Source organism: Coturnix japonica, chromosome 1 (assembly GCF_054131305.1).
Source record: "Coturnix japonica strain WE chromosome 1, WE-NBRP24, whole genome shotgun sequence".
Classification (NCBI taxonomy): Eukaryota; Metazoa; Chordata; class Aves; order Galliformes; family Phasianidae; genus Coturnix; species Coturnix japonica.
In genome coordinates this window covers 166029916-166274038 of record NC_140663.1, presented here as the reverse complement: position 1 = coordinate 166274038, position 244123 = coordinate 166029916, and the positions used below count along the sequence as shown (strand labels likewise).

Genomic DNA, 244123 nt, shown 5'->3' with positions numbered 1-244123 from the left:
GTGGATAGTGATAGGACAAGGGAGAATGGTTTTAAACTAAGATGGGAAATTTAGTTTAGATATTAGGAGGAGGTTTTTCACGCAGAGGGTGGTGACACACTGGAACAGGTTGCCCAAGGAGGCTGTGGATTCCCCATCCCTGCAGGCATTCAAGGCCAGGCTGGATGTGGCTCTGGGCAGCCTGGTCTGGTGGTTGGTGACCCTGCACATAGCAGGGGGTTAAAACCAGATGAGCATCGTGGTCCTTTTCAACCCAGGCCATCCTATGGTTCTATGATTTTATCATTCTATGATACTATGAAATCTCTAGCTTCAAAAGTGAGTGGCACACTACTGCTTGCAGCAGCACAGCCAAATATCCTTTCCCATCTTGAGCAAGGAGCTTTGTTCAAAGTGCTGGTGGGAGAAGCTGTGTCAGGCCCTTAGCTGGGTTTGCACATTGTATGGGAGATCTAGCCTAGGCCAGGGACTGTGCTGCCACTTATGTAGGAACAGAGAGTGAATGCGAGTTATGTCTTCCATCAGGCAAACAGGCCATATGCCCTGTACCTCGGGCATGGTTTTAACTGCAACAAAGATACTGGCTGCAGATACTGGACAACTGTCTGTATTTTCAGTATTGTTCTACACTGTGAGCATATCTGGGGAAGAGAATATATTACTTTAGCAAGCTCAACTTGCTAAAACTGGAGTGGAATTTCAATATTATTGAAATAATCAATAATATTTCAATATTATTTCAACGTGTGCCCCGGTGGCGCAAGTGGTAGGAATGCCACATTGCAACACCGGAGGCCCTGGGTTCGAATCCCCCTGTGGCGCAAGTGGTAGAAGTGCCGCTCTGCTACACAAAAGGCTCGAATCCCGGGGGGTTGGACTCAATGATCTCTAAGGTCCCTTCCAACCTGCACAAGACTATGATACTATGATATTATGCCCTTGTATTTTCTATGCTCAGTCTTTCAAGGCAGAATGCTCAATGTTATCTAAGTTTCACAGATCAGTCTTACCAACTCTGCTATGAAGTACAGCATTATTCTAGATGGAAGTTTTAGCACAGGAAAAGAGCTATTTCAAACAAAAAAGTACCATAATGGTGGTGATTCCTTGTGTTGTGCCCAGGTCTTCTCTCCCGAAGGCCCAAACTGTTTGTTACTTCACCCTCATGTTCCGCTCTGCCACAAGATGTTACTTTGGGCTGGGAAGCAGCAGTTTTAAGATGGGATGTTCTGGTGTCCCATCCCACATGGCATGAAGATACAGGGCAAGTGTGACTCATGTTAGATCTGGCTACGTAGGGATGGGAGGTGCGTATGTCTGTGTGAATGCATACGCATGGGAGGGGTAACTGGCCCTTGGATACAGCCAGGCACAGTTGTCCCAAGGTTCGTTGTGATCCCGTGAAGAAGTGCTGCAGTGGAGTTCACCACAATCCATAACTGCTGTGACCACCATCTGGAGAAGCAGTTCTCTGTTTCGCTTTGTAGATATGAATATTACTGCAAATACCAGTGAGAAACTCTCTACACTTCTTCCTATGGAATCACACATCTACAGGGCTCATGGTCACTACTGCTCTGCTTGCTTGTGCTTAAGTTTTCACAGCAACCAGATATTTATTTTCTTTAGTACGTATATATACTACTAAATGAATGAGGACCAAGTAATGAACTCAGGCATTCCCACTTATTGTCATATTACTTAGTAGTGCCCTCCCTCACTCTCTTTTGGGTCACTCCAGTTTCATTAGGAGATGTCAGTTCTAGAGGGAGCTGACCCTGCAGAGTATGGCCACAAGCCAGTCAGTGCTATTCAGCCCCAAAGCTTGAATCAACTCAGTAGAATAAACACAGCCAAACGGTCTGTGTGTTCAATGAGATGAAAAGAAGCAAACAATTCTGATTCCATTTAACACCGATTTAGGGCTCCTAATGCTGCCTTCCCCACAAATGACTCTGTTGTATTGTCTAGCTGAGGGCTTTTGTCCAAAGACGGGACAAGAGCCTGAGAACACTGTCTGTCCTGATAATGTTACAGGGAGAGTTCAGGTTTACAAGCAGTGCTTCTCTAGGAGGTATCCAACATGTTAATATTGGTAAAATAAAAATCTGGAATGAGAAAGATGTTTGGATCTCAAAAAGAGCATTCACTTATATATATGTATATATATATATATATGTGTGTGTGTGTGTGTGTGTGTGTATATATGTATGTATGTATATATGTATGTATATGTATATGTATGTATATATATATATATATATATATAATGTATATTTTATATTTCTTTTTTACCAGAGGGAAAGAGGTAGAGCTTGCCAACCATGCTAACTGCATAATGAATGGGATTAAGTTAACTTTGACCATGTTTGCAGTTTCCTGCAGGGACTAGATGTCAATGCATCTGAAGATATATGTTTAACACTTGTATAGAAGGGCCATCTTACACGACTAACGTGGTCTTCAGCGCTTCAAACTTAATAAAATTTACCTTACAGCCAGATGATATGCCAGCTTTGCAGATCACAGGACTGCTGATCTAGTTTATAATACCAGAATATAAAATATAGCTATAAAAACTGCTTCCTAAGGTTCATTGTTTATTCCTTGAATGCTTTTCTATTCATTTACTAATAGTGAATGTATGTTCTAAATCTAACTTTAAAAAGTATGTTCTTAAAAATTATATATTGAGATTGAAAATTGAATTACCCACCAAGAAGATGTATCTGCACATGAAGATATTCACATATGAATAAATGGAAGGCAGAACTCCAGTAACTGTAGCAGCAATAACATCTGAAACACTTTCAGGGACCTAAAATTGAGAAGACAAATGGTTTATAGGGAAAGAAGAAAGAAAAAAGAAGACTACACCAAATGAAACAAACCAACAACAACAATCGTGTTAGCAGTGCTGGTTCATGAATCAGCTTAAATTTATCTTTCAAGAAAAAAAGAAGAGCTTTCATTCCATTCCAAATTAGTCAGGCATAATAAGTTGTGTCAGAAAAATCTTTCTTTTAGAACAATCTTTATCTCTCTTTGCACTCACGGAATAGAAGAATGCATGTTTGCATTATGAGTTTTCTAGAAAATTAAATAATGTTGTCTAAAATATATGGCTATCTCCTGATAGAATTGTAACCATTACATTTAAAAGATTTTATTAGGAGCACCTTATCCTTTCCCACTTGCTGCATCCTGGCTCCAGGGTTGAGAACTGTTAACATGGCTCCTTCAGATTACCAGTGCTTTATTGTATGCGCATGTCTGGCATCAGTCTGTTTTTAGCAAGGGTCTTTTCGTCTATTTCCTTAATTCTTTTTTTTTTTCCTCAAAAAATGTTCTTAATACCCAAACATTTACCACTGTAGTCTAAATATTTTTCAAGCAAACTACAAGATTAGGAGGACAACTGCAACTTCAGAGCAAACAGCAGTGATCCCATTGCCCTCTCTGGGAGCCAAGCTGGGCACTGTAAATCGTGCACCCTTCAAAAGGAAGAGAGCTCACATCCTTCTCTTGGGGCTTCTGGTTTTGATAAGTTTTAAGTTGAAACCTTTATCAATCACTTCATAGAATCATAGAATCACAGAATGTCTTGGGTTGGAAGGGACCTGAAGGGTCATCAAGCTCCAACCCTCTTGTCACATGGAGGGCCAACAACCTGCACTTCTTAGGTTAAGCTTTAGCAACAAGAATTTCAATTCAGAAGCTGAAACACAGAATATGTTAAGAGAATTATATTACCCATTCTTCCCTATGCTGGCTGAACAGGAAGGACAGTCCTATCTTTTTTGCAGGGGAAGGACCTGATTGATTTCTACCGATTCTCATAACACCCGGCTTAATTGTACTTGTTATTATTCCAAGTAAAAGTCATATATCACTGGAAACACTATAAGAAAGCATTTGCATATAATTTTATTCAAATGATACTGTACAGAGTAACAAACAAGGGAGACCTACCTAGCTTGTATCTTAGAATGAGTTTGTCATTTCCTTGCCTTAATAACTGAGCCATTAGTTACTTAATTGAAAGGCTAAGAGGGAGCTCATTTCCTATATACCAGTTCTTTCCAAATGGAGTCAAAGGGAAGGTGGGATTCAAGCTGACGTACTAACTGCATGGAATTATTTGAAAGATCCAAGGAATGAAAGGAGAGGGAAGCACCAGGTGGGGCAGAAAATATAAGGACAGATTCTGGAAGAATGTATACATCTGCCTAATGTACTATCCTGCTATAATCACTGTGGATCTGCAGCCCTTTTGTTAATTTGTTTTGTAGGTACAAATTTATTCACACCAGATAAATTAATGAAGCAAAACCAGTGTACGCATCTTCTTATCTAATTGGCATCTGCAGACAAAGTGATGAGCTCTCTCATTTGTTTTCCTTTCCACAGGACATGCACAAGATTTAGGCCATGCTTTTCACATCTGTAAGTCAGAGATCCGCACTCCTTGCAGACTTGGACCTGGCTCTGGGCAGAGGAATAGTCCCATTCAGATGGTTTCTGAGGCGTGCTACTACCACGAGACCACTATTTAGCACTGCATAGCAAATCAAGCTGCAGCTTGGAATAGAAAATTGGGAAAAAAAATCACCAACTGTTTCAGGAGGACGAGTCCATAAAGGTAATGTAGCAATCACATTCTCTGATATGTTATTTTATTCTGTTGTGTAACAAGAGGTTTTCGGTAAGCCAGCTTTTATTAGATAATGCCAATTTGCACAAACCAAGATCAACTTCAACAAAACTCATGCACAGTTCTGAATAAACACCCCCTGAATAAACACCCCCTGCTCCTAGTTTCCTGCAACCAAGAAAACACTGCTTGGTGGGACTATTGGGAGCTTGGGCTACACTGGTCTGTGAATTCAAAACAGATCTATTGTGAAGATGGATCTGGATTTCTAGACGCTGTATTGTGGTTCCCTGAACCTAAACGTTCTAACTCTAATGAGGGCTAAGGATCAAGTCTGGACACCTGGTGGATCCCAGCATAAGCTGTGGAGCCCAGGTTTTACGCTTTCAGCATTTCACTGGGAGACTCCATGGAGTTTTCTGATCACTAAAACTCTGTGCGTACCTCCAACCCTGGCAATAAAGACCCAAATTCATCCAAGAGGGGAGATATAACCACCTAATTCCCAGAAGTCCAACTAGAATCACAGAGCTGTAGGGCTTGGAAGGGATCTCAGGAGATCATCCAGTCCAACCCAGGAAATGTAAAAATGTCAAGATTTAGTTCTAACTAGGTGATGGTTCTGCTTTGACAACAGCAGTGTTTCCTAAATTAACCCTTTACTTGCTGACTTCAGGCTGTGCTACCTTAATGCATCCAAAATAGATATCCCTGAAAGGTTGCCCTCGCTCTTCAATTAGTCCTGATTGCTACAGCCTGTCTCCTAAGTTGTGTAGAATAACAAGAAGCTTTTGCTTCAGACATTTACATGGGTGCCAGTCTGTTCCCAAGTGTTTATTAGCCCCAGATCCCTAGACACATTTGCCTGTCCTAGGGTTGAATTTGGAGAGGGGAACAAGGACAGTCAACAGCACCTGATTAAACTCATTATTGCCAGCTCTGGAAGAATCTGAATGTCACTTGGTGCAGATTAATTTCCATGCAAAATCTCTCATCCTCCCCCTTTTTCATGACATAAGGTACTGGCATTACCTTAGAAAAAAAATGTCTTAGTTGATATTCTATTGGCTACTCTGGAAGTTGTAATTGTGGAAGAAAGTAGCAAAATATTTGGAAAATTTCACAAGAAAATAAAGATTTGTCCTCCCCCCAAAGGTGGGGGGTTGTATTTTCTTTATTCCTATGGACAAGCCCACAACAACCTTAATCTTGACTTTGTGGAATAGTTAAATACCTGTTGTACACCTAAATATGATCAAGATCCACTGCACTGACCTTCCTGTATGATTCAGTAAGTTCTCCTCACAGACAGAATTCTGAACAAACCAAGCAAGTGTCTGCATTGCCCTTACCCTTTCATCTGCAAAGGTAAAGCTGGACTTTACCCATAGGTGAAATACATATGATTGCATCCCTTCTATAAATTCCAAATCAGAGAGCAGTACAGCACTAATCTCCATCAGTGCTGCTGTTACAATTGTCTCTCTCTGAATAAAAGTGTAATACTTGTTGGGCTGAAGAGCATAGGAATGAAGCTAAAATTAAAATTAGGATATTCAACTTAAATCAGGGGGACTTCAGTGCAAGGGCACGTCTGAGTTCTCATAACTCATGTGAAACTTCTCCTTTTGTCAGGTTCTGTATTAGGTAGTTCAGACATTTTTGGGGGGTGGGAGATTCTCGGTTTTTATTTTGCAGTGATAGGCCAGACATGTAACCAAAAACCTGGATCTTGATAAGCATCTCTATGCAACAGTGATACCTTCTGTGCCCTCTATGGATCCAATGCTCGATAGTCACACTGGGAACCGACTTCAGTTCTCCAAAGCTCCTGAGATGCAATTCACAGTGAAGCCTGTTTTTCTCCCTCCTTCCTATGAAGAAAAGAATAGAATAGAATAGATTTCCTCACACCATCAGAAACAATAGCAAGAAAAAAAAAATCTGCATAGGAATTTAGACTAAATAACTTAAAATAAAACCCCAAGCATAAGGCATTTTATAAAGGTCAAAGAACAAATACTGCAGTTCAGCAAAGACATAACCATTTTAGTAAACAGAACTGAAAACAGAGCAGTTTCTCCTCCCTCTCAGTCTGTTTCAGGCTTTAGAGTGCCAGCTTCTAGGTTAAGATCCATGATTATGCAATGAAGGATGCTCATCAGACCGAGTGGAAGATGACATTTGGGTACCTTATTTTATAATGTTTTCTAAACTTTGCTTAAACAGTATAAACAGTAGACAAAGGAAACCGGATTTTGCAATAAAAGCTATTTTTATGAAAGCAAAACAGTCACATGACTCTTACCCAGCTTTTAAAAGAGCAATAGAACTTGCTTTGCCTGCCAGCCCTGAAAAAGACTGAATTTAATGTCAAAGAAAGAGGTCTTGTTAGGCTACAGTGCTACATTCCAAATCTTACATGTTTATAGCTTTCCCCATTGTCATAACCCCACCCTCTTGAGTACTGAAATAAAATGCTTAATCCTTCATAGCTTTGACTTTTACTGTAGCTGAGACCCCTCTGATTCCTCCCTAGGTAAATTTTTCAAAGCAAAGTAGTTTGCATGCATGAGACATTTGTAAACACTGAGCTCACATACACTGGAGAGAAATTCAGGTCCCTGTGGGTACTTAAGCATGGCGATTTCAAACCATCCATGCCAAACTACACTGAGATTTGTCACTGTGTGCCCCTGTGTTCCCAGTGTAAAAGCAGTATTGTAGGCAAGCCCTGCTTGTTGCTTGCTAATTTCATCATGTATTGATTTATCCTGACACACAAACAATATTTTTTCTAAACACATCCCACTGGAAAACCACACTCGTTTTCCTTTTGAAATGAAGCTTTCCTTTTTCCCCACTGAAATGTTTCATAAGCTCCTTAAATGCGGTGCCGTTCCTTGTTACCTCTTCAGTGCTAACTGAACTGTGAATCTGATAATCCAAAAGCTGAACCCCCAAAAAGCACAAATGCTTCAGTGCAGAAAGTGGCACAGGATGCAAAGATTCCTGAGGGTGAGTGAGAGGAGAAGGGGCCAAGTAACCTAAGGCTACATTCTCCTACCCAGGAGACTATGGCTACAGAGCTGAGAGGAAAATTAAATACATTTGCAGTAGGAGGTAAGGTGTGTTTTATTTCAGCCACTCAGCCAGCTGAAAATCATCACCTTCGCTTTAGGGTTTTTGGTGAATGCATGTATGAGACATGTACATTAGGCATCCATGGTATCGTATGTTCAATAGATCTCTAGTGTTGAGTTCAGGATGATTTTAGCTCATCGTTTGATAAATATTTTGTCAAAAGAATAAGTTTGTAAATCATAAAGACGGTAGTGATTGGAAACTCAGTTCAGGTGCCTACACGTGGACATCTAGTTCCTTCTGAGGCAAAGCAGTTTCCTTTGATGGAACTGGCAGATAGATTCAGACTCAGCCCTCAGCTGCTCTTCCAGAAAATGAGAAAAGAAATATCTGGGGCAATCTGAAAGATGATCCTGGGCATCTGAAATATCTCCTTGTACAATTAAATTGAGATATTGACCTCCCTAGGTGATAATGGAAGCTTTGCCAGCCTCAGAATATTTACAGACACTTCAGATCACATCTCTAATGCTGACATCTCCAGGTCTCAGCTCTCATCTCTAGGTCTAATGTGAGTCTTGAGTTTTCTGGGCCACATTCTAATTCCTACGATGCATTTTCAGGCATCTCACATTTCTTTTCCAAGGATCAAAAAATATTTCGGTATTGCAGTACCTGTTGCTTTATGCCTAAACTCAGTTTTGGTGCTTAGCCTCATATGTCTCCTTATACTACTTAGCTCTAAACACTTTTCATAATGCAAATTGTAAATTTTCTATTCTGGGACTGCTTTTTGAATGAAGACAGGCTGCATTGTGTGTATAAAACAATACATCACAAGTCTTCTCAAAGCAGAAAAATTCATGGAGCAGTCACATAAATACAGTGTTGATTAAACTAAACTGGCAATATGGACAAATCAAGCTTAAACACAACTATCTCTTCACCCTGTCCTGTGTGTCAGGCAGCAGCAGGAGCAGGCAGCTGAGTAAAGGGGTATGAGCTGAGGTGCTCCCAGCACTGCCCCATCACACAGCACCCCAACCAGCTCAGTAAAGCCAGTTCCACGGCAGTGACCAAATTCAGCCAGGAGTTCAGATCACAAGTCCATAGTGATGAGATAGGCTGAGTCTGAGGTCAATCTCAGGATGGGTGACGTTCATAAGTATGTGCTCCACACAGATCCAGCATGGAGAAAGGGCAGGAGCTGGGGCTGACATGGAGCTCCCAAACAAAAGGACTAGGTTCCCGCTGAGACATCTCACAGCTTCAGTTCACTCAGCTCTTCTGAAAAAGGTCACTTCAGAGCTGGCCCTTAGTGCCAGCAGGCACACTGATGGGGCAAAGCCAAGTCTGCACCTCCCTTAGGGCCATCACACTGTGATCCAGAAATAACACCAATTCTAGTAGCTGAGGTAGGAGTTAGGAGCTGTGAGACTGGATCTTCTCATTATGAGAAGTGCTGAAAAGCAGATCTCCCTCTTTCTGGGTAGGAGCTCTACTACTAATTTCTTCCTAAAAACTACTTTTTTTCACTTTTTTCACTACTGTATGATGGTAATTATCTTTTTGCTCCTCTGTTTAGCTAATTAATGCAGCTTAACTATCCCTTCGTGATGCTGAAGACTTCTGCCACCAGATCAGGAGCTGCTACTCAGGTTCTTTGCCACCTTGCCTGGAAATAGATGCTGATCTGCCTCCAGCTGATCCTTGCCTTCAAGACTGATGCACTTCGCAAAGGTGCAGGAGGGCGGATTCTCTGCAATTAGATTTTTGTTTGCCGTGGCAAAGCTCATTTGTTTGCTCGCTTTTTTTTTTTTTTTTTTTTTAGGGCCATAAAACACTTCAAAATCATGTGCAAGTAAATACATGAAAAACGATACTGAAAATAGATCTGACAAAGAATGAGGTACTAGTACTGCTTAATAGAATGCACTTACAGGGCATGATTCTGCAGCAGAAAAACATGACCATAAAATGCTTAACAGCATGAACTTAAAAAAAAATAAGGTTAAACTTTCATGTTTAAAAGAGTACCATGAGAACAAAGGGCACTAGGCCTGATTTGCTATTTTGTGATGTTGTGAATGACGGCACAAGAAAATGAGGTCAGTGTTCATACACTAAGTCCCAGTCTAAGTTTTATTATCATGAACTGCTTAAAATTAGCAGTGTTCAAGTATAGATCTGCAACAGGCAGACTGTATAATATTAAAGGCATTAATTTCATAGTATGGATCGTCCTGCCTTGATCCTCCTGAGCCAGTCCTCAAGTCCTAACTCATTTCCTTACTCCTGAATCATGAAAGCAGTTGAACGCTCTTGATTTCAGTGAGATTTAAGCATACATCATTGTTTTAGAACAATTTAAGTGTACATTTGTTGATTCAGCAGAGAAATCAGAGAAAATCCAGACCAAAACCAGGCAATATTTTTTCCTTTTTTTCTGTCCTCCCCATTCCCTCCTCCTCTCCTCTCCTCTCCTCTCCTCTCCTCTCCTCTCCTCTCCTCTCCTCTCCTCTCCTCTCCTCTCCTCTCCTCTCCTCTCCTCTCCTCTCCTCTCCTCTCCTCTCCTCTCCTCTCCTCTCCTCTCCTCTCCTCTCCTCTCCTCGTCTCCATTCTTTTCTTTCCTTTCTTTTCCCCCTTTCCTTTTATTTCTTCTTCTTTTATTTTTATTTTTTCCATTTTATTTCTTTCTCCATTTCCTTTTCCCTCTTTTTTTTTTTGTTTCTTTCTTTTTTTTTTTTTCTTTTCTTTTTTTTTTTTTTGTACCCCATTTATGAGTCTACACATCTTGAAGCTGACAATGCATGTGTTTGGTCACTGTTGCTACACATCACTCCCTGCCCAAACCAGTTCTTTCACTTGAGCTGTTTAATCTGTGGCTAGTAATATTAGTAGCAGGAGGAATTTACCAGAAGGGGTAGCGCTGGAGTAGGTGGAGACATGACGAGATTAAGGTTATAATTATTTGTTACAGGTGTCACCTTTTCTATTTGCACCTAAGTACCAAGCAGGAAGGCACACTGTTTGTTCTGTCCGTGACAAAATGTTTGTTTAAATGCTAGAGTTTAATCCATGGGATGTCTTTCAGTGGTCAGTGCCCTCAGCTTTATCTCTGTTCTCCACTCTGGTCTTCGTGAGAGCTGTAACTGCTGCTGAGGTTCTTAGTTACCAAAGCAGCACATCCATGGGGAAATGACGGCCTGGGGGAGATCTCCAGCAAAGCAACAGCTGGTTTTGGAGCGGGGTGGATTGACAGAGGGTGTAGCAGAAGATGTGTATGATGACCCTCCAGCTCTCGCTGGTGTCCCCACACAAGGGCAGGAAATCCCCCACATCTTCCGTGTGTCTCTGCTTTAAAAATTACTTCCTTCAGTAACAACGTCCTGCCCTTCAATTTCCCACTGGGAAAAGCCGGGTAGCACGTCCTGCCGTCTCTGAGATGGCTCAACTCTGGGAAGTGAAGAAGCTCTGATTCACCGCCGCCTCATCATTCCCAACTGAGGGCGTTCCTTCCTTCGCTCTGCAGTGTCCTGCCGGGATGATGTGGGTTCAGTCAGCCGCGGGGGTCCCACTCGGAGCCTGAGCTTTCCTGGTTCATAGATAGGAGTAGAGAGGGAGGATTTATATTGACAACTGAGGGAAATCCCGTCAGGAGGAGGGCGGGCAGGCGCTGCGGAACGCTCGTGACGGGGCCGAGCCCCGCGGCGGGAGAGGGCGGCAGCGCACCCCGAGCGGCGCCGTCCCCACGGCAACCGCCTCAGCGCCGTTAAACGATGTCGGCCGGGGAGCCGCGGGCTGCGGCGGGGTTCGCGTTCCGACCCCTGCCCCAGAAAACCTTCCCCTGCCTACAGGACAGGGACATCCAGGAGCGGCTGCTCAAATGGTGGGAGGGGGGAGGCCCGCGGGGCCCCGGGACGGGCAGGGAGGTGGGGAGAGGTGGGGGAGCCGCCAGCGGCGCAGGGGGCTGCAGCCGCTTCAGGCTGAGGCGAAGGGCGCTTGTCAGCGGGCGCTGTGCCGGCCCTGCCCTCAGAGGAGCGGGGGGTGTAAGTGAAGGCGGAAAGGGCAGAGGAAAAGCAGAGTCCGATCTGTGCGCTGAGCTCCGAGTGTGTGACGTGCCCGGACAAGCTTGCACCGCGTGTAAACATCCAGTGTGTGTGTGCGCGATGTTGCTGCTCATTTTTTCCATTTCAGGTCAATGCAAGGCAGTATCGCAGCACAAGCGTTCAGCTTCGACCAGCAGTTTAAGCCCTATCAAAAGGATGAGTTCGTTATGGTAGTCTTAAGTTCTTTGTATCTTAAACACTCTTTATTCTCCCCCTTTGAAATTATACCTGTTGGAAGCCGACGTGGTGGGAAGTTCTGGAGTGATGTTACTGCTCCCTGCCTGCTCGCTTTCCCCTTGAAAGCAGGTGATGGAGCTGCTGTGCCCCAAGTCTTGTTCTGTGGGCTAAAACTGTGCTGTTCTCTGAACATATTTCAGTCTGTCCTCATGTTACTCTGTTCTAAAGTGGAACACTTTAGTCATTCCAGCCTTGCAGTGGCAATCTGAATTGGATGCTGGTTTTAGCCACCGCACTTCAAGTTGGGAAATCTGCCTGAGGTCTGACTTTACACGGCTTACGTGCAGTTTGTCCCTCAGCTCACAGCTGTGACTGCTTTGCACTGGTAAATACACAGTGCAGTCAGGCATGTGTATGTACCACATGTCTGAAAATCGAAAGGTTTTTAAATTAACTGGATACTTTTGCTTACGGTAGATTTGTGGGCACTCAGCTTTCTGAGACTCAGTTATTTGTATGATCTTGACTAGTCTGCAAATCTGTTCATCCGGTTGGGAGTAGAAAAAAACAATCACAGAATGGCTTGTGTTAGAAGGGACATTGAAGATCATCTTGCTCTAATCCCCTGCTATGGGCTGGTTGCCCCCTACCAGCCGAGGCTGCCCAGAGCTCCATCCAACCTGGCCTTGAACACTTCCAGGGATGGGGCAGCACAGCTCTCTGGGCACTCTGTGCCAGGGCCTCACTGCCCTCTGCCTGACATCTACCCAAATCATCATCTGTGACTTTAAAAACAACATGGTTTTTATTTTATTATTATTTTTTTTTAAACCTTGTTGACTTTGAAACTTTTTAATCAGTTTATGTCTACTTTATATTACCATCCTCATTGAATAATTGGGCCTCTTGGTATTTTAAAGGAATTCATGAGGAGATACACTAATATTTCATCTCCCACTGAAAAACATTGCAAATAATTGAAGCTTACCAAGTCTGCATTTAGGTTTTCAACACTTGTCTCTTCTGATTTAAAAATTTAAGAGTTTCTCTAAGAAATGATGAATTCTCAGTAGCTGTCAATTAACTGAGAACGAAGAGACCACTATTTTACATAGTCTGATCTCTCTGTGTCCCAGAGAGATGATAAAGAGATTTGATGATATGGAGACTGAAAAATCCATCATTTTCTGTAGCAGTTTGTCAGTGATTTTTCACTCTGGTTGTGAGCATATGCATAACTTTAGGTTTTCCTAATTGACTTATCTATCATTTCAACTTGTCATTTTTCCTTTTTTATTGATATGAATTAGTAAGATGCAATACTTCAAATCTCACCATTGGATGTATTTTTCCACCCCTTCAATAACATACTTATTCATTTTGTATCTGTTGAATCATTTCTGTCTATGCCTCAACGAGCTTCAACTTTATTTACAAAAAGTAAATTCTGTCATTTCATTTTTTTTTTTTATAATCTCAAAAGCATTTCATGCAGATGTTGAAATCTTTTATCCCTTCTTCCTTTTGCTGAACTTCCAAGGATTTCTTTAATCCTGTTTGTCTGTTATTGGACTGTAAATCCTTTATGTCAGATCTTCATATTACTTATTATTTAGCAGAAGGTTGTTAGAGTTAGCGTACTATGGTTAGGCTGTGGTCAGACTTGATCTTCGAGGTCTTTTCCAACCTGAGTAATTCTATGATTCTATAATTCTGTGATATAGATGTTAGTGAGGATGTCTTGCATATATAGTGGACTTGAGCTACACGAAGTTACAGGAACATGTATTTGGTGGAATGGTATTCAGCATCCAAACTGGAAGATCATACAGCATGTACTTACTAATTGGATCCTTGCAATTTGTTTTGAAAGTATCTATGGCACTATATATGATGATTTCATGTTTGATTAAGTTAACACTTACTCTCTTATTTGAATATTTTAGGCCTTTTTTAATGATCAGAATGTGATCTCCAATTTAAAGATGCTCTCAGCTTCAGGACACTGGACTGCATTGGGTAAATTTAGAATAAATCTGTTAAAAATGTATGTGTTGCAATGATTTTCTTCTTGTTTACCATTTTGTTATGCCAATTCATATATCTGTATATTTGTCTGATTGAGAAAACAAGCTACTACAGCTATTTTTGCTCAGTTCAACTGATCATGTATCCAGACACAATCAACTTCTTGTTCATTTGAGCAAGCTGAATTATTGTTATACCTTATTTGGGGACAATATTTCAAGAAAGACAGTTGTAGATAGATGCAGCCACTTAATTTAGGACTTTAGGTTATGGTTCTGTTATGAATTTAAGCTGAGGGAACAGAAGATTAGATAGTGTACTTAGACAAGCTCAGGGCTCTCTGTCCATACAATAAAAGTTATCTAGGCACAGAAGGAGATCCCTGCGATAGGTTACAGTAGTTGCAATTGTGGCATAAGATTGACTTCTTATTTGTTACCATATCATTATATACTTATAACACTTGATTACGTCTCTAGATGTAGGTGAGACTCTAAAGGAGAAAGTCCAGAAGCAAATAGCATGTAATTTTATGGCAGCACTTGAAATTGCATTTTTGATTATGTAAATGAGTAATAAAATGTCATGGAAACTGCATACGATAACATAATGGGATTTCTTATGCAATGTGAGCTCTGCTATCTCCAGAGTGATTCTCTTTAATAGGAGTATTTTGGAAGGGAATTGTGTGAAGTCCTTCATTCTTGTGGCTTGTCTGCAAATAATTTACTGTGTGTAAATATCTCACAGGGCACTGGGAATTTTCTGACTTTTCCATTTTGTCTCTCTGGATTTGGCATATAGGTTTTCCCCACTACATACATTAAAACAATTAAATTACATAAGAAGTAGGGGGAAAAAAAAATCCCACACTCCTATTCAGTTACCTCCTTTTCACTCTGTCAGGCAAAAAGATGACAGGTATGTTTCAAAGCATGGGTAAATCTTTTCCTGCTTTGGACAAGGATCTTTTTAGACTATCAGTCAAGCCTACGACTTGCCTGTAGTGGAGGTCAGTAGGTTACATACCTCATGTTAAGAGCAGAGGGTCACTTCCCAACTATCCCAGCATAACTCTTGATTCTGCTCAACCGTCCTCTGTACACAAGTGATGCATTTTGTTCTGAGGGCTGGAAGAGTTCCCTTTTTAAATCCTGAACAGCTGGTATACCCCATTTGCTCCTAAAGATCCATCTTCCCTTTCTTTGCCTATTTTTGGTGAGGAATGTTGGCACATTTTTCTATACTTAGTCTTCATGTGCATTTTTTTGGAAATATAGAAGAATTCACTCAGAGTAGCAGGAGGTACAAAACCGTCTGGTGTTTCTCCTTCAGACGCTCCCGTATGTTAATCCAGATACACAGCTTACTGCCCAGGATGGAGTACCTTTGTAAAAAGGTTCCTGTTCTTGAATGAAAGGCGAGAAATTGGATTCCATTGCTTTATGGAAAACCTGAAGAAAATGATATAATATAGGTTGATTCTAACATTATGTTTAGTCTTGCAAACAAAACAGTGAGATTTCATTGCAGGGGATGATACATCATGTAAGTGGGCTTTAGGCTGGTTCTTAGCAACCTCCCCCTTCTCCCCAGCATGAGCTTGGGCTGCAGCTATTTATAGACTCGTGGAAAGAATGTCAGCTTTCTATAAAACATCAATATAATGTTACTTTACAAGGGAGGTTTGTTTTTTTTTTCATAATCCTTTTGCATTTTTCAGGCTGCTGTCCCCTGTTACCTTCTCAATGAGAATGTATTTGCTTTATGAATTCAGTGCTTATGGTTTCACTTTCATATTTATCTCCACCTCTTATCTGTTACTTGTACTATTTCCTTTCTCTAAGACATGTCTCTAAAAGATCCTAATCGCTTTTATTTTGTTGTCCAATCCCAGTTTATTTCCCCTTTCTGCTGCTTTTTGTCCTCACCTTTATTTTATCAGACCTTAATATTCTCAGTCTCCATCTGTTAGATCAAATGGTGGTGTAATATATGGGCTCCCTGGGGAGAGCAAAGCATCCCTCTCTCATCAGCTCCTTTACATGTTGGGATTCCCAGTAGAATCCCACAGTAATATTTTTCTCAATGACATTTTAGGTAAACAGTGCACGGGTTTATTCTCTTTTATTTCTTCTGATTACATATACTTTGTCATCTCTTCACACCATGCTCCTCTGCCTGTGTGGTAGGGATGCTTTTTTCCTTTCTTTCTGACTTTAGCAGTGAGCCTCATAGTTCTTCATGTGCTTTAAGCTCCCTTCATCTCTTACTCTCATATTTCTAATCTAGAAGCAGCTCGAGAAACAAGTTTGATGCATTCCAACTTACATATTACTGACTCTCGTATTTTTAAATAGCTTCAGTGAAAATGAAATAGTGGTTTTTCTTTTGGCACACTACTGCCCTTGCACCTGTCAGCAGTCTGAGGGAGGCGAGGCTGTATCTGCTTAAGCTCAATTAACACTTGAAAAGTTATCTTCAAAGGGATAGGGATACTTTCTTTTTTCTTGTAAGTCAAAATTCAGTATTGCCTAAGAAAGGCTGAGCTGTGATATGAACTTGAAGCTCTAATGATTTCTGTCTTTGGAACTGGGTTTAGTAATCTGAGAGGCCATCTTAAATCAGTATTTTTTAGTCTGCTGCTACAGGTTTTCATTTACAAAGATTCTACATGACATTTGAACCTACAGAACCTATATATTGTCAAGCTGCACTTTTTGCTTTTGAAGTACCATCTTTTTGTTACTGAGTACTGAACTTGCATTATGTATTTTCTATATCAGCTGTTCTGTAAGTTGGAAGTTGCACAAGGTTCCCTTGTATGAATCTTTTTTAAATATTGGAGGGTTTCTAAATATGTTTCATCTGGGGTTTATCTCCCCTATGCCATGTGACATGTTCATTTAGAAGTACATTGGTGGCACTTTATAGATGTTCCGGAACTAAGAAGTTTTACTTCAGTACTTCTCAAGACATTTCTTCCTATTTTATTGCTCACTTTTATAGCACTGTAAAACTGGTTACTCTTTTCCAGGAAATTCTGAATCTCCAGGTTCAAATTTCAAGTCTCAGATGGAGAACAGGGGCTGCCAATGCATTAAAACTTTTCCATTTGCAGTTTAATTTCTGAACTACTGAATAGGACACAAACTTTCTCCCTTTCCCCAAATACAAAAGCCCATAATAGCCCAGTTTCTTATACTTTGAGCTGAATAACTCAGAAAATGTAAGGTGTCTCCTTTTTTCAAGTCGTTTGACATCTGATTTTTATTAATCTTGAATCGGTTTTTGATTCTTACGTATTTACAAAACAATTTCTATGTTAGAGGCTGATTTAGCTCATTTTATATCACAGAATTACATTTCTATTCCAGTGGAAGTAATCCAAAGCACTAGAAGTTAGAGGAGCCTGTGGGTTGGAACTTAGTGAAAATGAATAGATTGAAGAAAAAAGCCTTTTTCTCCCCTTAGCTTATGAGGCCTTAAGTTGTGCTTTTTCTATCTTGTGGTTTCAGTTATTTAAATTGATTTGAGAGTTTCTATGTGGGCAGCTAAGAGAATGTCCAAAACATTTGTTGTTTTTTATTAACAAAAGGTACCTTTTTTTCATACCATATCTGTAGATGTGAAGCTAAGCAATTGAACACCAAGCTTTTCACTATAACTCACTTTCTCTACATCATATTGGCCAAGTAAATTAATTGTAAAATTTCATTCAATTTTTTTTTGTTATTGTTTTTTGTTTTGTTTGGTTTTTTTTTTTTTTTTTTGTTTTTTGTTTTTTGTTTTTTAGCTTAAATAAACACATTTTCAAGCCATCAGCACCTCTCTAATAGTTTTTCTTAGTGTGGGTTGGTTAGGTAGGAGGGATTATCTGGGTTTATAAATCAAAATGCTGATCTGAATTCACCTATGAATAATTTCTATGTGTAATATCTGGGAGAAATCTCAAGGAAATGTAAAGGGAAGAGAAATGTTCGGTTATGCTACATGTGCAGAGTGGGATCAGAATGAAGTGATGTATGGTCTTAGAGGCATTACAGTTCATAGAACCCCTCTCTTTTTTTTAGTTTATCACAAAAGGCTTCAAGTGAATCTTTCCTTTCTATTCCAGATACCAAAGTGACAAAAATTGAAGCTACGTTAGTGCCCTGTACACAGACCTCCATGTCATTTTTTGATCGGCTCTACACTGAAGGAGTTGTTAGAGAAAGTGGAATCATTGTGAAATGTTATGATGAATATTATGATGATATCCCCATCTCTGATGAATTAAGGAAGGTCAGTAGTGCAGCTGTGATTCTGTTAGGTACTGAAGGACATATTTTCAGGGTTGGTTTTTTTTTGTTTTTTTGTTTGTTTGTTTGTTTGTTTGTTGTTGTTTTTTTTCTGGTGATACCTTTGAAGATGAAAATGGGAATCAGTACCATGTGATAGAAATGACTGAGGCACTACAGTAACTGAGTGTGTCAAGACATGTGGCTGTTTTCCATTTGGGCCCCCTTCCCTTTTTAAATGAGAGAAAAAGATAAAAACAATTTCTACCCACACTTTTAACAAGCAGTCACTGTTCGGGTGTCTGGAGAAATCCAGATGCTCTTTGTCCCAGATGGGGAAGACAGGTAATGCCAAGGGAAGAGTACCATGATGTCCAGACCTGCAGATTCACCCAATTGTCCATCCAGTTAATGAAACTGAAGGCACTTGATAGCTACATTCTGAAGCATTCCTGGCTAGGAATGCTGACCATATCATATGTGAAGGTATTTAAGGGCAAGTATCATGATATTATGAGCTGAAACAGAGGAGAGAAAACTAAGAAAAGGAAAATGACTTTGTAGTGTAATACCAGAAAAGGATCAAGTGTATCTCCTGAACAGGCCTGCAAGGTAAAAATTCTTTCTGTCACATTCCAATGGAGGTGTTAGAGAGCAGATGATTCTGAAAAAGAATCTAAGAGTGTCACGATCTTAACATATGTCTTCACTGTGTTTCTTCTGACTTCGTAAGCTAAAACACATTTTTATTACTTATGTTTGTTTAGCATTAGCAAGGCATAGTGTGGGAGAACTGGATTTTGCTCTTCCTTGTATATATAATCAACTTAAGTACTTAATAATTATAGAGTTGCACTCATTTGCACTTGGCAAATCCTTTGAAGACGATATATTTGAACCAGTGACACTGGTTACAGGATGTGACCTGAAATACTGGTCTGTCTTGTAAAGTTCTGGGAAAAGAAGAGATCTCAAGCTCAGGTTTGAATTTCAGTTATGGTTTGTAGCCTAGGAGCTCAAAATACTTTCTATTTTACTTATAAGTTGGGTGTGTATGAAATGTTTTCTGAAAATTAAGTATTTTTGATGTAATAAAGTTAGAGGCGACATTTAAAATAAGTAATTGGAGTTTTGGTCTCTTTTCACTTTCCTTCCCTTGGAAGAAATCCACGTGGCTGCTTTTGTAAGTTGAAAGATTTGTGTTAACAATCTTCTAACAAGAAATGATGACTCCTCCTCGTAAGACTTAAGATGGCAGAAATAATTAAGAGTCAAAATCTTCCATGACCAACCTCAAAGCCTCAGGCTAAATTAGTCAGCACTCCAGGATGGTAGACTGTAGGGGGCAGCAAGTTGTCTGGTGTCCTGTTGTCAGAAGGTGGCCATCAGCTGCAAAACTTCATGTTTCGTTCCTATCCGCCATGTCTTCTTTTGGTTCAGCCAAGAAGGGGATTGCAGTTGCTGTCCTGGCCCTTTTTTACTCAGATATGCAATGATGTTGTAAAGAGGGCTGCACAGCACTGAGCTCAAATCTATCTTAGACCTGTTTGCCTGCATCTATGCTGGTATTTGCAGTTTGGCTGATGTGACTCAACTATTAGTCGTGTTGTTATGGTTCCTGTCCAACCTTACAGCCGGCAGTGTTGGGACTAATATTGCAAGACCTTCTGTGTTCACATAATATTGGAGCAGCAGGCAGGTGAGACACATGGAAACAGCTGGATGGCATGTCTTGCTTATCTGCACTACAGATTAACGCTCACTGGAGTTGGCAGTAAAGAATGGTGTGAATTTCAGTGATCTCCTCTGGGATTCCTCTAGGAATGTGAGCTAACTGTGTAAGTTTAGAGGCGAAAAGCAAATGTGGTCAAGACTACCAAAGGCAAACTAATAGGCAATGATCTACTGACAAAACATAGCCACATTATTTTCAGATTGTTTTATTTGCATGGTGAGCACTTAACCCGTGTATTACAGAACTCCTGAAGGATCTTCCATTATAACTCGTGAGCACAAATTTGAAAATCTGTACTTCTCCTTTTTATTGTATCTATAAATTTTAAACATAATTGGAAGAAGGGTTTAGAGAAAAGCACTTACTTCCATCCCTAGCTCATATATTTTCTATGAACACAAAGTCTGCATGACATACAGCAAAGTAGCTGTACTGTTTAAATACTTCATCTCAAATAAGGTTTGTTTGTTTGTTTGTTTTGTCTATTTTACTTCTTTTGTTATGTCCTTGTTCCATAAGGTCTTGCTTCTGGAAGATTCAGACCATTATGACATATTTAGTGAGTCAGACCGCAAGGAATTTCTCTTCTGTCTTTTTAAACATCTTTGTATTGGAGGAGCTCTTTGCCAGTTTGAAGATGAACTTGGCCCGTACTTAGAAACTACAAAGGCTTTATATAAAGACTTGGTGAGGTGAGTGTTTTCACTTTTATACTGCTGTGTATGCGTGTGCTGTGCATAGATACTTTGTGTCAATTATCTGTGCATTTCTGCTTTAAAAATAGGGCTGTTATTTAATAAATCTGTAAGCTTATTTATGTTCAACTATTAAAGTACTCTATAACAATGGTAGTAGCCATTGATAATACTACTACAATTTTATACTATATTCTTATTCTGTATTTTACTACTCTTAAGAAATTTTGGTGGGACATGAAGAACAATGTGAACCTGAGCAATGGAAACCAATTGCAGACCTCTGAAATGTGAGATAGTGTCTATGTTACTAGAGTTATTGTGCTTTGTAATGTACTGGAATGAACCATACAGAGACTTCAAATCACTTAGAGTGGGATTTCTTTTCTATTCAGCTGTATTTGGAATGGTCTGAATATCAACTGTTCTTTCATCTCCTACACATGCACATTAGAAAAAAAAGTGTGTAAGTTATTCATGGTTAGATCTGTTCTTAAAACACTTTTAATTAAACGAGAGTAAAATCTTTCTATCTGAACAAATTTGAGAAGATTAGAGCCAATGACTCTTAGACACCTGAATATCTCTTGACTCAGACCAAGCCAGTCACTTTCTTGCTGATTTCTCACTGCCAGTGGACTGGTATTCACTCTGCTTACCAGTTGAAAAAGCCAGTCGCAATAACTGAATCTTGCTCCTCTGATATTAAGTTCTCTGTCAATCTAATCAGAGAAGCTTTCAATCTTGACATTTCCGATCTTCTCTCAGTCACAGTCACATTTATCTCTTCCTTTCCTTCATTTCATCCTGCCCATAGTTTATCCAGAATGTGAAGTTGTTTTTGCTGTTATTACTATCTTATTAAGAGACAAAAAGCCATTGAAAGGGTAAGTAATGCGGCTTTGAAGAGGTATGCTCGTACACCAGTTTTGACTGAATTGATTTCTAATTTCCAGTCTGTGCTGTACACTGGTTTTTACTTCATTTTTTGCACAAATAATGCCACACAGTAAAGCAATTTAAATTACTTCCTTATGATCTCTCTAGTTTCAAAAAACAACAGTTCACAACAGCAGCGTTCTCTTAAATTCTTTAACTAAATTGCTCATGTTCAAACTTCTGTCAAAGCCCATCTATTTTTAAATCCTTCTTTTCTAGACATCTACCCTCTGCCTGCTTCTGTTGCATCCTGAATTGCAGCCTTATTAGATAAATTCTACTCTTTGTAATATGATACTGAAAGCTTATCGTGGCGTTAAGAAATCCTACAGACTGTATCTTTTTGAATTATTTTTGTCTTTACGGCTCCTGGGCTTAGTAGAAAACAAATGGACAGTACAGTAATTACTGGCTGTTAGGGGATGTGTGTTGAAACACTGGTTGGCACAGATGACCTTAGTCGAATTGTGGTATAGCTGTAGACGCATACTCACTGGTGTTTGGTCCCTCAACAGTTTTTCTTAAGGGAAAGAGCCTTGATATGGAGAGTTCCACAGAAGTGTAACTCCTGCAGGATCAGCAGAGTGGCGGACCTGTTATGAGGCTTTACCACTTCTTTTTCGTACAGTTTCTTCTGGTTGCTCCTGAGTTCTTTCAAAAATAATGTCAGCTCAAAATAATGTCAGCAGCTTTGACATTTTGTTTTCCTAAAGCATTTACAGGTATACGGTCTTATTATGATAGAATTTGATAATCTTTTGAAATTAACTGCTCTAGGTAATTGACAAGCCCAGCTAAGAAGTTTCAAATGAAAGTATTAAATGAGAGGTTTCCTACTTTGTAAAAAGATACATTATTTCTCAGTGAATTTATTCACAGTTTGATTGATGCAAACGCAGCAATAATTAGCCTGTGACCAACTGAAATCCATCCGGATTTTCAGCCTGTCACGTTTTGTGTAACCTGAAAATATTAAAAATAGTTGTAGCATGTTTGTTTTAGCTAATTCATTTACATGACAGAAGTGCTGTAATAAGAACATAATCTATTAAACTTTGCGATCTTCTGAATTGATAAATCTTGGCAACCGCTGTAGTATCTTGCCATTATTGTTCTCTGTATTCCTCTGTGTCATCTCCACGTCCTTTCCCCTGTGATAAATGAATTTATGTGAAGCATTGGGTTGTTTAATGTTTGGAAAGCCTAATAAAACATTGCTGGTGAGTAGGGGGAGAATGTAATTAGAACTCAAGGTGAACTGATCCACGATGAGAAAGTTTGCTCATCATAACCAGAGGATAGATGCACATTAAAATGATGAAGGAATTTCCATATTTGATTAATGATTTAGGAGTTACCAGTCTGGAAGAACAAAGTGGATATTGAGACAATGTTTTAATGGAAATACTGTTCTTTTTGAGAAGAGGTTTTTTTTTCTAAAACCTTTTAGGGAAAAAAAAAACAAAACAAACAAACCAGTAACCCCCACACAACGATACTCATCAGAGGGAACATCCTGGTTTCTTTCTAGCCATCAAGAGCAGAATCTCATCTGATTTTGGCAGTTATGTTACTTTGCTCTAAAGATTAACCAAAGCACTAGAGATAAACATGACTTACAGGAAGCTAAGCACATGGGGAGGATTTCTCCAGGTGATGGAATAAATAAGATTTACTCTCCATCACCCTTTGCTTTGGTATCCTATATATAACATAAAATTTAAGAAACCTAAAAGTTTTCAGATAGAAGAAAATGAAGCCAGAGTAACCTAAGAACAACAGTAGTTTTTGAGGTTGGATATATGTCAGAAGTTGCTGTCCCCCCACCTGCTATACCTTGGTCAGAAACTTGTCACCCTTTCAGCAGGCACAGAGCTGCAGTTTACAGCCCAGTATGTAAGCATAAACTGACATCCATGTTAGTTTATCTTAATATGCTGGTCTGTAAACTGCAGTGGTTCAGAGGCTGAGTCACGAACCAGTTGAGCTGTCCCTGCTGGGAAGACAGTAATCTCTCGAGGGGCGGTAAGGCAGACAACTGGGGCCAGTACCAGTTTCAGCACTGTTGTCTTAATCCAGTGTTGAGTGTATCAACATGTGAGTTACAGCAAAAAATTCTGAGAAAGCCTCGTTACTGACTCACCACAGGAAAGATCTGCTTCATAGTACAGAGTTAGTTCCTCCATGACTATCATTACTTTTCAGATGAAATCAGTTCAAGTCATTTTTTAATTGGTTAAAAAAATAACGTGGGTTGGGTTTTGTTTGTTCTTATAAAAAGCAGCTTTGTGAAAGCAGTGGTAACAGGGGACTGCTGTCATAGCTTGGAGCTGGTTAGGTGGACAACTGTGCTGCGTTTAACACACCCTCTTTCTGTGGGGAGGGCTGTGTTGTGACCTTTCCCAGGAGCTGAACCTGTTCATGACAAGGCAGATTCTCAGCAGATTCTGGGAACTGTATAAATGTGGAATCTGTAAGGGCTCAACTAATCCACGGCGAGTCAATTTAAACAGCAATCTGTGCAATCAGGTAAACTGATAGAAGTTACGTGAGGTACCTGAAAAGAAATACGAGTGTCACTTAAGGAAGGCCTGAAGAAAAGTAAAACATCTTAAGATATCTCAGTTTAAAATACATTACTGAGGTAATTGGCCACTCTGCAATAACATCCTAGTGTTGGTAATACAGCAATTAGTAATAATGTCTTGGTGCTGGTGATGGGAGAAATGTCAGACTTCACAACACATCTGGACTGTAAAAATTCAGAAAAAAAAAAAAGCCATCCTAATTTGCCTAGCTGTCCATATATGCAACATTCTAAAGGATTAAAAGTGAATGTTAAACAAATATATATTAATTAAAAATAACTTTAAGTTTGCATTTCTTTATGAATTCTGCTGCTGCTTCTTAGAGTGCATGTTGACCACTAAGATGGTGAAGGGCCTGGAGCATCTCCCCTATGAGGAGAGACTTAGGGAACTGGGTCTGTTTAGCCTTGAGAAAAGAAGGCTGAGAGAGGACTTGATCCAGGTTTATAAATACCTGAGGTGTGGGGGGCAAAGTGGTGAGGCCAGACTCTTTTCAGCAGTGTGTGGAGACAGAACAAGGGGAAACGGCCACAAACTGGAGCACAGGAAGTTCTGCATGAATGTGTGCAAGAACTTCTTTATGGTGAGGGTGACAGAGCACTGGAACAGGCTGCCCAGGGGTTGTGGAGTCTCCTCTGGAGATATTCAAGACCCGCCTGGACGCCTACCTGTGTGACATGGTGTAGAGAGCTTGCTTTGGCAGGGGGGTTGGACTTGATGATCTCTAGAGGTCCCTTCCAACCCCTATGATTCTGTGATTCTGTGATCATATGTGAGCAAGGACACGGTGTGTGTATTAAAAATATATTACACAGTGTGTGTGCTAAGAATATATTACCTGAAGGTTTGCAATGATCTGTGATTACTGTCAATATGAAGTACATATAATTCCCTTGTATTTCAGTGTTCAGAAGAATCCTGAAACAAAAGAAATAAGCATTACTTCTACTGTCTTCAGAGTGTCTGCATATGTAAGTATTAATTTTTGGTACAGGACTTTACTGGAAGAAAATGCATAACTTAAAAATATTGAATTTATGTTTACACGTATTACATTTAATGAGTTGTTTTTCCAAAGCTGGGGGTTTTTGTGTGTGTTTTTTTTTTTAATTCATGAGCTCTGTCCCTGAGCTCATCCTGCTTGCACTCTTGAATTTGCACTCTCTTCATCAATAATCACCAGCTCACTAAAAATAGGTTTACTGGATTACAATTTCAGTCATAATAGTCATCCAGAAACTGGTTTATGAAAAGAATATATTTATTTAGGACTGAGTAATTCTATTTTTAGATCTACTTGAGATAGAAATAAGGATTAAGAATCCACTCGTGACTTTGTATGGTTCTGTTTTTAGCTCTGTTTCTAGAGCTGTATGAATAGCCTGTACTGCAACTGTTTCTGTAAAGACTGCAAGGAAATGTAGCGTACAAAAGGGTGAGGGTGGGGAGATGTCTATAACCTCTCTTCCTCTCTGTTGACAAGTCTCACTCCTTTCTGTTTCTCTTGCAAAATCACTACATTTGCCATCACAGCAAAGCTGAGAACTGGTTGCATGTTTACTAGATTCAGCATATCCGTAATTTAATTGTTACTGCTCCAAAGCCTCCTTGAGTAACCAGAATACGTAACCAGATAATGTTCCCACATCCAAAAGAAATAGCTGATGTCATTGCAGACTGCACAAACTTCCCTTTGGCTTACCAATAGCCCGGTTATTCATCTGTGGGTCATCATCTTTTAAGTACTATGTGTAATTCAAAAGGGCTTCTGAAATGTTTGCTAAAAATAGATTATCACAATTTGTCTTCCTACCAGGCTGCAGGCTTTGGTAAAAAAACAATATGATAAAGAAACAAAACCCTGACGATGTGATGTTTCATTAGTTTTTCTCCTATTTGTTTGTCAAATGCACTGATGTGAGCTTTACATACTCCTGTATCTCAGCAGATATTAGGACCAGAGAGAATGGTTTCAAGCTATGGCAGGGGAGGTTCAAGCTGTACATTAGGAAGTATTACTTCTTAGAAAGGATGGTGAGGCACTGGAATGGACTGCCCAGGGAGGTGGTGGAGTCACTGACCATGGGGGTGTTCAAGGAAAGGCAGGATGGCAGGATGCTGTGCTGAGGGACATGGTTTAGTGGGAGCTATTGGTAATAGGTGAACGGTTGGACTGGATGATCTTTTAGGTCTTTTCCAACCTTGGTGATTCTATGATTGGTGATTCTGTGTTTGGATGTTTAAGAGCTTCCATAGCTGTATTTGCTAAACATCCAATATAATGAGCATTAAAGAAAAAAAGAAGAAGAAAAAAAGAGATGCAGCCTTCATCTACATTTTGAAAACCAAGTGGGTGGGCAAAAGAAAATCCAGGATAAATGTAATGCATGATACCCTCCCACAGGGGGAAGTTTGGCTTTTACTGCATATTCTGTAAACTTGTGAGGTGAGAGAGCATTTGGAACAGAAGTCCCAAACAAGATCTGGGCTGTTTGGTGGTTCTGTGATCCCAAACTCCTAACACTGCACATGGAAATTCCAGGCAGGGTACTCACCAGAGCACAATTTCATGTGGGTTTGATGAAAACATTCACTCAACATGACCTATTTCTGCAGTAGATAATTTACAGTTATTTTACCAAATGAACTCAGAATCTGCGCTGTGATCATTTTATTGCTGAGGTAACAACTGACGAGCCATATTCTCTTGGTTTGTATCTGAAAGTAATGGATGTAGCCTCTTAACCTGACATAAAAGAAAGCTGTTCTGCTAAAACTGAGCTGAACGGCAGCCAGGAGGTTGGAAGAATCCAAACTGATCTTTACAAACTGAATTAATAAGTGGACAAATAAATACACTTCATTTGTTTGCAGAAATGCAATCAGGAATGAAGTACTGTATGTGATGTCATCTGACAGCATCGCTTTCCTTTTATTTGGTTTTTACGTTGTGGCCAGTGAGCCCCTCTTTTGGAAACTTGTCTAAAAAAAGAACGCTACTAAAATTGGGTAATACAGAGGTTGAACCAGCTGTCAGCAGTACTGTATGAACATTGTGAGTCATGCCTCCTTTTCAACAAGTCTGTGTCCATAGATACATAACTCGGTCGTGTGATCGTATCAAAAACAGTGATGGAAACTGATGTTGAAAGGAGTATGGCATGGTGAAAAGCGGTTTAGAACAAAGCAGTCGGATCTCAGTGTTTCGGAGTAGTAGGGTGTCGTTATGAATGTCTGTAGATCTGTTTAGCATCAAAACTTTGTAGATCTGCTCATCATCATGGGAGAAATCGCTTTGAATCTTGTGAGCAAGCGCTAACAGCTTTGGTGCTAGCATAGAATGAAACTGTCTTGTGCCTGAAGTATTTGGGTGCAAACTGCCATTTTAGAGCATTCTTTACCTGAACCCCAACTGCAGCAGTGCTGGGAACCAGTGTAATAGATGAAACGATCCCAGTCTGTATCAGTAAATCAGCACTTCAAGTAAAGTAAGATAGTAAGTAGTTTACTATCAGTAAATCAGCACATTGCATGGCTGAACCAAATTGCGGATGGAACTGGGATGACTCTTACCCCATGTACACCCAGCCCACTGCTATAAGGATCGCAGTAACTCTACGTATATTCCAGTGCTGTTGCACGCTAGTCACTTAGGTGCTTTCTCTTGTTGCTTGTTTTAAATAGCTCCCTTACTAAGTAGGGCAAATTTAAGAACTTGATTATTTTCCTCATCCCGGATTTGTTATACTCTGAAATATCATCAGAACTTCATTTGTTCTTTTTCTTCAGTTGATGAGTAAACTTCCAGCGTGCAACTGCTGCCTTCAAACAGTCAAAAATGGAGCAGAGATTGATCAGTTCAGTAAGGGCTGCTGATGGGATCTTCAGTAGCAATGCAAATAAGTGTGACTAGCAGTTGTATCTCAGTGTTGGTGTTCTGAGTTATTTCTGTTCCGTGTGTGAGCCTAGGTCACTTTTGGGTCAAACTCCGAGGCACTGTGATGCCCGATGCTGCTACATCTGAAAGCTTGCTCTCCTTACGGCAATAGGGAATCCAGTATCTGATACATGTGGATCCCCATAAGACATCTATAGCGCTAGGTGTCTGAACCTGAGAGCTATGGCGCCTGTGTGCTGGGCTCTTTAAAAATAGAATGCTATTTTTAGCTGGCGGCATTTGCCTACCATCAGAAAATGCTGCGAATAAACATATCAAATCTCTACCTGTCCTCAACAATGCTTTATGGTGGTGCTTATCTTAATTTAAGATTGATGGTCTTGAACAATCACTCAAAGGAAGGCGTTGCAGTGTATGGCAGCGGTGTCATGCTCTGAAATAATGGGAGCAAAATGGGGGTGTCTGCAACAGTGACTGGATACATTTCACTGAAGGTCCTGGGAGCAGAAATCAGAACCGGAATCTTTTCCTTCTGAGCTGACAGCGATAACCACGGGGACAGGCTGCAGCTTCCCTGATTCCTTGGTCCAAACAAGGTGTTGGGGAGCGGGAGGGAACCACACTGGGAATTCAGAGACAGGATGTGCGAGCTACGGATCTCCTGATCTTTTGGATGCTCGAATTCCGGATTGAATACATCGAAACCCAACCGACAGAAAGAAAAGCAGCCTCCAAACAATCCCCTCAGGCTCCTGTGCTGTGCCGGGCGTTCTGCTGGGGCAGGCCGGGCAGCAGCGGGTGCTGAGCTGAGCTGAGCCCACCGCGCTGCCGGCAGCTGGGGGCGGCCTGCCAGGAGCGGGTTGGGGCGGGGCGTCCATTCTCCTCGCATATTTGTGAGCAGTGGCACAAACTGCCTTCGGTAACAGCTCAGCGCTGCTCGGAGCGCTCCGGAGGGGTTTTCCTTAAACGCCGAGTGAAAAAGAAGCGTTGTTAGAAGGACTTTATGTGTTAATATGCAGCCCGTACCTATTTTATTTGTGTTTTAATGGGACGTGATGGGATCTTTGAGTATTTAATCAGCTGGATTTCAGGCTCCAATCGTGTAATCCTACGCACTGTCCGCTCGGGACACACTCCGCACTAACGCTGCCTCTTTTTCCTTCCCGTCAGGACGGCAGCGGCCTGTGTTACCCATCGCGCTCAGCCCACGCTCAGACCTTCTCGTATCTGCTGCTGGACCCGGCCCGGCGCCACGTGCACACGTTGTACCACCGCTTCGGGGGCGGCGCGCCCTGAGCTCGGCGGGCCGGGCGGGGGCTGCGCGGTGCGGGGCGGTGGGACGGTGGGTACGGAAAGATGTGTGTAACGCCCGTCACACACCCCGTCTTTGGTGCTGTTCTCACGGGGTTGGACTATTCTGATTCTCACGGGGTTGGACTATTGTGATTCTTCTTTTTTTTCCCCAGTTTTGACCCTCCTGATGCTGTTTTCACGAGTTTCGGCCCATTTAATAAAAGTAACTCCTCCAGATGTGTCTGTGCTCGTCCCTTCCCGCTGCTCGGCCGCTGTCCCACCGCCAGGTGAGGCCGAGGCCCGGCTCCCCGCCGCCTCGGTCCCGCGGGCGGGTCGTGCCCCCTCCCGGCCTTCCCCCCCCACGTCTCCCCGAGGGGGGCTGCCCCCTTCCGGGGCGGCGGGGGAGGGGAGGGGAGCGCCGCAGCTCTTCCCAGCTCTTCCCCACCCCCTCGGCGGGAGCCTGAAGTTGGGAAGAGAAGTTGGGGAAAATAAAAGTTGTGGTTGGCGGCGCGGCTCCGCGGCCGGGCGGGCGGCACAAAAGGGACACGGGCGGGACGGAGCGCGGAGCGGAGCGCTGGGCCGGCGGGACGGGCCGAGCCGTGAGGAGACCGAGGGGCCGCTGTGGGGGCCGGGCCGCTCCCTGCGCTTCGGGGCGCCCGGTGGGCGGGAGGCGGTGCGGGCGGGCGCGAGCAGGAGCCGCGAGGAGCTGGGCCGTGTCGGTCGGATACGGTGCGGGCGGGCTCAGGAGGGGCGGAGCCGGCCGCAGAGTGATTCGGGCGGGCGTAACTGCGAACTTTTGTTTGGAGTGTTGTGCGAGTTAGTTTCCGCCGCCGGGACGGAGGCGCCGGCCGGGCTGGGCCGGGCTCGGGGCAGCGCCGCGCGGCCGGAACCGTTTCGGGCCGTCCCCGCCGAGGGGTAGGAAGCGCCGGGGGAACCGAGGGGACGAGCCGCGGCGCGGGGCATGCGGGGCCGGCCCTGAGCGCTCTGAGCCGCCGCCAGCCCCGCGAGGAAGCGCCGGGGGGGTCCCGCAGCCAGACATGGATCCCGGGCAGCCTCAGCCGCAACAGCCGCCGCAGGCGGCGCAGCCCCCGGCCCCGCAGCAGGCGGCCCCGCAGCCCCCGGGCAACGTGTCGGGAGCTCCGGGAGGCGCCGCGCAGCAGCCGGGCGCGGGGCCCCCTCCGGCGGGGCACCAGATCGTCCATGTGCGGGGCGACTCCGAGACCGACCTGGAGGCTCTTTTCAACGCCGTGATGAACCCCAAGGGCGCCAACGTGCCGCACACGCTGCCCATGCGGCTCCGCAAGCTGCCCGACTCCTTCTTCAAGCCGCCCGAGCCCAAGGCTCACTCCCGCCAGGTGAGGGGGGGCGGCCCGGCCCGGCGCTGAGCCGCGATCTCCGATCTCCCTCCTTCCCTCCTTCCCTCCCTCGCTCCCTCCCTCCTTCCCTCCCTCCGCGCCGCCGCCGGGCTCCTCCCGGGGGAGGTGTGCGCTGGGGGTGGGGGTTGGGGGGGAAGGGGCCGGGGCGGGAATCCGCCCTCGGTGCGGGCGGGGGGCGCGGGGCCGGGAGCGCGCTGCCTTCCTCCGCCTCCTCCTCCTCCTCCTCCTCCTCTCCCCGCTCCTCCCGCCACTCCGAGGGGCCGCCGTCCTGGCCCGGGCTCCGGGCGGCCCTCGGGCTCCACATCCGCTCCGTGGCCCGGCCGGGAGGAAAGGCGAGGAGAGGCCTCGGAGCGGTGCGGGGAGCGCCGGGACTGAGGGTTCCGATCGGCGCTGCGGGACGGTCCGCCGCTGGGGGAACGGCGGCGGGCGGTGCCAAACTTTTTCTGTCTTTTTTTTTCCCCCCCGCAATATGGATGTGGCTCTTCCACCATTTCATGTCCGCAATGCGCCGGGTCGGCTCCGTCCGCGGAGCTCCCTCGTGTCCCGGGCTGAGGGCAGCGGGCTCCGCCGCCGTTCCCCGACGGGAAGGGGCCGCGTCGCTCAGGTGTCACTACGAACTAACGAGCTTCACGTTGAGCTGCACAGTCGGTTTTGTTATGGGCCGCCTCCGCTCAATCTGTGCAGCCGGAGCGAAACTCGCTCCGTGTCGCAGCGGCCGCTTCGTGAAGGCCCTCGGCTCCCAGGGCTCTGCGCCGTGCGGAACCCTGGCACGAGTTAATTCATTGCCCACGTACTCGAAAGGCTGCCCAGCCTTTACGGCGTGAGACTGGAGAGAGAATAGCAGGGGTGGGGCTCAGCTGCTCCTATGGTTTTTTGCCTCGCTTCTGAGCTGCAGACTTGTTAATTGCACTTTGAATCCAACCCAATTAATGGGGTTCCTTCGGATCGCTCCCCTTGGTGTGAGTTGTATCTCAGTTTGGTTACACAGAAGTGTGGGCTGCACATGCTCAGCTGCTTCTTGTTGCTGTGTCTTGGCAAACACAGTATCTATGTGCAGTTAAACAAGTTCAGCATGCATTTAATTTTCATGCAACTGTTGCACTTTTGGTGTTCCCTCGCAGTGACCTGTTGCTCCACATCCTCTGTGTGTGCTCCTTCCTTGGGTTCTCATCCCACCCAGGAGCTCCTACAGTGCAGCCTTGATGTTCAGCTGGAGGCAGAGAACCATTGCTCTGTTGTTCACTATCGTTTTTTTTACAGTGCCGACAATAGCAGGACACGGGGAAATGGTTTTAAGTTGAAAGAGGGAAGATTTAGGTTGGATGTTAGGGGGAAGTTGTTCACTAGGAGAGTGGTTAGGCCCTGGAACAGGCTGCCCATCGAGGTTGTGGATGCCCCGTCCTTGGAGGTGTTCAAGGCCAGGTTGGACGGGGCCCTGGGCAACCTGATCTAGTAAATGTGTATGTTTGGTGGCCCTGCTAGGCAGGGGGGTTGGAACTACATGATGCTTGAGGTCCCTTCCAACCCAGGTCATTCTGTGATTCTGTGATTTTCGTAGTTCCCATTTGTTCATTTGTGACATAAAATGTCAGTCAGGAAAGGACGTCTGTATTTCTCTGTTTCAAAAATCAAAGCTCCTCAGAGTCCATTCAGTTGCTCCTCGTACACTGCTTAAATGTAAAAGTAAGCCTCCTCGGTTCCAGTTTAATAAATGACATGTTCACATATAGTTGTAGCAAAATGTCCCCATAGGAGCATATAAGTGGGGCCTTGTATGGTGCAATACCTGCATGGAGAGGCGTGGCTGGACTGATACGTGCATCTCAGTGCACGTGGCCATGTCGTTCTGGGGTATCTATGAGATGATTAATTTTTTTGGTACGTTTACCATTTACCAAAAGGTTTTTAACCCAATTTTCAGCTCTGCTTTGTCTTTTTGGCTTTGGACGTCTATTTCCTACTGCCAAAGAAGCTCTCGTACTTCAGTCTGGCAGCTCTGTGAATGGTCTCTGAGTCACTTCTGATTGACTGGTCAAACAGTTTGCGGAAGCTTTCTTTAGATAAAGCGCTGGCAGGCTCTTTGTGAGTGCCCTTAAAGAGCAGTTGGGCTGCAGGTTGGGAAACTCTGTGCTCAGCCTTTTGTAGCTCTGATGGTTGAGTCCAGGAGTTCTCCCTCTCTTGGAGCTCATCGCCATCAATGGGCACATCTCTATTGCTTTTCTCTCTGTCCAGTTCCTTAAACCCATGCAGAAGATGTATGTGTGGGTGTCTTTGCAGCCCACAGCCCCATTTCAACAAGGAGGTAGAATCTGACTGGGAATCCTTTCACTCCTAACAGGCCAGCACTGACGCAGGGACAGCAGGAGCCCTGACCCCTCAGCATGTCCGTGCTCATTCCTCCCCAGCGTCGCTGCAGCTGGGGGCTGTCTCCCCAGGGACGCTCACACCCTCAGGAGTAGTGACCGGACCTGGAGCTCCATCCTCTCAGCATCTCCGCCAGTCTTCATTTGAGATCCCTGATGATGTACCTCTGCCACCGGGCTGGGAGATGGCAAAGACACCATCTGGGCAGAGATACTTCCTTAAGTAAGTAATGCTTGTTTTGGTTGGCTCTATTCATTATTATTTAAGTATTTGAGTTTTACTTTAAAATACGTATTAAAAACAATCTCCTGATTTTAAGTAGGAGAGAAGATCCCACCACTTAGGAATATCTCCCGTATCCGTTCTGTTCTTTCTGGAAATTCCATGATACTCAATGAGTTTTTATCCCTTCTTAATCTTAGTTGAAGAATGCTGCCTATTATACCACATACTAAAAACGAGTGAAATGCATGTAGAGATATTTGAACAACATGACTCTTCCACGCTGAATCTTGCCAGTGTTCTCATTTGGGTCAAAATACATTATACTTTATTTTTATGTTACAGATGTAAAACTATAGAGTAACTTTAGATTCTGTTGTGACTTCTTATTTTATCACTAAGTTCTATTGTGTAAATGCAGTCAAAACATTTTTGCCTGCTCTGTTCCCGTGAGGACATTATCGGACGTGTTTGATAACAGTATTTGGGTCTGTAACTCTGAACCCATCTGCCTTCCTTGCAGTGAACATTCCAACATTGTTTCTTTTTCCTGTGGCTGTGTTTTTTTTGTGCAGTGAAATCAGTGCCACCTTCTGTAGAACAGAAGGGAGGTGGCACATGCCAGCCACATAATAGCCAGTCCATTGGGGAGCGCTGGGTTTTGGTGGACATGCTTTCAGAACAAAGGGCATGCAATTGGCCTTCAGATACTTTGACTGTATTTTGAATATCTTATTGAACTGGAAGGCTCTAAGTAATCCATTGTGTGTCATTTTGAGGCTGGGAGAGGCAGCACAGTGTGTTATTTACGTAAAACTGGCTTCTGCCAAATAAAACAGCTGTATTCCCACCTTTCTTGCTAAACTGTCCTTAATACAAACTCAGATACTTCAATCAAATTGATGCAGCTTTTAAAACTAATTTGTTGTCTTCAGTGAAAGTGGACATTGTAGAATTACTTAAAACTTCCTTATTCCTACAGGGGTGTTTTCATAAGGAGAAATTAATATCTCTTACGAAGGCCAAAAATGGGTTGCAGCAGTTGGGTCAGTTTATCTGAGCCTTAATGTCGGTTTTTGGAAACAGTAATTTTGTGTTAGAAAAGCAAAAGTGGGAGCTGCACAAAGATGTCAGTGGTGTGATGTTTTCTTTGCCGGAGTTTAACAAATCAAAGTGTTCTAAATGCATTCTTCAGTGGGCACAAGTAGAATTTTGGGAACAATGCGAGTTTGTGCCATTCGAGATTGGTAGCTCGTACGGCCTTGAGGGAAGCACAGGCTGAGTTCTTCAATGAAAGAAAGTTTGATTGTTTTGACTGTGCTGGTGCAGACTCTCACAGAGCAGCTCACCAGTCGTGAAAAGAGTGGTTTTTAAGTTTTGCTGTCACGAGTGTTTCTGATAACAGCCATTTCTTTTAGGAAGCAGAGCAGTTGGAGAGATGCAAAATGTCTTTACATAAAAAGTTGACTTTTTTATTTTAAATTGTGGCTCTTCAAGTGAAACCAGCACTAGTTTTGATCTTGGGAAGCTTTTCTGCAGTTTCATTATTACCACCAAAAAATCTTTTTTTTTGCCCTCTCTTGGTGTTCTGGTATCCATTTCAAAGGGTCAGGTTTCAACAAGAACAATAAAGAGCCTGAGACTGGAAAGTACACACAAGTCTGGCAAACTCATCTGCATGAGCAAGATCGTTTGTTCTCAAGCAGACATCCAAAGTAAATGATTGAAAGAGCTGCTAGCTGTGAAGGATGTGTCTTGAAGGGGAAAGGAGTGGAAACAAACCAGGTTGTTAGGAGTGAAAATAAAGGCTGTACTTTCTGAACCTCTCCCTGCTGGGTCACATGCTGACCTTGGGAGATTTTAAACAGCTTAATGGGCTGTTTTCTTTTGGCTTTCCTTGGGTGATGCTGTGGTATGGGGAGAGTCTAATGAGGACAGTTCTGAAGACCGTTCACATTCTGTTCTGGTTTGAAGTGTGTGGTTGTTCCTCAAAGGCTGTTCAGTGCTATCTCCAGGTGAGATCCCCCAACTTCATTGGAGTCCATTAAGATTTGTAAAACAAGAAAATGGAAGCTCAAATACCAGCAAAAAGTTTGCCTTGTATTTTTAAGAAATTCAAAGAAATTTTAAGAATTAATTTTAAGTAGTAAGTTTGTATTTCAGAAGTCTTTTTTTCAGTGTTGAGTGGCAAGTTTTGTCTCAGACATGCAAACCTGTTAAAATCCCATCTCGTTTTGCCGTGCTTTAAGCTTCTGCTCAAAGCACGAGGACTGAGGTCCCTGATGCTGAACAAATTTGATGTGATTCCTTCTACCATACGCTGATTTTCAGTCTCTTCCAAGTATTCAGCTGCATTGCTCTTTGTTTCCATTTGTTCTGTAGCCACTGTGTGAACGGTCTGGTAATCAGGCTCTAGAAAGATCTTTGCAGAATAGGTAACGGTATTAGATTTTTTCCAGATGTCAGTAGGTCTTATGGTTATAGTTATCGTAATATGCTATATTGCAAACAGAATAATGTATATATAATAACATCACAGTGCAAAGATTTGAGTTACTTCCATTAATCAGCGGGTTGAAGTGGATGCCCCATCCCTGGAGGCATTCAAGGCCAGGCTGGATATGGCTCTGGGCAGCCTGGTCTGGTGATTGGTGACCCTGCACATAGCAGGGGGGTTGAAACTGATGATCGTTGTGGTCCTTTTCAACCCAGGCCATTCTGTGATTCTATGAAAGCAGTACAAGTGTAGTAATTTGTGCAGAGAAATCGAAATGTTAGGAATGGGGGGAAAAAATAGCTGTTTGGCCATATAACTGTGTATGTTTGTATATAGGCCAGATACACAGCACACACATGTTAGTACATATTAAAGTAGGGTGAGAGTGATAGTGTAGGATGGGCAGAGGGATTGAAACTAGATGATCTTTGAGGTTCTTTTCAACCCGGGCCATTCTGTGATACTATGATCGGATCCAGAATGACTGTGGGAGGTCAGTCTGTCATCCAGACAAATAAACCCCATTACGTATGAATGCTTGACATAAGATTTGCCAGAATTCCACTCATCAGTGCTCATCTCATTGTTATGGGAGCAACTCTGGAGTATAACTTTCCATTGATGAAAATGCAGATTTTGGTAAAACTATTTTTTTTGTTTTTATTTTTTTTAAGCTGAAACTGCTCCTTACACAGGACTGATCAGTTGAGACTTGCCTGGTTTATAAGCGGTCACATCTGAGTCATCTCAGCACTGCTGTGCAGTACACTTCAGCCCATTCTTAAGCATGCCATAAACGAGGCCTGCTTGGTTTCTGTGGCGATGTCAACTGCATTGCTTTTTAACCACTTCCTGCTAGCCAGCTGCTGGGTGACATTTCAGTGAACTATGGAGGAAGATAGCGGGTCACTCTAGGCAAAAGATAACATGCCAGAGGAGTCGCAGGCAACAACTTCCAGAAAGAAGAAATCTGGGTATGCTCAGTTTCAGAATTATTGTTGTATAGTTTTAACTTAGTGTCACGCTTTAAATCCTTACAAAGGTTGTGCAATGCTTTGCATTTCGTAGTGTGAGGGAAAGTGAACTGATTGTCCAGCAAACAAGTCTTGTAATTACTTTTCCTACAGGAAGTAGTTATTGCAAGCAGTTTATCAACAACTTCCTATTTTTTTTTTCTGTGAAGTGTTGAATGACTTCCTGAGGGAGGCCAAGGTGGTTTTCATTAGTATCTGTGGGTGTGTTTGAGGTGTTTACCCATCTGGCACAAGCCTTGGAAATAGATGGCTGTTACACATTTCTTACCTGCTCCATATGGAGGCATGGGTGGATGGAGCCAAGCAGAATTGGTTTGGGATAGCAGGGAGATTTGTTGGTAACTTCTTTTCTTTCTTTAGCTGATGGGGTCCCATGTATACACGAGTGTTATGTTGTACGTGGAAAATAACTAGCAGTGTTGTTCATTTTTTTTCACATCCCTATTTTTGCTCCATGGAGCCAACCATTACAGCTGTACCATCTTGCTCCCTTCCTCCTCCTCTTCCCAACTCACCAGACTAATCTTCATCATCCAGAACAGAAAATCTTTACTGGAAATATTGCTGCCACAATCACGTATTTTACCAAATACCGATGTGTGCATGTTTAGAGTCATCAGTTTCTGGGAGCTCTTGTGTTCGTGGCTCTGTGGTTCAAGTTAGCTAGACAATAAAGGAGCTGTGCTGTTGGAAACCAAAGCTGCAGCCACTGCTTGTGATGAGTTTGACTCTTTTTTTGTACTTTTTAAACTAAAAAGAAGTTGAAGGCTTTTTTCTGGTTGCTAAATGTCAAATTAATTTCATTCCAATACTGGAGGATTATAATTTCCAAACACAGCTAAGGAAGAGATACGGGAGCTAAAAGGCTTTTAAAGAACTGCACAGTGTGGTCTGTTGAGGTTTTTTTTTGAGAATTTTAAGGTTTTTGGTCTTGGAAAATCAATACTAAGTGTGTATTTTTTTCCTTCTGCCTCTTACTTCAGTTCTTAATTCTGTTCTTTGAGAGAACCGCCATACTGACTATTTTGAACTCATGCTAGAGATTTCTGCATCTTTAAAAGGGAGAAAGAAGAGGAAGGGCAAACCTTTCTAATTAGCGTTGGAACTGGGAGGAGGATGAAAGCACACCTTCAGTTCTCCCAGTTCAGAGAACGTGCAGGCAGCTTAGTGGGTGGGCATCAGTGAAAGGCATGGCCCACAGTGCTTTTCTTGTGCCTGCCTTTGTTTTGCTTAAGAAAAATTGCAGATGTACTGATAATATCTTTGCATTCAGTACCTTCCATACAAGATAATTTCATAAGGCTGTTCCAAAAAGTTTTATTAAACTGTTGTGATTTTATGTAAAGAAAAAAAAAAGACGAAACATACTCTGTGGTTTTCACTAAAATCTGTTCCTTTTATTTATAAGCGTATCAATATTCATCCTCAGAAGAAAACAGAACTGGAGAGCAATACAGAATCTGTGGCAGTTAGTTGTCAGATAACAATTAAAGTTTCTGAGGGTTTTTTTAATTGTCTGTTGTTCCGCACACTCCTTCCTCCCTCAGGTTTTGCCTCTTAGTTATATCTCTGTTAATAATCCTTTGTGCGTTAAGTGTCTGATTCGGTGCCTATTGAAACTTTTCCATGGCTTCTAAAAGGCACTGGATCGCACTTCTGCTGGGAGCTGCTAAAGCTGGAGGGAAGCGTGGGCCAGCTGCAGGAAGCGGTGAATGTGATTCTTACAGTTCTAGATAGGATCTGAGTACACGCACTGGAGAGAGAGAGTGAAGGCACCACCATACCTGGCAGAACAAGACCATATTAACGCTGGTTTAATTAGAATTCCATATTTATTTAAAAATATTTAAAAATATATTTAAAAAGCGTGCTTCTTCTATTCCAATTTTAAAGATTTTTGTCAGTTTCTATTTTTTAAAAGAGGTAATAGCATCAAGCTCTGTGGGAGCACTTGTGCCACTATGGAATGCTCAGCAATTGATCTTTTCTAAATACAAACAAGAATCCAATACAAATCAAGATGAGCGTTTTCTGGACTCTCTTTTATCCTTTCATACCCTTTCTTATTCTGAATGTTGAAGATGACAAAGGACTGCAGTCGTGTTTTTTTTTGTAGTCATCTCCTTTATAGTGTGGGGTAATCTGTAACCTGTTAGTCTCATCATGAACATTTCCATTCAGTAGAACGCAGTGAGATAATAGAATGGTGTTAATTTGAAATCTCCCATGAAATCAAGACAGACACTGCCCCACAACTTTTTATCAGAGATATTTCTAAATGCAGCTGAACTCCTGTGTGGCGTGTGGAAAAAATCATGCCTAGTTTTACAACATTGGTCCCTTGTTCCCTTATCTCTCCTTTTCTGCAAATGAAGAAAATCAGTAGACGTAAGATTCCAAAGGCAAAGCCCTGAGCTTGGGGCACAACAGTTGCATGTTTTTAAATGCTAACACAGAGCAAGCAAAATTTTCACTCAGTTTATCCATTCTTGCATCAGGCTTTCAGACAAAGTAACTTGTTAGCACTGGGCATGTTGGAATGTCTGACTGTGGGACCTCAGTTGTGTCACATGTAATGAGAAAGCAGAATACTTGACCCTAGTTTGCTCCTGAAGAAACACTTCCACGTATTGGACACCAGCAGTAATTGGATGATGTCCAGGAGATGAAGATTTGTAACTTGGTGTTGAAATGCAAGATTGACTATTAAAACAAGTCAGATATTAAGTGCAAGCAGATTGAGTTGGGCTCTTGATTAGGAATGGACGCGTACATCCTCCCTTATCCAACCAAAGGGAAAAAATAACAAAATTGAGGTAAATGACCATGGAGAGATGTCAACCAAAACAGGGATGTTTCTCCTGTTTCCATATGTGGCCAGGCCACTGCATGTGTTCATCTTCACAGCTGGGAGCAAATTCAGATGATGTAATTAGATTTTGTTTAACCTCTTGAAACTGATAGCTACTCCGTTCTTCCGTTCAATTTCTTGCCCAGTGTTTTTGTGAATTCCGGTGTAATTACTTTTATTGTTCGCACAATACAAGCATGCCTATGCAGTAAAACTCATTAATGGTGGAACTCGCTGTCTTTTGCTGTTTTGTATAAGGGCTCCCCCCTCTTTGGTTTTGGTGGTTCTTGTTAGTGTGTGTTTGTTTTGCTTTGTTTTTTGTTTTTTTTTTCCCAAACAGGCTGCATATTTTCATGTAAGCCCCCATACATTTAAATAGCCTGGTTTCTTTGGCAGTTTTTAGAGAAAATTCCATTTGGTTGCATGCAGGAAATTGACAGAAGTTGTCTGTGTGCAGCCAGTGCCCCAGAGATGTGGTGAGGAACACGGAAGCACAGGATGGCTGTGGCTGGTACAGACCGATGGGTCCCTCTGGCCCAAGGCCTGTCCCAGCATAGCAAGACCATGTCACTGTTTCATGGCTTCCTGAAGTGCTTCTTGGAGTGTCTTCTCTGGGGTTCACTCAGCCGTAGTTTAATCTGTTTGTTAGCTGTTACTTCAGGCTGTGTTTCAGGGAAGTAAAGCTACGCAACATAAAGCTGCCTTGTAAAGTAAGACCTTTACCAGTATACTGCCTGTCTGTCATGCCTGTTGCTAAGGAAACAAATCTGTCTTGAAAACAGTCTTGGACTTTGCTTTAATTTTACTAATGAGACTTTGCTGTGTCATAGTGAAAGACCAGATCCCTTTTGTTGAGACTCTGGCATGCTGTTTGCTGGCTCAGACCAGCGTTAGCAGTAAGTTTAGTTATTGATTATTACACTGAGGCTGTGAAGCCTGACTTTTTTTTTTTTTTTCTTATTTTTTCCTGCTGAACTGTTTTATAGAGGAATTCAAATAAAGGTCATTTGCTATTGCTAGTTTATCTCTTAAATAGTTCTGATTTATGGAGAGCTATGTTGGTACTGTCTGCACCAGAAGAGTTTATTTAAATAGTTATTGCTTTAAGGATGCCTTTCCCTTTCTAATTACCTGTTGTAACTGAAATGTTAAGTAAACTTTTCATATTTCCGGACATGTTGTAAAATTAGACATTTATGACATACTAACACGTTATCTGAAAGCAAACAAGCACAGGTTGTATATGCAAAGTGGAAATCTGTGAGTAAAGGGGGGAAAAAGAGCAACTCAGTGAGTGAGTTTTCATACTGAATGTATTTTCCTCTCAGATTCTTAAAAGATCTTCACTACTCTAACATTCATTTCTGAAAGTTTGGTTAGCACATTTTCTCTAATTATGCTCATTCTAACATCTATCTGATCTCTTTAGGGCGCTGAGAGAGTAAAAGACATTTCTTTCCACTCTTACTGAGTTTATAGTATAGTTGATGTTGATGTAAGTATCCAGTGCACAATGCAGTGGTGTGTTTTAAATGCTTCGTTATTTAGAAAGCTTTATCAGAGTAAACAGCTGTGCCTGAATTGAGGGTACGGAATCAGGTGTGTTTACATAAGGGTAATCTTAAGTATTAAGGGTTATTAGACAGAAAATGTGAAACTGAAGAGTGGTGAGCAACAAAACTTCTTGGGGTGAAGACTGGCAGAAATATTTTGTGGAGGAAGTGTTACTGTTTGAAAAGAATGGAACTGGGCTGCGTGGTACAATGTGTGTTTTGAGACAGTGCCTCAACCTTTTGGTCCCCAGCTGGAGTTTCAAAATGCAGCAGTTGTTCCATATCAAGTGTGAATCTTCCTTCTAAGTCTGCCAGCTTAGATATGATCTTCTATACCTGTGCTTTATAGGCAATACATAGACATGAGGAAAAAATTTACCTATGTGTATAGAAGAAAAAAAAAGAAACTGCTTTAGTTGCATTTTAGGTGTCCATTCTGTGCTTGTCTTTAGGTCAGGATGAATTACATTTGTTTAACAGCATAAAGTTTTAAGCACTTGAAGTCTTAGTGAGAACAGTGAATAGTGCATTCCATGGTTACAGTGCTTAGTACACAAGAGCCTGTCTAAGCTAAAACTGCCTGCATTCTAGTTTGCATTCAAATAGATTTCTAAGAGCTGTTTCTTAGACGGCTGTTGACATAATTACTTGTAATCAGTGTGGACCCATGCTTCGTGTTCCTGCTTCTGTCCCTAAGTATACCTGTACTTAATTTCCATCTATGTGTGTCAGACTCTTCAATCCAGTGCGTTTAAGATTTGGAGTGAAGGAAGTGTTCACTTTCATAACTGGTCTTTCAGGTTTTTTGTTCTTAGGGGAATCATACTTTGAAGCTGTCCTAAAGCAGAACGAAGATATTGGGACCAAATAATTACTAGGTCATAGAGGACAGGAACTTTCAGATCTGTAGCGTTAGGAGAACTGTTACAGTTTGTGTGCTCGTGGGCTTTTTTTATTGTTGTTTTTTACCATAGTGACTAATGACTGGAAAGAAGATCTATTGTATATTTTACCATATCCTGATAATTTAGTCACTGGTTAGGTCGTGAGGAAGACAAAATGTGAAATGGACCTTAAACAGTTAGTTAAGAATTAACATTTTAGCATATCTATTAGCGAGGTCAAAGGAAGACTTAATTATACTCTTCAGAAACATTTTGCTTTTTATTATCATTATTTTTTAATTTATTAAATGAATTGGTGGTTCCTAATGTGGCCAGCTTTGCGCTATGGATATTTGCTGAGGAATTTGGACAGCTGTGCATGGTGATGTCTCCAGGAAAAACATGATTTTTATTTCCATTTAAAAGTTGCGGCCTCCATTGTCCAGCTTCTTGTCTTAAGGTTAAAGATGCATTGGAATAGGAGTGGGCAGAAGTGTGTGTGTGGGGGGTGTTTCTTCTGGTGCAACAGTTAGTGTGGCTTTTGCTCAAGGCTGCAGTTTGAATTCTGTTTACTCTGTGATGGTGAACGATGCAGAGGTTGCCTGTAAGCTTTAACTGATTCCTCGACTCCGCAGTCCTACTGCAGTAGGAGTGTAGACTTAGCGCCAAGTTGTGTCCTTTCTGAATGCCTTCAAATGTGTGAAACTATAGGGGGAGGATTTTAAATGCTTTCTAAACCAAGGTCACAACTAAATTATGAAACTGGTGAGGGACTTCAGTAATGCCTTTTGTTATGGGTAGGCTTTATGTAAATAAACTTAGTTGAAAAAGTGTTTCATCTCCAGAAGAAGCCACTGAGCATGTTATTGTGCATGCAGAACAAGGTTGTATGAAATTGATTTGAAATGTGTGAGATTCTGGTTCTTATGCTTGTTGTTTTGTCAACATCTGCACATAATTTTTCTATTGCTTTGTGAAATGATTTGTGAGCTATCGATAAAATTATGTTTGCTTATATGTGATGCTTTTAATTCATGTAGAATTACAGAATCATTAAGGTTGGAAGAGGCCTCCAAGATCATCTAGTGCAACTATTCACCTACCATCAATGCTGCCCACTAAACCATGTTCCTTAATGCCAGATCTATGCGTTTCTTGAACATCTCCAGGACAGAGACTCAACCACCACCCTGGGCAGCTTGTTTCAGTGCCAGACCCCTCTTTTGGAGATTTTTTTTTCCAAATATCCAACCTGAACCTCTCCTGGCATAATTTGAGGCCAATCCATCTTGTCCTATTGCTAGGTAAATGGGAGAAGAGGCTGACTCCCACCTCACCACAACTTCCCTTCAGGTAGTTGTAGAGAGTGATACAGTCTCCCTTGAGCATCTTCTTTTCTAGACTAAACAATCCCAGTTTCCTCAGCCATTCCTCATAAGACTTGTGCTCCAGACCCCTTACAGTACCAAGTCTCTGCCTGTATCGTGAGGGTTCATTCTGCTCCCCATCCCAGACTTCTTGAGAAGTAGCTGAAGTCAGTACCATCTGCCTACCTCTATAGGTGCATATACTTGGTCTGTATTGCCACTACCTGCAGTTCTGATCAGAGGGTGTGAGAACTGAGGACAGTAGGCATTCTGTTGCTTACCCACTGTTGATTAAAACAGTATAGTCCCACCTACTGTATTTGGGCCTGTATGTGTACGTGTACTTTAATCAAACTATGAGATGATGCACGTTGTATAAAAGAAGAAGATGTTGTTCAGTTTTTGATTTCCATCTACAATCTTTGTTTTGTAAGCTACGGAAAATTAAATAAGATGTGAATTTTTGGAAGATGCACTTCATCAAATTGATGAGTGCAAAAAGAAAAGTTGAATATTTAAAAAAAAAAAAAGTTAAACAGGCTGTAGCGCCTTAGCAACCGGTGCCAGTCCTGTTGTTGTGCTTCCTAAACCATCTTCCCACTTGGACTTCAGTAGGTCTTGTTGGTTTTGGTGTGGTTTGGTGTATCACTTGCATACCATTCAAGGCAGTATTTCTACTGAAGAGAAAATGTTTATTTGTCGAAGCAATTGGGCACTTAGCTCCTGTTCAGCAATCCAGATGGACTGAGAACCTGTTAGCTGTTACTCTTTAGCGGATCCTACTGAGCCAATGTTTGGCTTTTGACAGACATAGGAGAACTGACCTGCATAATCAGATGGCGATGTTGCTTTGTTTCGTATATGCATTTCTATGTAATGTGTCTAAGGTGTAAATATAGCGATTATGTAAAGGAAGTAGATTGGAAGATGTATGGTTGACTTGGAAATGACAAATAGGGATGTTGGCAATAGAGAGGCATTTACAAGTAGCTGTTCTAAGTTTTATCTGCTGTTCTCAATAGGATGCTCAGTTTTTAAAACTGAGCCCTGCCAGCTTTGCTCCCGTATGAAAGCATGTCTGTAAACATGCCTGTGCTGATTCAGACCTAGGGCATGTCCAGCACAGTTTCTTGTTGCTGGGAAGCTGTCATGAGCAAATTTCTAGGAAGGACAAAGAACAGGGTAAGTAGACATGATAGCATTACTGTGTACTTTTTAGTTTACGACTAAAAAACTCATCTCAGAGTATCATGATCCCGGCATGGTTTCTGCCTAGCTCTGTCCTCCAAGACCTGTGTTGCCTCCCCATGAGACCATATGAACCTTTAGTATCATTTTGACAAGGAATCTCACTGGTCATCTATCCATTGCGTGAAGAAATGCCTTTTTCCGTTTCTAAACTTGGCTTCTATCAGCTTCAATCAGTGGTGCTCAGTTCTTATTTTGGAAGTTACAGTGAACAGTTGATGCTTGTCTGAGCTTATCAGGATTAATCTCGTATTCTGCAAATTATCTTTTTAAGATCTTTTTTTTTTTCCAGCTAATATATTTGTGTATGGGCTCCTGTGGAAGTTAACCAGGCCCATCTTTATTTCAAAAGCCGCTGATTCTCACTTCTTATTATTTGATACAATTAATTGCTTGTTTGTGTCATAACATAATCTATCCTTATTCTGTAGTGCCTTTTTTCTCCTTTACCATGCTGCTCCTCATCAGATCTTCTGGTCATCAGTTTGGGAAATTTCATACCTGCAATGACTGTGTCTCCAGAATTTTGGTTCTTCTGCATGAACTCTGGGATGCAGTTGCTGTCAGTACTTGTTTCATAGTTTATCAGGATTCTCACAGTACAGCACAGAAATATATGGTGTATATATACACGTCAAGACTGTTTCAGAACAAAAATGGAAGTGTTTAACAATATCCTTTTTAAAAAAATAAAACATAAGAATTGCCAGCTAGCTGTGGCTGATGACAGTCGAATATGTTGTTTCGTGTGTGGTGATAGGGAAGTAATTGGATGAAATCCCTGTGCTCAGGGACATGATTTAGCAGAGGGTTGTTAGTTAGGGTAGTATGGTTGGGTCATGGTTGGACTCGCTGATCTTTAAGGTCTTTTCCAACCTGAGTGATTCCGTGATTCTATGACATCCCACTTTGCATCTTGCATAGAACAAGTTGTTCAAATGAACTTCTGTACTCTGCAGTCTTGCATGTGCCTTCCTGGAATGCCTGATTGATGTGTATCAGTTTTCTGGGTTTATGCCTGCTATTGTAACTGTACTTAGGCAGTTTGTTTTAATTTACTTGAAGCTCTGACAGGTTCCTGGGTATGCAGCTCAGCAATTGCATTTGAGCCATCATATGAAATGGCTTCTTAAATGATCGGTGCTGTGTGTTAAGTTATAATAGCAGGGAATTGTAGGATAAATTGCTACTTGTTTATGAAGTCATCCTCTGTATTTGTACTGTAGGTGTACTGTAATTATGAGTTTCTGGACTAGATAGAACAGAGAAGAACATAAATCCTCTGAGGAAGTGAGCCCTTTGTTTTTAATGTACTAATATAAAGTCGTAAGAGTTGTAACCTCACAGCTGAGTTCAGTATGGGGGATCCAGCAGGGTATGTATAGTGCAAGGTGCCCGCAATTACACACACGTTTGCCATGGTACTTGAGGTCCCCTTAGGTCCTGCTTTGTGGTTCTTGCTGTTACAATTGCTCTCAATTTGTTCCTATAAGTCAGTGGGGGGGAGAACTTGTCAAGGTGCATAGGGTGGGAATCAAACTAATGGGAAAACAGCAAAGATTTTGAGAAAGCATCTCTTGTGTGATGTAACTGTTGTGCTGGCGTAGTTACTTGTATGGTTCACGTGACATAACTACACATCTACTTTGCTTTTGGTAAGAGATTTTTTTCACCTGGTAAGTTCTCTGAACCAATTCACAGAATAACTGCTTGGAGGGAGGATGTGGTCAGGTTAGGCTATGCGGGAGAGTGGCTGCTGGAGAGATGCATCTGGAGTCATTCCATCTGACACAGAAATCCAGTTTTACTTGAGTTGAAACAAGCCCCTACACTGTAATGTATTGCTAATGGATTTTAGAATTGTTCATCTAATATTCAGTAATGTCGTAAACCATTTTTTTGTTATTTCTAGGACCTTTAAAATAATTGTATAGCATTAGTGACTTTAACAGGCTTGTAGTAAATGAGTACAATAGACTATTGTTGTTGTCGTCTCCTCCTTCCCATCTTCCTGTTGGTAATAATTTCCTAGAAGACTAAGTGCAGTTTTGGAGCCAGTAACACAAAGCCATTTTGCTCTTTGGGATATGGTGAGGAGGTTGGAGTTGGTTTGTTGGTTTGGTGTTTTGGGGTTGTTTTTTTCTTTTTTTTCATTTATAGAATTACTGCCCATACTGCTATCCGCAATGCGGTATATTATTATCATTTCTTATGGACAACTAGAGGAACATTATATTGCTCCATTGTGAGTGGCTTCAAACAGGTTTTGATGCATTTGTGTTGTCTGCAGTAGATGTGTGAGATTTCATAGGAACCTGGCCTCTTGTGTGCTGTGATTTGGAGAAATGATATTTTTAACAACTGTACAATGGCTGAGCTGAATGATAAAATTACGTGTACAGGACAGGCTATATAAATATTTCATAAGCAAACTGTATTGAAACCTTGAGTCAGTTTTTAAGCAATTTTCTGCTGCTGCTAATTGCAAACAGACTCATTGTTATTTTTGCACACAGTCATTCCAAGAGTAAGAAACAGGCATGGCATTTATACTGTGTCTTCCAAGTTCTACAGTGATCCTTCAGAAAAGGGATTTCTTTTCAGGTTTCAGTTAAGCCTGTACATCCAGCCCAACAGCAATGGTGATGCTCAACAAAGCTCCTCTTAATCTGAAATCCAGGGAGCTGATTGAAGGCAATCCACATAAAATCAGCCGAAGAAAACCCAGCAAATTTCACTCTTAAAAATTGTGTATGTCTGCATCTCAAAAGAACAACAAAAGAACAACAAAAGAACAACAAAAGAACAACAAAAGCCTTGCCTGTGAGATGCTATAGATATGTGATCAGTACCTTTTCCTGTTGTTGGATATACATTCCCAAGCTCCATATACAGTCACAGATTTAATTGAACGGATGGATCTGAAGCATGGCACGAGATGTTCTATTTCAGTATCTAACAGAAGATGTCATTTATTTGCTAGGAATGTGTGATATATCCATGGGTCACAGTGGAAATAGTACAGATTGGCTGCTGTGAAAAGTAGTTTGTTTTAAGTAAGTAAAATAATGGGTAAAAGCAATTCTTAACCAGCTGTGTGGAGAATAAGTCACTGGTGTTAGTCTGGCTTGTAAACTGAAACTGAAGAAGTTTTATTGCATACATCTGTGCAGTTACCACCTTCCTGTTGCACAGAATGTGAACTAAGCTTCAGTTATTCCAATCCAGTCCTACAAATATACACTCTAAGACTGGCAGTTTAAAGCAGACTTAGCTGTGGTCCGGTATGCGTTTTGTAGCTGATATGTCAAGGTCCAAGGCTGTTTTTAAACAGTTCTAGTAATATGCATAAACTTGGCTTTGCAGTGGTTACAAATTTGGTGTGTGAACTAAATTTAATTGAAGTCAGCAAGGTGTGTGTTTTAGTTTATTAGTACTTATTTATTTAAAAAACCTTGGGAATTGAATTGAGCTATTAGCCTGCTAACATGGCTAATTTGCTAACAAGGCTACTCTGAAACTGAATTTTGTTGCCTTTGCATAGAATCCTTACTTTCCCCAGCGATTTATCAGAGCTGAAGTGGGGCTAAATTGGAGGACCTGAAATGCTGTGTTTTCCTAAAAAAAACACCAGGAAGAAGATAAATTAGATGTGAAATGCTGAACAGGGTTTTGATCTGTTCAGCCCTTTAACGGGATTTTAAATCTTGGCAAGAATAAATTGTTAGACAACTTCTAATGAGGAATGAGAATATTAATTTTAAGAATTTCAGATATAGAACTACACGTCAGTAGAGCAATTAGTAACCAGCTGGAGCTTTAATAAGGAAAGGGCAGTCACATTCTGTTAATGATTGCACCTACAGCACAGGCTTGCAAGTTGCTGAAGCACGGCTACCAGCAGAATTGCACTGTAGAGCAAGGTACAAATTCATAGAGCAGGTGATATGGGAAGGGTTTACAGGGAACTGAGGAAAAATGCAGGGCTGGAATTTCTTCATTTTTTCCCTCGTGTGTGCAACAAAACTGTTCCAAAGAAGCAATAAAAGGAGCAGTGATTTAACTTAGTTGTAAGCAGTAATGACTGTTAAAAATGATAATTGAATGCCTGTGCAGTACAGTGTATTAATTTTATCAGTGGCATAACTAGCACAGTACTGCTTTATTCCTGTAGTTGAGTTAGGCTTGATTTAGAAGCCTGAGAAGAGGGATTGTCTTCTTTTATGCTGCATTCTTTTTTCCTGAAAATACAATTGCTGTTGTTCCCATAGGCATATCAGGTAGAATGATGGAAACTACTGAGTATCTGACGGGGGGAGTTGATGTGGGGGGAAAAAGGAAAACAAGCAATATGCAGGTGCAGGTCTGCTAGTGTGGGAACTGGTGGTGGTTTATTCTTGGAGGAACTGATTAATAACAAAGATATCAAGCATATATCTTACTATTTTACAAACATCAATGTTTTGCAAATTGTATGATGTTCAGTGCATTTTCTTGGGTGAACAGTCGTAGTTACAGTTAATATCAAAAACCAGAAGAAAAATTAAAGCTCTTCCTTTCTGAACACAGCCCCTTTTTGATTTATGGCTTGTTCTTCCAGTTGACCTGCTTGGTTTAAATGCTGTGCTGTGTGAAACTAAAGTAAACCTTGAATGCACTAATTAACTTTTCTACGTGATGGTAGAGCAAATAGTTTCGGTCTATGTATTCATTACAGAAAGATGTATTCCACTGTGCTGTGAATGTTTTATTCCCCCATCAGATACATAAATAAAAAGGCATAAATTATTCACTTTTATTTTAATTAGAAATTAGAATTCCAACACAAACACATTTAAAGAAATAAACGTTATTGAAACTCTCAGTGTTCGGTATAGAATTTTAGTGATTGAGATATCCACGGAAAGGAAAAGTATAGCAGTGCAAGATTTCAGTGCGTCGCGTGAATCCACTCAAGGCCTTTGCCTAGATTGAAATTGGTGTTCTTCCACAGTAGGGAGAATGGATCTCAGATGTCTGAGATCCAGAGCTTGTAGTTCTGATTCTGGAATTATCTCAATCTGAAGGTTTTTTCACTGGGAGGTGGGCATTGTTTGTTTGTTTTTTAATAGTCTTTGCAGGGTAACTTTTTAAGTGCAGTTTAGCCAATGCAATAGGAATCATAGAGGGAAAAGATCTTGGTTTGAGTTTTGACCAATTTTTTAACAACACCAGAGGCACCACTGGTTGTCATGTCACCCAGTAAGAGACAGGAAATTAGTTATTTTTTCTCTTCAAATAATGCACCATATCAAGATGGATACTTTTTGATTTTACAGTTACCTGAAATTAATTTACAGATTTCTTCTAATGAACCTGAATATTTCTTTCTTTAATGAGTGATTTAGTATTAACATTACTAAGATTTTATCAGAATTCTTGTATCTTAACAGGACTTGGTCTGTCTGCTTCTGTCAGAACAATGTTTGCATTCTGTCGTCACATTTTACTTTTTACCAAGAAATATATTGGAAGAGAGTAACCTAGTCAGGCTTCTCAAAGAAAAGGGGTCATAAAGATAACTTGTAGCATGTTGTTCAAAGGTAACCAGTGGGTTTCTGTTGATAGTGGTAGTCCAACCTTTTCTTGTAAAGAGAGCCTGTGTACTTAACATCTTCATGTTTAGTTATGCTTTGACTTCTTTTATTAAGTCCCTCAGTAGCTGTTTGCTGGGCGAACGTTTCAGAGGTGTAACAGAAATTGCCTGTTAAGGTTTCAAGAGCTGTGATAGGTTTGATTCTGACAAAAATAGCATATGCCCAATTCCGTTGTTTGTTTATATGTGTGAGTGCTCTTAGACCTGTTAAGCTGTTCAAATAGATGAAATAACTTCATTTTCTGTGATGTTGCAAGCCTTGCACTGATTGCTTTTGCAGTTGCAAATTAAGGCAACTTGGAGTTCAACTAGCTGTTATTTTTACTGGTACATCAGAGTTTAGACTGTGAATAAATCCAACCTGACCTTAGAATTCTAGTGGTGCCCTTCAGAGGGGTGAACCTTCCAGGAAAAGGAAGAGAGTTTGGGAGCAGTAGAGGTGACTGTCATCTAATGTGGACTTCTTGATATAGGCCAAATAATGTCATTTATGAATTTCTCTGGCAATGTTCTTATCAAATCCTTTCCTATTTAACTGTTTGCTTTCAGTGAAGCAATGCAAGAATCATGCAGGAGAAAGTAGGGATTGTTTCTGTATGAAATATGGTCAGGATTCTGAAATTAATTTCTCTTTTGAGAGATCATGCAGGATATTAGATTCACTTTATTAGAAAAATACAGAAGTTGTGGAGCAGAAATGAAAATAATATTTAATGTCAACTCCTCTTTGAGAAAGGTAAATTTATACTGAGCTTAAATACCTGAACACTCTGAAGAACTGAATTTACTGAAATATAGACACCACGTCAATTTTAAATAGCATGACTACTCCAGTGTAAGTGATTTAACATTTTGATTTCTTATCTTTTTTAACGTCAGAGAACACATGTGACAGACAAGAATGGCTCCCTACAGCCTGTAATGGCAGCAGCTTGTGCTCTGATTGTACTCCTCAAAGTCAGTGCAGGCTATCCAAGTGTATTCTAAAGTCAATTCTAATTAGCGTATAAGAATTGGCTTGGAACTTCCATCTTATTGCACAGTTAGACAGTCATGTTTAATTAAGTAATAAGACTTAAAAACAAGTCAGTTACTTCACAGCTGTTTATGGTAGGGGCAGTGGATTAAATTTGAGGCCTACCTTTCTTGACGGGGATTTCATAACATTTTCTACACAGTACTTTACTTGTCTCAGACTTTGGGTAAATATGTGTCTAGATTTCTGTGGCTTCAGTAATTGCCTGTTTGTTTACTGAAACTGGTTTGAAGTTTCCTTTAGTGAGACCATTCAAATTGGAGAGGTGGGTTATGCAGTAGATTTTAAGAATAAAAGCTGCAGTTGTGTATATATGTGTACATGTATGTGTATTTATATAAAATCCATGTTTGGTGATCAATAAGCATAATTGAAAATCAGCACCTTATGGCCCGTTGGCAGGGGTTGTATGTTTAAAAGACATTACACTGAGAGCATTTATCAACCATTTGAACCCTAGAATCACAAGGTTGGAAAGGACCTACAAGATCATCCAGTCCAACCATCCTCCCATCACCACTGCTACCACAAGCTACTAAGCCATATCTTGTAGCTCCTCATCCAGATGCCTCCTTGAGCACTGCCAGGGACAGCAACTCCACCACCTCCCTGGGCAGCCATTCCAGTGCCTGACCACTCTTGGAGAGAAAAAGTTCTTTCTTATGCCTAATCTAAACCTCCTCTGGTACAACTTGCGGCCATTTCCTCAGGTCCTGTTGCCTGGGAGAAGAGGCCAAGCCCCTCCTCATCACAACCTCCCTTTGGGAAGTTGTAGAGTGTAGTGAGGTCTCCCCTGAGCAACCTCTTCTCCAGACTAAACAGTCCCAGCTCCCTCAGCTGCTTCTCACAAGACTTGTGCTCCAGACCCCTCACCATTTTCACTGCCCTTCTCTGGACACAGTCCAGGGTTTCGATGTCTTTCTTGTATTGAGGTCCCCAAATTGAACACAGTACTAGAGGTGCAGCCTCACCAGTGTGCGCTGATTCCCCAACGTGAAACTGAGACCTATGTTTAAAAGCAAATTTGGTTCTCTTATGGTAATGCCAGTCTAATAGGCACAGGATGTTCCTTTCTTGAGGGAAGCAGAGGAAAATGTTGATGTGAAGACATGTTTTAACAGTGTGTTGGTAGGCACAGCACTGTTTAACAATGTTTTGAAGAATTCTGGGAAGTAAGGCTTCTGCAGGCCTTCAGGAGGCCTAATGATGAGAATTTTTCAATAAATAATGTGGAGGAATACATGCTACATACTGAAATTATTATAAAACTCATTACTGCCGGAGGGTATACTTGACAACAAAAGCATTAATTAAAAGCAGTGTTATCCTGGCAAGAATTGGAGAATGAGATCTGTTCTTGTAACAGAAGCATAATTGCAGTCTTGTCAAAATATCATTAGACCCTGTAGCAACTGAAAGAACATCATTCCAACAACACTTGGCTTTTTGGAGTCTTATTTTCTGTGCTTTAAATAATTTTCTATCTACAGCTTTTTCTCTTAATTGTTGCAGTAAGGTTGAATAATGTCTCTTTTTCTGTGTGCAGATTGGTGAAAAGTGGAGCAAATTGAACTGGATACTCTTAAGCATGTTGTTAAAGGGAGTAGCCTGCTTTATTTGCAAAGGTGTTTTTCACAACAATATAAACATGACAACTGCTTGGTGTGGAGAATGAGACGGAAGAGATTCAGTAGAACAAAGACATGGTGGTTGTTAATTTAACCCTCCATTGTTTTAAAAGGTTATTTTCAACTTGAGTTAATTGAGCATGGAAGATAGCAGACCATTGAACACAAGTTTTATCAGTGGTGCGTTAGATGGACAACGTCCTCAACAGTATCATTTATGGATTCATGACAACTTGCAGTTACTGAAATCTATTATTTTGAGGGCTGTCTTTACAGTGAGGCATTTTTTTCCCCTGAATGTGCATTTCCCTCAAAGCATTCATCATCAATATGAATAAAAAGTAACCTGAAGAAAACCTTTGTTTAAATTAGCTCTTGATGGATTTATTCAGTTTATCAGACTTTACTAGAAGGTTTCTTTCTTCCCCAAACCTTGCTCCCTGGAAGTAACTTTGAAACAAACAGTGACTCAGCAAGTGCTGCTGCTCCATGCATTGTGAAGCACACATTGGTGACATGCATCTGGTTTCAGGCTTTCTTGCTAGCTGAGTCTTTTCTGTCTTGGATTTCTGAAATATAAACCCAAAGAACCTGTTGACTCTCTTGTTCTTTAATGTGCTTGGACTTTCTGATGACTCAGTTAATAAGATATGTGAATTTTAGTAGCAGTCAATATAGTTCTTACCCAAATACAACACTGTGTGTGTGTATTTTGAAGTTTTCTGGTTGGGGAAGTGCTAAGAAAAATAGAAATGGATAAAAGCATTCGCGGTTTAGAAACTGTAGCCTGTAGGAAAAGATTAGTCTTGACAATACAGCATTGTCTATTGAGTCAATTAAGCATGTAGGTTTAGCTAGCTTGGGAACAAGTTCCAGCATGTGATGCTGTAAATAGCATTCTCATATAACAAATGTCAGCTTGGTAAGTGGGCCATATTATCTCCTTCCACTTTACCAGAGTGGGTTTTTTCTTTTTCTTTTTTTCCCCCCCTCTGGTTTGTTTGCTTTGAGTGAACCGTACCAATGCAGAATTTGAGTCTTTCTGCTGACCGCTGTGTGTCTGGGGAGCGCTGGATCAACACAAGGTGAAGTTGATCACAGTGGTGCCGCTCTGCCATTTTTCTGTTTATCCACATGGAGAAATGGGGCCTTGAGACCCCGTTACTCAAAATCCCTAACAGCAATTCTGACTCATCTACTTGTCTCACTTCTTGTTGGCTTGAATACATTTTAAATACATACTTTATCAGGGAAGAAGTAATAACAACTAGAAGAGCTTAACAGCTGCATAGATTGTCAGCTCTTTGCTTCCTTAATTTGTATTTCTCAACAGGCAAATCAGTTAAAAGCTGGTGAGAGCTGGTGTATTAAAACCATGGCAAACTAAATGATTCCTTTTCTACAGCACTGGTAGAATGGAAGGATGTACAGTCAACAAATGTACAGTTGGAAGAGTAATGTGGTTAGGATGGTACTTTACAGGTGTTATAGTTGGAAGGATTATTATGGTGGAAACGAGAAATGCTCACCCATATCCAAGGATCTAAGCTTACAGTGGGAAACTCCAAGGGGAGTGATCTCCAGAAAGAGACCCTTCCCCAGTGGTGGTCAGCCCTTGAATGGGGTCTAGGAGAGGTGCAGCCAGGCTCCACCTCTTCTGGTCACACACATGAATTATCTTCACCTTTTCTCCCAAGGTTGACTCAGTCCTTTCTTCAGGTGATCAATCAGTGGTTCAGGTCGTGACTCAGCAGTTCCCATACAAAGACAAACCATGTCTTTGTTGTAGTTTTTATGTTTTAAGCCAGGCCTGGCTTTGTTGTTGGCTGGGATTTTTGTTTTGTCTTCTGGATTTGAGCTTGGCTTTGCAGCAGAATGGTGCTCAGCTGTCAGCTTTGCCTTGTCTCCTCTCTACACCACTTAGTCTCAAAACTTTTTTGGAATATAACAAAATGGTCCCTGTTAAAGATAAGTCTGATACAAAGATTAACTTAATGTCTGTTTTTATCCTTGATTTAAAGCACAGCTCTCATCAGCCCATCCACCATCCACCAGCCCATCCACCCTTACATATAGCATGTAAGAGCAGAATGATAGAGTGCTTCCTAGGAACTATACAGAGAAAATGTTTCATGTACCATAAAGAAATTTTTTTAATGATAGTATTTAATTCATCTTTATCTTCTGCTTTTTTTGTTCTCTTTTGTATTTTATAACACGAGTACCAAATATTTATAAGTTATAAACATATATACTTTGGGATCAAAAATGATCAAAATATTTCAGGCTACTGGTCTAGCAAGTATGGTACATGTTTTTGTTGGTACGTCCTGTTTCTCTTTGCTGCTGGAAAATCACTGTATGTGAACTTAATGCCTTAAAATATTGGGAGCAAAGTTTGCAGTTTTGTTTTTATGTTGATCAGGTTAACCTGCAATGGTATATGTGGGATTGTGTGCCAAGAACAACTGAACTGTGAAAAGACTGCTTTGATTATATTATTCTGGTGTTAAAACTTTAGTATCTGCATTTCTATATGATGTAAGATTTACATTTCCAAGAAATACTGGCTGCGTTTAAACAACATAATGTTAGATTAGCTGGCATTTGTAGGACGATTTCAAAAAACAAATAATAACCCACCTAAAAGCCCTAGCACTTTTTGAGTTAAAAACCTAACCTTGATGGAGAGCAGATATGATGCATAACAGGTTGAGACATCCATGTTGCTGAAACAGAAACTGTGAAACTAGTCAATTTTGATCTGTATCCTTGCCTCTGTCTTATTCTCCTCACGTTTAGTGTGATCTGTTTACACAAATACGTAAGTATTGGGAACTTACTGAGTCACTGATGACATTGCAAGTCATAAAGCTAAAAGAAACTGAGGTACCTAACAAAATAATTAAGCTTTTTGCCATAGTTTAAATGCTTTTCAGTTTGCACATTGAGAAAGATAGATATTCAAGCTGTTTTTAATAATTTACCTTTCATTCAAACTTGCTCAAAAACGAGCAGTCCTTTTGGCCATCTTTCTTCTGTTGTTTCAGGATTACTGTAGAGCACTTGGTGCTACATTCACATGGTGGATTTTTGTGTTGCTGTAATGTTGTATCAGGAAAGTACCCATCATTTTCTAAAAAACGTACTTTTGGAGGGTATTGCTTTCAGAAGTAGTCCTGGAAGCTCTGCCTATTACATAGAGCAGAAAGAAGGGGCTGGTTACAATGTGACTGTTCCTTGGCCCAGTTGTGTCATCATTGAAGAATTACTGCAATCTGAACCTTTAACATAAAAACGTAGAAAAACAGCCCCAAGCGTTAACCTCTTCCCATGTTAGAGATGTGAGTGGGGTCCTGGTCTTGCTGCGGATGGAGATTTTCTTGTTCTTCAATTTCTAGATTTTGCAGTTGGTTTTGGTGCTCTTGGATTAAGTACTTTGGTTTGGGGTGTTATTTTTTTTCTTTCTTTCTCTTTAACTGTGGTGTCTGTAAGAATGCAGGAGTCGCTAGAAAGCAGCGTTGCTTTACCTCTTCCAGATACTGCGTGTAATTCCTTATAAGTAGGTTAATGAAGTCACAGGTCAATGAAATCATGAAGGCCTCCCAGAAAATATGGTTTCGACAACAGAGCACCCCAGTGTAGCTTTGGTAGGTGAGGGCAAAAGAAAAGATTTTGCCAGAGGTCTTGCACCATCAGAGGAACAGAGGCAGGCCAAGAGAAGTGCCTCGGCCTGCTGCAGGGCGTACTGTGTGAGACTTGTGCCTGTGGAGCAGCAGCAGTCAGAAAGGGGACAATTTTTGTCCCAGACCAAAGTGATCAAAGGTGTGGGTGCCAGCAAGACAGTGGGTGTCCAGATGTGCAGCTCCTGACTCACTTTTCTCTCTCAGGCTTCATTATTGAGGCATGCTGGGGGGAGGGTAAGCAATCTGTTGGAACTGTAAATGGTTCAGGTAATCTGGTCACTGTGCTTCATGGTGGCCAGCAAATTGTGCATGTGGCATTTGTATGGGAGCTGGTAGATGCTCCGTCCCTAAAAGAGGCTTGAGAAGTGCTAGTGTTTATCATAAAGATCTCACGCAAAAGAGAGTGAAACTTGGTGGGTTTTTTGTGCTTGGAAATATACTATTTTTGTGTTATGTGCACCACTTGGCTTTTTATTATGGTATGGCTACCGTGAAGATTCCTCCCTGCTTTCCTGTTGCTTCTGCATTTGAATGTGGACTGATTGGTGAGCAATTCTAGAGATCCTTTGAAGTGTCTGTACCATTCAAAATGTTTTTACAGCTGAACAAATCCAAGTAACTGGAGCAAAATCCCACTTACACATCTCTACTTTTATATGAACTATGATATTGCTTCTTTAACAACAAATTTTTACAGGTTTTGGCTTAGTTGCTTTAGAATTTTGTTGTCGCCGGTCACTTACTGTTGCTTCCCAATGCAGGGGGGTTGTTCTCCTATATGTTTTATGAAAAGAGGTGATGAGGTAAGGGCAGGAAGCCTGTTGATTTCCCCCTAGGAAGAAAGGACTGTGCAGCCTCTCTGGAGCTGGATGTTAAATACTGGGAGTAGTTTAATGAGACTGCAATACCTTGTTAGTGGGGCTGCACAACGTGACTCCTTCTGGAAGTACTTTGGATCCTGGTACCATAATGAACTCAAACCAGCTGCAGAGATGCTTTCAGCATCAAGCACATAGATGGCTGGGCTTTAATTAGCTACACCTGTCCAAACATTTGGTGATGGCACTGGAGTGAGAAGTTGATGCCTTCAGTTATGGGGTTGAGGAGAGAGCCTGGATTTGCTTCCATGGAGGTAAGAGAACAATGCTGAGAGTTAGCTTTTATTTCTAAAATGATATCAAATTGTGGCTCTAAGTATAAAGTCTAAAACTCCCTTTTTGAAATAGAAAATGGTTGTATTTTCATTTACGTGCACTAATGCTGAATCTGTTTCTTTGAGGAAGCGAGCGGCTAGATCTTCTGTTGTCTGTTCCACTACCACAGCATCAGAAACTTAAGAGGAAAGACTAAGTAGTTGCTGTATATTTGAATTTATAGAGCATGTGGAGTGCATTTTGTCACCATCTGACTTGACACCAGTTGTTTTGCTGGGTGTTCTGAGGTGTCTTCATTACTTGTCTTCACTGCCTAGAAAAGGCTGGGGTCTGGTGCCTGAACGTAAGCTGCCATTACTCTGTAAGGTATTAAAATGTCTCTGGTGTGATACTGCTCAGGAGCTGGAAGATGCCACAAACCTGGGTTGTGATTAGTCGCCTTCATTTCAAGCTTCATTAAGAGGGTGTGACCTGTGGGTTCCAGTTGATTAAATCCAGAGATGGGGCAAGTAAACATCTGAAGACATACCTTTTTTTTTTTTTCCAGACCAAGGCAGAGCAATATGCATTTGTTTGTATTCTAAGAGAAGTGAACTCATTGGCATGTTTTCTTTGTCAAGAACTTTGGTCAAGAAAGGAGGGTTAAAAAAAACAAACGTGTATGCTAAAGTGTTTCTGTGAGTTTTCCAGGAAGCAATAAAATGTTTCAGAATGCTGCATTTCCAGGCTGCTGAAAAAGTAGAACTTTGAAAGTGTTTTTACTGTCTCCATAGAAATTCTTTCCTCCCCCACCATGTTCTTTCATATTTAGTTTCCATAACCAGCGCACTATTGTGAAGGAGGGGAAGTGCCGGGTAACTGCAGGGAAGCCAGCCAATCACTCCAGCATCAGAGCAGACTGCAGGGCTTGTGGAGCTAACCTCTCTGACCTTCGTAAGGGGCCTCTCTGAGGAGAGCCATTTTTCCTGCCTTGTAATGGTAAAGAAAAAACTTGGCAACTGCTTTGATCAGCAAAGCAAAAACAAGGAGAGCAAGGAGTAAATGGGCAGCTTTGTGCTCAAAACTGCCAAGTCAGTGCTGGCTTTCTCTGCGCTGGGAGCATTACCACCTTAAATAGAAGACGTGTACATTTCTCTGAGGTCTTGGGATATCTGGTGTATAGATTTAGAAAATCCTTCTGCTCAAAAGTGAGACAAAATCATGGTTGTTACCAGTTATGGCACAGTGAAAGCGTCTCATCTAATAGACTGCAATGTGAAAGTGAGGGAACTTTTTCTTCCTTATTTTTGGAGGCAAGATTTTCAAAAGAGAAGGCATTGCACAATACTTTTAAAAATAGTTCTGGTACTGAGAAATAAATGTCTCCTGCATGCAGCCGGCGTATGTTTTTACTGTGAAATTTATTGCTTTCTGGCTTTGGATAGTGTTGTGTTTCTCAGTTGATACCTACAGTGTATTTCAGATGCCTTGTGGAAGGAACAGTGGTTTTACTTTGCAAGTATTTCAGATTTGGTTTTAACTTGTACCATTGCTTTAAAAAAAAAAAAAAAATCAGTTCTTAGATTGGCAATATTTGATATTAGCTTCTAGCTTCACTTCTGCCTTGTGTTCTCCTTATTGTACTTTGGTTGCTGATCTTCCAGTGCAGCTGTGTCCTTCCATTACAGCTCCTAGTCTCTTTGGTAAGTGATGTTTCTGCTCTGCAGTAGCTTTCCACTCAGCGGGTTGAGTTGATTCTTTCACCTGAGCATACTCTTCTGCCTGAGAGCAGGAGAGGGCTGCTGTTGTTTTCAGTCAGTGCTTCCTTCCATCTCAGTGAGTATGCCTCACAGTTTAATTCACTTGAGCAGCGTATTCCTGTGAACTCACAGTTCGTTCATTCTCGGTGAGAGTTCTTCCTGCTGTCTGTAAATTCTGCCAATTTCTGCCTCCTTCCTTTGCTGCCTCACCTTCTCCCCATGTAGTTTGGCTCCTTAGAAGTTGTTGATATCCCACATTACCAGATTCCTGTGCCGGTTGTATTTCCTCTTAAAGACTTCCACTGTCCACATTTGTTTGATGTTTCATCCTTTCCTCAGCCACTCCCTGTTTAATCACCCCAGGACTGCACTCAAGTGGCTGACACTTTATTTTTGCTCTTTCATACATGACTAAAATGATAGTCAACTCCACAGTTCTGGGCCAGGTGAACTGCCTTCACAGCTTCGTTGTTTTGGGGAAGTACCCTTCAGTTCTATGGAAGTACAGAAATGCAAATGAGTTTTATTGTCTAGCAAAACACCTTTAAGGTTTCAGTATTAGGGTTAACAGCTTATTAGATCCGTGCACATTTTTGGATAGGATGCGAGTTCCATTTCCAACGAGACTGTTTATTTCTGTGCAGACTATTTTTTCAGTAACTTTCAGCTTTAGGGCACCCATCTGTTGCTCCAGCACCTGCAGTGGTGTTGAGATAAGTTGTGTAGTATCTGTTGAAGATCTATAAGAAATCTATTTGCTTGAAATCCCGCATCACTGATCAGTTTCTAAGTGAGAAGTAGTGGAGAGGCTCCCACCAGGACACTGTGTGTTGTGTGTACTTCCAGTGTAACAACACTATACAGTCTTTCTGTTGGTACTGTATTCAGGGAACACCTGCCTACTGCCTCAGCCTTCAGTTCAGGCAAGAAAAGTCAGAGAGCAGTTGCAGGCTCTGTGGGCAGAGGAGTGTGCAGTGCCTCCAGGCCTCCTCCTCGCTCAGGTGGAGGCGGTTCTGGCAGTGCCAGCCTCAGCCAGCTCTGGGCATGCTCCAGCACAGAAGGTGGTATTGGGTCGTTTGCATGCTCCTCGCCATCCTGGCAGCTGTTCCCTTTAGGAAAAGTATGTGAGTTAGAAGATAGACTGCTAGATTACAGGGCTGCTGCAGTCAAGGCTTGTTTAGTTAGCCAGGTAAGACTGAAATGCTGAAGAGGTCCAAATGTGTGTGAAGTCAGAGATGAGGAGGAACAAACCACATTAAATGGGGACTCAGCAATAAAACCTCTCAGCTCTAGGGCTTTTTTCACTTTCTTACAGTTTCATATTGGATATTTTCTCCGTATTCTGTAGCATTTTTCTCTTGTTGTGCTATTATGTTTTTGTCTTCTGCATCTACATGAAATATGAATGTAGGTTCCTCATAGGGAAGAACACAGTATTGCCAACAGGCCCTTCCTCATTTTAATGTGGATGTTTGTAACAACTTTCTGCAAACAGATTTCTGAAAGCATATTTGAAGGATAATAAGCCATGAGGGAAGGAAGACTAGACATTTTAATACACCAGTTTTTAGAACTGCAGGGACTTAGAATTACTTTTTTCCTTTTTAATGTCTGGGTTCCTGTAAGAAGTTCTGAGGTGAAGTTTGATGCTATGTCCTTTGTAGGGATATCAAACGATTACAGAATAGATTTTAAAGGTAGCACTAAACAGGACGTGATTGCTGCTGAGCTTGGAGAAGGTGACACATTGTGGAAGGAAGTTGTCTGATAACTGCCTGCAATTGTAAAGCAGTAAAGCACAGCTCCAAAAGCTCTAGCCAGCTCAGTGTTTACTTTCTTGTCCTTTTGGTTCAAAACTAAGGAACTGGGAGCCAAAAGGCAGAAAGGTGTGCTTCCTTCTTCCATAGCTCGGTTGTGAGAAAATGGCATTCGTTTTAAAAGCTTTCAGTGTGCAGTGACTTGCAGCAGTTGGTTAGGATGACTAAAACTGATCGAACATCTTGTGGGAATGATGATAAATACTGGGGCAGGGCAGACCCAATGGATCACGTTAGCTCAGTACGTGGCTCTTGCAGGCTGATGTGGGTAACTGTTAGGGAATATTAATTAAAAAGAAATTGTGGGTTTCCTTCTGCTCTTTGATATATCTTCTGTTTTGCCTGCAAGTAGTGGTTTACATTTGATCTGGAAACTACAGTCTGGATAGCAGTCTAGATTATGGAGTTTAAAGGGCAGTGGTGGAAACACTCTGAAGCTTGCTGTGACAGTGACTTGTGTTCTATTGCTGCATTTGTTTGCAGTTCACATTGCTCATCCCAGCAGGTGTGTGCCAGGTAACCTGTCCAAAGGCTCCGTCTGTAGAAGGTGGCATGGAACTGGTGTGAAGTTGGTTCATTAACTGGGATCTCTAATTCACTGCTTAAGAGAGTTGTGTCCTATCTCTCAGTTCCTGAAGCCACTGATATTTGGCAGTACACATCTGGCACTTCTGAGATCACTAGCAGTGCCTCTGCAAGCACAGCTTTTAAAAGAAATACATTCTTCTTCAGAGTATGTGCTGGTTGTTGAACAGGTCAAACCTAAGCAAATAAGCAGAACTTAAACTTTGGAGCTTGTGAAGTTACAGTTTTGCTTGATATGAGGTTGGTGAATCCAGGTCAAAAGCAGCCCTGTAGGATGATGATAAGAACACACTGAGATCTGTTTGTCCCAGAGTTCAAAGCGGAAAAAAGCTTTTACACAGAGGAGGGACTTTCTGAAACACTCAGTGAGTTTTGTTGGTGAAAAGGAAAAGCTGGAAGTTGATAATGGTAGCTTTTGGAACTGAAAGGGAGTGGAGGAAAGGGATGGGTCATAGGGAAGTGCTGACTAACGGTCAGCAAACACTGGAAGGGAGTTCTTGTGTTTAAGAACTGGCCTCACCTCCTAAAAGGAAAATAAAACCCAATCTATTCAAGCCCAAAATGTGTGTTGGGGAAGCCTCTAAGCTGGCCTGCTTTTATGGCTAGGATGTGTTGTAATAGAGAAGGCTTATCTTTACCTATGTAATTATCTTCATTGTATTGGAGAATCTGCTATAGTAAACCCGATTTTTTAAATATTAGACATATATTTTTGTGAGTCCATTTAAAAAAGAAAACAAAGATAATAAGTGGATAGAATGTTCTTCCTCCTCCTCCCTCTGCATCCCCCCCAGCTGCCTGTAATGACTGAGTACTGGGATGGATGGGGATAAGGGATAGATTAAGACTATTCCAAAATTGGAATTAACTTATTCTAAGCTAAGGTGATAATTTTCATTATGTGGGATTTGTTGTCAATTTCAGCTCTGAATTTCAGTGGAAGTTGGAATCCATTATGTATAATGATTTGTTTTGCATCTGAGGATAGGACTGAGCAGTTACTAAATAGCAGCTGTCACATATAGTGAAGTACTTAAGTTTTGAAACAGATGTAATTGTAGCATATCTCTAAAAGAAACTCATTTTTAAGAACCATTTGTAATTCTACGTTATTGAGGTTACAATGTTAACTTCCTGAAATAAATTGAAATTGAAGGTCTCTTTTAAAAACTACCCTTAGAGGTTACGAGGGTGTTTGCTTTTTGCTTCTGGATAGAAAGAAAATTTGGAGTCATTTTTGTCTTGTTGATTTCACTGAGTTTCCCCTAGACTCATAACAATAAAATATATTATTATTTCAGGCATTTCAAATGGAAGACTTACACGTGATAGTTTCTGCAATGACATTTGAGTTCAAAATCAGTTTTACCTTTATTTATTTATTTAACAGTGTTTCTAAAATACTTCATAAACTAATGCTCTGTATGCACTTTTTGGATGGTGAAGGGAGCTCTAGAACCTGGAACTTGAAAATCCTCAGGCTGAAAATGTTTTAGGTTGTTTCTTAAGTAAGTAGAATAGCTTTAAATACTATGCACTTAATTGTTATAGCTACTATTTAGCTTACATAGTTTAAAATACCTTAATCTTTTCTTGTGCATTTGCTCTGTATTGTCCTTGCCAGCTCAGGTTGAATGGGTAAATAAAACTCACTTTTCAAAGCATAGCCTTTGGACACTATTTTGTATCTGGGTGCTGAGAAATCAGTTCCCTCTGATGCTTCTCGACCTGGGAAATCTGTCTCTGTGGGGGATGAAAAATAATAATCTGCTGATGAAAAATCAAGGTGCAGGATTGCCTGGAGATGGCTGAGCAGGCAGCTCCCACATACCCACTCAGGCAGCAACTTGCTGTTGGCAGATTTTTCTTTGTTTTACATGGTTATCTGCAAAGTCTTTAGGGACAAGAATCACTTGCCTCCTCCCTCAGTAGTGCTCAGTGTTTATCTGAATTGGAAGCGTAACAAGCTTTACCTGAGACGTGATTGTAGGAGTAAATTGGAAAGGGAAAAAAAAAAAGAAGTGGCGATGCAGGAAGTGGAAGTGGAAAAAAGCAAAGGGAAGAAAAGAACATCAACATAATTAGAAGAAAAACCTAAATATAAAAAAGCATGGGATGAATAGAGATGCCAAATCAGAAGCATGAAGAAGGGAAATAGGGGAATAATGGTGTATTTAGTTTGGGTTGTTTTGGTTTTTTTTCTCCCAATCTCAGATGAGAAAATGCTAATCCATCCATATGACTACTGATATGCCGGTAACTGGGAACATCTAAGCAGGTCTTGCACTGTGAGATGACTGTTCTGAAGCATGTGTTTAAGAATAGATTTCAGTATTAATTTTAATTGCAAGAAAAACAGGTTCTCTGCTGTTTTTTCAGCAAAAGCTGTGTGTTTGTTTCTATTAGGCCCTACCTAGCAGTTCCTTGGTCAGCCCATCCTGGCAGGGCCATCTGGGAGCAATCACTGCCAGAACACTCCAGCAAACAGTTTGAGCTGCTCTTTGAGACTTCCTACTTTGAGCAATAAGGAAATAAGCTGAAGAATCTTGTAATATTTTGTTTTCCTTGGTGGTGGTTCGCCTCAAGGTTATTCAGCAGGATTGCTCGGAACCCCCTTTAGATACGAAGGCAGCTGGCTATTAGCAGCTTTTATTGCAGCATGCTTAGGCAAGCATCTCTGACTTGAAAACCTTCAGGCAACCAAAACCAGGGGGTGTAGAAAGGGGCGTAAGGTTGTTTGGCTCCTAATCTTGCAAAGATGCATTTGATTTCCCTGTTGCTTTCTTTTGCCTCTATTTAAGAGCTAAGTAGGGTGAGAAATTAGGTGGGGACTCAGAGATGAAAGGACTAGAAGATGATAAGGGCTTCTATGGCCCATCACTTCTGAAAATTACCTGTCCTGCCTTTTAATAATGTGAAAGTTAGTGTTTGTGTATTTTGTCTTTATTGTTACGGAAGACAAAATGGTTGCGTCTGAAGGTCTTCTTTTCCCTCCCTAAGTAAAGGCATAGGAGGGCAACTGTAAAGTAAAATCAAATCCATTAATTTCACTTGAAATAGAGGTAGACACAGCTCTTTCTTTAGATTTGCTCTCCTTATTGATAACTTGGTCACTTTTATTTGAAATTAAGGAGCGAAAGAAACATGAATTTTGATGCTTAAAATCAAACCTGGTGATATCAACTGTAATCGTAGAATTTAGTCCTCTATGGAGTTTGGAAAAGGACTGAGCTTGTACAAGGAATGTAAAAGCTAGGACTTCTCTTTTTATAGACACTGCAGTACTGCTGTTTCTTCTAGTTTTCAGAGTAGTGGAAAGAGCCCTGGAAATTAAAATGTCCTCATTCCTTTCTTCTCAAACTCAGAAAACAATAATATTTTATTTGGGGGATCCACAGAGGAATCCAAGAATCATAGTTCCTTTTCAGAACACTAAATCCTTAGCGTGTCTTATTGAGAATTGTCTTTGTGGACGCCAGTGCTAGGAAAGGCTGCCCTGCATAATTTTCAGCATTTTGTGTATTTTCAGCTCTGTTTCATATACCAGTGTCCATGGCTTTATGGGATATGCTTTCAGGACTTCATGTTAGTTCTTATCATCCAACATGTTGGACCTGCTTTAGGAAGGAGTTCAAGAGGGATCTGTCCAAGAACCTGCCTGACTCTCACAAGTTTGTGCAAAATCTGTTTGTCCACCAATTAAGACTTCTGACAGAGACGTTTAAGACATTTAGGTTGCCTTACTGCTTTGCAGTAATCTAGGGTTCAAACTCTTCATTTGTGCATTGAATTTCTGTTTCCTGGGGCTATTTAGGGCATTAGTGGGGTGACAACTATCTGACAGAGGTCTATTTGATGTTTTGAGTTGATAGCCTCTTTCTACTTGGTTATCATAGAATCAAGGTGGGAAAGGATCATCAAGTCCAGCTGTGAACCCACCACCACCATTCCCACTAAACTGTGTCTCTGTACAACATATCTGTTCATTTCTTGAGCACCTCCAGGGATGGTGATTCCACCCCTTCCCTGGGAGCCCTGTCCCAGTGCCTCACTGCTCTTTCTAAGAAGAAATTTTTCCTGAAACCAAGCCAGAACCTCCCCTGGCACAACCCGAGGCCATCACCTCTTGTCCTATCAGTGGCTATGTAACTGTCAACAGGATTTTGGTGTCCCCCATTCTTATAATATATTTTGCTTTTGTTCTTTTCAAAGTCATTGAAATCACGGCTGTGGCACAACACCATTGCATACTTAATGATTGCCTGCATTTTAGTATGTGCTTTTGCAAGCTGAAAGAAGGATAGAGCTGTCTGTATCATCATGGAACCAAGTGTGCTCTGTCATCATGTGCCTGTGCTGTGGCTGAGTGAGGACATCGCCAGTAGCCTGAATAGAGTAGTGCAATGCAAGCTTTGTTTAGTTAACATATGTGGATCTGACAAGGAAAATTCAGAGTGTTCCCAAATTATGTATTACAACAATAGTCTGAAATTGAGTTTCTGTTTCTTTGAAGCAGTTAGGCCGTGGTTGGAGGCAGTGCTGTTATTGAGACAAGCTGTGTAATGAATCTTAGTTTCATTCTGCCGGTTTTGGGAGGAGGTCATATTAAGATGCTATGAATTTTACTGTGTGCTCCATATTAATTTATAGTAGTCCTGGCACCCAGGGAAACCTTGCAAATCAAAGGGAGGGGATAACTAGAAATAGTGCTTCCCAAAGCAATAGGTGAGATATCAAGTCTGCAGATCAGATGTTCACTGCTGTGAACAAGAGTTTTTCCATTTGTTTGTTTAATTATTTATTCAAGCAGACAATTGGAAAGTTCTTAAAAAAACCTTAGGCCACTTTAAGTGCATCTTCTTGTCTAACTGGTTCAAATTTAGGACACTGTTTGTGGAGTACTGAACAGGAGATGGAGATAATTGCTAACAACAAAGCTGTCTCATTTATCCTTGAGGCTTTTTTCTTCACTGTTGCTGCTTGGAACTGAAATTTGTCATCTCAGTGTTTTAATTCTAGGTAAGGTATAAATCTGTGGCTTTGTTAAACCATTTGCGACGAACCATACTTCACTTTTAAGTCAGCAATCCCTGGGAAATTGACCGGTGGAGCTGAAGGCTATTTCATGTTTTAATCTTTCAATTTCTTGAAGTACTACTTGTGGGGTAGGAAAGAGGGTGCACAAAGAATGTCACAACTTCTACCTTGAGGCAAAGCTGAATCCATTTAATTCTGCTTAATAGTATCCTAGGAGCACTGTATTAGTCATAACCCAGAAAGCTCTGCATCCTACATTCCCGATTTAGAGAGTGCTGATAAAAGCTTTTCATACTGAGGCTGTTTAAACTTTTTCTGTTATCCCATTTCTAAACCTAACTTAGGTCCAACTTCTCTTTTAGGAATTTACATTCAGCTCTGTTCTTGAATTAGTAAATACTGTCACTTCCACAACTCTGCAGTCACTCTGCTACTGTTTTGATTATAAAATAACTATAAAATAACTCATTGATGCCATTTACAAGGAGTACCTCACTCTGGTTCATCTAATTTTTGAAGTTCTTAAGTGAGGGGAAAGAAAGGGAAAATGTTCCAGATGATTCTGCATTATGTAGATTGAGGAAACCACTTTGTTAAGGAGACAAAGGAAAAAATATCAAAGAATAACATAAATTAGAGTTGATAGGTGACATTCTTGTTGGTGGAGCAGTTCACGTTTGGGAATTGATGACAAACAGCAATTTCACACCAGCTTTAGAAAATAATTAGGTTTAGTTTTGTGTGTGCACTTGCTGAAGTCACTCAGACTTCCCAATTCACTCCTGATATAATATAAAAAGACAATGCCGAGCTCAGAGTTTTGGTGGGGCTGTCGCAGTGTGCTCAGTGCTGTGTGCCTGGGTTTTTATTTTGTTTTTAATAAAAACAAGATTTCCAGTCAACTCTTAAAATCATCCCAAAACTCTGAGCACTGAAGTCCAAACTAGTCATTATAACTTTACTAGAGACTGGAAATAATTTTCTCATGCAGGCACAGAATGTAAGGCTGTCTGCGTTTTGAAGCATATGGCAATAGAAACAATAGTGATGTTTTTATATTGAACAACAGCTTGCCTTTCTGAATATCCTTCCTGTGAGCAACCTTTCTTGTGAAAGGACAGGTCTCCCTGAAGTATCCCTGTGAATGATAGCAGACATGCTAATAAGGGCAAAAAAAAGAGTAGGAGAAGAATCATGGCTTTGTTATGACTGAGAATTGTGTTAAATGAACAGAGTTCTCAACATACCTTGAGAAGTGTATGTTGAGCAGCAGGGGCTTTAATTGCAATAATACAGAATATCAAAATTCTTAAGTAGTATTTATAGTTAATGACTAACTGTATGGTTATCTGTAATTCTTGGATTGGAATAGATGTGTAGTTCCTGATGAACGAAGCCTTTAAATGAAGGATTGAAGTAAATTTTTGAGCATTCTTTTTGTGTTAGTTCATTTCTGATGTGGCTCTCAATATGTCTTATTAGTGAAGTGACTGGAGAACAAATGGGAAGGTGCGTCACACCCAGAGCAAAGCAGATCAGTTCTCCATTTTTAGGAATGGTTTTATTTTATCAATGTGTTAACACCTGAAGATGGTTTTCAATGAGAAGTAGCATATATATGTTTTGTTTTAGGATCTATTTCTTTTCCTATACAATTTAAAAGCAAATAAAAAAAACACAAAACTTCAAAATCTGGTTAGAAATTGAATCTGTCAAATCTTCCAGCATGTGATGGTGTCTAATGCCACAAAAGGATTTCAGTCTTTTAGAAATTCCAGTTCTTAGTGACTGCAGAAATGTTCTTTGCATTCATGAAATGAGAACATTTTATTAAAAGCTGTTTATGTCAAGAAGTAAATAATTTGTACGGCTTTGGAAATTAGTAGGAGGTGGTGGTAGCGGATTTGTCTTCCTTGTAAGCTGTAGCACTTCAGAAGTGCTTCTAGGTGAAGGCTGAGAGCGTTTCATAGATGATTTGCTCTTCTTTACACCAGGACTGACATAAATGGATGTTGTGCTGAGGGACATGGTTTAGTGGGAGCTACTGGTAATAGGTGAACGGTTGGACTGAATGATTTTTTAGGTCTTTTCCCACCTTGGTGATTCTATGATTCTATGAAATTTGCTAACAAATATTGAGCATGTTCTGGGTGTTTCGGCTTTGCTATTCTAAGGGCTGTTAACTGTAGGTTTATGGTATACTGTAAGTTGATTTGATCAGCTCTTGCGACAGGACTTGACAAGGATTTGCTTCACCAAAACATCAATGAACAATTAGAGATAGGTATCAAGATACTGAATTTTTGACTTTATTCAATGAAGTAAAATGCCTTGCATTCCTTGATTATACTAGAGATTGGTTTTAATTCTGAGATGTTTTACCTGGTCTATTTTTGCACATAATTCAGAGCTGTGATTTTACTTCATGAATAGGATTAATTTTGATGGTGCTGCTTAATGGCTGGGTCATGGATTTCACTGGATTTGATATGTCTAATATATAAAGTGTTTTTTGCAGTTGACAGTGATACTTTAACAAAATGGTACAAAAAGGTGATGGTACTAAATGTAAGGATGGGGGCAGTGGGCATGCAGTGAAGCTGCCATGGAAAAAATCTGTTTGGTGCAGGAAGAGATAACATAGCGGTGGTATCAGAGTTCTTTTAGGCCTTTTCTGTGCTGCTATTCAAAACAGAGGGAAAGATCTTTACCTGCAGAGAATGTTCTGCTTCTTTACTTGGTTACAGAAAGTCACCATGGTGCATGTGCTGCACCAAAATATGGGCATATATTCCTTACTGTAGGCTTAGATTTACTTAAATATTTGACCCATGTAAGTGAGCATCTGTCTGCTTTGTATTCCTTCAGTTGGTCAGCACGATTCGGAACTTGTGGAGAAGAACTGATATGCTGTGATGTGTTAGAGGTATTTTTCACCAAATAGCATTCAGAAACTCAGGTTATGGTGTAGAGAGGTGGGGTATGTGGGAGAGGACTATGGTTTGGAGGCAGCTGAAGAGATGGTTTTATGAATGAAGATGGTAGGGAAACGCATATGTAGGTCAGGAAGCAGAAAACTGAGTGGGATGGGACAACACTGCCTTAGTGAGCCAGCCTAGGGGTTGCTGTGATTTTAATATAATCGACTTGATTACTTTGAGGCCTTTCTTTTGTGGTTCTTTTCTAAGAACAGTACTGGTTGGAGTGCTGTTGGCTGACTGTTCTTGAGGGATATTCAGCTGGGCCAAAGCTGGAAGCTGCTGCTGTCTGAACTAGCCGACCACATACCAACGCCATCTGAGCATTACTTTGCCTTGTATAATTAAGGAGCTGATAATGCTGTCCCTGTGCTCTAATTGGCAGTACTTTTAAATTGCTTCTTCCTTTGTCTATCCCTTACTCAGTTATGTTTGAAGAAGCTGGTGACTGCTGCTTCCATGTGTTCCTGTAGGCAGCTGTAAAAATGGTTTTGTAATACAGCATGTTTTTTCCCTCTTTTTTATACTCCATACTTAAAGAGTGTATAGAAACAAAGACTATAAAATATGTACCATAGGTATTTGTTTTATAAGTGTGTAGCATTACAAATATTTTTATAGGAGTCAAATGGAAATAAAAAACTGTGTAATCATGTGGTGGTTTCCCAGTTTCCGCTGTTCCCAGAACCGAGCTGAGCAAATAGAACAAATTTGAAGTAGAAAGGAGAGGTGGGATGTGCTGGTACTGTAACTTAAACATGCCACCTGTAAAGCATTACCTGTGTGGTGTATTTATGTCTGTATTATCTTTCCCTGCTTCCACTGTCTTGTAGAATTGACTCTCAGAGAAATGAAAGCTACTTTTTAATATTAAGATCTGGTGTATATATATGGCAGTCTCTACTATGTTTTTCCTTGTTCTGTAAATAAATAAGGTAAAAAGAGAATAAGGAAGCCTTGCTGCATGTGGCCTGCTTCTTCATGCTTAATGTTGGAAAACATATGGAAGCAAAGGCACAGTATGCCTAGTAGTACCTGTACTGAATGTGTGCCGTGGAAACTAATGTGATAGTGACACCATTTTGTTTGAACCTATTGTAACAGGGTGGCTTCGTGTATACAACCAGTACTGGCCACAGGCAAAGTAAGGCTTTGTTTACTGTTACATTCTTGTAGGAAGAGCCTTCCTTCCTATTTTGTGTCCCTCTTGGAATATGTCTATAACTCTTTTGGGCTGAAATTTTATGCATTTTTAAAGAAGGTAGAATGAAAGGAAAAAAGAAAAAGCTTAAGATAAAACTTCTTAGTCCAAGTAACTTTGCGACACCTTCTAGTTTCTATTCAGGAGACTTCTGTTGCAGTGTGATAAATAATTGCTTGGAGGTAGTTGGGTGACTATGAGCCATTTTATGATCCTTCGGAATTGTACTTTCTTCATTTCAATCAAGTGAAAATGCCTAATACTCACACAACTTAGTATTTGGTGTTTAAAAACAAACAAAAAAGCAGTATTTTTGAGTATCAAAGAACATGTTAAAAACTCCTCTTGCTAAATTGATGGAGTGCATTTTTATTATTTGGAGTTAAAGGGTTCCTTAGTAGTTTCTAGTCACAGTAGCTAATTGCTTAGAGCAGGGAGAAGATAATGTTCTGTTTTGTATGATGAGGCCTTAACATATGACTTGAGCTCTGGGATGCTGTGGTCATGCAAACACACAAAGTTCGGGATTCACCACCTCTAATGTCTGTGTATTTAACCCAGTTACCTTATGCTTCCTTTGCAATGCAGAAAATAGGTGTGATTCACCTCCTTAAATTTCTCAAATGAATTACATCTTAACAGTGCTCTCATATGTTCCATTCTCATTAGTGGAGAGCAAGGTGACAAGGCCAGGTGTTGGTGTCCACATCAGTGTAGGTGTTGAGGTGACCAAATATGAATTAGCATGTCTAATTACAACGCCATCTCCTAAACCTGAATATACCTGAAAGCTGTATCAGCTGTGAGCTGGGAAGAGTTTCTGCACAATTACTGTTTAAATTCCAACATAAAGATGGAAAATGCACGGCCTAATTGATGGTTCTGTACAAATAGTGATGCACGAACATAAGTACAAAATGATGCAGAACATTGGTACAAATCAGGAGTGTGAGCTGGAGTACTGAGGCCTGAACTTGGATCACAGTGCCATCCGCAGAGCAACTTTAAGTGTAGTACTTTCATTGAAGAAATTGAAAATGGGCATTCTGTGCAATTTAGAAAGAAGTAACTTTAAGAATACTTAGTATAAGGAAAGAGTGGTACCAAGTTAGTGATACGTTGGATTCTAATTGTTAATCAAACTATTATAGTACGAGTTTGAATTGATACCGTCAAAGTTTACTGTGTATTAGTGGTTTTATTTTTGTCTGTGTGAACTTTTCAGAGCAATCTTAATTAATGGCATCAAGATACTATGATGCTTGTTCGTGAATAGCATGCATTTGTTATTCTTTAGATTAGCAAAGCATGCTAATCACATACTCAGAAGATGAAGTAATCATTCATTATATTTGTGTTTTCATTGACTTAAATAGTTTTGTGAATTACAGGGAAGGTATTTTCCAGGGTTTTGTTTTTTCTTTTTAAACAGATAAATCAGAACTCCCAAAGTTTTGCCATTATCATCTAGAGAGGGCTCATTGAGTTACTTGACAATCCAACTGTCCTCGTCTTTTAATATGAAGTAGAAAGGCAGCTGAACATCAGTTGGTTTTGTCTTTATTACTTCTCTACTGCAACTGGTTACTTAAGTTACCACAGATGTCCCATTCTCGGGGATGGGGGCAGTACTCCATCAGATAACCTGAGAATGTGGGCTATGCACTGAAAGTTGGGGAAGACTGATGATTACTCACCAGCCTGTTCATTACAGCTCCCTAGGCACACTGAGCGTGAACTTGTCATGCCAAACTACTTGACTGTGCTTGAGATTCCAGGCATAACTGGCTGGGTTTGAAAGACACTCAGGTTGCATTTAAAACTGACAAGTAACTGATCAGCAAGAAAAGGAAGAGAATGTTTAATTCATGGATATGTTATGGTACAACAGTCTAGATTCCAATACTCATAAGGAGCTGTATCTTGCCATTGCTGTAGCTCTAATCACTACAGATCTTTGATGGGAAAATGATGGTGACTGGAGTAAAGGCTTTGAGAATATGAGGTATGGTAATGCTTGGACAGAATCCAAAAAGTTCTTGTTTGGTTTTGAATGTGGCTCTTGTTGGCAGGCTTAACCTTTCGTTGTTAAACTTTCTGTGCTAGCAGGTCATTATTGTGAACGCATGACTGTCCTAACTCTTGCTTTGTTTCCGTAGTCATATTGATCAAACAACAACATGGCAAGATCCCAGGAAGGCCATGCTTTCCCAGATGAACGTTACAGCTCCCACCAGTCCTCCCGTGCAACAGAACTTAATGAACTCAGCATCAGGTAAGCAAAAACTGTTTTTGTGGAGAAGGTCATGCAAATGAAGATACTGCTATTTTCATCAGGAAGATGTTGGGGGGGGGGGGGGGGGGGGGGGGGGGAGGTGTTGAAATCTCACAGTTGTCTGTTTATTTTTTAACTTTAAATTTGTAAAGACTGATGCATGAAGCAAGGAACTGATACTTGAGGTAAGAGAACGTTTGAGGTTTGTCAGCAAAAAGCATGCTGTAAGTTTTGGGTCTGTGTTTTTTTCTTTCAAATGGATGGCTCAAACATTTGAAGAAACACAATTCCTGCCTCTGTTTCTTCTGACTGAAAATGCTGTTAAACTGATTAAAAGGATTTTCATTAAATTATTGCCATTTTGCTATAAAGCTGGAGCTTCTGCAATGTTTCTTTTGTTTTGTTTTGCCTTCTCTTGCTCACTTACTGTGCTAAGTGTGTTGTCATTCATTTATAATTCCCACATTGGTTATGGACATCTTCACTTAACAAATAAAGCGAACACTTGGAAAGTCTTGTTTAGAAGTAGAGACATTTTTTTCTTCTTTTTCCAATCACTTCCAAAACAATGTACTGTGATTATTATTCTTTCAGCTGAGGAAATCAGACATATTATCTTGGAACATAGAATAGTTTTTCAGCTAATCTGAGGGAGTTTGTTACTAGACAGTAGTAAATTATGCTTGTTCTTACTGTAAAACCTGCTACACGTTTACATAGCTTTGGTGTCCTGGTGGTGCAGAGAGCAAGCAGATAAACTTGGTCCCATGCTATTTTTACTGCTGCACTTTTCTCTATGCTTTGTCCCTGTCTTGTCACTGAGGTTGACATTTTGTTCATTTTTTTTCCAGTCTGATTTTGTCATGTGTATGTCTGCTTTTCTTGTATTTCACAAAAGTTATCCTCTGGCGCTGCTTTTTGTTGTCCGTTTAGAAAGCTTTGTTTCATGCTGCAATTCATACACAGTAGACAATACCAAAAGATTAACAGGCATGACCGAACTGTGCTGTTCATGACTGAGTGTTAGATGGAAGCTGATCAAACTTTTTGCTGCCTGGGCCAGGAGGTTGGATTATCCTGGAACAAATGAAAGAGTTCTGTTCAGGGTCAGAAAGTCACAATTCGGAACAATTAAGCTCTCAGTGTCTAATGTGAAAACGCAATCTCTGATTAGTGTTCTTTTCTGTAAATATATGCCAAGAAACCTGTAGTAGAAGAGAATGATATGTTTCTGTAGGGACGCTTCACAAGGATAGAGAATAGGAGGAAGGAAACAACTCCCCTGGCCTGTCTTGCCTTTTGTTCATCTTATTTATACATAAACTAGATACTAGTCTATTTAAATATGCTAGTCTATTACTGGCATAAATTCTGTGTTTTAAGATGACTCCTCAAACCTTCCATTGTATTATATATAGTATTAACAGAAAAACAGTGTGATAGTGAGGTAGGATGTGCTGTGTATACTTATTTTAAAAAAAATGAAGATCCTTAGCATAAAAAAGTAAACAAAATTGTTTGTTTTAAGGGGGGAGAATCTTTGAAAAATAAGTTTAGTAGTCAGTAATGAAGCGCTATACTAAAAAGAAAATCAAGACATTAAACGTAATTGATTGATGCAAGTGTGTGAGCAAGTGAAACTTCTGTATATCATTACGCTAGCAATGTGATTCCATGGGTACTTGCTTTGTTAAGCTGAGGTAATGTTACTTGGAATTGGCTCTTGGAGGGGCACCCACTAATGCTTAACTTGATTGTGTTTAACAAGTGTTCTGAATTAAATAATATTGAACTTGTATTTATTGTATGATTCCATTTCTGATACCTTATTTGGTAAATCTTCATGTACAGTCTTTAACTGTATATTTGTTTCTACTACAGCTGCTTATACTTGGTTTTGTCACTTCATACTACTGAGTTTATGGTGGTTTGTGTTTGCTTGATGGTCTCACAAAGGATGAGGAAAAAATGGAAAAATCAAGTAACTACCCACTCAGCTCAGTGGAATTTAAATCTGACAGCATCTTATGGACTTAAGGCTGCTTAATGTTCTCATTTGGCAGTTAGGCCTCCAGACGTGGGAAATAAGGTTGAGACCTTCAAGTCAGAACCTTCCTGTTCAGAAGCACTGCTGGCAGTGAAATGTGCCCTGGTGCTGAGAGAGCCTTTCATGAGAGAGATTGGGAAAAGCAAGTGCAAGTACTGGGGCAGCTGGAGGTCACTGACTTACAGAAAAATACGTCCACATGAGAATGTTTTTCTTTCTGTGAATCCTTGTATGGTGCTTAATAATTGCAGCCCTTCATCAGAAGCTACAGACCAAGCTTTAGCGTGTTTCATTGCATAATGTTGTAGCAGCCTGCAAGTAAAGTTGCTGTGGTGAAATCTGAAGTGAGGGGGTCTAGGAATTGCCGTAAGAGTCACTGGAAGGTTATATTAGCTAAAATTAAGAACAGGAAAACAAACTGAAGAGGGAGGGATAGAACAGAATATGGAGAAATGTTGTGTGCATACTGAAGGTAACCCTGTTGTGTTTTCTGGGTGAGTAGGATAAGTGGAGCTCAGGGGAAGAAGGAGTGAAAACAGATCTGTGGTAAGGATGAAGGCGGGTCAGCAGAGTGCTCGAAATCTTAACTGGCATAGGGAGGGTGTAGGTCAGCATGTCAGCATAAGGCGGAGATTTTTAGGGTTTGTTCCACTTTGTGGATGGACTGTTTGATGTGTGCTAGTAAGCGAACGTCCTCTACCAGAAAGGCATCAGTGTGTGAACAGGAGGATGTTCTTGTTTTAGGTTCTCTGGTGTGTTTTTGTCTCAGTTCTACTGAACCTGGCTTGTTCAACTAAACTGTGTCATCTACTAAAATGTTTTGTGACGTGTGTGTATGCAGAAGCCTAGTGATTTTTAGGTGGTATTTGTTGTTTAATCTTCTGCTAAATATGGTTGCATTTTGGTAGTAATAATGGAAATAAGATAAGCTTGTTTCTTCTAACAGTGTGGTGTATATAGAAATAGGTTTAGAAGGTTCTCTTTCTAGTGTTGTTGTGTTGTTGTTGTTTGGTTTTTTTTTTTAGTTTTTTTTTTTTTTTAACCGTTTTACCTTAAAGATTCTGCAGGAAAAGTGATATTTGTTCTGTCTTAGTTTATTTTTATTTAATGCTAAGAAAATATGTACGGTTCCAACTGAAGTTATGCATCTGAGAACAAACAATGCTTGTTTCTTATAATTATAGTTGATATCAATTGAATAAAAGAAAGTGCATGTATGCACTTCCCTTCTTCGGTTACTTTTATCTTCTGAGTCATGCTTAACAGTGCTGCTTACTGGCTCTTCTTATAGATTCTTGCTCCTTTCATTTGTGGGCTTCCATTCTGCGTAACCAGTCCTACTACAGATTCTGCTTTGTGTATATTCAGCACTGCATATGGTGTGTTGTGAAATTCAAGTCTCAAAGTGTCTGCATGACATGAATGTTTCATGTCTTCCTTACCAGTTTTAATAGTAGCTTTTTGTAAGCTGTACTGAGTTGACAGAATAAAGTTGGACTCCTGGTAAATTCTAGACTTTTTGATATCATTTTAAGAAGGTTAATAATAGCAGTGGTGCCATGATTTCACAGAGGAAGATTAAGAAGGTTCTTAAGGGCCAGTGTTTGTATATGGTGATTCTTGCTGTTGGTGTTTCAGTTTTTTTATCATCTGTGAATTGTTTTTAGTAGTTAGAGATGCTGTTTAATATGCATTAATCTTCTGATTAAAATGCAGTTTTATTTACATTTTTTGACACCTGCACATCAGAGACTGTAAGGACTTTTGAGATTTATTTGGGATATCAACAAAGGTTGAATTTATATTATGTTTTTGCTTTAGTTATACTTTCTGTTGGCTTTTATCTGCCAGCAGTGAGCTTTGCATTTCTATGGCAATGATGGTATAGTGAGAAAGTGGAATCAAAAACGGAGACAAGAGCTGAACCGAGACATGCACAAAGACTTTTAAAATTACATCTATTTATGTTAAGTTACAGCAATATATAAATATTTAGTTAAAGAGGAATGCCTTATCAGTGGTTTTCTAAGGATGGCTTACATTTGGAAGTTGGAATCTAATTTATGGATAACCACGTCTTTTAAAATACACCAGTAAATGGTGAGTTGAAGGCTTGTCTCTCCCTTTGCAAATAGCGCAATAGAACTGAATGCAAGTTTGTGGCTATATTCAGTTGACCAAGGAGGCATCAAACAGAACAGGAAGGATACCGTGCCACAAGGATTTCATAGAATGGTTTGGGTTGGAAGGGACCTTTAAGGTCATCTTGTTCCAACTTCCCTGATATAGGCAGGGACTTCTCCTACTAGACCAGGTTGGCCACAGCCCCATCAAGCCTTGTCTTGAGTGCTTCCAGGGAGGGAAGATCCATAACCTCTCTGGGCAACCTGTTCCAGTGTCTTGCCACCCTCACAGTAAAGAACTTATTCCTAATATCTAGTCCAAATCTACTCTCTTCCATTTTAAAGCCATTTCCACTTGCCCCTCCCCTTCCCCCCCAACCCTGATGTCCCCTCAGAGCCTTCTCTTCTCTAAGCTGAAGAGCCAGCCTGTACCCGTATAGAGTGCCAAATGTTTATGAAGGTTTAACAAAAGACTGGAGAAATACTTGCAAGAGAGACCCTTTGACATCTAATAAGTAGGTAAAATCTTCAAGACTAGGTTGGATGAGGCCCTGGGCAAGCTGGTCTAGTACCAGATCTGGAGGTTGGTGGCCCTGCCTGTGGCAGTGGGGTTGGTACTTGATGATCCTTGGAGTCCCTTCCAATTGAAGCCATTCTATGACTCTGCCTCAGGAACTCACCTGAGATACCTGGAGGCCAAGCGAGTTATAGCCACTATACTTTTTGGATCTATGTGTGCATTTAGTGTTCTATTGAAATTGTAGAGTCTGACACAGCCAAACAGCTTTCATTCACTGAACAGCATTAGATGTCTATCCACTCAGTCCAGGTACCTGTGCTAAAAAGACTTCTGGTTACACCCAGCATGGTTGTTGTTGTCTAATATGGACTGGAGCAATGCTGGGAATTCTGTTCCTGTTGAGCCTTTTGAGAAAACATGGAGATGCAGGAATTTTCCCAGATGCTCTGTGTGAATGTCTGCTACTCTTCATCATGGCTTTCTGATTTTCCTCTGTTACTTGCCTGTGATGCTAAGTTTGCCTTGACAATCTTTGGTGTCACAACTGCTCACAAAACTATACAAATTACAGAAGTTGGTACTAATCAGTTTTCAAGCTACTGTTACAACATGTGGGGTCAACAGCAGAAAAATAGGAGCATTTTACTGGCTAGGGAATAAAGCAGCGTAGCGCCTAATGCCAAAAATCTCCCAGGAAAAACATTCTATTTTTGCTGCTGTTGGTGGAACTTAGCAAGGAGGAAGCGTAGCTGCTGTGGCAGCCAGGTGAGCAGGCAGACCTACAGCAGCACGAGAACCTTGCCTGCATTGGTTTCTGGGAAGCTGCTACTCATCAGATTATTGAATCTAATAAGCAGTGTTCTTCCAGCAGGTAGGTGGACTGATCAGCTCCTGGCATCCTGCTTCAAAGGCATTCTGTTCTTATTTGCTGCAAAGGAAACATGCAGGACCAGAATACGCTTTACTCAGTGTTCAGCAGGACCCACACCCCAAGGGTAGTTGTGTTTTTCTTAGAGCCAGCTGTTTTTCTGGCTTCACATTTCAAAAGAGATTTTCGTGCTGAGTTTCATCTCCTAGGGGCGTGTAGCTTTGAGGGACTGTGGGGAGAATGGTGGTGAGAAGGTCTGCCCACATGGCAAGGATGTTTGGCTTGGTGGTCAGCAAAAATGTTGGTTTTTCCATCAGGTTCTGCACTCAGATCATGTGTGGCCTGTCACTTTGTGCCTGTGCATTTTGTAAAATCACATCCGGTGGGGCAGTTGGCTGCTTCTTGAGTACCAGGGTTCTGTTACACTGTGGATGTGTTAGGGTTTATGAATATTTTCCAGAGCTGTCACTCTTGCTGTTCTGCTTACTGGCCTCTGCTAAAAGCTGAGGTACCACTGTTACTCTATGCAGTGTTTAAAGCTTGTGAGCATTAGGGGCAGGAAGGGGATATTCAACGGCTAGGGCGCTGTTTTTCTTCAAATGACAGCCTGTAGCTCTTAATGTGGAGTGCTAGAGAAAGGCATAGCGTTCTGAGCCAAAATGGAAGAGTTAGAGATAGAAATGTATTATGCAGGGGATTTCTTGGGCCAAAGACTACAGTAAGAAATTCTTGTCCTTGTTATGCCTTGGGGTATTACTGGAATGCAATGATGATTTTGCTCTTTTAATTTATTTTGTTTTAAAACATTCCTTCAGGAACATCTTTTGAGATTAACCAAACAAATCTAGTCCCTGCCCCCCAAGGCTTTAAGCAATGAAAATCTTCAGCAGTAATTTGAGTGCAGAGCAATGTGGCAAGCAAAGAGCTAATGTAATTTGAACATGGATGTAGTAGATATTCCAGGCATTTATTTTAAGTTTTGGATGTATGCACTTTGAATCTCGTGTGTGAAATTGTAAGACATAAATAAACACAAACATTATGTTGAGCAGAATGGTCTGTTGGTCTAAATCAGGCAGACAGATGGCTTTTGGTAGTGTGTTGTTACATCACACTGAGGAAAAGTGAGAAGAGAGACTGAAATATGATGGTTTCCTGGAACAGATCTTGTTCTAATTTCTGTTACATTCTTAACATTGGTTGTGAATCTTTTTGCTGTGTCATCTTAAGACTGTATTTAGATTTTTAAAAGTTCAAGATTTTCATGCATCTAATTTAGATATTTTCAAATAGTTTTCATTCTAAGCACAGTACAGATAGAGGTGCATGGTCAGATGGAGGCAGGAATGAGTGGCGTCTGAACAGCACATCAGCAAAAGATTGTTTTCTCCAAAGCTGCTTTGGTAACAGAAGGGAAACACCTCAGAAATCTGTATTCAGACATGAGCTTTGGACTTCAGTACAGCACTGTGTATTTCCCCTTACCATTTCCTAAGTGTAGGTGTCCCTGAATGTGCCTTCCTGCTCATAGAGGGACAGAATTCCTAGTCCTGGCACTTTGTCTCTTGTCTGCTTCTGATGTGCTTACCTTTCCTTTTTTGTTGCTTTTTTGTCTTCTGTTCCTCAGGTTTGTGTTCTTGCTCGCTTAAGCCTTTAATGCTTTCAGCACAATTTATGGTATGAAGTGCAATTAAGGTTCTTCACTTTTATTTATGGATTTATTTTTAATTGTTTGTGACATGTCAGAGAAATAGCGCTTCAGTCTTGCTATTGTTGTTGTCGTCTCGCTGCTGCTGCTGCTGGCCCTTAATCACTAGATAAACTTTCCCACAAGAGGTGGGATATCTCTGTGCTTATTCTTTTTTTTCTGGTGCTGGTTTCATTCTGGCAGGCTTGACTTATTGCTGGTTTTGTACTGCAAAAGGAAGTGTCAGAATCATATGAAAAGACGCAAACTACAAAAAAAAACTCCAAATCCCAAATCAAAATGATGATAGAAGTGCTTTTTGTTCTTTGATTTTTCCACCCGCCACTTCTTTGTCCTTATCCTAGAAATAGTAGACATAAACCTGAAACTCTTTTGTTTCATTTACTGTTATATATGTAAAATGTTGGAATTTTTTGTAGATCAATTTCAGCTGGAGAAAACAAAGAGTCCGCCATGAACTCCTTCCTTCTATATTGCAGGCCCACTCCCCGATGGATGGGAACAAGCTATGACCCAGGATGGAGAAATTTACTACATAAACCATAAGAACAAGACAACATCTTGGCTAGACCCAAGGCTTGACCCACGCTTTGGTAAAAGTTCATCTCACTTCAGAATTTTTGATTCGCTTCAGTTCACATAGCTTTTATTTTGCATTCATAATTTGAAAATTCTTTGTAGTGCAGTATATATATAGTACAGTATCTTACATAGTACATATTCTAATTTGAAACATGGACCTTATTTAAATCCGTATTTTAAAAGGACATATGAAGAGGAATTAGTATATATCCTGTAGAAATATATCACCAAAGGTTTTAATGTTAGATGTTGGGATTTTGCCGTATGATCCATACAGATCCTAAACTGGTGGCCTTCAGAAATGATTAATCTAAACACGTTCCTATTAGTGGGTGAACACAGTTCCAGCCAGTCTCATTCTTCCCTGAGACCTGCAAATATTTGCAACAGAAGATATTTTTTAATTCCTAAATAAATACTTTCCTTTGTGCTACCCTAACACTCCTTTATTCTACCCTAACAAGGACACTGATAAATAATAATTTATTCTACCTAAATACACATGAAACATGTACCAGCTTATAATTCCAGCTTGTCACAGTGATGATCGTGATGATACTTAGTTTTACACCATGCAGAGGGAAGTGTTCTGCTGAGTGGTTTCTGCTTTAATCCTCTTTTTGTGAGGTAACAAATATTAATTAAGCTACTGTTACTGAAAATAGAAACAGTAACTGAAATTAGGGATGGCGAGGTTTGGTTGTGAGTATTCAACAAAGCAGAACCGGTACCAACTTTCTGCAGTTTTTTTCATCTATATGAAAAGCAGAGCTGCAAGCACTTCAATAAAATATTGGCACAGATGAATAGAAATACCAACAGCATATAAACTCTAAACTGGTTTCTTAGTCCAAGTAGCTGTTCTGATGTATTTAAGATGGTGTTACAACTTCAGTTTTTGTTTAAAGTCATGACCTCTTGTGTGTGAGCTTTATTAAATGCATTAATTTCCCCGTAATTTGTTTCCCCAATAGCTGACTATTTTAATCTCTTTTGGATTTCATCTGTTTTTCCAGAGACATGGAAGAAATAGTAGGGTTAAAAAAAAAAAAAAAAAGAGGGGGGAAAAAAAAGATCATTGTGGTTTTCAAGCTTTAGTTTTGGACTCAGTGCAACTAAATGAAAACAGTGTGCAGATCACTGAGTAGGTCAGGCTGAGGGGATACAAAGCCTTTGAAGCTTTACAGGGGTTGACCTAACAACAACTGTGGGCCCCTTTTGGGAGAGGCATTAACTCCATGAATGCCACATAAACACAGAGCTGCAGAACTCAACAGTCACTTTTTCTGGTTTTTAGGTTGTTTTGTTTTGTTTTTGTCTTTGTTTTTCTGAAATGGTTGTTAGCAATTTCAGCCTTTTTGTTTTGTAGGCTTGAGCACTCACGTTTGACATCCCTTTGCTCTTAGAGTAAACACTGGATTGTCACGCTTTGTTTATAAACTGCTTTCCAGTTTGTAGACAGGTTGAACCACTGTGCAACTTGAGCCAAAGGTGGGGCTTATATTGAAGGTTGTCAACTTTGGCAGGTGTCCATTTTGGCTTTAAATGCAGTCAGAGCTGCAGACCTGTTTGCATGTCGCAAGAGGAGCGTGTGGGTAACTTGCAACTTCGCAATTACATAATATGTGAATAAGGCTGAAAAGGAAGCAGTCATTTTGAAAATCGGTGTTGCCTTTTGCATTCAAAATGGTCAGGTCAATTATATTTACTTAAGTAGTCTTGCAAGATAAGCATTTTGCTTTTCTTTGCATTACGTTGCAGTTTCAAGTGGTGAGCCGGATATACCAGCTGGTATTAAAAAGGAAGGAGGGGAAAAGACTTTAATTGACAAAAGTCATGAATGAGATGGATCTTGCTTCTCAGAACTATATTCCTGTCCTACAGATGGTGCAGTCTAAACAAGGGTAAAAGCAACCTGTTTTGTGCGTACTGAAACTCCATTAAATGTGCCGTGCAGTTAAACTGAAAGAAGTTAGAAATATCCAAAAGGCTGCAGAAGGGTTTCTTGCTGCATAGCTTCCCTTTTTGGGCCCACTGTGTATGTGTATCCCAGACAGGCTTGAGTACATGCCAAAGCTCTTTATTTTGTGGTCGGACTTTTAATCTGTTCCAGACCTTTTCAGTCAAAGAGCTCAAGTGTAACTGAAAGGGGCAGGAAAGAAAAAAAAAAACCAACCATGTGAGCTCTTCTGATCTAGAGTGACGGCAAATAGAGACAAGCTGGTAGCTGCTGTTGAGCTTGAAGGAGTTTTCCTTGAAATCTTAAGTCATACACATCGCATTGCGGTTTATGTTTTTGTCATTGGAGCCAACAAAATGGAAAATCTTATTCCTGATGTTTTCAGACTTGTGACCTTCCTAAGCTACTCCAGTAAAGAAGAAAAATCAGTTTGATGGAGCTACCTCACTGAGCCTTGCGTTTATTTCCCTCACAGAGATCCTCAACATTTAATACATGCCGTGACCCCAAATAGAACATGAGTGACTCAGGAGTTTACTTTTCAGTGCTTAATGTAGGTTGGAAATCTTCATCCCTACACCACCATATTTTTCTATCAATGTGCTTTACTGTATGGGCTACTACATTTTGCTACTGTATGGGCTTTATTTTGCTACTTATTCTTCCTGAAGGAACCCTTGGTGACTTTGTCTTCGTCATCTGAAAGGTTTTGTTCATTATCATACTTCTCATTAATTGAAAATGAGGCAATTATTTTCATTTGATAGTGCTACTTTCACTCATCTGAACAACCACTGAAAACAAAGCTGCTGAGTGATATGGGCAAACGTGTTCTTCTGTTTCAGTATTCAGAAACAGAGGGTTTGAGGAGTCTTTGTCTGTTTTCCATTTGCGTTCCTAAGTCCAGGGAGACCATCCTTATTTCTCTGTATGTTCCTCATTAGATGGCAACTTTGTATTCATCCTTATTTTCTGTAGTAGGTGTGCATATACTCCTTTTAAAAGCAGTGCTGGCATTTTTCCATTAGTGTAGCTAAAAAAAGAGGGAGGAAGGAGGATCAAGCTTAAAGAAATTGTTTTAGGCAGACACACCTACAGACTTAACTGGTAAAGAAAATTTGGATATTGCATTCATGTGTTTAAAACAGAAATAAAAGGATATCACTGATATGATTCCTGAAGCAGTCTTTTAAGACTAATGGACCAGTTTTGATCAGAATACCCTGCTATGGAGTGAGCTGGTCTAAAATCTGACTGCTCCAAGTTGGAGATGAGGACATCAAATCTGTCAGACCCAAGTCATGGATCAAAGTGGGCTTGAAGTCTTCAGCTACACCACTTCAACTACTCTGAAGTCTTGTGGCTCAGATATTGCTCTTCCGGGTGTACGCATTTGGCATCAGAATAACTTTGAGGTAGGAGAATTGACAAATTCTCATATTTAGTCCTTTCCTAGGTTTTAAAGGAGGGTCTTCTCATGCCCAGCGCAGGCAATCATAAAAAGATTAATGGGATCAAAGGAAGGGGGATGGGCAAGGGCTTCCTCAGGCCTGTGTTGGCAGCATTCTTTGTATGAGTGGAGCATCTGGTACAAACATGCTGACCAACCTTTCTCAGTGTCTTTGTAGGCCTCTTAGGAAGGGGCTTCATGTTACTACTATTAAGGTTGTTTCTTTAAGAGAACTGGCAAGTCCAATCTTGTATATTGTGCAGCTTTGCCTTTTACCAGCTTCCGTGATTGGTCATTGGTCATTCTTCTAAGATCTTAATGTTTTCCTTAGGCCTTCCAGATAATGCTGATATGTTTTCTTGGTAGTTAAAGAATGTCTCAGTATGAAGCTAAGCATTCTGAGTTGCTGGAGCTGGTGAAGTAGATGAACATCTGCTTTTCCTATAAAATTAAATTTCCTAGAACCACTTGGAAGTTTGGAATCATTCAACTTTATTGCTACAGGTTTCCAAGAATTGGCTTTAGTATCAAATCCTGTTAAAGTGGTTTTAACTGTTACTTCAGCTTGCAGATGGTAGGACTGTTTTTTGAAGCACAAGTGAAAATAATTTGCCTTTGGAGGGTACCTAGTTTGAAAAATGAGACGGTGAACTTGAAATGGAAAAATAGTGGAAACTGGCAATTGATTTGTCTGTCTCTTTTGGGTTAACACAAATCTTAATTTGAATCGTAGCACTCCATGAGGGTAGTTAGGCGAGCCTGTCTCCAGGAGTTAAGGTAAAACACAATATTTCTTCAGTTTTATTGTTGCTTTATTCTGCTCTTCAGTTTTGAGGTCTGTTGCTAGTGATCAAATTCTTGTTAGGTATCCCGGGCTCTTTCCTTTTGTTTTTTTTTATATGTCAGAGCTGCCAAATGGGTTATTATGTGACCTCACACTGAAATCCTTGCCTCAACATTTTTTATCACTCCCAGCTAAGGATCATGATAATGATTTATGGAGGTCTGTATGAGTTTTGGTTGAGGGGGAAGGGATAGCAAGATGGTGTTTAACATCATTACAGAAAGTGCCACAGGGGCTCTGTATTTAGTAGCTGATTAAACTACTCAAGTAGGAAAAGGAATAGTAATGATGATTAAGGTCAGGGCAGTATACACACTGGTATTTTCTGCTTCTTTCTTTTGTAATGTAAGAACATTATATCTTTGAAACAAAGAAGAGCTATAAAGAACTACTGACAGAAATTAAAAGAAAGTATTCCATAATGATATTTTCTTTCCCCTTACTTGTCTAAACACATTGTTTAGTACCTGTTTCTTCTTATTGGTTTGTCTTGCCAAGGCTAACAACTCCAGCTGCCGTACTTCTTGTGGCCATTGGTCAGAAAGAAGCCCAGGCCTTTTGTCCAGTTACAGAGGCATGTCAGATTTTGAGCTTGAGATCCACCTTTATTATTGTACAAAAGCAGAACATGAACACAGTTGGTTTTGATCAGCAAATTCAATGACATATCCTCTTTACGTGCCCTGTCACTAACACAGAATGGATGTTACTCATCTGAAAGGGCTGTTTTTTTCTACTTCTGTTTTCCAGTAGAACCATTTAAGGACATCACTTAGGATGGGGAAAGACTTACTTGTTTTGGGAATGTGTACGTTCTGAGCAATATCAGTTTTCATTGAATTAGTATCTGCTGTCAAAGTAACCTCATGTGAATCTGCAAAGAGAGATGAAATTTCACTGGTAAGCAGCCCTTTGTTTTGAAGACACTGCCCATCTACAACGGTAATGATCATCACTGGTTGTTAGTTGTTTATCAGAGAATGAATTCTTGTTTTATTCAAACGCAGTATGTATGTATTTAGATATCTTCAATGAATACAGTTCACTGAAGATATAATTAAATATACTCTCAAATATTGTGTGAACTGTCTGATGTAGAATACCTCACATACCAACAAAATTGAAAACAAAAACGCTTTCGTTGAGGATTTCTCAGGGCAATAAGTTTACATAAGTTTATACTTGCTTTTTTTGTCAGAATTATTCAAGTATGTTTGAGAACAGAGATATGTTGGTAATGATATCTTTATACGAGTATAAATAAAGTGAACCTCCACTGTTGTAACTAGAACAGCTAGGGGAGTAAAAGAAAACTGTACTCTTAACAAGGTCTTTTCTCCTACTGTATTCTCTTGAGCACTGCTGTTTGCATCTCTCTGTTAATGAACACACAGTGTTAGAAATGGAAGATGTATCACTTTGAACAGATCACTCATTATCTGTGATCTAAGTGCATATAAACACAATAATTATATACTCTATATCTAATCATATATAATCTAAAATTCAAAGAAGTGTCAGCTTTCTTCTTTCCCTCTTTGAATTCAGTCATGTTGAAACACGATTTCAGTTTCTTTTTTAGAGAAAACAGTTTAATGGTGGAGATTTAGGGGAAAAAAAAAAAAGTGTAGATGGTTTTACACACTTTACACAGGGTATGTGCACTTCTAACAGTGAACAGATGATTTGAAGGAAATCTGCATTTAAAAAATAGTCAGAGTTTTGCAAGAAGTTATACAGAATCTTGTCTTTTGTTTTACTTAACCCAGCAAGTATTAATTGGTAAGTGAGCAGTGAAACTGTTCACCACTAATGCCTGCACGTGTATTCTTTGCTGACTAAACTTTGGTCTAAAATGCAGAGCATCTTTGATTAAATATGCCTTGCCACATCTTCACTTGAAAGAGATGAGCTTTGATCAGCTGAGAGTCCTGCATTACATGCTGTCTTCAGGATTTCATGCATACAACTTAAATGGTATTAGCTGAGATCTCTTCATAATGTGTCCTACACAGTGTGTTCCAAGCAGTTTTCCTACGGTACTAATGGTTCTGTCAGTTTCATTTTGTATGTACATTTAAAAATAAGCTCAAATATTAGGAAAATAATTTCCTCTTAAGAAATTTTAATTTCTCTTTAACGAATGGAAAACATCACATATGTAGGTACTGAGCAGAAATTTCTTATAGCTATTTATGTTACTACTGAGTCTTGTTTAGATTTGCTCGTAGGGCTAGAGGGTGGAACATTTCAGTTCTGAAACTGATAGGAATTGAGCGAAAGCGTGTCATAAATACTGCTGTTGGCTGCTGTGGGAAAAGAGCTCCATCCATGAACAGCAGCATTTTATTCCATTTAGTTCCTAGCGGGTTCCGAGTCAGCCTGGAGATCTTTGTGGTGCTAAGTCAACCAAGCTGGTGCACCGCTGCATTGTAGGATACAAAAAGACTTGATTTTAAGTTTTTTATCAAAAGGAAACAAATAACTGTGATTTGTACTTTTTATCAGTGGCACTGTAGTGATAGGAGGAGAAACTGAAAAGTATCGATTTGAATACAAATAATAAACTGAATAATCAGTCCACAACTTGGACTTGCTCCTGTAATAGATAACGTTTTAATCAGCTTTTGTCTTATTTTAACCAATAGTCCAACTCCGGAGTATGTGAATACCTCTTAGAATCATGGAATCATAGAATGTTCCGCATTGGAACCCACAAGGATCATCATCGAGTCCAATTCCTGGCTCCATGCAGGACCACCCAAAATCCAAACCCTGTATCTGAGTGAGAGCTTTGTCCAAACACTCCTTGAACTTATGCAGGACTGGGGCCGTGCCCGCTGCCCTGTGCAGGCTGTTCCCTGCCCACCGCAGGTTCTGGGGAGACCTCATTGTGGCCTTCCAGTGTTTGAAGGGAGTGTATAAACAGGAGGGGGAACGGTTGTTTACAAGGATGTATAATGACAGGACAAGGGGGGATGATTTTAAATTGAGACAGAGAAGGTTTAGGTTAGATATTAGGAGGAAGTTTTTCACTTAGAGGGTGGTGACGCACTAGAACGGGTTGCCCAAGGAGGCTGTGGATGCCCCATCCCTGGAGGCATTCAAGGCCAGGCTGGATGTGGCTCTGGGCAGCCTGGTCTGGTGGTTGGTGACCCTGCACATAGCGGGGGGTTGAAACCAGATAATCATTGTGCTCCTTTTCAACCCAGGCCATTCTATGATTCTACAAAGTATCTCTGAAAAGAGGACAGCTTTCATTACTTCCACGAATTGTTCTTACAAATTCTGATGGTAGGGTTTTGGTTTTTTTTGTCGCAGTTCTTTTCAGTTTGAATGGGGGATTTTTGCCTCTGTTCCAGTGGTGCAAACTCACATCCTTCTAAAACCTGGCTATAGCCAAAAGTGGTGCACCGAAAAGCTGTATAATTTCCAAGTGAATTTGAAAGGGAGAAGTGCTCTTCTCCAGCTTCCTCAGCAAAAATACTGATCATGACTTAAGGACAGTAAGTTTTACAGTTTGTCCAGACTGTGAGTTTTTTATTGTTTGCTTAAATAAATGTGAATGTCTTTACATTTAGAGATAAAAACTAGTTTTAGGTTTCAAGAGTGGAATGATAAATAGAAATGGAAAGCCATCAAATATTCAGCAGTGTCTGTTAACCATAAGGGAGCTTTGCAGCAGCCTTTGCATGCATGTATTTCTGCATGGAGGAAAGGTACTGTGTTAATACAAACTGTCAGTGCCCTGGGACGTGATTTAAATTGGCATGGGATCTTGGGAGACAATTAGCCTTTTATGTTGGAGTTGTTACCAGTGTGTTGGCCTTTTCTCTCTAGCACCAATGCCTGGTAATTATTTCTCTCTGTTGTTTTTTTACATTAAGGGTATAGACAGTGGCCTAAACTCCTTTCAGTAACTTTCAAGTATTATCTGCTGCAGTATGGTACAAGCATTTGCCTGCTGAGTTTAGTTAGGATATTCTGTGTTAACATTTGAAAATGTCTAATTCCTAATCTGTCCCCAGAAGCATATTGTAGCTATTACGACTGACTGCATTCAGCAGAATGTAGATCCTAAGCCATATTATAGGACTGTGAGATCTTTTTTACTGTCTTAAGTTGACACCTCCCCCCCCCCCCCCTGCTTTTTTTTTTAAACTTGTCTGCCCCTCCTCCTCTTCCCTTAAATCCCCCTCTTCTGGAAACAAAGACTTGTTTGTTCCTTGTCTGCCTGTGAGGTCTTTACAGCCTCCAGTGTGTGGGTGCAGAGCCCCTTATTTAAATGCTTTCCATATTCCTGGAAGGTAAGGAACAGGATGCATCAGAAAAATCTGATAAGTCTTAACTCTAATAGAGAAACAAAGACCTCTGCTTTTGAATTCAAGGTATTTTAAAAGAGATGTGTCTACCTGGATCGTCACAAACTTGTGAGGTGTGAAAATAATTCTGCTTCTATGAGATCCCACCGATAAGCATATTCTCTAGTCTGAGTGCAAATGTGTATAGTCACATCCTTAATAAGTAGTGGAGAACTGGGGATTATAGAAAAATGAAAACCTCTGTTATTCCCTGTCACTTAAAAGGAGATGTTTTCCTGCTTTCCTTTAATTAAATATTGTGTTGGAAAAGATAGAAAATCATATTCTTCTTCCTGTTTATCTTGAAGATTGCATAATTGTGTAACCAGCCAAAATGGCTAATGTCTGTGTTTTCTCCCCTCTCGTTCTTCACTTGAGTATGTTCTTAAGTCAGTGAAGTTCAGTTAGCTATGTCCTTTTTTTCAGTCACCAAACTTATAGTTTAATAGGCAAAATATTCCCCTTGCATGGAAAACATCTCCATGATCTGTTCTGAATTTGAAGTCCTTTACACTTGTTCTTCAAATAGTAAAAAGCTTCGAAAATACCTGAATAGAGATTTAGAAACTTGATCTTTGCTTTTGTTTCAGATTCTGTTAACAAATGATGTAATTAAATGCCTCCAGGTATTTATTGGTGAATATTATGTATACACTGAAGTTACGGGTATTTTGTCATGTTCCTGTTTGAGATTGCATTTATAGTTAGAGAAGTGACATTAGGAGGCAATTCAGTGATCTGGTTTATTGGACTAAAATGGAAAATGTCAGGCAAATGTGAATTTACAAACATGATTGCAACTTAAATTGCCAAGTCAATAGATAGGAAAGCTGGAGCAATAGAATAACACAAGCAGTGGTCAGAAGGATATGGGTATATAAAATTTGGAAAACTTGGCATGAGAGGGAAATTACTCCTGAAGTTATGTGTTAGTGGAAGTGACACCTGTGGAAGCATAGTTGGTATGTTGCATGTGGGAAAAGCAAATCTAATGTGCTGAAGGGATGTTAATAACATTATACCTGAATGCCTAGTTACAGTTAGAAACTGCTGAATGCGTGTGAGGTTACCTGTGACACAGCTTGGCTGTGAACTGCATGAGGCAGGAACTCTGGGACCAGGATGATATGATTGGAGACTACATCATAAAAAGAGCCATTTGGTTAAAACCAAATGAAAATTGATATTCTTCAGCTTCTGGGTACTTAATTCTTACAAGCTGAGTAGTTTGCTTTTGACTTAGGTTGCCTTTTCCAGGTAATTTTGTGGGTGGTTTTAATTTTATAACCTTTGTTCCCCTTTCAACTGTAATGGACCTTCCATCTTGTTTAATAGCAGGATTTGAGTCCTGGAACTTCAAAAGTGTAGCACAGAGTCCTGTTAGAGTTACAGAATTAGGTAACAGCAGGGGAAGACCCTTTACATTTGTCCCCTACAAGCCCCTATCATTGCCTGTTTTCAAGATGTAAGAGAGTAAGATACAGAAAGCAAAAGCCATGCTCCTGGCTCTAGACTGTGTAGGATTCTGAGTAAAAAGGGAAGAAGGAAGAGTAAGATGCATTTCCTGGTCCAGTGATGTTATGTTCAGCCTGTCGAAAGCTGCTGCTTGGACTTCCTGTCTTGCATCGTGTTCTTTAGCTCCAACTTTGCCTTAAGTTGGTAAATGTACGCAGCCTAAGTGCTGTCTGTTGTCCAGCAGAGGTTGTCCAATGGAGCTCCTGGAGCTTATGTGTGCTGCTCACAGTCTTTGCAGGGCAGCATTTGGTGCTGTCAAAACTTTCATTTATCAGTTTCTGGTGTCTCAGGCCACATGGACCTTCTGTGACCTGTTCAGCAGAAAAACAAGGTGTCCTTTCTCTATCTTTTGCTATCCTAGGGACCATAGCTCACACAGTAAATAGGGTTGACTGAGTCTGGTCACTTCTTCCTGAAGTTCAGGTACTAAATGTCTGACAGACTGTTTTCTTTTAAGCTCTATTCACTACATCTTTAACTACCCCTTATTCTTTTGTTTTTCACTAGCTCAGGATGAGACTTGCAGGTTGGAATTAAATACAAAAAGGCTAGAGATTCACTCTTTCTTCTATTTGCACTTGGATACAGTTTCTGTTTCTGCTTCGCCTGTTTACTTACCTTTACAGGAAGTTTTTATTTCATTTGTGATCATATGTATAAAACTCTTTCCTGAGTAACTACATAAAATATTATTTCAAATTACTTGAAGCAGTTCAACAATGCATTGTCCTTTGAATTGACTGAGGACTGTTGACTCTGAGAACCATGGAATGGTTTGACTAGAGCTGGCTCTCTAACTATTGACTGTGTTTCTCATCTCTTCTGTTCTTAATATGCCTCTCAATGGAATGATGAGCTGTGGCAAGGGGAGGGGAGCAAGGCAGTGAAGCAACAGCCATTTTTGCTGTGAGACAGACATTTTTAGACTTTCCTGGTACGAAAGATGCTTGTGTACCTTAAGTTGAACACTCAAAAGGAAGTGGAGACTGGAGGGCTTCTGAGAGAAAAGGTGATGCAGATTCTCTGAGATAACTATTTTAAGAAAGAAACTTTAATTGTTCATGTTCCAGGGATCCTTTTTCTATGATGAAGACTAAGACAACATATGATTTTATTTTAACTTGTAGAGGAAACATCGTGTCTGTCAAGCAGATGCAACGTTTTAGAAAACAAAATAGGTTTAAATCTTGTAATATTGTTGTCTGTGTAATTTGTCTACCATTCTTGTGCCAGCACTGATTTTGCACGTCAAGATTTGCTTAGAAGTCTAAATGGAGTCTGTAATACTCAAAACTGATTCCAAAAATGATGCAAATGGTTGCTGTGCGACCCGCACCCCATTGCAAATAGTGGCAGCTTGTAACCGAGGCAGCTGCTGGGTCTGAGTGAGATCTCTTTTGTCATTCTGTGCATTGGATGATTCTAAGATTCCATGTGAACAAGAAAAGTGTTTTTGTGTTATTTGTGTCTACATTGAAAATAATGTATTGGCAGGAAAAGCAAGCAGACATTCTAATTAAAACTGAATAATTTTCCCACCACTTTGACATTTTGCACCAATATGCACATTCAGGTCTGTTTTCAGGAGCTTTTAGAACAAGAATTACACATAAACATGAGAATGTTGCATTGATTTCACAGGAATAATAAATGTGAGCATATGTTTCATGCTGAACATCATTGTGACTGCAAGTCTTGTATGGTCAGGGCTTGTAATTTCTAGCTGTATCTTGTCTAAGGATAGTACTTGCCTTGTATTTGTTTGCATTTTGTTTTCAAACATTTGTTGTTTTGGTTCCATAGCCATGAATCAGCGAATCAGCCAAAGTGCTCCAGTGAAACAGCCACCCCCTCTGGCTCCTCAGAGTCCCCAAGGTGGGGTCATGGGTGGGAGTAGCTCCAATCAGCAGCAACAGATGAGACTTCAGCAGCTACAGATGGAGAAGGAAAGGCTGAGACTGAAGCATCAAGAACTGCTTCGGCAGGTGAGGCCACAGGTTAGACACCTACTATTTCTCTTGTATGTTATATTTTGTTTCGTTTTGGCTAAGTTGTTTCACTGATTTTTAAAGACTAATAACTGTGCAAAACGTTTTGAGATTTAAAAAGGTTTGAAGTCATTCTATTAGTGGTATCAGACTGATAGTGAAAGCATCTGACTTAACCCACTGAAGGATTTTGCCTTCCTCCCTAATTCCCCCCTCTCTAACAAAACTTTCTGAGATCAAGTTTCTTTGCTGTTAGGATGGCCTCATGGACTGTTGATCTGACTGGAGAATCCTCTTGAGAATATGTCTCATAGTCATTGAGTTCTGAGTCATGCAAAAAGAAGCTGGTTCCCACAGTTGTGTTAGTTCTCCCTTTTAAGTACACGGAGGTATTTCACTTTCAGAAGAACATGTTGGACTGTTGGATTCTACAGTTAAGTTTTTGTAAGAAACATTGAAGAGACACCTTGTTGCTAAAAATCTCATCTGTGTAACTGCGGAGGAGAGCGTGGAACAACTCAATCACTCATGCTGCATTTTGAACCACTGTTTTTCTTATAATGAGGAATTTCAGACTTCATAATTAGGCTGCAAACTGTTTCTTCTAGTGTTTTTGACTATATTAAGTATTGTCAGAATGAATGTCAAAGTGTAGCACTGGACATTGGCATCTCTGGATTTTGAGTTTGGGCTTGGCTTCCTTTTCACTTTAAACTTCTGCTTCCATTTTTCCATCTGTATGTTTTAAAAAAGGTTACTGCCATTCTTCAAGATACTTAGGATGTTCTTTGGTTTTGTTTTCTTTTTTGACACTGAAGAAAGCACTAATCTTCTCTTTGAGGAAAAGCTCTTAAAATCTTACCCTGTTCCCTTTTCACTTTGGGTGATGGGTCTTGTATCAGATGAGAATGATGTCTTCACCTCAAAGACAGCTTTTCACTTTCTTATTTACCTGCAGCATTCTATCCTGGAATCTGGCTCCCATTATCTTGAATAGTCAAGGCTTGTACTGTAGGATTCTTCAACATCTCTTGGTATAAGATGGGTCATCTTTAAAGCTGTTAGTTTTTGTAATACTCTAACTAAGAGTACATTGCAAAGATGGTGTCAGGACTTTCTCTGCTTAAGCACCTGGGCCTCTGCTGTTCCTGCTTTGCTATTAATCCACCAAACAAACATCTTACCCTGTGCTAGCATGCTTCTAGGTAGGCATTCTAATTTTCTTCTTGCCTCAGTTGTCATTGAGAATCTGACTAACTTTGAACCAGGTGACAGACAGTTCCCTTCGTGTTGTTCTCCCTGGGCATCCAGCTTTTCTGTCAAATACACATCCTTGGTAAACCTGTGAGTTTTGTTTCACTGTCTCATGATTTTTGTAGTTTCTAAACTCCCTTAACCTGTCTCATCTGGCCTGTCTTGGGGGCTTGATACTACAAGATGGTGTTTATAAGACAGCCTGCACAGGCAAAACTTGCAGCTAAAGTAATTTTTATCCATCTTATTTTTACTCATAGGCAATGCGGAATCCCAGCACAGCAAATTCTCCAAAACATCAGGTAGGCTCTTAACTGATGTTTCAGCATAATTAGAAACATGAAAACATTAGATTAGACTAGCTGAGGAGCTTTGCTACATAAGGGCATTCTAAGAAAAAAAACATGCTCTGCCAATACGTATTTTTGAACCATTTCTCTGATCATGACCCTAACATTATCTTTTAAGAGTTCTGCATTACCACAACTTGATATCAATATTTAAATGCAATGGGAATTCATTGCACAGTTTTCTGCATTGAAAGCAATGTTCTTGTTTAGCATTCTTGAAGATACCGCTGTTCCAGTCCTGATGTCATCAAGAAGTGTATTTAAAGCAAACCCCTCATTATTTCTAAGGTAGTAGTTTGTGGCTTTTAAGTTCTATTCACATGAATGTTCTTGATCTGTGTAAGCAGGTGTGATCATAAGGATGTCTGTAAATCTGTTAATAAAAAGTCACTTTAAAAGTTTATTATTTTTAAGCATGTACAGTGTAATAATCATTTAATAAATCAGACTAATAAAGTAATTGCTGTGGCAATATAGTATGTAATTATTCCACTTTGAGATTTAGCCAGCTCTTGCACAGATGCATTTTCTCTATTGGAAAAAGTAATTTTATAAAGCCTTCCAAGCTCAGAGCAAATGAAAATGGTCAAAATATGTAGCACAATGAACAGTTGAAAGTGGACTTCTTTTGGGCACTTCAGAAGTTGAATGTGAACTGAATCCCTGAAAGGGTGGATTTATGAATATATTCAGCTTATTGCCTGCTATGACTAACATTATTCTTAATCTACTAGCTTTTAGGACAATATTTATATTGGCTCATATTGTACTTGGTCTTTTTAAGAAATACAACATTATGCACTATACGGGAAACCCAGAATAAAAGGAAGTACTCTGTATTTGGCAGTTATGAGTACTGGTGTACTGTTGCATTCTTAAACGTACTGTAGAATTTATACGTCACTGATTCTTCTGAGAAGATCATCTTCAAAATGAGAAACTCAGACTTCAGAGACAGTACTGATGTTCTGAAAAATATCTTTGACAGTATAATCAGAGCACTAAAACTGAAGCATTTTACCTGATATGTAATCATTACCCAACTATTCATTTACTGAACGTTAATCATATAACATTTCCATCAGTCACTATTGGATCTGGTTATAGAAGGCAGATGAAAAATTGCTTAGAGGTCGCTGGTGTAACAGGAAATAAGCAGAGACACATGCTCCTCCACACCAGTTTGAAACACCTTGTCTTCTGCTACAGTTAGGTCATTCAGGAAAGATGCTTTTCTTGCTGAGTCCTAAAACTGTATTCTGTCTTTCCTGGTATGCCTGGAAACCCTATAATATTTTTGTTCCCTCTTTCAAAGTAACATCATCCTGTTGCCAGCTTAGTAATACGCAGCAAATAGAAGTTTTTGGAATCAGTTTCATGCTTAACTCAGAAAGATCGGATTTCTCAAACTTAGTGTAATTCTGGCTTGAAGCAGTAAAAAGCTATAAAAACTCGAGGGACCTTATCAATAATTTGAAAATGTGTATGGATCAGCCTATTTTCTTTGGGACAGAAACCAATGAAAGGACTTCAGTAAATGTAAGAGTTCCAGTTACCTTTAATCTTGCTTCATAGCAAGCTCCCATCTGTACTCACCTGACTGCGATCAGTTTTTTTCTGCACTTGATAATGAGCCAAGCCAGTTTTGAGTGCGCTGGTGGGTAGAAAAGTATGTAACCGTGTCAACTTACGTTTTGTAATACTAGTCATTCATGTTGTATCACCTAAATGGGTTTTCGTAAGTCATTTTAATAACGTAATGAGCAGCTGCCTATGGAAGATGATGTTTAGAGAGTCATATAATGGCTTAGGTTGGACGGGACCTTAAAGATCTAGTTCTAAGTCCGATGCTGTGAGCACAGTTGCCACCAATTAGATCAGGCTGCCCGGGGCCCCATCTAACCTTGCCTTTAACACCTCCGGGTCTGACAGGCACCACAGCTCTCTGGGCAGCTGTGCCAGGGCCTCACTGCCCCCTCTGAGTAAAACATTTCTTCCTAATATCTAACCTAAATTTCTCCTCTTTTAGTTTAAAACCATTAGAACTGTTTCTAGAAGTTGTTTTCTTTACGCCTAATGCTGTAGAATCAAACGTTGTCTGCTGTAGTGTTGCTGTTATTGAACTTCTAAAATGTGTATCTGATAGGATCACAGTCAACCTAGTGAATCTGGAAAACCTTTCGAGGAATAATGCAGTCACATTTTTCTTGTTTACAGATACATTCCTTTGTGAATAAAATTCATGAAGCTTAAAGGAAATTTCTGCTTTCATTACAAAAAACATTTGCTAAATTTTTTATGTTCTTTTAAGGAATAAGTAAAAGTAAAATCTTTTCAGTGTTCAGTGCTCCAGGTTCTCAGAATATTCAACCTGATTTAGAGCCTGTTGAAGTCTTCCTTCAGTAATTAAGCTGTCTCACACCACCATTCTTGAAGTTTGCCTTTTGTTCTGAAGTTTTGCCTTCAGTTTTGCCACTGAGAAAGGATTTTAGCTATTAACTAGATCTCTGAGCTTTTCTTCATCGTAGCTTAATCATAGCATCAGATACGCTAGAAAGGAATGACAGAAGTCATCTAGTTTAATATTGTACACGTAGCCCAAGCTTCTTGAGGTTTTTGTCACCTGACTTGGATACAAAGTTGATGCCTTTGGTTAAGTTTTCTGGTTGCAAGAAAATGTTGCATCCTTGCTAGGTATTGTGCCATGATGGTGTAGTATCCTGTAGTGATACTGATACTCAGTGTTACAAGTGAAGGCCTTAATATTGAAGGATCTTCCAGAAGGTTTAAACCATTGCTCAGCATCATCTTTTGTCTTAAGTCCTGTAAAAGACTCTTCTTGTTTGAATGAGGACATGTTTCATTATTATTCTGAAAATATCAAATTCAAAGGAATTTAAAGCAAAAATTGACTTCCATATTTACTGTATGTAGGCAAGCACTCTTGGCTATGGCCTTATCCATAGAATCTGAAAACACCAACCGTCTGTCCGCTTATTCTCATCATTGTGATTTCTCTGTGACTATAATAAGGATGCATATCTGTCTCAGTGAAGAGACTGAATGACATGACTTTCTTTCCACCTCCAGTAGTTCTCCTTTCAGTTTCCTACATTTAGCATTCAACTGTCAGCATCTCATTTGAAGTAGATGTTAGTCAACTTCTGTATAAAACATAAAATGGAATGCATAACTAGGTAATACAGTGCTTGCCTTCTAGTATACAGGAAAAAGAGAGGTGTTACTCTTGTATGTTTACACAGTCTACTTCCTTGTGCTAAGACTGGGAGATTTCTTATTTTTCTGCCAGTAATATGAAGGCATTATCTAATAAGATAAGCTTACTATGCACCCCCCTGTGAGATAGGTTTCTCTGTATATTTTCTGCCTGTTGCTTCTTTTCAGCTCCAAATGAAGAGTTCTGTCTTAGAACCAGAAACTGCCCCAGTTTCTGTGCAGTCTGCAGGGTCCTTCTTTGTGACTTACCTTTCTAGTACCTCTGTCCTGTTTTCTTGGTAGTTCCGTATGCCTGGAATGTGTTCTCTGTTGTCTCCATTATTTTGTCCTTTTGTGAAGTTCCTCTCTGACTCTGTACTGTTACCCCAAGGCTTATTTCTTATCAGCTTTAGAGGGACATTCTGAACACTCCTCAGTTCATAGAAGCCAGATATTTAGCCTGTCTTTCACTGTTTACTTCTTTTATATTTGCTTTTATCTGTGTAAATTATAAGCGCTTATAGTGCTAAGTAGTAACCGCTTTTGAAACACTGTTTGAATTTCTGATAATTTGTTCGTTTGTTTGTTTGTTTCCCATTTTTGCTGGTGTTTGACACCTTGCACCAGCTTAGTCAAGAACACTTATAACGTTTCAGGAAAGTGTTTATAGGAAACTGTTTTTCAACGAAATATTTGTAGTCACTTATGCAAAAATAAAGCTGTGCGACTGTCATGTTTCTGACATTTTCTAGTAAGCAAACAATTCTGCATTCTGCAATCAGCTTGCATGAACTTGGAGAAGCTGGAAGTTTTAATAAGGTTTTTTCCCAGGTAAAATATTAGAAAAAAAGACAGAATAGTAACAGAAATTTGTTAAATTTCGTTTGATTAGTGTTATGGTGCTTACTTGCGCTTCTTTTTGGGGGGAGAGGGAAGAAGTGAATTCAGAAGTGAGTGCAGTTCTTGTTAGGCCTAGAAAACATTGCAAAGTTGAAAGCAAGATTCAGATGGGAAGTAATGTTGGTACATTTGATTTAACTGCTTTAAGTTTTGTATCTTGTGTGCCCCGGTGGTGCAGTGGTAGGAATGCCACCTTGCAACACTGGGGCCCGGAGTTCGAATCCCCCCTGTGGCGCAAGTGGTAGAAGTGCCGCTCTGCTACACAGAGGCTCAAATCCTGGGGGTTAGACTCGATGACCTCTAAGGTCCCTTCCAACCCGCACGAAACTATGATACTATGATCTTTATTCCAACTTAAGATTTACTTGTGTGTGCACCACTTCCACTAAGATTTGAAATGTTTTTGTTTTGTTTCTTAGTGAATCCCAGTGTTTTGACTCTCATTTGCCATCCTTCCATGGTATCTGAAGCTGACCTAGATTGACAAGGGAAAAATGATCTGTCTTAGTTTCATCAAGGGTATTAAGCTCCTGAGAAAGAGAGTCATAAGGAAGATTTTTGCATTTTAAAAAGGCTACTAAGGCAATGGGCTAGTAGAAGATGAGTCACTTTAACCAGAGTCTGGGATGAAGCTTTTGCTAGGAGCAAACAGAAATTGGTAGAGGGCGGCCATCCAGCTCTGGCTAATTGCCGACTCCAGCTGACACATGCTTGTCTTCCCAGTGCTCTGGGGACACACCGTTTGGGGAGGTGCAGAACTTGGAGGCATAGCCTGATACACAGTGAGAAGGGTTTATACCAGTGGTACAGCACACGACTGTGAAACCAGACAAGAAACCAGACTCTATTTACAAATGTTTATTCCAGTTTATGCTGCCCTATCCACACTTGCAAAGGTGTTGTTTAAAAGCTTTTGTTCAGAGTGTTTATGCAGAAGGCATTACATAGAATTGAGTCTCATGCCAAGTGTACACAATGCAATTAACTATCACTCTATCACTATCACCTCTTGAATTAATTTTGCTGCTTTTCATGATTGCAACACTGAATGATTTAAGTTTTCTCTTTTTTGTAATTGCATGACTCCTCATTGCTGAATTCATTTGTCTTCATCTGTTTCTTTCCCTTTTTCTTTTCTACACATGCTTTAACTTTGTGGCTCTCAAGTAAGAATATAAATACGTAAAGTGAAGAACTGGTACTGATAGTTAGCTCCAAGTGCAGTGGCCCTCTCATTCCCCTAACACCTCTCTTCCACCTCAGTGAAGCCCATGAAAGATTTTATATTTGAACAGTGTTAAGATTGACCAGCTCCTACTGTGTTTAATTTAGTAAGAGTATGGTACGTGAAATACACATGTGATAAAAGATGATAAAAATAAAAGTGCTCTCAGAAGAGTGACTGCAGGTGACCCTCCAATTCCATGTAAAACTCTCTCTATGCAAATATGGGGGAAAAAAGGAGGGGAAAGGGGAGCAAATTGCACAATAGTGGCCTTATTTTTTGAATTACTTTCCTTATGGAGATGACAGATGGTTTGGTCTTCTATGTAATATCCAAATCTTAGATTTTGTGTTAACGGTAGTTACACCAAGCTTTTATTTACCCAGAGGTACTTTTAAAAAGTTTAACTTGCTTATGAAAATATAATGAGATCAAATTATAGAAATCTAAGCCAGAATTTTGTCATAGTTTTATTTTTGCCTTCAGACTTTAAATGTTTCAAATAAAGGATATATTTTTAAAACATGAATTGAAAGCCTAGAGTTCACGTTGCCCCATGTGGAGCTGGGATAGACTTGTACACTACCATACATTTTTTTTAATTACAGGAAGCAAAAGGTTGTTTATTGAAAATTGGTTTTATAAAGGAAGAAGAAATGAAAGGACCATTCTTCAGGCTACACGAGTTTAGATTCCATTACATGCACCTATAAGGAAAAAAAGACGCAATGTACTCTTGAGGGCTTGTAGAAAACTATACTCATCTTAAGGAATTACTAAAAAGCCATTCTGTATTTGTTTCTGAATTGCTTGGCTTTTTTGGTAATGCCTTTCCCTTCCAGACTGACGTAAGCGTATTACTTGAATGAATGATGGAATAACATTCCCTCTAGTGGGAGGAGCTCTATTTCTGCCTCCTCAATGAGTAGCATTAATGCAAACAATTGTTTTGCACTTCTAGCAGCGCTGTTATTGAAATAAGGACAAAATTAGCACTAATGTACTATGATGGATTTAGTTAAAAGTAGTTGCATTTTATTAAGGCAGTTTCTCAGAGAAGGGAAAGTGCAAGTAACGTTTTCAAGATCAAATGTCTCTGGAAGAAGGCATAAAGATTTTGGTGTGAATAAGGAGTTTTTGCTGTTCACAAGTTCTTTCAGGATATCAAAGAGCTTCCACAGATCACCAGTTGTGGAGCATTCCAAAAGAGAATTTTTCATATCAGCTTCTTTGTATCAGGTCTGATGTAACTGATTCAAGCAGGTAAACCTAGTTTTAAACTAAGAACTCTGTAGTGTATACACTTGGTTTCATTACGTAAGAAAATGTTGCAGCAACCCCCTACTATCAATACAAGCTGTTGGATGAAAGGATAGAGTATAGCCCTGCCAAAAAGAACTTAAAGTACTGGTGGATGGGAAGCTTGGCATAAGCCAGTAACCTGCCCTCACAGCCCAGAAAGCCAGCTCCTGGGCTGTATTAAAAGAAGTGTGGCCAGCAGAGTGAGGGAGGTGATCCTGCCCCTCTGCTCTGTGCTGATGAGGCCTCACCTGGAGTACTGCGTCCAGATGTGGAGTCCTCAGTACAGGAGAGACACGGAGCTGTTGGAGCACGTCCATAGGAGGGCTGCAAAAATGATCCAAGGGATGGAACACTTCCCTTACAAAGACAAGCTAAGAGAGCTGGAGCAGTTCAGCCTGGAGCGTAGGAGGCTCTGGGGAGACCAATAGAAGCCTTGCCGTATCTAGAGGGGAGCTTTAAGAAAAAAAGAAGGTAAACTCCTTAGGAGGGTCTGTTATGACAGGACAAGTGGAAATTGTCTCAAACTAGAACAGGGAAGATTTAGATTGGATATAAGGAAGTTTTTTACGATACAGGCAGTGAGGCACTGGCGCACATCGCTCGGAGAGGTGATGGGTGCCCCATCTGTGGAGACACTTCAGGTCAGGCTGAATGGGGTTCTGAGGGAGCTGTGGGTGTCCCTGTGAAGTGCAGGGGAGTTGGACGAGGTGGCCTTTAAAGGTCTTTTTCAACTCCAATGATTCTGTGATTCTATGAAAATGAAAATCATCTGCATGAGCTTACAGAAATGGATTAAAGGTGCTTACCATTTTATGATCTGAGAACATGGACGAGGAATGTTATTATTATTTATTAGAGGAATAGCCAATTAAGTAGTGGTAAAGAAGGCTATATTTACTTGGGGTAGGCAACTGGGTGCGTCACATCCAAAAACTAATGGTATGGTTGTACTCTGCTGTGAAGGTCTGATCAACTGGTGTTAGAAAAACTAGTACAAAACATGTAACTTGATATTAAGGGAAAATGTAGAATACATTTTGTATTCCACAAAAAAGAACAGTTATATGTTTGGGGTTGGGTAGCGTTAATTCTTTTTGTTCTTAGTAATTTTGTTGAATTGAAATCAGAAAAGATTTGTATGATCACATAGAAATTTATGTGCATAAACATATTTACAGTGAATTCCTTGTAGTACTGGGCATGTCTTGTTGAACTTCCATTATCAATGAAGCCAGTAAAAATGCTTTGTCTTCAGAAACTTAATTGCATTTAAATCTTTTAACTGAAAACACTAAAAGCATCTGTTATCCTGAAATGTCATATGTTTATGTATCTGGAAAACACTTTCAAATGCCTAACAAGATCTTTTCTTTTTTCCCTCCTCCTCAGGAATTGGCTCTCCGTAGCCAGCTTCCAACAATGGAGCAAGATGGTGGATCTCAAAATCCCGTATCATCTCCTGGAATGTCTCAGGAACTGAGAACAATGACTACAAATAGTTCTGATCCGTTTCTTAACAGGTTTGTAGGAGTAGCTACTGGAGGGGAAAAAAAATTGATTTCAAATTCTGTTCGGAACATGTAATAGTTTATTTTGAACATCTGTCTGTGCCAAAAGCCACAGCTGTAAATGAATCTTTCCTTAAATGGCAAGTCTAGTAAAAGTTGAGGATTAAAAGCTGTCTCCTGTGGGAGGAAGTAGTCTGTTCAGACTTGTAGGAAGGTTTTTTATTCAAAGTCATAACATGTTTGCCTTTGCATAATCTGTTGACTAACAGTCATTTCAAATTACTGACTCAGAAGAATTTGTGAATAGCTTGCTATGAGATCAAATGAACTGTGAGGCACATTTAGGGCTACACCTTGAGGTTCATTTTAAGGTTTTTCTGTTCACCCCTCCCCATCACTTCAGGTATTTAATTTAGCAATATTTTTACTCTGTTAATGTTAGGACTGCAAATAGTGGCATGTTTCATTTTAGATGCTGTATTATTTTGAAGTGTGGGCCTTTTAAGTCAAGAATTATAATTTTACAATATAGACCAGTGTTTTTATATAACTTTTTCCTTAATGCTTGTGACTTGAGGAATGTTTGTTTGTTTGGAAATACTGTTCTAATTTCAGCTTACAAACGCTTCATACTAATCATCACAATTTTGGAGAACCTGCTGCAGCTTGTGATAAGTTGCATCTAATTTTGTACTTTGCATGCTGGAAAGGAAAGATGAAAATGACAAAAGAATCTTATCTCTGAACCACCTGTATTTTTAATTAATCTGCCTATGCTTTGTCAGTATCAATAGTTGAACTTAAGTTGTTCGTTTTGTAGGGCTTCATTGAACCATATTTTGTCAGTGGTTTAAATTGATAACAGCTCAGCATCCATTGCCATAAAAGAGAAAAATTGCATATTCCAACAGAGTCCTTTGGTACTTTCCTATGTTGCCTTCAAATATTAGTGTTACTTTAGGATGTTTGCTGTAGTGCTCACGAAGTATAATATGCTCATCCTTCTCTTTGTGCATTATTATAAACATAAAAAAAAACAAAAAACAACCATAATATTCACCTAAATTTCACATAAAATTCAAAATTCTTTCAATGCAAGACTTTATTTATATTTGTGCTACCAGTAGCATTTCAAATCTGCTTGTAAGGTAGGAAGTTCACATCATGTTAAAATTAATGTGGTTTTGGAGTTGGACAAGCTTAAAAAATTGGCATAATCTTAGATACTGAAAGGCTCTGTAAGTTTGTGTTGCAATTCTCTTCTAGTATGTAACATTACCTATCACTCCAATCTAGGTTTTTGATGCCTAAAGAAATACCTTTTTCCAGTTACAGATATTCTGAGAGCTCCTTTTACACTTGTCTCATTTTCTGCTTTTTCCAAGAGTCCTGTCCATCTCTTGAACTGCTCTGTCCTGCCTCCTACACAAACGGATCTGGTTAGAAAGTGTAATTTTGTTAGAAGGAGGGATTGTTTTCCATGGAACTCATAGTGGAATTTAGTGTGATCTTTAGCTGTGCTGGCTCTATGCCGAGGAATAAAAAGCACAAGAAATCTGAAAACTGGCTACCTACTGATCTATCTAAAATTGCATTTTGAATAGTACGATTTAGTCACGGGCAGTGATTTTCCATGGTGTGACAAACAAATGAAGAAATCCTTGTAGATAGGAGATGACCATGATATGTTACAGTAACAAACTAGTCTGAATTTCTGGAAGGCTGTTGTCATCATACATGAAGCCTGGGTATATTTTGAATGTTATTCTTACTTAATTCTAATATCCTCACATCTTGCTCTTGTTTTCTGTATCTTTAGTTTTTAGATTGCCACTGTACTCCTCCATACGTCTAATATTCCATCAGTGGACTGAAGCAGTTGGTCCATTATTCTGCTGTGTATATGGAATATAAAATGATTTGTCTTCAATGACAAGTAGGAAAGAAGCTAGAAAGGACAAATTCCAGTTATTTTTAGTTTTTGTCAGATTGATAATTAGCAAGGACTACTTACTGGAAGTTATCATTTGCCTCGTTGGCGGTATGTTTAACTTGGCTGTGTTTTTTGTAGCCCTTACTGAAACATCCATATCTCATCTGAACTCAGATGATTAAATTTACATTTTAGTTTAAACATTGTTCCCTTCTGTGTAATTCTGTGTACATCACTGTGTTTAATTCTGGGATATGTATAAGGGAAAGGGACTCTCTAAAGGACACTTGTGGGTCGATGGCCCTGAACTAGATGCAACAATGCAGTAGTTTTGATGTTTCGTATGTTTAAATTCAGAAATGCTCCTTTCTCTTCATAGGGCAGGTAAAGTTCCTGGTGAAACAATCCTCCTAACTTTACGATCCAGAAATTCAAGTAGCTGAATATTTTCTGCTTAATGTATTGAACGTCAGAAAAAATTCTACATGGGAGGCAATGGAGAGAATACACAGTGATGTTCTTATTTATGTAGTCAGTCTTCTGCCTGCTGTCTTCTTTACTTAGCGTCTTTATGCTATATTTCATTTTTAAGTGAAATATTACAGCAATGCAGAATATTTAGACTTTGTTAGATGATTTCGGCTTTTGATTTGCTATTTGGCATATGTTTTTGACTGTTAAATTTATATTGGTTGTGTTGGCAGTTCTCTGTTTCACTCCTAAATTGGGCTTTCTTCTTCTGTATACACATATTTTAATAAGTATTTGTTGAAGAAGCATCCATTCTATTTTGGGCAATGCAGTTTAGTTGCATGCAGTAATTTCTGGTGGTGTGACCATTAAATGAAGAAATCCTTGCTGGAAATGTTTATTGAGGAGTGATTTGAAGAAAGAGGAGGTCTGGACATTCCAAGTGTGACAGCACCAGCCAAAAAGCCTTCTCAACCAGAATGATTCAGTTCAGCACAGGCTCAGTTCTATTTCTAGTATTTTGTCCCACAGAGTAAACCAGGAATTATTTTTCACAGAAGTTTTAAATAGCCTTCTTGTGATGACTGTTATCAGATGTGATACTTCTGCTCTTCACATAGAAACACCGATTTTACTTCTTGTGTGGCAAAGACCATCTTGTGAAACCTAATATATACATTCATGGTTGATGGTATTCTGTTTGCATCCAATGTTGAACAGCTGTTCAGCTATCTTCTCTTTGCTTCTGCATACTTGACAAGGCATACACTACAGACTAGCATGTCTCCAAATCCTAATCAACACAATGCACAGCTTGATTGTGTAGCTTGTACATCAGACTGATTTGCACTTAGAATTCACAGTGGAAAATCTGTAAGCATTCTCAGCAATGCTACCACAGGTGGAAGAAATACAAGTTTAGAAAGTATTTCCAGTTGAAGCTTGGCTGTTAGTAGACAGAAGAGGAGGGAGGTAATGGTGTAGTTCTACAGCTGCTTCCGCTTGTGACCGTTTTGACTGGTGGGGCTGTTTGCATCCTTTCAGCTATTACAGCAAAATATTTTCAGATGTATGCCTAAGTATAACAAGTAGCAGCTCCTTCCAGCTTCTGGAAATAATTATTCCAGTCAGGATAATGATTTTCACTGTTGTATATAAACGTTTCTTATTGTTCTACTTTCAAAGAAATAGTTTATGTGACTTATAAGAAAGTCAACTGTAAACTGGATCCCCCCAGCTGATTGTAGGTCATCTGATTGGCCTGTTCTTCCCAGTCCCATCCCAAATTTCCATTGCAGCTCCCTTGGTCTTGTCTGCTCCACTGGTAGTAAGATGGCAGCGAGAAAACTAATATACGTAAGGCCCTGTGCCATCTTGCTAACTGTTCTGTCAGCAAGATCATTCTGAACAGGATTTGTTTACAGAATGGCTTCTGTACAGGATTTGATTTATATCAGGGCCCTCTTGCCATGACATGTACGACTGAACTGGTAGTAATGCAACAGCGGGAAGCAACTGAAGAATTGCTAAAAGAGTTCCAACTGTAGCTCCTATTTATAACAGCACTGACCTAAAAATGCACTTTGGTGGCTGATTAAACAAGGGGACATTAGTAGTTAGAATGCTCCTAATCCTTACTGAAGTGTGAAATGTACACCATTATTAGCTCTGTAATGGTTAAGGACTGTGATATGCTTCGAATGGTTTTTAGCTGTGGGTGGGTGTGAAAAGTTTAAAACAGTGTGGAACATCGATAGGCTGTTTCTTAAAGCTGCTTAGGTATGTTCTTACTGAGTTAAATTGAACCTCAGTGCTGTGGTTTTCATTGGGAAAGGTCAGTGTAAAATGAAAAACTGGTGTCTCACACAGACTTCAGCTTTTAATTAGAACGGAGCATTTCTTGTGACAGCCACGTTATCAAAACCCCTGCACTGGGGTGTGCAACTATTTTAGTTTCTCCGATGCTCTACCCTCATTTTTGTTGCATTTTTTCTGTTACAGTGGAACATATCACTCCAGAGATGAAAGCACAGATAGCGGACTTAGCATGAGCAGTTACAGTGTACCCAGAACCCCCGATGACTTCCTGAACAGTGTTGATGAGATGGATACAGGTTTGTTCTCCTTAATACACCCTTTTCAGTCGTGCTGGTATCAAATGCTCAGCCCCTTTGCAGTGAAAACAAGTGATTCTGAAAAGCTCCAATGTTTTTTGGGGGGGGGGGGGGGGTTATGTTTGTACTACCTCCTTCTATTTCTATTGCAGAACTATTATAGTTAAATTTGTGAAAAACATCCTTGTAATAAATTCTACTGGAAGGCTCATAAAGGGAATAATTCCTGCAGCTATATGGAATTTGAATACCCATTTGCTTTCTTAAGAAAGCAAAAGTTCTAAGCTAAGAACTTACTCAGTATTACTATACTATTATTATATAAGTATGCTTAATCAGTATTGCTAATGTTGCTCCCAAATTATATTTGACTTGTTATTGTCTTTTATGCATAAAAACTAAAACATGCTAAAAGATCAAAGATCTGTAAAGATTCAGGTTAAGACATGAAAAGTTTGAAACAAAGGCAAGTTCTTCGTACATCTGCATGTAGCCAAGTCATCTTTAGTTTTTGTGATGAATTTCTATGAATCACAGTTTTTGAGTGATGCAAAGGATCCAGGATTAACCTTTAACCAGTTGTGATTAATTGTGGGTTTGGTACTTCCAGTAAATTGAACATCCATCTTGCTTTTTGTTATAACTAGGTGACAGTATCAGCCAAAGTAACATACCGTCCCATCAGAACCGATTCCCAGACTACCTTGAAGCCATTCCAGGGACAAATGTGGACCTTGGGACACTGGAAGGAGATGGGATGAATATAGAAGGAGAAGAACTGATGCCAAGTCTGCAAGAGGCTTTGAGCTCTGACATCTTAAATGACATGGAATCTGTCTTGGCAGCCACCAAGCTAGATAAAGAGAGTTTTCTTACTTGGTTATAGGGGCCTCAGGGAGACTGAATTCTAAATCTGTGAAGGATCTAAGGAGAATAGGACATCTGTATCTGAAGTTCAGAGCAAGCCAGTGTGGCACACTTTGGCTTGTGTTCAGAAAAAGTAAATGAACAAATATTCAGCAAGATTCTTTCGTTTTGCTCTTCCTTGTCCATCGCTGCTGTTATATATTGCTGACTTTTTTCCACAGTTGACTCTGAAGAACAGACATCTTCTTGACCTTTTTCTATTGCTGTTGCAACTACTGTTGGGGGGTGGGGGAGGGAACGATGAGCCTATTTGAATGACGAATGCCATTCCTTTTGTCCTAGTGTGCGCTTGCATATCATTTTTATCTAAGTACTCAGATTTGAGAGTAAATTTCTGCATGTCACTGCTTGTAGTTTGCTCAGCTAGTTGTCTCCTGCTGCCTGTGGAAAGTGGTAAAACGTGACATACTGGAGTGACAAGCCGAAAATGATGTATCTGGTCAAATGAAGTCAATACTGATTTGGAGATACGACCTAAAGGAGGGCTGAAAACTGGCATTAGGTGTTTCCACTAGTAGCTCCTTCATTAGCCATGAAGTGCTCTTGTTCATATTTTATGTTATAGTAAATCATGAGTCCTTTTACATAGAAACATATATGAACTTTGATTGTTGCCACTTATTCTAGCCTAACTCTTGTTTGTCAAAAATAGTTTGATTATTTTTGTTAGTTGATTTAACTGTAGCTATAGGATGGGAAGTAATTCTAGGTGTTCTTTTTTTAAATAGTGAAATCTAAGGGTTTTTTTTTTTTTCTGATTTCACATAGTCTTATTTAAATCTGAATTGTCTGCTTTTTTTTTTATACCTAAACCATGCCTATTGTAGCGCAATAAGCTAGTGAGTACATAAAACAGTATGTTTTGCCCGTAACTTTTCTATTTTTTTTAAAGGCTAGCTTTGAATGTAATCCTTAGGATCCATGACCAGTGGCTTATTTTTCATGTTTCTTTGCAAGATATTGAATTAGAAGCTAAGTGCGCTATTTACGATTTTAAAACGCATTTTGAAGTAGCAGAAACAATTTTACAGTGACCGAGATGCGTCCAAGCTCACCTCTGGTTTTCAGTTTTGTATCTGAATGAGTTTAGATTCTTTAAGGGGAAAAAACCTTCTGAAGATTTTCTCCTGAGTTAGTGTGGGAAAATGGTCTGAACTATGAACATCACTGTAAGCTGCAATGAAAAGGCTAGAAGACCAAAAAAAATAACACAAGAATCCTCAGTAAAAACTCCGAAGTGTAATAGTTGTCAAATTCCGTTTGGTGAAAAATAAGCCCTGGGCACGACGTAGAAGTCTGTAAAGATACGTGTTAGATGGTGACGTGAGCAAGTAATGAAGTGTATATTAGCAGTAGAGCTTAGCATTGGGTAGAGGTGAATATGAGTTACCTTTATTTTAACAGGAAAAGATGTATCACTAAGTTGTCTGCAGGAGTTGACAGTTTCCAAAGAGTATTTTTAAATGAACAAAATGAGCATGAATCAAACTTTCAGTATAAGCTATGACATTTTCTGGGGGTTTGGTTGTTTGGTTTTTTTTTTCTAATGAAAGATCGAGTCAGCAGTTAGCACCTCTGCAATTAAGGGCGCATCACTATTCGCAACGTAAGCCTTTATTTTCAAGGGTGTTTAACATGACTGTAAAGATGCTGCAAGCATGAAACCCAGTTTTCAGAAAAATCCCAGCTAGCGGGGACTTCTCCCAGAGGGAGATTTTAATGGCTTTTTATTTTGTTGTTAAAGAAACTGGTTACCTTTCCGTGTTAGGAATGGATTAGCAAAACAAATAACCTGTATGATCACTGTCATTTTTATGCTTCAGAAATAAACGTGCTTCGGGATGTTATAAAAGAACGAAAGCTCTGACAAAAGTCTTGTTTTAAGAACTGAAGCAGCAGAGGCAGAGATTTGAATTTTGCCACTAAAAATGCACGTTTACTACCTTACATGAGGATGGTAGTATTTGAAACCCGCAGACTTGTTTCTGCCTTATTAAGGGATGCTGGCAGGATTTAAAATGCCAGTTTTCAAAGCACGATGGCCAATGCGTTCTGCTGCACCGGCAGTTCAGCGGTTGATGGGCCGCACCTGTATTGTGCAATGACACGGTAGCTCCTAAAGCAGTAAATTGTATCCAAGTGATGGATTTTAGTAGCATTTTAAAAATTTCCTTAAGAACTTTTCTCTCTTCTTCCCTTCAGGAAAACAAATTATGCGAAGCTGCTATAACTTGAATGGTATAACAGGAAACCACAACAGCAAGGAAACTGAGAGCTGTTTCCATTTCAGTTGTCTTCCACAGTTGTGTCCAGGTATCTCAGCACACACAGTGCACTGGGTGCAAACTCCCAGCACACTGTACCTTGGTGCAACCTTGGCGGATGTGTACAGAACAAATGTTCTTTCCTTGCTTTTGTGTGTTTGTCGCAGCTTTAATATTTGAATATTTTCTTCTTGTTGTGAAAACACTAAATGGCTTATGCTGTGTTTGGGTAGCGCTGCTTGGGCTAGATACTGACAGACTGGGAATCCTTGAACTGTTCTAACACCAATCCTGTTGTGTGATTCTTATTTTAATTGATTGTCAGACATTTCCGTTCTCCCGTTTATTAGGACACGTACTGCAGGCATGCTGTACTGTTGGCAATCAACACTAATTGGGTTCATTTTTGTTATTCCGCAAACGCATTGTTTGATGAAGTGGTTTAAATTGTTTGAGACGCGAAAGTGTTTTGGGGTAGTATTTTATACTGATGTATATATTGAAACAAATCATTGTAATAATTGTAATAGCTTCTAGGTATAAATACACTACAAGCAGACGGATGGGGCTGTACTGCACTGTGCTGTGCTGTTCAACACCTGGGCAGGGCTACTGCTTTGAAACAGGTTGCAGTGTCAGTAAACCACGTGGATCAAATATTGTACCATTCAGTGTTGGCGCTCACCAATGCAAAAGGAGAAGAGACGATTTCAACGTGATTAACACTACATAGCTCTCTCACATCTGGTAAATTAGTACTAAAGTGACCTTTTTTCACTTATGAGCATGTTTTTTTATTCAAATTAACAGGTGTGCCTGTGTAAAATAATTTGTTTTTCTGTATCTTGGAAAAAAAATACTCTACACATTTAGAATGTTGTATGTTAGAGAACTCTTAAATGCACCCTTGTCAAAAATTACATATATTAGTTACCAATGTTACTTTTTAGATATGAGCATGACTGTAAGTTAGGTACCTAAGTACGTTCTGTTACATTATTTTTCTTTATGTAATACTTTTTCAGTTGTTTTATTTGGTATAAATATATACTTTGTGCTTAAGCATCTTTGTTTCTTTTTAACATTCAGTAGGAGGTAAAGACATTGATTTCCTCCAGCAAGATGGATGCAATGAATTGTTAAATTCCTGTCTCAGTTTCTGTTCTCATCCCCCCTTGTCACAGCTCTTGTAATCATAAGCTCCCAGTCCTGCAGGCATCATGTGCAAGCTTACCTAAGGGACAGAGGAATCCCACTGAAGCCAGTGAAGGCTTAGCATTAAACTATACATCTCAGAAAGAGAAAGTGATGCCAGTGAACCTTGTGCTGTTGGTATAAAACAGTGCTGCAGCTGCATGTGGCAGTATAGTGAGAGCTGGTGACAGAACATCCCGTACCCTCTGTAAGAATGCACCCACTTCTTGCAGGTGGGTTTGCAAGGTTCACTCAAAGCGTAATGCAGCGACCTGTGGCAGACTGTCAATAAAGGCACTCTGCTTTCATTCCCCAGCTTTGACTTATGAAATGTGAAATATGCAATGACGTAACTTGAAAGTGTGCAAATTAGCAAAAAGCTTTGATGGGAGACGCTCATTTTGACCTCTACAATAGAAATTTGGGTTTTGTTGTGTTTTTTTTTTTTATGCTGTGCAGTTTTTGACTGCTGAAGTCTTATTTTTGCATCTTAGCACTTTCAGAGTTATTGGTGTTCAGCTCCAAAATGCCTCAGTGCTGCCAAATGCAATGCTGTTGTGCTTTGTCTTAGATAAAGGGCCTGGGCTCACTGATTCTGTCAGATCCTTTAAATTAAAACCTCACTCAGATCCTTTAAATTAAAACCTAACCTGTCCTACCTCACACCTGGGAGTAGAAATCCAATGCCAGGGTGTGGTGAGGCTCGATCTTATTTGCTGATATGACTATCTCCTGTTTATAAGGTGGTGACATACTGCAGTGGAGGGGCCTTCTGAGGCAGCCCTAATTATGCCGCATTACAGCAGAGCCGGATATCTGGTCCAGGTGTTTCGGGCTTACTTGGGAATTCCTGCTGATATATTTTCAACATGGTTTAAGCATTGGTTTTACTAAGCCAGAAATAGTATGTCTCCAATGAAGGTGTTCTAACAGTGAAGGCCACAAGTAGAGGCTGATGGGTGGTGCTTGCTCACATTGTAATACCTTGTTAGCAAAAAAGCTTCAGTTACAACTTCTGGGGCAAGGTACCTGCCTGGCCTTTTTATTAAGCCATTAAAAGAAAAAGAAAGGAAAAGTCTGAATGGTCAAGAGTAGCTTAAGAGGCTCTTCCCCCTCCCCAGTTTCATACAACAACAAAATACATTACAAATGGGATATTCTGTCCCACCTGAAATGCCCTTTCTCCTTTTTCTATGCCTGTTCCTTCTGAACTGCTCATCAGTGCCGTTTTTATCACCGTACTTCCTTCCCACCTGCACGCTCTGATGTAACGCCCACAGACTCTGGCCAGGAGGGTCGCTCAGTGCCAGGTGTGCTCATCTGGGGCTCCTCCCCTCCACAACTCCACAGGCATCCCACTTCATATCTGCAGTGTAATGCAGGCTGACAGCAGAGCTCTGCCAAACTTCCGCAGGCATTGCAATCCTTTCCTCCCCATCAGGTACTGAAGAAGGATGTGCAGGCTGTTGAGAGGTCCTGCTGTAACGCACTGTACAGCAACATCCCAGAGCCGACTCAAACAGCCATAGGGCTGATGGCAGCGCGGTGCCCCTGGGGCAGAGCTGTGGCTCCCAGCAGTACTCCACAGCTGTGCAGGGCCTGAAGGTGGGCAGTGCTGTGTGGTGTGAGCTGGCTGTCTGCAGAGGTGACAGCAGCAGGCATGCTGAAATCCTGCTGCTACTGGAGCAGAGGCTTGGACGTTTGTAAACTGTGCTGTCCTTTGCTCCTTACTTTTTCTCTTTGCCATGTGACTGCTGTTAAAGGTTGCTGTTAGTGGCACTTCAGGGTCTTACACTTTTGAGCACGAGGTAATCATAGAATGGCCTGGGTTGAAAAGGACCACGATGATCATCGAGTTTCAACCCCCCTGTATGTGCAGGGTCATCAACCACCAGACCAGGCTGCCCAGAGCCACATCCAGCCTGGCCTTGAATGCCTCCAGGGATGGCGCATCCACAGCCTCCTTGGGAAACTCATTCCAGTGTTCACGAAAAGCAGAGTTCTCAGTGATAAATACCCCGGAGTCTCCCCTAAAAGCATTTATTGTTGGACACTGAGATACGTACCTGGTTCCCATTCAAAATAGCAAGAGGAGAGATCATTGCTCTCAGCATTCCCTGCATTCCTACTCACATGGAAGGATTTTGACCCACAGGCATCTGCTCCATGCTGGGACACTTAGTGGATCACATTTGGGAGGCTCTATGGATACAGGTTCCTCTAAGTTACAGAACGTAGGAAGTGCCAAAACCCAGAGATTTCTCCTTGCATCTTAGTAACAAGAATGCAGGGAAACCCATCAGCCAAACAGCAATACTGATACCCGAGTTCCTCTCATCTGTATGCCAGCCCAGGCTTGGGAAATAAGCTGCTTTTACACAGAAATCCGTGATGGCACTCAGGCTCATGTTCATTACAGCCAGTCTCAGTGCAGACAAAGCTTGCTGTTGTGACGTGTGTTCTGCTTTATGCTCACCATGTAAACAAAGCAGTGAGTAAAGTCTGGTGAGGGCAGCAGCCCTGTGCCGCTGAGCTGCAGCTGCTGTAGGAGCGCCTCGCCTCTAATGAAGTGAAGACATCTGCTGGGCTCGTCCCTGTGAGCTGCCTGCACATTTGCTTGCATTCTATTTTTAATGTCACTAACTTATAGCAGATGGCCGTGCTATTGAGGTGACCGCACTGGTGACGGTAAAGCCAGGATAAAGATGTGCTCTAAGATGCACTGTGTTGTTGATGTGTTACTGAATGGCATCACCAAGAAATGGGAGAACGATTTCTGCAATACAGAATGAGGTATATGTCTTATTCTATTGGCTTAATCCCACAAATACTTTGCTGGGAGGTAATGGTTACTACATGTCCCTCTGCTGCACTCAGTGCATTGTCCCTCCCTTCTCTGTCTTCATCAGGCCCCACCTGGAACACTGTGTCCAGGCGTGGGGCCCCCAGTACAGGAAGGGTGCAGAGCTGTTGGAGTGGGTCCAGAGAAGGACCACAAAGGCGCTCATAGGGCTGGAGCACCTCTTATGAAGGAGGGCTGAAGGAGTTGGGCTTGTTCTGCCTGGCAAGAAGAGGCTCCAGGTAGACATTATTACAGCCTCTCAGTACTTAAGGCCTACGGGAAAAACAGTGGCAGAAAATTTCACCGGGATGTATAGTAGTAACACAATAAGGGGGAATGGCTTTAAACGAAAAGAGGGGAGGAGCAGGAAGAAATTAATTACTCGGAGGGCAGTGAGGCGTGGGCACAGCTGCCCGGAGAGCTGTGGTGGCCCATCTCTGGAGGTGCTCAAGGCCAGGCTGGATGGACCCTGGGCAGCCTGAACCTGAGTTCCAGCCCAGGAGCTTGGAACTGGGGGGGTCAATAAGATCCCTCTCAACACAAACCATTCTATGATTCTATGTCAAACAGCATTTCTCAGTGTTTCCATACATGGACACATTCATATGTACATTAATTTTGTGCCTGAATACAACTCAAGTCTTTATGTGCATCACGATGTTTGGTTCAGGCTCATAAGGAAAAAAGCAATAAAAGCCATCTCAATTACAAAGTCCACATGACCGTTGCTTATTTTCAAACCTTCAGGTTTCAAGGTGTGATGAGGGAGCATTTCAATCACAATTAATACCAAAATGAATAATGACAGAAGAGGAATGTAGACACTAATAAGCTATGCTGCCTCTGGAGAAACAGGTATGCACATTAATTGAAATCCTGGGGACTTACGAGCCCCTTGAAATGAAATAAATTAAAAGGGACTAGGGTTGGAAAAGCCAAGTTCACTGAATTGCAGGGGTTAGAAGGGATCATCGAGTCCAACCCCCTGCTAAAGCAGGGTCCCTACACAGGTTGCACAGGTAGGCAGCCAGCTGGGTCTTGAATATTTCCATAGAAGGGGGCTCTGCCCCTCTCTTGGCAGCCTGTCCCAGTGCTCCATCACCCTCATTGTAAAGAAGTTCTTCTGCATGTTTGTATGGAACTTCTCTAAGAGATCCCTGTCTTTTCCTGTCCAGAACTGGACACATTAGTCTAAATGGTTTCACCAGGGCAGACTAAGGGGGGAGGATCACCTCCCTCAACCAGCTGGCCATGGCTTTTTTAAGGCACCCCAGGGTACCATTGGCCTTCTTGGCCATGAGGGCACACTGCTGGCTCATGGCCGACCTGTTGTCCACCAGGACACCCAGGTGCCTCTCTGCAGAGCTCCTCTCCAGCAGGTCATCCCCCAACCTGTACTGGTGCATGCAGTTATTCCTTCCTGGGTCCAAGACTCTACACTTGTACTTGCTGAAGCTCACCGAGTTCCTCTCTGCCCAGCTCTCCAACCCATTTAGGTTTTGCTGAATGGTAGCGCAGCTTTCTGGTGTGTCATCCACTGCTCCCAGCTGCTCACTTCCCTCTCCTATGAAAGCACATATGTTGTTTTATTCTAGGACATAAGGGAAGTTGCCTTCAGGTGAGATTTGTCTACTTTGAAGCCTACCTTCCGGTTTAACACATGGTCCAAGCATCTTTGTGTATGTGCACAACACTGCAGGGCTGTATGTGAGTGCACGGGAAAGCAAAGGAAGCAGAGCTGGATCGTTATGGAGTGAGATGTTTGCTCCTGACAGCCACTGAGGCCCCGATGGGTGCCTGATGTAACTGGGAGCCACAATGCACTGATACACAGAGCGTGCTGTGCTACTTGCTTGGGTTATTGTTTTCAAACAGAGATTAAGCTGTTTTGCTGTATTGCTGCTCCGTCTCCCAAATCCCATGATGGTTGCTGAAGATTCTTTTGTTTTGAAGATGTAAGCTGCCTGCATGGGTGGGCACAGGCTGTTTTTAGATGTATTAACATGTGGCTTTATTTCATGCTCAAGTATAACAAATATAACCATTTCTGTTCCACAGCCCTTATGCCTACATGTTCTTTGGTAGAACAGCAGCAGTGATGGATCAGGTGCCAAGCTGGTGTCCAGGCACTTGAAGCTGACCCAGTATGCTTTGCAAGCCGGAAATCCCTGGCCTTATGACTTGAATCAGCCCTTTGTACCACATGCTGGGCTTGCATAGGATTCAGGCTGCTACCTGAACAGATAGAGGGGTTTTTATATTCCATAGTAGGCAAACTGAGTGCACTGAAGGGATGTGGAGCTGTTGGAGTGGGTCCAGAGTACGGCCATGAAGATACTCAGAGGGCTGGAGAACCTCTCCTGGGAAGAAGGGTTAGGACAGTTGGACTTACTTATCTTGGTGAAGGCTCTGGGGAGACCTCACTGAGGCCTTCCAGTACCTGAAGGGAGCTTACAAGCAGGAGGAGGACTGAATTTAACACAGTGTGGGAGTGATAGGACAAGGGGAAATGGTTTCTAACTAAAAGAGGGGAGGTTTAGGTTAGATGTTAGGAAGAATTCTGTACTCAGAGGGCAGTGAGGCCTTGGCACAGCTGCCCAGAGAGCTGTGGTGCCCCATCCCTAGAGGTGCTCAAGGCCAGGCTGGATGGGCCCTGGGCAGCTGAGTTGGAGGGGGGCAATTAGCCCAGGGCAGGGGTTGGAACTGGGTCATCCTCAAATGTCCCTTCCAACCCAAACCATGCTATGATTCTGTATTCTGTGATTCTTCTCTTCTGTTGGAAATACTTACATGCTGTAATTAGGCTTGGCTGCTTTAATAAACAGGATGAAATATCTCCACTGTGGTAAAGGGCACGTTAGTGTTATCTGTCTTCTGGCCGAACACACTGCATGAGTTCGATTCGACTGAACTGACAGCAAGCAGAGCCCAAGTGTGGCCAAGATACAATAGATGGAGCACAGCTCCCACTTAGTAGGAGAAAAACCTCCTGCAGAGAAGTAAAATCATCCTGAACGTTTTCCAGCCTTTGTGGAAAAGATGTATTTTTGGCTGCAGCTCTGAGGGAACTACTGTTGAGCTTGAAGCTAAGCCCAGATACCAATCTTGGCAAAAACAAAAGCATCAAACTGGGTAAGAGGGGAACAAAATCCAGCACAAGAAGTGTGTGGTCTTTTCTAATGGGACGACCTTCGGCACGTTCCCCGGTGCAGAGCAGTGTGGTTAAAGCAATGGCCCGCAGACACACAGCACCATTTGTTTATGGGTATCTGGTTCCCTTAAGGAGGGGCATGTTCCCCCCAAACATTTTCTGTCTTTCTTCCCTTTTTAATTTCCCATCTAGGAAGGTCTCTCCTGTAGTTGACTTCCTGGTGTTTGCAGTTGTGCCCTGAAACAAATATGTTTCATAAGACTTAAAAGGCAATTTTTGCAATATAAACCTGTTTGGGACTCTGGAGCAATTCCAGTGAGTTAAGATGAAATGCTCCATGTTGGGCTCAGGGTCTTTAAATAACTCATTGTAGTCCTTGCCAAGCAGGGTAAGTTATTTCATATGCTGTGTGCTGGGCTGCATGCCCAGCTGGCAAACTAATGCACGTGCCCACCTGGTTTGGCTGGAGGACCCCACAGCGCCGTGCCCACCTGGCTGCTGTGTGACCCCGCAGGAGCTGCTTCATGCATGGGTGCATGATAACTGCTGTCAGGGAAAGCACTTCAGGCCCTCTCGGGATGAAAGGTGCCAAATGTGTGCAAGTAATTTACTGCTCCGCTCTGAGTCCACAGAACGGGCCGAGCTGGGACACGCACGACCTGCTACGACTTTTCCAAAGCAGGTTGGGCTGTGCACAACCCCCTCTGCCAGAGCTGCCACGCTGCCTTTTCTTTCTAAATATACCCTCCTGCACAGCTGATTAGGGAGACAGGAAGCGATAGATCTTGGAGGTTTCAGGAGACAGCCTGTCCCCGAAGATGTACTTCAGTGAACTGAGCATACAGCAAACAACATGTGAGCGGGTGAGGTTTCAAGCCAGGGCACGCCAGTGTAAGCGCACCATCAAAGAGTCTGTCGCTTCCTTCGTAAGCCCGCTCTCATTTTTTCCTCAAATGGTTTTATATTTTAAGGCAGACAAGATCATGTTGCAGCTCCGCTCTGCCCTGCGATGAAGGGATGGGTTGTGTGGGGTGAGCGGCATCAGAGCTGGAGCGGGAGAGGCAGCATTCGGATGAGCTGAAACTCGAGCTGAGCAGCTGGGAGTGGTTTCTGTTGGTCTCCCTTATCATTTCGGCAAATACTTGAAGGAGTATTGTCTCTCCCTTTTCTATTTTTGGATAGAGAGATGAGAACGCTTTGTTCCCTTCAAGTACCGTTTGAGTCAAGAGAGCGGAGAGCTCGCCAGCACACGTGTGCTTCCGTCTTGCGCAAAGCCAACATCCCATCCTTTGAGGTTGTTAACTGTGTTATACCCAGCCCACACCTGGTGCCAGCAATCAAGGAGCCTGATCTATAGAATGCACAGATTCTCTTGATTTCTTGATACGGAAAATAAGAAAGATATCCTCATGTTTTATAATCAAGCATTTTAGTTGGCATGGAAAAGCAAACAGTAACACCAGAGATTTGGTGCTTCTGCCCAGTAGCGGTCATTCATGAGAGGAGGGGTGTGGGTGTCCCACAGGAGCACAGCACTGGACTGTGACAGAGCACAGGACAAACTTCTCACATCCCACTTGTGAAATGGGTACAGCTCGTTTGCTGCTGTGATGACCCACTTTATCAGACCAGTTCGTGTTTTTCCCCTGGAGAGCTGACAAGTCATTCCTAAAAGGCATCAACAAAACAAACACAAAAAAACCCCCCAAACTGTAGGGTTAAAGTAGGACAAAGGAAAATGGTTCCAAACTAGAACAGGGGAGCTTTAGACTGGGTATAAGGAAGAAGTTTTTATGTTAAGGGTGGTGAAGCACTGGCAGAGGTTGCCCAGAGAGGTGGTGGTGCCCCATCCCTGGGGACACGCCAGGTCAGGCTGGATGGGGCTCTTAGTGCCTGATGGAGCTGTAGGTGTACCTGTTCATGGCAGGGGAGCTGGACCAGATGGCCTTTAAATGTCCCTTCCAACTCTGGGATGCTGGGATGTTCTTTGGTTGTGCTTGCTGCTCAGCAGAAACCCCTGATACAAATCTGTCCAGTGAGATGAGAGAAACAGAAATCTGTGATCAGTCTCACGGCTGAAATCAGTGCTGAAAAGGTGAAACTAAGCATGCAGGCATGCCCAGTGCAATTATATCAATGAAAACACAGTCATTAATCTGCTATTTCCCATGATTTTACTAATCCTGTAAAGCTCCCTCGCAGTGCTTTCGCTGACAGGTGAGTTGCTTGACTCATCCATTCAGTAGGTATTGTGTAGTCATCGCTTACAAGAAATCATTAAGACACCTTTGCAGTGATTCCTCGGTGCAGGGTGTGATGGCAGGTGTCAGAACACGTAATTCCCATCCCCTTGTTTAGTTCAGTCATCAGAGCATGACTGTAGTTGAAACTTAAGGAAAACTGAATTAAGTGCATCCTTACAGAGTATGGGTAGTGAAAATAAGTGCAGTTAAACGAGCAACCTTTTAGACAACCACTGGTATGCAATAATTGCAAATTAATAACGCAGTTCTTGGTTTAGTTCCTACTTAATTTTCTGTCTCAAAAAAATGGAGCTTATATTGAAGCACAGCTGAAGAAGCAGCAGGATGTACGTCCTCAAAAGGGGATTCCTCAGTTTTGTGGGATTTTTTTCCAAGCAATTTACAGTAGTAATTCACTTACATCTATTACCTTAACGTTACTCCTTGCTCTTGGCTTTAAATAATGTAATAGAGCAGCTGAAGCTGATGTCAACACAACACCCTCCCAGCAGACCCGCTGATCCCTGCTGGAGCTGCCCTGCTGTCGGAGCCAGCTGAGGGGTCTGGTGTTGAGTGGGTTGTTCTGATCTTAAACATGCAAATGACACTTTGCTGCCATGTCAGATAGACTGGGAGCTCCACACAGTGTAATGAGGAGCCATGGTGAGGCCTCCAAAGCGCTGCTTCCAGCCTCAAGCAAACCACAAAGCCAAGTGCACGACCTCCAACAAACTGGATTTGGTTTTGCATGATGAACATTCCCATGTTTCCTACCTTCATATCGCATTACAAATTCCATCTCTGGGAGGAGCTGCAAAGTAATGCAATGCTTCAATGTCAGCCTGCTCTGAGCCCTCCGTCCTGCAGCCAGCACGTGAGGCACACTGCAGCCTGCCAGCGCAGCCCTCCCCACGGCACAGACACACATGGGACTGAAGTTGGGACCTCAGAAGGATGAAGCACCCCTCCCACAAAGACAGGCTGAGGGAGCTGGGCTTGTGCAGCTTGGAGGAGTCTCTTGCAAGACCTCTTTGTGGCCCTCCAATAACTAAAAGGAGCTTATAAGCAAGAAGGAAAACAACTTTTTACATGGTCAAATAGTGATAGGACAAAGGAGGAATGGCTTTAAAATAAATGAGGGAGACTGAGGATGTCAGGGAGAAGTTTTTCACAGAGAAAGTGGTGAGGCAGTGGCACAAGCTGCCCAGAGAAGCTGTGGGTGCCCCATCCCTGGAGGTTTTCCATCCCTGGAGGCCAGGTAGGAGGGGGCCCTGGGCATCCTGATCTAGCAGCTGATTTGATTTAGTGGTTGGGAACCCTACCCATGGCAGGGGAGCTGGAACTAGATGTTCATTAAGGTCCCTTCCAACACAAGCCTCAACAGCAGCTCATCCTCAGCATCCATGCCAGACGTGCTCAGGATCCCATGTGGATGGAAAATCCTGTGCAGGTCTGGAACCCCCATGTGCTGATAGGAGTCACCCCCTGAGCCCCAGAGACAGAAGTAACCCAGAGAAGGGCTTCTCTGGCAGTGCTATTTCTGCTGAAGGACACTGCAGTGTTTCAGAAACCCACACAGCTTGGAGCTGAGCACCAGGAAGCTGAGCCTGAGTGCTCTGGAGAACCCTCCGGTGAAGGCTTACCCGTGGGATGGGTCTACAACATCAGCACTTCTGAAATGGGACCAAGGGCACAACAGGGATGTGAGAGCAGGTGCTGGGAGCTGACTTGGTCAGTTCGAGGTGCTTACATTTATGGGTATCTGGGGGAGAGGCAGGAAGAGTGTCAGCACTGATGTACGAAGTAGAAATTTGCTGTGTAACTGGCTGGGATTATCTGTCATTCACTGCAGAGTAGAAAAAAAAACAGGACTTCATCTTCTCTTCTCTTTCAGAATAAATGGATCAGCCCACAAACTGGAGTAGGGGGGATGTTTTCTTTTGTTTTGTGAACTTTTTGGCAGTTCCCTTATTTACTTTCTTCTGGCCTAGTTCTGGTGCTTTGTCCCAAGCAAAAGGTTTGAAGTGGGTGCAGACAGTCCTATGTAAACAAGTCATCCCCCTCCATCCACTGAGCACAGTCCTCATCCCACCTGTGTGGACAGTAATGAGATGGACACAAACTGTCTCCCAGGACAAAAAAAAATATAACAACAAGGCCATAATGTCTAATGTTGAAGCAGATGGAGTTTATATCAGCTGCTTATGTACGGAAGAAAAGGGAAACATATCAAACTTAGCAGCAGGAGAGCTGATGCATCCAGCAAATCATGGGCCTCCAGCTGAATGAGATGGCTCTGACAGCAATTCAAAACCTCATCGCTTTGCAGACATTGGCAGCAGCCACACAAATTAATTTTGAGAAGGCCATGCATCAGCACAGGCCCAGAATGAACAGACTGAGTATCCTCTTGCTGATGTTTTGAAAGCCAGAAGAGATTCTCATCAATGATTACATTTACTTGAATGTGTGCTTGAGTGTTAGTTTTACCAAGGGGAAATTATATATAAGGAGCAGTGTACATTGCTCAGCTTCATTCTGAAATTTCATTATTCACCCAAAATTCTCTTACATGCAGCAGGGCTCAGCTTCTGAACTGACTATATCTGAAATTGGAGAACGTCCTTTCGGCTCAATTGTTTTCCTCATAGAAAAAACATCCAGCTGTAATTCAGTTGGGAGCGTCCATTTTAAGTGATTGCCTCATGAATGCCCAGGGTTAAACATCTTCAGGCCATAACTTCAAATATATATAGGTGATTCATCCCAAAAATCCCAGCTCAGACTAAATCTGAGTCGTGTTTGTGATCCTGAAATAACTCTCAGAAGAGTCAAAGCGAAGGAGTTTTTTTAGATTATTATTTTCTGGACTTGCATATATCTGATCTCTGTTAAATTTAGCTTTTGCTTTCTTATTTTTAGGTTGTGTTTACTTTGGGATACTTCCAGCATCCAAAGCCATTTTTTATTTATTTTATGGTGGATATTTACAAACCTGGTGTGGCTCCTTCAGCTTTTTAAAGTTGTGAAAATATTCGTACCATCGGTGTTAACAAAGGTGTCGTTTTTAGTGACGTTAAGATACGTGTCAACCTTCGACATCGTTGGATTTTTTTTGAATGATAGACTGAACAATTCTTTTGTAAATGTATTTTGTTCTGCAGTAGTAAACTAGGAAGAAATCTCTCTGGCGGTTTCAGCTGCATCTGCAACTGCTGCCCGTCCCCAGGGAGGGTTCAGTTTCCTCCTGCCCTCCGGTCACTCACCTGTACTTGAGGAACAAGGGAATTAAGTGCTGGAGACATTCAGAAGGTCTGCTCTCCTCTTAACTCCCAGGCAAACCCCTGCCTGTCTGTATACAAAGGGAAGGAAGAGGCTCCTCAGCCTTCTCTTCTCTACAGTGAACAGACCCAAATTTCCCAGCCTTTCTTTGTAAGAGAGATGCTCCAGGCTCCTTACCATCTTTGTGGCCCTCTGCTGGACTCTTTCTAGGAGATCTCTGTCTTTCTTAAACTGAGGAGTCCAGCACTGGACGCAGTACGCCAGATGTCACCTCACCAGAGCAAAGCAGAGGGGGAGGATCACCTCCCTTGACCTGCTCTTCTTAATGCACCCCATTGGTGGGACACAAGGGCACACCATTGGCTCATGGCCAACCTGTTGTCCACCAGGACATCCAGGTGCTTCTCTGAAGAGCTTCTTTAAAGCAGATTTTCCTCTAACCTGCACCGATCCCTGTGGATATTCCTCCCCAGTTGCAGGACTCCGCATTTGCTCTTGTTGAACCTCATCAGGTTCCTCTCTACTCAACTCAGTAATCTGTCCAGGTCTCACTGAACAGTAGCTCAACTTTCTGATGTGTCAGCCACTCCTCCCAGCCTTGTATCATCAGCAGACTTGAGGAGGATTCACTCTACCCAAATGGCAATGACTCGTGGCACCTCAACAGTATTATCTCCCAGCAGAATTTTTCAGATCCTCAAGAAGTTTTATTAGTTTTTGATATCTTCAAGAAAACCATCAGACCTGTTGCCAGCAGAGATGCGACAGCTCCATTTTAAACTAAGCAAAGAAGATTATTCAGTATGAAAAGTCATATTGACTGAAACTTTGGCACTTCGACAGCACTGTGGACTTGAACAGAACTGAAAAATAACATGCAGGCAATGAAAGCCTTATCTCAGGTTTGGTTTGTTTGGTTTATATTATACTATTTGGTTTAGAAATTGCCCTACACAAAGAGCCATGTTAAGATTGCCAAGTCGTCAGTCATGGGACTGAGAGATTGAAAGTTGCCAGGCAATCCTGCACTGCCTCCTCTTATGCAGTATTTATGCTTAGTCACTGTAGTGCAGTTTTCAAACAAGTGTGGCTACAAATCATTCTCCTTACAGAAGCATACTGAAAACTGAACAAGCCACAAATCATATTGCGTCAAAGACGTGGAGCAAAGATTAATTTCTGAAAGATAAAGTATTTCCTTGTGTCACTGCACAATGAAAATCACCATTAGAGTTTCACACTCCTGAAAAACTTTGAGAACTGGAAATAGTATTTAGGCCTACTTGTCTCTGTCAGTGTAGTAAACTCAGTTTTGGTTTCTGAATTCTGTTTTATATTTAATATAAGGCATTTTTGAGCAACCCCCTCCCAATGTTTCAGGGGACAGCTGCACTCCTGGAGCAGAGCTCTGTGACGTGGGTACCCATCACCAGCAGCACAGCACAGGCACAGTGTTAGAAGTGCAGAGTGCAGCAGTGTTATCAGGAGTCCAGCTCCGGAGGGAAGGTGTAGAACGCTTGGATGCTTTCCTGACACACAGCAAACATGTCAGTGTTGGCTGCCTCATGCAGTGAAGAGTTGCAGAGCACTGGGCCCAATTGTACACCGTGCAAATAGCCATCACTTCTTGTGTCCCCACCCATTTCATTTGACGCCATGCTTTTCGAGTCAGAAGAGAGGATGAGTGTTTGCTTCCTGCTCATTTTCTTCCTACTGCTATTTAGTTTTACATTATTATTATTATTATTATTATTATTATTATTATTATTTGCACTTTTTTCTTAGTCCTCTCTATTTTGTAAATGAAAAACTGTAGCTTGCTTAAGTATCCTCTGCTTGAAATTGGTCCACCTCCTCCTCCACTTCATTGCCCTTCTTTAAGCCTTACATTCCTGCACCATCTTCTTTTGTTGGACAAAACTGCTGAGAGATTTCCAGGCATGAGCACAGCCTGCATTTCTCCACGTCATCTCATCTGTGCTCATATCTTCAGGAATTTCAAACCACTCAGATCAAGCAGATCAAGCTGGAATACACTGACCTTAACAAAAGCTGTTGCACATATATTCTAAGTAACACTAGGCTGAGAATAGCATTTTCTAGGAGCAAGGAAGGAAATTATGGAAAAGTAAATCCTGAAGCTTTCCTTTGTTCTTTCTTTTTCAATATTGCTGACCAACAAGGCATTCCTATGACTAACCATGATACGCGTTGACTTCTTCACCATACTTTGAGGTCAAGCTCATACCCCCAGATGATTCTGCACAGCTGTGTGCTGATTACACTGCCCAACCAGGAGCCCTGTGGTTAAGCCACCCATCACTGGGCCGGCTGGCCATGCAGACTGATCCTGTGGAGACTGCCCATGCTGTTTTGAAAGACAATACAGATCATCCCTGAGCACAACAGGATCTGGAGAAGGGTGTCAGGACAATACTGGATCTTGGAGATGTGGGCAGCAGCGTGAATGACAGAGTGGTTGCAGGAAAGTCATTGGGGTGAGGCAGATAACTCATAAGGTGAGCAGGGTTATTGGAAAGGTGGGGATGACTGGAGAGTGGAGGTGAACTGTGTAAAGGCAGATCAATGATAGGTTTAATGCAGGAGCTAGGAGGGTTCCAGGGTGCTGTCACTGGGGTGGAGTAGTTGGGAGAATGCTAGGATATTTGGATGGTACAGGAGCTGGACTAAAATATTGGAGTGAGGATCTAGTGTGGTGGTAGAGAAGACTGGATGTTGGCTGGGGAAGAGAAAGCTCATAAGGACACAGGGGATACGATTCACTTAGTACCACTGCTCTTTGCCTTTCTCTGAGTTCTTCCTTCTTTTTCAACAGAATCAATAGCAACATGAGACATTAGGGCCTTCTTCATCCCTGTGCAGTCCAGCCTGCCAGTAGCTGCTCTTCTTTCCACACCAGGCAGCAAAGAAGGGAGAACAGACAGTCCATCTGCCCACCATGTCCTTCTTCTCATCTCCACTGCAGTGTGAGTAGACAGTTTGCATGGGAAACAACAGAGAAGTCTGCTCTGATCCCAAGTTGAGGTGTTCCATCAGGGGAAAGCACTATGTTTCAACACAGTCACTACCACTGGCTTTGTGTTTGTTCCAACAATGAGCAAAAACCTGCATACCACACTTGTAAAAATCTGCACCAGTGGACATGACCCACTATTTCACAGCTGCTATGACAGGGCCATTGCTAGGACAATGCTCATGCAGTCCAGCTTTCACTGTGCTGACATCCACAGTTTGGTCTCCATAACTATTCAGCAAGCAGCAATGAAGGTCAATGAATGCCATTTTTTGCACATGGAGGAATTAATTTCCACATCTTTCCTTTGTACATGCTTCCACGTCAGATGCCATTTGTCAGACTGCCCCTCTGCTGCCATTTGTTGCACAGCAATAAAATGTAACAGAATACTGGTGGGAAGGTTCAGTCTCTACTGCTATACTACCACCATCTGCCGTTGATGTTGTGGGCCAACGTAGTAACATAGAAAGTACTACTTTCAGAGCAGCCCTTGTATTTCATGACAGTCTTATTCTCACTAGATTATAATCAAGCACCTCTACATGCTAACCTAGCTCTGCTTCCATGCTCCCAGCTGCAGGAACCCTTTAACCTCCATTCCCCAGCACAGCAGCAGCCCCATGTTTGGGGGGATGCAGCTCCAGGATGGTGGATACTGAGGTGCTGGCATGCCCTGTGCTGGCACAGCCCTCTTCAGGCCTCTCTGCCAATCTAACAAGTCCTTGCTGAAGTACATGAGCTGAGCCTTTTAAAAATACATTTATAGCCTGACTATGTCTCCTGGCATCAGGGTGACCTCCCTGACTTTTGCCAATTTTCAAGCTCTTGCTCAAACAAAGGGTTGCCTAATCTTGCCCTGAAAACCACAACACCATTTTTACTGAAACTGCCCTCCCCTTCCCTCCTCCTAGAAGAAAATGGAGGGGGAAAGAATCAGCCCGAGGCCAGCCCTTGGCAGAAGACATTACAGCCTGGATGAGTAACACTGAACTAACTCGTGAGCAGCCAAAAGCGAGATCTTGTAACAGGAACTGTCAAGAGATGGTAATTACCAGCAGCACTACCAGCTCTATCTGTAATATGCATCACCCAGAAAGAAAAGAGGAAGTACATAAATGGTAAAGATAATTTTACATAACCTGAAGAGTTGGAAGTGTGCCTCCAAGTGTCTGTTCTCATCCTACTTCATCCACCACGAGTTCCCCTTTGTTGCTTCTTGCCATCGTGCTCTTCCTCCATCTGGAAGAACACTCTCTATTCTTCTCTCAACTCTAATTTCAGCTTTCCATTAAATATATACATAGGAGCCCTTCTCTTCTGCTCTTACTTTTCTCCTCCTTCTGCAAATCACCATCACTGTAGTGGTTTACTCAACTCAGTTTAGAATATTCATGTTTTGTTTTAAAAAGTATTATGAAAAGGAGGCTCATGGCAGTGAGGGACGTGGTTAGTGAGCATGGTGGGGATGGGCTGACAGCTGGACATGATTATCTTAGTGGTCTCTCCCAACCTTCATGAGTCTGTGATCCTAAGACTCTGTGAGTCTGTGACTCTATTTACAGATGTGATAATGTTTCTGGTGCTGTCTTTCAGTGGATAGTTTATGTAAAGCTATTTCTGGTCATGAACCATTATTTGAATTAGAGGAAGAGAAAATAAAAGATCAGTTGCAAAAGCTGGTGGACATCTGAGTTTAGAAGAGCTCCATCTTCAAGAGACCCTCACTAAAATTATATTCTGCTTCCAAAATCAGAAGCACCAACAGATACTTCAGATCCCTCTGAGTCGGCATAGGTTTGCAGGAGACACAGTTGTTCCCCATCAGTTGCAGGATGGATTTAGTTGTTTTCCAGCTGTAAATCCAATGTGCAGTGTTACAAACCTTATCTGATGCACAACTCAATCTTGGGCCTTCCCTAAATATTTAGTTAATTTGTAGCAAACCTGAAAGAAACCCAACATCAGGGAGCAGTTCAGAGGTGGTGCAATGTACTTAGCACAGTGAGTGCTACGAGCCCCCAGATTTTGCATCTGTAATGCTTCAGACCAAGATTAGCTGTAGGTGTGACTAGGGAACACTTGAAGTTACCTAAATAGCTGGCGCCTTTGTAATGGTGCTGAGAGTTGGGGATGTGCAGTTACCCAGCTGCCAACTAACCCAGCAGCACAGTCACAGCGTCGCTAATGAACACTGATGTTACCCAACAGCAAAACGTTTTCCTCACAGGGATGTGAACTGTTCCACCTACTGCAGGTGTTGAAAGAGGAACATTTGTTTTGAAAATAGCCTATTGCACTTCAAGAGCAGGCTTACTTATGTAATTTGCTGTTCAACTAATTTACAGTCTGCTAATCAGTTTGGATGCCTGGGTTTTGTGTTAGTGAAAATCTCTCTCCCACAAACTGAGATGACAGATGCTCTTCAGTGAAGAGGCGTTTGCCTTCGCACAGCTGTTGAATCCTGCTCCGGACTTTGCAGGTGGCATTGTGAAGGTGCCTGAAATGAACTACTGGAACTGTAGGAAAATCCATGTTTTAGTTGGAATTGTGGAATGGTTTGTGTTGGAAGGGACCTTAAAGACTGTCTAGTTTCAGCTCCATGCCAAAGTCCCATCCAAGCTGGCCTTGAACACCTCCAGGGATGGGGCAACCGTATCTTACCTGGGCAGCCAGTGCCAGTGCCTTGCTGCCCCTGTGAAAAACTGCATCCTAATCTTTGATCTGAACCTATTTCTTTCCTTCAGTTTAAAACCAGCGCCCTTTGTCCCGTCACTACATTCACTGACTGTCTCCCCATCTTTCCTGTAGGCTTCTTCTAAAGAACTTCCTTACACTTCGTATGACTCAAAGCTCTCATTACATCTTTACATTCCTGTTTTCCTCCCTCCCTGGCTGTGGAACTTTGGGCAGTCTGGTCAGCAGTATGGTGTGCAGGAGGGATGTGCTAAGGTAGGAACCTGTGTTGTGTGGGGAGCCATCTGCCATGTCTCCTCTTGTTCCCTTTCCATGTCTGTTTTCTGCTAATCCAGTGCTGGATAGTGCTTATGAGAAGCAGCTCTGCAGGCTCAGGTGAATGGTTAATTGCTTGTTGGTGCCTCCTGGATCAGAACCCAAAGAGGGTCAGAAGGAACCAGGTGACACTGCAGATCTCCAAAGGGAGGGCAGGGGGACAGAGGGTGCTGCAGAGCCAGCTCAGTTCTGCTCTCTGGGCTGTATTTTCCATTGGAGTTCAGCAGGGAAATAAATCACTTTGTACATCTCCAAAAAAATCCTGCAGCATGCAAGCCAGGCTGAGCCAGCCACGTGGCACCAGGGATAGGGAGACCAGAGCAATACACTGCATCTGTGCTTTTCTAAGTTTTGTGCTGGTATGAAAATCAAAGAACAAACTCTTTGGTTTCCTTAATGTCATTGCCACAGCTGGGCGAGCTGGAACAATACCTTCATTGTATTCAAATCAATTTGTGGTCCTCTTTTGCTGTTCCTTTTCCCATTGCTGTGAAGTACTGAGACAGCTGTGGGGTAGCACAGGCTCTCCTTTAATCAGCCGTGTTCCAGGGGAGGCCTGGGAATTGCAAGGTCACAGATGCCGGGTTGTGAAACTGCTGAATGAATCAGGCAGGAGCAGGTTTGTTTACACAGAAAGCTGGTACACAAACAGATGGGCAGCACAGGATGAGGAGGGATGAAATGCAGACGCAGTGCTCCAGCCAGAACCCAGATCAAATACACTTTCTAAACAAGCTCGGTAATAGATTGCCCAGATGCTGAGAACCAGATGTAAAAGATTACTTATGTGCTTGCACACTGAATGGTGCAAAGCTGGACATTAGGAAGGTTCCCAGGTGGAGAGGAAGCTGGACTCCTCCAGGTGCCCACCTTGCCTATCTGAAATATTTAGGACTCAGCTGATCTCACAGGTGATCCAAAATGCCAGCATGAAAAGCTACCTGATCTGAAGGCGCTTAGTGTGAATGAAGCATTGGGTAACTCAGAGCTTAAGATTTTGCGTTTCAGGGTTTCCACTGCCTGGGTTTACTCATAGTTCAAGGAGGAAAGGCTCAATTTTATTTTAGAAAAGGCAGTAGAGGTTATCATGATAGGGCACACTGGGTAAAACAGAAAGGGTCTTGGGTGGGATTCAGGCCTCCAAGTGAAGTGCTGGAAATATGAAGCTGGTAACAAGCAAAATAGTAGTCAGGATCTTTCTGGCTTTTAGACCCATAGCTCTAGTTGTCTTTGGCTGCAGTATTTGGATTTAGACACTCAAATATCTTCCAGCAGCTGAGAAACTGCTGCCAGATGTGGCTCTGAGAGTTTGCCTTCAGCAGTGAGCATGCAGAGAAGGCCAGCAATAACTAGGGGTTGTAGCCTTTCAATTTCTGAAGAATATTTACTCCTTTGTTCAAAGCTGAGAAGGCCTGAGATGGCAGCAGTTCCTCAAATGCTTCTATTTTGAGCCAGCTGGATGTGATAAGCAAGCAGCAAACATGATATGAAAAGTGGAATTTGCAGAAAATGTGTAGTCTGCACCTGTTCTTGATCCAGGACAGCTCTGCTGTCTGCAGGGCTGCAGGTGGGTAACCCAAAGGCTGCTTGCCACCACTCCAAGCTCTAACCTGTGATAGGATGCCTTTCAGGAGGGCTGCCTCAGCTTTCCCTGTCCCTACACAGAAAGCTGGGTGCCTTCCATTTCCTCTCTTATCTTCTTCTTCTATATCTTCTATCATTATCCTCTTCTTCTATCCCAGCATATCAACAACACCCCAGCATGGAGATAGGGGTGCATTCTTGGAGCAGCACAAAAGCCTCTCTAGGCTGCAATGCAACACAAATAATACCCAAAGGATGTCACAAAAGACAGAGCTGGACATAGATTTATGTAGAACCGTGGCAGTAAAGTATAGAGTATATCAGAGGGGGGATGAATGCACTTTCATCTAATTTCATAAGCTATCTTGTCTGGTGTCAGGGGAAAGCATCTCTTAATGTAGCTATAGCTGCTACGTGTCTTCATGTGCCTTTGGCAAACAGCATTAAAAGCTGCCCAAGTTCACAGCCACCCACACGAGTTGCTGCCCTCAAGCCTCACAGGAAGGCCGGGGTATTGGAACACTTTGAAACACCGCATTAATGACTTTTTTTCCTGTGATTTAGGTAACAGCTCAGTCATCTGGATAACAGGGCATGGATTTCAGCAGGGGCACAGAACTGGAAGAGCACAGCGCACATCACCTGGGCTGCTTCTGAGGCCACTGAAATTCTGCATTATGAATTACAGGTTTTATGTTTGTGTCTGCGCTACTGTTCTATTTGTTTATTACCAGCTATTCCGTTCATAGTTACAGGCATAACGCTTTCAGGAATGACTTTTCAGGCTCCAGGTCTATGTGCAGAGTAACAAAGCAGACAAATCTGTTGATGAGATGTACGGAAGTTTCCCAAGATACCTCTGGATGATAAGAAGAACATGGATGAGGTGGTACCAATTAGTCCATTAATAGGGCCTACAGAGCACTGAGGCTCTGGGACCTCTTGTAGATGTTAAATAAAAGAACAGGGTATTTTTGTAGTTAGCTTCTGGCTGCTTCTGCTGAGATGCCACATGGGGAAGGGTTTGGAGCAGGAGTGTGTGAATCTTGGTGTGGGAGCCAGTGGCCGTGTAGGGTCACAGGCTGAGCTCACAGGAAAAATATGTCCTAAAAGTACAGGAATCTCAAGTGTCTTTTTCAGAGCCATCGGGAATGTGGAACGTACAGCCACAGTGCGGGTCTCAGGCTGGAGGGCACCGCTCGGGGCTCCAACCCGCCATCCTCGCGCTGCTGCCGCCCAGGGGCACCTAGGCATCCAGTTTCCTAAATGAACTTTTTTCCCTTATTTGTCCACTCGGTGGTGCTAAAACAACACCGGCCCTTTTTTGGCATTTCTCTCTGCCGTGTGTCAGGCGAGGGGGGAGTGTTTGCTGTCTTTGGAGGACTTTCAAGTTCCGGCCTAAGACCCACCTTTGCAGACTCAATAGCCAGGAAACCTGATGATCGCTCAGCATGGAGATAAGCCATGCAAGGCGTTTGTTGTGCCTAATTACAACGGGGAGCCTACAATCTTTTTTCTCTGCTGCTGATTTGAATTTGATTAATTTGTGTTGTTTGTTTTCCAAGAAAAATGACTGGGGTAATGCTGGTAATGTTGGTAATAATGTTGGTAATGTTGGTGATGTGCTACCCAAATTACTGTTTGTCTTCAAAAAGCTGACAGAGGCAGAGTTACTGGGGGGAAAATATATATATATTCATATATATATATATATATATATATGAATCAATGGATGAGAAAAAAGATGGATGTAAAAACCCCAAGTTTAATCTGTGATACATCAGACTTCCTTCAGGTCCAGTTTATACCACCAAGGGAGGCATTTTGCTGGAAAGGGCTGTGTGTTTGGATGCTGTTACGTACCTTTGGTGCCAGGCAGCAGCTGTGGGAGCTCTCACACTCAAAGTGTGCAGCCAAGGGACAATTCTGTGCTGTGTGGACAATTGCAGCAGTCTCTCTGGACTCCTTTTTGAGGCAAAAAGGTCTGGATCCCCGGTGCTAATCAGCACATGGGCAGTTAAGTCCTTGCAGACAAGGCTACTCTTTGTTCTTCCTCTTTATACCAGTGTTTAGATTATTAACTTCCTGTGACCAGAAGCAGTACTCAGGGTTAATGGCCTAATTTATAGTTTATGACCTGCTGTTACGCACAGACCTCTTAACCACTTAACTTCTGGTGTGAAGCTCAGGAATCACTCATGGCCCAGGAGCATGGCCATGTGATGGGGACGTGGGCAGGTTGTCCCTCCCTCTCTGGTGGGACACAGAAGAGACCCACGGCCTCCACAGGCTCTGGCAGCAGAAGGTGCTGATGTGAGGGCTTAGAGTAGGATGAACACCAAGGGGAAGGGAAAAATACCAGCGCCTGGCTATGTCACTGCTCTATTTTCATAGAAGCTTTCCATAGATACGTGCAGTAGTGATAATGCTTGTAGGGATGGACGTAATTACAATTCTGTTGGAAAAGCACATGTTTGCATCAGAAACAGTATGGCTTTGCAACAGTGGTGTGCCTCCACCCCATGAGTCCTTGTCTCCACAGGCTGGGGAGGTCCATCTTCAGTCCATGGACTCTCACATCCCTTTTGCCTCAGAAGAAGATTCCCACAAACTTTGAGGGGAATCCTGCCAAATTTCCTGCCCCCATCCCAGAGAGAGTTAATTCCCCAGGAAGCAATCTGAAACCTCATGTATGAATTCACTGCTTGGCAGTAAGATCCCACTGTCGTGCTGCATGATAGATCGTGTTCTGGAAATGTGGTCCTTGGTGGGAACAGCCAGATCATTTTGATTAGCTTGACTAGTTGTCTTGTGAAATTTGGCACCATGCAGTGCTTCATAAGTGTGTCATAAGTTAAAAGTTTCTGTGTGTGTGGACCAGGCCATAGATCGCTCAGCTTTCCAAAATCCTGACGTGTGAAGCATGGTGTCATGGTTTCCTGCAGGGCCATCCTCCTGCAGTTTATCACCATGTCCTCTATCCCTGTCCCAAACAGCCAACACCCATTGCATTTTATTTGTCAGACATATGGGATGAGGACGATATAGCAGAATTGCTGCTAACACATCCACAGCAGGTGGGTGCCTGGATTTTCACACATGGCATATGAGCCACTTTCTGTAATTTCCTTAAATTTCTCCTTTGATCATGAATAGAAATGAGATGTACCAGGAGAGGAGAGCTAACTCATTGATTCCTGCAAATCAAAGCTGACGGAGCCAACAAGCACCAGCAGGGACAGTGATGCCCTGAATGGTAGGGAAGATACCCAGTGCTAAGTAGAGGCTCCTTTGGACCAGAGCACACAGTTATCCACATGGTCTTCTTTGAGCCCAGGCCTGCCAAATGGACACTGACAGGGACTTGTCACTGTCCTACTAGGAAAATGTTACTGTTCATTCTTCCATGAATGGCCCTTTCCAGATTACATTCTGAAGAAGAATCCCAAAGCAGTACATTAAAAAAACCCCAAAAAAATCTCTTTGGTTCTGGTTCTCTGTCCAGCAGCGAACACATCAGTTTCATTTCTCTGCAGTTCTATCGAATCCTTGATGAAACAAAAGTGAAAGTGAACACTAACAAAAAACAAACAAAAGACAAAAAGCACACCATGCTTAGGGATCTGTTGTGCTTATCTCAAACCTCCTGCTGTAGGACACGGTGTACCTTGTGCAGCTCCTAGAAACTGTAGTAGAATAACCAACACAGACCAAAGGTTCCCCTCAAGGTTATTGGGTTCCAGCCTTACACAAACCTCACACTGAAAAACATCTAGATCTGCAGCAACCATTGACTCATTTATTTATTGTCTTCTCTGTGATGTTACAGAAATATAAGATTAAAAACCATTTATGTTATCAGACTCAAAATAGATTTTCTACTGACATAACACTCTTACCTCCTTAAAGAAAGAAAACAGTATTTCAGGATTTTGGAATACATTTTAAGTGTTGTGGGTTGCGTTTTTTTTTCCTCCCCTCTCAGCCCCCCCTTGATTTAATGAAAAATGCACCAAATATCTTAAATGACCTTTTTACTTTCCACCTGAATATGAAAACTGACATACTCAGAGGTATTTATCTTACCGTCCTTCTGCATTTCACTCCATGATCCTCTCTTGCTAATTGCACCACTGTAACCTTTGTTCTTCTCTTGCACTAAATCACAATTCTGCTCTTTTTTCTGGTGTTTTCTAGGAGTTTTTCTGGTCAGCAGTTCCTTTTGTTTCCAGACCTGCTGCAGCATGCCTGCCTTCTGTAGAAGCTTTCTGTAGCTTCTGTCATCATATAGTGTTGTATTACAGGGGACAAACACACTTTGCTTTGCAGAGGCTTGTCTTTTGTCCTGCTAAATACTGAGCAGAAGAAATGGGTTTACAATTAATTTTGTCGCTTATCTTCTTCTATGAAAAAAGCTACAGGCTTTGTTGCAGGGGCTGGGCTGTGATGTGGGAGGCCTGACAACCTGCAAACCACGCAGCTGACAACCCGTCAGCTGAAGGGTACTTGTGTGCAGCAAGTGAAGAGATAACAGCATGCAAAAAACCAGGGTATTGTATAAATGAAGGGATTTTTTTTGTGTGCAGAGATTAGCATTGGATAGAAAGGAGCTAACTGGAAGGGGAAAGAGATTTGACAGGACAGAAATAAAAGAACAGCTTTCACAGTAGAAGTGTATTTTGCTCTACAAAGCCTTGGTCCATAGGCCTGCATGCGTGGATTGAGAATTGAGCAACTTAGTATGTACATGCAGTGTTTCACTTCAAAACAAACTCCTTTTTGAACTACCCCGTAGAAGTGAGCAGAAGAGGAATCACTGTCATCACTGTCATCACTGTCAGAACATGGAATGTGCTAAGGCCCAAAATGCTCTGCATCTCGTACTCCTGCGTTCTGAAAAATGCACATTCAGAAGGAGTAACCTTATGAACTGATCAGGAATGAATACTGACATTGTTTCCAAGTGAGGGGAAAAAAAAAAAAAAGAGAGAGAGAGAGAGAAACTGCTTCAGTCCTGGGCAGATGCCCAATTGATACATGTTCTTTCAGAGGAGGAGAACTTGCTGAATTTTGGGTACTTTTCCACAGGACTTATGGCTGAAGACTGCCAGGAATGTCCCACTGCATGGGTGGTTCCTCTAAGCCTTGCTCTGTTAGGAAGAAGATGCCAACATGATCAGATATGTCATGATGAAAATACTTGAATTAATCTCTTAAAAGGCCATAGGAACAAATATTTTCTAAGTTTACAGCCAGGTCCATAGCTGGATATTGAGAAAAAAAAAGTTCTAAACAACAATGGGTGATTTAACCAGCTGTAATATCTATTCTGCTGATTTCAGCTGAAAGCATTTCAGAGTTAGGATACTCAGAATCAGGCCCTTAGTCTTGATATTCAGGATGAAATTTCTTTCACAAAGTCACACTCTAAAGCAAAATGTAGGCAGGGTGCAACTTACCACAGTACCTCTTGAGGAATTAATTGCAAATGGGAAAAGAGAATTGAAGATCTTTTTTATGGTTTAAGTATAGGAGAGACCTGATTTTAGAAACTGAAATAATACAAGATTGCTTTGTTACCATTCTTAGAATCAAAGCAACTTCGGGGACCATCAAGTTCATCTAAAATGATAAATGTTTATTGCACATTTTCAAGATAAGCCACCAACAACAGCTCCAAACTTTAAATGCAATCATGACAAATCATTTGAGGCAGAGGTGCCAGGAGCCCTGACATCCAGACCCCGTGCTGTTTACCAACAGAGACAGTGAGCCAGAGTGGAATTGCTGCCCTGGGTAATACGGCCTTTGTACACATCCAGCCTCCTCAGGTGCTCTTCAACTTGCTCTTTGTTCACTGTGGGAGGCATTCTGTTCCTCCAACTCTGCCTACAGATTCAGGGACATGAGAGACGTGGGCAGTCTGACTGCCAGGGAAGACTGAAGCAAAGAACTTGTTGAGTGCCTCAGCCTTCTCCACGCCTCTTGTTGCCATTTCTCCCTTTTCCTTAAGCAGAAGGGGTACACACAACACGGCCTTCCTCTTCTGGCCAAAAATACCTGCAGAATCCCTTAAATCAAATTGGTGGGCTCTACCCAGCCCTCTAGACAGGAGGACACAAGTGCTGTGCCTGCCCACAGCAGGCCTAGCCCTTTATTGACCTGTGAGCGTTGGCCTCAGCTTCATGGAGAAGCTGGAAACAGGCTCGGGGTGGAAGAGTAGTGGTGCCCGAGTGAGGCTGCAGGGCTGCAGTCCTGGCCAAAGCCAGCTCTGTTCCTGCCTCTGGCAAGGGGAGTGTTGCCAGCAGGTCAACGGAGGCAAACCTTCCTCCCCACGCCATGGCCAGCAGCAGGCACCTCACTGCACGGCCTAAAACAGCCGCCATTTTGTATGAGTGTTGAGGGCCCACGGCCCCACCCCTCTGTGTGGTAGTGACTGCATCACAAAGGGTGTCACGGAGCAGCCATTGTGACCTATGGGGCCGGAACCAGTTTAGGCCAGGCCAGGCTCAGGCCTTGGCTCAGTGTGACTTGGTGAGGTGAGGAGAGAGGACAGGGAGTGAGGGGCTGCCCGAGGCTGCTCAGTGAGGATGGTTCCCCAGTCCTGGGGGGCCTGAGCTGCTAACTCACTCTTGTCCTCCTTTTCCTTCAGAGTTGACAGAGGAGAGTGTGCAGGAGAAAGCCCAGCACTGACTGTGCAGGAACTCCATACGCTCACTGTTGACGTGTGCCATGTCTGGTTGGAATCAGGAGACCTCCAGCTCGGAGGAGGAAGGTAAGAGCGAAGTATCTCTGCGTGCAGCTCCCTGGTGGCAGAGGGGTACTGCGGGGTCTGCCTGTGTCTAAGAGGGTGGCAGGGGTGGGCACGGAGCTCCCTGTACAGTGCTGGACACGGCCCCTCTGCTCCTCAGCCAGGTTGGCCTGTGTGTGCCTGCCGCAACTGCTGGGCCTACCATGGCCCTTTCCCCCTCGCATCTTCCAGCCCTGCCCCTCATCCAGCATGGCAGACACGGTGCAGGCCCCCAGCAACAGTCCTCAGGTTCACTTGGCACTCACTGCTGCTTCTATTTGCTCTCTCCTCTCCAGTTTGCATGCTGTGCCGCCGAGCAGGTGTTCATGAGGACATCTGCGGGCCCTTACTTGGCGACAGCGGGCTTCGCATCCACAAGTTTTGCTTGGTGAGTTCCATCGGGGGTCCTTCCATCTTCCAGCCTGGGATGCTCCCACTTTTTCTTCTTGTTCTCATGAGATCCCTCTCTTTTCTCTTCTACAGTATTTTGCCAATGGCCTTTATGAGCTCACTGCCAATCAGAGGGCAGTTCTGAAGTTCCCCCTCGATGCCATCAGATGCAAAATCGAGGAGGCAGAGCAGAAGGTGAGGTCTACAGAGCATGACCCAGCAGTGCCTGCATTCTGTGCCCTGCCCAGAGGCACCGCATTGGCCTCAGAGCCCTGAGCCTGGTGCTAATGGGTGCTGCTGTTGCTCTTTCCAGCACTGCTTCGTTTGTGGAGAGAAGGGGGCCACCATCTGCTGTGCAGAGACAGGCTGTGAACGCAGCTTTCATCTGCCCTGTGCCACAGATGGGAAATGCGTCACACAGTTCTTCGGTAACCACAGGTAAGGGCTGTCAGCAGCAGCCAAGCAAGGGAGGAACGTGCAGGGCTGCTTCCCAGAGCGAAGCATGCAGCCAACTCTTTTGTGTGATCCTCTCAGCACTTCTCAGCTTACCCATCCCCTCCATCTTCCCCCAGGTCCTTCTGCTGTGAGCACCGGCCTCAGCAGATAGTAGAGGCAGCTCCAGAGCCAGACGCAAACTGCGTGGTCTGCCTGGAGCCCGTGGGGGACCAAAAGTCCTACCACACCATGGTGTGCCCGGTGTGCACAAAGTCCTGGTTCCACCGGAGCTGCATCCAGGTAGGAGCCCTCCCCTTGCTCTGCACTCACAGCAGGTGCTCAGCGGCGCCAGTCCCCGCTCACACTCTGGTTCTTTGTGTTACTGCTGCAGAGACAGGCAATGAACACTGGCATTCTTCGTTTCCGATGCCCTGTTTGTGGAGACAGGGTGCAGTTCCGCTCGGAAATGCACCGCCTCGGGATCCAAATCCCAGCCAGGTTGGTGCCTTCTGCCCAGCTCTCTAGACACTGAGGCACGAATGCTGTGCCTGCCACGCGATTGCCCTCAAAAGTCCCAGTTGACACTATGTTGTGCCACAAGGTTTGGCCTCAGCTTCATGGAGAAGCTGGGTACGGGCTTGCAAGGGAAAAGCAGGGATGCCCGAGATCTGCCGTATTCCTGGGGCAGTGAGGACTCATCACTTTTCCTCTCTTCTCTGCAGTGTACCAACATGTGCAAACAAGGTGAGCTGTGCCGTGCAACAGATAACGCACAGTCTTGCTAATCTGAGTACTGCCAGCCAGGAGGCGGAGGGGTCATCTTATAGCTCCCCAGCAGCTGACAATCACACATCTGCATCCACCAGCCAGGCAGTACTGCAGTCATCTCACAGTCCGCAGCTGCCTAAGTGCAACATCTTGTCCAGCCAGCTCAGGGGAGGACAGTGGAAAAGACGCATGGCTACATGCAAGCAGCACCAAGGACACCAAGGGAGCAGCCATACTCCTGCTCCAGGTGCAGAGAGCAGCACCCACAGATCCATCAGCCAGCGGGAAGTGGGGCACTCCAGCAACTCTGCAGTGGCTGAGCGCAGATGGCAGTCCAGGCAGCAGGACACAGGCCGGACAAGAAGCCGCTCTCCACTAGAGGATCGTGCTTCCAAAATCCCAAGACTGCTCAGAAGACCTCCTGGCAACAGGTCTATTCCTCTAAACGCAGGTGCTGGGAGCAGCAGGCATGCTCCAGCCTCAGGTGCTGAGAGTAGCAGGCGCACATCTGGCAGCCAGTGGGCATCCAGCAATTCCCCAAGGGCTGGAAACACGAGATGCCACAGACAACAGGGCACAAGCCAGAGACAAAGCCATTCCCGCCTACAAGGTCTGGCGTCAAATTCATCGATCCAGTCCCGAGTACTGTGCGGCAGCAGACTTAGTCCAGCCCCAGGTGCTCAGAGCAGCACCCAGAGCTCTGCCACACAGGTGACATCGAGGGCCTCCAGGGATTCCCGTCTGCCTGTACCCAGAAGACTCCTGCAGCGAGGGCAGCCCCAGGAACGAAGCCGTTCCCCTCTGGATCGTCGGGCTTCCAATTTCCAAAATGAGGCTGGAGGAAGCCACAGCGGCAGCCCCAGACAGCGGCGGCCAACTCAGGCACGACGCCAAAACCGGAACCAGCCCTGAAGGCACTGCAGGAGCGGCCACATACCACAGCCATGTGCCAGCTCCTGTCCCCAGCAGCCATCCCAATGGACTTGTCACGGAGTTCTCTCTACACCTGTGTCCGTGACAGGAGGCAGCAGGCCTGGGAAAAAAGATCAAAAGAAGAGAGAGGGAAGAACAAGAAGTGGTTATGGTGTACGGGCCAGTCCAGCACGGCCCCATGACTAAAGAGGCAAGGGACTCATTGGCATCAGGAAAAGCAGTCCACAGAACCAAACATTAACTCTATGCCACTGTATTATGTGATCTTATGATTTGGAATATCAACAACAAAAATCGGAAAACAACAATAATGATGTGGAATATCAACAACAAAAATTAGAAAACACCAAAAATCTTTTTAAAAAATTAAAAAAAAAATTTAACCCAAAATAGCTGTGTTGTGTCTACTCTCTAAACTGGGAGATGAATACTCCAGGTACACTGTTAGAACACTGAGAATGAAGAAGGACAAAGCGTATATGATATTCTCACACAGCACATCCAGGAGGACTGGCCAGTGAAGATCCAACCACAGGCTTACAATTAACTCTGGCTCTTGGCATATGTATTCAGCTTGATTGCCATATTAGGCTTATTTTGCACAACTGGCTGCACTACACCCAGCCTGGCCTAGTGCGTACTGAGCCACCTTGCTCACCTCCACACCCAGCTCTTGGATGGCGTTCACACCCAGCATGACTGCAGTGACTGCAAGGGGTCCTCTGCTGAGCTACAGCACACTGAGCTGGATCTCAGCACTTCCCTGAGCACGCATCAATAGGTAAAAGACACACAATCAGACACCTCTGATGCAAGAGGACAGAGAAACAGCACTGACTCACTTCACTGCAGTATCTCCCTACCTTCTGTCACCAGCTGCTCTTTAAACACGGGCCCTCTGGAATCTCTCTTGATGTCGGATGCCAAGACCTTATGTCAGCAGTGCCAACAGGAACCTGAAATCCTCCAGCTGCCCACTGCCCACCTCTTTTTACTCCCAAACCTAGCAGTATGTGCTAGATGCATACACACACAAACACTGTCATTACAGCTCTGCTCTCACCAAAACTAATGAAAGTTAACTTGAATTACATCAGCAGAAGTTGAGCTTAGTTTATCAGAGAAAAACTGAAGGAGCAAACATAAAGGAGATACAATGAACTTGCTAATGTACCTACTTCTGGCAGTAATGCTGAAGTACTGCCCCCACAAAACCACTGACAGCCAGACAGTCCGGCCCAGCTCCATGACTAAAGAGGCAAGGGATTAAATAAGAGTCCCATATGTATAAAATAATTTAAAAAAATACAACCAGTATCCAGGGGAGCACAACCTGGGAATAAGGGTTGTGGCCACATCTGTAAATCTCAGTGGGAGGAACCTGAGGACTTTAACAGCATTTCTTCAAGATCACCAATCCCTCCCACCTTTAGCTCTCAGCTGCTTTTGCAAGATGATGCTAGAACTCCTGGATAAAGGAGGACCTTCATCTTCCTTAAGGCCTTTGTTTAAAACGTCACCTCAGTGTGAATGCTGTTCTCTATGAAGCACGCCAGCAGTTTAATGTCTGAGATGGAGCATAGGCTGAAGCTGCTTTAAGTTAGTAATGACAATCAGTAGAAATTAAGCCTAGATTTTCCTACTCGTTAAGCACATCTGACAAAAGGTTTAGGTCAGACTGAGATTCACTGCTGCTTCCAGCAAAGAAATTGCACAGATCAACAGCTTCTCTCTGTACAGCATTTGTCCTTATGGAAAATAAATAAATACATAAATTTAAAGCAGAAATGTCTACAAAGGCAGGAGAACATAACACAACGATCGCTCTTACTGAAGCCCAACAAAATCACAATCAGGAGCAAAACTAAACAAGGACAACGCTAAGAAATGCATTCTAAGAATCACAACAAATTAAGAAGAGGAAGAAGCAAGTAACCCTGGTAGTTTAGTTCAAAACAAGCCAAAAAAAAAAAAAAAAAAAAGCATTGAGACAGTCATAGCACCAATATTCCACACTAACTTCGCAAAATGATACTACAGCTCCCAGACTTTTCTCAGATAGCATTTGGAAATACAGGTGCCTCATGGTAAAACAGATTTGATAAAACACATTTAGAGAGGACACTACACAATCCGGTTATCTCAGGAAAATGCAATACTGCCAACCCTTGTGTCCATCTACAGGTGGTTCTCACGTCAGCTTGATGAACAGTAGCAGCATATAGAACAGTAGCAGCTGTAGAATGAAATGTAGCTTCACAGACATTCTCAAGACTAAGGTCGATCTCACCAGAAAAAAAAGAAAAAACGGCCGCAGAACAACCCTCCTTCCAATCCCAGAGGCTTTTCTAATTCTTTTCTCCACTGTTCTGCTTTCCGGGCTTACTCCTATATTCCTGCTAGCTTTAAAGAAAAACAGTGTGTGTCAGAATCACAGATTCTTTTTCATAGATGCACTGTTTTTTGCCAAAACAAGAACGCTGCTTCTTCCAGACGCTCTCATCCCACAGTCATCCCTTTGCTGTCAAATCAGTTTAATCTGCAAAGACTCTTGAGGTCCCTTTTCACTCAAGAAGGAAAAAATAGAAAGAATCAACCAGAAAACTTAACAGATGTTTACTAGTTTTCATCTCTCTTAACCAGGTCACCTTTATATCTCTGAAGATTCCTCTGTGCAGGAGAGCATCAGTGGTCCTACCATCAAAGGACTGCCTACAGTTTATCTGTGATACCCATTCTGCTGATCCCAGCTGAAAGCATTTCAGAGTTAATGACTCAGAATCAGGCCCTTGGTCTTGTTTGACATTCAGGATGAAATTTCTTTCACAAAGTCACACTCTAAAGAAAAATGTAGGGAGGCTGCAACTTACCACAGTACCTCTTGAGGAATTAATTGCAAATGGGAAAAGAGAATTGAAGATCTTTTTTATGCTTTAAGTATAGGAGAGACCTGATTTTGGAAAATGAAATATTACAAGATTGCTTTATTACCATTCTTAGAATCAAAGCAACTTGGGGGAACATCAAGTTCATCTAAAATGATAAATGTTTATTGCACATTTTCAAGAAAAGCCACCAACAACAGCTCCAAACTTTAAATGCAATCATGACAAATCATTTGAGGCAGAGGTGCCAGGAGCCCTGACATCCAGACCCCGTGCTATTTACCAACAGAGACAGTGAGCCAGAGTGGAATTGCTGCCCTGGGTAATACGGCCTTTGTACACATCCAGCCTCCTCAGGTGCTCTTCAACTTGCTCTTTGTTCACTGTGGGAGGCATTCTGTTCCTCCAACTCTGACTACAGATTCAGGGACATGCGAGACGTGGGCAGTCTGACTGCCAGGGAAGACTGAAGCAAAGAACTTGTTGAGTGCCTCAGCCTTCTCCACGCCTCTTGTTGCCATTTCTCCCTTCTCCTTGAGCAGAAGGGGTACACACAACACGGCCTTCGTCTTCTGGCCAAAAATACCTGCAGAATCCCTTAAATCAGATTGGTGCCCCTCTGCCCAGCCCTTTAGACAGGAGGACACAAGTGCTGTGCCTGCCCACAGCAGGCCTAGCCTTTATTGACCTGTGAGCGTTGGCCTCAGCTTCATGGAGAAGCTGGAAAGAGGCTCGGGGTGGAAGAGCAGTGGTGCCCGAGTGAGGCTGCAGGGCGGCAGTCCTGGCCAAAGCCAGCTCTGTTCCTGCCTCGAAAAAGGGGAGAGTTGCCAGCAGGTCGAAGGAGGCAAACCTTCCTCCCCACGCCATGGCCAGCAGCAGGCACCTCACTGCACGGCCTAAAACAGCCGCCATCTTGTATGGGCGTTGAGGGCCCATGGCCCCACCCCTCTGTGTGGTAGTGACTGCATCACAAAGGGTGTCATGGAGAAGCCATTGTGACCTATGGTGCCAGGACCAGTTTAGGCCAGGCCAGGCTCAGGCCTTGGCTCAGTTTGACTTGGTGAGGTGAGGAGAGAGGACAGGGAGTGAGGGGCTGCCCGAGGCTGCTCAGTGAGGATGGTTCCCCAGGCCTGGGGGGCCTGAGCTGCTAACTCACTCTCGTCCTCCTTTTCTCTCAGAGTTGACAGAGGAGAGTGTGCAGGAGAAAGCCCAGCGCTGACTGTGCAGGGATTCCAAACACTCCTAGTTGACGTGTGCCATGTCGAAAAAGAAGGAGAAGACCTCCCACTTGGAGGAGGAAGGTGAGAGTGAAGTATCTCTGAATGCAGCTCCCTTCAGGGGCAGGCTGGGGTTCCTCAGACTCGGCTGGGCACGGCCCCTCTGCTCCTCAGCCATGTTGGCCTGTGTGTGCCTGCCGCGACTGCTCGACCTACCACGGCCCTTTCCCCCTCACATCTTCCAGCCCTGCCCCTCATCCAGCATGGCAGACACGGTGCAGGCCCTCGGCAACAGTCCTCAGGGGCACTTGGCACTCACCACTGCTTCTGTTTGCTCTCTCCTCTCCAGTTTGCATGCTGTGCCGCCGAGCAGATGTTCATGAGGACATCTGCGGGCCCTTACTGGGCGACAGCGGACTTCGTGTCCACAAGTTTTGCTTGGTGAGTTCCCTTGGGGCTCCTTCCATCTTCCAGCCTGGGATGCTCCCACTTTTTCTTCTTGTTCTCATGAGATCCCTCTCTTTTCTCTTCCACAGTTTTTTGCCGACAGCCTTTATCTGCTCACTCTCAATCAGAGGGCAGTTCTGAAGTTCCCCCTCGATGCCATTAGACGCACAATCGAGGAGGCAGAGCAGAAGGTGAGGATCTGAAGGAATGGGGATGCTTGTGCCAGCACAAGCTAAGCCTGGACCCTGAGGAAACAATGGCAGTCTTTCCATCTAGCACCAGGACAAAGTTCTGCTCCAGCAGATTAAACTGGTGTGCCAGGCGGGTCTGCAGAGCATGACCCAGCAGTGCCTGCATTCTGTGCCCTGCCCAGAGGCACCGTGTTGGCCTCAGAGGCCCTGAGCCTGGTTCTAATGAGTGCTGCTGTTGCTCTTTCCAGCACTGCTTCGTTTGTGGAGAGAAGGGGGCCTCCATCTGCTGCGCAGAGACAGACTGTGAACACAGCTTTCATCTGCCCTGTGCTACGGATGGAGAATGTGTCACACACTTCTTCGGGAACCACAGGTAAGGGCTGTCAGCAACAGCCAAGCATGGGAGGAACGTGCAGGGCTGCTTTCCAGAGCCAAAGCACGCAGCCAACTCTTTTGTGTGATCCTCTCAGCACTTCTCAGCTTACCCATCCTCTCCATCTTCCCCCAGATCCTTCTGCTGTGATCACCGGCCTCAGCAGATAGTGGAGGCAGCTCCAGAGCCAGACACATGCTGTGTCATCTGCCTGGAGCCCGTGGGGGACCAAAACTCCTACCACACCATGGTGTGCAGGGTGTGCTTACAGGCCTGGTTCCACCGGAGCTGCATTCAGGTAGGAGCCCTCCCCTTGCTCTGCACTCACAGCAGGTGCTCAGCGGCGCCAGGCCCCGCTCACACTCTTGCTTTTTGTGTTACTGCTGCAGGGATATGCCATAAGCGCTGGCATTCTGCGCTTCCGATGTCCCGTTTGCAGAGACAGGGTGCGATTCCGGACGGAAATGCACATCCTCGGGATCCAAATCCCAGCCAGGTTGGTGCCTTCATCCCAGCTCTCTAGATACTGAAGCACGAGTGCTGTGCCTGCCACTCGATTGCCCCCAGCAGGCCCAGATGGCCCTTTGCTGTGCCGTAAGTGTTGTCCTCAGCTTCATGGAGAAGCTGGGAATGGGCTTGTGGTAGAAAAGCAGGTATGCCTGTGATCTGCCCTATGCCTTGGGCACAGAGGACTCACCACTTTCCCTCTCTTCTCTGGCAGAAGACCAACATGGGAGGACCAGGAGAGCTATGAAGTGCTGCACGCGCCTCACAGCTGCTGCGATGTGGATGAATGTCAACACACAGAGGGCAGGAAACAAGCAGAGGAAGAGGGGTGAGTTACCTCAGCAGCCCTGTGTGGGATCTCAGCCTCACCACAGGCTGGGGGTAGCAAGGACTAAGCCCCTGAGCTGTACCCGGCACTCGCTGGCTCGCCTCATTTTGTCCTTACAACTTCAGCCTCATTATTTTTTTTTTACCCCCAGGCCCTGGGAGCTGCTCCTTTGCACCTCCTGTGCTGTGCAAGGCACCCACAGAAAGTGTGCCTCCTTGAGCGACAGCACAATCAGCTGGGAGTGTGACATCTGTGCTGCCGCGGACGCAGGTAAGAGGCAAACAGCCGTGTACTGCTGGCTTGGGGCCAGGCAAGGCCTGGCAGTGGGTCCTCAGTGCGGCTTTGCCAGAGTTCCTCTGCCCTAGGAGGGATGGGAACCTCTCCCACCATGGGGACATCCTGTTCACCTTCCTGCCTCTCCTTACAGCCTCCAGTGCCGAGTCACAGCCTGCTGGTCCCAGCACTGCCAGCCAGGAGGAGGAGGGGCCATCAGATAGCTCCCCAGCTCCTGACAACCAGGAATCTGAGTCCACCAGCCAGGCAGCATTGGAGTCATCTCAGAGTCCGCAGATGCCTAAGCGCAGCAGCCTGTCCAGCCAGCCCAGGACAGGACAAAAGAAAAAGCGCGTGAGCATATCCAGCCAGCACCAAGAATGGCATTACCAAGGGAGCAGCCATACTCCTGCTCCAGACGCTGAGAGCAGCACCCACGGATCCACCAGCGAGCAGGAAGTGGGGCACTCCAGCAGCTCCCCAGCGGCTGAGTGCAGACGGCAGTCCAGGCAGCAGGGCACAGGCCGGACAAGAAGCCGCTCTCCGCTAGAGCGTCGTGCCTCAAATTCCTCGAGTCCACGCAGAAGATCTCGTGGCAGCAGATGTTCTGCAGACTCGGGTGCTGAGAACAGCAAGCGCAGCTCTGCCAGCCAGAGGTCAGCAAGGGCTGGAAACAGTAGAAGGCAGAGCACCACAAGCCGCAGGCAAAGCCAGTCCTCCGTACAAAGTCTGGCTTCAAATCCCTCAAGCCAGTCCCAAGGACGCCGTGGCAGCAGAGTTAGTCCAACCCCAGGTGCTGAGAGCAGCACCCAGAGCTCTGCCACACAGGAGACACGGAGGGCCTCCAGGGATTCCAGGGCTTCCCAAAGACGGCGTTCCAGTCTCCTGCAGCGAGGGCAGCCCCAGGAACGAAGCCGTTCCCCACTGGATCGTCGGGCTTCCAATTCCCAAAGTGAGGCTGGAGGAAGCCACAGCGGCAGCCCCAGACAGCGGCGACCATCTCGGGCACGACGCCACTCCCGGAACCAGCCCTGAAGACACTGCAGGAGCAGCCACGTACCACAGCCACGTGCCGACTCCTGTCCCCAGCAGCCATCCCAATGGACTTGTCACGGAGTTCTCTCTACACCTGTGTCCGTGACAGGAGGCAGCAGGCCTGGGAAAAAAGACCAAAAGAAGAGAGAGGGAAGAACAAGAAGTGGTTATGGTGTACGGGCCAGTCCAGCACAGCCCCATGACTAAAGGCAAGAGACTAGTGGGCACCAGGAAAAGCAGTCCACAGAACCAAACATAAACTCTATGCCACTGATTTATGTGATCTTATGATTTGGAATATCAACAACAAAAATCAGAAAACAACAATAACAATGTGGAGTATCAACAACAACAATCAGAAAACAAGAATAACAATGTGGAATATCAACAACAACAATCAGAAAACAACAACAAATTTAAAAAAAAATTAAAAAAAATTAACCCAAAATAGCTCTGATTTGTCTACTTTCTAAACTGGGAGATGAATACTCCAGGTACACTGTTAGTGCATTGAGGATAAAAAATCACAAAGCTTATATGCCATGCATAAGGAGCAGGGCAGATATCTTTATGCAAGCACTTCCAGGAGGACTGGCCAGTGAAGATCCAACCACAGGCTTACAATTAACACTGGCTCTTGGCATATGTATTCAGCTTGATTGCCATATTAAGCTTATTTTGCACAACTGGCTGCACTACACCCAGCCTGGCTTAGGCAGTACTGGGCCACCTTGCTCACCTCCACACCCAGCTCTAGGATGGTGTTCACACCCAGCATGACTGCAGTGACTGCAAGGGGTCCTCTGCTGAGCTACAGCACACTGAGCTGGATCTCAGCACTTCCCTGAGCACGCATCAATAGGTAAAAGACACGCAATCAGACACCTCTGATGCAAGAGGACAGAGAAACAGCACCGACTCACTTCACTGCAGTATCTCCCTACCTTCTGTCACCAGCTGCTCTTTAAACATGGGCCCTCTGGAATCTCTCTTGATGTCGGATGCCAAGACCTTATGTCAGCAGTGCCAACAGGAACCTGAAATCCTCCAGCTGCCCACTGCCCACCTCTTTTTACTCCCAAACCTAGCAGTATGTGCTAGATACATACACACACAAACACTGTCATTACAGCTCTGCTCTCACCAAAACTAATGAAAGTTAACTTGAATTACATCAGCAGAAATTGAGCTCAGTTTCTTTATCAGAGAAAAACTGAAGGAGCAAACATAAAGGAGATACAATGAACTTGCTAATGTACCTACTTCTGGCAGTAATGCTGAAGTACTGCCCCCACAAAACCACTGACAGCCAGACAGTCCGGCCCAGCTCCGTGACTAAAGAGGCAAGGGAATAAATAAGAGTCCCATACGAATAAAATAATTTTTAAAAATATCATAGCTCCATAAGATTTAAAGCACTTCAGGGAAATTGTAGAGCATTACATCATAGTCACAGAATGGCTTCGGTTGAAGGGGACCTTAAAGATCTAGTTCCGATCCCCCTGCCATGGGCAGGGTTGCTGTCCACTAGATCAGGCTGCCCAGGGTCCATTCCAACCTGGCCTTGAATGTCTCCAGAGATGAGGCATTCACAGCTTCTCTGGGCAACCTGTGCCCATGCCCCACCACTCTCTGAGTAATAAAATTCTTCCTAACGCCTAATCTAGATTTCTTCCCTCTTAGTTTAAAGCCTTGTCATATCACTTCCTTCTGGTCTAAAAAGAAGGTAGCTCTCCTGCTTGTAAAGAAGGCTGCAACGAGGTCTCCCCAGAGCCTTCACTTCTCCAAGCTAAATACGCCCATCCTACTCAACTTCATCAGGGAGGTGCTTCAGTCCTTCATTCATCTTTGTGGCTCTCCTCTGGACCCAGCCCAACAGCTCCACAGCCTTCCTGTATTGTGTGCCCCAGGCCCAGACACAGTACTCCGGTTAGGATCTCATGAGGGCAGAGTAGAGAGGGACAATCACCTCCCTCTCCCTGCTGGCCACCCCCCTTCTGATGCAGCCCAGCATATCGTTTGCCTTCCAGGCTGCAGGAGTGCACTGCTGGCTCATCTCCAAGGCTGCTCTCAACGAGTTATTCTCTCGGTTTGGACACATACCTGGGATTGCCTCCACCAAAGTGCAACACCTTTCACTTGGCCTGGTTAAACTTCATAAGGTTCTTGTGTATCCACGTTTTGAGTCTGTTCATGTCCCTCCAGATGGCACCCTTCCCTTCTATTGTGTCAACTGCAACACTCAGCTAGGTGTCATCAGCAAAGCTGCTAAGGGTACACGCAGTCACCTGTCTCTGTTGGTAAAGATGGTGAAGAGCACTGGTCCCAGAACAGCGCTCTGGGGGACCACCACTCATCACTGGCCTCCACCTGAACATAGAGCCATTGTCTCTGGCTACAGCCATCCAACCTATTCTTTACCCACCTAACAGTTCAGCCTTCAAATCTGTATCTCTCCATTTGAGAGATGATGGTGTGGTCTGGGAGCATGTCAGAGGTCCTGCATGAGTCCAGCAGACAACACTAGTTGTCCTTCCTTTGTGCACATATTCCATTGCTCCCATGAAATTAATTTAATGCCAACCTTTTAGCCCTTCTTAAGCAGGGGGTTGGGCTAGATGACCTCTAGGTGTGTCTTCTAACTTCAGTCATTATGTGATTCTGTGAACACAACTCTTGGATTTGTTTTCTGTTTGGTTTGTTATTCTTATGGTTTTAAAAGAAAAGGAAGGAAGCTACTTGACTAATCTGTGCTTAATTTCCACAGGTCTTTTATTATTTTTTTTCTGGCTTTTTTTTCATTTCCTTTAATAGAATCACAGAATCATAGAATGGCCTGGGTCGAGAAGGACCTCAATGATCATCAAGTTTCAATCCCCTGCTACATGCAGGGATGCCAACCACGTGACCAGGCTGCCCAGAGCCACATCCAGCCTGGCCTTGAGTGCCTCCAGGGTTGAGGCATCCACAGCGTCCTTTGGCAACCTGTTCCAGTGCGTCACCACCCTCAGTGTGAAAAACTTCATAGAATCACAGAAACACCAAGGTTAGAAAACACCCACAAGATCACCCAGTCCATTCATCCACCTATCATCAATAGTCCTCACTAGAACATGTCCCTCTACACAACATCTAAACGTTCCTTGAACACCTCCAGGCCTGGTGCCTCCACCAAGTTCCTGGGCAGCCCATTGCACTGCCTGACAACACAGTCAGAGTAGTATTTCCAAATGTCCAGCCTGAGCGTCCCCCAGTGCAGCTTGAAGCCATTCCCTCTAGTCCTTTCACTGTTACACAAGAGAAGAGGCTGGACTCCAGCTCAATACAACCTCCCTTCAGGTAGTTCTAGAGAGCAATAAGGTCTCCCCTGAGCCTCCTCTTCTACAGACTGAACATTCCCAGCTCCTTCAGCCGCTCTTCATAAGGCCTGTGCTCCAGACCCCTCACCAGTTTTGTTGCAGTTTTTGGAACACACTCCAGGGCCTCAATGTCTTTCTTGCAGTGAGAGTCCCAAACTGGACACAGTCATCGAGGTGTGGCCTCACCAGTGCTGTGTACAGGGGGACAATCACTTCCCCATTCCTGCTGGCAGTGCTTTTTTTAATGCAAACCATCCTTCTAATATCTAACCTAAACCTCCCCTGTCTCAGTTTAAGACCAATCCCCTTGTCCTATCACTATCCACCCTTGTAAACAGCTTTTCCCCTTCCTTTTTATACATGCCTTTCGAATACTGGAAGGCCATAATGAGGTCTCCCCTGAGCCTTCTCCAAGCAAGGCTTGAAAATGCTTGATATTGAGACACATGAACCTCCTCCCTGCCAGCCCTTGGCAGTTAGGTCTGCACTATTAGCAAAGTCTGATTAGAGGACAGCACCTTGAATCTCAGATCAGGTGATTTTGTCTTTTGTAAACGTCTTATTCTCTGCGAACGACAAATTCAGTCTCATGACTATCTATCTATTGACTATCGGAATCAAAGTTTATAACCATGAAGCAGTTATAAAGCAGCTGTGTTTATTCGGTGCTGCACACACACGCTGGCTGCAGGGGGGGTAGCCTCTCCTAACCTGCACACTGAAAGCAGGTAAGCATCATTGTGTATAGAACAAATACATGCATATGCACAATATTTCCATGAAAAGGAGTGGTTATTACACTTACTTCAAGGGATTCTTTACAATATTCCACGCCCACTTTATGCCCTGACCTGCACCCCTAATTATTGCTTCTATGGTGCCTCCTGGTGGTCGTCCCAGTGGTCGTGGGGATGAAGGCTGTATGTCTTCCTCACAGGGTACTTCTGACCTTGGTGTAGTTTGAGGAAGTATTCTGGTCTTACCTGGTTCAGTTATCAAGATGTAACTTCTGAGACCAATCAAAAAGCTCCTTGGGTTACAGTTGAGGTACCGATCTTTTCCATTGTTTGTGCTCAACTACCATTACAACAATGGTAACACATTAGCTGGCACTGAGCAGCCTCTCTGGCTGACACTCTGAGTTTCTGGCCCCAAAATGTTTCTATTAGGATTAAAAATAAATAAATAAATAAATAAATAAATAAATAAATAAATAAATAAATAAAAATTCCCCCAAAGCTTTGTTCAAAAAACAACTTGAGTCCCCTTTTGGACTATAACATGTAACACCGAACTTTGGGCAGCAGACTCAGACTCAGTCTGTAGTGGTCCTTATGAATGAGCACAACCAGCAGAGGAGGGAGGGAGGTTTATGGCTTGATCAGTTTGTGAAGAGCATTTCTGTTGGCAATTCGGTATGTAGTTTCAAACCACAGATCAGTTCCCCATTGCTGCACCGGGAACTCAGGCATATGGCTCTTGTCCCTCCAGGAATCAGGGCTTTATTTTGTACACAAAGCAGAAGTTGCTCTTTTAATGCCGACTTTTGGAAGTCAGTGAATTCCCATGTACTGAAGTGACATTTGAAAGCTCTGAGTGGATGATACACTTTCTGATGTCATCGTAATTTTAAACAGAACACTCTGTCACTGTTGTGACCCAATCCCAACATACTCTCCTTCCTTGTCCTTTACCCCAGCTTCTACTGCTCAGAGTGATGCCATACAGTACAGGATATACCTTTGGTCAGTTTGCGTCCACTGTTCTGGTTCTGTCCCTCCCAGCTCCTGATGTACCCCCAGCTCCTCACCAGGAGGGCAGCACATGAAATACAAAAGTCATGGGTTCCAACAGACTAAAGCTACAGACATTACCATCTCCACCCCTTGTCCTTTTGGACCAGGCCATAGGGTTTAACACTGCAATGAACTCCTCCCTTCACCTCTGCTCCAACCTGTGCTTCTCTGTTGGCCAAAGTCCCCTAGAGGTATACCTATTCTAGCAAGGCCTAATCCATGAGCCACCGTCCCTTCAGATATCTACCTACTGTATCATGGAGTTATTCACAGGTGTTTTGAGGTCTGCCCGTTCTGGTGTGGGTTTACCGACAGACCACAACCTCTTCAGAGGCATGGACTTATCCACAGATACATTCATTTTGAGGTGTGACTCTGGAAAGGCCTTGTCCATTGGGCACAGACCCCTCAGAGGTCCCTTCAGACTGTTCTGTTGTATTACTCACAGACACAGAGGCTTCAAGGTAACCTGGCATGGCCTCACCCCACAGACATTGCTGCAGCATGGCTATCTCCATGGCTGCAGACACTTTGGTATGTACACAGTCCACAGTGAACTTATCCGTGGCCAGCGATGTGTTGGGGTGTACATGCTCCCATGTGGACTTGTCCATGGGTCACAGACCCTTGACTTGAGATCAGTCTGGAGTTCCGTGTCCAGTACAGCAGCACAGGAGCAGGGCAATGCCTTGGCCAGCTGCCAGGCCAGGCTCCTGACCACAGCTGTTATCAGAATGTTCCCAGGCACAGAAAGGCAAGATGATAAGGAGTGGAGCAAACAGCAAAAGCAAAAGCAACCACTAACAAGCACCGTCTCTAACATGCAGGGAAGTGAGCCCCATGGCAGGCACAGGAGCCTGTGAATTAGAAGCAAACAGCTGAAACTTCTATAGATTTGGTCTAACACACTGCACACTTCAGTCTGTCATCACCTCGAACCCTTTGTGCCTTATGTGGTTGACAAAAGGTCTCTTGTGGTGTAACCCATAGAATTAGAATGCCTCAGGTTGGAAGGGACCTCAAGCATCATCAAGTTCCACCCCCCCTGCTGCAGGCAGGGCTGCCAACCACTAGTCCAAGTACTAAATCATGCTGCCCAGAGCCCCATTGAACCAGGCCTTAAACACCTTCAGGGATGGGGGAGAAGATCAAAAGCTGCAAAGGTGTGAGAACCCAGGGGTTGAGATAAAGAAAGACAGTTTACCAGGTAAAGCAAAAGCTGTGCATGGAAGTGAAGCAAAGCGAGGAATTCAGTTGGTATTTCCCATCAGCAGGCGGATGTTCAGCCACTCCCAGGAAAGCAGGGCTCACTTGTAGCGGTTTCTAGGGAAGACAAACGCCATCACTCCCATGACACCTCCTTCCTCCTTTTCTACCCCAGCTTTCATTGGGTCACATGCCCCGGTTCTGCCCCCTCCCAGCTCCTTATGACCCTCGGCTGCTCACTGGCAGGGCAGCGTGAGAAGCTGAAACATCCTGGGCTCTGTGCAGCACTCTTCAGCAACAACTAAACCATCAGTATGTGATCAACATCGTTCTCATCTTACATCCAAAACGCAGCACCATGTGAACCTCTATGAGAAAACTCTACCCCAGCCAAAACCATGACACTTGTCAAGACTGTGCATAGCAATAGTTAGTTCAGCTAAAGCTAACTGAAAGCTGTGGGAAGGATCTAAAACTTGCAGAGGGATTTAGGACAATAAATTGAAGGAAATAAGACCTATAGATGTGTTCTTCATTCAATAGCAGGAAGTAACTTTGAGTCAAAACAGACAACTTGCTGTTTAAAAAGATATCTTTGGATAAGGTATTATTAAGGATGAGCAGCTCTGAATTTCAATAAAATGGATACAGCCAAAGAGCAGCCCTTTGATTCTCATGGTATACATGGTTCCCTCTCCCACCTGAAGTTGGATCACTTGAGTATAATCATCTCTTTTGGTATTTTTCATCTTCTTTTCTCTTGCTGAATCTAATTGTCTTCCTATAAACAGAGAATGAAACTTGGAAAAGTCAACAGCTCTAAAATCTAAAAGGGGAAACTATCACAGTACTTACCAAGATTTTCCTGCAGCTCATTCCAACTCATTTTTTATTCTCCTAATAAATAACAATGAAAGAGTTTCTGACTGATTTTAAAGCCTCCACTTAATCAGAGAGGTTCTGATATCTTCTGGAGGCCAATTATAGCTTACAGTAGAATGTCTTCTTTGCACTAAATGTGAGAAAATAAAGCTCGCAACAGATTTAGGTAAACTTTAACATTTACACTTGTGATCCTTTGCGTGGGATGTGCAAAACAAAACTCTGTTGGGCTGCAAAGCCAGCAGAAACTTTCCAGATGTTGAATGTACTGACCTTCAGCATGGGAGCACTGAGTTCTGTGCTGTGGGGTTTTTTGTTCTTCTATTTTTGGCTCAACCATTTGAGGTTACTACAATGAGTCATGGTGCCCTTACTATCTAGATATGATATTTGTCCTTTGTGAGTCTATTTCTTTTTCTCACTTGCTACATGCCCAAATGCGACTAATAGCCTCATTTAAAAAGATACAGTAATAGTTATTGCTGGTCTAGACGTAGGTGCTCCCGTGCTGTGTTTAGTTGGAGTGAAGTGGGAAGCAGTTTTCATTCATGCAGATTATCAAAATACAGCTTGCCTGATGTAATGCCTGCAGGATGTCAGAACTACTCTTCTCTTGGGATTTGGAAAATCAAGTAGGTCCTGACACTTTATCTGGAGTTAACATTCTGTCTCAATCTGACTTACCCTGAATTTCCCTTAAATAGCATCTGAGAAACCACGTGTTGCAAAGAAAAATTGCACACTATTCTTTTCTGGCATGCTAATTTGACAACTTAGATCAGTTTAGCATGCAAAACCCCCCTCTGTTCTGCTGGAAAGGGGTCAATGCTGCCAATGAACTGTGAGTAGCAGCTACTGATTCTAAACTGAAAGTAATTCGCATCAGCACAGCTGACAGAACACATTGCACAGCGGCATTTGAGACCTTTTGGAAGATGAAAGATGTGGACACTGGCTGATAAAAGCTCTTTTTCCTTTTTAAAACAAGCACAGAGTTTTATAGGTGGATTTAGGTTCACAGAAGAGCAGGCATGGGGTCTCCATTCCCTGGCTGGGTTGCATGGCTTCCTAATGAAGTATTGTGAGGCTCTGGAGAAATGTTTTGACACTTGCTCCTAAAGCAGCTTGGAATTCAGATGCTTTATGCAGTTTCTATACAATGACACCCAAGGAGACCATAAATATAATTGAAGTAATACATCTGAAGTTCTAGGGATTATTTTTTCTTCACCTATTTGAATGTTTTCCCCTAAAACATAAATGCAATGAGGGGTACATTCTTGGCTAGATTTAAAGATCAGAACAGTATAACTGAAACTGCAGATTGTATTGTATCTCATCCTTGGCAGCACAGACATGATGAATTTGCTGCTTTGAGCTGCTTGTATCTCTACAGAACATCTGAGATTAAAATCACTGTTAATATTCGCACATACAAGTTAGGGGGTTCCCGCCATGAAGCCGGGTGCATTCAGAAAGACTGAGCTTACTTATGATGTCCCAGCAGTCAGCCCTCTGGGCACATAGGACCCTGTTCGTCAGGATGTGCAGCCTCTTCAAGGACATCCCAAATGTCGCTGCAGGAAGAATTCTTTTGCACCCTTTGCAGCTGGCTGTGGGGCTAAGGTTGCATTTTCTTTGCTGCCCGGAGTGTGACAGCGGGACCACTGATGGTGGGCTCACTTCCCCATTCCAGGAGATAGGTACATTTCTGTTCTGAATTGTGGTTCTTCATCTGGGTGGGCTGGGATCCCATGGGAGGATTATTGGTAGAGAATGGCAAAGAACAGATAAATAGATTAAAGAGCCTGAATGTCAGAACCCTCCTGACATGGCAAATGGGTAACCAATTTCCTGTGATTCATTCTTCACAAAAGCAGCTTTGTTGCTTGGGATGCATGGTCCTCATGGCTGTTATCGAAGACTGAGGATGCCTGTTGCTTAAATCGGTAACAACTGTCTTTGCTATGAAAAGGTGTCTTCCTCTCACTCAGGACATTTTCCAGCTTTGCTTCCCCAGACAGAGACACCATTAAAGGAAGATGTCTTTAGAGCTGTGGAAACAATAAACTGGAGAATAGACCAGAAGAGAAGAATCACAGCATGAGGAGATTTACATTCATCAGGGCCCCTGGAGAAGATTTCTGGATGTGCAGTTGGTATCAGATACTTCTTGGGCTGTCTGACCTACTCATTGCTGGCATTCTTAATGCACATATGCTGCAGGGTCACTGTGTTCCGCCTCCAGAAACCAGCTATATCACCTTTGCTATTTCAGTCAACGCTGTCATTAGGTTTATTTTCGCAAGCGCTGGTAATGTGGCAGTCACGCTTTTATTAGCACTGTGACCTCTATGAGCGTATGGGACTTGCTCAGAAAGCAAAATTCCCTTTAGCTGAGCTTTATCAGCCTTTTTTCCCCTTCTCCAGAGCAAAGAATGTGCAGACTAAAGCATCTTGTTTATCAGTCCCACCGTGATCTTTGAAGTCTGAGGCAGCAGGTGAAAGGGACAGCCCCATGGTGCATGCCGTGCCACAGGCTCAGAACCAGAGTTCAAGCCTACTACTGTCAGCTTGTGTCCATCTGAAGCATTGCTGTGCTTCTCTCCCTGCCTTTGGAGTTTCCTCACCCGATGCTGAAGCCAGACTCAGGATGCTGCTGATACTGCATCACACCTCATGAATTTCAGACCTAAAAATAAACCTTTAGATATCTCTGAGTTCACGTCCTTTGAAGACTGGACCATCCATCACTGCGGAGGCAGGAAAAGATCCCTCGCCTCTTTTCCTTGTAAATGCAAAGGAAATGCTGGGAAAGGAGGAGTAGGGGAGCTGCTATAATTCACAAGAGTCAGAGCAAGCGAAAGAAGGCTGGCAGCTCAGGACAGCTGCACTATTTCTGCTTTTATATACGCTTTAGCCTGCTTCTCCTTTCCTCCCCCTCCCTTCTTCCTTATTGCAACATGATGCTTGCCTAGCTGAAAGGCAGAGCCTGAAACTGCCTGCCTGGAGGCCTGGGAGGGGAGGAAAGGGCAGTTTCTATTGCAGGATCCATAGGAGGCCAAAGGGTACGGAGGAGCAAAGGGCAGGGATGTGGCTGGGGTGGCACAGGCAGGAAACTGCAGGATGGAGTTAAGGAGGAACACTGAATTATTTCGCTTTGGGAAAACATTTGGTTAAAAGTCAAGAAGCCTCCTGGAATGGATAGAAGTGGATTCAGTATAACTTCATTTGGGAATGAAGTTATGGAGCATCACCATCTTGCCCCATGAAAGCAGAATTCAAACCATACACACACACAGACACACGGAGCTCAGTTCCTTATGTGATACTGAATTCGCTGTGTCCAATAGATACGAAATCCCACACCTGATCCTCCTTCGGAGATGGCACTTCTGGAGCCAGCTCCATTTTTCCAGCAGCAACGTTGTGAAGGTCAGAAGTTTCCTTAGGGTGACACCTTGGGGATCTGATACTTTACTTGTACAAAGCTTTGTCTGAACTAACCGCTGAAACGAGAAGTTATTCTGGAGTTAAGTGAAACGTGATGGTGTTTTAGTACTACCTGACTGCAGCTACACATCCGAAATCTGACATACGACGAACGTCATCACACATGACAAGAAATTCAAACCCAAACGCAGAAAAGAGATGATTCGTCCACAGATCCACCTTACTGGAACAGCCATAAGGGATTACCCGGCAGTGTCATAGTGAACCCTTCAGCAATGCCGGCCGCGTTGCTGTGCTGCAGCTCTGGGCTCCATCACTCAGTCCCCACACGCACCAAGCGGGACTTTCTCATCTTTTACTCACGGTTTCTCCAGAGTTAATGTCACACCGCAACCCCCCAGCTCCGCCTGCGGAACTTTTTCAGCTTTCTGTACGTGCTGACACACGCTGCTGGAAATTTGCACTCGGTTTTACCTTCCTCCCGTTGTTCCCCCTTCAGTGACCGAAGGGCAGGCGGTCACCACACACCCCCTCCCTCTAATGCAGCCTGCATTAGGCAACGCTGCAAAGGAAAGGTTGAACAGATTTGCAAGATTTGTGCAGAAGTAGTTAGCACGAGATCATGACTGTCCAACATCCCACAGCCCAGAGTATGTGTGAGCCAGGGTAATTTGTGCAGGCTCTGATCACCCAAGTTTCCAAAAGAAATTACTGTGAAGTACTGACATCATGAGGAGTGGTGGTGGTGATGGGTTTATGGTTGGACTAGATGACCTTGGTGGTCTTTTACTCCTCTGTAATTCTATGACTCTAACAGAAGGTAAAAGGGGAAGGTACGAAGGCACCGGCAGCCCCTGAGGAGCACACAGCAGGACGGCACGGCCCGGCCCGGGGGCACGGCTGGAAAGTCCCGCCCGGTGCGCAGGGGAAGCACGTCCCGCTCGGGGGAACCCCGTACCAACAGGAAAGCACACGGCGGCCCGCCCAGCAGCACCGCTCCTCCATGTGCAAACGGGCCGCGGGGACACGGCGGGGACACGGCGGATCCTGAGGGGGTTCGTACAGCTTGGAGGGACGGGGAGAGGGAGCCGTGCCCGGAGCGCAGCGAGCAGCGATGAGGACGAAGGGCTCGAACCGCCGCCATGTCCGGGACCAGCCGGAAAGGAGGCGCCGCCCTCCCGTCATTGGGCACATGCGCAGCTTTAGGCTGGGGCTTTCCGGCCGCTTCCCGGCCCTGACGCTCCCGTCGGAGTTCCCCGGGCCGGGGGCCGCCCCTCAGCGCATATAGAGCACGGCCGGGCCGGCACGGAGCAGCCAGCGGAGCCCGCGGGGGAACGCGGTGAGTCCGGGGCTGAAGCGGCGGGGTCGGGCTGAGGGTGGCGGGGAAGCCCGGGCCTGGGGGCGAGCGAGGGGGGGCGGCTGGAGCGTAGGGCGGCTGTGGGCTCCGCTGCTTTTCCCCCTGGAGTCGCTTTCCTTAGGCCGGAGAACGGCCGAGTTCCGTGGCGATGCTTGTCGGGCCGTGGCTGCTGCAGGGGAGGGGCCGGTGCTCGGCCTGGCTGCTCGGTGTTGCGTTAGTTTGGCGGTGAGCGGTGGCCGCAGTCAGGACGGAGGGGTTTCCCGGGGCTGTGTCAGCGTGAGCCGATGTCCCGGTGTGACGCCTGCCTGCAGGGCTCGTTGGATTTCACGGAACGAGGGATTCTGGTGGTTTTAATTTGGCGGTGTAATGAAACTGAATCCCTTTTGCTGGGGGTTGTGCGGGCTTAAGGCCGTCTAAGCGGCCGTACCTTCCTCAGTACGCGATGTTCCTGCAGTTGTGCAGCGGCTCCATCCGTCTGCACACACTGCTGTGCTTAGATAGGGCGCTTCTGCATGTGGCTGGGTAAGGGAGAACTGGGTAAGGGCCCTCCTGTGCCACAGCGCATTTCCTGCAGGGAACGAGCTGGCGCTTTAGAGAAGCTTGCTCTGCAGTTTTAGTGCTTCTGTTTGTAGCTTCTGCTTATCTCGCTGTTGCACGTCATGTGTTTTGAAACGCTCCTCTCTTTTTCTTTCACAGGTTTCGTTCTGCACAAAAGCATTGATTGAAATTATAAGCGTTTCCAGTTTTTCCTTGTGAGCAGTCGGTACCAGCATGGAGGTGTAGGCACCTCAAACGGGACTGAAGTCTGGACTCTGGGAGGTAGTTCTGTGCACAAATAAAGAAACTAAGGCTGTTTTCTTCTTTCACCCCAGGGTTCTGTTTGCTTTATGAACATGGCATACAGAAAAGCCTTAATTTATCACTGTAAAGTGTTATTATGTCCCAACGCAAAGCAATTTATTTATGTTAAGGGTGATAACTGTGTACTTGTAACTAAGGCGCCAGGTTAAAACTGAAACACTCTGTTCATTCTGTGCTGTTATAGATAGGAGAGCCTGGGGCTGTTCCAGGCTCATTAGTTAAGACAGCTCAGCCTTGTCAGAGGCAGCATATAGGTTTTATTACATCTCATAGCTGAGCTTAATATACATGAAGTTGACTATAAACTGACTTCCAGAGTCTTAGCAGTTCTTAGAGCAATATTCACGTGTCGGGTATTTCCGGCAGTTCAGTAGTAGCAAATAGAGTAGATCAATTCAGTGATGTGAGTTCAGGAGATTCCTAATGAGATTTGTGAACTGAAATCTTGTGTTTATGTAGTTGATCAGCTCCCTGGGGTGAAACAAGTTTTAAATCACTTGGCGCTATTTTAAACTGGGAAATACTATGTGTCTTCCACCCACGCTTTTAGTTTCTTTATTAACAAAAGGATTTTGATAAACCCATTTGAGGCTTTCCCCTCAGGGCCCCAACCCTCCTGCCTGAGTGATCGATACTGCTCTCCCAGATGCACAGCACAAGGAAGGTGAACAGCGTGACTGTGTAGCACAAGGGAAAGTCCTCTTTGACATACCTGTACATGTCAGTGGGATGGATCAGCTTTTGCACTGCAAGTAGTTGTGCAGATACAAGTAGGAGAACCAGGCAAAAAAAGCCTGATAGTCACAACTGATTCTATTTGTACATGCATTCAAAGTTACACCTAAATATGTCATTTCCAGGTTCTTAATTTGTACAGGCAGGGGTTACTCAGAATTGCCTTTAGTGCACACAACTACCTCCCAGAGGAAGACTTGTCCCATTTTTTTCCAACGACAGTTCATTATGAACGTGATGGATAGTAGCCCTTTGTTGGCAAGTGTGATGAAGCAGAATGCTCAGAGTGGGGAACTGAAGTACGACTTATCTTGTGAGCTCTACAGGATGTCAACATTCTCTACTTTCCCTGTTAATGTGCCGGTGTCAGAACGAAGGCTTGCCCGGGCTGGGTTTTATTACACCGGTGTCCAAGATAAAGTTAAATGCTTCAGTTGTGGCTTAGTGTTGGACAACTGGCAGCCAGGAGATAATGCTATGGAGAAGCATAAACAGGTGTATCCTAGCTGCAGTTTTGTTCAAAACATGCTGTCGTTTAACAACCTTGGACTGTCCACTCATTCTGCCTTTTCTCCTCTGGTCACAAGCAATTTCTCACCATCTCTACGTTCCATGCCTCTTTCTCCAAGCTTTGAACAAGTTGGCTATTTCAGTGGCTCTTTTTCCAGTTTTCCTCAAGACCCAGTAACTACGAGGGCTGCCGAAGACCTCTCACACTTAAGATCTAAGCTTCACAACCCTTCCATGAGTACAGAAGAAGCGAGGCTGCGCACTTTCCATACGTGGCCCCTAATGTTTCTCTCGCCCACCGATCTGGCAAAAGCTGGACTTTATTACCTGGGGACAGCAGACAAAGTTGCGTGTTTCACCTGTGGCGGTCAGTTGAGTAACTGGGAGCCAAAAGATAATGCCATGTCAGAGCATCGGAGGCACTTTCCTAACTGCCCTTTTGTGGAAAACCTCCTGCGAGACCAACCAAGTTTCAATGTTTCCAACGTGACCATGCAAACTCATGAAGCTCGTGTTAAAACATTCATTAACTGGCCAACTCGGATTCCAGTTCAGCCTGAACAACTTGCAGATGCTGGTTTTTACTACGTAGGTAAGAAAACCTGATGTCTCTGATGTCATTTATGTTGCTACATCAGCATCTGCTTTAATGTAAGTTGTGTAAATGGTTGCTAGATATGTCACCTTGTGTTTTAAAGGCCGCAACGATGATGTCAAGTGTTTTTGCTGTGATGGTGGCTTAAGGTGCTGGGAATCTGGAGATGATCCATGGATTGAGCATGCAAAGTGGTTTCCAAGGTAACTTGCAAATTCTTTATCACAGTTGGTTCGCATCCTTACTGTTAAAATAGTTTTAATTCCGACAGTTATGTACCACGCCAAATGTTTTTATTTTAGCCATATGGTGTACAGAGTATCATTTGGTTATACTTCATGTAAAAACTCTTGATGTGCTAAAGTGGGTTTAAATCAGTTCTTCATGAAGCATGATATTTAATGCTTTCCACTTCATGACTAAAAACTATATGCATCCCCAGATCACTGTTAGTAAGTGATGCTGCATTGCTGATGAGCACAGCTTAGGTAAGAGAAGCTGTCAGGCTGAGGAGAAGAGCTGCTGAGGAATGAGGTGGAGCGGACTTTGAACTTTGGTCTAGTTTTATGCATGTCTTGAATGCTCTTGAACCTGCCTTCCAGCAAGTAGTTTAGTCTCTTAGGTATAGAAAGGACTGCGAAGACTTCAGTGGCTGTGAACATGTCTTCATTGGAAAAATGATAGAAATAACTTCTGAATACATTGCCTGGAACTAAACAGCAGCTGCTGCCTGTGCTTGTGGATATCTCCACCTCCGTTAATGACAGAAACAGCTTTCCTGAAAATGAATGCAGCTAATATGAAATCCTTACACTGCAGATCTCCAGCCAATCTTTCACAGGCAATTTACCTGCTCCTGTTGGACTACAGGATGCATATATAATTAAGTGAAGCCTTTTGTTTCTGTGCTTAAGAAGAGATAAAACTCTGAATTCTTGAAGCAGATCTGGCTTTGGTAGAGGAGTTGAGTTCTCTGAATTTCTGAATGATTTGAGTAGGAGATAAGAGTGATGAGATGTGGTTAGAAACAGTTTTTCATTGCAAATGCAGCGATACTGACGTGCTGTCATATCTCATGAAGTGCCATATTGACTAGAAGTAGTAGCACATGTAGAGCTGCTGCATTTATGTACCTAATCCTGCTGACTGCTGAACGTCACGGAAAAGCTTTGTCAAAGTGTGACCAGACACCAGACAATGTCAAGCTTAGTTTAGAGAACTCTGCACCCAATGAAAAGGAAGAGAAACATGCATTTGATTTATGCTGGGCTTTTGTAGGTGGTTTCATTCTTCTACGTTTTTATTTTTTTATTGTTTCCATTGGGAACCAGGAAATGTAATAAATTATGTTTTTGCCAATGTTTCAGGTGTGAGTATCTGCTCCGTGTGAAAGGAGGAGAGTTTGTAAGCCAAGTTCAGGCCAGGTTTCCTCATCTTCTTGAACAGGTAAACCTTAGAATTCTGTAACTGCTGTTTTCCCTTGCTGAATAGTGCTGTGCTCTTCTGGAGGGTCCAGTACCTCCTTCTGCCTTCTATATATGTTTCAGCTAGGCCTATAACATGGTAAATGCTCTTTATGAGTACAAAAGACCAAAATTAGTGCTCAACTTTGGGTAATGGGGCTGAGGATTAGAGTTCACCCTGTACAGGGTTACTCACATAAGGAGCGTCATGGGAAATTAAAAAGTAGGCGGTTAATGTTATAGTAGTAATTCCAAGGTTACAACACTCAGCCATTTACAGACAATCCTTTACTACTCGTTATGAGGCAATTAGATCCTTTGAACCTCAGTGTCAGGAGAAGGAAGTTCTTATTATGCAAGTTCTGGCGAATAATGCAAATCAGCGGCTGCTGTTTGAGAAACTGGTCACAGGCAATTCTAGTAGTCTGTGCTGCTTCTCACATGAGTTACATTTATCTGCAGGTCTTCTAACAAGAATAAGCTGAGCTCTTCACATAGGTGGTCAACACTAACTATATATTGGCTATCTACAAACTCAGACTTGTGTAACCACATGTCAAATCCTTAGTGGATGCTGTTCAGTTAGAAAGCTTAGCATGACTAATGAGAGGCTACTGTGCTGGTGTGGTGTATAGCAGGGAAAAGCAATGCTTGGATAGTAATATAATTCCATTGTGTTCCACAGCTCCTGTCAACTTCTGATACACCTGTAGATGAAAACATGGATCCAAGTACGTATAACACGGGAAGCACATTGTCAAAGTTCCTCAGCATTTTGTGTACATAATTACTGGATCTATAAAACTAATTTGTTTAGCAATTCTTAGACTTGCTTGGGAATAGCAGAGTTATAGTTGTCTATGTGACTTTAGAGAAGCTACTTCTGGAGATTAGAACTTGGTGGAGCAGTTGCTTGAGGGTGTCATGATGTTGTACAATTCCATTGTTAGGCATGTAGCTGGTTAAAAAGGGAACTGGGCAGCAGAGATCAGGGAAAGGACAGGACAGGTGATAAAGTGAAGTCTTTCAGTTTCATAGTGAGTGGAACTCCAGTTATGGTGGCAATAAACTCCTCACAGAGAGGTGAGTAGGAGATAATGCTGCATTTCCTGCTGGTTGAGGACAAAGACTCAGTCCCAGGTGCCTGGTGCTTTGTAGGTTGAATGGGAAGTATTTGTTGAGAGCTGAAATAGCATGCACTGCAAAGAACTGAATTCAGAGTCCAGGTTGATTGTGGATTCAGTCTAACTGAATCTAAATAACTTGTTTTGGTCTTTAAAACTAATTGCTAAAAAGCCTTTGAAAGAGCCTTACCACTGAAGTAATGAGCTTTTATAATATATAGGTTTTGCATGTAGATAATGTTGATGACTTGTTGGTTGTAGGAGTATTCTGTTCTTTTTGATGAACACTGACTTCTTCTGTTCTATTAGTTATTCATTTTGAACCTGGAGAGAGTCCTTCAGAAGATGCAATCATGATGAACACTCCTGTAGTTAAAGCTGCCTTGGAGATGGGATTCAGTAGGCGTCTAATAAAGCAAACAGTGCAAAGTAAAATCCTGGCCACTGAAGAAAACTACAAGACTGTTAATGATCTTGTGTCTGATCTGCTCACTGCTGAAGACGAGAAGAGGGAGGAAGAGAAAGAGAGACAGTTTGAAGAAGTGGCATCGGGTACGCATAGGGTGAATAAAAATGAAAGCGTTAGGGGTTTTGCATTGTTCTGCTTTCTGGCTTGACTTTTGTAGTTGTTTTTTTATTCACAAAGCAGTTTAATTTAACTTGCTGTTAGAATCGACTTCCCTAAAAGCATTGTCTGTCTGTATAAGACCAGCAGTCACAGTGTTAGTTCTTTCCTTTCCGGGAGTATGTTTTTACAGGTACTCGAGTTTAGAATTGCCTTATTCTCTCCACAGGAGTAAGGCCATATTTTAATAAATCAGTGCTCTTATTTTGCTGTTAATCAAATTTAAGCAAAATACTTCAACTTTTTTCTTTTGTCGCCTTCCAAATTTGTCTGCTTTTTATTAGTGAGTCAGTGTAGCCACCTCCTAGAAGAGGACACAAACTCTTACTAACTTAAATTCTGTAGGATCACCAGAGGCCAAGGCTTTTTTTGTCAGGCTTTGTGTCCCACTCAGCTGTGTAGGTCAGCTATCAGCACTGTTTATTTGATGCACCTTTAGTATTTGCAGTTTCTAGACTGTGTAATTTTTTCAAAGCAAAAACCTGTTATTTTAGAGACTGTGAAGTAGTAAAACCAGATTTCTCAATTGTAGGTTGAATTGTCTTCTAGCCTGCTTGTGCATTCTGTCACTAAAGCAGGGATGGCTTCAGCCATTGGATCTTTACAGGAATGACGTGGGTTTTTTATCAGTTGTATGTGACAGACCATTTAAACAAAATCCACAAGTCTATTAGTGCTTTACTTCTCATTTTCTTGCACATAATTCTGTTGGGTAACTCTTAGGAAAGGTTGCTCCCATCTACATGTCAGCTTATCAGTTCTCAGCATTGCTGTTATGCCGAAGATATTCTTGCCAGTGTGAAATTAATAGGATACCCTGAAACACTTTCATCCAGAGGTAGGAGCAGGAGAGTTTCCTTAGTGGAAAACACTTCAGCACTGTTTGTGGCTTTCTTACGCTTATTGTGTGGGTGAACACAGCTAAAACGTTGAGGTCTTTTTCTGATGATCTGTTGAATTTGAATATTTTGAATAGAGTTGAAAGAATGTGTTTAAAATGCACCTTGGATTCCTAACAAACATGTGATCCTCTCTGTATTCCAGATGATTTGTCCTTAATCCGGAAGAATCGGATGGCTTTATTCCAACGTTTAACCTCTGTGCTTCCAATCCTTGGGAGTTTACTTTCAGCTAAAGTGATAACAGAACTTGAGCACGATGTCATTAAGCAGAAGACTCAGACGCCATTGCAAGCAAGGGAACTGATCGATACAGTTCTAGTGAAGGGCAATGCAGCAGCCAGCATATTCAGAAACTGCCTAAAAGATTGTGACCCTGTGCTTTACAAAGACTTATTCGGTATGCCATTTTTTTTCTTAATGATTGTCAGTTTATCAAAGGCTTATCAAAGCTGTTTAAAATTTGCATGCTATTGGAATATAGAGAAATAACTTGAATGTTTTCCTCTTATTTCAGTGGAGAAGAGCATGAAGTATGTTCCTGCAGAAGATGTGTCAGGTATCTTAAATTCTGCTTTCTTAATTTAAAGGTATTGCAGGACATGTATTTAACATCCTCAAAAGAGAAGAATTTGTTTAAGAAATGGGTTTTATTCTGCACCCTCTCCTTGATTGTCTTTAGTAAGACATGTTTATCTGGAAGTTAAGTGTGAGCAGTCTGTCTGCCTTAAGCTTTGCATTGTGCTTTATGCAGGTACATTGCACTAGGAGGTAGAGTTTTCTGGAGCTTGAGAATTCAGGCACTTGCTGGATTTGAGCCTGGTACAAACTCTCATTCAGGTGTTTGGTTGAAATTGGGCAGTGATTAGTAGGTTGGCATTTCACAGCAGATATGATTTCTGTTTTTCCAAAGTGGGTTATGGCTGTCCTAAGATCTATCTTGGCCAACAGCTGGATAGAAGAATTCATCAGACTTGAGTTAGTTTGCTCTTGTTCTTGCTCCTGTTGTTCAGGTGTTGATGAAATTTAATATGTTAATAGACTGCATTAAAGTATACAAGCCTGAGTGTAGCTCACTTGCATCAGTCACTGTATGCTGTGTTTCTGTTATCTAAACATGGAGAGTACAGCATATGCTACAATATAAACAAAAGGCTCAAGAACTGGAGCTGGTCGCCAGTCCCTGAGCTGTTTATTGTATCACAGGAATGGAAACTACAGACTAGTTGGCTCCTTGCACGCCAGTTTCTGAGCTCTGGGAGATGTGCTTCTTTCCATGAGTACCTTTGCCTTCTATATATAGTGAATATGGATAGTCACATTCCGTTTCACTCTTTATTTCTCTACTTTCAAAGCAGAATGCATTTGTACTCAGGCTTTTTAACAGTTCTTTTTTTCTTTCCCCCCCAGGTTTACCTATGGAAGAACAACTGAGGAGATTGCAAGAAGAGAGAACGTGTAAAGTTTGCATGGACAAAGAAGTTTCTATTGTTTTTATCCCGTGTGGGCACTTAGTGGTATGCAAAGAATGTGCTCCATCCCTTAGAAAATGCCCTATTTGCAGGGGAACAATAAAGGGCACAGTTCGAACATTTCTTTCGTAAGGAGGGGAACTTGCAAAACAAGACAGATGACAGAAACATTTTATGCTCCAACCAGCAATGTCTTCAGGATGGGAGAAATGTGTTGCAGAAGATGATGAATCTGCTGCCTAACACAGTTGTGTAACAGTGGAGCATATCAACATAATGAATATTTTGGGTCTTGCTTGCCAAAGACAATTTCTATTTATAACACTAACTCAGTGCTAAGATAATGTTTCCTTTAATAACACAGAACCCCTCTGGGCAGGTTTCTAAAATGGAGCTTTGCAGAACTCTTTGTCATGCGTTTCTTCCTTATGGATATGTGGTGGGCTTATCTTGCCCTCTCATTCCTTAGCGAGGTGGGGCGAGAAGGTGGGATAGAAAATTCCGTGGGTCAAGATAATGAGTGGGGGATGGCTCAAGAATTCCTGATGTAGGTAAAATAGACTTGGTGGGACGAGGGTGAATTTAATTTATTGATAGTAACTGTGGAAGAGTGAGAACTAGAACATTGTCCACCTGCTGGCAGGGCGTCCTCTGTGAGCTGTAGGTTGGATATCTGCTCTCTCATGGTCCTCTGTGGACTACAGGGGGACAGCGCCTGCTCCACCATGGTTAGGGCAGTCTGCTCTGGTGCCAGGAGCTGCTCTTGCCCTCCTCCTGCATTGACATTGGTGGCTGCAGGGCTGTTTTCACTCATTTTTCTCCAGCTGCAGTTGTCTAGAGGTATTTATGCTTTTTTACATCTGCTTTCACATGTAACCAGCATTGCTCATTGAATTGCTTTTGGCCAGCAGTGAGTCCCTGCTGGAACTGGCTCAGTCTGTCAGCCTGTGGTCTCTTCTCCCAGAGGCCATCCCTGTAAGGTCCCTCTGCCTCCAAAGTCTTCCCATGTAAAGCCAGTGCAGGATGTGAGGAAACAGTTCAGAGGGATGTTCTTTGATAGTGAATTTCAGCTACTGTTCTTGTTCTGTTTTGGCTCCTTGTAGACAGGGGGAGAAAATAGGCTGATTGTTGAAGGAAAAGCAAGACTTTAAGTTTTGATTGTGTTGAGATATTTGTGTAATGTATATTAATAGATATTTGTGTAATGTATATTAATAACAGTTTATATGAAGAATGAATTAAAATATTTTTACTTAGCAAATGAGTGCTCGTTTATTCTGTTCCCATTGTTGGCTTTGCTCTGTTGGCTGCACTCACTCAACTCAGGAGTTTGGGCTTCTTTCAGTTCTGTGGTCTTGTCCATCTGAACTGTAGATTAACAAAAGCGCCTTTGTCAGAGTCTTTCAAGGAAACCTCTGTGTCTCCTGACTCTCCACCTGCCATCTAGGGAAATCTGTCTGCTGGGTCCCTGCGTGGACTGAACTGTATGTTGTATTTCTAGCAAAACTGCAGCCACATCCTTCTGGGGGCACCTGGAGGCAGGATGGACCCGTGGGATGAAGTTGAAAAGACAAAGTGTTGGGTCCTGCGCTTTGGCCACAACAACCCAAGGTAACGCTACAGGCTTAAGGGTAGAGTGGCTGGAAGACTGTGGAGGCGAAGGATCTGGCAGTTGGTTGATGCTCGGTGAACGTGAGCCAGCAGTGTGCCCAGGTGGCCAAGAAGGCCAATGGCATCCTGGCCTGCATCAGCAATAGTACAGCCAGACAGTACTTTCTATTGATGAAGGTGGAGTCCGCATGGGGAGCAGGAGCCAGGCTAACACAGTGCTGGTGTGGGAGCCCTGCTTTTTGAACAGGGAGCTGGAGAAGATAATAGGGCAAAAAAAGGAGCAAGCAATGTGTTTTTCTTTAGACCTATATGGGGTCAGTGTTTTTCAGTCACCAGTAGCCACGTACAGTTCAGATGCCAGCATATACAGGGCTTTAGCAACAAGTGATTCAGGTGCTCCACACAGGTGTGAATAGCATTTGTGACGCCTGAGGGTATCTCAGGCCCTGCTATGTGGGCCCAGCCTGCTGTGTGCTTTGAGTCCCGGGCATCTCACAGTAGCACTTGGCACCATTCTGAGAAGTGGAAGAACTTAATTTAGAAAGCACTGGGTAAAACTTCTTGACCCAGTTTTGGCAGGAAGGCGGATATAGGTTACAGCTCTGCCCCTCCCTGCTCTGATGGCTGTGGTTGCCCTGATGGGTAATTCTGTGCAGCTGCGCAGTTACGCTCTGAGCGCTATTCTGAGAAAGCTGTGTAAAATTAGTCCGTAGCACTTTGTAAACAGAACCCTAGGAAAATGTTAAAGCATAGAGAAGGCAATCTGCACAGTGTTCAGTAGCGTATGGAGAGGATGAGTCACCTCTTACTTGTGAACCTACTTCATTCTGCACTCATCTCCTTCTTTGAAAGCGTTTTTCCAGAGCTTTTACTGGGAAAGCTCAAGAGTTGTCATTTTTGCAGTGCAGTGCAGTGCAGGTCCCACAGCTGTTGTGCAGGTCTTCCCACCATCAGACCAAAGTCCTTCCAGCCCCACTTCCTGCACAGCTCTGCTGACCTGCAGTTTGTGCTCTGCAGGGAGACCTCACTGTGCCCTTGTGGTACTTGAGGGGAACTTACAAGGAGGAGGGAGGCTTTTTATGCAGTCTGATAGTGACAGGACAGGAGGGAATAGCTTAAAACTAAAATGAGGGAGGTTTCAGTTTGGTGTTAGGTAGGAATTCTTTACTCAGAGGGCAGTGAGGCCCTGGCACAGCTGCCCAGAGAGCTGAGGATGCTCCGTTCCTGGAGGTGCCCAAAGCCAGGTTGGATAGGCCCTGGGCAGCCTAAGCTGGTGGGGGGCAACCAGCCCATAGCAAGGGTTGGAACTGGGTGATCTTTAAGGTCCACTCCAACACAAACTGTTCTATGATCCTATGATATAGATGGACAACAGGCATTGTAATGGAGCACTGCTCTCATCTGCTGAAATGGGATGGCCATGCATGAGATACCAAGGAACAACATTAGCACAGACTAGAAAAGATCTTTATATTGCTGCTTCTCGTGACTATCAGCGGTTGTTTAGTAACATGGTAGTGAGACCTTCTCAAGACTTAGTTTTTGCAGTCTTCCAGCCCACCCTCACAGGACATCAGAAGAGGAGGACCAGGTGGAATTACAGCTTTCATCTGCTTTTAATACTGTGTTGTGGCAACTGTTGCGTAGTGAGCCTTGAAGCGGCTCTGTTCTGCAGTCAGAGGATGACTCCCCAAGACTGCATTAGGGAGTAAGCAAAATAATTTTTAATATGGAAGTATAAAATGTGAATTTCAGTAATTAAAAATGAATGTCTGGGTGGTGTGAGAGTGGAACCAGCTGACGGCTGGTGATGGTCTTTAAGTGTAACACCATAAGTGCAGTTCTGTGACATGTCACCAGAGGGATTCCTAATAGAAAGGGAGGAACATGAACAGCATTGCTCAGGCACCTGCACTCTTAAAACCAAACCTCTACAGTGTCCTTGGTGGGTGCTCAGATTATAAATGGCATTGAATAATCTTTACCATATAAATAAAGCCTAGCAACTAAAATATGACCCCCAAATGTAAGTATGGTACATGGTTGAGCTGGGCAAAAGTGTCACAGTTCTGGTATTCAATCATTGAAAGTATAGAGTGAACACTTTTATTCCATTGTTGTGACTGTAGGAATGATGGTAGGAGTGATGGAAGAATTTATAAGAGAATCCCATAAAATAAAAGTCCAATTGAAGTTGACACATTAACTCCAAAGATTTAACTTCCTTTATTCATCTGCACAACAGAGGTGAGGCAATCCCAGGAATGGGGTTGCACTGAATTCCCTTAATTTCTACAAAGGTAAAGAATTGCAATGCTATGGAACAATCATCAAGTTAAAAAGAAATAAAAATTCACCAAACAAGGCAATTAATTAAGAAAAAAAGAAATAATCACACACATGATGAAACAAAACTGGAAAACTTCAGGTTACTGCTCCTCCCTATTTCAGTCTCAGTACAATACAGAACAGGGATACAAACCCTATCTCAAGTGTATGGCTGGTGTTTCTTAAGGTCATGATTTGTTGGACTTATTTGTGCCTCAGACGAAGCTTTACTACTCTGTATGAAAAAGGAAAATAAGATTCACATGTGCGTTGTAATACTGTAGGAAAGCACACGTGTAGGAATAAACAAAACAATACATCTGTGCCAGAGCTGTAGCTCTGCTACCTCTGATGTTCTACCATTGACAGGCCTGTGAGCAGCCCCTTCCAGGTGTCACCACCTCCCTTCTGTGCGCTGCCTGATGGGGAAGTGCCACCACACCGACCCCGATCTCCAGTGACAGGTAACAAACGGGGCCTCAACAAGCCCTCAAAGCAATTCCTTGGTGCTACAGAGAAGCGTTTCCTGGTTCTCATTCTGCTCTTCCCTACACCAGTGTAAATCACGTGCCCATCATCTGCTGAGGGCAGTAAGTTTACTTCAGTGTAAATGCACCAGTGATATGGAATCAGCATCGACCATCCTGCACAGGAATGGTACACTTGGACCTTAATGGAGGTTTCTAAGGGAGTCCCTGTTGCCCTATGAAGAATTTCGTCTAGGAAAAAAACACAAAAATCCAGATTATATTCTTCTAAAATGATATCCTATAGATTTTCAACTTCTCCGTGTAACTTTCAATGCTTACCAAGTGCTGCAAAACGTTGCATGCAGCTTCCTCACAATAAAAACAAAAAAACACAAACAAAGTGATGTCCACATTCAATCGAAAACATAACTTCAGCAATAATTTTCATATCTGTGAGAGGAAAATTCTGACTTTATCTTCAGCAGAACACTAGGATATACAATCCAATAGCAGCTATGGGGTGCTTAGCCTGTTTTATTTTTATGCTTTCATTTTATAAGTACCAATTTAGAATAAGGGGTTGTGGATGGATACCTCTGGTCTGTCCATGGTTCCTGCAGCTAGTTTCATCATGTAGCCTACAAAGGCAGGTCTCTACGAGTCACTGGTGAGCTAATGACTGAACTTCACAGTACTTCTCATCTATACCGTTAGCAAAACTTGCCCCTTTATTACCCTAATAATTAACTGAAGTGTTCAATCCCACATGTTTCTAAATTGAAGTTCACATCAAACTTCAAAATAAATACAATTTAATACAAAACATTTGAAAAAAAAAAACTTTACTTGCAAGAAATTCCAGCTGGTCTCAAAGGTAGCCTGTCCTATTTAACCTACAGTGCCCATTATGGCATGTGCTGGATTTATGGGGACAAGAAAGAGTTGAACTTAACTTAGAATCCTAATGATGTGTCTACTGTTTAGCAGTTACCTACTGTAGAAGCTTGTGTGTCCAGCTTCAAACAACTTAACATGTGGTTTCTTTAAATTTGGTTACAAATATTGGAAAAAGGAAATAATCTCTCAAAGAAAGTGCCAACTTCCTTTTGTTCTCATCAAAACTAATGCAAAATAAAAAGTAAAAATCAGGACATGCAGGAGAGTCTCATAATTTTGCAGATCACACCTACAAACAGCCTGAGAGACTGCAATCATGAGAAGAATGTTTTCCAGAAGCAAGCTAAAACAGCTGGGACAGGATGGGTTTCCACCACCATCCTCCCTGAAGTCTCTTTAAATGATGGCATCATGTTCATCACTGTAATAGAAACACAGTAATTACTGTTCTGCAATACGATCATCAGTCAGTACAATAAACTGCCACCTAACTGCTGCCAAGAGGGTTACTCTGTCAACAAAAGCCATCTTGCTGAGAAGAGCCAAGTACATGTTAGTCCAGGCACTGCAGGCCTCTCTGAGCCTGAGGACATCACCTCAGTTAAAAGAAGCTGCTTCAAATGATGGATGATACTGGATAAGAACAGCAACCTAGTTTTAAGAATTCACAGTGCTTAAACTAAGCCTGGGACAAGGAGGCAAGCTTGGAATAAAACTGAGTAAAGCTGGGTATAAATGGCAAATAAGTTCTTGAAGTCAATATGAAAATGTTTGAAAGTGTGATTTTCCACTTGCGTTGTCTGTATGTTGTCTGAAGCGCACAGAAAACTTCTAAAGGATCTTGAAAAGAAAACCAAGAAAAGAAAGCGCACTGTAGGACCTACACTCCATAGCACGCTGTGGCTCACAGGAGGCTCAGAGTCGCTGGTGTACACAAAACAAACAAGTGACTGTAGGTGGGAGCCAAACGATACCTTTTCTGTGGAACACTCTCAGCTGCCCTCAATGGCTTAATAGAAACGTATGTGGGCAGGCTGATTCATCTAGCAGATTTTAAGTGTGTACTTTAGGGTGGTAGAAATGCTGTAACTAGTTTAGGTGCAGATGTCTATATTCTGTTAAATGAATTCTACCTGATTTTACAAACTTCTCTAGAGCACTTGAAGAATATTCAGTGCATATAATTTTATGGAACAAAATACCAGTAAAAAATAAATGTTAGAAATAAACCAGCTGCCCTGTTCACATTAGTAACAATCAAATACTGAGCTCTAAGAATGTGAATAACAGCTCTATTGCCAGCTGCATGCTTTTTGTGAAAAGAAATAATTGTTTCAATGTTGTGACTTGGGAAAGTGGAATATGACATGTCTGGCTTTGAAATGGCTTTTCAGACTTGGAGGTATGTAAGACGTGATATGAAAGAGATGGTAAAAGGGTTCCAATAAAGTGTCATCTAAATCTCAGGAACAATAGGCTGGGGGATGGAGTGAGGGCAACGAGTGAACAGACAAACGAGGAAAAAGTATCATAAGAATCAGATGCTTAGCAAATATAGTGGACATCTCACAAACAATGTTGTAAACAATCAGTGCACAAAGGGCATAGAAGATGGCAGAAATATTTACAGTGCTAGCAAGTTAGGGTGAAAGAATGCACATATGCATATGTAAGAAATACTTCTGGCATCAAGCTATTGAAGCAAGTACCAGCCACGAAAAAAATCCAGTTTGTATCACACAGAGCAGAGCAAAGGTCTAAAAGGAACCCCAGCTGTGGGACAATTCTTTTATAAAGCTGTAGTACAGAAGAAAGCATCATCCATGATGACACTCTGTCACAGCTGGCATGGATGGAGGCTAAGTCTTGTAATAGGGGTATGGTGAGGGAAGGAAAACTGAACAAACCGGAAAATGAAGAAAGAACACATGTAGTAACCACAGTGACTTCATTTGAAATAGCTGACAGACAAAGGCCTCCTAAAAATAGTAATTCTATACTAAATCACAGGAAAAAAAAGCACACAGAAGAGAGACATAAGAATAATGAGGAGACACTGGAGGGATGAAAGACAGTATCATAGTTAAATCTCTTAAATAAATTTACGTTACAATAATATTCTCCTTAATCCCCTTGAGAAAGTCACATAAATTGTGTAGGGACAATGCCTCTGAAACTTACATGGTTCTGTACTGAATGCCTCTTCTCGAGTGGTACGTTTTGCACCCAATGTAGAGAATAACTAGGACGCAAAGTGTCAGCACAATGCCACCTACAAAACTGCCCACGTCAAATCTGGAGGCTCTGGCTACGACAGTCTCAGATTTTGATGTGGCTGAAAGAAGAAAACAAAAGGCAGTTTTTACAGGATTTGTTTCAAGGGACTCTTTTGTGTCCTGCCCTCCCCAGATGACTCACACGTCATCTAAAGACAACTGGACAAATTTCACATAGATCAGCTGGCAAGGTAACAGCCAAGCACACAAACACTTTTTAAAGTTCCACAATGTGATGTGGGAGCAGCTGATCCATCTGCTTGCTCTCTCTGAAGGACTGCAATCGCCACTTCTCCTTTCCACCTTCCTCTTTCCCTTGTTTTCCCCTGCTCTCTCCTCCTTCCACATCTGCTGCCCCTTTACATCAGGTCTCATGTTTTTCAGATCTTCCTTTTTAACTTACTTGGCCTGAAATTACCCAGCCTAAAATGAAGCTGCTTTGACTCAGATGAACATGGGTCAGCCTACAGAGGGTCCAACAACCACCATGTCAGCCAGGACAGTTAAGTGATAGCAGTGAAGTACTTTTGGTGGTGATGAGTTGCTGGCTGCTCTAGTGTATGTCTCGTGGGCATGCAGCCTCATTCTGCAGCTAGAAGCAGCTAGACTGAGCTCAGAGCCATAGCCCAACACAAGTGTCCCCCAAAGATCAAATACTGACACAGATAAATATTGACTTCAGATATAACCTGTTAGTTTCTACGTGAAAACTGGTTTCATCTGCCACATGATGACCCAGTTTGCACCTGTTTGTACTTGCCACAAGGGGAGTTACATGGCCAACTAAAAGTTCTGCTGACCTACCCAGTAAGGTTTTATTTGCAAGGAAAGAATGATTTCTACAGTTATTGTTTTTGTATTCAAGAATATTGTCAAAGCGTACCTGACAACTTATACATGAAGTATGAACCATCCACAGTCATAACCCATTCTCCATTAGGAATAAATGTAACTACATTGCTGCAAATGGGGCAAACAGAGCTCAGCCTCCCTACCAAGCCAGACACTTTTAAAGCCATCGGGCAGATGAGACAGAGGAAGTAGTAAAGATGTGTTCATATATACTGTAGAAGGGGGAATGGAAGAAGTACTGAAGTGGTACTCAAAAGCCTAGTGCCAACACTTTTAATGAACAGGCTTTCTCCCAACACCATTAATGTCCTTGCTGGTGGCTGCCAGTCCACGCTACTTGCATTTGTATTATTTTCTTAAATATTTCAGGTCACTCAGGTTAAGTGAAGCCTTATTAAGTACGTGGTGCGACAGAAAAACATCATTGTGGCCAACTAAAAAACTTGTTCTTGCTTTTCAGCATGCAAATATATTCCCTTTACTACACCTACTGTAAAATGAGACTAGTGTATAGAATTGGACAACATGCCGACATGTGGAAGTGTGAACGTACCTGTAACAGATGTGACAGAAATCTTAGAAGTGGTCACTGTAACATTCACTTGTGATGATGTGACTGATGAAGCTGTAGTTGATCCTGTCTGGTTGGTTTCAGCGGGCTGAGGAGGAACGGTGACATGTGCAGTGGTGCTGGTGGGATGGCTGGCGCTGGTGGGATGGCTGGTACTGGTGGGATGGCTGGCATTGGTGGGATGGCCGGCACTGGTGGGCGTACCTGGGAATTTTTCATTTGACATCATTCAGAAAAACAGAAAATTAATTGAGGGCATAACTCACTAACATAACATCTGTCCATCTGTCATACCCACACAGAATGACAGAACAATGAAAAAATAACTGCATGGACTGCTAGGTTTGCACACAAGCTCTTCCCCAGCTCCCTTGCTTTGGAAAGGCCTAACTCCTATTTCTAGGGCTCAAGCTAAGGAGCAGCTTTAAGGAAAGGCCTTAAATAAAACCTGGACCATATTCAGTAATCTCTGAAAGTATCAAGTCTTTTGGTAACACTATCCAAGTCTGTAGAATCACTCCCGACTTAGAATATTTTTGTAGTGATTTAATTTTAGTTTACCTTTGAAAGACAGTGATTTTATTAAGGTTGTGTGTATTTAAACTTATATATGTTAAACTCAGCAGTCAAAATCATTTCCACACATGGTGAGAATTCAACTAAACAAAGTCTGCTATCTTGTAGCATTTATTTTGTAGCAGACTTTTGCTGAGGTTGAAGTGGATGACTGGAATGTTGTTTCACAAGTTCGGTTGATATCTAACATCTTTAACTTTTATTCTGCTTTTACCTAACATTTCCTCTTTCCTCCTCCCTTAAAGCAACAAACTGTTCAGAACAGAAGTACCATATAACAAAATGCAAGAGCAACAATAGAGATTGATATTTATAGCAAAACACTAGCAGTATTAATAGAAGGCAGCCAGCTAGAATAATCATAAGCAAATTACCTATTTTTTAAGGAACTAATGAGAAACATGAAATCTCATGCAACTGAAATCTCTCAAAGCAGATAATACAAGGCAAACAGCTCCTACACATAAAATAATTCTATGGTGAAAAAGGTCCCTTTGCATTGTCTACTGCTGTGTTATTTCTACAGCCTTGTTCAGTCTGGATTCATTTTTAGACACCATCAAGGCTTTTCATTATGCGGATTCAACCCTCCAATTACACTGGTGTTCTCCTGAAACTGTCTAAAACTTGGAGTGCTGGCATAAAGGACAGTTTCATCTCAGTCCTGCAGCAAACCTGATATTCAGTTTCTGTTTTTTTGTACATCAGTAATGCTTCCAAAGAATGTTCTTCCTGTAAACATAGTCTAAAATGCAGGAAGCCATGCATAGAATGCTGTCCTTGCTAAGACTTTGGTTTCACCACTTACAATACAGGCATGGATGCCAAAAACATGAAAAAGCAAACACTGATACAACGTAAATGTTCAGAAAGAGGAGGCCTGTAAGCCACTTTTCTGGGTCATTTAACATTAAAACTCCTGAAACAGCCCAATACCTTCCCCCCCCCCTCAGCAAATATGATTTATCTTCCTCTTTGATGTTATCCTTGTACTTTGCTCTAGGTGACAGCATGAAATGAACATTCATTAGACGGGACAGATGGAGAACCACGCTGTGCTTACCTTGTTACAATTAGGAAATTCAGTTCCTCTATGAAGCATGTGTAAGATACATCAGATAAAGTTCAGGGCACATTTTAATACTAGCAGGCAAACTCCCCAAACATACAACCATTCATAAACATCCAATAGTTCCTCAATGTAGGAAATAGAAATCTATTTGGAAACCATCTACAGTCATGAGATGACTCCCCATTACTTTCTTATGAAGAAGGGAAAAAAAGATCACTAATAAAATTACAGCACTTGGTAATATAACATGTATTAAAAGTAAAATCTGGTTATCTTCTACAGAGTTATCTTCTGTGATATATTTAGTGCCAGTCATTTCAGAACATCAGTGGGAGGTTTTCAGAGGCATGTGGGAAGTTTGGGAAGTTGACATGAATTGGGCTCCAATCTGTTCTGCTTTGTCTTTAAAAAACCTTACTCATACTATTTCACCAACACAGTTAAGATGAAAGAACATTTGCTAGGAACATCTGTCCTTTTATCTTTTATTCCCCTAATTACTTTTCCCCAAAAGACCAGCTGTGCTTCATTGAACGTCATGCTAAACACACCCAGGCTGTACGAGTTATTTTGTCTGCTTACAAAGGATGCAAGCCAGGAGCACAGTTCAGGTTTATGACAATTTTTAAGAGACAGTTATCTTCTTTTGTAAAGTACCCGACCTATCTTATAGCCATTTGAGCTACATGTACAGTGTAATGATAATTCTTAGCACCATGCAATACTCTTTGTGTAACTAACTTCTCAAGCTGCACAAGCACTGTGAGAGCACACGAGTAATTATTACTGAATGTCTTCATAAAATAAGCACTCTCCTTTTCACAGAAAATTATCTTCCCACGCAACGAGATTTTCATTCTTGCCATGAAATGCAGAGACTAAGCAAGATTACCCAGCTATATGCATCCAGTAATAAACCTGGCACTCTTTATTCTAGAGAGATTATCAAAATGGGTGTGGACTGTCTTAACGTCTGTGAAGTTTCTAACAACAAAAAGCCAAAAAAAGAAAAGAAGGATGTGAACTGTAAATCGGGTGAAGCAAGGCACAGTATCTGTTAGGCTGGTAGCATACAGGCTCAGGCTGCTTCTTACAGTACAGCTCAGACCTCTGCCAGAAGTCCATAGTCAGGGCTGGAGCAGAGGGTGTATTAAACACCTGTGTTTTACAGTGACTTTGCACACGAGGAAGACCTTAAGGCAACAAGGGGATTACCAAAATCTCTCCACTTTGTGAGCAAGGCATGCCTAAACTGGTATATACTGCAGGCAATGGAATGAGAAACTGCACCACTTCCTTGCTATACAAAAGTCTCTGCAAAGTTTTTTTTTGGTTTGTTTTTTTTTTCCCTCCACTGATGTGAGTTTTAATGGAACTGCAAGCAAATCAGGTTAGCTCAGGTTATCTGCATATGGCAGAGACACGAAGTGAGGGCTGTACTGGAAATGCAATGACTTACCCGGGACATAGGATCAGCATAAAACTCCACAAATGCACACAGTACCTTAGGGTAGGCACGACATTTCTGCCCTGCTTTCATAGGGCTTTTTGCACAAAGGGGACCCAATTCACGCATGGAACCTGTTTTTCTTCTCTCAAAACCAACCTTTTATCTGTGCATCACAGACTGAATGACTGCACGACATTAATTCTTACCCAGCCTCTGCTGATGTGGTAAAATATGCCTGCACAAGCTCTTCCACAAAATCATTTTCTTAAATTTTTCCTTTTTTATTTTTAAATAATAATCCCACATCAACAGAGCCAAGGGGCGGAAAGCTGCAAATCCAGGTGGATAACCTGCAGCTTTGTGTCTCAGGTCAAAAACCCACTTGCAACCTCTACCAGCTGATGTGACAAAGATGTTTCTTCTTTCGACAAAGATGTGTTTTGTAAACACATTACTTATGTCGGAGCATCACAGTTGCAGCAGTACTGCCTTGAGAAATCATTTTTACCTGTAGGTTTTTTTTTGTGATGGTAAAATACTCAATGCAAAAATAACCATGACAGATTGTCCCAGATCAGCTGCTTATGTCTCACTTGAACTGCAATGTTCTGTGCTAAGAGATCCAGAAAGACTAGTTTCTACTGTGTAAGGTGCCATGAACTTTACCTAAAAGGAAACAGTCTTATTGTTGAAACACAAGCCCCAATGCTTTCATTTTACTCTAAATCTATTTACTGTGAAACATGATTAAACAGATACGCAGTGTTTAAACAACAACATACTCAGCTGTATTCCACAAAAATGGAAGAAGTGAGAAAGAATCAACATTAATGATGACCCCACTTCTTTTGAATTATTTCCTGTAGCTTTATTTTTTGATTCTTGATCTTCTATGACATTCTATGGCATCTCTTATTTATTATTATCTCTTAATTATTTTATGTTGCACCTCTACCTCCCAAAAGGAAAAAGCCTTTCCCAAATAACCACTTCTCATGGATATTTCTTTAGAATTCAGTATGGTCTGGGGGTAGTTTTGGAGCTTCTAGGCTCATAATAACAGGCAGATGAACATACGTACCTGCTGCAGACTGTGTGGTTGGCACAGCAGAGAGACTGGACGAAGTGCTATTTCCTTCAAGAAACAAAAGAAAGCAAAAAATATATATATTCATATTAACTTTAAGTTACTATAAAGTACCAACAGCACAATGCTCCAAGTTTGCAGGCTTTAAGCAAGAATAAAGCAGAGCATTCCATCTCAATCCACGTAGTTTTATCCTTCTGCAAAATGCACACAGACTTGATTGCAGCAAGAATATAGCCACACTTTATGAAAAGCTTCATCTCCTATTTGCTCTCTATGTGCTAAACCAGCTGTTGTATCAACCACGTTGTCACTGACTCCTGACCTACTTAAGTGTTAGTTTTTTTCCAGTTTTTATTCCCCCATTTCAGTTTCATTTCCTGTCCCTCAACCTTTTCTTTCATTTTGCAGCATCTCAATTATGCACTGGGCTCATTTTGGTGACATTTCACTGTTGTGATGTAGGGATGGACTGACAGCCTGTGAAGAAGCCTTATGTTGGCTCATGCTGTCTCTACACAATAGGGCTCCTGCAAACACACCTGTTTCCAGAGACTGTTCGTATTTGCTTTCCTACTCATGCTACTTCCATTTCTCAGTGTCCTTGTTGCTGTAAACCTCTTCAACACTTCCTAAAGGCCAGCAGCCTTTTCTGCCTAGCAGTGACCTCTGGGGTTGCTCTGAAACTCCCACTCCTGCAACAGCCACCACCCTCACATCCCTCCCTCCAGCTCTGCACTGGAGATGCACACGATCATTCTTTCCTCTGAAGTAACGGGTTTCTTACAGCACCCTCCTACACTGCTGGTGTTATCAACCTGGCAGGAGCTCTACTGCTTTTCGTCACGGCTGGAAAACAAAGAGCATAACATAAAAGACAACAAGAATAGCAGTGCCAAGCAGCAGGCATATCTCCTTTGGAAGGATCTTCTGTTCTCAATGCTGAAATAGTCTGCTCCAGAACAGCACTGTCAGCTCTCCTTGCAATTGCACAGGTTATAAACAAGCTCAGACGTAAGAAGCAATGCAACATTTGTAAAAGAGGGGGAGGAAAGGAGAAGAATATATATATTTTTGAAGTATAATTATTGTCAACTAGCTCCGGAGTTGAGAACTAAACCCACAATGTTTATACTGATACCTGAGATATTAAGTTACAGATGTAACTGACTTGGATAAACGGTCTACAATTCTACAATTACAAACACATTCTTCCTTGGATACTTTGCTTTTTATATCTATATAAGCCACAGACACAGCTGGGGCCGAACCTTGTTCACCCTGGCCCAGTGCTCTAGCTGTACAGCTCTGGGTTTTCCTCAGGTTCTGAGTTCTTGTTTCTGCAGCCTTTGGAACACATCTGGACACGGACTGCATGCTCAAACAGGTGAAAGGAAGATGCACACCTTGGAATTTGGGTGAGAGTCACTGATGCAATCAGTACAATGACAGAGTGAGTCAACGAGCTATTTGTCTGTTGTCATCGGCTATTCATCCCATTTCTTGTCCAAGCAAAATGGGATGAGCAGAGGAACACAGAGTAAAAGTGACTCAGGGAAAATCCCTTCTGCATGGGTGGCTTAAACTTCATGCATTGCTTAAAGGCACGCACCTTAATACAGTCAAAAGACATCACACTGAATCAAACACGTGCTTTAACAAGAAGCTCAAGCACAGGAAATCTGGAATCCATTTTGATATTAATATTCAAATGAACAAGAGCCTTGTCTTTCTGTCAGTAGCACTAAAATAACAGCCTGGCAGGCTTTCTACTTGCTTCTCTTTTTAACTGTAAATTGATGCTGGCAGATATTTCTAGTTCAACACATAAAGTTTTCTCATTTTGTTCAACCTCTCCAGCAACGAGCAACATCCTGTTGCTGCAGGGTACCTAAGGGCATGAGAACTGACTTGGTTTATGCTGTTTCTCCTAAATATCTTCAGTTGTCAGCAAATCAACATGACAGTCAGAGCACCTCCATCCTGTACTACTGCTGTTCACGGACCAGTAAAAGCTAAACCATTACCAGGCAGTTTAATCCATGCAGTAATATGCATCGCTTTTCTCAGCACTACTGAAGCACATGAAAAGAAGTGCCAGAGTATTACCTTGCACCACAGGGGATGAAGTCACATTAGAGCTTGTGTTGGTGACGTTCAGCTCTGCGAAGGCATTTCCAACTTAAAAAATAATAATAATAATAAAATAGTTTAGTTGAGGTGTTTTAGTTCCATGAAGAGAAAAAAAAGTGGTTAGTATAGAAACTGCCACTTTGAGCATCTACATGACTAAGGTACTGTGGGTAGGAATTAGGTAACGGTGCTATACAAACATGGTACCACAACAGCCTGCTCTCAGCACATCACAAATGACAAAGGTCACACTATCCAACCATCACATGAACTAGAACTCCTTCCCATCCCCTGCTTTATCTTCCCCATTGACACAGAGTTCTCTTCTTCCTCGAGATGTAAGGAGACTGAAAGAAGTAAGAGGAAGAAATCAGTCATCGTCCTTCAGTAATTATATATGATCCACAATATCTACGGCAGAAGAAAGATAACTTCTCATGTAAACCTTTTCCTATAAGGCCTTTGAAGGCAGAGAAGTGCTTGCTTCTTCCCTACATGGATATCATACTGTTAAGAGTATTAGAGGCCTGATGGGTCTGTCCTCAGGCCTGGTCCTGCACTGCAGCAGTAAGATGTAAACATAAACCACACGGAATGCAAAGCCTGGCATTCACACACCTGCAAGATCAGTTGTGGATCCTACCATTGTCCAGCACTGTTTAGTTCTGATCATATTCTGAAGAAAGAGCTCAGACTGATAAAGCTTGTAAATACAAATGAGAACATGCAATGCCCTTCCCTGCTCAGTCAGCAGAATGGGCTCCCTGGAGGACAACACAGAAGTTAGAGGGGATCAAGACCTCACCCAGCTTCAAAGATATATTTATTATTATATTTTTTGAACCAAAACTGCTAAGCTTCTTAATTTGGTTTAATGTGCAGTTGCTCCAGCAGATACAGACATCTTAAGAAGGGGTAGTGTAAAGGGTATGCCACTTTGGAACATGTGGAAGTGAACAGGACAGGTGAGAATGAGAGAATCTGAAACCACCACCATTTCCAAGCTGCTCTCCATCCTCAAACAGTGGTTTTAGTATCCCAGATGTACATAAGTCACGGGGGAGACCAGGAGGCTTTAGCCAGGGAAACTGGAAGGATATCCTGGGTCACAGCAGAGAGAGAAGCATTACACCCTTCTGCATAGCCATGGCAGTGCAGAAGCGCTGTGCATGAGCAGATATGGCTCTTGAGGCCACAGGATGAGGCTGGGGTTTGAAATCCTAGGTGAAAAAGATCTGTTGATGTTTGCATGCACTGCGATTCAGCGGAGAAAAAAATATCTGTGTTCATTCTTTACGATGAGACAGATCTGAACCAAGGAAGTGCCTGATTCCAGCAACGCAACGAAGCTCCAGATACCAGAAAAGGACAGAGAAAGGGACAAGCAGCCTTTTCATCAGACAGCTCCATGCCTCCTACTCCTCAAGGTCAAGCACAGGTGCAGCTACAGACAGCAGTGCCTGCGGCTGGTTGGGTGCACTGCAGGCAGGCATCCTTCCTGTCAGACACCACAGCACAGCTGCTTGCACCAAGCACTTTCAGGGCCTCTCTGATGCACATGAAGTTGTAAGCCTGAGACAATTTGGAGACACAAACTTCAAGAAGGGCAGAATCTACACAGCTCCTCCAGCTTTACGGCTGGAAGGCAGCTTCCAGTTCGGATACAAAGATGGAGGTGAGCAATGAAAATAAACAGGATGTAATTTTAAGTGGACGTAATTCCAGCGTATGCTGAAAACACCAACACAGCGGTAGTTCCCACGAGCCCTTAATGTTAGAAATGGGACCTGCAACTGAGGCACACTCTGACTTGCAGCCCCCTGCAGGTGCAGCCTGGCAGGAGACCCACACACCAACAGCAGCACGACTCGGGCAGTTCCTGGTGTGAAATGGGGTTGTCTGCTCACTCACTCACTCACAGAGAAGACAAGCACATCTCTGAGCATTCTCAGGCTTTATACCCAGGCTTAACTAAACCCAGCGCTCCAGAACGATGTTGGAATGGGACTCGTGTTTTCTTCTAAGCGTAGCTTTACATATTCATTTTGTGGATGTCATCCCAACTGTACCTGGGAACCTTTCCTTTTCAAGTTTGATGCAAAGCAGGTAAGGACGTAGGTTTATCTCTAAGCCATTCTGCTTCTGTTAGTTTAAATATAACAACAGCGAAGTAGGGAAGCACTGACAGCGCACAGCTTGTTGCAAAGATCCGTGCTGGCACAGCAGCCTTTGATCAATCCAAACGCGTACAAGTCACAGAGCTGGAGCGGTAACAGCAGCAATAGGAACACCAGCACCCCCAGCACGCCCTGACTGCCATTGGGAACAGATGAAACTCCAGTTCTGGAGATTAAAACATGAACTACCCAGAGGCCCTAGATGCATTGCAACAGGCAATGCTGACAAGCTGTAAATCCCAAGACTTGCTATCCAGACGCTCCGTGTTTCTTTTTCCCTTGGCTCAACAAGGGATTTTGATACCGATTTTTGAAGCGGCCTTGAGCTAACAGGAGGTTGTTGCATGAGCCCGGCACAGAGATCACACAGGATTATCTCCGCAGCAATGTGGACAGGTTGCTATGCCTCAGTGTTGTGAAATCCATTTCACAGTCTTGCAAAAGAAACCATTACGCAGATGCTCATGGAAACAGCAGGGATCAAAGTAACATACTCAGCTTCAGTCAGTTTGAGTCTGAGACACAACTAGACCTTTTGCTGCCATGCAAGGATTTAAACCAAGTACAGAGGCATCCAGAACACCACAGTCATCGTCAGGCCTGGAGGCAACACTGCTGCTTTTTTCTGGTCTCAGGAGCAGCTCTGTGCAGGTGGGCTCACAGGAGGTGCTGGAGCTGTCTTCTGAATGAGCTGGATGGGGTGGGCTGCCTTGTGTCTCCTCACTAAGATCACACAACCACAGAGTGGTTTGAGTTGGACCTTACAGCTCACCCAGAACAGTGGGAAGGATTTTTGTAAACCATAATATTTTGGTGTTTCTTCCATTGACCTGACACAGAAACAAAGTTTCTAGCAGAGTAAAAGAATAGCGTTATATGGAAATAACCAGTTGGCCCTAAAAGCTTAACACCAGTGAGGACATACCTGCTGCCACTTTAATGCCACACTATTTGCTGAGTTTCACAGTTTCTCATGCAGCACTCCTAGTGAAGCATGGGAACCGCTGCTGAAACCAACACGAACTTCAGCTTCTGAGTAAGTAGAGGCCAACCCAAAAGCAGCTGTGTTCTAACCACGCGCATCCAAACACAAGGACTTCTGTGGGGCTTCTCGTCCCACCCTACAGCCAATATCTCTGCAGGTGCATTGAAGGGAGCCTCAAAAGGGCACGGTTTTTGTGAGCAGATTATAATGGAGACCACACAACCAGGTGTGATGGAAGGAGTACATCCGAGTGCCTTGTGCTGGTGAGCTGGGCCCTGCCCTGGGGGCAGCCACAGCGCACAGGGGCAGAGCCACAGAGCCAAAGGCAGCTGAGGCCCAGCTGTATAGGGAGAGGTGTCAGCCTGGCACAGCACAGGGATGCCAGCATCCCAGTAGGGCGGTACATACATTACAAATATATTTTTAAAAAGCCTTTCAAAAAAGCTTTCTTTTTAGTACAATAACGTTCTTTCATTCAAGTTAATTTTGGTACCCTTCTTTTCTCTTTTTTTCTTCCCATCTTTACTTTAGAAAGCTGCGATGTACGGTACGGGGCATTCCAGCCTTAGAAAGGGCAGCACTAACAGCTCGGATTTCTGCATCTCGCCTTCCATCCGAGCGCACTTTGTTTATCTCCTGAACGTGGTCCTCTGCCACCCGAACCAGGCTCGTGAAAGCGAGTCAGTCACCGAGCGGATGTGCTGCCGTAGCAGGGCAACGCGACACAGCGCACCGCCCACCCAACAGCGGGGCTGGAAGGCAGCGGGACCCGCCAGGACATCACCCGAGGGCGGGCAGGGCAGCGGGCAGGGCAGCCCGGCTCTCACCACACACCACACGGAGCGCAGCGCCAACAGGGAACCGAGCGGAGCCCACCACAGCGCGGCACACAACTTCCCGGCCCAGGGCCCGCCGCCCCGAGCCGCAGCCCCGCAACACACAGCGCTCCCACGGCCACGAGCATCGCCCCACAGCCCGCCCGTCCCACGCTAACGCTACTCACGGGGGCCGAGCAGAAAAAGCAGCGTGACCGCCTGCAGCGCGCAAGCAGCGCCGGGAAAGAAAAGCCGCATGGCCTCGGAGGCAGCCGGGCGGTGCTGGGACGGCTGCAGCACGCCGAGCGATGCCGGTCCGCGAGGGGCGGAGCGGGGCTGGGCGGGACCGAGGGGCGGCAGCGGCGGCACAGCCCGACCGGAGCGGCTCGGCGCAGCCATGGGGGTGGGGCTGGGGCTGGTCGTGCTTCGAGACGTCAGTAACAGGAATTAAGGCCTCAGTGGGGTCCTGAAGTTCCCCACGTGCTTGGACAAACTTATCCCGCGTTATATGTGAAATCAACTACTACCCTGGAGGTGCCCAAGGCCAGGCTGGAAGGGCCCTGGGCTGCCTGAGCTGGTGGGGGGCAGCCAGCCCATGGCAGGGGGTTGGTCTGGGTGGGATGTAAGATCCATCCCAACATAAACTATTCTATGATTTTAAGTTCTTACATATTAAAATAGCTAGAAAGGAAGGGGAAATAACTGCATGTGCTGCTCCAGACTGTAGTCTAATATGGAAAATGCTTTAAATGTGGGTCTTTCTCAAAAGCACAGTAGGATGTTTAATACTACACCTCCATGTTCACTGTAGCACGGAGATACTTGCATGCCAAGCACAGCATTTAAGGCACAGAGGAGGGGCCTGTCCAAACAAGTGGATTGTTTGGCCAAGTGGTAGAAGTGCCGCTCTGCTACACAGAGGCTCGAATCCCAGGTGGTTGGACTGGATGATCTCTAAGGTCCCTTCCAAACCACACGAGACTATGAGACTATGAAACAGTAGACCCAGCTGTGAAGCTGAGTTTAGGTACTGCTTAAGCCCTGTCTCACCTCCTACATGACCCTGCTACACACATTCACTCTGTAAGTCTCATAGAGTGGTGAACAAAAATCTTGAACAATGGTTTTGCATTTGGTGTAAATAATGTGTGTTATACCTATAGGGTTTTCTTATGCCTCTGTTCTCTGCTTCCTACCCAGTGCTCCTGACTAAGGTATCAGAAGATCAACATGCATTTTTTTTTCCTGTGAATTTTCTGAACTGATCCTCCAAAGCTTTTCTTTGTGATGACAGCAGGAATATTACCTGCAGCCATCCTAACTCCAATAAAGGTAAAAATACATCTGTTGTTAAGGGCTTCTAGTTGTAAGAACAAAGCTGTAGTGAGAGTTTTCTACTGAGATAAGTATCTAGAGGGCAAAGTATTAATTATGCAAGTCCTTCAGCTCTTGCACAACTCCAGCAGGCATCAGGCTTAGGACAGACTGGAAACAATTTTGGGACTGGCCTAATTGACGTTGCTCAACTTGTGTATCTTCAGAAGAGCAGTCAGACTACACCGAGCAATGACGTCATGAGAGATAGGTACATAACTGCAGTAGAAGTGATGAGTTAGCGGGAACTGAGATGTGATGAAAGTCAGTACAGGCTCTTTACTGTATAGAGACGGAGGTGCTGGAAAATTTGGTGCTTGTTGTTTTGATCGTGATCTCATTCCACTGGGTGTTCATAGCCCTGCAGGATGTGAATTCTGAACAGTTATACCTGGGGGTGGAAGGGAGTTGTTCTTACGCTAAGTAGAAGAAAATGTGCTGGGAAAATCTAGTGGAAGTTACCATCTCCTGGTGCGCAGACTAATTAATGATTCCCCATCCAGATTCTGTAATAAAACTAGAGTTGGTGAGGGTTTTTTTTTCTCTTCCTAATCTTGCATGCAGTATTCTTTCTCAGGGAGCAGCAAGAATGGGGCTACCCCTGGAGCAGACGACTGTGTGCAAGGGGTGACAGCAGCACAGGCAGGAGCTTGGAGACCAGGGTGTAATCCCAGAGAGTGAGAAGCCCTGGTTACATGGTGGTCAGACAACAATCTGAGACATGATGATGAGCTGAATCCAAGGAGTCCAGCTGGGAATGGCAGGAGATGGCTCAGGAGCAAGGCTGTGACATAAGCCCAAGGTCAATCTAGGGGGCAGAACATGGTGCTGTTCGCACTATCAGTCAATAAAGGCAGGCCTGAGGTGAAACTGAGCTCTGGATGAATGAGCAGAGAGCATGTGGATGGAAGTCCCAGGGTTTGTTGTTGTTATCAGTTTGGGCTTATTAGTGCACTCATGGCCATGACATCCAGACAGGTCATTTCATTCTTGTTCCACAGAAGTTCACTTCCATAGTCTGACATCTCTATTAGCTGTCTTCCTTTCTCAAGATGTCTGAGTAACATTGTTAGTACACTTTTATACAGCAATTTCTCTACAAAGTTCAAAGCAACTAATGAAAATCAAGTGCAACGGACTCCTTATTTTGACTTCAGTTTATACTGAAAGCTCACAGATACTTTGGTGATGAGTGGGAAGGAGTTCAAGGTAGGTACCTTCTTGCTGTTGTCTGTGACAAAAATGGGGTTGCTGGCTAAGCACAGTTGTAGCCATTTTGCTGAGGTGATAGCACATTAGGAAGTATTACTTCTCGGAAAGGGTAGTCAGGCATTGGAATGCACTGCCCAGGGAGGTGGTGGAGTCACCGACCATGGGAGTGTTCAAGAAACGTTTGGATGTTGTGTTGAGGAATATGATTTAGCTGGGAATTATTGGTAATGGTTGGACTAGATGATCTTCTAGGTCTTTTCCAACCTTGATAATTCTGTGATTCTGTGATTCTGTTTGTAACAGTGGAAACTACTGAAAAATGTAGGCTCAGTATTTACTAAGTGAAAGTTTCAATCACTATAATTTTCCTATATCTCATAAATGAGACTGCCATCTCTCCTGTTGATGTACTTTATCAGCTGTCTTCCTTTCTCACAGTGCTTGAGTAACATTGTTAGGTTACACCCAGAACAGAAATTCCCAGCCTGTACTTAGTCTGATGTCTGCTGTGTCTGGATCCATCTTGTAAAAGGTTTTATTACCCACCCCAAAGGTCTTATTCCAAACATAATAGATGACTTGTTGCTTCATAAATCCTGTTGCTTTTATATTCTGAGATATCAGAGTTAAAGCAACATTGCTAACTCAGCAAAGTGCTTCTCTTTGGGAAAATACAGGAACATGCAAAATATTTTGCTGAAATACTGGCAAGTGTAACTTTAATTCATGATTCTTGGTGTTGCAGATTTAACACAGACTCTGCAGAAATCTGCCCTTAAGTGAGTTGAGAACCAGAGCTGACCAGACTGTCAATCTGTTTAGTCAGTGTTAACCAATCTGTATTTGTTTCCTCTGAGAGGAAAAACGAAAGTGAGATAAAACCTCATCTCTCCTTGAGCAGAACTAGAAAACTTCTGACTACATCTGAGTCAATGGAAGAAATGAAAATCAGGCAAAGTCCCTTTTTGCTGAACAAATTTCATAATTTTGGACAGTCTAGTAAGTCATAGTTTCGCCTTCACATGACTGAAAGATATACATGGAAGTTCTTTCTCTTCCCCAAAGTAGACTCATTTTCTGTACATTACCCTTCAGAAAAAATGGAAAGGGAAGGGAATGTGGCACTTTTTGATCGTACTGAAGTACATTTGAGTGGACAAAAAAAGTTCCATGTTAACACTTTACAGTATGGGGAAAAAAAAAAACACCAAAACATCCGGATGTGTTTTTATTATCTGTAGGATGGGATTAATTATATTTCACATTACCTGGATTCAGTCCAGGGAAGCTTTCATAAATATCACTGGAGACTTTCTGGACTTACACTGATGTGACTCAGAGATTAATTTGTCTGTCTCCATTTCGTTCAGATGGTTCCTATTTGGTTTTCTCAGGAAACATAATTGTTTCCTTCTCTCATTGTAGGCTAATCTCATGATACATGTAGTACTAGAGTAGGCTTATGCTTCTTGATTAGCCTTTAAAAATGTATTTCTAGTCATAGCATCTGCTAAACTGGCTGTACTCTCCCACAGAATGAACTGCTTTATGATGTTTGACAAGGGGCTAGTATATTCAAAAGCTTTTCCTTCTAATTCCCACAAGTGGAATTTGGGCCAAAGTATTTTTGAGTTGAATATTAAGGGAATCCATCATACCTTTGAAAGGAACGTATGTAAATAAAGGATCCCACAAAACAGAATACTAAAACCATGTTAATTTCATACAATTTAAGCAGGGTAACTTTCTTACAGTAGCTTATTTTGTTCATAACTGAGTGTCCAAGTGAAGGAGACGACTTTCAGGAGACCTACAGCACACGTTTGACAAAGTGCAGACACAAACTGGCTTCACAGTTACATCCATTCTAATCTACATTAGGAAGAACTTCAGGATGGGATGAAAGTTAACTGTCAAGAGGGCCATTAATAAAGCTACTACTGCTGGTTTATTCACAGCTTTGCATTTTGATTTCTCAGCATGCAGGTGGTGCTAGAAAGGATGCTGTGTGCTATAGAATCACAGAATCATAGAATGGCCTGGGTTGAAATGGATGATGATCATCTGGTTTCAACCCCCCTGCTATGTGCACGGTTGCCACCAGACCAGGCTGCCCAGAGCCACATCCAGCCTGGCCTTGAATGCCTCCAGGGATGGAGCATCCACAGCCTCCTTGGGCGACATGTTCCAGTGCGTCACCACCCTCTGTGTGAAAAACTTCCTCTTAATATCTAACCTAAACCTCCCCTGTCTCAGTTTAAGACCATCCTCCCTTGTCATATCACTATCCATCCTCGTAAAGAACCATTCCTCTTCCTGTTTATATGCTCCCTTCAAGTACTGGATGGCCACAATTAGGTCTCCCTGGATCCTTCTCTTCTCCAAGCTAAACAAGCCCACAGTACCTTCCATATTGCTCTTTGATAGGCCAGTTGTCATGTTTTGAAACTTACACCCATGTGATCTCAGAGCATCCTCTGATCTGCCTGACATATATAGTGGCCTTCCCTAACAGTGATACCATCAATGGACAATGGAAGGGCAACTGATGTTATCTACCTGGACTTGTGTAGGGCCTTTGGTGCTCCCACACCACATCCCTATCTATAAAACTGTGAAGAGGTGGATTTGAAGACTATTTGGTGGGCAGAACGTACCGTCAGCAAGTTTGCTGATAACTTTGCCTTGTGAGGCTCTCTCTGGAGTACTGTGTCCAGGCCTGCGGCCCCCAGTATGAGAAAGATGTGCATCTGTTGGAGTGGGTCTAGAAGAGGGCCATGGAGAGGATGAGAGGGCTGGACCACTTCTACTTCTCCTGTGAAGAAAGGCTTATTGAGCTGAGCTTATTTAGTTTGGAGAAGGCTTTGGGGAGACTTCTCTGCAGCCTTCCATTGCTTATATACTGAACATTTTACACAGTCTGATAGTGGTAAGACAAAGGGGAATGGCCTTAAACTAAAAGAGAGGAGATTTTGGTTGGATGTTAGGCAGAAATTCTTTACTCACAGGACAGTGAGGCCCCTAACACAAGTGCCCAGAGAAGCTGCGGATGCTCCACCCCTGGAGGTTCTCAAGGTTAGGTTGGATGGGGCCCTGAGCAGCCTGGTCTGGTGGGATGCAACTCTGCCCACAGTGGGAGGTTTGGGGCTGCATGGACTTCATGTTAGATATCCAGTGCACTTCATGTACTCCTGGCCCCAGGAAGCCACTACAGGGACCTCTGATAGTTCCTGTGTCAGGTGTGACAGCTCTGTGGTGTGAGGCAGTGAAGCTGAGCCTCAAAAAGGAGGGTGTGGTAGGAAGGAGGTGTTTCATTAATTCTTGTTTCTTACTATTCAAGCCTGTTTTATCTGGAAAAAAAGTATTTATTCCTAACTCAAGTTTGTTTTGCCCACAACAGTAACTTGTAACTGATCTCCCTGTCAGCATCCCAACCCATGAGCATTTTCATCCAATTAACCCCTGTCCTGCTGAGGAGGGACAGTGACTGAGTGGCTGTGGACTGGTAGGCAACTTGCAGCTGGCTGAGGTCACCCCACTGCAGCACATAATGCACCACAGTAATGCTGTTTTAAGAGTATGTATTGTAGTTACAGGCCTTTTTGTCTTTTTAGCTTATGAACTCTTCTGCTATACAGTTCTAAAATGGTTAGTGCTTGTGATACTGTAATGATTTCAGCACACGTACAAGCCCGTTTGCTTCCATTTTGTTGATTGCATCCCACTGGGAAAATACAAAAATAGTTGGGTCAGAAATAAAGGAAATGGCATAAATTCTCCAAAGAGAACATCTCCACAATAGTAATGAGGTTTTCTGGGAGAACTGAGAACAGAGTTCTCTTTTTTGTTGGGAATTTGTGCCTTTTCCCCATGGATATGTGCTACGCTTAATGGACCAACAGCTCTTTAACTGTGTGGAACTAACATTCACCTTTTATTTCTTTTTTTGATGTAACAAATCTGCAATATGAACTACATAAGATGTATTAGTAAGGAGGAATGCAACACTGGCTTTCATCCTACACTGTGAGAAACTCAGGCAATCAGTTCTGATGAATGTCTGGCCACTTATCCCCAGTCCCATGTCGCATAACCTAGCCATACCTGTTGCATTTGTGGGGGTTGTGCTGTTCACCAGATCAGTTTAATGAATCCCATCTGGTGCAAAGAGGCAGATTCACTGTTGTTGCACTGGGAATATCTAAAGATGCCATTGCCTCTCAGTTCCCTCTGGCCATAGAAATGCGAGTTCAGTGATTCAGATAAGCTTGAGGAGACTTCCTAAAAAAGCCAAGGAATCCACAAGTGAAATAAATAAAATGGGTAAAAATGAAAAAGGAGATTTGATGATTGCCACATGTGATGTGGCAGTGATAAGAGTCCTGTAGGTGAAGAACAACCTCTTGAGAAAAGATAAAAGGTGTCTGAAACCAAATGCTATTCCTCCTTTCTTTCTAGTGACTACATGCTTACCAAGTGGTTTTTAAATCATTACTATGCAGCTATTCCAATAGTTGTGAAAATAAATTTCTTTTCAAATAAATATATTTTTTCTGTTGTAATATTCACATAATTAGCCTTTTTAATCGTAAAGACAGCAGATTGTCACAGAAGCAATTAGTGCTTTGCACTATTAGCAATTTCTGTTTTGCAGCATTTCCAAATGTTTCAGCCCATTTTGCAGCACTATGTAACAAATCATGGGCTACTCTACTGCATGTTTACATTAATGCAGTAGTTGGGTGCGTAGCTTCAGTTGAGCAAACTGACCTAAGCTGAAATATCTCCAGGACTAATTTTTGGGCCGTGCACATGATTTAAATTAACTTTGTATCAGGACAGTAATGGGGAAGAAATATGCACTGCAAACACCGTATAAGAAACACAGTGAACTATCATATAAAATGATCCCCACATTATTTGGGAGGAGGCTCAACTGGGTATTTCTAAGTGACATAGATACAGGGCATGTGTAACATTTGTACAGACTTGAAGGGATGGAAATTCAACCCTTACTTTCATAGAGACACAGATGCCTTATTTGATTTAAATGTAATGTTTACTGTATAAAATTTAAGGAGAAACTGAAGTGATAAAAATAGTTGTAAACGCTTATTTTAAAGACATGATACAGTTGTATCATTCATTTTCAAAACAGTCATGTATTATCTCCTAAAGTATCACTCAGGTTGAGAAAGAAGTTACAAGGTATACAGAGAAAGGATCGTAACATCCATCAGACTGATTATTTGTTAGTAAGTACATTTGATTTTCTATGTGATACATTTAGACACATAGAGGTGTTACAGTTTCTCATCTCATATTTTTAGGAGATGATATTAACAAATCCTCAAATCAGTTGTTTTGTACGTCCAATAAATTATACACATCCCTTTGTGATAAACACGCTTTGCATTCCTTTGGCTTCATGCAAAAATATTTACAGTTTGGTAAAATACAGTTTCAATTTTTAAAGAGCCACGTTTTCTATATCAGTTACAAAGAATTCTTATCTTCTGACTTTGTTAATGCAGAGACCAGCCTCTGTGACAGCAGAGTTTAATAAAGACAGTGTTCAGCAGTTTACTTCACTTAGTGATGGCTGCCAAGTTTTATTCCTTTTTGTTGTTGTTGTTTTTGTTTAAATGTAATTGAGAATCTTGAAATCTGCTGGCTTTTCTATTACAGCACATGTATTTCATGTTTATTCTTATCTGTGTTAATGGAAAACAGTCAAGGCGCTGTTGCAGAAAATACAAACCAAACCCTTTCTAAGAGCCAGAAATACTATTTGTGATTTAGCAACAGAAAAATCTGCAAATAGTGTCTGTCATATAGGCCAACACTTTCACTACTAATGGTCTTTAAATGCTTTCACCCACTTTAGCAGATACTGTTTCCAGATCCTAATTATATCTTTTAAGCAATCACTAATGATATGTCTGCTGTTGCTATGAAAATGCACGTAAAGTAGGTCAGTGCTGCAATATGCTGGAAGCTAACTCTTCATCGTGTAAGTGTTCTTGATTCCAGAGTTTTCTGCTTCTGTTTCTTCCAAAATTGGGATTAATGCTAATATGGAATGTTTATACTAGAGTTAGTTTAGTCAGACAGTCATTTTCTTTGGAAGACTGGGTCACCTTTTGGAGAATTTAGTTTGCGAGCTGTGAACTCACATTCAGTTTTGATGCACTGCTCATTGTGAGCACCACGACATTGGCACACTTGGGCCAGTATTATAACAATACTGCAAAGCAACTGGAAAGCAAACACCTCATAAGCCAGTGAGGGCAAAAAAGTTATGTCAGGTTTTGATCCTGAACTTAAACAAGTGTTGAAGAGCTCAGAAGGCAAAAACAGATGTCACAGAAAATATTTTCAATCAGTAATTCATGGCATTTTGAAAAAGATATACCAAATATCTGGACTTCTTACTATGGGTACACATGAACTTTTGTTGTCTTTATCTGACTTCATGACATCACAGAATCAGTAGGGCTGGAAAAGATCTCTAAGATCACCACGTCCAACCACCAGCCCATTCCCAAATTCCTTCATTTAAGTCATTTGCTGTCAAAAATTCCAGGGAATTATCTGGTACAAATAAATAAATAGGTAGAGATTTCAGTTCAGGTGGTTCATATATCAAAAAGAAGTTTCACTCACTTTGGTGAAAACGATTATTGTCCCAGTAACAAGAAAACAACTGAAACCAGTGTCATTGACTTCTAAGATGGAAGCCAACAGTAAGACAGCACCTTGAGACTTGGTTCCCTAACTACATAATCAGTGAGCATCTCACTTATCTGTTTGTTCTGAGTTGTCACTTCTGTGGGACATGGTATCTGCAGTTTGTATCCATGGGCTGTTTTGCAGTTCAGTGGGTCTCATTCACAGTCTTCATATAAATGATTTAAGGTGCACACCCATTTGTGAATTCACAGTCAGCCTGGGATTTGCATGGTATGATATCTGGAGTTTGAAATGATCACAAAAATATTTCCAGTTTTATAGACATAGACTATAAATATGGTATACGCAGTACCTAACATTACATTTACTGTACCTATCTGATAGCAGAAATTACCATAAGGAGAAATGTTTTTCTCACATTGAACAAAAGCATTTTGATATGAAGGTCTATAATGGAAAATTTGCAAGTTTGAGTTTTGTTGTCTGCAAAGATGTTGTTTCTGCTTCAGCCCTTTAAATGGGAATGCATTTTGGCACTTAGTTTTATTTATAAAAGTGCTGCATATTTTGCTTAGGTTCTTTGCATTGCTTACTTGGTAAGAGTAGAACTTCTGAAGCTTTACATGCTCTATTTTTCTCTTTGTTTTTCATGGAAGCTCTTCTGGATGTTACTTCATCTTTCTCATCTCAAAAGTGCACATTAAGAGAAGCAGGGTTGAAGGGTGGTATTCTGAGAATCAATAAGTAGACTGCACTGCAGTATATATTATGTACAAAAAAACCCCACAACAGTGGAAACATTTTATAAGTGATGTGCAGAAGCTAAAGCTGCTTAAAGGAATGTCAGAAAAAGACTCCAGACACAGCGTCCTCTTTGAAGCTGTATGTTTGATCTGATCTGGCACTTCCAGGGTATTCACACAAAACTACTTGCCAGGTATTTTTTCTCTCTTCTTCATATAGGTTGTTAAGCAAAATAGTGATAAGTTGCTATCTACGACAGCTTAGCTGTCATTTAGATGGCTAGTGATGTTTATCCATGAGAACTTTGACATAGGGTCTGTAGCATTTATGTCTGAGTAATAAGCAGAAGTATCATTACATTTTATGCAAGTGATTCTACTTATCGATTCTAGCACGTGGATGATCAGGGGAGAGGATATTATTTTACACCACTACCTCTTCTGTAATTATGAGGAGGCCAGACTCACTTGACCTGGGGCCAGTTGTCTGAGATACTGTATAAACAGGATGAAAACACTGTGAACAGCTGAAATGTTTTACAACACAAAGCTAAGTGGTAACAGTGCAATAAAACTCTCAGAAAAATAGGAAACAAAAGTTAGGACTGTTGCATTAAGAAACAGGTGTTCAGGAACCTCAAACACTGTGGAGAGTTTAGGAAAAACCTCAGTAGAAGTGATTAAACCAAAGAGTGAAGATGGACAATATAATAGTATAATAGGTGGTGGAATTTGTTTTGGGATTGTCCAAAAGTTCAAGATTGTATGAGGGAACGTGGGAAAATGGTGATCATATTCCTCAGCTGATATATGTGTACTTATGTAAAGTGTCCAACATCTAAAGTGCTTTTATGTGCTGTACTGTGGGAGCAAATAGCTCAGTGAGAGCAATGACCAATGTTTATCCATCTTTGAGACCGTGAGTTACAATCTGTGTTAACTTTGGACTGTTAGAACTAGCTTGACAGTATGGTGTCAGCTGTCTGCTTTGTAGCCATAGCAAGCACAACTAAGAGAAGGAAGCAATTTCTGCCTTGATTATTCTGGACTCTTACAAAAACAAATATCTTCTTTATTATCATACAATGTTCTACTTGTCGCTAAATAAAAATTGGATCTTTTTACATCAAGATTGGATACTTATCTAATTGTTTGTAAAATTATTTTAAGGGGAATTAAAGATGATCAGGTTTTATTTGCAAACCCAAGGCACATTTAAGCAAACTGTGCTATTATTAGTGTTTTCCCAGCATTTAGCTTGCATGACTTCTTCCCAGGTCATTAATTATCCTCTCATTTTCAGGAAGTATAACCTTAACTTGGGATTCCTATTTCTGGCTTCAAAAGTAGGAATGGAAGCAAGAATATGGTTAGAAACAGAGAACTACACTTTTTCTTCACTGCATTATGATTCTTCCTCAACTCTTCTATCACTCATTCCATACATATTCAAAGAATCGTAGAATCACTGAGGTTAGAAAAGTCCTCTAATATCATCCAGTCCAACAATCAACACACCACAATCATGCCCACTGTGTCCCTGAGGGATCTATCTACATATTTCAGAAGGAAGCTTGTGGCGTAGATGTTTCAATAATCCCAATAGATAACCATCTGGATGTCATGCTCAGGGACATAATTTAGGGTTGTTAGAGTTAGGGTAATATGGTTAGGTTGCATTTGGACTTGATGATCTTTAAGGTCTTTTCCAACCTGAGCAATTCTGTGGTCCTATGATTCTGTGATAGATGACAAACCATTGTTCTCATTGCCATCAACTGTTCATTAAGTAATGTCAGTTCACACAGCATGTTTCCCCAAGTATTACATGAATGCAACAGTACTGGAAGCTTTAAAGTAACAGGAGACAGTCTTTTAATGTATTTTGCAATAATTTTCCTTTTCATCTTCATCTTGTAGTCATAACTATCATGAGGAAGAAAGACATTACTAGTCTTAAATAGTATGAATCCTCATTTCATTTGCATGAGTTTGCACAGATGAATGTTTCTTGGGATTGTACAATGGGTTTGTAAATTAAGGGAATTTTCTCCCTGGCTTCGTGTTCCAGATCTTTCAAATTCTTCCTCAAAGGAGGGCAAGCAGCTGATAATTCATTTATCTGTAGTAACCATAACACAGATATGATTTTGATTCTCCTTTCTACAACTCCTCTAAGTCAAAACAGACATTTTATAGATATTTGTGCAGTGGTTTAACCTTACATTTTCAGCTCTGATTTAACTGATTTGAGGACATTAATTTGCTGGTTTACTGCCTTTCTTTTTTACGTCATACTGTATGGACATATCTCCAGATCTCAAAGTCAAAGCTTGGAATAATGTGAATTGTCTCCCTGTTGAAACTGTGGCTAAAAAAACTGCTCTGTTCATTGGACTATGTTTGCCCAATGTTTCATAAAGCAGCATCCGAGCCAGAAAATTTTTTGAAAGAACAAATTGTTGATTTACCAGGTAACTGTTAATTTCAGAGTTACAGTTCAGTTCTTAGTGAATTATTTGTGAGGAGCAGAACTGATCATGAATGCCACCATGACAGTTTCCTGTAGCTGAGAAACAAAAATATTTAACACGAGACACCTAATTTGTCTTCAAAATATTTACACAAACAGTAGTTAGTGGAATGGGCAAATACTTTTGCATTATATTTTTCAATGAATGCCTGATTTGAGTAGATTATTTTGCTCTGATGTGTTGAATGCAAACAGTTCTTTGTGCACTACCTCACTTTTGCTCTTATGTATCTCTGCTTTGAGTGCAAAGCTCCATCTAGAGAAAGCCCAGAGTAATACCAGGGATCATTTTCACCTGGAATGACATTTAGAGCAGGATGGCGTTGGCATTGTGTGGTGGGACACTGATTCTGAAAAGGATTTTACTTGATTCTGGGCACCCTACTCTGAATGTCCCTGCTTGAGCAGATGTTGGACCAGGTGGACCCAGAGTATTAGGTATTCCAACCTAAGACATGCTTTGACTCTTTAATTCTGTGACTTGTAAGTCTTGGTAGATAACTAGAATGTGTAATGAAAATAGAATTTGTGTTGTGCTCAACAAAAGGCAGATGTAGAGTGAAGGGAGAACAAAGCATGGCACCTCACTGTAACTCTCCTCTTGGACTGACAGCAAGAACTGTAGCATCCAGATTGGACAGGGGAGGGTGAGCACAAAATCAGATAAATGGATAAAGCATGAAATGAGTGCTAATTGAGGTTTCTTCCCTGTTAGTATTCCCTTCTTTCTTTTACGTTTTTCCTTTTCGTTTCTTTTCTTATTTTTTTCTTTTTTTTCTTTTTTTTCTTTTTTTTTCTTTTTCTTTTTTTTCTTTTTTTTTCTTTTTTTCTCTATAATAATTTAATCTGGAATAATAGTAATTCTTTGACTAAGCTGCTAAGTTGGCTTTGCAGGCAAGATGTTTCCTTTCTATAGCAAGATTTGCAGTGCTGACAAAACTGGGTGAATTTTAACTGATTCTTCCTTTGGTAATCAGTAAGATAACGAGTAATCATTTCCCTCCAGACCTTCAGGTCCAAAAGCTCTTACCCTACATAACTATAACTGAACCTTCCAGAACCCATTTATAATTTTATCCTCCACAATCAGTAAATATCTTGCATTAGGGAATTCCACAACGGAGCTACTTGCTGAGTAAAAAACAGGACTTTCTTCTTAATTTAAGATCTCTTAATAACAGAGCATTCAACTGGGAGTACTTTACATTTTGCACTACCAGAAACAATGAACATCTGCACTATGCTCAGTACATCAGCTCCATCCACTCCCTTCATGTGAGCAAACTGAAGATCTTCAGTCTTTTCAGGTGTTATTTTTTGTTACAGATGGACATTTGCATTTTCCTGTATCTTTGACTACCCTTCTGCTTTTCTCTATGCTTTTTGTTTTATTATCTGTGAACTTTATTTTTACAGCTGCCAGAAAATTGTACAAATTTCCACTCCCAAATAATTTTCCTCTGTCACTTCCAACAAGCAGTGATTATCTGTAGCTCTCTGGCTTGTGATGGTTCCTGCTGTAACTACAATCAAAACAGATAATATTTTCTCCAGTCCTTTGCTAACATTTACTCTTACAGATAAATCCAAACTAATTCCATTGACGTCAGTGGCTCTACTTCAGATTGACATAGCTGAAACTGAAAACATAAATATGATAACATTAAGAACATCCTGTTTGAGGCAGGTTTTGTAAAAGATGTAATTTTATAAAAACAGAAAAAAGAAGTGTCCTCGGGTTGAAAGAATTTTGCAGTTAATACTGTCAAGGAAAAACCAAGAGAATGTTAGTGTGAAAGTCCATAGTTCTTAATTCTGTGGCTAAGCAGGTCTTTCCCATCACATATCTGTGAGCCTTTAACCTGCAGCAGCTTTGATGTACATTGCTAAGGCTGGAGTTATTGTCATTGTTGTCATTAAATTTATACCTCAGTGATCTCATTCCTCTGCTAATAATGATGGCCCTTGTCTAGAGTCTGTAGCAATTAAGTCCCATTACAGAATTAAAAGTTGAAACAACAGGAACCGTTGTGCAAAGCCAAGCTCCATGCAGAGCTGGACTGGGAGCTCAGCTGTCGGACAGCTCACTTTTCCCTGCATCTGAGTGCATCACAGGTGACAGAGTTCTGGAGTCGACACTCAGGAAGGCAAGTAAATACCTTCATTATACATCTGAGGAGGAAGAGGGGTCTTGAAAGTGTGAAGAATAAAACAGAGAACTATTCAGGAAGCAATGCAGTGGACTGTTGTTAAATAGATGAAGATGGAGAACTGGGCTGGCAAAATAGGCATATGAAAGAAGTGTAAGAGCATTTGAGCAGATTGCAAAGAAGCTTGGAAAAAGCAGATTAGATTTAAGGATATTTCCTGTAAAGGGGAAAAGAAATAAAAAAGAGCCAAACAAATGAATGGCTGGACTTAGTACAGCACAGAAGAGATTTGTGTAGTTTAGAGTTTGGTCCATCTGGGTAAGCATATAATAACGGGACAAACATACAGTAGTAATTCCTCATGTCAGAGAATATAGCAACTCTGAGCACATAGTAACACAAGTGCAGTATAAGGCAGGTCAGGCAGAGGCTTTATTAACTGCAACAGTAGTGAGAGACCATTTGGGTAGCAGCTCCCACTCTGCTCCCTGTTGTCTGCCAAGTGATTGCAGATACTCTACTTACATGATAATAAAATAAAAGGAAGATAAATCAAATAAAAGGAAGAGGTGAGGGGAAATCATTCCAAAGCTAACAAAGCCAGATGAGCATCTTATGGAGATGTGGTTACTGGTGGAGCCTGTAGGAGTGGCACATGCAGTATTATCTTGGCTGAGAAGTGACTGGGTTGGAAACTCTGACCATGAGCTTTTAGGCAAAAGGAATGTGCTTTTAGTCAGGATAAACTTCTTAGCAAGACCTCTCAAATCTTAAGGATTAATAATTTTACCACCACAGAAAAATGGCTTATGTCTTCATAATTTGTGTGCCCCGGTGGCGCAAGTGGTAGGAATGCCTCATTGCAACACTGGAGGCCCTGGTTTCGAATCCCCCCTGTGGCCCAAGTGGTAGAAATGCTGCTCTGCTACACAGGAGGCTCGAATCCCGGGGGGTTGGACTCGATGATCTCTAAGGTCCCTTCCAACCCGCACGAGACTGTGAGACTATGAGACTATGATAATTTGTGAATGACTGGGTTGCACTGACTTATTTAGTATTTCTTTGTTAGTTGTGTTCTTTTTCCTTCCCCTTTAGGAATTTCTTCGGGCAGTATTTGATCCTTGTGAACTTTAAGTACTCAGATTATAAAATAAAGAGAATTCCTGAATCTTTTATCATTTTCTTCCATCTCCTAACTCCACTCCCTCCCACCCCCTCCACCCCCTTCCCCATGGCTCCTCCGAATTAGCAAAAGACTGTAAGTACTGTTTAATTTGGGGGGACAAATGAAGGAGTAAGAACAAATTGATTTCTTTAATCCATAGTTTAAGATGAAGTCTTGTCTGATTCAAAGAACTGCAAGTACTAAGGTCAATCTGTCTGTACGTACAGATTAATTTATGTAAAGCAATTATATTTCAAGCTATTTTTGAAAAAGAAAAAGGAACAGTGAATGATACAATTAAAATAATAAAAAAATGCATTTTGTTGTTACTTTTTTAACAGAGAATGTATTCTATTTGAAATAACATGTAATCTCTAGTGCAGTGTGAATCTAAGTTATTTTTTCCTACATTTTCTATGCATATCATTTCTATCACAAGCATATCAACATTGCTCTCTCAGAACATCACTCTGTGTTTGATGAATTAGGCTCAGGTTACCTGAAGCAGCGGGTAACAATGATTATATGAAGCTGGGAGGGATGGCAGACACATCAGAAGGCTTTGCTGCCATTCAGCAAGACTTGGACAGGCAGGTGAGTTGGGTGGATGAAGTTCAAAAAGAACAAATTCAGAGTCCTACACCTGGGGAGGAATAACCATATGCATCAGTACAGCCTTGGGTATTACCTGCTGGGAAAGATCTCTGTGGAGAAGGACCTGGGTGTCCCGATGGACAACAGGTTGGCCATGAGCCATCAGTGTGCCCTTGTGACCAAGAAGGCCAGTGGTATAGGGGTGTGTTAAAAAGAGAGTGGCCAGCAGGTCAGGGGAGGTGATCCTCCCTCCATACTCTGCTCTGGTGAGGCTACATCTGGAGAACTGTGTCCAGTGCTGGACTCCTTAGTTCAAAACAGATGGGAAACTCTCAGAGAGTCCAGCAGAGGGCCACAAAGATGAAAGGGCGCCTGGAGCATCTTCTGTATGAGGAAAGGCTGAGAGAGCTGGGACTGTTCAGCCTGGAGAGACTGAGAGGTGACCTGATTTCTGATCATAAATGTATAAAGTATGTGAGTCAAATCGATGGGAGCAGACTCTTTTTGGTGACAGGTAGCAATAGAATAAGGGGCAATGGCAGAAGCTGAAACACAAGAAGTTCTATACAAACACAAGGAAGAACCTCTTTCCTGTTAGAATGACAGAGCACTGAAACAGGCTGCCCAGAAATATTGCGGAGTTTCTATCTCTGGAGATATTTGAAAGCCACCTTGATGCCTACCTGTGCAACCTGCTGTAGGGAACCTGCTTTAGCAGGGAGTTTAGACTTCATGGCCTTTAGAATCCCTTCCAACCCCTGCAGTTCTGTAATTCTGTGTGATTCTGTGTAAAGCCCCAGAAATAGCTTCTCTAGGGTAGGAACATTTTCACAGCAGTAAGGCTTATCCTTCATATGTGGATAGTCAAGGGACTCATTATAACTGTAAATACTTTTCTTTCCCAATGCAGAGTTAATTTAGTGCTCATTGTAGTGCAAAGCTACATTTAGATATCTTTTTATGTATTTAACAGAACAGTATTGCAGGCAAATGAAACTTCAAATCCCCACTGACACAAAATCTTATGTAATTACCTATTTCTTCTGTATGGCAAAGGAGAGATCAGATGGTATTTAAATAACATAATGATCTTCCATGCCCTCAGGAGTATAGTGAAGAAATCATGTGAAAAGTTGTACAGTAGAACAAAGTGAAGAAGGAAGAGGCAGAATCCCCTTGCTAAATTGTTCTTCTCTCTGATTTTACTTTCAATAAGGAATTGTACTGTAACTTCTGTGGGCTTGTGTGCAGGCTGGACACACTTTTCAACAGGGTGTAAAGTACAGAGTTTGCCGAGCTGTACCACTAGGTGGAGGCAGATGATATTGCACTGTTCCGATGTAGTAGACAGGATGAGAAGCAAACAGAATGTGAGGTGAGCCAGTGACAGCTGTGTTTCCCAAAGCAGATGTCCTGTTACACGAACTGAACCATAACAAGAGCTTTGAAGGCAATGAGATGCTGCTGACTGCTCAGTAAGTGATGCCTTTGCCATCTTTGAGGCAGAAGATCCTGGTTCTTAGTGGATTTAAGATGCTGTAGATGTGCTGGATGTGAATTCCTGCCTCTTGCAGAGATCCCTCCTCGAAGATAAATGGGTGTTCCCTCCCACCTTGTGCTGGCCCTGCTGCAGGGCAGACAGCTTGTGTGCATGATGGAAGAGATCTTCAGAGGTGTCCTGTGATCAGAATGGTCTTCCTAGGAATATATGTCTGGAGTTTTTCATCTTAGTTCATGTGGAAAGTAACTGCACAGTAAAAAACATCTACTTTTAGTCAAGTCTTTGATCTCATGCCTTCCTCCTTTGTCAGCACAATGGCTCCTCCAGAATGGCACGTGGATTGTCCCATGAATCCTTAGGAGCAATTCTTTCTAGTGTCTTGCACAATTTCCTCTGATTAAGTCTGTCTCCTATGACTGTTTTCTCTTTTTCTGCTCAAAAGAGGTGATTCTCCCACTGTATTTAGCATTTGTGCAGCCTCAACTATTGCATACAGTTCCAGGCCCCACAGTATAAAAAACATGTTAATATACTTGAAAGCATCTAGAAGAGGGCAACAAAGCTGGTGACAGGTCTGGAGGACACATCCTCTGAAGAGAGGCTGAGGACACTTGGATTGTCCTGGAGGAGGCCAAGAAATGATCTCACTGCTCCCTACAGCTCCATGAGGAGTGGAAACAGGAGGAGGTGCTGAGCTCTGCTCAGCAGGATAGGAATGATACAGAGCTGTGCCAGGGGAGGGTCAGACTGGGCATTAGGAAGCATTTCTTTACTGTGAGGATAGTTAAACACTGGAACAGGCTTCCTAGAGAGGTAGTTGATGCCCTATGCCTGTGGGTGTTCAAGAGACATTTGTACAATGTCCTCATTAATGTGCTTTAACTTTTGGTTTGTTTGGAAGTCATCAGGAAGTTGGACTCACTGATATTTGAAGGCTCTTTCTAACTGAACCATTCCATTCCATTCCATTCCATTCCATTCCATTCCATTCCATTCCATTCTGTTTGAAGCATCTGGAAGTAGGCTGAGGTCAACTAAGAGCATGATTTGTCTCTGTGTTGTGCTGTGTCTCCTTGGCAACCTTGGTCAAGAGAATAGGCTTTCTGTCATCATTAAACCTGTTCAGGATCCCTCAGGTCTCTATCCATTGTGATGGCCATTTCTTTTCTTCAGGTATTCCCCTTTTATACAGCTGAAAAGATTTTATTTTTTTTTAAACTATCTTTTCAGCCATTCAATCTTGCCAAGTTGCCATCACCCAGTGATGCAGGGGGTGATGTGTTTCAGCGCTGGTGACAGTGACATGAAAGACAAGCTGCATTCTGTTGGCCACACAGATTTTCTCAAGCATGACATGCAGGCTCTTGTTCACCACTGGTGAAAATGTATAGCTAACTGTGGTGACTGTGTTGAAAAATAGTCTTCTGGAGCTGAGAATTTTCTCTATCAAATAATGTTAGTGTGCTCTCCATATCTGTAGTAGGTTCCCTGGAAATAAATAGGAGTAATTACTTTTAGAGCATCCAGCACAGTTCCCATTTTCCCTTTGGTGTCAGTAAAACAGCATTGGATCCACTGAGATACAGCTGGTTTTCCTGAGATACAGCTTAACTAAGTTGGTCAAGCATCCATAGAGGCTGTGGAGTTCACTAGTTCCTTTCTGCAGTCTTTAATGCAGTCTGGGATCTGACCTTAGTCTGGGACTTCCTGTTTTTCTCTTACACTGAAACCTGTGCCTTCAGGAGGATGTCCAGATAGTCCTGGATACTTCATATTTGAGCTTCAGGTGTAAGAAATGTCTGGTAAATGACAGGAGTGCTTTCAAACTTCTGACTTATCAGAGCTGAGAAGCTTCTCTGGGGGAAAATTGCCTCAAGGAAAATGTTTCATACTCTATGCTTGTATCATCTAGATGTCTCAGTGACCTACTTCAGCCATTGCTTTTGGATAAATGCTGGGAAATGCTGTCATTTTGCAAAGGTGCTGAAGTAGAAGAAACTTTCTCCCCACAAGAGGGAACACAAGAGCTCCTAGTAGAAAGAGTATTCATCTTGTAACATTTTATCCTGATGAATGGGGAAAAAAGGCTCTACTGTTTGTACATCAGCGCCTGCAAGCAAAGCTGTACTTGTAGAACCCTTCCCATCTCATCCTATGACTGAGCCCAGTGGAGACTTTGAGATTTCTCAGGTGGTGCTCAAGGAGCCAGTGAGCCATGGCCATTTTGTCCTGGGATTTGAGAGATATTGATGCATCTCCCTGTGTCATTTGAGCTCTGCATTTATGGTAGGAAAACAGGCTCACCCTGCAGCACTGAAATGGCTTCAGCAGCAAGAAGGTGGCTCCAGGGTTCTGGAAACAAAGTCTGTGCTTGGATTTATGTGAGCCGTACAGTAAGCACACTGTGATTCTGAGGAGTCAGTAGCAGTGACTGAGAAGGGACAGGACATGGCTGGGGACTAGAAGTGAGCCATGAAGAGGGCTTGTAACTGCAGCAGTAGTTGCACACAGGCTCTTTTGGCACCCACACCTTTCTTCAGCATATTTTTCTGTCTTATGTACCTGTAGGAGTTATTCAATACACCACCAAAATGCCAGAAATAAAACAAACAAACAACAAGCATTAGACAACGAAGTATACAAGATGTTTGATTTCTTTTATTGTCACATGAAATTGGATAATGTGTAAACAAATCATGAAAAGTTCAAGACAGAAGGTGATGCTTTGACGTGTAATTAGCCAGAGCATTTAAATGGTTTTGGAACACCAAAACTACCAGATCTGAATTCTTAGTTTTTTTTTTAAACACCTTCTTTAGGAGTTTGCTGACCTTCTCCCTGTGGGAAAGAAAGAGAGAACAAAGTCTATACTGGAAATAGTCAACACAAACAGTTGTGTTTTATTTCCAGTGTTCCTCAAAATGCCCTGATGAAAATAAACCATGGCAAAGTTTATCCCATGAGATCTGTTCCAGCTATGCTCCGCTGTTACTTCTGAGTAGTTTCTCCTTTCACTAATCTGTCCTGTTGACTTGTTTAGTGGGATGGTATCATTTTCCCAGGGATCAGTACTGTTGAACACTTCCTGAAATAGCTCATTTACACATTAAGGTCCATAGGACGTGTTGGGCAATGCATGGGTGTGCAGGAAGACAGTGTGCCAGGCTGCTGCACTACCTCCTCATCAGCTCTTGGTTGCAATGGGGACATGTTACGTAACAGATATAGTGGATGGAGTATACAGAAATATGGTTTTTGTTTGTTTGTTTGTTTGTTTCCCCCTGATATTGACTCCTTTCTTTCCTTCTGGTAATACAATGAAGCCTCTGCCATCAGGGAGAGCAGTGAAACCTATACGCTGGTAGGTTTTAACTTGAAAATCAAGTGAATTTACCGTATAAACTCTGGATTCCTCGCCTATCATCCTGATGAAGTGTGAAGGTTTCTGGGTTCACATATGAGTAGAGAGGATACATCAGGGCTCCACGGACATTTGAGTGGGCGAGTCCCAAAGAGTGGCCAAATTCATGAGCAGCAACAAGGAACAAATTAACTCCTGCAGCATAAAAGCATGGAGAAGTATGTTAAAGGTTGGGCATTTCTTTTTAACAAATAAAGAATCTAAGCAGTAGGAGACTTTTGTCTTTCGTTAAGTTGAATTAAAGCATTGGAGTTTTGATTGCTTATTATTGAACTTTCTCATTTAACTGTAATATTTTAATAAAAGTATTGCCTATCCTTTGCATATACACATAGAGACTCTGAGTCTCTTTCCCCCTCTAATTTAAATCAAACTTACTCCAGCAAGCAAGATATTATATCCCTTCATACTTTAAGTAGAAAACAGAGGATTGTGATCCTTGCTTAGCCTGTGAAAACTGCTTTGGAATCCACACAGAACAAGCATTATGTAACTGCTAATGATAAGGAAAAACAAGGACTTAGGCTGTTGAAAAGAAGGAGAGGTTGATACTGAAGTGGTACTGAAGCATGAAGTGTTATGGAAAACGTTTCCTATGGCTGTGTGCTTGTGACACAAATATGCAATATTTGCTCTTCCCTCTTCATAAACACAAGTGAATTTTACCTTGATTGTATTTTGACCACTTTTCATCATCATCAAAATGAGCATCTCCACCTATCCCTTCTCCAGGCTCAAAAGCATGAGCTAATGTGCCACCTCTTCCATCGAAAGGATATCCGTCACCATGCTCTGCATTTGAAAACAAAGAAATGTCATCAGACAGCATGAGTTCTAACGCTTACATTCAGCAAACTGAAGCATGTTGCTTGTTTGTGATACCTTTTTTTTGCTGCTGTTCTTAAGAAAAAATCCTATAACAGCAAATTTGTGAGAATGGGGAGCAAGGTTTTAGGAAACATCTCCAAATTCATTACTTAAATACAAAACGTAGACTTGGAACTTATTGGAACTTATGCACGCTTCAGAGACAGCTGAGTCTTTGCTAGAAACCTGTTTCTGAAGCAGCATTCAGTGTTTATTTCAGAATAAATCCTTAATGCTATATGTTGAAAGCTCCTTAATGTTATTATGGTAGGTCATTGCTGTGCAATGTAAGTTTTAGACACTCACTTGTACTGACTGTAGTGGAAGCCAATTGTTTGGGGTACAGAAAACTGTATCTGAATAGCTGAGTTCTTCTTTTCCCAGTCTTAACACGGTCTATTAGTTACTGCTATCAGTGTTTGTGGGATGCTACCAGTTCCTACACAGAGAGCCTACAGGACAGGATATTTGTACCAAATCTGGAAATGTTCCACTCCCACTGAGAGATCTCTGACTTGACTGAGAATTTCTGCAGTACCGAATGCCATTATGTGACCTTTTCCTCTGGGATGGACCATGAGGCAGAGCTAGCACAGGTAGAAGAGACCTAGTCCTACTGCATGACAAGGGGTTAAAACCCATTCCAGCTTGCAAAACCCTTTTTTGCTTTGACTGGCACATTAAAAGACTCTTCCTAGCAACATGCTTCCCATGAGCAAAGCAGGGAGTAGGTATGTTTTGGTGCTTATATATGTAAACCAGGAGTCTGTTCTTCACTTCCTCTTCTGGAGATCTAGTAAATATCATCAATGGGTCTAGAAAACAAGTCATCTGGCCTTAAAGAAGGCATCCAGTTTGTCTATGCTGAGTCAATTTTAGTTCCAGATAAAGTAAAAGATATGCCCACATTCACACATTAGCCTGAATCACAGTCGAGCATCAGAAGTAACCCTAGTGGTCATCCTCATTTAGCATGCTCTGGCTTGCACCTTGCAGTCTTGGAGTCCACCAGTGAGATTCTTTCTAGAAGAAAAATCTAGAAAAAATTTCTAGAAGAAGATCCTCTCTGGGACCAATGCAAAGAGGCTGGAACAAGCTGCCCAGGGAGGCTGTGGAGTTTCCTTCTCTGGAGATATTCAAGACCTGTCTGGACAGGTGCAGCTTGCTGTAGGGAGCCTGCTTTGCAGGGGGTTTGGACTCACTGATCTCTAGAGGTCCCTTCCAACCCCTACAGTTCTGTGCGTCTGTGAACCCCGATGCACCCCAGCTTGCAAAAGGAGGTGTTCAGTCCAGATGAACAAACTGGAGCTAGACCAAAGTAAAGCTGCCTGAACCTGCCTAAATCCAGCTTTGTAGAGGCTGGGTCTTCAGCACAAGCTATTTTCCACTACACTCATCTTCTCATTTGTTTGGTTTGCACTGGATGTCAAGGCAGACGGTCACTAAATATCTAAAATTGAACATCTCAGTTCGGAGTAGAATTCTCCCTCCCTTTCACAACTATAAATCTGAAGGGATTTTCTAATGGTTGCATAGGAGTTAAACAGATTCATGTTATATAACACTGGTGGCATGATAAAGGTAAGATAACCTCCAAGTAAACTTGCTGGTTCCAAACTTGTTATTTATTCCTAAGCCTTTGGCTATAAGAATGCATTCTGTAAATCAGGCATGGAGCACTGAATTTTAACAAATTACATAGTCTCACCCCGACGTGCAAATTTAATCACGATGTCTGCGGGTCCCCAGGTAACTTTTCTGAAGTTCAGTGGAGTTACATCGCTCCATACCATCAAAGCCCTTCTAATTGCATCATCCACATATTCTCGGGGTAGGTCCGGTGTGTAATTAACAATTCTAACAGGAAAAGGAAGCAGATAAATGACATTTAGGCTGTGAAGGAAACCTGCAAAGTTAAGCTCAAAACAAATCCTTTCTCTATAAAATCTAAACCACCACTAACTTGTAAGTCAAGTATTTCTTATTCCACCGTGGACTTCCAGAAAATGTTTGGTAATCTGCTACATCAGGGAGTCCACATCTGGGCTGTTCCATTACGGTTTTTGTTTCTGCATTTAATTTTCCTGTTATAGTCAGGTGGAAAAACTTCTGCATTTCTTTAATCCTTTCTTCTATGCTGATGACAGGGTGTTTTCCAAGAAGTGGAAAGAATTTGTTAAGATATGTCTGGAAAAAGGAAAGGAAAACAAAAATTAGTATTTATACCTGCTATCTTCCAGCAATTGCATTTTACATTTGATTGAACTGCTCCATTGTCCTGTAGTCACGGTTTGTTTACATGTGTTTCTTTTTTTTTTAACCCAATTCTGTTTAACATGTGGCATTTTCTCTGTAGTACAGATTAAAATACATGAGAAGAGCTGAACAGCAGAACACTGTTAGCAAGCAGTCCTTTCAAGTAAATGCAGTGTACGGAGTATTCAAATCCACGGAGCTCCAAAATAGTATAAAAATATATTTATGATGTTTTCAAAATGAGGAGCCTCTACTATTTAGTAGCTGGAACTTGATCTCTTTTGCAAGTCAGACTTAGGCAGTCTAAGCCAACCAGCAAGTTTAAGTAGTTCTATGTCACCTCTGCAAAAATTAAGAGGAGGTAAAATAAACAGACAGGAAAGGAATGTAGAAGTTAAGTAAAAAATCCGGCTATTCATAATGCAGCTACATTGCCTTCCTGGTAACGTACCTGTGCGATGTCTAAATCTGCATTGCTCCATAATGCTGGTTTAAAAGGCACTGGAAGAGGAAGGCTCTGAGGTAGGAGAATGGCAGCATAGAGTAGGAGGTATTGCACGGTGACCAGCATTGCCAAGGAGCCTCACAGCTGCAGGAAATGTTAGTCTTTCTGTCTCCCAAGACTGGAGCAAGGATGCTTATATAGATCCTGTGAGCTCCATGCGGCAATCATGGATGTGACTCAGTTTTCGGTGGTATTAATGTAATGGCATCGCTATTCTAAGAAGTAAATGAAAACATGTTAAACAAATACTCCCTTTGACTTCCCTGTTGATGTCATGTCACAGCCAGCAGCCAGCCTTGGCTCTCTCTATTCATATTATTCTAGAAGTGAAACCACAAGGTTGCAGAGTTCACTTTCTGTAACTTTATCAATAGTCACTGTATAATCACTTCTTACTGCATTTCCCTAAAAGTTCCTTATACACAAAAGATGATTTTGCAACACTTTGGTTTGATAGTTTGCCTGTGTTGATGCAGAGGCAGAGATGAGATGGATGGATGTGCTGTCTCACCTGAGAACAATATGAGAAAGCCTTCAAGAAAAAAAGTTTACCCTAACAAGTATGTAGCTATCTTCTACCTCTGTCCCTACCAGTGCAATCTCCTGGATGTCTGTGGTGGAGGAAATCATTGCTGAGGAGGGCAGCCACAACTTGCCTGCTCCCCTGAGACACCCCTGTCTCAGCTGCACTTCACCAAACCCTACTGAAAGTGATGGCTTTTGAGAGCAAAGGGCCTCCATCTCAGGTGAGATGTGTTGAAGCCTCTTTGAGCTCTGTGAGTCTTGGGTGTGGTTCTGATTAATTCCTCTCATACTTCAGAAGAATTTGAAGCCCCATTCCAATGGACAGACTATTGAGCAACTCCCTTGTATCTTTTAAATCTCTAACTGTGCCACAGACACAGATGAAAACAAGAGTTTAAGAATGAAAGCTTGCTGAGAAAGGGCAGATTTGATGCTCCATTTTGCGGGGGGGCCCCAAAATCTTCGGTAATAAATCTGATTCTAATAAGATCAACATCAAAAGGAAATTGATGTTAATTTTATGATGCTTCTGATGCATATTATTATATTGTCCTTTTACCTTGGTTTTAAATGACAAAAAATGTTGTGGGTTGGTAAAAACCATTAACTGCCCTGTCATCATAGTCACATCAGCTATATTCAGCAGAGAACCTATGCCAGTGACAGTGTGTGGAGGAAGGAAGTTCAGGGAGGTTGGAAGAAATACTGGCTACAGTAACTGTAGACACACAATGAAAATGGAAGTACACCATGATGTAAAAACCATTTGAGGAGGTTTGGAATATTGCTGCTGAGATGTTTATACCCTGACGTTTTTTGAGGTGAGTAACTGCTGTGAAGAAGGATACTTCATGAAACTATGTCCTTTGAAGGTCGCCTTGATGAGCATCAGAGTCTTTCTGGCCTAGGGAAAAAAGATAAATACAATTATCAGGACCTGGATCTCCTTTGGACATACATGGGCAATTTTGTGCTCTGCAGTGGGATGAAAAAAGGAAGTAAAACTGAATGAATCAGTGGTGAATGATTTTTGTTTCCTGGTCATTTGACTTGGACAGGAGGTTCAGCTGGATTCTGGCTAACCTGAATGTGGCCAGCAATGGAGTTGATGTATACCAAGAGCTGCTAAGTTGTCTTTGTGAATGTATGGAATCTGACTGCTTTATTTGTAGCAGACTAAATGATTTTTGCATTTGTGATTAAGTGTTGATCAGTGCTTTGTATATTGGCCAGCAGTGCTTGTAAAAGGGCAAAGCTTTCTTTCCTTCCCCTATTGAATAGGATGGTGGTGGACAAAAAGCTGGGAAAAGACGCAGCTAGGACAGCTGATGTGAATTTGCTGCAGAGTTATCCTGTATGATATAATATCATGTTCAGAAACCAAATTGGACTAGCAGAAGAAGAAGGTGGGAAGGGAGGCAAAATTTTGAGGTGGCAATTTCTTGGAGACTGGTTTCATTTCAATCTGCTTGAGGGGGTAATGAAGTGCTTGACATCACTTTTTCTCTTTTTTTCCCATTTTTCCCTGATTTTCTCTTATTTTGCTCTTTCTACTATTTTGTGCATTCCACTACAGATGGGGGATGAGCCACCAGTTTTGTAGAGAATAGTTTGTGGCCACGGACAACACATTGCAGTGAAGAACAGGCAAAAGGAGTAGGGAATGTTTTGTTTGGGTCACCTGTGAATTATGCAATATTGCACATAAGCTCTTACCAAACCGGATAGACCTGGATTATTATGGTCTCTAGAACACTTGATACCTTTTGTTTTGTTATCTCGTTATTTAATATGACTAAAAAAATATTTCAGACTTGCATTTGTGACCTTGCTGGTATTTTTCCACAAAATAAACCTCTGGTATCCTCATCTCAACTTTGCATGGCACAGTCCTTTTGGATTCAGAACTCCCTCTAGTAACACAAATCTGTAGTCATGGTTATTGATGGGTGTTTTTCTTGGCTGAGTCTAGACTGTAGAGGGTGCCCCATTTCCAAGGTGTCTGCACTTCACTTCCATAGGTACTAACTCTGATGGGATTTCTTCAACAGTCCCTTGGCACAGGGAATCCAGGCCTCCGCTGCATGAGAATAGAAAGCTCCAGTTAATGGTGCCTAGCCACTGAGGTCCTGCCATCGCTTTTCAGCACTGCTCATCCCCAGATGGAGAAAATCCAGTTCTTCTCTCTGTTCATCTAGATCAAACTGCATTAAGCTATTTCTCAGCAGGATGTACCTCATGCCCCGTGGCTTTAGGGGAAGAAAGGCCTGAGGAAGGGATTATATGTTTGGGTTCAGCACAAACAACGTGACAAGAGCTAACAGACTTAGGTTACTAATAATTAGGCAATCTCAGCTTGTGGATTTACCATCTTATGGTTGTTCAGAGTTGAACTGCATTCAATGGCTTTCTATTTAGGACAGTTTGTCTGGGACATCATGTGGGAAAAAGACATAAATGTGGAGAGAAGTTTTTACAGTAAACATCTTGGGCAGTAAAACACTGGGGAAGTAACCTTCCTGTGTTAGGTTTGACATCCTGCCTTGTTGAATTTGTTTGCTTCTTTGTTCATTACCATGGGTCAGGAGTCTCTAGGTAAGAGAAACATACAGATCTCTCAAAATTTTCCTCATAATAATTTGCTTTATTCAGTTTAAATTGAAGTCATATGATATAACCCTTGGGTTCATGCATTTTTTCCTTCCTCCATGTACAGGACAGAGAGAAGGGAAGGAGGCAGGGGGTCAATCAGCTGCATTTCATTGTGATATGGATGTAAATCTTGCTGGCACAGGAGCAGGGGCATGACATCCTAGAGACACTTTCATTTGTGAATTCTCTTCTTGTAGCTGGCTGTCCCCATACATTTGTGGCAACTGAGTATAATGCCAATAACATTCTAGACCTGCTCTTCAGTAACAGTGCAGGACTGGTGGGAGATGTGAAGGTGGGGGACTGTCCTGGGCAAAACAACCATGAAATAGCAGAATTCTCTATTCTTGGAGATGTCAGAAGGGTGGCCACCAGAACTGCTCTCTTGAACTTCCAGATGGCCTATTTTGTCCTGCTCAGGATGCTTCTATCAGGGATCCCTTGGGAGTCTCTCCTTAGGGGTAAAGGGGTCCAGGAAGACTGGATGCTCTTCAAAACGGAAACTGTCATTCAGGCTGTCCCTAAATGCCGCAAGGCAAGCTGCAGGGGAAGAAGACCAGTGTGGATGAACCGGGAACTACTGTTGAGACTCCAGAAGAATAAGAGTCTATGACCTCTGGAAGAAAGGACAGGCTACTTGGGGTGATTACAAGGAAGATGCTAAGGTATGCAGGGAGGAAGTTAGGAAGGCAAAAGACCAATCTGAACTCAGATTGGCCACTGCAGTAGAAGAAAATAAAAAATCCTTTTACAAATAAATCAGTGGTAAGAGGAGAACCAAGGAAAATGTCCAGCTTTTACTTGATGCAGCGGGGAATGTGACCACCAGTTGTTACAAGTGGTGTCTCCAAGGGGCCAGTACTGGGGCCCATCTTGTTTAATATCTTAATTGATGACCTAGATGAGGGGATTGAGTGTACCCTCAGTAAGTTTGCAGATGGCACCAAGCTGGGAGGTGGTGTTGATCTGCCTGAGGGTAGGGAGGGATCTGGATAGGCTGGATCACTGGGCTGAGGTGAATGGGATGATGTTCAACGAGACCAAGTGCTGGATCCTGCACTTTGGGCACAATAACCCCATGCAGAGCTATAGGCTTAGGGTAGAGTGGCTGGATGACTGTGAAGAGAAAAGGGACCTGGGGGCGTTGGTCAATGCTTAGCTGAACATGAGCTGTCAGTGTGCCCAGGTGTCCAAGAAGGACAACGGCATTCTGGCCTGCATTAGAAATAGTGTGACCAGCAGGAACAGAGAGGTAATCATCCCCCATACTCAGCTCTGTTGAGGCTGCATCTCAAGTACTGTGTTCAGTTCTAGGCCCCTCACTACAAGAAAGACACTGAAGCCCTGGAATGTGTCCAGAGAAGGGCAACAAAACTGGTGAGGAGTCTGCAGCACAAGTCTTATGAGGAGAAGCTGAGGGAGCTGGGATTTAGTCTGAAGAAGAGGATGCTCAGGGGAGACCTCATTGCACTCTACAACTTCCTGAAGGGATGCTGTGATGAGGAGGAGCTTGGCCTCTTCTCCCAGGAAACAAACAGGACCTGAGGAAATGGCCACAAGTTGTACCAGAAGAGGTTTAGATTAGACATAAGGAAAAACTTTTTCTCTCAGAGAGTGGTCAGGCACTGGAATGGCTGCCCAGGGAGGTGATGGAGTCACCATTCCTGGCAGTGTTCAAGAGGTGTCTGGATGAGGAACTATGAGATCTGGTTTAGTGGTTTGTTGTAGCTATGGTAATGGGAGGACGGTTGGACTGGATGATCTTGGAGGTCCTTTCCAACGTTGCGATTCTAGGATTCTATGATTCTATGATCAGCTTCTCCATATACTTGGTTATACCACTAAGATGTTCAGTCACCAAACGTGTCCTCCCTGGAGCAGAGATGCAGGCTTTATTTCACACAAAAGCAAGTTATACTCAGTTTTCCAGAATGCTGAATTTTGACCTTGACACCATTAAAAACCAACACATGCATTACAGAGCTTCACAGCCAAGTAAGGTCTGCTTGACTCAAATGGTGGAGACTGAGTCACAAAGCAGTCTTGCTATTTTTTGCACAGTTATTCACATAGCCACTCACCAGCCTGATTAGTTGCTTAACCAGACCTCATGTGACTAACCAAATCAGAATGCAAGGGAAAGCAATAGAAGAAATTTCAGAAAATCAGTGAAGTCCATTCAGTCACATACCAGCAGAAGTGGAGATGGCTTAGTGCTATAATTTTTATTCTTAAGTATAGCTGTGTTCCTTAAGGAAATAATGTCCTTCTGATGGGTTTTATACATCTGTCTGTTGTGCAGCAACATCAAAATCCACCCCAGTGAGGAAAGAGTAACTCTGAGGTTGGAATTCAATTTGATGTTTGCGTATGTCAGAATCATAGAATCACAGAACCACAGAATCATAGAATGACAAGGTTGGAAAAGACCTACAGGATCATCTACAGACAGTTTGGCTGAAGCTACAATTGTCCACCTGGCTGTGTAGAAGCTCCAGCAGACATGGCAGAAATCCAGCATGAATAAACAGGCAATTCTAGAGTGAGCTCAAATGCAAAGGAGGAAACTGACAAGAGATAAATGTGGAGAAGGGCCATCTGAGAGGTAGAAACTTTTTGTCTAGGCATGCAGGGGTGGATTTTGAGAAGTCAGAAATGTTCTGGAATTGAAACAAGTGATGGATGTAGAGGGCAGTAAGTACATTGGCAGCAGAAGGACTGTGGCAGACTACACCGGCAGACTATGGAAACTGTGGTTGCACGACTCAGCAGCTCAGGGAAATTTATGACCAAGGACATGAAAAAGGATGAAATACTTATTGCTGCCTCTTCCTCTGCTGTTATTGATGTCACTTGCCCTTGTGCTTCACTCATCCTGGAGGCTGATGGCAGAGTGTGGCTATAGGAAGAAGGCATTTCCCCATCTAGGAGGTCCAAGCATGGACCATTTAGAGAAACTGGTCCTCATAGGTCGATGAGAACAAACAGAGTTCACCCACATGTGCTGAGAGAAATGGCTGATTTGTTTCAAGGTAAATCTTTCTTTGTCTAGATGACCTCTAATCATTCTTTCCAGCTTCATTATTTTTAGGTGATTTTAATAATTTTTCACAATGAGATCTGAAGTGTGGAATGTTTTGCTGTTGGAAAGCTGAGAAGGTAAGACAAAGAAATAATTTTCTATGATAGAAAGGTATACCACAAAGATAGAAAGACTTCTCAGTGTTTCAGTCACTCATTTATCCTACATCAAAGTAATGTAATTTATGAGGCTTTTTGAATGAAATACATGGTATTTTCAGTTTAAATGGTACAGCAGCAGATGTGACCTGAAGGAACCTGCAGCCCACAGAGAACCTCTGCAGGAACAGGCCCTGGGCCAGAGCTGCTGAAGCCTGCAGAGAGCAGTCTACAGTGTGGCTGGAGGGCTGGCAGGAACTGTGCTCATGGGGGATCCACACTGAAGCAGTTCATGAAGAACTGGAGCCCTTGGGAACAGCAAAGATGGAACAGTTGGTGAAAGACTGTATGAGAGACCTCAGGCAAGAGCAGAAGAGTGTGCAGAGAAAAGAGCAACACAAATGAAGTGTAATGAACTGACCACATTGTTTTGTACTCCTTGAGTTGGCGAAAGAGGCAGAAGAATGAGTAATGAGGGAGTTTTAATAGAGACTGGGAGAGAAGGTGATTTTAGTTTTGCCTTTGTTTCTCACTGCTCTACTATATTTTTAATGGACAGTAAATACAAAGAATCTTCTCTAACCTCCTAAATCATATTCCCTCCACAGTCCTGTTGAGGCAAGGAGTGAGAGACCAGCTGGATGGCATCTGGCAACCAGTCACAGTCAGCCCAGTACCTATAAAGCTTTCAGGGCATAAAAAAAGGGAAGGGGAAATTTTACATCACAATTCAGTCACTGCTGAAAGTCTGCTTAGACTCCTTTCCAGCATATGTCTATATTATGGTGTAGATCTGGGATGTGAAATAATGGGTGATGAGGCTTGGGCATCCATCTGGGAAGGAACCAGGCCAGTCGGGGATTTGTTGAGTGGAGAGAACTTCCTTTAGAAGGACAGTGTTCTTCTTGTCAGTACTATCCAAATAGGTTTGAGTTTGCTCACATCTGGCTGCTCCCAATATGGACCCAACCAGGGGGCTTGTTTCAGAACCCCACACTTCCTACGGAGTGAAATGCTACCAGAGGTACACCCATCATCCTGGCCTTTAAAATCAAGTTGTCATCACTACATTTTCTCTAAAGACAATTATAACTGATATGTTATATGTAACTTCTACTTAGAATTAATTTGTGACAGCAACCTCTCTGAATATGACCTGCCCTAGATGGATTTATACTGGTTTGCCCTGGAGGTGCTTGTCATTTACTGCTCTAAAAAGAGTGGAAGGACTTTGCTAACAGATTGTGCTGACAGGTCAGTGACCATACTATTACCTGTAGACAAATACCAAGCACACCTTGCTTTATACAATTCCCTTACAGATTTTTTTTTTTCCTCTGTAGTTTCCAGTTAGTTTAAATTAATCACAACAGGAAGATGTCAGCCTGTGTTGGCTGTTACAGATGTTACACTTTGGATTATGATGGCTTCCCAAATTCTGGGAAAAAAGTGATCATTTCAGTGATGAGAACGTTCCTGTCAAGCAAGGATGTCTTTCCTGTGGTTGATATGAGCAATAGTCCCAGTCCTGAGTGAACAGATGCATCGTATACTGCTGACACCAATGGTTTTGGAATAATGAGTCTTCGTTATATCATTCATTGCCTTTCATAGCCAAAACTGGCAGTGTGATCCATGGTTTTCAAACTGGTAAGGGGCCTGGTGTTATTGTGTTGCAAGAGAACGGTTATCTTCGTCTCTGGCATGACTCTGGAAGTTTGAGCCTTCACTTTAGTGTTGCAGTGTAGTGGTCAGAACTGGTGGTTTATCTGGGTTCCAGGAAATCCAGATGGATCATCCCTGTGCTGTACCTGCTGAGGAGTGCGTCTTGAACCTTTTCTTTGCTGGGGAATTGACATCACCACTCCATGCGCAGCTGTTCTGCCTCCTGCTCGTAGTGGTGACACCACATCTCATTACTAGTAATGATGCAATCTGGGAAACTGCCACCTGCAGCCTCGTATTTGTTCTGTAGGTCCTGACAAACTTGCATACAGTGTTCTTTCTCTTTCTGTAAGAGCATTTATGGGACCCCTCTGAGACAAACTTTGTGATATTCCAATGTTGTCACCATTGTTTCCAACACATTAAAGCCTATATTCAGCTCTGTACACTTTGCCCTGGTTGTAATCTACCAATTCACATGGATAAGCAGACTGATACTCTCCATTTGGTTGTGTGACAACTGTGCGGTGCCATCTGGAACATCTTGTCACTACTGAAACACAACACCCATCACCTCGTGATTTAGGTTATGTTAAATTATTACAGATTACAACCCCGTGGGACTGAGGAAAAGGAATTACCCAACAGTAGAGAGGTGAGGCTGAAAGAGGTGGGACTGCTCGTTCTATAGATGAGGAGACTCACTGGGATCTCATTAGTATCCATAAATATCTGAGGGGAGGTTGCAAAGCAGATGGAGTCAGGCTTTGCTCAGTGGTGCCCAGTGCCAGGACAAGAGGCAACAGTCACACTGGCACACAGGAGGTTCCCTCTGACCACCAGGAGCACCATGCAGGTGACAGAGCACAGGCTGCCCACAGGCTGTAGGATTTCCTCCTTGAGGATCTTCCAAAGCCACTTGGATGTGGCCCTGGGACCCTGCTCTAGGTGTCCCTGCAGGAGCAGGGCTTGGGCCTGAAGGAAACAGAGGTCTCTTCCAAACTCAACCATCCTATAATTCTGACACTCTGAGACAGCCAAAGCTGTACACATGAAGGTGCACTGAACTGCTTTTAAAAGGGCAACCACAGACATAAGAAGGTATGCTGAATATTAACCTAGTTCACTGTTTTTGAGGTTCTTAATGTATCAAATTTTATTAAACCCCAAGTTACAGCAGTAAATGTGTGATTATGAAAATGTGATGTGAAAATGACAAAAAAACCCTGTATCAATTCTGTCTTTGAAAGAACTGATGGATCCATGTGAGGCGTGTGGACATTTGGTTGGACATTTATCTGACCCATTTTAATTCTGTGTAACTAGGGAAGGGATCACAAAACAATAATATTGATTCCTCAGGTGTTGAAAAATCTAATTTTAGCGAATTGAGTAATCTGTTCAATGTAAAATGTGGCAATACGGCCTTGAGACACAGATTGGCAAAGCACGTGATAAAGCATTGCAACATTCACTTCCTCCATGGGATGACATTGCCCATTACAGCTCAGCCTCAATACACGCCTCATCTACTGGTCTTCCAGAACACAGATTCGATCCCTTGAGAAGTTAGCCTAGTGCCATGCATCTTCTCCTTCAGTGTTTCGTCTTCATTTGGTGCCATAATTTTGATGGCTCCTTTGAACTAGTGCTAAAGTCCTCTTGTAAAAGTTGTAGAAAATGCTTAAAATGACATGATGTGATTAATATTAGACCTACCAATGCCACTGAATTTTAACAAAGGCCTAACCAAGTTTTGTCTGACCATGTTATTAAAACTGGGATGTTACATGTTAATATCTCATTCAAACTGGTTAGTTTTCTTTTCTTAGAAACAAATGTGACTTCCCCAGCTTCTTCTTTATTGAGCTGAGAACTGCTCATGACAGCATCCTGCAGGTAACCCAAGGGAAGCTGATCACGAGGGAGAGAGCAGTAGCTGTTTTACTGAGGCTTTGATTATTAAGTTATTGTTGATATATTCCTACTTGGAAGAAAACACAAGGATGTATCAGTTCCTATTGTGCAACGTGAATGATTAATACTAGGAATAAGTATTCACAGAGACATTAAAAACAGATGCTAGAAAGTGTTCTATGTACTGGAGTTTGGAAACAAAATCTGCCACAGTCATTACCTTTTAACTAAGCATTTAATGTGAAGTGCAGGTATTGCACTTCATAGTATCAAAGACTTCTGGAATTTGCAGCTGCACATTAAAATGGACTGTGATATACATTTAAATTGCTCCCCACACCGGGGGAAAACTGGATGCATCTAGACAGGTGGAGAGCAACTGGAGAGAGCACAATGGTGAGTTACAGGAGTGCCATTTTAAACATAATCTGTGTGGAAAGATTTAAGGCAGTGGAGCTGCTAAGTCTGGAGGAGAGAGAGCTCAAGAAAGATGTGATACCACTCCACAGCAGCATGGGTCATAGTGGCAAAGGGGAAAGAAGGAAGGATGTTTTCTCAGTGCCTGCTGTGGATAGATTTAGCTTAGCTGGTAAGAATGTGCTCTCATGTCAAGATGGCTGAGTGTTGCAGCAGATCACCTGGTGAGATTTCAAATCTCCATTACAAGAAACTTTTGAGGACAACAGGTTAAAAAGACATCAGCCACTTACCTACCACTCTCCCTGGAGATTTGGAACTACATTTCCAAGTGCAACATTGCATTGTAGGGAGACAGGGGTATGATACCCAGAATTTTGATTCTCTATTAGGTTTATGATACAAAAGCAAGTGAAACTCTTTCCAGATATGATCTTATCTAAACAATTGTACTTTGCATGCACCATTTTCTCACAGTGCCATGAATTCTAGCAAACTGAAATATTCCCCACATATACCCACATGCTCAAAGCTGCAGGCAGGCAAAGGAGTGCTCTGTGCTCAGTTCCAGAGCTGCAGAATGGTATCATTCTTCTGATGCTTCTGAACGTCAACATCCAGATGGGACTTTTTCCTACTTGCAGTTACACCTTCCTGAAATTCAGTAAGAAGGTACATGAGAGGTAAAAAAAGAACAGCTTTACTTGTTTATAGTTCCTATGAACTATGTGTAAGACAATAAACTTTGATGAGGTTAAAAAAATAATGAGTGTGCTGGACCACAGCCAGCATCAATTTTCTTGACCACAGATCAATGTGAAGGTAATGTTAAAGGCTAAGAAGCATTTGCTTTTCTTCACTGCACTCTGCAGGAACGACTGCAGCATGCCAGTGGTCTCAGCAAGCTCTGCTTGTTGTTTTACAACCCTTCAGCCACTGTAAAATAAGCAGGGAATTAGTTTAAAGTCAGTATTGTTAGCTGCCTGATGGAATCAGTTAGTATATTTGGTTAGGACTTCTACCTTGTAGCCATGACATGTTGCTTGCCATACAGTTCATTGAGCTGTCCCTTCCCGGCAGCATATAACACGTGTTCCAGAAGGAAATAGTATTGCAGAAGAGAATATGAACTTCATTAGAAGGATATCAGTTAGGTCACAGTGCATTAGTCATAACAATAGGATTAATTTTTTTTTTTTTTTACTGGAACAAAAATAGCAAAATATGCACTCTTCATTCTTCCGTATTCTGGACTTCTGTTCATATTGTGACATATATTTAAAAGCAGTAGCTCTTTCAAAGAAAAAAAATGTTTGACATTATTAAATGGGACAGACTTGTGCAGCATTGTGTAGTCATTTCAAACTGTTATTATCATTATTTTTTGCTCAAAGTTGTGATATTGTGTGGGTGACACAGTCTGGTGAAATAGGAATTCTTTTCCTTTCAGGCATCTCTGGTCACTCATCCTCTGTCTTTACAACACAACAGGTGACTTCTCATGGCCAGGCACCCTGATACCACAGCATTTCACCATGGTAGTTGTGATGGCAGCTGTAATGGAAAGAGTTAAAGAAGGTGTTACAACATCCCCAGTAATTATCTAACAATGAACAATATAATCTTGATTGTCTTCATGTATTGAACAAATGTTACCTCATTCCTATGAATGACTCTTCATTTTTCTCTCTCACCGGCTGCAAGAATGAATGAAGGTCCCTCAGAAGCTTCTAGCAGTATATAGTAGTATTCTATAAGTCTGTGTGCAGCGTCATTCAGTGCCCCATGGCAGTTCTGGATTTTGTAATCTGCTTGACTCATCTATTTGAACGTTAAACCACTTATGCTTCTCCCACTCCTGCTATCACTGCCAATGCAAGAAGGACTATTTTATGTTTAGTACACACATCTATTTATTCACTTACTTCTTTCTGAGGCCAGATGCTCATTTCCAATGACAAGAGCCCAGAGCTACTTAGGGAAAATGTGTATGTACTTGGAACCACAGCAGAGCAGGGCACCTCGCTTTTCCAAATGCTGAAGTTGTACCAAAATTCTTGGGTTCGTTTCAGAATGGTGGTCTTACTGAGCTAATTTCTCAAAGAACATGCATGTTTTCTCTCAGTAATCAAAAGCTTTTTTGTGATATTCTTTAAGAAAGAAGACTAAGACTGCTAAAGGACACGTGTATATTTAATTTACCTATAACCATACTGTTTCCTTCAGGTTGCAGCAAATGGCTCACTAGATTTTTAACTGGAATGTACATTACTGTGCTGTGATCTTGTGCTTCACCACAGGAGAGGAGTGAAACTTACTCACTGATGCGGGCACCACTTCAGATCATAACTATAACTAAAATATAAAATCAGTTTTAAAATAAATGTCTTCAACTTCTGTCATTAAATTCTATTGTGTTTTTGCTTGCAGTTTCCTGGGGCACCAGCCCTGCAGTTGCCTCCTTGGAAAAAGTAAATTTGGCCTGGAATGAGGAGCACATCTGGAGAAGGAATTGAGAAGAGGGATATGATTAAATGGTGAGCCTTTCTAAATAAATGTGCATTTTTGGTCTGATTCAGCAGCACTGTGGATGGGGATATGAGAGGGGTAATGGACAACAGGCAGAGTATGTGCAGTAACCTTAAACCTTCCATACAGATACACCTGTTCCTGGCTAGAAATAGAAGGAAGCAGAAAAAAAGCCTTCCTGGAAGGATTCTTGTAAACAGGTTGTTCTTCAGCCCTTTGGCAGGTATCAAAGTACAAAATCCTTGGAGGAAACAAACACGTTTGAGTGATGGTTGATGTGAATATGCCTGCTGAATAGCACAATTGTTAGCTGGGGCATGCAAGGGGTTTTGGATTTTCACACTTCCTGGTTTACTGCGTCATCATCCTGGTCAGGATCCAAAGCACATGGAAATCAGCAACAAGATTTTGCTGGTAGGAGGTAGGTGATTGAGCAAAGGAACATGACCAAATGTCCAAGATTCCTCTTCTTCTCATTATCACATCCCACTTATTCTGTTTCACTTCCCCATACATGACTTCGCCCAACATGAAGCCCATTAAATAGGAAAAACATTTCAGTGCTATAACAAAATACACATTGGATTTGAGCTGGTGGTGATGATGCTTGAAAGTAATCAACTCAAGCAGTAGCTACTGTAACGTGATCCTAGAATGGATCATAGTTTAGCTTACTCATGCCATTTCCTTCTCTGTCATTCTCACCCCACTATATTCAATCATAATTACAAATGAAATCTGTTTTTATCCTAAACTTACATTTTGATTGCCACCTTCTATTCAAACTAAAGCAGTGGTTTCAAGAGAAAGAAACTTAAGAGACAAAATATATGTCCTGGTGGTTTTGGCTGAGACGGTTTGTTGTTTATTTATCCTTCATAGTGTCTGGTACGATGCTATGCTTTGGCTTTGGAAGAAAAACAATGTTGATAATACACCAGGGTTTCTAGTTATTGCTGAGCAGTGCTGCACAAAGCTAAAGGACATTTCAACTTTTCAGGTTGCCCTGCCAGTGAGAGGGGCTGATAGGATACAAGGAGTTGGGAGGGGACAGAGCCAAGCTAGCTGACCTAAACTGGCCAAAGGGATATTTGGTACCATATGATATAAAGACCTATAAAACTGAAGGGAGCTGCCTACAGGTGCAGCTGCTTCTTGGAGTTTGGCTGGACATTGGTGAGTGGTGAGCAATTTCAACGCGCATCACTTGTTTTGTAAATACATCTTATATTACCATTACTATTATTATTCTCCTTTTCTGATTCTTTTCTGTCTTAGTAAGTAGCTTTCATCTCAACTCATGAGTTTCATTCTATGTTTTTTTTGTTTTCGTTTTTGTTTTTTTTTTTAATTCTCTCTCCCATCTCACTGACACAGGGGAGGGAGCGAACAGCTGTGTGGTGCTGAGCTGCTGCTGGGTTAAAGCATAACAGTAAGTATTTTGGCCATCTGAAAATTACCTTGTTTCATTCATCAGGTTCTATGTACTGTTAAATATATAGACACAGTCAATGCCAAGAGGCAAATCATCTGGTTCCGGAATGACAAGCACTATAGGTGGGATGGTGGACTTGTTCTCTCACTACTAGCCATTCGTGAAGGCTAGACACCAAAATGTTACGTGCCTAGTGCTGTGTGAGAAGCCTTCAACTGAGATTCAGAAAGAATTTCTCCAGTCAACAGGTTTTCTTTCATTCATGTAACACCTACGTGTTTCCTAACGTTGCAAGCAATTTGTGTGAGTTCCAAGAAATAAGTAAGTAACTTAAAAGCTTTCCCATTAAACCACTGCTTTGTATGAGGGCTCCTTTCTATCATGGTAGGGTTGCACTTCTAAAGCTGAAAGATCACATAAAGACCAAATCATTACTTATCTTTGGTCTTTGGTGTTTTTCCACAGGTGATACTCAAAGTCCTTTTGGAGCTTATGCCCAAAATTGTTTCTTTATTCCACAGCATTTACATTAGAAGTGACGCTGCATGAAAATTCTCATCACTTTTTTTAGAAGGAAACATCTTCTTTCAAAATCCCCTCTGTCCAGGTGACTTACCGGAGCCCATGGGAAAAGAAAACACCTTCAAAAGAGTGGTTATCCTGATAACCAGCATCTCCACCCTGCAGCTGCATGAAGATCAGAGGTGGCAGAGGTGTGACATCACCTGAATTTCTTAGAAATGCTTTGTGTGTTTGAGTCACCTCTTCCTGGAGCAGTTCTGTATCACTGCGTGCAAAGAATCTCCCAAAAATATCAGTACTTGATATACAAATGTTTTATTCTCTGGCCTAGCAAGTTTTGTTTAATTTATAACCTCACACAAGTAATATTAACTATAGCTAAATCAGTTATAGATTTACTCAGGAAATTCCCTTTCTGTGTGGAGAATTGTCCACAGAAGTAAGGAAATTTGTGAAGTACTTTCCCTCCTTCAGCAGATTTTTATGTGTTACTGTAATCTCGTTTTTGGTATTGCTTAAACAAAATGACAGAAAATGTTTTCTCTGTTTTTCCCTTTACGATGTATTCATCATGGTTTGAAGGCAGTGGTGCATTTCAACATAAAATCAGGGATATCAACCACTGCTCAAAGTCCATCCACATCAGAGAGAAAGGGTTACAGGCAAGAAGAACAGGCTTTTGGCCACATCTTTTCAGCTCCTTCAGCTGCTCTGGGGAGAGCAGGAACCTAAATATTTTAAAATAGAACTGCTTAGTGATATAATAACTCTGATATCTGAGGTTAATCCAGGAAGGATTTTGACTGACAATGTAGCTTTGGGAAATAGTTTTAAAATGGATTTGTCAGACTTCTTTTCTTTCTTTCTTTCTTTCTTTCTTTCTTTCTTTCTTTCTTTCTTTCTTTCTTTCTTTCTTTCTTTCTTTCTTTCTTTCTTTCTTTCTTTCTTTCTTTCTTTCTTTCTTTCTTTCTTTCTTTCTTTCTTTCTTTCTTTCTTTCTTTCTTTCTTTCTTTCTTTCTTTCTTTCTTTCTTTCTTTCTTTCTCTTTCTTTCTTTCTTTCTTTCTTTCTTTCTTTCTTTCTTTCTTTCTTTCTTTCTTTCTTTCTTTCTTTCTTTCTTTCTTTCTTTCTTTCTTTTCTTTCTTTCTCTCTCTTCCTCTCTCTCTTTCTCTCTCTCTTTCTCTCTTTCTTGCTTTCTTGCTTTCTTGCTTTCCTCTGTCCTTCCATCCTTTCTTCCTTTCTTTTATTTTTTAATCTGTATTTACCATTATTTTATCTCTAGAAGTAAAATAATCAAGTGGAATTATTTCACATTCTTACTTTGAGTTTCAATAATAGTGATGTACTATTTTAGTAGAGCGAAAGGGTCCCTTCTTTTTAACTACACTCAGTGCTGTTTTATTGCTCAGTTCATTCTGAAAAGTTGTGCACCTGTGACTGCTGTCATCTAACGGGTGTTTTGAATGTTGTCATCATACCATATCTCCAGATACAATACAGATAATCGTATCTTCAGAATTTCAGTGTAAATAGAGACATCATTAGAATTTCAACATTATTCTTCTGACAAATCACTTCTGCAATTAAAAAATATATGTATTTCAAATATTATGTTTTCAGTGAAATGCATATCTTCATAGCACAGGATCAGGAAGTGAAGCTTGGTTTGATTCCTGAGAAGCTAGTTCTGGTAAAAGGAAATGCAATTGGAAATGAGGGCAGCTCAAAAAGTGGGCTATACTGCCTACACCAGCAAGGTGACTCTGTTGCTACATCAAATTATTCTCATGTCAGAATGATTCATACTGCATATTGCTTGTCTATGCATCATGGTTTTTTTGGCACTTGAATTTATAATGTGCAGGTATATTTTGAGCATATATTAGATAATGTTTCCATAAAATTTGGAAGGATGTAAAGTTGTATGATTGTGCCAGTCCACAACAGTGTGACAGTACCATGTTCATATAATCATGACATCATCTGGGTTGGAAAAGATCCATAACATCAGCAAGTCCTGACAGACATGTTACTTGTTCTGCTTTTTCACTTTTTTATCCCGGTCATAGACTTCATCAGATGTAAATTTCCAGTAGTGTTTTAGTCAACAAAAATAATGCATTAGAGTGAGGTTAATTCCCGAGAGTTAATGCAGGAGGTACCCCCATCTGCTGCAGGCAACTTCTCTCAGTCTTTGTTTCAGTGAAGGCAACAGAAATTGCTTCACAGGTGTCAACTCTTAATAATACTCTGAGCCCAATATTACTGTGGGGGTGACAACCAAGAAATAGATGGATCAAAGACTTTTGGAAGAGTGTTGTGAATGTGCTTTAAGCTTGGTGAACAAAACATTTGCATTACAGGTGATGACTGATTTTGAAAAGTGATTCTATTCTGTCAAATTTCCCCCTTTTGTAATCTCACTACTAAAACCTGCTACTGTGTAGATACACTGAGTACTGAAGCAAATCAGATTCTTCATAATCCAATATCCAAATGTAATTTTTTTCTTGTAACAAAGCTGTACCTTCAAATACATTCTTTGTACTTTGAGAAAGGAACATACTTCAATTTTTCTGAAGAGGTTGGACTGGGAAAATGGTCCTGAGCCTTTGAATATTTTGAGTAGGAAACCTTAGGTTTGTATAACCAGTTCTTTGTCTTTAAAATGAGATGACAGGAAGGTCAAAACTTTAAGAGGCTATGCCAACATATGGGCTGATTGCTTAACTTCTTATGGTCTTAAAGGCTCACGCCTGTACATCAACTGATGGAGTGACGGCATCAGTGGACAAAGGGAAGGCATCTGATATCACCTGCCTGGACTTTTGCAAGGCCTTTGACATAGTCTCCCATCACATCCTAATCTCTAACTAGGAAAGACATGGATTTGAAGGGTGGACTATTTAGTGGATAAGGAATTTGTTGGAATGTTGCAGCCAGAAGGTTATGGTCAATGGTTCTATGTTCACATAGAAGCCAATAATGAGCACCATCCTCCAGGGATTCATCTTGGCTCCAATAACACTTTAACATCTTTATCAGTGACATCAGATGATGGAATTGAGTGCACTTTCAACAAGTTTGATGATGACACCAAGCTAAATGGTGTGGTTGATACAGCAGAAGGAAGAGATGACATTCAGGGGACCTTGATAAATTTGAAAGGTGGGCCCTTGCGAACCTAATGAGATTTGACAAAGCAAAGTGCAAGGTATTGCACTTGGGTTGAGGCAATCCCAAATATGTATACAAACTGGGGGAAGAACTCCTTGAGAATAGCCCTGCTGAGAAGGACTTAGGGGTGCTAGTTGATGAAAAACTTAACATGAGAAGCAGTGTGAGTTTGCAGCCTGGAAGGCCAATGGTATTCTGGGTTCCATCAGAAGAGGGATGGCCAGCAGGGTGAGAGGTGATTGTCTCTCTGTACTCTGCCCTCAGGTGGCCCCAGATGGAGCACTGCACCCAAGCCTGGGGTCCCCACCAGAAGACAGTCATGGCACTTTTGGAGAGAGTCCAGAGGAGGGCCATGAAGATGATCAAAAGTGTACCATCTTTCCCACAAAAACAGTTGCAAAAGAACTGTGCTTATTCTGCCTGGAAAAGAGAAGACTGAGGGATAACTGTATTGTAGCCTTCCAGTATTTAAATAGAGTTTATAAACATGAGGGAAAACAACTTTTTACACAGGTAGATGGTGATAAGACAAGGGGGAATGGTTTTAAACTAATGGAGCTGAGATTTAAATTAGATGTCAGGGGAAGTTATTTACTGAGAGTGGTGGGGTGCTGGAATGGGTTGCCCAGAGAGGCTGTGGATGCCCCATCCCTGGAGGTGCTTAAGACCAGGTTATATGGGGCCCTGGGCAATCTGGTCTAGTACTTGATCTAGCGTCTGCTTGAAGCAGGTGTGTTGGAAACTGATGAACTTTGAGATCCCTTCCAACCCAAGCCATTCTATGATTCAATGGTCAACACGATGTAAATCCAACATTGACTTAAAGCAGGAAGGATTATCAACACAGACAACTTCAGGCTTTATCTGGACAGTAAGCCCTAACTTGTAGTCTCTACAGTTTAACATACCTGATATACTGACCCAATTCCTCTTGTATAGCAACTTCTGCTAAAATATTTGCATTGTGTGCCCCGGTGGCGCAGTGGTTAAAGACGCCGCCTTGCAACACTGGGGCCCGGAGTTCGAATCCCCCCTGTGGTGCAAGTGGTAGAAGTGCCGCTCTGCTACACAGAGGCTCGAATTCCGGGGGCTGGACTCGATGATCTCTAAGGTCCCTTCCAACCCGCACGAAACTATGAAACTATGAAACTACCAGTTGCATTAGATGAACTTTTGGTGTCTGAGTACCTTTCATGGCAAATTAAGTGTTTTTGTTTGAATCCCCCTTTTTGGTACACCCAGAACAATCTTATTCCCTGGCTTCTGGAGAGTATCCAGAAGCATGTAACTAAAAGAAACTAGGACACATCAGTTTAGTGGGTTTTAATTGAAATTCAGCAACAGACAAATAATAATCCTTTCTTCTGTCCTCCCTAAATACTCCTAAACAAGTAGGAAACAAAACATTCTATGCAAATGAATTGTTCATTAAAATCCAGATAAAAAACAAAGCAAAACAAAACAAACCCAGTGGAGAAGCAGCTACGTTATGTGAAATAGTGAAGCAATCACTTCATCCAATTAGAATTTAATCATGCAGAACCCCGGTTCTCTCCTGAGAACTCTCAGGCTTCTTAAGTTAACAAGCATGTAGAGATGATGCCAGACCTCTGTGGTTGAAAGAGAAGATGTCTGGGTTCAGTTTCCCACTGTGAATCTTACAAGTCAAATCAGATTTTCCAGCCCAGTTCCTCATCTCTAGATTTGGCAACAGTTACATAAATGCATCCAGACCAGAGATTTCTAAATGATCTTTCTATGGAAATGCTCATTGTACAGACTTGTACTGCTTAGATTTGACCATTAGATTGCTAATGAATATGTTCATTTTTCACAGACTGTTTGAAGATACAATTATGAACTATGGCTGGCTTATGAACTGTTCACTTTGACCAACATGAGTTTGTCCAGCGTGATTTGCAGTGTTGCTCATAGTGTATGAACTGTGCTTCTGAATTTGGCAGTGAAAATTTGAATGACAAAAAGATCAAATTATGTTGAGCTCTGTGTTAAAAGATGAGCAGGCATAATGATGTGCAGTGTCTGATAAGAATTTGCTGAACTGAGACTCCTGAGACTAATGAGAAGAGATTTTGTTTTGTGTCCTCTCCTTCACAGGAAATTTCATAATATATTACATCTGATTAGTTCTGGTTTTCACATATGCATGCTTGATTGCATGTGAATTCAGGAAATTTTCTGCTCAATGAAGAACAATTAAATAACCATTAGGCACTGACTCTTTCACATTAAACAAATGAAGAATCAAGCAGCTATTTAAGAATAATTATTATAATTAAAACCTATATCTTTTGACAGATAATTTATAACAATGAACTGGAGTTGCTAACTTATGACAAACTGTAATGCCTGAAGCTCAGACCTGCAGGGCCAATAAACTTGAAATTTTCTGTATTTCTGTTATACCTACTTACAAATCATTGTGGGGGTTTCTTTCTTCCCATTTTTCTTGCCAATTAGTGAGAAGACTAACTAAAGGTACCTCTTTGATCCTGTGTTTTTTGGTGCTACACTTCTATTCTTAGCAGCCCATATTCATTCTCTGCTGATAGAACATTATTTCAGTTGTTCATGGACAGTCTGAGACTCTTACAAGGTGCAAAGTCAGACATTGTTAGCATGGGTAAATTTTCCCAATGGCTCCCATGCTTCTTTTGGCTATTATAGTATTCCTTCATATTTATACTTCAAAAGCAGACTTTTTTCTTTCCTGTATCTTGAGCCCAGCCTTTCAACATTATACCAGTTAAACTTACATGCCTTCATGGATTTGTTTTCCTTGTGGACATATCATAAGACTGGACAGATGAGCACAAATTGTTTACATAGGGAACTTAACCCCTGCTACACCAGAGTCTACAATTATATGAGTACAGGACTTCTCTAATGTTAGATGGCCACTTGTGCTTTGTGCTTAGCAAGAGTAGCAAACACCCCTAGGAAATGATTTATTGCATCCTAAAATAGGCAATGAAATACTTTGGCCACCTGAAAAAAGTAATAATGTTAATTCATAGGGTCATGCCTTCCTCCTGAATGGGGGGATTATCTCATGATTTTCTGCTTGCCACTGTGACTCTCATGTACAAGAAGGGTTGCAAGGAGGATCTGGAGAACTACATGCCTGTCATCCTGACCTTGGTGCCAGGAAAGGCTGTGGAACAGATCGTTTTGACTGTGACCATCTGGAATGTGCAGGACTATTAGGGGATCAGGCCCAGCCAGCATGAGATCATGACAGGCAGGTCCTGCTTCACCAACTTGATCTCCTTCCATGGTTGAGTGACCAGGTGAACCACCTGGTTCGTGAGGGAAAGGCTGTTGATAGAGTTTACTTAGACTTCAGTAGAGTCTTTGATACTGTCTCCCACAGTATTAACTTGGAGGAGCTGGCAGCCCATGGCTTGGACAAGTATGGTCTTAGCTGGTTAAAGAACTGGCTGGATGGCCAAATACAGAGACTAGTGGTGAATGCTGATGGACAATGGAATAAATAAGAATGTAGAAGATGTTGTTTTGGTGTGCCATACTCCAGTGTGGTCAGAATATCACTCCATGAAAATGAAAAAAGAACCATGACAGACATACTGCAAAACAAACCTAACACCAATTTCTGTTGCCATGTTTTCCTTTTTTTCTTTCCCTAATGATGTAGGAAAACATAGAGCATGTACTTAAATACTGCATTTTCTTTCTTTTTATGGTGTGACATTTTGAAAACTTTTCTCATTTCTTGATTCTTTGTATCTATAGAGGTTACAAAATGTGTGACAGAATCTTGTATTAGTAAAAAATTACCTTGGTGTGCTGCATGCAGTTACAGTTTCTCCATAGGAGAACCAGAAAGTCACTCTTAACAGACAGATAATTGTTTAGGATTCAAACAATAGACACCTTGTATGTGTTTAAGTCTCAGTTAAGAAGAAAAAACTACATCCTTTTTCTTTTGTTCTGAATTCACATGACATTAAAAAGCTTCACTGACTGATGAGCAAATTACAAAAAGATCAGACAAATGTAGGTTACTCTGCTTTTATTCTTAAAAACTTGCATCAGTTGCAATGAAATTTAAAATGTGGTAAATACAAGGTTCATATGCCTCCTAAAGAAGGGGCTTTCTAATTGCTGCATCCAGATGTCCACAACAGCACCAGATCTGTGATCATGCTTATAAGATTAAAAACCAACAACAAAGTGCAAAAACTCTGTTTTGGTAAAGAAGCCTGCCTATACTGAAAAGAAAGGCATTGAAAATTCTAGTGTTTGTTTGAAAGTTAGGTCTTTTAAACAGCTTCTTGTCTTCCTTGTTTTTGCAGTCAAAGACCTGCTGTATTGGCATTAATTAAATACATTTTCCTTGGCACCAAACAGGCTTCCTGAAGACTTTTCTTGTCTGCAGCCCTCCGAGTCCAGGGGAAAATCCAAGGCAGGAGAAGGAAATCAATTCTCCCATCAAACATGCTCAGATAAAGGCAGCTTTTGAAGAACTGGCAAACAGTGAGTGGGTCAAAAAGTCTGAGAGGGGCACAGTAGAACAGATTGCAAGACTCCAGCATGAGCGAGAAAGAGGATGAAGCATTTCCTAGAAGACTACAGCAACCTCTGCTGTCTGACATTTTCTAGGAATTAAGAGAAAGTTGTTGAAGAAAGAGCAAGGGATAGCTCATAAGAAAGCTGATCTTTCTTTTGTTTGTCTTAGTGTTTCTGTACCTTGCTAAGGTAGACATGGAATACAGTATGTAAAGTTCACTGGCAAGGACAAACAAAAGGGTTTTAACATCGATCACATCTGTCACTTGCTATTTTCTGCATACAGCTATCCTAGGAATGTACATCTGTGGAATTCAACAGAAGACCAATCACTAATTTTGTATCTGGAACACACAAAAAAATGATGTAAAATGTCTAATAGTCACTATACATTTCTGTTAGCAGAACTGTATCCAGTTTTGAAATGAGAGTAGGCACAGGCTGGGAGGATATTGTGCAAATGTAATGGAGCATATGTAAAAACATCCCAGGGCTGAAGCAGGGCTGGAGCACTCTGGCACCAGGAAAATTTCAGTAGGAGTTGTGCTTAGTTCATCTATACACTGACAAGCACACAGCAGAGCTTGAGTCTTCCTTTCATCCAAAGAAAAAGAAAATATCGAGTAATATCACTTCACACATTGTAAGAATGTCTATGGTTACCGAATGATTAAACATGTTGTATGTACGCGCTCATACAACGTTTCCAAATATTGAAAGACTGGAGGGCCACAAAGATGGTGAAGGGACTGGAGCATCTCACCTATGAAGAAAGGCTAAGAGAACTGGGTCTGTTTAGCCTTGGGAAAAGATGACTGAGAGGGAATCTAATCCAGGTTTATAAATATCTGAGGTGTGGGGTCCATAGTGATGAGGCCAGTCTCTTTTCAGTGGTACGTGGAGACAGGGCAAGGGGAAACGGACATAAGCTGGAACATAGGAAGTTCCGCACGAATGTGCACAAGAACTTCTTTACAGTGAGGGTGACGGTGCACTTGAACAGGCTGCCCAGCAGGTGTGTGGAGTCTCCGTCTCTGGAGATATTCAAGTCCTGCTTGGACGCCTACCTGTGCAACCTGGTGTAGGGAACCTGCTTTGGCAGGGGGGTTGGACTTGATGATCTCTAGAGGTCCCTTCCAACCCCTTCGATTCTGTGATTCTGTGATATGAGAAAGGTGGAAGTTTATCTTGGAAAACAGATCATGCTTTATATGAGAAGATTTCATAAAAAGCAGTAATATTTGAGTATGTAGAAAGATGATTCTAATAAAACTATTTAACTTCTGAAAGTAGTATCTGCCTCATCCTGACACTTCTTGATTGATGAAAATTTAATGTTTGAGGGTATCGTCAAAATTAAACACACTGATTCTTTTAATATATATATTTTCTATAATGACAGGAATCATATTCCCCCCCTGCCCCCCCTCCACCCCCCAGCCTATGTGTGAACTATGCCTGCTTTTTTTTTACTTCCCATTTTTCACAGAATCACAGCATTGTAAGGGTTGAAAAGGAACCTCAAGAGATCATCAAGTCCAAACCCCTGTTAAAGCAGGTTCCCTACAGTAGGTCACACAGGAAGGAATCCAGACGGGTCTTGAATATCTCCAGAGGAGTCACCACAACCTCTCTGGTTGTTCCTGTTTTTGTGCTCTGTCACTCTGACAATAAAGAAGTTCCTCCTTGTGTTTGTATGGAACTTTCTGTATTCCACATTCTGCCCATTGCCCTTGTTCTGTTGTGGCTCACCGCTGCAAATATTCTGCCCCTGTTGACTCGATTCCCACACTTCAGATAAATAATAATGAGATCCCTTCTCAGGCTTCTGTTCTCCACACTGAACAGCCCCAGGTTTCTCAGCCTTTCCTTCTATGGGAGATACTCCAGGACCCTAATAATCTTTGTGGCCCTTCACTGTACTTTCTATATAAGTTCCCCATCTTTCTTAAACTTGAGAAACCCAGAACTGGACACAGTACTCCAGATGTGGCCTCCTCAGGGCAGAGCAGAGGGTGAGGACCACCTTCCTTAACCTGCTGGCCATGCTCTTTTTAATGCAGCCCAGAACACCATTGGCCTTCTTGGCCTCAAGGCCACACTGCTGGCTCATGGCCAGCCTGTTGTCCACCAGGACACCCAGGTCCTTCTCTGCAGAGCTCCTCTCCAGCAGGTCATCCCCCAACCTGTACTGGTGCATGTGGTTATTCCTCACCAGTTGCAGGACTCTACGCTTGTTCTTGTTGAACCTCATCAGGTTCCTCTCCATCCAACTCTCCAGTCTCTCCAGGCCTCACTGAATGGCAGCAGAGCTTTCTAGTGTATCAGCCACTCCTCCCATCTTCATATCATCAACAAACCTTCTGAGGGTGGATTCTATCCCATCATCCATGCCGCTGATGAAGATGTCAAACAAGACTGGGCCCAGCAGTGACCTCTGGGGAGCACTGCTAGTTAGAGGCCTCCAATTAGACACTGCACTGCTGATCACAACATTCTGAGCTCTGCCAGTTATCCAGTTCTCAACCTGCCACACCATCCACTCATCTGTCCTGCTCTTTCTAAGCTTCACTGAAAGGATGCTGTGGGAGACAGCATCAAACACCTTGCTGAAGTAAAGGTATACAACATCAACTACCCTCTCCCCATCTACTCATCCAGTTATGACCTTGTAGGAAGCTACCAGGGTGGTCAAGCACAGTTTCCTTTTGTTGAATCCATGTTGACTACTCCTCATTCTCTTCCAATTGCTTTGAGATGGCATCCAGAACAAGTTGTTCCATCACACTTCCGGGCATGGAGGTGAGGCTGGCTGGCCTGTAGTTTCCCGGATTGTCCTTCTTGACCTTTTTGAAGACTGAAGTGACATTGGATATCCTCCAGTCTTCTAACACCTCTCCCATTCTCCAAGACTTTTCAAAGATGAGTGGTTCGGCAATCACTTCTGCCAGTTCTCTCAGCATGAGTGCATTGCAACAGAGCATGTGGATTTGTGTGTGTTGATTTTGGCGAGATGCTCTCTGATCAGATTCACCTTGACCAAGGGGAAGTCTTCCATTCTCCAGACTCTCTTTCTCCAGGGTCGAGGATTCCTAAGGCACATTATCTGTAGAAATGACTGAAGCAGAGAAGACATTCAGCATCTCCACCTTCCCATTGGAAGGCATTGCCTGTCACCAAAGCTGCAAATCTCAGAGTGGTGGATCCACATTTTCCCTAGTCCTCCCTTTGCTATAGACATACTTCAGAAAGCCTTTCCTGTTATCCTTGAACTCCTTTTTCCAGATTTAACTCCAGATGGGCCTTCACCTTCCTCCTTGCACATCTCATGGACTTTTTTCTACCCTTTGATTTTATCTATGATCTCCTTGCTCATTGTTGCAGGTCTCCTGTCAGCCTTCCCTCATTTCCTACTCTTAGAGATGCACTGGTCCTGAGCTTGGAGGAAATGATGTTTAAATGCTGATTAGCTCTCTTCAGGCTCCCTCTCAGCTGATGTTTTGGCCACAGTTTGTGTTTTTATTACTCAAACATTCAGAGATACCATTTGGTCTATGAGAAAATATATTTTTAGACACTAATGACACTTCACTGCTGAAAAGAGTGATTAAAAAGCCCCAAACATCTCCCTTTTTCCCAGAATTTATATGGTACAATATTTGCTGTACCTGTTTTTCCTTAAACTACCAACAAGAACAAATGTTAGGTTAGTTTCACTTGAGAATTTGGATTGATTTTTCCCGGGGAATGTAAAATGAATGAAATGAATGCATGTACTTGGTGAAACACTGAAGTTATTTTTCAGGAGAAGGACTATGGTTCACATGTTCTGTCTTGTACTTGTCTTTTTCCCAAGCATATGCCATCGACTGCCACGGAATCTTGAATCTAAGCCTACAAGGAATTACCATGTTTTCTTACAGTCAGTGGCAGCTTAGACAGGGGTTTCAGCCAAAGATGGTTTTCATCCTTATGAAATCTTTTAAATAAGATAAATATATAAGATAAAGATAAATAAGTTGAAAATATTTTATTAATGAACAGTTCCTGTTGACTTCACATAGCAGTCAGTATAGGTGGAGGTTATCTCTCATGTCAAATAAGATGTGATGTGTTTACAGCCTGAGATACAGTGCAAGATGATCCATAGTCTTAAAAAGAAACAGCCACAGTGGTTATATTCCAGATTTGTGTCCACTGAAATTTATCTTTCCTTAGTTGAGATTTATACTCCTTGCCACTTCTAGCAGTTTTATTTCATTTTCAGCAGCACTGCATGAGATTAACAGCACTGGAAACAATGGAAAATTCAGGACAGTTTTTTAAGAGAAGATTCTCATTCTTCAGTCCTTTGTACGCACTTGACTTTAAGCACATATGTGTTTTCTGGGAAATCAATGTGGCTGCTCTGAGGAAAGTTTTCCCCGGGTTCCAGTGTTTCCAGAACTGGGTCTGAGAAAGGACACTCATTTACTTGTGAATGTGGGCTTAAGGTGTTGTGTATCAGGGGACATTTGATGAGTTTGGCACCCTTTATGGTTTCCTCTTCACACAGTGTTTACTTTCAGCTTTACATCCTTGAGTTCACAAACATTACCTTTTTGTTACTGTTCCCTCTACCACATTGCCCATCTTTGTGTTTTGCTGTTAAACAAAATGACGCTGTTGGCATCGAGCCCTGTTGGGTGACTTAAAATAAGCTTTGATGCACTGATTACAAAACTGTAAAATGTAGCTCATGTCATTGAGTGTTAGCAACATATGCACATCCCCAAGAAATTGTGTTAGCCCCAAACCACTGTTTTCGGGTGTGGGTGCATCAGAGATGCTTGTTTTTAGAGAGTCAGACTGAGCAGACAAACTAATTGTAATCTATCAGGTGGAAAAGTTAATGTAGAGAAGAAATAGTTGTTCCAAAAGCTGAAGCAATGATGTGTCAAAGGGGAGTGGCATATAGCTTTAGTCAGTATGAAATATGAAACAACAGCTGGGGAATTTCTGATTTGCTACAGGACAGATCTGAACAAAAAGTGGTCGTGGCCTGCTCTAATTGTGCTCAGTTACTGAAGATGAGATCTTCCTCCCATTTTCCTTTCTTTCTGTTTCCACAATGCACACCAGAAGACTTTGTTTTTCATTCTGATCATAATGTACCTCTACTTGTAGTCTAGGTCCAACCTGTCATGTCCTGCCAGTGAAGACAGGGAGGGGTGACCAGAATTCCAAATTAAGTTGAAATGGCACTCGAGATCCAAATACAATCATCAGTTTTAACAAAAATCTCTGTAATACAATTATCTTAAAAGTACCAACACTCAGAATAATACCTATCTAAGGTGTGTGGCCAAACTATACAATTGAAATAAGCCTCATTGTACTTTATTTTAAGAGTAAAAATGGAAAGAAGAGAAAGAGAAGGGGGCAGGAGAGAGACATAGAAAGAGATCACCGATCTGGATTCCAGCATTTTTCCAGACAACAGCTGTCCTCAGCCTGTGAGAGAGTTCTGGACTAGTAATGGTATTACGAAGTCCCTGAGTTCCATCTGAGCTTCTCTGAGACATTCATTTATGCCTGCTCAATTGGAGAAGTCTGCAATCAATGTGCCCACCGTTCAACAACTGTATTATCCCTTTCAAAAGGGGAGTTTTGTATGGAGCAGGTCTACAGCAATGGTTTCATCTTGCAAATGTTTGGGGCAGTTCCAGGTATATCACAGATAAAGTGATTTTGTTGATCAGCTACAAATGCTGATTTTCAAAAGGGTGGAAGTGTCCATAATCTTCAAAGGCATTTATAAAAACACACTTTTTTCCTATGCCATCCAGTAATTTTGCTGTTGAATTAGCAGAGTGATCCTACACTGAGTTATCTGTAATATATGTGTAGGAAGTAAAACAGTAAAACAGCAGAGCAAGGACAGAAGTATGCCTTCCTCTTAAGTACCATTAAATTGCCTTTCTTTTCACTGCACCACTGTGCCTATGTACTCTTGTAACGTGTGGGAGAAATATCTGTGATAAATAGAATATCTCAGTTGAAGGAGACCTTTAAAGATAATCTAGTCCAAGTGTATGACCACTTCAAGGCTAACACCCAAGACATTCAAAGCTGAAGAATTGGAATATTACATAGTACGGAGTTCTTTGCTTTCTACTCTGGAGCACTTCTCTTTAACTCTAATGAATGAGATCAGTACTGGAGAACACCTACTAATCTCACAAGCAAAGTCCAACCACCTTTAGTTGGCAATAATGATTTATTTTGTTGAAATGAAGATGAGACATAATTGCACTCTTTGAACACATCCCTGAGATTAAACAAGAGCTGAGATAATGAATTGAAAAGACATGGAAATTTATAGGGAGAAAATAAAAAAGGAAATAATAAGGCAGTTTCTAATCACCCCACAAATGAACCTCTGTAATAACTCTCCAGTGAGAACAGCAGTAATTAAAGTGGATTTAAGAAAAGGGCTTTGTAAATTTCACAAATTTCACAAATTTACAAAGAGGGCCATGCAATGTGCATGCTTAACAGCTCTGCACTCAGTGAACTAGAATGAGTTTCACAGCTCAGTTCTGTAGTTTTAACCAATCAACCTTTTAAAGCCACTTTGAGTTCAGATTGCACAAATTAAGGTCTAGGTAGGCTTAAGGCCAACTTCAGAAGGGAAATTTCCATCTGTGCCCTTAAAACAGGATGTTATAAAGTAGTACTGATAATAAGGAGAGGTGAACTGTGAATATTACTATGCTTCATCTTTAAGTTACAAAATGCTAGTAAGAATCAAAATATGAAGAACCCTAAGTAGGAATTCACCTAAAAGGTCTGGGTTTGGGTCCAGTTTCTTCAGCCTCTTTCTGAAGAGGAGCTGGACTCTTTTAGAGGCTGACCAAACTAGATGCCTAAAAATCCAGCAGCTCATGTTGCTTTTCCCCCAGGATCCACAGCTTCTCCCATCAAGACACTTCCAGTCTGAGAGACTCAGAAGATTGACAAGGACCGGAGACGTTGTGAAGGGGCACTGTGTCCATACAGAGGAGCTCTGAACCTGAAAAGCACCCAGGATTGGGATTTCAATACAAAGACACCTTCTCTCGCAGAGACTGCAAGAGGACCCTTTGTATGAGATTTCCAAGTCACTTTTAATGAGATAATTTTTCAGTTACACAATAAAAATATGTACAGTTTTTTCTTAGTTGGAACCCCATCATTTTTTAGTGTGTTGTGGGCTTTTCAGCAATCCAAGAAATATTAAGAATTTCTTAGTAGTTTAAAATTAACATGGAGAAAATGCTACTTAAATGTAAGTTATAACTTAAGATTTGAAATCATTAGTGGACTTAATAGCACAGATTTGGAACTGATACCCTCCAGAGTCTTGGCTAAAGCAGCTGTACAGGAAGTTTTGTTCAGCTTCATCAAACAATAAAGAAGCTTTTTTTGAAGCAGATGTTGTGCTTATATTGACTTCCTTACTCCCACAGAGGTCAGACTGGAAGGATCAGACCTAAATACCATATAGTTAAATACTCACCATTCACTTCCAGGGCTGCATCTGTTTTGCCACTGATTCCTACAAAATCCTTCCCGGTGCCCTTGGGATAGTCTTTTTCTGTCTTTCTTTGCTTTTCAAATAGATTTGGAAGAATTATATTATGAATGTTATAGATAGGCCCATGTTAGTACTACTTTCTCATGTATTTAAAATATATTTGGGATGGAAAGACTTCATTGTAATCAATAACTAAGATCCTTTGATCTTAACTGCCTTTGATACAGAACTTTGAATGCAAAATATCAGAAAGTGGGCAGAGGCAGATCTTCTCAGTCTACCAGTGGCATTTGAAGAAAAGTAAGACTACAAAATGCTTCCTTCCTCCTTCCCCTTTCTGATGCCTCTCCCTCAGAACAGCATGAGCACTCCCAGTACACCTGCTATTATTGCATAACTAAACATTACTCCCCATCACTGCAATTGGTTTAAGACAGCTTTACATATATAATGCAGACATCATAATATAGTCTTTATAGATGCATTCTGATCCCTTAAAAACAATGTGTGGCATAGGTCATATGTGTGAAAAATTTGGTTAAAGGAGAAAATTTAAAAGGCTGTATCCTTGATGTTTAAAAAGCTAATGAAACTCTAAGTAACAAACAGTAGACACAGGATAATGGAAGTTTTCTAGGACTGGTAGAAAAGACTATTGGAAATCAACTCAATGTCTCTTTGTCTAAAGTTACTGTCCTAAGTGTCAACTCTATCAAATGGAAAATCAGATTGAAATCTTTAATGCTTCCTATCTTAATTCACAGCCAAAGATAATGTAACTCCACGAGTGAATTGTGGGTGGCTATTTCTAATGACCTGAGCCCTGTGAAACTCTGCAGGAAACCTGACACTGAGTATGATTATTATTGTGATTAGAGCACTCAGTAAGGAGTACAGCTGCTGACTTTTAATGGCTCAAAAGCATAGAACTTGAAGGGCTACTAAAATGACTGTGGAAGTGAAGCATTCCTTCTATGGAGCTGTGTTTGTTCAATCTGGAGAAGACTTGGGGGATGTGATCAATGAATATAAGTATCTGACGGGACACTTGCAAAAAGATGGGACCAGTCTCTTCTCAGTGGTATCTAGCAATAAGACAAGGCAACAGTTACAAGCTGAAACACAAGAAGTTCCATACGAACAAGAGGAAAAACTACTATGGGGGTAACAGAGCATTGGCACAGATTGCACAGACTGGTTGTGCAGCCTCCTTCCCTGAAGTTATTTAAAAGTTACCTGAACACAGTCCTGGATTATATCCTTTACAGAAACCTGCTTCAGCAGGGAGGTTGGGCTGGATGATCTCCAAAGGTCCCTTTTAACCTCAGCCATTCTGTGATTCTGTGAATGTTAGA

The 244123-nt window shown here is 42.1% G+C and overlaps 7 protein-coding genes and 2 long non-coding RNA genes across 18 annotated transcripts; 6 read left to right on the top strand and 3 right to left on the bottom strand.

Annotated features, from left to right (window-relative positions):
• Positions 1-11152: 11152 nt before the first annotated feature.
• CFAP300 (cilia and flagella associated protein 300) lies at positions 11153-29715 on the top strand. 2 transcript variants are annotated; one of them, XM_032442187.2, is made up of 7 exons: positions 11153-11287; positions 11936-12017; positions 13971-14043; positions 18170-18336; positions 20587-20759; positions 25194-25260; positions 29358-29715. In XM_032442187.2, exons 1-7 carry the CDS (start codon positions 11283-11285, stop codon positions 29481-29483), a joined length of 693 nt encoding a protein of 230 aa, XP_032298078.1. In that variant the 5' UTR covers positions 11153-11282; the 3' UTR covers positions 29484-29715. The 2 variants fall into 2 exon arrangements, with proteins under 2 accessions (XP_032298078.1, XP_015707748.1); XM_015852262.3 differs by lacking the exon at positions 11153-11287 and adding an exon at positions 11490-11627.
• Positions 23078-25213, bottom strand: LOC146762838 (uncharacterized). Its single transcript, XR_014931761.1, has 2 exons — positions 25128-25213; positions 23078-24258 (listed from the first exon to the last, which is right to left on the bottom strand). It is a non-coding gene; the product is annotated as an uncharacterized LOC146762838 (long non-coding RNA).
• A 546-nt stretch (positions 29716-30261) lies between the features above and the next one.
• On the top strand, positions 30262-112139 carry YAP1 (Yes1 associated transcriptional regulator). 7 transcript variants are annotated; one of them, XM_015852259.3, is made up of 9 exons: positions 30262-30835; positions 33195-33442; positions 73532-73647; positions 81393-81506; positions 93429-93610; positions 95128-95169; positions 103250-103380; positions 107774-107886; positions 108534-112139. In XM_015852259.3, the coding sequence occupies exons 1-9, from the start codon at positions 30518-30520 to the stop codon at positions 108770-108772; spliced, it is 1503 nt and encodes a 500-aa protein (XP_015707745.1). In that variant the 5' UTR covers positions 30262-30517; the 3' UTR covers positions 108773-112139. The 7 variants fall into 7 exon arrangements, with proteins under 7 accessions (XP_015707745.1, XP_015707744.1, XP_015707747.1 ...); XM_015852258.3 differs by having other exon boundaries at positions 93429-93622; XM_015852261.3 differs by lacking the exon at positions 95128-95169.
• Positions 112140-138013: 25874 nt separating this feature from the next.
• On the top strand, positions 138014-141277 carry LOC107308396 (uncharacterized). Its single transcript, XM_085556198.1, has 7 exons — positions 138014-138194; positions 138506-138597; positions 138693-138794; positions 138913-139037; positions 139172-139334; positions 139426-139532; positions 139757-141277. The coding sequence occupies exons 1-7, from the start codon at positions 138152-138154 to the stop codon at positions 140712-140714; spliced, it is 1590 nt and encodes a 529-aa protein (XP_085412324.1). The 5' UTR covers positions 138014-138151; the 3' UTR covers positions 140715-141277.
• Positions 141278-146312: 5035 nt separating this feature from the next.
• LOC116652777 (uncharacterized) lies at positions 146313-148430 on the top strand. The gene is made up of 4 exons (XM_085538652.1): positions 146313-146344; positions 146570-146683; positions 146835-146953; positions 147111-148430. Exons 1-4 carry the CDS (start codon positions 146313-146315, stop codon positions 147989-147991), a joined length of 1146 nt encoding a protein of 381 aa, XP_085394778.1. The 3' UTR covers positions 147992-148430.
• An 11466-nt stretch (positions 148431-159896) lies between these two features.
• On the top strand, positions 159897-169589 carry BIRC2 (baculoviral IAP repeat containing 2). 3 transcript variants are annotated; one of them, XM_015852264.3, is made up of 9 exons: positions 159897-160026; positions 160741-162742; positions 162849-162948; positions 164113-164191; positions 164894-164939; positions 165642-165884; positions 167002-167256; positions 167374-167415; positions 168267-169589. In XM_015852264.3, exons 2-9 carry the CDS (start codon positions 161869-161871, stop codon positions 168458-168460), a joined length of 1833 nt encoding a protein of 610 aa, XP_015707750.1. In that variant the 5' UTR covers positions 159897-160026; positions 160741-161868; the 3' UTR covers positions 168461-169589. The 3 variants fall into 3 exon arrangements, with proteins under 3 accessions (XP_015707750.1, XP_085412313.1, XP_085412316.1); XM_085556187.1 differs by having other exon boundaries at positions 167374-167446; positions 168267-168448; XM_085556190.1 differs by lacking the exon at positions 165642-165884.
• Positions 169590-172146: 2557 nt separating this feature from the next.
• On the bottom strand, positions 172147-187948 carry TMEM123 (transmembrane protein 123). The gene is made up of 6 exons (XM_015852266.3): positions 187817-187948; positions 183628-183699; positions 181513-181566; positions 177316-177537; positions 175816-175969; positions 172147-174055 (listed from the first exon to the last, which is right to left on the bottom strand). The coding sequence occupies exons 1-6, from the start codon at positions 187884-187886 to the stop codon at positions 174031-174033; spliced, it is 597 nt and encodes a 198-aa protein (XP_015707752.1). The 5' UTR covers positions 187887-187948; the 3' UTR covers positions 172147-174030.
• Positions 187949-188017: 69 nt separating this feature from the next.
• LOC146762837 (uncharacterized) lies at positions 188018-242686 on the top strand. Its single transcript, XR_014949209.1, has 4 exons — positions 188018-190211; positions 225429-225535; positions 226905-226959; positions 242155-242686. It is a non-coding gene; the product is annotated as an uncharacterized LOC146762837 (long non-coding RNA).
• MMP7 (matrix metallopeptidase 7) lies at positions 208230-212758 on the bottom strand. Its single transcript, XM_015852274.3, has 6 exons — positions 212589-212758; positions 211845-212068; positions 211590-211738; positions 209681-209806; positions 208988-209149; positions 208230-208431 (listed from the first exon to the last, which is right to left on the bottom strand). Exons 1-6 carry the CDS (start codon positions 212706-212708, stop codon positions 208409-208411), a joined length of 804 nt encoding a protein of 267 aa, XP_015707760.1. The 5' UTR covers positions 212709-212758; the 3' UTR covers positions 208230-208408.
• Positions 242687-244123: the final 1437 nt, after the last annotated feature.

Bases quoted from the DNA above. Each gene is read 5' to 3' on its own strand.
- CFAP300 (XM_015852262.3), top strand. From the start codon at position 11,518: ATGTCGGCCGGGGAGCCGCGGGCTGCGGCGGGGTTCGCGTTCCGACCC. The intron at 18,337-20,586 runs GTCAGTAGTGCA...TTGTTCCATAAG, and splicing joins TCTCTGATGAATTAAGGAAG to GTCTTGCTTCTGGAAGATTC. The intron at 20,760-25,193 runs GTGAGTGTTTTC...CTTGTATTTCAG, and splicing joins TTATATAAAGACTTGGTGAG to TGTTCAGAAGAATCCTGAAA.
- YAP1 (XM_015852258.3), top strand. From the start codon at position 30,518: ATGGATCCCGGGCAGCCTCAGCCGCAACAGCCGCCGCAGGCGGCGCAG. The intron at 81,507-93,428 runs GTAAAAGTTCAT...TTGGTTCCATAG, and splicing joins AAGGCTTGACCCACGCTTTG to CCATGAATCAGCGAATCAGC. The intron at 95,170-103,249 runs GTAGGCTCTTAA...CCTCCTCCTCAG, and splicing joins CAAATTCTCCAAAACATCAG to GAATTGGCTCTCCGTAGCCA.
- LOC107308396 (XM_085556198.1), top strand. From the start codon at position 138,152: ATGTCTGGTTGGAATCAGGAGACCTCCAGCTCGGAGGAGGAAG. The intron at 138,195-138,505 runs GTAAGAGCGAAG...TCTCCTCTCCAG, and splicing joins CTCCAGCTCGGAGGAGGAAG to TTTGCATGCTGTGCCGCCGA. The intron at 139,335-139,425 runs GTAGGAGCCCTC...TTACTGCTGCAG, and splicing joins TCCACCGGAGCTGCATCCAG to AGACAGGCAATGAACACTGG.
- LOC116652777 (XM_085538652.1), top strand. From the start codon at position 146,313: ATGCACATCCTCGGGATCCAAATCCCAGCCAG. The intron at 146,345-146,569 runs GTTGGTGCCTTC...CTTCTCTGGCAG, and splicing joins GGGATCCAAATCCCAGCCAG to AAGACCAACATGGGAGGACC. The intron at 146,684-146,834 runs GTGAGTTACCTC...TTTTACCCCCAG, and splicing joins AAACAAGCAGAGGAAGAGGG to GCCCTGGGAGCTGCTCCTTT.
- BIRC2 (XM_015852264.3), top strand. From the start codon at position 161,869: ATGAACGTGATGGATAGTAGCCCTTTGTTGGCAAGTGTGATGAAGCAG. The intron at 162,949-164,112 runs GTAACTTGCAAA...CCAATGTTTCAG, and splicing joins CATGCAAAGTGGTTTCCAAG to GTGTGAGTATCTGCTCCGTG. The intron at 167,257-167,373 runs GTATGCCATTTT...CTCTTATTTCAG, and splicing joins GCTTTACAAAGACTTATTCG to TGGAGAAGAGCATGAAGTAT.
- TMEM123 (XM_015852266.3), bottom strand. From the start codon at position 187,886: ATGCGGCTTTTCTTTCCCGGCGCTGCTTGCGCGCTGCAGGCGGTCACG. The intron at 183,700-187,816 runs GTGAGTAGCGTT...TTATTTTTTAAG, and splicing joins GCTTTTTCTGCTCGGCCCCC to TTGGAAATGCCTTCGCAGAG. The intron at 181,567-183,627 runs GTAATACTCTGG...TGTTTCTTGAAG, and splicing joins TTCATCCCCTGTGGTGCAAG to GAAATAGCACTTCGTCCAGT.
- MMP7 (XM_015852274.3), bottom strand. From the start codon at position 212,708: ATGCTGGTCACCGTGCAATACCTCCTACTCTATGCTGCCATTCTCCTA. The intron at 211,739-211,844 runs GTTAGTGGTGGT...TTTTCCTGTTAG, and splicing joins AAGAAATACTTGACTTACAA to AATTGTTAATTACACACCGG. The intron at 208,432-208,987 runs GTAAATTCACTT...TCTTTCCCACAG, and splicing joins AGGAATCCAGAGTTTATACG to GGAGAAGGTCAGCAAACTCC.